The 288,358-nt window shown below is 43.8% G+C and overlaps 5 protein-coding genes and 1 long non-coding RNA gene across 16 annotated transcripts in view; 4 read left to right on the top strand and 2 right to left on the bottom strand.

Moving 5' to 3' along the window:
- The window catches only part of ddx39b (DEAD (Asp-Glu-Ala-Asp) box polypeptide 39B), a 35,674-nt gene extending 28,804 nt beyond the window's left edge, over positions 1–6,870 (bottom strand). The window contains exons 1-2 of one of the 2 annotated variants that reach the window (XM_043678157.2): positions 6,579–6,870; positions 1,950–2,189 (exon numbers count right to left, since the gene is read on the bottom strand). In XM_043678157.2, coding sequence (XP_043534092.1) covers positions 1,950–2,160 — 211 coding nt within the window. In that variant the 5' untranslated portion in view covers positions 2,161–2,189; positions 6,579–6,870. Of the gene's footprint in view, positions 1–1,949; positions 2,190–5,618; positions 5,941–6,578 lie in introns of those variants that run through there. The other variant, XM_043678159.2, reaches the window with a different exon arrangement.
- An 8,546-nt stretch (positions 6,871–15,416) lies between these two features.
- LOC122541174 (polypeptide N-acetylgalactosaminyltransferase 3-like) lies at positions 15,417–40,757 on the top strand. Its single transcript, XM_043677794.2, has 10 exons — positions 15,417–15,838; positions 18,046–18,218; positions 20,783–20,932; positions 23,651–23,885; positions 25,059–25,176; positions 29,957–30,157; positions 32,089–32,220; positions 34,363–34,455; positions 36,002–36,154; positions 40,411–40,757. Exons 1-10 carry the CDS (start codon positions 15,417–15,419, stop codon positions 40,537–40,539), a joined length of 1,806 nt encoding a protein of 601 aa, XP_043533729.2. The 3' UTR covers positions 40,540–40,757.
- Positions 40,758–45,349: 4,592 nt separating this feature from the next.
- Positions 45,350–56,923, top strand: LOC122541408 (uncharacterized). Of its 2 annotated transcripts, XR_006309593.2 has the most exons (11): positions 45,350–45,410; positions 46,189–46,284; positions 48,295–48,341; positions 48,539–48,586; positions 49,627–49,729; positions 49,927–49,968; positions 51,515–51,629; positions 51,825–51,864; positions 52,882–52,998; positions 53,192–53,227; positions 55,403–56,923. It is a non-coding gene; the product is annotated as an uncharacterized LOC122541408 (long non-coding RNA). The 2 variants fall into 2 exon arrangements; XR_015753049.1 differs by lacking the exon at positions 53,192–53,227.
- Positions 56,924–77,760: 20,837 nt separating this feature from the next.
- On the top strand, positions 77,761–79,136 carry cunh6orf47 (chromosome unknown C6orf47 homolog). The gene has a single exon (XM_087979329.1). The coding sequence runs from the start codon at positions 77,905–77,907 to the stop codon at positions 78,991–78,993; it is 1,089 nt and encodes a 362-aa protein (XP_087835455.1). The 5' UTR covers positions 77,761–77,904; the 3' UTR covers positions 78,994–79,136.
- A 16,125-nt stretch (positions 79,137–95,261) lies between these two features.
- On the bottom strand, positions 95,262–234,959 carry LOC122541410 (protein PRRC2A-like). Of its 8 annotated transcripts, none has more exons than XM_087979327.1 (35): positions 234,807–234,948; positions 210,444–210,563; positions 178,953–179,128; positions 177,053–177,230; positions 168,290–168,410; positions 166,309–166,381; positions 161,929–162,072; positions 158,289–158,527; positions 156,977–157,062; positions 153,446–153,585; positions 151,528–151,618; positions 150,748–150,943; positions 146,532–146,627; positions 145,097–145,454; positions 144,522–144,694; positions 142,062–142,368; positions 139,960–140,146; positions 136,212–138,443; positions 135,453–135,664; positions 134,137–134,285; positions 132,979–133,147; positions 129,891–129,955; positions 127,032–127,268; positions 124,232–124,465; positions 121,359–121,445; positions 112,105–112,206; positions 109,704–109,866; positions 108,258–108,373; positions 107,086–107,222; positions 105,767–106,013; positions 103,174–103,284; positions 102,005–102,184; positions 101,792–101,889; positions 99,903–99,996; positions 95,262–99,128 (listed from the first exon to the last, which is right to left on the bottom strand). In XM_087979327.1, exons 3-35 carry the CDS (start codon positions 179,065–179,067, stop codon positions 98,907–98,909), a joined length of 7,359 nt encoding a protein of 2,452 aa, XP_087835453.1. In that variant the 5' UTR covers positions 179,068–179,128; positions 210,444–210,563; positions 234,807–234,948; the 3' UTR covers positions 95,262–98,906. The 8 variants fall into 8 exon arrangements, with proteins under 8 accessions (XP_087835453.1, XP_043534096.2, XP_043534097.2 ...); XM_043678161.2 differs by lacking the exon at positions 210,444–210,563 and adding an exon at positions 233,796–234,011 and having other exon boundaries at positions 234,807–234,939; XM_043678162.2 differs by lacking the exon at positions 234,807–234,948 and adding an exon at positions 210,980–211,067.
- A 24,655-nt stretch (positions 234,960–259,614) lies between these two features.
- On the top strand, positions 259,615–285,537 carry aif1l (allograft inflammatory factor 1 like). 2 transcript variants are annotated; one of them, XM_043678168.2, is made up of 6 exons: positions 259,615–259,875; positions 268,885–268,946; positions 272,976–273,042; positions 278,035–278,076; positions 280,114–280,276; positions 283,457–285,537. In XM_043678168.2, exons 1-6 carry the CDS (start codon positions 259,863–259,865, stop codon positions 283,539–283,541), a joined length of 432 nt encoding a protein of 143 aa, XP_043534103.1. In that variant the 5' UTR covers positions 259,615–259,862; the 3' UTR covers positions 283,542–285,537. The 2 variants fall into 2 exon arrangements, with proteins under 2 accessions (XP_043534103.1, XP_043534102.1); XM_043678167.2 differs by lacking the exon at positions 259,615–259,875 and adding an exon at positions 259,915–260,196.
- The last annotated feature ends 2,821 nt before the right edge of the window (positions 285,538–288,358 follow it).

Here is a 288,358-nt window from a genome sequence, read left to right as displayed (position 1 = left end):
CACTGGTCTAAAGTTCCCTGGCTTGTCCTTACCACCCCTCTTAAACAGTGGCACCACATTAGTCTTCCGGCACCTCACCTGTGACTATCGATGATACAAATATCTCAGCAAGAGGCCCAGCAATCACTTCTCTAGTGTCCCACAGAGGTCTAGGGTACACCTGATCAGGTCCTGGGGATTTATCCACCTTTACCCATTTCAAGATATCCAGCACTTCCTCCTCTGTAATATGGACATTTTGCAAGATGTCACCATCTAATTCCCTATAGTCTATATCTTCCATGTCCTTTTCCACAGTAAGTTCTGATGCAAAATACTCATTTAGTACCTCCTCCGTTTTCTGCGGCTCCATACAAAGGCCGCCTTGCTGACCTTAACTACTTGACCTCTGTCTCATTACATTAAGGGACCAGTGGAAATGCTCACAAAGATGAAGATTTTTGTTTGGTCTTTTACTTAAAACAAAAGAGTACAGATTGTCTTCCTCAGAAGGTAGTGGAGGCTGATCCTTTAAATTTTATCAATGCTCAATTAAAGAGATTTTTGATAGTCAAGGGAGTGAAGTCTTTTGGAGGTGGGAAAGTAGAATTGAGACTACAAGCAGACCCAGTCACTGTCTTCCTGACTAGTGGATCAGATTCACAGGCAGAAACTGACTGAAGCGGGTTCGATATGGCAGTGATGGTCCATTAACCAGTTGGGTTACAGATTTCAAATAATCACAAAAGAACAGGGTTGGGCGGGGTGGGGTTTGCCCGGTTGCGAGCAGAAAATTCTTCAGCATTCCTCGGGAATATATCACCTGAAAAAGGTGGCGAAACCAGGTTGTATCATCATTTTTAAAAAGCATCTGCCCTTGCACTTGAATTTGAAGAGTTTGAGGGAAAAGGATTGCAGTGTGGGGCTGGTTTGGACAACTGTTTCAAAGAAGCAGCACAAAACGGTGCATGGCATCCTCCTGTACTGAAAGATTCTATGATTTTAATGCCCCAAGAGAGGGAGGAGAAACACTAGGTAGCAGTAATGCTGTTACAGAGTAGGGTGAAGTTAGCTTTTGTTGCCTTTCTTGATGTCAATCTGCAAGATAAATGGACTGGATCGAAGAGGCAAGAACCTAATCAGGGTCAACTGTCACCTTCATAGTTTCTCCTCACCCACAAAATATCCCTCCAACATGGAATGCTCTCAGATCATAATGCCTGATGAATTACCTCCAGTCCAAGAGACCAAACTAGCAGCATAGTGGGTAGCGTGGCTCACATCAGAGCCACTCCAGGAGTAATAGAGTCATAGAGATGTACAGCATGGAAACAGACCCTTCGGTCCAGCTTGACCATGCCTACCAGATATCCCAACCCAATCTAGTCCCACCTGCCAGCACCCAGCCCATATCCCTCCAAACTTTTGCTATTCATATACCCATCCAGATGCCTTTTAAATGCTGCAGTTGATGAGCTGCCAGAGGAAGTGGTGGAGACCGGTACATTTAAAAGACATCTGGATGGGTACATGAAATGGAAGGGTTTAAGAGGGATATGAGCCAAGTGCTGGTAAATGGGACTAGATTAGGTTGGATATCTGGTTGGCATGGACAGTTGGACTGAAGGGTCTGTTTCCGTGCTGTACATCTCTATGACTCTACTGAAGGGTTGTCTGCATCATCAGATGCCTGAGCTTGATTTTATGTTTAAACCCAGGGTTGTCATGTTATGTAACCTGAGTGGCTCAGGAGAGAGCAAGAGAGATCAAAGAAAACATTGAATTTTCCTGCACAAGCTACAGGAGTTGAGGGTTCTACAAGAGTGTTGTGTACTTCAGGAATCTGGATGGCGCTGACAGCTAATAGGACTTTGGGTAAGTCACTGTTTTGCTGATCACTGCCTGCTTGGGGGGAGGGGGCTTCATTATAATTCGACAAAATTGAAAAAATAGGCCTTAGAGACTTGTACCTTCAGAGGGGTGCTCAAAACCGCAGTCAACAATGGCACGCAGTAACTCTGGTTTCAGCAGGAAATCCCGGAACCCAGAACTGTGTATGGACACGTACGAGCCCTTCACATCCTTCTTGAGCGGCACCTCTGACGCATCACCCGCTGCCTGGTTCTCGACCTCGTCATCCTCATAGTCCAAAAGCTCATTGTCAACATCGTTTTCCGCCATTCTGTGGTGTTAAATGTAGCTGTCCTTCTCTAAAGCAGGGGGAAGGAGGAGAAAGGAAGGACATGAGAGTCTTAACTTGGAAATTAGACAATCTGGACACGCTGGTCAGACCCTGCTCTGGGGATGCAGGAGTGCCAAGATCTCTTAAAACTCCTAAGCACTAGCCCTGTACTACCTTAGTCAAAGACACGCGAACCTTATCCGCAACCGTACCCGCTTCTTCCCAACCGAGTTTATGCTTGCGGTGATTAGGTCAACGTAAATAAATACAATATCACTCAGGTGGCACATCAGGAGGCAGAGGAACAGAGCAACTTCCCATATATAGGGAGGATTTAATAAAGAAAAAAACAACCAGAAACAATATAATCCACTGACAGCGTGGCTTTCCTTCAGGTGCTCTGGTTTCCTCCCCTCAATCCAAAGACATACAAGTTAGGTGGATTGGCCATGCAAAAATGGGCTCAAGTGTCCAGAGATGTGTAGGTTAGGTGGATTAGCCATGGGAAACATTGGGTTACAGGGATAGGGTGGATCTGGTGGGATGGTCTTTGGATGGGCCGAATAACCTGCTTACACACTGCAGGGATTCTGTGATTCTATAATGACATCAGAGCTACGTGGAAAATATGGTGTTGTAATGCAAGTTTAAACTATCCATTTATCTCATTTTGTGTAGAATCTGTACACAAAGAGTTAAGTAGCTTTCTGCTGTGAACAGGGATGCTTTGCCAAGGTGAGGTTGAAAGAATAGAATCATCGCTCATCATTTCTTAACACTCTGGGGCACACTGCTTGCTCACTGCATAGTAATAAAGAGATTGATTGGAGGGCTTCAATGGGTCATGCAACCATAGTAACAAAATTGCTGTCAGAGATTGACATTAACGTAAATATACCTTCTTGACTTCATATTATCTAAAAGTCTATACTATGATACTGACTGCATTGTAGTTTAGTGCTAGCATGCAGAGAATGAAGCGATCAAAAGGTAGAACTGAGTAAGACACCATTTGTTGCAATCAGGAATTTGTACCAAATCCTGAATGTAATAAGAAAAAACAAAATCACATTATAAATCTAATTCTGTAGTAATTACAAGCAATGGCATTGTTTAAAATCACAAAACAGAAAAAATAAAGTGGACACAAAGTGGAGGCGATGGAATTAACTTAACATCACTTTCAAAGATCCAGCATCAGCACTACAGATCTGTGTGGTTCTATAATCAAGTGTGTTGCTGGGAAAGCACAGGAAGTCAGGCAGCATCGCAGGAGAATTGATGTTTTGGGCATAAACCCTTCATCAGGAACGAGGCTTGTGGGCTGGGGCTGAAAGATAAATAGTGCGGGAGACGGGGGGGGGGTGTTGGTGGATGATTGATGAAGGAAAAGGAGATAGGTCAGAGGTGGGAATGATGGACAGATACGCAGGGCAGTGCCAAGTTGGAGGCTTGGGACTGGGATAATGTGGGTGGAGGGGAAATGAGGAAGTAGTTGAAATCCGCCTTTATCCTGTGTGGTTGCAGGGTTTCGAGGAGGAATAGGAGGCGTTTAGATTAGATTACATTAGATTAGATTACATTACAGTGTGGAAACAGGCCCTTCGGTCCAACAAGTCCACACCGACCCACCGAAGCGCAACCCACCCATACCCCTACATTTACCCCTTACCTAACACTACAGGCAATTTAGCATGACCAATTCACCTGACCTGCACATCTTTGGACTGTGGGAGGAAACCGGAGCACCCGGAGGAAACCCATGCAGACACGGGGAGAACGTGCAAACTCCACACAGTCAGTCGCCTGAGGCGGGAATTGAACCCGGGTCTCTGGCGCTGTGAGGCAGCAATGCTAACAACTGTGCCACCGTGCTGCGTTCTTCCTCCAGGCGTTGGGTCGTAATGGGTTGGTGGTGGAGGTTGGCATGTCCTTGACGGAGTGGGAGGGGGATTTGAAGTGTTCAGGCATGGGGCAGTGCGGGTGTCCCAGAGATGTTCTGTCTCTCCGATGTAAGGGAGACCACATTGTGATCTACTGCATCTGTTGCACCCGGTCTGGTCTCCTCTACATTGGGGAGACAGGACACCTTCTTACGGACCATTTCAGAGAACATCTCTGAGCCTCCACCACCGCCAAACGGTTGCCACCTGGAGGAAGAACACCTCATATTCTGCCTTGGGACTTTGCAACCACACAGACTAAATGTGGATTTCAACAGCTTCTCCACTTCCCCTCCTCCCATATTATCCCAGTCCCAAGCCTCCAACATGGCACCACCCTCCGGACCTATCACCCTCATCTACCAATTGCTTTCTCAGCTATCTTCCTCCCAACCTTACCCCCTCCCAATTGTCTCTCAGCCTCAGCCCAGAAGCCTCATTCCTGATGAAGGGCTTATGCCCGAAACATCGATTCTCTTGCTCCTCAGCTTTCCCAGCAACACACTCTCAATTCTGATCTCCAACATCTGCAGTCCTCACTTTCTCCTGAGTTGTTCTATATCCTGACATTCTGCCCGTTTCTTTGTCAAATTCTCTCTCTCTTCAAAGACATTGTATCTGACTGGGATAACGATCTATCACTATCAACATGGGTGGGCCTGATGTAGAAGCTTCACCCTCACATCATTAGCCACTAATACTATTTTCCCAGCTTTCGGGGGGGCAACGAGAGGAGAGGAAATAAGATGCACTGACAGGTCACAGGAAACAGACCCTTTGGTGTAACTCCGTCTTGACGACTAGATAGCCTAAAATAATAGCGTCCTATTTGCCAGCATTTGGCCAATATCCCTCATGGAATGAGTTGCCAGCGGAAGTGGTCGAGGCTGGTACAATTACAACAGGTTCCTTTTAAACCTTTCCCCTCTCACCTTAAACCTATGCCTTGTACTTTGGACTCCCTATGCTGGGGAAAAGTCCTTGACTATTCACCCTATCCATGCCCCTCGTGATTTTATAAACTCCTAATGTCACCCCACAGCCTCTGATGCTCAAGGAAAATGGCCCCAGCCTATTCAACCTCTCTCTATAGCTCCAACCCTCCAATCCTGTAAACTTCCTTGTAACAGTCTTGTATTAGGGGAGATAGTGAGGACTGCAGATGCTGGAGATCAGAGCTGAAAATGTGTTGCTGGAAAAGCGCATGCCTGAAGAAGGGCTCATGCCCGAAACGTCGATTCTCCTGCTCCTTGGATGCTGTCTGACCTGTTGCGCTTTTCCAGCAACACATTTTCAGTACAGGCTTGTGTTACACTGGTTCAGAGATGAAGGGGTCGTTTGTGGCAACCTTTCTACTCCTATATGTTAAGAAACTATATATAAAGTGTTCGATGGGATAGATACAGAGAAGCAAATTCCCACAGTGGATGAATTAACAAAAAGAATGGGGAAGTTATATGCTATGTGTAAAATTCTGACATTTGGCAACGAAAGCAGCATTTCCACTCCTGCACCTTATATGAAAGGAAGGGTAGTGAAAAATCAGCCCTTAACATCTTCCAAAATACTTCAATCGAAATCTCCCAGGTTTCTGAATGACACACTTTCATCAGGTCAAGCACTTAACGTAAGAAATCAAGAGCTGTCTTTCACCAACGCCGGCGCGATGGGCTGATGGGGCCTTTTTCTTGCACTGTAGACCTCCCCCTCCATGCGATCGGCGCAACAGGCCACAACATATTGAACCTTGTCTTTCGCAACACCATCTCAGCCCCCTCACCACAAAACGAGCAGTACCGAACAGTGGGAGATAATGTTGGACCAAGGAGCCGAGGCTAATATTGCAAAATTGGAAAACAAAAAGTTATGCAAAAAAAAATGGGAAGGGGGTGGGGAGAAAAACCGAGGGAGGCTGCGGGATAGAAAGATGAAGCGAGTGCAAAAACAAAAAAAAAGAGCAAACGCTCGATAAAATAGACCAGTTGGTTTTGCAGGAGATGGAGATCGACGAGGAGGAAGGGGATTCACCCCCCCCCCCTCCCCTCCCCCCGGCAGCGGCAGGGCGCGAGATCCCGGGCAACGTTCCATTCACCCCCCTCCCCTCCCCCCACACACGGAGTGGGAGCGGTTGGGGTTCCATTCCATCCGGGCGGGGAGGGCTGTACCATCCCCTCTCCTCAGGGGGAGCGCGGAGGTGAGAGTGTGTGGGGGGGGGGGGGGGGGGGGAGGGAAAGAGAGGAGAGAGAATTCCATTCCCCGGGGATTCTGGGGGGTTGGTGAGGGGAAATAAAGTGTCGCTCCTCAGCCCTGGTTGTACGCCACCCTCTTCCATTCAAAGCCGCTGCGGGGAGGGAAAGGGACGAATACCCCCCACCCTCACCCCCACCCTCACCCTCACCCCGCCGCGTTTCCGACCCATCGCGCGGAGAACTTTTTAAACCGGTCATATCCCTCCCGCCGTCTCCTCAACCTACCTCCGCGGAACCTACACCTGGCGTGTGTATATATATATATATATATTCGATTGGATAACGGGGCACAAATCGCCGATCCCTTGTCTCTCCCCGTCTGTCTTCACTCGGGTTTCACCGACTCCATTCAACCCCCTCCGCTCGTCCTCCTCAAGACCCTGAGAGTCGAGGCTGCCTCCCCAGCGCCGGTTTTCTCATCTCGGTGGAAACTCCTTCCCCTGCGTTCCTCTGGGCTTTACAGGCGGAGGATTCCTCCCAGTGAGGACTAGTATTCAAACGGTCTTTTCGGGTCGGAAGGAGGTTAATTCCCATCCACCCAACCCAATCCTTCCTTCAACCCCGCTGAACACTCGTTGCCTTGGTGACTGAAGGCATCTGAGCGGACAGCCCTTATCGGGGATTCGCCGCCCGCGTTTCCAGCGGCGGGAGACGTCAAAAGGCCCACCACTGCACATGCGCCATGCCGGGAGCTGAGCTGAGCTGACCCGCCCCCCCCCCCGTGATGCGCAGGCGCAATCGGGACGGGCGGCCGCTCGTTCCAACGCATCTGCATTGGTGACACACTGGCGCCACCCCCGCAAACGCCCGCCCACTTTCCGGAGAGGAGGTCCTTTGGTGCGCACGTGTAGTCAGGAGCTGGTGGACCGAGCCGCCGGGGATGCGCATGCGTACCGATACCCACCTGCCTCTCCCGTGGCTGCGCATGCGCCTAGAGGCTTTAGAGGATAGGGAGGGGTTGAGACAGTGCCTTTTTTTTCCCCCCTTTCTCAAGACGTGTTAGCTCCCCTCAGCATTAATACATCTTTGATCACTGTGAGATTATTTGAAAGAAGGTGTTTCACTTTCTTAATGCAAACAGAAAAAAAAGTAGTAAGGGAAGGACGTTGTTCTGTACACCAAGAATAATAAGCCAAGGGTTCCTGAAATCAATGCAAGGTAAACTCAGAAACACAAAATGCTGGAAATACTCAGCAGCTAGGTTATTGTAGAGAGAGAGAAAGCAGGCTTAGTGTTTCAGGTTTGTGTCCTTTCGTTAGGACAGGGGAAAGTAACAGAGATGTGATGGTTCTTCTGTCATTAATTCATGGGATGTGGGTGTTGAAGGCTTTCCTCGAATTTATTGCCCAAAGTTAATTGCCCAGAGGGCAGTTAAGTGTCAGCCACAGTGCTGTGGGTCTGGAATCACATTAGGCCAGAACTGATGAGATTTCCTTGCCAAAAATGCCATGAGTGAACCAGATGGGTTTTCACAACAGTAGATGCTAGTTATGTAGTCACCCTCAGGCTAGATTTCGGTTTGGGAGTTTGTGAAATTAAAATTTCACGATCTACCATGAAGTGCTCTCCAGAATGTCAGAATTGTTAGTCCTCCAGGCTGGAATAATGGAATGATGCTAAGACAAGAAAAGAAAGAAATATCTGTTGAGAGCTGGAAGCCAAAAATAAGGAAATAATCCAAAATATGCAAAGAAAGGGAAACATTCAGGGTAGAGACTATGGTCTCAAATTGTTGAAGTCTGGACTGAGTGCAGAATAGCACTTCAGCCTTCAATTAGATATTTTGAAGTCTTCTAGACTCAACATTGATTGTACATACACAACAACAGCATACATACATTGATGTAGTGCCTTTAACATTGAAAAAAATCCATACTGCTGGAAAGTGAGCCAAGGAGGGTGGCAAAAACTTAGTTAAGGGGATTGGTTTCAAGGAAGGTTAGCCAGGAGGGGCTTGCAGGGATTAAGAGAGAAAAGTCTACATTGAGTTTGGGCTGTTGAAGGTACAACACTAATATGACATTACTTGGGGCTAATGAGGTTGTGTCAAAGAAACAGAATGGTTGGAGTTGTTTTACGGGCAGAGGAGGTTACAGTGACGGAAATAGATGAATTTAAACAGAAATTGCTGGGAAAACTTAACAAGGTTTGTAAGCATCTGTGGAGAGAAAGCAGAGTTACTGTTTCAGGTCCAGTGACCCTTTTCAGAACTGATTCTAGCTCAGAAAAGGTTGGTATATTTGTTGAAGATGAGGTGGGGAGATGGGAAGGAGTAAATGGGAGGTGGAGATAGAGTCCAAAGAGAGAGAGAAAAAAACAGTTGGACAAACAAAGGAATGGGTAAAGGTCAGCCTGAGGGCATCAAGAGCTGCTAATTGTGACTTTAAACACAGTTTAGAGGTAGCAGAGTACAGATTAATAGTTGGTTAACTGTTTGATGATGAGTATAGTTTGGTATTCTCCAGGTATTGGTAGACTAGGAGGGGAGCCATTTTAAAGCTTTGGGGGAAGGGGCAGCAAAATTGGGCAGATTGAATAAACATTTTAAAGATCTATTTTGCAACATTTCAATATCCCAAAATGCTTTACAGACAATGGAGTGCATTTAAAATGTTCTCACTGCTGTAATGTACAAAGAACAACATCCAATTTGCACATAAATGTCTCACAAACGACAATGTGACAATGACCAGATTACTCATCTCTCAGGAATGTTGATTAGAGCTAAATGTTAACTGAGGCATCAAAGTGTTGTCACGGACCTGTTTTCCATCCATCAGAGAGGGCAGAAGCAGCAGTTTAACATCCCCTCTGAAGTCAGCAGCATTGATGGTGCAGCACTGGGAGTTTCAGCCTGGCTATTGTGCTGAAATCGCTGCGTTGGGTTGTCTTGATCCCCACGACCATCTGACTCGGAGGTGAACATGCTGCTAATGTGAGCCATGGCTGACACAGGCTGATTCTTAGCGAAGTACCCCACTCCCACATCAACGTGAGAGGTTTTTCAAACTTGTGCGCAGAAACGGAGCACTTGTTTTTCTATTAATCCGTGGCACGAGGGCATTGCTGGTTAAATCCATCCCTAATTGCCCAGAGGGGAGTTAAGAGTCAACAATATCACTGATAGTCTGGAGTCATACGTAGGCCAGACAAGGGCATTAGTGAACCAGATAGGTTTTTGCTGACAATCAGCAATGGCTTTTGCTGACAATCAGCAATGGTTTAATTGTCATCTTAAGATCCTTAATTCCACTGTCTGCCCTGGCGGGATTTGAACCCGGGTCCCCAGAACGATAACACCACTAGGCTGTCACCTCCCCGAACATAAGTCTACATGTGGGAGTGAGCACTGAAACTGATCTCAAAGAGAACATCTTGTGTTAAAACATGACCTTTCAAAACAATCTTCTTTCAAATGAAAATGTTGTCACCTTTTGTTGAACACGGAAATTCATGTGGAGGTTTTCTCCTGACATTCTCCCCAGTTATTTTCAGTGTAGTTGAGATAGTGGTCAGTGAGCCCATATTTTATTGCTATGTTTACGGATCAATTTGCAAACCTGAAAATTGTGGCATTCAAAATTTACCAAAAAAACCCCTCCGAATTGCTTGTTTCTTGACTTGTTCTAAGTCCAGTTTACCACTCAGTAATTGCACTTGCTGAACCACACCGTCTCACACTTTGGTAACGCCCCTGTTTTAAAATTCTCATCGTTGGGTTAAAATCGCTCTGTGGACCTCTAACATTTAACAATTCTTTATGATCTCTGTGCGACTCCAATTCGGACTCTTCGGGCTTCCACCATTTCTGTCACCCCATGCTTTGGTAGAGAGTCATGCAGCATGGAAACACACCCTTCTGTTCAACCAGTCCATATCAATCATAATCCCAAACTAAACTAGTCCATAATCCTCCAAATCTTTTCTATTCGTGACATTTATGCCTTCTGGGTCCTGAGCTCTGCAATTCCTTCCCTCATCCCCTCCCCTCTCCAACTCTCTTCCTTTTAGATATCCTTAAGATCTACCTCTGATAAAATGTTTAGTCACCTGTCCTGAAATATCCTTTGTTATAAGTCTCAATTCATCACTAAAATTACAGCACCGTCTAGCTAGAGGTTGTCATTGATGTCAAATGATTTGTTTGCCCTGCAAAGACCATTCAGTGTTGGTACGATTTTAAGAGTATACCTTTTTCACAATTTTGCATCCTTTCACGTGTGCTTTGGCACGTGATTTGTATAATTCTGAATGTCGGATGGAATCTTGTACCTATGAAGAAAGCTTAAAATTAATCTGCAGGCCTTCAAGCTTGTTCTGCCATTCAGTTAAATCCGCGCTGATCTGAAACACTACCTCTTTTATTCATCTGAGCTCCCTCAAAGCAATGAAGGAGCGATAAAGGAAGATCAGACGCTTGGTAAAATTGTACCAGTCAAGAGTGTGTTACTGAAAAAACACAGCAGGTCAGGCAGCATCCGAGGAGCAGGGGAATCAACATTTTGGACATAAGCCTTCATCAGCATTAGTGCAGGAGAGAGAGAGAGAAAGGAACTGACACAGCAGTGAACCTGCACAGTTGCTGCCTTTGCTGTTTGAATTCATGTATCACTGGACATCAGAGTGTGTCTGGGATAATTAACAAACAGTGAAATTCCTTGGAGGAACCTGTTCGGGAGAGGTCACAGCACAGAAACAGAAGTGAATATTTAAGCGTGGCCTTACAGTAAGTCTGCAGTAGTGAGTAGAGGGAGGTCTTTCTAGATTATATGTTTTATTGAGATATGTCTCTTGATTAAACTTAAAATATAAGCCATAACTATTAAATTTAACTGGAGCAGTGTTTTGTAGAAGAATAAGACGGTGCTATTTTCTGGGTCTGCAGTTTGTGGAGAAGCAAAAATGGCCTTTATTACAGTGATATGCTGTTCTTGTTGGATGTGGAAGTTTAGGGAGAGTTTACGGATTACTGAGGATTACATCTGCAATAAATGCTGTTGGTTGCAAATCCTATCAGATTGAATGGATTGGTTGGGGAGACAATTCGAGGCAATGAGGAATTTAAAAGAGCAAGGGGATGTGATTGATGGCAGTTATAGGAATGGGGGACAATTCGCAGATACAGTCACAGAGAGGGATTAACTCCAGGAAAGGTAAGAGAGGTAGGTAGTTAGTGCAGGAGTCTTCTGTGGCTATCCACATTTCAAACAGGAATGCTGTTTTGGAAAATGGAGGGGTGATGAATTCTCAGGGGAATGTAGCACGAACAGCCAAGTTTCTGGTATTGAGACTGGCTCTAATGCAATAAGGGGTACATCGGGTTCCAAGAGATCAATTGTGTTAGGGGACTTTCTAGTCTGAGGTACAAACAGATGTTTCTGTGGCCAGCAGCGAAAAATCAGAATGGTGTGTTGCTTGATCAAGGATATCTCAGAGAGGGTGCAGAATGTTCTCAAGGGGGAGAGGGGCCAGCTGGACGTCATTGTACACATTGGAACCAATGACATAGGAAGGGAAAAGGTTGAGATTCTGAAGGGAAATTACAGAGAGTTAGGCAGTACTTTAAAAAGGAGGTCCTCGAAAGTTGTAATATCTGGATTACACCCGGAGCGATGAGCTAGTGAGGGTAGGAATAGGAGGATAGAGCAGATGAATGCGTGTCGAGGAGCTGGTGTATGGGAGAAGGATTCACATTTTTGGATCATTGGAATCTCTTTTGAGGTAGAAGTGATATGTACAAGAAGATTTGCTAGAACTGCTAGGGAGGATTTAAACTAGTAAACTGGAGGGATGGGACCCAGGGACATAGTGTGGAAAGAGATCAATCTGAGACTGGTACAGTTGAGAACAGAAGTGAGTCAAACAGTCAGGGAAAGCAGGGACAAGGTAGGACAAATAAATTAAACTGCATTTATTTCAATGCAAGGTGTCTAACAGGGAAGGTAGATGAACTCAGGGTGTGGTTAGAAGCATGGGACTGGGATATCATAGCAATTACAGAAACATGGCTCAGGGATGGACAGGACTGGCAGCTTAATGGTCCAGGATACAAACGCTACAGGAAGGATAGAAAGGGACGCAAGAGAGGAGGGGGAGTGGCGTTTTTGATAAGGGATAGAATGACCGCTGTACTGAGGGAGGAGATATTCCCGGAAATACATCCAGGGAAGTTACTTGGGTGGAACTGAAATAAGAAAGGGATGATCACCTCATTGCGATTGTATTGTTGAGCTCCTAATAGACAGCGGAAAATTGAGAAACAAATTTGTAAAGAGATCTCCGTTATCTGTAGGAATAATAGGGTGGTTATGTTAGGGGATTTTAACTTTCCAAACATAGACTGGGATTGCTGTTATGTTAAGGGTTTAGATGGAGAGGAATTTCTTAAGTGTGTACAAGAAAATTTTCTTATTCAGGATGTGGATGTACCTGTTAGAGAAGGTGCAAAACTTAACCTCTTGGGAAATAAGCCAGGGCAGATGACTGAGGTGTTAGTGGGGGAGCACTTTGGGGCCAGCGACCATAATTCTATTAGATTTTAAATAGTGATGGAAAAGGATAGACCAGATCTAAAAGTTGAAGTTCTAAATTGGAGAAAGGCCAATTTTGACGGTATTAGGCAAGAACTTTCAAAAGCTGTTTGGGGGCAGATGTTCGCAGGTAAAGGGACGGCTGGAAAATGGGAAGCCTTCAGAAATGAGATAACGAGAATCCAGAGAAAGTGTATTCCTGTTCGGATGAAAGGAAAGCCTGGCAGGTATAGAGAATGGTGGATGGCTAAAGAAATTGAGGGTTTGGTTAATAAAAAGAAGGAAGCATATGTCAAATTTAGACAGGATAGATCGAGTGAATCCTTAGAAGAGTATTCTTAAGAGGGAAATCAGGAGGGCAAAAAGGGGACCCGAGATAGCTTTGGCAAATAGAATTAAGGAGAATCCAAAGGGTTTCTACAAATACATTGAAGGCAAAAGGCTAACTGGGGAGGGAATAGGGCCCCCCAAAGATCTGCAAGCTGGTCTTTGAGGTGCAGGAGATGCGGGAGATACTAATCGAGTCTTTTGCATCAGTGTTTACTGTGAAGAAGGACATGGAGGATATTGAATTTCGGGAAATAGATGGTGACATTTTGAAGAATGTCCATGTTACAGAGGAGGAAGTGCTGGATGTCTTGAAACGCATAAAAGTGGGTAAATCCCTGGGACCTGATCACGTGTACCCTAGAACTCTGTGGGAAGCTAGATAAGTGATTGCTGGACCTTTGCTGAGATATTTCTAGCATCGATATTCACACTGGAGGTTGGCTAACGTGGTGCCACTTTTTAAGAAAGGTGATAAGGACAAGCCAGGGAACTATAGACCAGTGAGCCTGACGTCAGTGGTGGGTAAGTTGTTGGAGGGAATCCTGAGGGACCAGATGTACATGTATTTGAATGCAAAGTACTGATTAGGAATAGTCAACATGGCTTTGTGCGTGGGAAATGATGTCTCACAAACTTGATTGAGTTTTTGAAGAAGTATCAAAGAGGATTGATGAGAGCAGAGCAATAGATGTAATCTATTTGGACTTCAGTAAGGTGTTCGATAAGGTTTCCCATGGGAGACTGATTAGCAAGGTTAGATCTTACGGAATACAGGGAGAACTAGCCACGGATACAGAACTGGCTCGAAGGTAGAAGACAGAGGGTGATGGTGGAGGGTTGTTTTTCAGACTGGAAACCTGTGACCATTGGAGTGCCTCAAGGATTGGTGCTGGGTCCACTGCTTTTCCTCATTTATATAAATGATTTGGATTTGAGCATAAGACGTATAGTTAGTAAGTTTGTAGATGACACCAAAATTGGAGGTGTAGTGGATAGTAAAGAAGGTTAACTCAGATTACAACAGGATCTTGACCAGATGGGCCAATGGGCTGAGAAGTGGCAGATGGAGTTTAATTCAGATAAATGCGAGGTGCTGCATTTTTGGAAAGCAAATATTTGCAGGACTTATACACTTAATGGTAAGATCCTAGGGAGTGTTGCTGATCAAAGTGCAGGTTCATAGCTCCTTGAAAGTGGAGTCGCAGGTAGATAGGAGAGTGAAGAAGGCATTTGGTATGCTTTCCTTTATTGGTCAGAGTGTTGAGTGCAGATTTTGGGAGGTCATGTTGCGGCTGGTTAGGCACTGTTGGAATATTGCGTGCAATTCTGGTCTCCTTTCTATGAAAAGATGTTGTGAAAGTTGAAAGGGTTCAGAAAAGATTACAAGGATGTTGCCAGGGTTGGAGGATTTGAGCTATAGGGAGAGGCTGAATAGGGTGGGGCTGTTTTCCCTGGACCATCGGAGGCTGAGGGATGACCTTATAGAGGGATACAAAATCATGAGGAGCATGGACTGGATAAGTAGACAAAGTCTTTTATGTGGGGTGGGGGAGTCCAGAGCTAGAGGGCATAGGTTTAGGGTGAGAGGGGAAAGATATGAAAGAGACCTTTGGGGCAACGCTTTCACGCAGAGGGTGGTACATGTATGAAATGAGTTGGCAGAGGAAGTGGTGGAGGCTGGTACAATTGCAACATTTAAAAAGCATTTGGATGGGCATCTGAATAGGAAGGGTTTGGAGGGATATGGGCCAGGTGCTGGCAGGTGGGACTGGATTGGGTTGGGATATCTGGTCGGCATGGACGGGTTGGACCGAAGGGTCTGTTTCCATGCTGTACTTCTGTATGACTCTGGGACTCCTGATGGAGGGCTTATGCCTGAAACGTTGATTCTCCCGCTCCTTGGATGCTGTGCTTTTCCAGCAGCACACTCTCGACTTGGATCTCCAGCATCTGCAATCCTCACTGTCCCTTAAAATTATAACTGGTACCTCCATGACAACAGTGAGGACTTTTTGAAATGCGTTGACTCTGTTTAAGCTTTATGAGAGGTCCTGCTGCACAACAGTAATAATTACGTAATATTTATACATGCAAATTCAATGGCTCCCTCAGATTGGGCCAGGAAATTTCTTTCTTGAAAAGCAAAATGCACCAAGTGGTTAATTCTGACACTGGTTTGTTTTTTTATGTCACTCAGGAAGGAATGGCTTGGCGAGTGAAAGTAGTTTCACTTCAGAAGTTCGCGGTGGTTCTGACCACCTGTACCCTCGTCTTGTTTCTGGCGTACTGTCTATCCAAAATGGCTGTGACAGAGTGGTCAAAGGAAGAGTCACAGGTGGGCGCTACCTTCATCCTTCCCAAAGCCCCCAGCAGAAGACCAGCCAGCGTCGACCGGCGCTGCCCACCCGGGTACTACTCCAAGGTGGAGCTAGGGCCTGTTGCGGGGCGGCGCCTTGAGGACCTGGGCACGCCAGGTGCCCAGGGAGGTGGTCTGGTGCTGGACGGCCTCAGCTTCAAGGAGGCGACCGAACGGTCCATTGGATTCCAGAAGCACGGCTTCAACGTCTTTGTCAGCGACAGGATCTCGATACACCGTGGACTGGGACCTGACCCCAGACCTCCAGAGTAAGGACCTGCGTTGGCATTGGGCGGTGGGTGGGTGGGAATGTCCCTGTGCCTGGGCAGTTGCCAGCCAAAGTTGGAATGAGGTGATGGGTAGCTCAGCAATGTCAATATTGCTAGGGTCTCAATTGAATGAGCAGTTAATGCCCGCCACCCACTTCCAGTTAAATATTTATGAATTTTGCTGCCTGTCAGGCTTATATAACCTCCCCCTTCTACAGACGGAGAATCCATATCCAAGATATAATCCTTTTCCGATGCAAAACCACTCCCAGATGCTGACATTCATTGTATTGTGTTATTTTTGCTCACTTTTCACCCCATTCTGTGAGTCATGGCCCTTACTCAGAATCATAGAGTCACACAGCATGAAAACAGACTCTTTGGTCCAACTCGTCCATGCCAACCATAATCCCAAACCTAAAAAACAGGTTGTTCTGCTACAATGTGACACCTGTGTTCCCCTGCGACCTCGTGCTACAGAAAATCACACTCTGGAAAACCGCTACAGAAAATCACGCTCTAGTAGATCACAAATAGAAAATTGCTATGCCCGTTCAGTATTCGCATTATCCAAACAATGTCCACAATTCGTCAATCGTGTTGTAGCCAGTTCACGCTGATGAAACATGCATTATAGCAGAACGACCTGTCATCCCACCTGCTTGCACTTGGCCCATATCCTCAGCAAAGATTTTTTATTCATGTACTTATCCAAATGTCATTAAACATTGCAACTGTACTGTCCTCTGGAAGTTCATTCCACACACGAACTGCTGTCTGTGTAAAGAAGTTGCCTCTCTCATGTCTGTTTAAAATTTTTCTCATGGAATCACAGAGATGTGCAGCATGAAACAGACCCTTCGGTCCAACTCGTCCATGCTGACCCAGATGTCCTAAATTAATCTAGTCCCATTTGCCAGCACTTGGCCCATATCCCTCTAAACCCTTCCTATTCATATATCTATCCTGATGCCTTTTAAATGTTGTATTTGTACCAACCTCCACTACTTCCTCTGACAGCTCATTCCATACCTGCACCACCCACTGTGTGAAAAAAGTTGCTCCTTATGTTCCTTTTAAATCTTTCCCGTCTCACCCTAAACCTGGTCTTTCTAGTTCTGGACTCACCCATCCCAGAGAAAAGACCTTGTCTATTTACCCTGTCAATGCTCCTCATGATTTTATAAACCTCTCTAAGGTTGCACCCCAGCCTCCAACACTCCAGGGAAAACAGCCCCTGCCTATTCAGCCTTTCATTATAGCTTAAACCTTCCAACCCTGGCAACATCCCTGTAAATCTTCTTTGAACTCTTTCAGATTTCACAACATCCTATAGGAGGGAGACCAGAATTGCACACAGTATTCCAACAGTGGCCTAACCAATGTCCTTCTTTGCTGTCCACTACACTTCCAATTTTGGTGTCATCCGCAAACTTTCTCCTCTCACCTTAAAAATGTTCCGTAGTCTTGAAATCCCCCAACCGAGGGAAAAGACATCTGGAATTCACCCTATCTATGCCTCTCATGATTTTATAAATCTTAGTCACGTCACCCCTCAACCTCCTAAGCTTCAGTGAAAAAAGTCCCACCCTAAACAGCCTCTGCTTATAACTCAAACCCTCCAGTCCTGCTGGGTAAATCTTTTCTGAAACCTCTCCAGCTTAATAGTATCCTTCATATCGAACTTGTATTCTAACCTGTTTCATGTTTAACATGACCCTTTGAAATATGAATTCCTTCTTCTAAATGTCAGAGAATCTTGCAGACAGCTCTCTGAATCAATCTTGCGAACCTTAGCAATATACTCTTTGAAGTAAGGACAGTCGGGAGGCTTATGATTGCACATTGTACTCCAGCGTGGTCTCACCAAAGCCCTATGCAATTGTAGCTAAAGATCCTTGCTGTTGAATTCTCTTACAATGTGGGCCAATGTGTCATTTGGCAAATTACCTTCCCAATTATTTGCTGTACTCGATACACATGAGAACTCCCAGATCCTCTAATCACAAGTCTATTGGGGAAATCTGAATGGAGACCTGAAGCTCGAGGGATAATTACATGATGTTCTGCTGCTTGGAAAATAATTTAAATTTACCAGGGCGTTGGTAGGTTTGAGGAAATCTAGTTAACTGATAGTGAGAGGGAGAAGTGAGAGACTCTCTCTCTGATTTCTTGACCAAGTTCTGTTTCTTTACCACCCGCCTCAGGTGTATCAGTCAAAGGTTCAAGCGTTGCCCTCCCCTGCCGCCCACTAGTGTCATCATTGCCTTCCACAATGAGGCCTGGACTACATTGCTGCGGACTGTGCACAGCGTTCTCTACACAGTCCCCGCCCTGGTTCTGAGGGAAGTGATTCTTGTGGATGACGCCAGCACTGAAGGTCAGAATTCAATGGATTTTTAGTATCGCTTTGAGATCAAACCCATCCCTCAGAAACGTGTGCATTACTGTAGCGCCTCTGAACCTGTGGAAACATCCCGCGGCCCATTCACAGAAGGAACACCAGGCGGTTTTTGATGCAGAGTCGTACATGAGGGAGATTCTGGGACAGGTGACCAAGGGTTCAATCAGGGTTTTACAAAGGAGAGAGAGAGGTAGAGATGTTTAGGGAGGGAATTTCAGACCTTATTCCCAGGCATGGCTTCCAGGTGGAACAATTAAAGTCATGGATGCTGGAGCAGTCAGAATTGAAGGATACCTCAGACAGTTGCAGGCTGAGTGGAGATTAAAGTGAGAGAGAAACGGCTAAGGTCTTGGAGGGATTTCTGTGAAAGCATGAGAATGGTATTTTTAAGGCATTGCTAAAAATCACACAACACCAGGTGAGAGTCCAACAGGTTTAATTGGAAGCGCTAGTTTTCGGAGCGCTACTCCTTCATTAGGTGGGCTTGGATCGGCGCAACATCGAGGGCCAAAGGGCCTATACTGCGCTGTATTTTTCTATGTATTTTTCTATTCTATGAGCAGCGCTTTGAAAGCTAGTGCTTCCAATTAAACCTGTTGGACTATAACCTGGTGTTGTGTGATTTTTAACTTTGTACATACCAGTCCAACACCAGCATCTCCAAATCATAAGTCATTGTTGTAATGGTAGCCAACAAAGGTTGGGGTAACAGAAGGAAACTGGACCTGGTGTGAGTTGGAATCCGGGCAGCAGAGTTTTAGTTGAGATGGGGTTCATGGTAACTGTGAGGTTGTTAGGAGAACACTGGGATAGTTGAGACTGGAAGTCACAGAGGCACAGATTTCTCAACTGGTTAAATACACCACCAGATTTAATAACAAGAGGAGCAGATCAGAAAGATATAACAGGTATCGCAGTTTGAAGATGGGCCACATCCTGATTCCAGGTTCGTGTTTCAAGATGTTTCCTTTCCTGGAAAAGGATGCCGCTGCAGAACAGCCTGCCATCTTCTCTGATCCCTTTTATTCACTTGTGGGGAGTGGGTGTCACTGGCCGGGACAGTCTTCCTTATTGTATTTGAGAAGGTGATGGGGATTCTACAATACGGTTAGGGAGGGAATTCCAGGAGTTTGATCCAGCAACAATAAAGAAACAGATACATCTTCAAGTCAGGATGGTGAGTGGCTTGGAGGGGAACTTGCATGTGGGGTGGTGTTCCCTTGTATCTACTGCCCTTGTCCATCTAGATGGAAGTGGTTGTGGAATTGGAAAATGCTGTCTGAGGGTCTTCTGTAGTGTAACTTGGAGATAGTACTCCTGAGCATCGGTGGTGGAGGGAGTGGATGTTTGTGGAGGTAGTGCTAATCAAGGGGGTTGCTTTGTCATGGATGGTGCTAAGTTTCTTGAGTGTTGTTGGAGCTGCACCCAACCCATGGGAGTATTCCAGCACATTCCTGACTTGTGCCATGACAGGCTTTGGGGAGTACGAGGTGAGTTACTTGCTCCGTATTCCTCACCTCTGACTGGCTCTTGCCGCCTGAATTTCTGCTGAATATATGCTGAATTTCTGCTGATTCGTTGAATCCTTTCAGCTGGGTGTTGCACCAGATTCTGACCCAGGGCGTTGACTGCAAGTTAGTACATAACATCATCTAAAAGGCAGCTGGATGGGTATATGAATAGGAAGGGCTTAGAGGGGTATGGGCCAAGTGCTGGCAAATGGGACTAGATTAGATTAGGATATCTGGTCGGCATGGACAGGTTGGACGGAAGGGTCTGTTTCTGTTTAGTTTAGAGGGATGATGAAAAAACCACCCAAGGACCCCAGACTCTAAAAGCTAACCCTGATTTTTGCTGGAAAAGGATGTGGTGGCTGAGTGGGTGCACTCTGATTCAGAAGCTCTTGAGTTCAATGACTTGAGTGGAACAAAGCAAATTCTGTGCTCAGTGCAGGCCTGAGGGTGTGCTGCCTCATCAGAGGAGCCATCTTTCCGATGATATGTTATCCCAAGGCCGTGTCTGCCATCTCACGGTGGGTGTCAGAGATTCCACGGCCACTGTCGTGTGCTGAAGGTTTCTCTGCGGTGTTCTGTCCAACCATTATCCTTCTGTAAAATGGAGGATCTGGTCACATATCCTATTGCTGTTCACGCTGTGTGAATTGGCTGCAGTCTTACTTAGCCTGCAACAGTGACTCCAGTTCAAAAGCTATTCATTGTCTGTGTGAATTGCTTCGGGATGTACTGACGTAATGAAAAGCGCGACACAAATGCGGATTCTTTGTCTGTATCGCTCACCAACCGAGAGGGGGCAAAATGGCTGTTCAGTTGAATGTCTCCCGGTTGGTTAACAAACCGTGCAGCCATTTTCGGGTTGGTGTGGGAGTGTTGGTTCAGTGGGGAGGATGGGCAACCCAAGGTGACCAACAGCCAAAGTGTGTCTGGGTTTGGGGAGACGGTATGTTGGGGTTGGGCACAAATCCCCAGGGGTGTGTTTAGTCAGAGTTATCAAGTATATTGGCACCACGTTCTTGCTTGCAGTCTACCTGAAGGAACAGCTAGACAGTTACGTCAAGGATCTCCCGAGGGTTAAGGTGGTCAGACAGCCGAAGAGAAAAGGATTAGTATCTGCCAGGTTGCTGGGGAGCTCCATAGCAACAGGAGAGGTCCTGGCCTTCCTCGACTCGCACTGTAAGTACGAACGCTTGTGCTTTCCTTTTCTGTTCACCTGACACCCCTGTAACCTTATCCACGGTTTTTGGCCTTTTCCCTGATCCCTCACCCTCTCAGAGAGTCATAGAGTTGCACAGCACAGAAACATACCCTTCGGTCCAACCCGTCCATGCTGATCAGATATCCTAAATTATTCTAGCCCCATTTGCTAGCACCTGACCTATATCCCTTTAAACCCTTCCTATTCATATATCCATCCAGATACCTTTTCAATGTTGTAATTGTACTAGTCTGCATCACTTCCTCTGGCAGCTCATCCCATACACATGCCATCCTCTGCGTGAAAAAGTTGCATCTTAGGTCTCTTTTATATCTTTCCCCTCTCACCCTAAACCTATGCCCTCTAGTTCTGGACTCCTGCACCCCAGGGAAAAGACCTTGTCTATTTATCCTATCCATGTCCCTCCTGATTTTATAAACCTCTATAAGGTCCCGACTAATTTTTCCAGCTGCCGAGATCTGTGCTTTAGCAACAGCTTCCAGAAAAGGAAGTCAATGTATTCACGTGCCGAGTGGCATTCACAGACTGTCCCAGCGGCTGTGTGGCCATGAAGCTTAAAAGGAATATTGGCCATTATTGCAATGGCCAGCTATGAGTCACTGTTTAACTGTTGCCCTGTCAATCACCAGCCCGACAAGCCTCTTCCTATTGGATTTGGTCACATGGGTGAACAAAAAATGTGCTAAATGCCCACCCATTATTCGTTCTCGACTCATTTTATATGTTAGAGGATTTTACCTCAATGGGGGAGTATGCCCCTTCCCTAGGTGCATTTTCTATGTAATTAATTTATGATTTTCTCCCCCCTGTTGTTGGATTAACGATTGTCATTGAAGCACACAGAGGCTGGGAAGTGTTAAAGTTACAATTGGGCAGCACAGTGGTTAGCACTGCTGCCTCACACCTCCAGGGACCCCGGTTTTATTCCACCCTTGGGCCACTGTCTGCGTGGCTTTTCTCCGGGTGCACCGGCATCCTCCCACTGTCCATAGATACGCAGGATTGACTGTGGGAGATTGGCCATGGTGTCCGAAGATGTGCAGGCTAGCTCTGTTACCCATCGGAAATGCAAGGTTACAGGGATGGGTAGGTCTGGGTGGGTAAGCCTGGCTCTTTGGTGGGTCAGTTTGGACTCGATGGACCGAATGGCCTGCCTCCACACTATAGAGATTCCATGATTCACAGGCCATTTCTCAGTTGAATGCACTGGACTGCTGTTTTGTTATTTAGAATCAAACAGCTTACTGCAGGCAGCATTCCCAATTATGGAACGCTGTAAAAGAGAGGCCGTTTTTCAACCAATCTTGAAATTAAACAAACTCGCCGGGCTCTCTGGTTACTATCTCATAGAATCACAGAGATGTACAGCATGGAAACAGACCCTTCGGTCCTGTAGAAAAGGCACGTTGCCAGTATCTTAGGGTTGTCTTCATTGATGGCTGATGCTCACTGAGAGTGGGACAAACAAATTGTTGCAAATTCCGTTCAAAATTTATCGAACCCACGCACAGTCTGCACGTTTGATTCTTGCTGGTGTACAGGAGGCTTGTTGCATCTCTCGTTTAATCGATCCACAAAACCCAACATCATGTATGGGTAGACTCGTGCAAGCAAGCACACAGCAAATATCTCACGAGACTGGTGCTCAATGGAGTGAAGAGAAAGTAAACTCATTAATTGGTCTGCACATTGTCTGTTTTTGACTGATAGCAAGATGCTAATTTTTCAGAAAGCTGCCCCGTGCCTGGAAGTGCCTGAGGTATAGGAATGAAATGTGGCCCCTCCTGTGAAAATGTTAAATGCCCCTGCACTAGAAAATGGAAGGGGAAGGGGTGTAATATGAACAGGGTGTACTGTAGACATACTAGAAGGGTGAGGTATTGGGAGATTGAGGAATCATGGGAGAGGTGCTCAGAGGGCAAGATGTCAGGAAGTCAATGAAATGTGGGTAAGGAATCGGGGACAGGCCATGGTACTATGAGGGTATGGAGTTATGGCTAAGGTATTGTGGGAGGGTGAGGAATCAAGGCGAGGTACCAGGATACAATGGGGTAAATCAAAGAGTCACCACAATATGGAAACAGACCATTTGGCTCCGTCGAGTGCACATTGACCCTCTGAAGAGCATCCCACCCAGACCCACCCTTCTACCCTATCGCTGTAACTCTGCACTTCCCATGGTTAATCCACCCAGCCTGCATGCTCTGGGCAACTTAGCATAGGCAATCCACCTAATCTGCACATCTCTGGACCGTGGGAGGAAACCCAAGTAGACACGGGGAGAACGTGCAGAGACACTGACAGTCGCCTGAGGGCAGAATTGAACCTCGGTCCCTGGCGATGCGAGGCAGCAGTGCTAACCACTGAGCCACTGTGTCACCCAAATCGGGATTCAGTAAACATTTCCAGTGGTCTGAGGTCCCCTTCAGTACTGGGCAGGGGACATCACACTTCAGTCGGGGGCTTGGGCAAGGAGCTACACAGGGCCTCGAGATTTGTGTCCCCAACATGTCGAGATGGTGAGTGTTTCAGGTTTGGGGGCAGTGTGAGGTACCAGGATGGTATGGTACTGGGAGGGGGAACTTCTTCCACCCCCCCCCCCCCCCCCCCCCCCCCACCGTCCCTTGTTGCCCCGTGTTAGAACCGCTGAGTGTGCCTTTCCCTCCTCCCCGTAGGCGAATGTTTCGACGGCTGGCTGGAGCCCTTGCTGGCCCGAATTGTGAAGCTGGAGCAGGTGGTGGTCAGCCCACAGATCACTTCCATCAACCTGCACACGTTTGAGGTGGAGAAACCGTCTCCGGACGAGCGCAACCACTCCCGTGGCACCTTCGACTGGTCACTGTCCTTCAACTGGGAGGAGCTGCCTGAGTACGAGAACGATGCCAGGAAGGATGAGAGCTTCCCTTTCAGGTCAGCGGCGACCGGCATGGGGGGAGCGGGGGGTCCCAACCCTCTCTCCTCTTTCACCCCTAGTCCGGTTTATTTATTTTTTTCATTCATTCGCAGACAGAGGTCCCGGCCTCGAGCCCATACCCTCGGCCGATGCGTCAGAGCAACTCCACGGGAGCTTCTCTGTCTGTGGCATGCTGCGGCTTTGGAATCAGAACGTTCTAGCTCCCACCTCAGGCATTCAACCCCGTAATTTGAGCTGACCCCTTTATTACGTGACAGAGGGAGTGCTGCACAGTCAGGGGTGCCCCTTTCCCATTGTGCTCATAAAAGAAAATTGCTGTTTCGAAGAAGAGTCAGGAGAGTTCTCCCTGATGTCCAGGATTTGTTCTTCATCCAGCATGGTCTCCCTCCTCTCGTCAGGATGCTGTGGAACCTGAAAGGGTTCAGAAAAGATTGACAAGGATGTTGCCAGGGTTGAAGGGTTTGAGCTGCAGGGGGAGACTGAATAGGCTTGGGGCCATTTCCCTGGAACGTCAGAGGCTGAGGGGTGACCTTACAGAGGTTTACAAACTGACGAGGGTTATGGATAGGGTAAATAGACAAGATCTTTTCCCCGGTTTGTGGGAATCCAGAATTAGAGGGCATAGGTTTAGGATGAGAGGGAAAAGATATAAAAGAGACCTAAGGGGCAATGTTTTCACGCATAGGGTGGTGTGTGTGTGGGATGAGCTGCCAGAGGAAGTGGTGGAAGCTGGTACAATTGCAGCATTTAAAAGGCCTCTGGGTGGGTATATGAATAGAAAGGGTTGAGACGGATATGGGCCAAGTACTGGCAGGTGGGACTAGATTAATTTAGGATATATGTTGGGCATGGAAGAGTTGGACCTAAGGGTCTGTTTCTGTGCTGTACATCTCTATGACTCTGAATAGAAACAAAATCAGAAATTGCTGGAGAAGCACAGCAGGCCTGGCAGCATCTGTGGAGAGAAAGCAGAATTAATGTTTCGGGTCCAGTGGCCCATTTTCAGAACCCTCTTTTATTTCTGATTTCCAGCATGTGCAGTTCTTTGGTTTTTTTTGTTGGTTTTGAATGGCTTCGTTAAACTGATTGCCTTTTAGAACCAAATAGTTTGACACAAATTGAGGTTCATCAATCAGGTGCGCAAACTTTTATTGCTTTTTATTTTGCAGGACACCAGTAATCTCTGGCGGACTTTTTGCTGTTTCTAAAGCCTACTTTGAACACATTGGGACCTATGATCCCCAATTGGAGATATGGGGTGGAGAAAACTTGGAGCTGTCTTTCCGGGTAACGTAAGCCTCTGTGAATAAGACAAAATTAACAACACTGTATCATCTCACAACATTGCTCAAACATGTGGAAAGTGAACATGGTGGAATCTCATGACGCTGATTAGCATTAGATACTTAAAGTGACCTTGTATTTGCTGACGTATATTGGTGCCTGGTCCCAAACCTTTAAAAATTACTGTCTTGTTTTCAAATCCTTCCATGCCCTCACCTTCCCTATCTCTGTAACCTTCTCCAGAGCTACACTTCTTCCAACTCTGGTCTCTTGTGCATCCCTCAATTCCTTCACCCTCACCATTGACTGCCTGTGAGCTATGCAATGATGTCTCTAAATATTTCTGGCTCTCTCCTCTCCTCTTCTCTTCTCTTCCTGTTATATTATTATAATAAGCAAAGTCTTGGGTGTACAGACACATTCTCAAAATTTGCAGATGGCTCAAAGCTTCAAAATATTGAGAACTGAGAGGAAGATATTCATCAGACTTCAAGATTTTTGGTACAACAACAGGGCAGGATTTATATAATAAATAGTCAGGGCTTGGATAGTGTTGTAGAACAGAGGGACCTGGACATTCAAGTACATGATTCTTTGAAGTTTGCGTCACATATAGACAAGGTGGCTCAAAAGGTATTTAGCACGTTTGCCTTCATTTCTCTGTCCTTTGAGTATGGGAATTGGAAAGTCGTGTTGAAGTTATACAGGACATTGGTGAGGCATCTTCTGGAATACTGTGTCCAGTTCTGGTTGCCATGTTATAGAAAGGATATTGTTAAGCTGGAAAGGGTTCTGAAGAGATTTATCAGGATGTTGCCAGGTATGGAAGGTTTGAGTTAGAGATAAAGGCCAGGACTTTTTCACTGGAGTGCAGCAGGTGCTGCAAGTGTAGGATTTCAAGACAACGGGTCACATTTTTAAGGTGAAAAGAGAGAGATTTAAAAAAAGACATGAGGGGTAAATCTTTTACACAGAGGGTGGTTCACCTGTGGAACGAACTTCCTGGAGAAGTGGTGGATGCGGGCACTGTTACAATGTTTAAAAGTCCCTGAGATAAATATATGAATAGGAAAGGTTTGGAGGGATATGGGCCAGGAGCAGGCAGTTTAGGCTAGTTTAGTTTGGAATTATGTTTGGCACGGACTGGTTGGATCAGTATGACTATGACGCTAAGATAAAGGCAGGCGGGTGGAACTGGCGAACATGTGACAGATTAAGTTTATGTAGTAAAGTGTGAAGTGATTCCTTTTGAAAGGATGATCAGGACAAGCAATACAGAATACAGGGTGTGATTCTAAATGGAGCAAGGGAGTTGACAGCATTATGTGCGTAGATCATTGGAAGTGGCAGGGCAGGTTGAGAAAGCAGTTGGAAAGGCAAACAGGATCCTGGGCAGCACAGAAACAGAGACAGCACAGCTCCTGGGCAGCTTTGTACTTGTTACCAGTCTCTGGGTACAGTTGTTGTCTTTGGGTGCAAAGACAGGAGGCAAGTGATTTGGATATGATGATGTGTTGTTGGAAAGGTGACAGTTGCTCCTGTTTGTACAGACGTGCTGTAATCCTTTCTAATAAAGGATTAGGCTGCTACAGAATATGGATCTGGACAGCCATCTAATGGGATAATAAAGCAAAATCTGGCTTGTTTGAAAAGTTGTAATACTTGAGTTAAGAAGCAACCAGAATATCAGACCTTGTGCACCAGGTCATCTGTTGGAGTTGATGAAATTGTAACTCATATGGAACCATGTTGATGACATATCACAGCCCAGTGTCTCTAGCCTGTAATTGCTATTGATTTTTTTCCCCATATTTTGATGCCATCAGGATGGAGTGCATGGAACAGACCTCAGTAGTTGATGGTACGTGATGAGGCAGAATTCAAGGTGAAGACATTGAGACCAGTTTGTCATATAGTCATAATCAATCTTTTTAAAATGTTTGAACTATAGGGAGAGGTTGAATAGGCTGGGGCTGTTTTCCCTGGAGCATCGGAGGCTGAGGGGTGACCTTATAGAGGTTTATAAAATCATGAGGGGCATGGATAGGATAAATAGACAAGGTCTCTTCCCTGCGATGGGGGAGTCCAGAATTAGAGTGCATAGGTTTAGGGTGAGAGGGGAAAGATATAAAAGAGACCTAAGGGGCAACTTTTTCACTCAGAGATGGTACATGTATGGAATGAACTGCCAGAGGAAGTGGTGGAGGCTAGTACAATTGCAACATTTAAAAGGGATCTGGATGGGTGGATGAATAGGAAGGGTTTGGAGAGATATGGGCCAGGTGCCTGGCAGGTGGAACTAGATTAGTTTGGGATATGTGGTCGGCATGGATGAGTTGGACCGAAGGGTCTGTTTCCGTGCTGTACATCTCTATGACTCTATAACCTTTCAACACCCCTGTTGCTTATCGAGAACCTGTCTACCTTTATTAAAAATGCTGAAAGATGCTGCTTCCATTGCCTTTTGATGAGGAGGTCCACAGGGAACAAAAGAAATGTCCTCATCCCCGTCTTAAATGGGCGCCTCTTATTTTGAGATGATGTTTCAAAGCGCCTAGTTCTAGGTACCCCCACATGAGGGAACATCATCTCCATGTCCACCAGTCTTACTCTCTTAAACTACAGCGGATGAGTCTAGCGTTTCCAACCTTTCCTCACGAGACAACCATAACTGCTCCCAATGCATTTGCATCCTCCCACACCTTAATTGAGAAGAACGATACTGTGCACAGTATTCCAGATGTGGTCTCACCAGTGCCTTGTGTAACTTCTTTTCAAATTCACTCCATTGCTAATACTGAGGTCTTATAGCGAAGGAGCATCCAAAGTAATATTCCATGTTTTTGACCCAGTGACACTGAAGGAATGGTATTGCACTCCCAAGTCAGGATGGTGTGCGGTTGGAATGAAACTTGGATGGTGTTCCCATGCCTCTGTCCTTCTAGATGGTAGAGGCTGTGGGTTTGAAAGGTGCAGTCAGAGGAAATCAGTACCGAAGCATACTTCTGAATATTCCCTACGTCTGAATTCAACACCCTAAACAATAAATGATAATATTCTATTTGCTTCCCTCATTACCTGCAGTACTTACATACTCAACATTTGTGATTCACACATCAGGACACTCAGACACCTCACTACCTCAATACTCTGCAATCCCTCACCATTTAAATGATATAACTCTTTTTGCCAAAATGAACAATTTCACATTTTCTTACATTATGCTTAACTTTTCAGGTCTTTGCCCACTCACTCACTTCATCAATCTATATCTCTTTTTAGCCACCTTATGTCCTCTATCTGATATTGGCAAAATAAAAACCATAACTTCGATCTCTTTGTTCAAGTTATTTATATAATTCTTAAAGTGTTGAAGCCCCATTAGTGATCTCTGTGGCACATCATTTATTTCATCTTGCTGACAGAAAATTATCCACTTTCTGTTTCCTGTCCGTCAGTCAATCTTCTGTCATGCGAATATATTATCCCTGAGACGATGAGTCTTCATTTTCAACAATAACCTTTAATGTGACACCACGTTAAACGTTTTTTTTGAAATCTTAAGTACAATCTAACCACCGATTCCCCTTTATCCATGTTACATGTTATTTCCTTAACAAAACTCCATTCTTTTTCACAAAACCATGATGACTCTGCCAGATTACATTGAACATTGTAATGACATGGCTAAACCCTCCTGCTTAATTTACACCAGCAATACAGAAAAGATTTATCCTGTGCAATAATCTGAAAATTTGAGAGGCCAAGAACTATTTAAAGTAAAAATTAACAACTTTATTTCTTAAAGCATAACGGAGAATAACTAATTAACAACAATTTACAACTCCTTCCTCTAACCTATCTTTTACCTTCTTTTCTACAGTACTCATCCAATAAAACCCCCGATTAAAATTTACCAAAAATTCAAGTTTTCAAAACCAGCCAGCTGTCGAATCTTCTACTTAGATCTTCCTGTGTCGTCTTTTCTTCTTAGGGAAGATGTTTCACAGGTCACGCATCAATAAAGGAACCTTTATGAGAACTATTCTCTGGGCAGTCTGCAGATGTCATTGGTTTGGCAGTTCTCTTCCCAACTGTTCAATTTTCCACAGTCCGAGACCTCCAAAGCATTGGCTTTTAAGATTGCCAATATACTAAAGTCAAACGTGATTGAAATTTGGTATTTTTGGGGGTATAATTTAAATTCATTGGCCCAATTCAAATCTGTTTTGTCGTTTCCATGCATTCCAGCTAATCTAGCTTTCGACCAAGTGTTACATTGTTACCTTATTCAGAACACTTGATACTGCCACGTAGTTCTGCTACCTCTCTTCATAATAATGTTTTAATGTACACCCACATCTTCATAATAATGTTTTAAGTGCCCTGTTTTAACATCTTTAACAATGGCTTCCAATATCTTCTATATGATAGGGGTTAAGCTAAGTCGCCTATCGTTTTCCACATTCTGTCTCCATCCTTTTCTTTTGAGTAAAAGGGTTGCATTCGCTATTTCTAGCAAATCAACCCTTCCCTGAATCTAGTAAGTTTTGCAAAATTAAAAGCAGTGCGTCAAATGCTTCACTAGCCACTGGTATTTGTGCATTCTTGCATCGTGTATCCTTGTATTGTGTATCCTTTATCTCCCTGTCCGAAAGCTGAAAAGACCTAACACCCAAAGATCATTTCGAAAACGGACCCAAATATGCTGATGGCCACTTTCACCAAATACCCTCCCACCTCCTTTCACCTTGACCATGACTAAATGTCTGCTCACTCACAGGTCTGGCAGTGTGGTGGGAAACTTGAGATTGTACCCTGCTCTGTCGTGGGGCACGTGTTTCGCAGCGACACTCCGTACACCTTCCCAGATGGAGTGCAGGTCGTATATCGCAACCTGGTGCGAGTGGCTGAGGTATGGATGGATGAGTACAAGAACATCTTTTATCATCAGATCCAGGAAGCAGCAGACATTGCGCAGAAGGTGACTTTCACTGAAGAAGTCAGGATCACATGGGGAACTGTGGCGTGGCTGGGGGAAAACGTAAAGAGAGGACTCAGGGTCATCTTTAGAGGAATTTTGAGAGCAGTTAATAATGGATGGGGAGGAAAAGAATACCTTTACTCGGGGTGGCACAGTGGCTAGCACTGTTTTCTAACAGTGCCAGGGACCCAGGTTCGATCCCAGCCTTGGGCGATTGTCTGTGTGGAGTTTGCACATTCTCCCCGTGTCTGTGCAGATTTTCTCCGGGTGCTGTGCTCCCCCCCCCCACCCCTGCACAGTACAAAGATGTGCAGGTTAGGGTGGATTGGCTATGTTATGTTGTCCACAGTGTTAGGTGCATTAGGCAGACAGAAATGGGTCTGGGTGGGTTACTCTTTGGTGGGTCAGTGTGGACTTGTTGGGCTGAAGGGCCTGTTTCCACACTGTAGGGAATCTAATCTTAAGATTGAGTAATGGGGATGAACTGATTCCTTAGCCTACCCCACTCCCCCAATGGTCGCAACAAAGTTTGAATTTAAAAGGAAGGTGATATTGCCAGTTGTGTTTTACCCTGTATAGAGCTCAGCATCAGATACAAATCAGCTGGGTGCCTTTACTAACAAGTAAAGGACTAGTTTATTGCAAACAAGATTTATTCAAACAAAGATGTGAGGATTATCAATAAAAGGTACAAACTGTGCAAATATAAACAGCAAATAAACACACACACACACACAAACTATCATGTCTGCAAAATCTAAACATAGACTACTGAGCATTAACTTAAAAAGTACCTTGGCCAAGTAAAGTTCAATTCCAAATAGAGAATTATTCACAGATTGTCCAAATGTCTGTAGCCAACGTCATTTTGCTCAATACCTGTCTGGAGACAGTGGTGCAGAATTTGAATAACCTTTTTTAGGAATCTTCTACGTGTGGCGATGAGCTCTTCCAGTCGGCTATCATCTCGCAGACTTTGGTGAGAATGGTTTCATAGCAGAGGAGAAAGCAAAACTTCCCAAAGCTCCTGAGGCAAAATGTGTTTGATTATCTGTGTTCAAATCCAATAGCTTTTTTCACCCACAAAATTCTGCAGAGTTGGTTTCTCCATCCAGCTGCTTGTGTTCTTTACAAATACATTATTTCTGTGGTATCTTTGCTTTTGGAAGTTGTTAATTTTAAAGAGTCCTGGATATAACACCTTCCAAAGCCAAAGGTTTTCAATCAGTGATATTCTAAGTTAGTCTTTCCATTGACGCATCTTCACAACACCTGAAAGTAGGGCTACCATAGGGAGTAGCTGAAGCAAGTAATATTGATGAATTCCTGGGGAATCTTGATAGGTATATAAAGGCAAAGGAACAGTGTGATATATAGACAGGGTGAAGATCACTGGGGAGAAAATGTGGGAAGCAGATGGGCTGAACAGGACAGAGTTGGGATCAGCCAAGGTTAGGGCAAGGATGGAACTCAGGCAAGTTAACATACAGTTCCAGTGAATAGTACAGAAAAGGGCTGAATGGCCTCCTTCCTACGGGCTGCAGCCAAGCTATCTTGTATGTTGAACGTGCAGGACATTGCAGTGGCGATTCCAGGAGAAACAAGAGGTCATTAATAAAACAGTTGCGTTTCTTTGTTTATGAATACTTTTGGTTAAACCATTGCAAATTACAGTAAACCGGGCTTGACTGACAGTTAAGACTTGGGCTTGTTCTCCATTGGGTGAAGCTCGAGGATGGACAACCAGCAGCAGAGAGCCAAGGAACCGAAGGTGAAGACTTAGTGGGACCAAGTACGGTCTCCTGTGGAGATCACGGAATGCCATTTCGGGAAGGATATCCACACCTTGGGCATGAGGGAGGAGTCGCTGAAGGTAACAGTGGAGTAAAGGACAGTAATCTGTGATCTCTCTCTCTCTCTCTCTCTCTCAGGGTTTGTTTGGTGACATATCTGAGAGGAAACGGATCAGAGAGAGGCTGCGTTGCAAGGATTTCACTTGGTACCTCAACAACATCTACCCTGAGCTATTCATACCAGCCATCTACAAGACAACGAACCTATTAGTGAGTTGACTGTCACAGGATCGTTAACTCCTGAATGTTGGAAACCCCTGCAGCATGGTTTGTGGAAGCTCACTGTGTCAGTTCAAAACAACAACTTGCATTCATGTTGCCCCTTTAATGTCGCAAAATGTCCCAACAGCATAAGAAGTGACACTGAGCCACAAAGGTGGATATTCAAACGGGTGACCCCAATACCATGTCAAAACTACAGGCTTCGTAAAACCAGAACTAGTAGGAGCAGAAGTCAGCATTCAGCCCATCAGTCCTGCTTCACCATTCAGAGAGATTTCAGGGAACGACAGGAAGGTGACAAAGTTTAGAGTTCAAGTTTCAGAGTCTCGGTCTCAGGCAGCTGTAGAGATGCCCGGGAATAGTGGAGCAACCGTAATCAGGGTCAGAGAGGGGGCCAGACTTAGGACACCACGGGAATTTCGGAGGGGATTTGCGACCGGAGGAATTTACAGAATCATGGAGGGGGCTGAGGTCTCAGAGGGAATTGAAAACAAGGGTAGGAAATTCAGAGTTGTCTGAACAGAAGCCTGGGTAGGACCAGTGGGCGCAGTGGTTGAGGGAGGAGCATGGATCTTGGTGAGTTGGGATACAGGGGGCAGCAGAATTTGAGAGGAGTTAAGTGTCTCTAGAAGGGACGGAACGTGGTTGGCCGTGAGGGAATGCTTTGGAGTATTCAAGTCTCGGAGGCAACAGAGAAGGCTGTAGTGACAGGTTTGTATTGAAAGCAGACAGGAATGTGTTGTACAAGGTAATGATTCCTGACTTGTCCTACCTGCCTATCTTCTTTTCCACCTATCCACTTCACTCTCCCCCCCCCCCCCCCCCCCCAATTCCCTCTGAGACCTCAGCCCCCTCCATGATTCTGTAAATTCCTCCGGTCGCAAATCCCTCCGAAATTCCCGTGGTGTCCTAAGTCTGGCCCCCTCTCTGACCCTGATTATGGTTGTTCCACTATTCCTGGGCATCTCTACAGCTGCCTGAGACCGAGACTCTGAAACTTGAACTCTAAACTTTGTCACCTTCCTGTCCCCTCCCCCACTCGATGCTACTTTCTCCCCACCCCCACCCTCCTCTCACTTATCTCTCCACACTCCAGGCTCGCTGCCTTTATTCCTGATGAAGGGCTTTTGCCCAAAATGTTGATTTTACTGCTCCTCGGATGCTGCCTGAACTGCTATGCTCTTCCAGCACCACTAATCCAGAATCCAATGATTCTGAAAGGGTCAGTGTTAAAATGGCATTAGCTCCACCCAATCTGGTGATGTAGCAAACACACAATCTTTGGGTAAAGACAGGAATTCTACCTGAGTACCTTAGGGAACAAACGTACTCCCTACAACTCCTGAGAGTCCTTAGTAATTAAGCCCGACTAGCAATGCAAGTTGCACTCATTGTATTTTGTGACATCTTGTTAGCAAAGATGAGCGCCCCTTCTGTTTAGGTTCATCAAGGATCTGTCCTGTATCACTGATAATTAGTCAGGCCCTAGGCATAGAATAGACAAAGGAATAGACAAGAAACTATCTCAAACAGCTCCTTACTGTGTGCCACATATGGGCAGAGCAGGCAGAACATGAGTTCCAGCAGAGGCAAATACCACAGGACGACCAGAATTAGGATTCAAAATGGAGACCTTACAAAAGGTTGAATTGTTTTTGGCGGAGACCACTGCATGCATCCCTACTCGAGAAGGTGGACAGAGCCCAGGGGTTGTTCCCAGGCTGATTTTCTGCCCTCTTGAGTGTCAAGCATGGCCCTCTGAGTAACCCTCTTGGTCAGGTATTTGTACAAGTCCCACTCCAGAGACACAAACACAAACTTGCTGTTGTACAAAGTGTGGCACATTCTTTCTTGTGAACAATAAAGGGAATGAAAGGATAAGTTTCATACCTTGAGGAAAATAATATGCTGTGCTAAGTGTCTGGGAGTCTTGCAAGGGCTTCGAGATTCAGACCCTGGGTAGTTTGAGATTAACTGCATGTTAGTTTGAGCATGTTAAGTCTGGAGCTTATAGGAGTAGTGCAATATTTCAGCATAAGGACAAGTCAACTGTAAGTCTGCAGTGTGATTTCATACCAGGACCTCTTTCCTGCAGATATCTGTAACACTGTCATGTGTATTCTTTTGCAGCTGATGAACCGAGGGAACCAACTCTGCTTGACCATTGGACCAGCGAGAAGATCCGTATTCATGAATCCCTGCTACAGCCTCCAAGAGCATCAGGTAAACAAAGCTAGTGGGAGGCTCCCAGCAGGGGAAGTCTGGACACTTGCCCAGTTACACTCTGGCCACCATCAGCACTCCCCAACCATCCCTTCCTCGGATCCGGCCGGACTGGGAGGTTCTTGATGTAGTCTATAGTGACCAATCACCAAATGCTGCTGAGTGGCCAACACGTCCCACTTGCCTGTAGTGACCAATCATCAGAGTGGCTGTGTGGTCAACACTTCCCACTTGTCTGTAGTGACCAATCACCAGACGGTGCTGAGAGGCCAACACTGCCCATTTGTTTATAGTGACCAATAACCAGCAGTTGCTCAGCTCTTGAATCAGAAGGCTGCGTCTGGTGGCGTGGATGAGCGGTCTGTGTTGCTGGATTAAGGTTCCAGTCTCTAAGGAGGTGTGGATTTGAGTTCCACCGTTGCCATTCATGCCTGTTATACTGCAGCGCGTTAAAGTTCAACATTAAACGCTGTTGTGTTCCAGTTCAAAACTGAATCTGGGGGTGTGAGGGCCCCTTCTGAGAAGCTCAAGCACACAATCAAGGTTGACTTTATTGAGGGAGTAATGATTTGGAGGTGTCCGTGTTGGACTGGGGTGGACAAAGTTAAAAATCACACACCACCAGATTATAGTCCAGCAGGTTTATTTGGAAGCACTAGCTTTCAAAGCGCTGATCCTTCATCAGGTGGTTGTGGAGCTGGACCATAAGAGACAGAAATTATAGCAAAAGATTACAACGATACATTGAACAAACCTAGATTTGTTAAGTCTTTCATCTTTTTTTTTAGATTAGATTACTTACAGTGTGGAAACAGGCCCTTCGGCCCAACAAGTCCACACCCACCCGCCGAAGCGCAACCCACCCAGACCCATTCCCCTACATTTATTCCTTCACCTAACACTAGCACTGTGGGAGGAAACCTACGCAGACACGGGGAGAATGTGCAAACTCCACACAGTCAGCTGCCTGAGCTGGGAATTGAACCCGGGTCTCTGGCACTGTGAGGCAGCAGTGCTAACCACTATGCCACCGTGCTGCCCACTATCTTTTAGAATGGTTTTGCTGGTTTCGGTTCTTTAATATATAAATCCCAGAACTTCTTTTAAGTCGCATTCTCAAGATAATTAAAGATTTTATAACAAGCGGTGACACCTCAGCTCAGACAATGCTTGCAAGGTGTGAGTCTGACTTTACTGAGGGAGGACTGTCAGAAATCCCCGTATGGACAGGACATGCAGCAAAGCTCCATCCACTCCCATGTAAAAGCGGGAAGGACCGAGACTGCTCCCAAGGCTTTGGACAATGCTTATCCCTTAATCAGATAGTTAAAGAACAAATAGGTTATCTGCTGATTGCTGTCTGTGGGAGCTTCCTGTGTGCAAATTGGCTGCCGTGTTCCTTAATTTACAACAGCAAACTCTCTTCAAACGGGGCTCACCCTGGCTGTAAAGGTTTTGTACTCTCTCAGGAAAACACAACAATGGTATCGCAAAGTGGTTCTCACCCTGCTCACCTCCTCTCTCTGGTCTCTGACTGCCCCCACAGTATTTTGAGTACACATTCCGCGGTGAGATCCTCGCTGACTCTGCTCGCCCCCTGTGCCTGCATGCTGGGATTACCATGGTGCTGCTGGTCAAGTGTGCTGCCGACCGACGGGTCAGCCATGTACCGTTGGCCCAGAAGTTCCAAATCAAACCGGTGAGTGTGAACTGTCCGGCAAGTGGGAAACAGCCGGCAGAGATAACACAGGACATCCGTGACAGTTTGGGTGGTCTTTCGATCCGCAAACAGATTCCAGAAACCCACTCCTTGATCAAACACAGTATTAAAGCTTTTACCCTCATCCCACCATCCCAAGGTGAGGGGCTGGGGAGTGTAGAGCATTAGGGACATTTGCACTGGGCCATCGTGTGGTCAGACACTGTCCTTTTGTGTTCCAGGGACTGGAGGTTGGGGATTTCTCAGGGCAGTGGGTCCGAAACTGTCCGTCTCTGGGGACTGGGGGTATAGGTCTTGGCTGGTCTGCTTGTAACCTCTAATCCACATTCCCACCTATCCCTGATAACCTTTCACCCCCCTCACTTACCAAGAAGCTATCCACCACTGTCTTAAAAATATTCAAAGTCTTTGCTTCCACTGCCTTTTTCAGGATGAGACTAATGGCTTTCTGTGAGAAATTGTTTGGCTTCATCTCTGTTTTGAATGGGTGACCACATTTTAAACAGTGACCCTTGTCTTTGATTCTCCTGCAAGAGGAATCATCCTCTCCACATCTTCACTGTCAAGACTCATTAGGATATTATATGTTTCGATCAAGTCATAGATTTGTGCAGCACATAAGCAGACCCTTCAGTCCAACTCATCCATGCCAACCAGACATCCTAAGCTTAGCTAGTCCCATTTGCCAGTATTTGGCCCACATCCCTTTCAACCCTTCCTATTAATACATCCTTTTAAATGTGTAATTGTCTCCCTCTTATTTTTCTGATATAAGCACAGCCTCTCCAACTTTTCCTCATAAGATAATCTACCAATTCCAGTTATTAGTCTGATAAACCTTCTTGGAACTGCTTTCCTTATGAGTTGACCAATACTGTGAACTGTATTGCAGATGCATTTTTACAAGTGCCCTGCGTAACTGAAGGATAACATTCCTAGTTTTGTATACTCAAGCCTGCTCACAAATAATGATAGCATTCTACTAGCTTTACTAATTACTTGCTGGACCTGTGTACTAACTATTTGCAATTCATGCAGTAGGACACCCAGATCTCTCTGCATCTCAGAGCACTGGACTATCTTTCCATTGAGATAATATGCTTCCTTTCATTTCTCTTGCCAAAATGGATAATTTTATCTACATTATGCTCCTTTTGCCAGCTCACTTAACCTTTCAAACTTTTTGTAGCCTCCTCCTGTCTTCACTACGTAACAGAGAATGAACACGGGGTGGCACGGTGGCTCAGTGGTTAGCACTGCTGCCTCACAGTGCCAGGGTCCCAGGTTCAATTCCAGCCTTGGCCAACTGTCTGTGTGGAGTTTGCACATTCTCCACGTGTCCGCGTGGGTTTCCTCCGGGTGCTCCGGTTTCCTCCCACAGTTGAAAATGTGTTGCTGGAAAAGTGCAGCAGGTCAGGCAGCATCCAAGGAGCAGGAGAATTGACGTTTCGGGCATGAGCCCTTCTTCAGGAATGAGGAGAGTGTGCCAAGCAGGCTAAGATAAAAGGTAGGAAGCAGGGACTTGGGGGAAGGGCGTTGGAAATGCGATAGGGGGAAGGAGGTTAAGTTGAGGGTGATAGGCCGGAGTGGGGAGTGGGGGGGGTGGGGGGGCGGCGGAGAAGTCAGGAAGAAGATTGCACGTTAGGAAGGTTGTGCTGAGTTTGAGGGTTGGGACTGAGTCAAGGCGGGTGGAGGGGAAATGAGGAAACTGGTGAAATCTGAGTTCATCCCTTGTGATTGGAGGGTTCCTAGGCGGAAGATGAGGCGCTCTTCCTCCAGCCGTCGTGTTGCTATGGTCTGGCGATGGAGGAGTCCAAGGACCTGCATGTCCTTGGTGGAGTGGGAGGGGGAGTTAAAGTGTTGAGCCACGTGGTGGTTGGGTTGGTTGGTCCGCGTGTCCCAGAGGTGTTCTCTGAAACATTCCGCAAGTAGGCGGCCTGTCTCCCCAATATAGAGGAGGCCACATCGGGTGCAGCGGATGCAGTAAATGATGTGTGTGGAGGTGCAGGTGAATTTGTGTCGGATATGGAAGGATCCCTTGGGGCCTTGGAGGGAAGTAAGGGGGGAGATGTGGGCGCAAGTTTTGCATTTCTTGCAGTTGCAGGGGAAGGTGCCGGGAGTGGAGGTTGGGTTGGTGGGGGGTGTGGACCTGACGAGGGAGTCACGGAGGGAGTGGTCTTTTCGGAACGCTGATAGGGGAGGGGGGGGAAATATATTCCTGGTGGTCGGGTCCGTTTGGAGGTGGCGGAAATGACGACGGATGATACAGTGTATATAGTGGTTGGTGGGGTGGTAGGTGAGGACTAGTGGGGTTCTGTCCTGGTGGCGATTGGAGGGGCGGGGCTCAAGGGTGGAGGAGCGGGAAGTGGAGGAGATGCGGTGGAGAGCATCGTCGATCACGTCTGGGGGGAAATTGCGGTCTTTAAACAACCATCTGGGTTGTTCGGTATTGGAACTGGTCCTCCTGGGAGCAGACCAACCAACCCAACCACCACGTGGCTCAACACTTCAACTCCCCCTCCCACTCCACCAAGGACATGCAGGTCCTTGGACTCCTCCATCGCCAGACCATAGCAACACGACAGCTAGAGGAAGAGCGCCTCATCTTCCGCCTAGGAACCCTCCAACCACAAGGGATGAACTCAGATTTCTCCAGTTTCCTCATTTCCCCTCCCCCCACCTTGTCTCAGTCCCAACCCTCGAACTCAGCACCACCTTCCTAACCTGCAATCTTCTTCCTGACCTCTCCACCCCTACCCCCACTCCGGCCTATCACCCTCACCTTAACCTCCTTCCACTTATTGCATTTCCAATGCCCCTCCCCCAAGTCCCTCCTCCCTACCTTTTATCTTAGCCTGCTTGGCACACTTTCCTCATTCCTGAAGAAGAGCTCATGCCCGAAACGTCGATTCCCCTGCTCCTTGGATGCTGCCTGACCTGCTGCGCTTTTCCAGCAACACATTTTCAGCTCTGATCTCCAGCATCTGCAGTCCTCACTTTCTCCTAGAAGATTTCCTCCCACAGTCCAAAGATGTGCAGGATGGTGAATTAGCCATCCTAAATTGCCCATAGTGTTAGGTGCATTAGTCAGAGGGAAAATGGGTCTGGGTGGGTTACTCTTCAGAGGGTCGGTGTGGGCTTGCTGGGCCAAAGGGCCTGTTTCCACACTGGAGGGAATCTAATCTAATCTAATCTTGGACTCTGCCCCTCAAAATGTTGGGTATGGGAGTTATTTGACATTTTCAAAATGGAAGCAGATATAATTTTGTCAGGTAAGCCTATTAAAGGATTGTTGAATTAAGGCAGGTAATGGAGTTAAGACACAGATCAGCCAAGATGTGACTGAGTGGTGCCAGAGCTGTTTGGAGAGAACAGAATTCCTTTTTCCTCCTTACCAGTAAGTTTCATTCAGGGCAGAAAGAGTGGTGACAGAACATGACACTACACTTTAGGAAGGATGTGAAGGCATTACATACTTTAGGATGGATGCTGAGCAGATTAGCCCAAATCGTTGCAGGGATGGGAGATTTTAGCTTAGGGTTGGGCTGGAGCTTTTCTGCTCAGAGAGTGAGGGGAGAACTGACAAAGGTGGACAAGATGATGACACATTGGATATGGTAAGCAGGAAAGATAGTTCTTATTAACTGATGGTCGAATGACTTATGAGACAGGGATTTAAGCTATTCGGCATGGAATATAAGGTCTCTGTATTAAAATGCAATGAATGATAATGGCCTGGAGCTCATGTCCCAAGATTTAGATTTAGACTTCAGTTTCATTGTCTCATGTACTCAACTACAGAGTGCAAGAATACAGTGAAATGTGTACAGTGTTGCTACACATGGTGTACTTGTAGGTCCAAAATACCTAGGTACAAAATCTTAGTTACATAAGTAGAAAAATAAAGAAATAACTTTGGAAGTTCAGCACTGCAGTCTTCTTCGTATAAAAGTTGAAAACTAAAGAAATAAAGTTTAAAAAGTCAGTGGGGTGGGAGCAGGGATGATCAACGATTTCCAAATTGGATGTGCATTGAAAGGAAAGCGCCAATGAGAACTGAACGGGAGGATATTTGAATTGACTCAGAGAGAGCAAGCATAGACTCAGTAGGCCAAATGTCTTCCTTCTGTGCTGTAAATGACTCCTCATTCCCTTCACAGAGGGTGCAGAGATGATATGCAGGAATGGACCCTGAAATCCAACTGACTGAGAGCTCTTGTTTGTTCCCAACCCAGGGTGGAATGATCCTGAGTCCTGCGGTGGGCCTGTGCCTGTCTGTGAAGGGCAACTTTGTGAAGATGGTGTTGTGTGACCCTGTGGACAGGCGACAGCACTGGACTTTCATCAGGGAAACATCTGACTGAAACCTGCCAGCAACCTGTGGCAACATGTGGTGTTTCGGTTCTGGTGGAGCTTGGTGCTGCCAACTCCACTGTGGGAGATTACAACACTGCAGCTTCTGATTGCCCGACCGCTGTTGCTCGCCTCTTCCCAACATATCAGCCAACATCTCATTGCCTGCTTTCACATGGCCAATCGGAAGGCAAACAGGTTCTGACTCAACCGATTCTTGACTGTGAGACTTTCCCCAGTCCAACACATTCAAAATTTAATTTAAAACACATCGATTTGGAAACAGTAAAGGAAACAAAACTATTTTAAAACCTCTCCCGTTTTTCTTATGGAATTTGCCTTCTGGAGGTTCGCCTTTAATTCCTGCTGATTCCCAGGTCAGTTTTGCAGGGTGTGTGTCACCCCTACGTGGCTTTCGAGTTTTGGTCAACTGAGCTAAACCAGGTGCATACTGTCAGTCAGGCAGCAATTCTCCACGATGCACTGATCACTGATATCTTTCTCAAAAATGTTGTTGCTTTATGGGACTGGAGGAATAAAATGTACCAGCCAGACAAACGTTATATTTTAAGAAGGACTAAGCCGTGGTTTGCTGAATTTTTCACCACTTGTATGTGGGATTGTTTACAAGAAATGTTCACGTGTGCTTTAGTTGTTCATTGTCAATGATTAAACCGACTGTTTTAGCCCATTTGCCACAATGTTGTTTTATGCACAGGATGATGGGGGAGGTGGCATTCAGATCCTCAAGTCCACTCTACCACTCCATTGGATGTTGCCTGATCCTGTTTTAACATTCTACATCTATATCCTCCTTGGTTTAGCCTTGGCTAGTGCAGCGATTGGAACCAGGTGGATCATATTGACTATGGGATGCTTGGTTGGGTTTCTTAACCTGAATCAATCAGAGACCCTAGGCTGACCAACATAAACAGGGAATTTAAAAAATATATAACCAAAAAAAGGAAGAAAAAATAAAGTGCATTTGGAATTTCCTCAAAAAAATATATAAACAGGGAACTCAGAGAGTCTCCTGACTTCAGGGACTGACTTCGAGCTGGTTGGCCTCAGCCAGTGTACTGTGCACAAGGAAATAAACGGTGACTTGGTGATGGGATACTGGCCTCTGCCAGCAAAGAAAAAATTGATTGATCTCAATTTATGAATGCTTGCATTCTCCAAGAGGTCCTGATTTGCACACCCCCTCTGAGTGGGGTATTTCACCGCTGAAAATGATCTGGCTCATGGTTTAAGTATACGGCCGTTTGGTTCTGGACTCTCCCCATCAGCAGAAACTAGTTTCTAACGTCTTGGCATTCGCAACCTTCAATTCACACCATCCCTCATGTGAGCAAACTGTAGGTAACGAGGGTGAGTACACCAAGACCCAGTAACATTGGCCTGCGGCTTATTGGGTTCAGGTTGGGAGGAGGTACCTCTTCTGGGACTGTGGGCTGAGGGGTTCTGGGCCAGAGGTATCCCAGAGTCCTGAGCTACAGTTCATTGAGAATTAACTGGAGATTTCTAAATTGGAGAAAGGCCAATTTTGACGGTATTAGGCAAAAACCTTCGAAAGCTGATTGGAGGCAGATGTTCACAGGTATAGGGACGGCTGGAAAATGGGAAGCCTTCAGAAATGAGATAACAAGAATCCAGAGAAAGTATATTCCTGTCAGGGTGAAAGGAAAGGCTGGTAGATATAGGGAATACTGGATGACTAAAGAAATTGAGGGTTTGTTTAAGAAAAAGAAGGAAGCATATGTCAGGTATAGACAGGATAGATCGAGTGAATCCTTAGAAGAGTATAAAGAAAGTAGGAGTACACTTAAGAGGGAAATCAGGAGGGCAAAAAGGGGACCCGAGATAGCTTTGGCAAATAGAATTAAGGAGAATCCAAAGGGTTTTTACAAATATATTAAGGACAAAGGGGTAACTAGGGAGAGAATAGGGCCCCTGCTGAAAATGTGTTGCTGGAAAAACACAGCAGGTCAGGCAGCATCCAAGGAGCAGGAGAATCGACGGGCATGAGCATGAGCCCTTCTTCAGGAATGAGGAAAGTGTGCCAAGCAGGCTAAGATAAAAGGTTGGGAGGAGGGACTTGGGGGAGGGGCGTTGGAAATGCCATAGGTGGAAGGAGGTTAAGGTGAGGGTGATAGGCTGGAGTGGGGGTGGGGGCGGAGAGGTCAGGAAGAAGATTGCAGGTTAGGAAGGTGGTGCTGAGTTCGAGGGTTGGGACTGAGACAAGGTGGGGGAAATGAGGAAACTGGAGAAATCGGAGTTCATCCCTTGTGGTTGGAGGGTTCCTAGGCGGAAGATGAGGCGCTCTTCCTTCAGCCGTCGTGTTGCTATGGTCTGGCGATGGAGGAATCCAAGGACCTGCATGTCCTTTTTCATACAGAGGGTAGTACGTATATGGAATGAGCTGCCAGAGGATGTGGTGGAGGCTGGTACAATTGCAACATTCAAGAGGCATTTGGATGGATATATGAATAGGAAGCGTTTGGAGGGATATGGGCTGGGTGCTGGCAGGTGGGACTAGATTGGGTTGGGATATCTGGTCAGCATGGACAGGTTGGACCAAAGTTGGACTCTATTTATTCATTGCCAGATGGCTATTGCCTCAGGGCGTGGTTAGGTTCTGATTTTCAGTGGGATCCTGCAGGACTTGTTATGTATGACTAATGTCAGTACTGATTTAGATTTAGATGTTCGAGGGGATGAACTGCATAATAGTTTAACTTTTATGCAAGGTTTCATTGACTACTAACAGACTACAAATGTTGAGAATAAGGGAAATTGGCAAAGTAGAAGAACTCAAGCAGGTAGGTGCTGTTGGGATTAGGAAGGAAACCAAGAGGTTAAAAAAAGATACCTTAGCATCAGCATCCTTCAAAAGCAGCTAGCCACTCGGTTGTCAAACTACTACAGAATCTAAAAGGAAATAAACTGGATGGGCCACCCAGCATTTGCCTCAACACTGAAATGACAATATCACCTCCTTATTGTTGATCTTGCAAAGTCTAAATATGCAACTACTTTGGCTACATTAGAAGGTCAGATTGAGACTGAGATTTCTGCAGCAGTAACTTGCCTCCTGACTTCTCAAAACCCGTCCGTGACTCATTGTGGGAGTGATGGAAAACAGTCTACTTGTTCTGCAGCTGTAACGACAGTCAAGAAGCTGAACACAATCCATCACAAAACAGCCTGCTTGATTGGTACCTCATCCAGCACATTCCTGATGAAGGTGTTTATGTCTGAAACATCGACTCTCCTGCTCCTCGGCTGCTGCCTGACCTGCTGTGCTTTTCCAGTGCCACACTTTTCGACCTCATCCAGTATCTTAAACATTCAAACCTGAACTAAAAAAATGGCAGCACTGCATCTACAAAATGCACTGACCAAAGGTCCTTCAATAGTGGTTCAACCCACAACCACTACCACACTTAGAAGGTGCAGACAAACAGCACTGATAGCAAGATCCCCCTGCAAACCACACCCCATCCCAACTTGAAACTATATTGCCATTCTTTCACTTGCTGGGTCAAAATCCTGGAACTCCCTCTCTAACAGCACTGTTGGGTATACCTCAAGGATCACGGTGGTTGTGGAAGGCAGTTTCCTACCTTTCCGAGGGCAATTAGGGATGGGCAACAAGATAGTAACTCACCTCCTGACTCCCTAAGCCTGTCCACCATCTACAAGTGAGAAGTGTGATGGAATACATGCCACTGTTTGGATGAATATAACTCCAACAACACTCAAGAAGCTTGACACAATCCAGGGCAAAGCAGCCAGCTTGATTGTCACCATATCCACAAATATTCACCACCAGCACACCATAACAGCAGTGTGAATCATCCACAAGATGCACTGCAAAAATTAGTCATGACTCATCAGACAGTACCTGCCAAACCCATAACCACTTTCACCTGGAAAGACAAAGGCAGCAGATGCATGCGAACCCCACCACCTGCAGGTTCCCCTTCCAACCCCTCGCCATCTTGACTTGGAAATACACCGCCATTCCTTCAGTGTGGTCATGTCAAATCCTTCTTGGGCAATCAGGGATGGCCAATAACTGCTGGCCCAAACAACGATGCCCACGAGTGAACTTTAAAAAAGCAGACAGTAGGCCCTCATTCCCATGAACGTACATATATTTTAGAAAAGCTCCCAACCCAGGAAATCATGTGCATCTTCCCTTATATACCCATTATAATTTTAAAAGTTAGGTCACCCCACATAAGTCTTTCCCTTTCTTTCCTCCCTTCATTGTATGGTTCAGTTCTTTATTAGTTACACAAGCCGTCCAATAAATATGGAGGGGCATTAGTTTAATTTTTGATGAGACGTAACAGAAAGTTAACTCAGTATCTCTAAATTGCCCATAGTGTTAGGTACATTAGTCAGAGGGAAGTGGGCCTGGGTGGGTTACTGTTCGGAGGGTCGGTGTGGACTTGTTGGGCTGAAGGGCCTGTTTCCACACTGTAGGGAATCTAATATAAAAAATAATAATAATCTCCTTTATTGGGTCTGACTGAAGATTCATTCATTCATTCAGAGAACAATTAAGGCCCAACCCAACCGCTCGTCTTCAACTATGCCTGCTGGGGGGGGGGAAAGAAAAAAATCCAAATGAAACGAAACCAACCGAAGGAGTGAGCAATTTATAAATGATTTGGGGGAAAAAAAAAACAAAAGGTGGCACGGAACTGATTTATTTTCCAAAAAAAAAACCGGTTGGGAGGGGAGGCGACCGCAGCGGGCGACTGCTTCCTTGGCCGGGGTCCTTCAGCCCAGTGGGCGCCACGTGGTGTGGTGACCTTGGAGGTGCGCACCCCGAAAGGAAGTGTCCAGTTGCTGCTTGGCAGAGGGAGAGGTAGGTGCTCGCAGAGGGTGCGTGGTTGGGGGTTGGGGATTGGGGAATGCAAAACTAATTTAAAAGCAATGAGATGGGCTGGGGAGAAAAAAAAAGAGATTTCACGAATGAAATCCTTTGTAAAATTGTTTTAATGCATTTATAGGAGTTTTACCCCCCCGCCTCCCCTTCCCCAGTATGTTCAGTTTTGCAGATTTGTTGCCTCAAGCACCTTGCAGCTTCACAGACTTCAGGTGCCGCGTGTATTTTTCAGTATTTTTAAAAAAAATAATGGCAGCTATTAAATTTTATGGCTCATTTTGACGCTCGTTTCAGTGCGTCTTGAAGATGTGGACATCTGCAAATTAGTTTGGAGGACGGTGATATTGGGAAGGACGTTTCACCAATTCAGGGATTAATAATATTTTAAAAGGCTTTTTTTTTGTCTGTAAGGAATGCTTTTTTGGAGCGTTGGGTTTTGCAGTTAAGCTTGTGGAAAGAGCATTCGTAATTAAGAGCATTCGTTATTTTAATTTTCAAAAACATGAAAAACTTAGTTTAATTGCCCTGAAATTTAAACAAAATATATATAAAACGTTTTCTCTAGGTTATAAAGGGTGTTTTTTTTTAAAATAAAAGTGTGAACGGTCTCGAGTGTCCACGTGGAGTCGAGACTTTTGTGCCAGTTCCTGGGCCCACGTTTTTGATTTTGTTTTCATTTTCAAAAAGCATCAGTTAGGGCTTGTGAAGGTTGTCTCTGATGGTTGAATTTTACTCTTTATTTTCTTGTTTGATGCAGAGTTGCTGGTTACAGATGTGGTGGATTGTTTCAGAATATGGGGGTGATAGGCCACAGGCCAGATCCTGTATGTTGCCCAGGTTCCAGCCTCCTAAGGTCAGTCGAAATATTCTTAAGAGAAAGCTATTTTCCTTCATTTTGTTCAAAAACCATGTTAACAACCATCAGACTAGGATTTTCCAGCCCCTCGGATGCTGCCTGACCTGCAGTGCTTTTCCAGCACACTCTAATCTAGACTGTGATCTCCAGCATCTGTATTCCTCACTTTTGCCTTTCTGTATTCAGATCTTGTCCTAAACTTTATAAGTGAGGTCACTTGCGAATTGGCAAATATTGTTGCAAGTCCTACTCTGAATCATTCAGACTTTTTTTTAGGCCTGATCAGGTCTGCACTTCTGTTGCGGTGATCATTTTGCAGTCAGTGTTTCAGAATTATTTTCTTTACAGATGAGTGTGTGGGGGAGAGAACCATCGAGAATGCAGGGAGAAAAGTATAGTAGAGTCACATGTATTAGGGACATTTAAGTGACTTGGATAGGCACAATGAAGTTAGTACAATGAAGGGTATGTAAGTTAGTCAGATGTTAGAGTAGGATCGAAACCAGCGCAACATAGAGGGCTGAAGGCCCTGTACTGTTCTATGTTCTAAAACCACTGTTTCCCGCCCTGGCTTTTTTTTTGAGTTAAAATTGTAGCTGATGTTTGGAGGGAGGGTGCTCGTGGTTGCCCTCCAGTGGAGGGAGGGTGAATGTGTATGAATGACCTCTTGAGGCAAGAGGCATGGGCCTTGTTTTCTGATCCTCTCCTAACCTGACTCATGTTAGACTGAGCTTTGTTTTGAAAGCTCATCGTGTGGTATATAGCCTCAGCTTTGGTGCCTGGTCTTAGCAAATGTTTGTTTGGCAGGTGGGTCGTTATATATTTTCTCCTTGCACGCAGACCCACACAGATGTATGCTCTTCCAGGAAGGACTAAATGTTAACTCTTGCTTCTCTCTCCACTGGCCTGCTGGGTTTCTCCAGCATTCTGTATGTTCCTCCTTGAGGTCTCTTGATCCGACTTTGTGCTGGTTAGAGGCGAAGCGGTGTCCCCAAACCCAGCAACCCTGTTCCTTTCTGGTGAGGACGGCCAATTCCTGACTGGTAGTGCAGGGTCTATGGAGACGAGGTGCTGGACTCATCCACTTGCGACTGGAATAGCAAATTTTATTTTAAAGCACTCTTTTTGGATGTTCCACAGTTCCTTGCAGCTCATTGAAGTTTGGCCACTCATTTATAATGTGCTTGAGTTGGCTGCTACATTGGCTACCCAAAGGGGAGATGGTGACTCACGCATTTAGGTCCAAACCATCCTTGTTCTTTCCAAGCTGGACGTCAGCCTCTCCACCAGCAAAAGCACCATTATATTCCCTCCTGGAAAGTGAACAATGGAGAAGGCAGTGGTCATGATTAGCGTGGTGCTGGAAAAGCAGAGCAGGTCAGACAGCATCCGAGGAGCAGGAAAACTGACCTTTCGGGCAAAAGCCCTTCATCAGGAATGAGGCAGGGAGCCTCTGGGGTGGAGGCAGGAGTGCAGCAGGTTGATGGAGGTGGGGGTGAAGGTGATAGGTCGGCGAGGAGGGTGGAGCGGATGGGTTGGCAGGTAGGACAGGTCATGAGATGGTGCTGAGGTGGAAGGTTGGAACTGGGTTAATGTGGGGGGGGGGGAAATGAGGAAACTGGTGAAGTCCACATTGATGCCCTGGGGTTGAAGTGTTTCGAGGCAGAAGATGAGGCATTCTTCCTCCAGGCGTTGGTGATGGGGAGGCCCAGGACCTGCGTGTCCTTGGCAGAGTAGGTGGAGGAGTTGACATGTTCCTCCACGGGGCGGTGGGGTTGATTGGAGGTGCAGGACATGGGTGAGATGCATTGGAGGGCATCGTCAACCAAGTGGGAAGGGAAATTTAAATGGCTGAGTGAGGTACTACTTTTGAAGGGCAGGAATAGGGGGGATTAACAAATGCTGACTTTGCAAGCAACATCCACACCTCACGAAACAACAATGGAGGGGGAGTGGGGCAGAGAAGAGTAAAGACAGAATTTTGTTTAACGTTATTTTCTTTTACAGATTGATGACTGGGACATCTCGGGATCCTGACTTTGCATTGTGACCAGGTACAGACATTCATTCACAATGAATTGACTCTCAGGTTAAATATTTCAGTAATAATGATGACTCTTTACAGACTAGAGTTACAGATTTAAATCTGACGACACTTTCACAGTGCTCTGAATACTTGTCAATACTTGGCCGTTGTCCAATGTATGTCTTAAGGGCATCATTCAATTGTCCTCCTTTTTCTGTTTTATAGGTTTGGAGAGGTGACCTAGGACTCGAAGCGTTGCTGAGTGGCTCTGAGGTGAGTTGCTCTCTCTAACTTAGTGGGATATGGTGTCCTTGTGGTAGTGTCAGTGGATGAGTAATTCTAATGCTCTGGAAGTACGGGTTCAAATCTCGCAGCAACTGATAGTCTTAAATTTCAAGTCTGGAATTGAAAGCAATAATTGTTATTTAAAACTCACTGAATTTGTGGGAGTCCTTCAAGGGAGGATGTCTGCAGTTCTCACCCGGTCTGGCTTAACCTGGGTCTCCAGATACACAGCGACATGGTCGATTCTTAACTGGTCATTGCATTGGCCCAGAGAGCCGCTGAGTTCAAGGGCAGTTAGGGATGGGCAACAAATGGTGACTGACCCAGAATCGTTCCTAGGGAAGATTAAATTTGTTGGGTGAAGGGACAGCGGTGTGGTCAGCTGGACTGGCGAAGAATTGTTGTTTTTTTGTTTTACATAGTATCTCAGAACTTACCATGTATTCTCTCTTCTCCTCTTTCCCCCCCACCCCCCCACTATACCTGGCAACTATGGACAGAAGTGGTGAGTTTGTAGCTCCCCGTACAGTGTGGAAGGAGTCCATTCAGCACATAGAGTCCACACTCTCCCTCCTGAAGACTATCCTCCCAGAGTACAATTTCCCCCTGTCCGCCCCCAAAATGATCCCTGCAACTGTGGATTTCCCATGCCCTATCCACTCATTCTCTGATCCACACCACTGGACACTATGGATGGTTTAGCATGGCCGATCCACCTAAACTGCACATCTTTGGACTTTGGGAGGAAACCCACGCAGATGGGGGAAACATGCAAACTGCACACAGTCGCGTGTGGGTGGAATCGAACCCAGATGCCCAGTGCTGTGAGGCAGCAGTGCTAACCACTGAACCTCAGTGCAGCCCCTTATGTCCAAGGCATTCACGGTAACAGTTTACAGATTCTAAAGTCAAACTTGACAAACAGGCATGTTACTCTGAACACTTTCCCACAAACGTTGCTGCGTACCTGGTCTCTGTGGTTTTTGGGTTCTGGTTGCACTGTATTTAACAATATTCCTCTCTTGCAGGTTCGCTGGCTGGGGTGGAAGGCTGTGGACAGGCAGCATTCACGCTATGGAAACAAGCCCCTCACCCTGACTGGGTTGTGTCAGCTCCACGCAATCTGATTGGGTATGTGATAGTTTTTTTATTACAACCTGCGATTCAGGGGCTACAAGAGTATTAATGATGACTCTTCACAGACTAGAGTTACAGATTTAAACCTGACGACACATTCACAGTGCTCTGAATACTCGTCAGTACTTGGCCGTTGTCCGATGTATGTCTGGAGAGCATTATTCAATTGTCCTCCTGTTTCTGTTTTACAGATTCTAAGAGGTGACGTAGGACTCTAATTGTGTGGCTCTGAGGTGAGTTGCTCTTTTTGTGTCAATTTGTGGTCTAGTGGTGGTGTCAATGGACTAGTAATCCTAATGTCACCATACTAGGTACATCATCAGTGAGCATCTGGATGAAGGTATGGCCTGATTTCTGTTGTGTTTATAACTCAGGAAACCATCGGACAGACAGTCACACCAACAGGAAAACAATACGTACTGACCAAATACTGAACTACAAGCAAAACTAATGTCATTTACAAAATACCTTGCAAGAACTGCAACAAACTCTACATTGGACAATAAGCAGAAAATTAGTGACCAGGATACATGAACATCAACTAGCCACAAAAGACATGACCCACTCTCACTAATGTCTTTACATACAGATAAGGAAGGACACCATTTCGACTGGGACAGCACAGCTCTCTGAGGAGAAGCCAAACAGGCACGCAAAAGAATCCCTGGAAGCATGGCATTCCAACCGGAACTCTATCAACAAACACATCGAGTTAGCCCCCATTTACTACCCCGAAGAAAAAACAGGAAATGACACCCCCCCCCCCCCACTTTCTATTTAAGTGTTTAGGTTTCCTTGGGTTGGTAATGTCATTCCCTGGGGGGGGGGGGGGGTGTCATTTCCTGTTTTTTCTTCGGGGTAGTAAATGGGGGCTAACTCGATGTGTTTGTTGATAGAGTTCCGGTTGGAATGCCATGCTTCCAGGGATTCTTTTGCGTGCCTGTTTGGCTTCTCCTCGGAGGGCTGTGCTGTCCCAGTCGAAATGGTGTCCTTCCTTATCTGTATGTAAAGACACTAGTGAGAGTGGGTCATGTCTTTTGTGGCTAGTTGATGTTCATGTATCCTGGTCACTAATTTTCTGCTTATTGTCCAATGTAGTGTTTGTTGCAGTTCTTGCAAGGTATTTTGTAAATGACATTAGTTTTGCTTGTAGTTCAGTATTTGGTCAGTACGTATTGTTTTCCTGTTGGCCATGCCTCCATTGCTTCAGCCGGAGGTTCACTGATCTTACCTAGTATGGTGACGAAACGTCTGAAAGCGAACCTTGTAGCTCAGCAAGCAAACCTACCTCCAGTTTTGGGGGGAGCTGGACTGGCAAAGAATGGCTGGTTTATGTTTTAGAGTGAGGACTGAGCACCTCGGAACTGACCACTCATCTCCCCACACCCCCAGATTATACCTGGCAGTTAGGAACAGAAGTGGCGTGTTCGTAGTTCCCATTCCAGTGTGGAAGGAGGTCATTTGGCGCATCAAGTCCACACTAACTCTCCCAAAGACCATGTCACCCCTGCCAACCCCCACCCCACCTCAAATCCCTGCAACCAACCCAATCTTGACATCCCAAGGTGTAGAATTTAGCATTGCTGATGCACCTAAACTGCACATCTTTGTACTTTGGGAGGAAACCCACGCAGATGGGGCAAATGCACAAACTCCACACAGATAGTCACGTGAGGGTGGAATGAAACCCCCCCCCCCCCCCCCTCCCCCAAATGTTGCTGCGTACCTCTGGTTTCAGGTACTGGGTGCACTGTATTTAACAACATTCCCCTCTTGCAGGTTCATTGGCTGGGATGGAAGGCTGGTGTTACACAGCTGTGGACAGGCAACATTCACGCTATGGAAACAGGCTCCTCACCCTGACTGGGTTGTCAGCTCCACACAATCTGACTGGGTATGTGATAGTTCTTATTACAACCTGCGATTGAGGGGCTACAAGAGTATTAATGATGACTCTTCACAGACTAGAGTTACAGATTTAAACCTGACGACACATTCACAGTGCTCTGAATACTTGGCGGTGCTTGGCCGTTGTCCGACGTATGTCTGGAGAGCATTATTCAGTTGTCCTCCCGTTTCTGTTTTACAGGTTCCAAGAGGTGACCTAGGACTCATTGTGTGGCTCTGAGGTGAGTCGCTCTCCTTTTGTCTATTTGTGGGATATGGTGGCCTCGGAAGCGCCAATGGATGAGTAATCCTAATACCCTAGAAGCATCGGTTCAAATCTCGGAGCAGCTGATAAATTTTTAAATTTAAAGTCTAGAATTGAAAGCAACAATTGTTTAAAACTCTCCTATTTTGTGAGAGTCCTTCAGGGAAGAAAGTCGGCAGTTCTCACCCGGTCTGGCTTAACCTGGGGACTCTGGACCCACAGTGACATGGCAGATTGTTAACTGGTCCTTTAAATTGGCCCCGCGAGCCACTTAGTTCGAGAGCAGTTAGGGATGGGCAACCAATGCTCACCTACCCAGGAATGTACACAGTCCCCAGCAAGAAGAAAGTAGGTGTGTCGGCTGGACTGGCAAAGAATGGCTCTGTCTCGTTTTAGGAAGCGAGGGCTGAGCATCTTGGAACTAACCCTTCGTGGTCCCACCCCACCCCTCCACAAAAAGCCTGATTTTCTAGCCACTATGTGCAAAAATGGTGAGTTCGGAGACCACCCTGACAGTGTTGCAGCAGGCCATTCAGTCCATCAAAATCCATGCTAACCCTCCTGAAGACTATCCACATAGAATTCCCCCTATTCCTGTAACCCTACGTTCCCCATGGCCAACCTACCCGTCCCTGGACCCTACTGGCAATTTAGCACAGCTAGACTACCTAACCTGCATGTCCTTGGTCTGGGAGGAAACTGGGTCACCTGAAGGAAACCCAAACAGAATGTGCAAACTCCACACACACACACACACACACACACACACACAGTCGCCCGAGGGTGGAATCTAACCCGGGTTCCTGGTGCTTTGAGGCAGCAGCACTAACCACTGAGCTACCCCTTGTGTCCAAGGCATTCAGTGACAGTTTACAGATCAAAAGTCAAACGTAACAATAAGAGTGTTACTCTGAACACTTTCCCCAAACCTTGCTGCATAACTATGGTTTTTGGGTGCTGGGTGAGCTGTATGTAACTATGTTCTCCCATGCAGGTTCACTGGCTGGGATGGAAGGCTGGTGTTATACATTTGTGGACAGGCAGCATTGACAGCACGGAAACAGGCCCCTCACCCTGACTAGGTTGTGTTGGCTCCACGCAATCTGATTGGGTATGTGATAATTTTATTACAACTGTATTGGGGGGCTACAAGAGTATTAATGATGACTCTTTACAGACTAGAGTTACAGATTTAAACCTGACGACACATTCACAGTGCTCTGAATACTCGCCACTGCTTGGCTGTTGTTGTCCATTGTACATCTGGAGGGCAGTGTTAGTTATCTTCCTGTTTTTGATTACAGATTCAGAGACATGACTGAAATGAGGTATCTGTTGAGGTGAGTTGTATTTGTTCAATAAACTTGCAGGGAGAGGTGATAGATTGGTGCTGATATTGCGGGGTCTGTCACCTCAGTTGGCTGGTTTGTGATGCACAGCAATCAGTGAGAGTTCAATTCCTGCACTGTCTGAGGTTACCATGAAGGACTTAAAAATGTGTTGCTGGAAAAGCGCAGCAGGTCAGGCAGCGTCAAAGGAGAATCGACGATTCGGGCATAAGCCCTTCTTCAGGGCTTTTCCAGCAACACATTTTTTAGCTCTGATCCCCAGCATCTGCAGTCCTCACTTTCTCCTACCATGAAGGACTGTCCTTCTCAATTGCACCACTGGCTAAGATATTATGACCCTCTGGTTAAACCCCACTATCACTTGCGTCTCTTTTGCTCTTATTCTTTCTGTAATGAGAAAGCTGCCTTATGGTCTGAGAAGATCATAGCAAATGGACCTCAGGATTATCAGTCCAGGGTGACCAGTTTATATTCTATTAATGAAATAATTAATTTAAGGGGATGGGGAAAAGCGTGGTGTAGAATGCTGGTCTCTGGTAAGGTGGTCATCGCTGTTGTAAAAAACAGATCTGGCTCACTGATGCCCTCTAGTGAAAGATATCTGCCATCCTTATCTGGTCTGGACCACATGCCTTCAGTGAGGGTAAGTGTTGGCCTAGTGGTATTGACGCACGACTGTTAAATCCGGAAACCCAGGAAATGTTCTGGGGAGCCTCGAGTTCGAATCGTGCCTTGGCAAATGGTGGAGTTTAAATTCAGTAGATATCAGGAGTCTTATATTGATGACCATTCCTGACTGACAAGAAAAAATGTTCTTCAGGGAAGGAAATTAAGTCTTAGAATTGGTCCTAGGGTATTTCTTATCTGATCCATTCTATAGATGGTGACCTATTGGTAATGTCAGTAGACTAGTGACAGAATTCCTGTAAGGGTGGGTTGCCAATGTGTGACTTTGGGGAGGGGGTGGGTGGGAATTTGCTCAGCATGACCAAATTCCAGAAAATTGCTGTTTGTTGGAAGCACAAGCATTAAAATCTGCAAAAAAAAAACTTTCCAACGCAAAAGATCAGCTATTTAAGTTAATAGAACTTTATTGTTGTCCTGATTTTTTTTTCAAGAAATCAAGCTGGAGAGGCAGGCCTCTCTCTCTTTTTTGCACACTCCTTTTCAAGGCAATTGGAGATGATGGGCATTTAGTGAGTTTTTCTTTGTTAAAAGCCTGCTTGCATTCTTTCTCTTTTTCAGATTTATACAGTGAAGGATGAAAGTTTTTTTAAAGTAATGAGGAGTGTAAATAATTCATCATTATAAACGGTCGTGACACGGGGTATACTCTCCGCTTAAATTAAAACTAGCAACACAGAAAAGATTTATCATATGCAGTAATCTGTAAAACTTCGAGGCCAAGAACTATTTAAAGTAAAATTTAATAACTTTAAATAAAGTACAATAGGATAATTAGCAACTATTTACAATTCCTTCCTCTAACCTATCTTTTACCTTCCCTTCTATAATACTAATCTGATAAAACTCCCAATTAAAATTTACAAAACAACACTTATCTCAAAAACAGGCAGCTTTAGTTGCTCCTCTGTATTTCGGTTGTGTTTTCTCCTTGGGGGATACTGCGTCACAGCTTACTGATCGATAAAGGTACTTTTAAGAGAGCTATTACTTATAAGAAAGCTATTCTGGACAGTGTTCAATGTTGTTGGCTTGGCAGTTCTCCTCCCGACTGTTCAATTTTCCCCAGTCTTAGACCCCAAAGCATTGGATTGTGTCTTTTGGCTTTTAAGATTGTCAATGTACTCAATTCAAACTTTATTGGAATTTGGTATTTTTCGGGATATAATTTAAACTGGCCTAATTCAAATATGTTTCCAGGCAACAAGCTACCCCAGTAGTTGGTGCACATGTTACATTGTGTCTTACTGAGAACACTTGGTGCTGTCATTGCTAGCTTTTACTCCCTTAAAGGTACAGTACACCCACGTCTTCATAACAATATTAAGGTCCTTGTTGGAGTGCTTAATGATGACACTATACAGACTAGAGTTACTGAATTACTACCTTTGTTGATCTCAGTGCTTTGAACATGCAGATCATCTGATGTGTGCATTTTGCAGCTAATATTGAGCCATTCTGAGTCTCTGTGTTCCTTCATAGGTTGCAGGGAACCTGGGCAGGGATGCTATCTTCCTGTGACTACAGCACAAGTGGGAGAAAATGTGGATAATTTTCTTTTGTGAAGCTTTCATCGCCTGCATCTGACCAGTCAGCTTGTGCAGTCCTGCTACTTGGTTGATTTTTTTTTTTACTTGAAGGGTTAAGCTGTATTTGGGTTGAGTGCTGCAAAGTTTTCTTTATCTGTGGGGGAACTGTACTGGTAATAAAGTAAGCCTGATGGTGCTGTTATTGTTATTCAAAGTTGCATGCTTTCTTTTACCCAATGTGGTTAGTGTCAGCACATTTTGGAATCATAGAATCCCTGTAGTGTGAAAGCAAGCCATCTGTCCCATTGAGTCTACGCTGATCATCTAAACAGCACCCAGACCCACACCTATCCCTGTAACCATACGTTTCCCATGTCCAACCCACCCTAGCCTGCACATCTCTCGACAGATGGAGAAATATCTTAAAAGAAAACACTGCTAACTTGCCAAGTTTTGCGAGCTGAGGGGATATTTAAAGGTTATAGATGGGGTTAAAGTGCTTCCTTCTTTTCTTCCATCATTCTTTCCTTCCTTACTTCCATCCTTCCTGCATTCAATCCTTCCATTCTTCCTTCCTTCCCTCTTGTTCATCCCCAGGGAGCAAAGTGTGGTCTAGGGATATGTTGTGAAATTAGTAATCCAGCCTAATGCTGTTGAGCACATTTTGTTCATTTCTTGGGATGTTGGTGTTGCCAAGTGGGCCAAATGGTCTTTTGCTGTGCGGAATCAAAATAAGCAACCAGTATTTCCATGTTTCCAATTCACCCTGCTTCCCCTCCCTCTTTTCCCCCCCCCAAAAAAAAAATCATTCCTGTGCTGTCACTTTCAGCTCAATATCATTTTGCTTTGTAATTACTTACATTTTAACTCAACATTGTAAATAAAACCCTTGATGGACACTGGCAGCCAACACACCCAGTGTCTACTTGAAGGAATGAATCTGAGATGAGTATGACAATTTCTTCCACCATCTGATTTATGAAATTCTGTTGAATTCTTCAAATTTTTCACTCTAATTTCCTCCAGTATCTGAAAGTGTTCCAATATTTTATTTTAATTGAGTGGACCATACACCCAGCTTCAATTTGAATACATTTGAAGTACTGATTGCTTCTGCCAAACCTCTGACCTTTGTAAGAAATTTGAGTAACCACACCTCTTCTGATGTTTCGCTGCGCATTTCCTTCCTTGATTTAAGAAACGTGGTCATCTCAGCACAAAAATATTTGCAGGACCCACCCTTGACTTAATGCATCATTTGGGTAATACAAGTTTGTCAAGTAGACAATTTTAAACAATCAGTGCTGAAGAGCTCTGGCTCAAATTGTGTTTTAAGTCTTAACAAAAATGCAAAGGTCATAGCTTTACTTAATTCCTGCTGGTGTATTATATAGTGATAAATGCCAAAAGAGTGAAAATTAGGTCAATAAAGTTTGCATTGGCGAGCAGCATGGTGCACCACCAATTGTGATACAAAGCAGTTTTTTTTTATTGCAATGTTATTTCTCAAGCAAGCTGAATAGTCTATATTTCTAATGTGAGTTGCCATAGTCTTACGAGGCCATTCATCAGAGAGAGAGAACCTGACGGCCACCATAGCTCAGGCAAAGGAAGATGTTGAGAAGGAGAATTCTTGATCGTAACCACAGTGGTGATGGGAGTTGAGCCCACACAGTTGGCGTTACACTGCACAAGAAGTCATGGTGCAGAATGTAGGTAGTGTGATCAAATGTGAGACACATGATTGAGTGCTGGTATCGACTGTGAGACACATGGGTGGCTATTGGGATCAGGTGTAAGATTAATGCAATCAACCATTTGATCACGATCAACATGTTGGACATCAGGGAGATACAATCTCAACGCACAGTCCCAAATAAGTCATACAAGATAAGACACAGTCCTGGGTGAGTCTCTCAGGTTAAAATACAGTTGTGTGAATTAAGTCACAGGATAAAGAGTGTCACTCAGATTGAGGCACAGTCCTAAGTGAGTCACAAGAAAAAAGGTGTCATCACCACAGCCATTTTCTTCAAATTTGGTACATTTTCACTTAAATCCCAAGGAATACTGAAAGGATCACTGGGCAACTGGTTTAACCACTCACTGTACCACTTCAAATACTATTAGGTCCTGCTCTTGTCTGCCTACTGTGCCAGGATCATCTGAACACGCAAGAATAATCCGTAATTTTCTGAAACTCCTCCACCTTCACCTCTAATAAGTGTGTGAAGCTCATAGATTCTCTGTTATTAAGAGTTGGTCACCTCTACCACATCCCCCCCTTCGCCAGTTCACCTGATCAAACCTCCTTTAGCGCTTCTCCTGGTATTTGTGTCTTCTCGTTTCCCTCTGGTCTCCCCTCTTGGCTTCCCTGAGCTTTTCTTGCCAATGCTCCCTTTATCCTGTTCCCAGTAATTTGATGATCACCCAACATGCCATCGCGAACGTACTCATAAGCTGACATTGTAAAGATTCACTCTCTTCAAGTGATATTCCTCCATTAAACCTGTTGCCATGATCTTTCTTAAAAAAAAACCCTTAAACCATTCTGTCCTTGTAAAATACTGTCCCATCTCCAAATGTCTCTGCCCCACCAAAGCCCTTGGGCATGTTGACACCTTCAAAATCCCTGCCTAGATGCTTCCAAAATGTAATTCCCATGGTTGAATCACTCCACCCTTTGCATGGTGCTGAAACAGATCAAATCAAAGTCACTAATCATAAGCTATAGGAGCAGAATTAGCCTATTTGGCCCATCAAGTATGCTCCACCCTTTATCATGGCTGATACGTTTCTCAACCCCATTCACCTGTAACCCTTGATCTTCATATCAATCAAGAACCTATCGATCTCTGAAGAACTTACTCCTCATCTCAGTTCAAAAGAGTCTCATTCCTTCTCCCTGAGAATGTGCCCTCAGGTCCAATCTCAGCTATCTGTAAGAATAATAGGGGATTTTAACCTTCCAAATGTAGACTGGGACTGCCATAGTGTTAAGGGTTTAGATGGAGAGGAATTTGTTAAGTGTGTACAAGAACATTTTCTGATTCAGTATATGGATGTACTGACTATAGAAGGTGCAAAACTTGACCTACTCTTGGGAAGTAAGGCAGGGCAGATGACTGAGGTGTCAGTGGGGGAGCACTTTGGGGCCAGTGACTATAATTCTATTAGATTTAAAATAGTGATGGAAAAGGATAGACCAGATCTAAAAAGTTGAAGTTCTAAATTGGAGAAAGACCAATTTTGACAGTATTAGGCAAGATTTTTCAAAAGTTGATTGGGGGTAGATGTTCACAGGTAAAGGGATGGCTGAAAAATGGGAAGCCTTCAGAAATGAAATAACGAGAATCCAGACAAAGTATATTCCTGTTAAGGTGAAAGGAAAGGCTGGAATAGGGAATGCTAGATAACTAAAGAAATTGAGGGTTTGGTTAAGAAAAAGAAGGAAGCATATGTCAGGTATAGACAGGATAGATCGAGTGAATCCTTAGAAGACTATGAAGGCAGTAGGAGTATACTTAAGAGGGAAATCAGGAGGGCAAAAAGGGGACATCAGATAGCTTTGGCAAATAGAACTAAGGAGAATCCAAAAGGTTTTTTATTAAGGACAAATCTGGGGACAGAATGGGCCCCTAAAAGATCAGCAAGGCAGCCATTGTGTGGAACCACAGAAAATGGGGCAGTATTTTGCATCAGCATTTACTGTGGAGAAGGACATGGAAGATGTAGAATGTAAGGAAATAGATGGTGACATCTTGAAAAATGTCCAGATTACAGAGCAGGAAGTGCTGGATGTCTTGAAACGCATAAAGGTGGATAAATCTCCAAGACTTGGATCAGGTGTACCCGAGAAATCTGTGGGAAGCTAGGGAAGTGATTGCTGGGCCTCTTGCTTTGATAGTCACAGGTGAGGTGCTGGAAGACTGGAGGTTGGCTAATGCGGTGCCACAGTTTAAGAAGGGTGGTAAGGACAAGCAGGGGACTATAGACCTGCGAGTCTGATGTCGGTGGTGGCCAAGTTGTTGGAGGGAATCCTGAGGGACAGGATGTACATGTATTTGGAAAGGCAAGGACTGATTTGGGGTAGTCAACATGGCTTTGTGCATGGGAAATCATGTCTCACAAACTTGATTGAATTTTTTGATGAAGTAACAAAGAGGATTAATGAGGACAGAGTGGTAGATATGATCTATATGGACTTCAGTAAGGTGTTCAACAAGGTTCCCCAAGGTTTGATCTCACGGAATACAGGGAGAACTAGCCATTTCGATACAGAACTGGCTCAAAGGTAGAAGACGGTGTGGTGGTGGTGGAGGGTTGTTTTTGAGACTGGAGGCCTTTGACCAAAATGATTTGGATGTGAGCATAAGAGGTATAGTTAGTAAGTTTGCAGATTACACCAAAATTGGAGGTGTAGTGGACGGCGAAGAAGGTTACCTCAGATTACAACAGGATCTTGATCAGGTGGGCCAATGGGCAGAGAAGTGGCAGATGGAGTTTAATTCAGATAAATGCGAGGTGCTGCATTTTGGGAAAGAAAATCTTAGCAGCACTTATAGACTTAATGGCAAGGTCCTAGGGAGTGTTGCTGAACAAAGAGACCTTGGAGTGCAGGTTCATAGCTCTTTGAAAGTGGATAGGATAGTGAAGAAGGCGTTTTGTATGCTTTCCTTTATTAGTCAGAGTATTGAGTACAGAAGTTGGGAGGTCATGTTGCAGCTGTGCAGGATACTGGTTAGACCACTGTTGGAATATTGTGTGCAATTCTGGTCTTCCTATCGGAAAGATGTTGTGAAACTTGAAAGGCTTCAGAAAAGATTTACAAGGATGTTGCCAGGGTTGGAGGATTTGAACTATAGGGAGAGGCTGAACAGGCTGGGGCTGTTTTCCCCGGAGCGTCGGAGGCTGAGGAGTGACCTTATAGAGGTTTACAAAATTGTGAGGGGCATGGATAGGATAAATAGACAAAGTGTTTTCCCTGGGGTGGGGGAGTCCAGAACTAAAGGGTTTAGGGTGAGAGGGGAACAATATAAAAGAGACCTAAGGGGCAACGTTTTCACACAGAGGGTGGTACATGTATGGAATGAGTTGCCAGAGGAAGTGGTGAAGGCTGGTACAATTGCAACATTTAAGAGGCATTTGGATGGGTTTATGAATAGGAAGGGTTTGGAGGGATATGGGCTGGGTGCTGGCAGGTGGGACTAGATTGGGTTGGGATATCTGGTCGGCATGGACGGGTTGGACTGAAGGGTCTGTTTCCATGCTGTACATCTCTATGACTCTCGTGGAATCACCTTTCCATGCCCGCTCTATCCAGGTCTCCGTATTCTGTAAGGTTCAATCGGTGTCCCCCTCATTCTCCTGAACTCCATCAACCCAGAGTCCTCAACTGCTCCTCATATGACAAGCCCTTCATCCCTCCTCTGCATCCACTTTAATGTCAGTACATCCTTCGATACAGGGCGCAAAACTGCTCACAATATTCCAAATACAGTCTGACCAGAGCTGTAGACAGCCTCAGCAGTACATCTCTGCTCTTGTATTCTAGACCTTTTGAGATAGACAACAATATTGCTTTTGCTTTGCTATCTGCCAACTGAACCTGCATGTAAGTGAGGAGAATCCTGAACTTGGACTCCTAAGTTCCTTTTGTGCTTCAGATTTCAGAAGCCTATCCCCATTTAGAAAATAGTTTACACTTCTTCTTACCAAAGTACATAATGTATTCCATCTGTTATTTTGTTGCCAACTCTCCCAGATTGTCCAAGTCATTATGCAGCCTCCCCACCACAATACTGTCCCTCCACCTAGGTTTATGTCATCTGCAAACTTAGCAACAATGCACTTAGTTCCTTCATCTAGAGTGTTAATGTGTCATATGGTATAGGTTGTGGTCCAACACTGACCCCTATGGAACTCCACGAGAAACCGATTGCCATCCGAAAAAAAATCCTTTTATCTGCACTCTCTGCCTTCTGTCACTCCTTTAGCCATGCTGGTACCTTGCCCCAAATACCATGGTCTTTTTCCACCGCCAAACCACAACAACGCGACGGTCGGAGGAGGAGCGTCTTATCTTCCGACTGGGAACCCTCCAACCACAGGGGATGAACTTGGACTTCACCAGTTTCTTCATCCCCCCTCCCCCCACCTTGTCTCAGCCGAATCCCTCCAGCCCGGCACCGCCTTCCTGACCTGCAGTCTTCTTCTTGACCTCTCCGCCTCCATCCTACTCCGACCTATCACCCTCACCTTGACCTCTTTCCACCTATCACATTTCCAACGCCCCTCCTCCAAGTCCCTCCTCCCTACCTTTTATCTTCTCCTGCTGAACACTCTCTGCTCATTCCTGAAGAAGGGCCTGTGCCCGAAACGTCGAATCTCCTGTTCCCTGGATGCTGCCTGACCTGCTGTGCTGTTCCAGCAATAAAGTTTCAACTTTGATCTCCAGCATCTGCAGACCTCACTTTCTCCTCTTATTAAGTAGCATCCTGTGTAGCAACTTGACAAAGACCTCCTGCAACTCTTAAGATATAATGTTTACTGGCTTTCTCTGATCTAACCTTCTCAAATACTTTAAACAGATTTGTCAGGCATAACCCCTTGATGAAGCCATGTTGACTCAGCCCTATTTCACCATGTGCTTCCAAGTAATCTGCAATCTTGTCCTCAATAATAGACTTTAAAATCTTACCAGTGGCCAAGTTCAGCATAACTGACCCCTAATTCCCTGACTTCTGCTTCCCTCTCTTCGAAAACATTAGTCCTTTTCCAGTCCTCTGGGACCATCCCTGACTGCAGTGATTCCTGAAAGATCACCACCAATACTTTTTCAATCTCCTCAGCTACCTCCTTCAGACTCTGGGGTTTTGTCCATGTGACTTATCCACCTACAAAGCTTACATCTACTCCAGCATCTTCTCCTTAGTGATGGCCATTACATTCTCTTCTCGCCCCAACTTTCTTGAAGTTCTGGTGTACTGCTGGGTTCAGGTGAGTTCTCCCTCTCTGTCAAGTGTTGAAGATACCTTAGAATCTGAGATGGACATGTCGGATGTCACTGCCTCAATGCCTTTGCTGCCTTCAGAGACGGTTTGGGTGCAAGAGGTGAGCTACTGTGGTCTCACACACCACCCATATCAGAGGCAGAGTAGGAGATACCTGACCTGGTGTTAAAATGCCCCAGGAGGATCTACGAAAAACAAGACTTGGAGGAGCTGGTCTTGGACTGGGGTGGACAAAGTTAAAAATCACACAACACCAGGTTCTAGTCCAACAGATTTATTTGGAAACACTAGCTTTCAAAGCGCTGCTTCATCAGGTAGTTGTGAAGCAGGATCGGAAGACAGAATTTATAGCAAAAGATTACAGTGATACAAATATCCATTGATCTCTGATCTCTCTCTCCTGCACGTGCACACACATATAAGTTTATGGGATGAATTTGTATTTGCAGAAATGCAGAACCTGCACTTTTTATAATATTTTGTAAATTCCACTTTGGAAATAGAACCAGTCTGACTCAAAATTGGGATACAGACAGACTCTAACCTCACATCTTTAAGGCAGTGTCTGAGCTGAGATGTCACCTTTTGTTATAAAACCTTGTTATCTTGAGAATGTGATTTTAAAGAAGTTCTGGTATTTACATGTTAAAGAACCAAAACCAGCAAACTCATTCTAAAAGATGAATTCTTAACTATCTAGGTTTGTTCAATGTATTGTTGTATCACTGCAGTCTTTTGCTTTAAATTCTGTGTCTTATGGTCCTGCTTCACGACCACATGATGGAGAAGCACGCTTTGAAAGCTAGTGCTTCCAAATAAACCTGTCACTGTGTGGTTTTTACCTACAAAAAAAAAATAACTGGCCTAAGTCCTCAAACTCAGAGGGGGAGGGATATAGCGACTGTACCGAGGTCAGCCCAGTAGACCTCATTAAATATGATTTTCCTAATTAGTGATGTTAATCTGGTCCAATCAGGGAACCCTAGCTGACAGGGATAAACAGGAGTGATCCAGTCCTCAGTAGTATAGTGGTTAGTATCCCTGCCCATCACACGGGAGACCGAGGTTCAATTCCACACCGGGGAGTCTGTGGTATTCCCCAGGGAACCTGTGCCGCCTCCGGAATTTTAATTTTGTCCCTTTTAAGGACGTAAAAAGGCGGGCCCTGTATCGACTGCTAATGCACACCGTCCACCTCTTCTCCCTCATCCACCGTCCGGACACGCCTTGGCGTGCCCATTTGCCACCGGGCGGTGGGGATCCCCAATGGAGGGCTCTCTATGCGGGAGTCCTCCCCCTTTCTCTCGGGGATCTGGGGTGGAGGGTGTTGCACGCAGCAGTCCCCTGCAACCGCAGATTGCGGTGGTTCACGGACTCCCAGCCCAACTGCTTGTTCTGTGGTGCTGTGGAGTCCGTGGACCATGTGTATATTGGGTGTGGGCGTTTGCACTCCCTTTTTGATTTCCTTAAAAACCTTCTCCTCTGTTTTTGGCTGCACTTCAGTCCCACGCTCCTGATCTTTGGGCACCCGGTACGGAGGAAGGAGGGCAAGTCTGAAGACCTCCTCGTGGGTCTGCTCCTGGGCCTGGCCAAACTGGCCATCAACAGGTCCAGGCAGCGGGCCATGGAGGGGGTCGTTAAGGCCGACTGCCTGCCCCTCTTCCGCGGTTACGTTAGGGCCCGGGTGTCCTTGGAGGAGGAGCACGCGGTGTCGACCAACACCCTGGAGTTGTTCAGGGAGAGGTGGGCGCCGCAGGGAGTGGAGTGCATGATTTCTCCCTCCAATTCTATTTTGATTTAGTCCCTACCCTCCCCTTCACTGTTTTGATCACACAGCACTGTCCCTTGATGTGAAGGGCAGTGTTTGTCACTGGCCACCCGGGTGTTTTCCTATCTTCCTGGTGGTGGAATTTGAATAAAGATTGGTGCACTTTGTGTCTTTCACTGTGTCTCACACCTGCGCACACACACACCATGGAAAAAGAAAAAAAAAACAGGAGTGTTATAGGTGCTGAGGAAAAAAAAGATAAACAGGAGTGATCCAGTCCTCAGTAGTATAGTGGTTAGTATCCCTGCCCATCACACGGGAGACCGAGGTTCAAATCCACACCGGGGAGCCTGTGGTATTCCCCTGGGAACCTGTGCCGCGTCCGGAATTTTAATTTTGTCCCTTTTAAGTACGTAAAAAGGCGGGCCCTGTATCGACTGCTAATGCACACCGTCCACCTCTTCTCCCTCATCCACCGTCCGGACACGCCTTGGCGTGCCCATTTGCCACCGGGCGGTGGGGATCCCCAGTGGAAGGCTCTCTATGCGGGAGGAGAAAGTGAGGTCTGCAGATGCTGGAGATCAAAGTTGAAACTTTATTGCTGGAACAGCACAGCAGGTCAGGCAGCATCCAGGGAACAGGAGATTCGACGTTTCGGGCACAGGCCCTTCTTCAGGAATCTCTATGCGGGAGTCCTTCCCCTTTCTCTCGGGGATCTGAAGTGGAGGGTGCTGCATGCAGGAGTCCCCTGCAACCGCAGATTAGGGTGGTCCACGGACCCCCAGCCCAACTGCTTGTTCTGTGGCGCTGTGGAGTCCGTGGACCACGTGTATATTGGGTGTGGGCGTTTGCACTCCCTTTTTGATTTTCTTAAAAACCTCCTCCTCTGCTTTTGATTGCACTTCAGTCCCACGCTCCTGATCGTCGGGCACCAAGTATGGAGGAGGGAGGGCGGTCTGAAGACCTTCGCATGGGTCTGCTCCTGGGCCTGGCCATAAACAGGTCCAGGCAGCGGGCCGTGGAGGGGGTTGTTAGGGCTGACTGCCTGCCCCTCTTCCGCGGTTACGTTAGAGCCCCGGTGTCCTTGGAAAAGGAGCACGCGGTGTCCACCAACACCCTGGAGCTGTTCAGGGAGAGGTGGGCGCTGCAGGGAGTGGAGTGCATTATTTTCCCCTCCAACTCTATTTTGATTTAGTCCCTGCCCCCCCTTCACTGTTTGATCACACAGCACTGCCCTTTGATGTGAAGGGCAGTGTTTGTCACTGGCCACTCGGGTGTTTCCTTTCTTCCTGGTGGTGGAAATTTGAATAAAGATTCATGCACCTTGTGTCTCACACCTGCACACACACACAACATGATTGTGGAGTAATAAATAAGCATTACTGTAGTTAGGCGGTAGTGTCGGGGTAACAAAAAAAAGAGTGAAAATAAACAGGAGTGTCATGGGTTCTGTTCACTCTGAGAGCTGACTCTGAGGGAACTGCATCAGTGTCAAGGACTCTCAACATATAAATAAAGGGTGACTTGGTGTTTTAATACTGGCCTCTGTAAAGTTATTTCAGGATCCACCTGCTCACATATTACAACACATTCACCTGGTCTGTCATCTCTAACCTTTATTACTTAATTCTTCGATTTTTAAAATTTCAAACTGGTCTTTTTGTTTTTAGCCTGTCAAATTTTCCCTATTTTGAACACAGAACAATACAGCACAGAACAGGCCCTTCGGCCCTTGATGTTGCGCCAACCTGTGAACTAATCTAAGCTCACCCCCCCCCCCCCCCCCCCCCCCCCGACATTATCCTATCATCGTCCATGTGCTTATCCAAGGATTGTTTAAATCTAATGTGGCTCAGTTAACTACATTGTCAGACGGGACATTCCACCCCTCACCACTCTCTGAGTAAAGAGCCTGCCTCTGGCATCTGTCTTAAATCTATCGCCCTCAATTTGTAGTTATGCCCCCTCATACGAGCTAACGTTATCATCCTAGGAAAAAGACTTTCACTGTCTACCCTATCTAATCCTCTGATCATCTTGCAGTCTCTAACCAATCCCCTCTTAGCTTTCTTTTTAATGAGATCAGAGCCAGGTCTCTCAGCCTTTTCCCATAAGACCTGCCCTCCCTCTGAAAGTAACCCATGATAGTCAAATTAGTAGCTATCACTAACCAATACATTTATGATATGCCTGTGATGTCACTCTTTTGTGCTGAGCCCCTGATTCAGGGCTTCAACTTATCGTGTTTAAAAAAAAAACTTTACAAACTATGAGCCAAAAAAGCAAGCTAAAAGCAACTTTTCCCTCTGCACCAAATTCCCTTGATGCCTCCAAATCCCTGAACTCTCCTCTCACTCGGGCTGTGATCTCTGCTTCCTAATCATGCGAAGCTTGCTAATGACATCCTGTGTGTCTGTGACAAAGATAAAATTTCCCCTCATTCTTCTCAACCTGTTTGGTGCCTTACCCATGAAGGCCACACCATCTTTCCACAAACCTTTCCCACGTTGTCCAGCGGTGTTGCTGGAATATGGGGAAGGGCTGCTCACTTCTGTTGGTATGTAACACATCTTAGTGAGCAGTTTACTTGCAGTGGCTGCTTTTCTTCGTCATGGTTGTTTCCAGCACATTTGGCCCATCATGCCCGCCCTGGTCAACAAAGGTCTGACTACACTAATCTGATTTTCCAGCTTTTGACCCATTGGTCTTGAGGCCATGGCAATGCAAGTGAGTACCTAGATACTACTGCAATATGACAAGAGTTTCTGACTCAACCACCCTTCCAGCAATGTTCCTGCACTGTTATCTCTGGAACCCCCCCAAAGATTTATACTTGGCCCATTCCTGAACTACATCGACACGTTGCCTCGCGCCCCCATTTATGTGAAAGCACAGGATCAGTTTTAACACCCGGCTCGGCCTCACTGCCACTGCCCTCTTGACTCCTCCACTGATGGCAATTTATCAGACTGCTTCTCTAACATCCAATACTGGATGAACAGAAATTTCTTCCAAGAAAATATTGGGAAATCTTTACATACAGATGAGGAAAGATACCACATTGACTGGGACAACGCATCCGTCCTAGGACAGGCCAAATAGAGACATGCATGAGAATTCCTAGAAGAATGGCATTCCAATTGGAACTCTATCAACAAACACATTGACTTGGACCCCATTTACCACCGCTTGAGAAAAAGAACATGATATGACATCACTAACCCAAGGAAACCTAAACACATAAATGAAAAATGGGCCATACCACCAGTGCTTAACTGGAGGCTCACTGATGATGTCACCTAGTATGGTGACAAAACATCTGAAAACAAACCTTCCAGCTCAGCGAACAAACCTACATCCAGAACCCCAACCTGAGCTACAAATCTTCCCAAAACTTGCTAACTGAAGCCAATGTTTTCAGTGTTCAGTCCAAAACAAGTTGTTTGCAAGCTTGGTGTCACATTTGACGCAGATCACATACTTGTGCCATAACTAAAACCTCCACTTCCATAATGTTACCCAATTCCACCCCAAACTCAGTTGATCGGCTGTTGAACCCCTCATTCATTCCTTTGTCTCCTAAAGACTCGAATATTTCATTGCATTCCCGGATGATCGCCAATGTTCCATCCTCTGTAAATGCAAGATCATTCAAATGTCTGCTGCTTGTCTTAGCTTGTACCCAAGTCTTCATCCCTTTCTAACATTCTGCTCGTTGGCCTGTAGTATCATCCATTAAATTTACATCTTGACTTTAAAATTCTTATTCTTGATTTCAAATCTCTCTACAGCCTTACCCATTCCTATTTATAGAATCCCTACCATGTGGAAGCAGGTCATTTGGCACAGCGAGTCCACACTGACCCTCTGAACAGCATCCCAACCAGACCCACCTCCCCTACTCCAACCCTGTTACCCTGCATTTCCTACATAGATTAACTGAACCTGCACATCTTTGGATTGTGGGAGGAAACCAGAGCACCCGGAGGAAACTCATGCAGACACAGGGAGAATATGGAAACTCCACACAGACAGTCATCCAAGTCTGGAATCAAACTTGGGTCCCTGGTACTATGAGGCAGCAGAGCTTACCACTGAGCCACTCCCGTAATTCTTGTCTCTTAAGCATCCCTCTTTTTAGTAGTATCCATCCAGTGTGGAAACAGACCATACGGCTCAACAACTCCACATTGACTCACCAAACGGCATCCCACCGACCTACTCCCCCTATTCTATCCATGTAACCCTACATTTCCCATGGCTAACCTGCCTAACTTACACATCCCTGGACACTATGGGCAATTTAGTATGGTCAATCTACCTAACCTGCACATCTTTGGGCTGAGAGAGGAAAATAGAGCACCAAGGAATCCCGGTCAGAAACGGGGAGAATGTGTAAACTCCACACACATAGTCACCCGATGCTGGAATTAAACCTGGATACCTGGCACCATGCAGCAGCAGTGCTAACCACGGAGCCGTGTAATATTAGTGATGGCTAAAGCTCTGGAATTCCCTCCCTACACCTTTTGACCTTGTTTTCTTACTTTAAACCTCCCTCTTTGACAAAGCCTTTGATTATTGGACCTAATATTTACTTATGTGGATACACCCCTTGTGCACACATCCCACAGCTCCTACATATCACACAAACTTAAACTTGAATATAGTGTATTTAGTGTTTCCACATCCTAACTTGTGTATATGCTATATATCCCATGATGTGCAAGTGGTCAATATCTAAAAGGTTAATTAAAGCAAGGAAATGATGATGAACCTTTACAAAATAACTGGTTCTTCTTCAACTGGAGCATTGCTTCCAGTCTTGGGCATCATACTTTAGGAAGGATGTGAACGTCTCAGAGACCGTGCAGAAAAGATTCACAAAAATGCTTGCAGTGATGAAGAATTTCAGTTCTGTATAGACACAGACTTTGGAATCATTCTCCTGTGAGAAGGGAAGATTGAGATGAAGAGGAATATGGGTAGAGGCGTTCAAGATTGCAAGGAATGTGGACAGAGTAGATTGGAATAAACAACTGTCCCCAGTGCTGGAAAGAGCTATGCACCAGAGAACACAGATTTAAGGTTATTCACAAAGACATGAACAGGAACTGGGTTTTTTAAACATTATGAGTGCTTAGGATTTGAAATGCACTGACAGTGTGACTATCAAGAAGAAATTGGATTAGAACCAGAAGCAAAAATATTTGCAAGGTTAAGGGGAAAGGACCGAGGAGAGTAAAGTAATTGGCTAAATTTGCACAGAGGGGGTACTAGCTCAAAGGGCCAAATGGCCTCCTTCAATTCAGTAACTGCCCTACTCTATGATTTCATCAGTGTGCTATAAGATTGCGAACATTATAAATGTGTAATGTATTGATGAAAAGAGAGACAAGTTTCTAAAACTTCCTTTTGTGCTCATTAGGACAAATGCAAAATGTTCAAATTTCAATGATCCCACAATTTATACCGTATGAGAAAAACATTGCAGCCTGATTGGCAGCTTGACTCTGTAATTTCATATGTATTAGACAACACTACATTTGACAGGCATGACTTTAAGTTCACGGTTGCACTATCTTTGCTCTGACCATCTGTATTGCCTAAGGAGTCAGATGCTTGTTATTCAGTCTGCATCAGCAAGTCAGCTGTATTTGCGCATCACTACAGTAACCGGAGCTCAATAAGCAACAGGTTCAGACCCATCAGTTATTTGCAAAGGTGAGGTGCGGTTTTGCACTGATGAGATTAATCCTCTAAACCGTACTAGTGAACCACAATTGAGGGATAATGGCATTGAGGCACAAATCAAACATGACCTAATTGAATGGGCATGCTCAAAGGACTGAACGAGCTTCTGTTGTTCCAATGTCTACATGTTCTCGGTCCCTTAGAGTGCCAAAGTCAGCAATACCAGCTCTCAATCCTTCCTCATCCCAAGATGCAAAATCATTCCTCATGAATTCAGTCCCAAAATATTCTTCAATTTTCTGGCTGCTCTTTTCTGTGTCTATGCAATTGTTCAATATCCATTATGTACTGTGCTGAACAGAACTGTACAAAACATTTCAAGTGATGTTGCATCAATGACTTTTTTTTTTAAGTACATCACTGTTAATGTTCACTCTTTCAATATGTCCAAGTTTCTGATTTTCTGTTTTGACAAGGTTCACCGAACTGAGTTTAGTCTGTATTTCTCTTCTACTGACATTGTTCAATATATCATCTGGTATTTTCTGTTTTTATGTCTGATATGCTTTACTCTATGAAGAACTGAACTCGAAATATAAACTCCACTTTCTCTTCACAGCTGCTGCCAGACCTGCTGACTTTCTCCAGCAATATCCATTTCAGTTTGTTAATGTTTTACTCATTGCTACTGTGCCACGCCTCCAATTAATTAGTGAGTACCCGCCCCTCCCCGCAAGCATTATTTTCTACTTCAGTAATCGTTTTGTTCTGGATTTTGCTTTAGTCAAAGACATTGAGCTTTACTTGCCCGATTTCACTGCCTGATTTCCCCGCATACTATACTGGGCGGGGGGGGGGGGAAGCTGTAAGCTGTATAGCCAAATCCTGCTGGAGCTTCACCTCTTCGCCACTGAAAATGAGTGTAAACTGGTTATATATTGCTGAATTAAACTAAACCAGAGGCCTAGGCTCAGAAAGCTTTGGTACAAATCCCAAACAAAGCAGCTAATTAATTATAAACAAACAGAAAAGCCTGGAGAAACTCAGATTTGTGGAGAGAGCAACAGAGTTAACATTTTGAGTTCCAATATGATTTCTTCAGAGCCAATAGTTTTATTAATGGTGAACTAGCTCACTGTTATAAAACATCTATCAGGTTCACTGATGTCCTGTAGGGAAGGGAATAACCATTGTTACCCTATCTGGTCTATACATTTGACTGCAGACCCACTCTTCACAACCCTCTGAAATAGCATCTCAAGCTACAAGTTGTATCAAAATGTCTCAGGACGCAGTGGATGTAACCACCCAACACAGACTGCACTGGTTCCATAAGGCAGCTCACTATAATTTTCACAAGTGCAATTAAAAACTGGAAATGAATACTGGGCTTGATGTGGGAACTAAATGCAATATTTCCAGTTTGTATATGACACAATACTGGGTAGGAGGCTGAACTGTGAAAAGGATGCAGAGATATTTCATTATAATTTGGACAAGTTGAGTGAGTAGGTGAATGCAAGGCAGATAAAAACATAACATGTACAAATGTGAGGTTATCCACTTTGGTTGCAGAACAGGAAGGCAGGTTATTATCTGAATAGTGATGGACCTGGGTGTTTTGCTGTGCACCAGTCACTGAAAGTAAGTTTTGTGGTGTGGCAGTCAGTAAACCTTCATAGCAAGAGGATTTGCATAAAGGAGCAGGGATGTTTTGCTGCAATCGTATAGAGCCTTGGTGAGACCACACCTGGAGTACTTTGTGCAGTTTTGGTCTCCTGATCTGAGGCAGCATGTTGTGGCTATGGAATGCAACAAAGATTTACCAAACGTGACTCCTGGGATGGCAGGATTGACGTATGAAGAGAGCCTGGCTCCGTTAGGATGATATCTGCTGGAGTTTAGAAGAATGAGGGGGTATTTGTTAGAAATCTATAAAGTTCTGACAGGACTAGCTGTAGACCAAAGGGTCTGGGGAGAAATCAAGCATAGGGTACTTAGTTGGATGATCAGCCATGATCATATTAATAGTGGAGGAGTCTTAAAGGGTCAAGTGGTCTTCTCCTGCTCCTATTTTCTATGTTTCTAAGTTTGCCAGTGCTGTCAACATTCCAATGATAAAATTAAAGAACTGTTGAGTATTCTGTTGTTTTTATTTAACTCCAGTTCATTTCTGAAGATATTAAACAAAAGTGATCTTAAAACTGACCCTGTGTGATTCTACTGACGACATTCAGGCAGACTGTTGACTATTACCGTTTAGGTTCTAACCATCAACTAACTGGTATCCATTGTAAAATATCCCCACCTTCCTTATTACACCAAATCAAAGGCCTTGCTTGGAGTACATCACGTCCATTGTCTTATTGCTATGAAACTCTTCTATGATAAACTCAAAGACAACAGTATGTTACATTGACAAGACTTGCTCTTCATGAAATCACACTGAGTAGCCTCATAGAATCAATGAATTGTTACAACACAGGAAGCCATTCAGCTCATTGTGTTCTTTGAAAGAGCTATCCAGTTGGATACATTTCTCAAGCTCTCTACCCACAGGCTAGTTGCCCCTCCCCACCCTTTTCAAGTATTTATCTAGTTTGCTTTTGAAAGTGATTATTCAAACTTCTTGCTCCATCTTGCCAGGCAGCACTTTCCAGATCACAAGAACTTTCTGCACAGCACTCACCTCCTCATGGAGAAAGTGAGGACCGCAGATGCTGGATGCTTATCTCTTTGTGCTGTTTCTAGTTCTTTCACCAGTTGTCTAGGTTCTGAGAGATCTGGTTACTGACCCTATGGCACAAGAATTTCTCCTTATGTAAAAGAATCAAAACTCTTCATGATTACAAACTCCTCTATTAAATACTCCTTTGCTCTATGGACAACAACCCCCAACCTCTCCAAATAATGGCAGAACCTCTTCCTAGGTCCCATTTTAGTAAAATCTTCTTTGCACACTCTGCTAGGCTTTGAAATCCTCCCTAACTCAGGGTTCCCAGAATTGTGCACCAACTGAGGCCCAAACTGGTTTGACAATTATTTCCCTACTTTATGCCTCTATTAGAAAAAAAGCTAAAGATCTCATCTGCTACTTTTCAAACAAAAACTACTCATCCTGTCACCTTTAACTTATGCATGTGACCCCCACGCCCAGATGCTCCGTGATCTTATCATCATTAAGGACTTGAGTAGCAGCTGGGGCTAGCTGTTACATGCTGCTATTATCCTCCGTTAACAGGATGCTGTCAACAAGTCAGAACTGGGTTCTGTCTACATGTGAGTAATGCAGTGTGTGAATTTCAATGTTGGTGTGATATCCGGTATGACCCAATTACTGCAGGATCATACACAAAAAAATCCCTCTCAGCTGTTTGAACTAGTCAATACTTACAAAAGGCAACTTTGTGTCTAATGTTAATTTTGTGACGAGACAGCACTTGCTGAACAATCCAAGTGTGCTAAGAATTACACTGACGATCAATTTAAGATTCCAAATGTGTGTTCCCAATGCAGGTGTGAGAACATAGAACATTACAGTGCAGTACAGGCCCTTCGGCCCTCGATGTTGTGCTGACCTATAATACCTATCTGAAGCCCATCTAACCTACACTATGCCTAGAGATGTCTGCCTTCAGGCAGTTTGATGTACATGTGCAAATAACTTAGACTCACAGAGAGAGGTACAGCATGGAAATGGACCATTTGGTTCAACTCATCCATGCCAACCAGATTACCTAAATAAATCTAGTCCCATTTACCAGCATTTGGCCCATATCCCTCTGAACCCTTCCTAATTATATACCCATCCAGAAGCTTTTTAAGTGCAATTGTACCAGCCTCCACCAGTTCATTTAACAGCTCAGTCCATACACACACACCCTCTGAATGAAAATGTTGCCCCTTAGGTCCCTTTTAAATCTTTCCCCTCTCACCTTAAATCTGTGCCCTTTAATGTTGGACTCCTCCACCGGGGGAAAAGACATTGTCTATTTACCCTATCCATGCCCCTCATGATTTCTGTGACATTAACTGAATATTGATTGTTTTGGAATTGAACTTTCCAGGCAACAGATTTTCATGAATACTCATGTGTCTCATTTCACTGGCTGGCAGTTCACATATTTACAAGGCTTGCAATATCTGGCTGTCCCCTTAGCCTAAAACAGAAAACTGATCAAAGTTACTTACTACTTTGTCCATTGCTACATGGGTGCGGACAATCTCTTTGATTATGATTGGATGTAACAATCAGACATTGATAATTTAACATCAAAGCAGCTATTTAAACTTGTTTAATAATAACACTGAATACTACCTTTCATAAACTGAAAGTACTGTGATGTGATGTTGCAAATACTTTTGCTCTAACCATGGTTGGCTTTGGCCACAAACTCAGTATGTGTGAATTGTCAGTTAAGCTTGTGATATGGCTCACTAATATTTACTAAATGCCACGTGTACTGTATTCGGAAGTAGGTTCTCTGCAGGAAAATGGACCAAATCCAGGCTTTGCGCCCTAATAAATGGGGGGGGGGGGGGGGGGGGGGGGGGGGGGCAATGAGTAGGCAATGTCTCACCAATCAGAACCCTATTCTAATAGACGCAAGTTGTTGCTCTCTTTGAAATTGACATTCATGCATCTATCATGAGTTGTGGTGAAACGGTTAAAAATTATGTCCCAATACATGTGTGAATCTAACCGGAATGGAGGTGTTGCTTAGTCCCGTGTGAATCTTATTACACACCTCCCCGTGTGAATCTTCTTATCTGTATGTAACCAGAATGGAATGTGTTTTTTAGCCTTGCTCTGCTGTTCACATGAATGTTTATATCTGGAAAAGAGTATATCAGCTGGAAAAGTCTCCAGTTCGGTGAGTCTGCTCCGGGGTTACGTTTAACCGCCGAGCGTGGGTTGTTGGCAACCGCTCTACGAGAACTGACGGCTCCCAGTTCCGGTAACATGTAGAGTGAGTATAAGCCAGACCCGTTGTAAGTATGAGACCTGGTTGTGGCGACGCTGCGGGGAATAAAATGCTCATATTCTAGCAGACTCGCCTCTTGGTCGTTTGTTCTGTGTCAGACTACTCTCCTACGAACCTGACCTTGAGAATTTTTTAAAACATTTGGCGCAGCGAGCAGGGTCAATCGCAATTGAGGAGAGATTTTGATACAGAACAATGTTTTGGAAAAAGACTAAGAAACCAGAAGAACAAACTGTGGAGGTCCCGACCGTCCCGGGATGGCATGGACCGTGGCATGACGTGGCAGTTTGTTTGAGAAATGGTGGGGGGCGACCGGAGGAACCCCAGGGTCGCTGCTGTCCACCCTTGAGAGGATCCCAGTCCTGCCGAAGAACCCCTTGCCTGGGGTACAGCGGAGGATGTGGGCATGTCCAAAAAGCTGAAGCGGAGTTAACAGAATTGAATGGGATTGAACTGAACTGAACTGAGTGGAACTGAAGTGAATCAAATTGAACGGAACAAAATGGAACTGAGCTAAATTGAATTGAAATGGACGGAACTGAATTGAACTACACTGAATTGACTGAACTGAAATTAACTGAAACGAATTGAACTGAATTAAGCATAATGTAACACATGTATTGGGCCAAGCAGTGGAATGTGGTGTAAAATTATGTCCCAATACATGTGTGAATCATAATGTAACACATGTATTGGGCCAAGCAGTGGAATGTGGTGAAACGGTTAAAAATTATGTCCCAATACATGTGTGAATCTAACCGGAATGGAGGTGTTGCTTAGTCCCGTGTGAATCTTATTACACACCTCCCCGTGTGAATCTTCTTATCTGTATGTAACCAGAATGGAATGTGTTTTTTAGCCTTGCTCTGCTGTTCACATGAATGTTTATATCTGGAAAAGAGTATATCAGCTGGAAAAGTCTCCAGTTCGGTGAGTCTGCTCCGGGGTTACGTTTAACCGCCGAGCGTGGGTTGTTGGCAACCGCTCTACGAGAACTGACGGCTCCCAGTTCCGGTAACATGTAGAGTGAGTATAAGCCAGACCCGTTGTAAGTATGAGACCTGGTTGTGGCGACGCTGCGGGGAATAAAATGCTCATATTCTAGCAGACTCGCCTCTTGGTCGTTTGTTCTGTGTCAGACTACTCTCCTACGAACCTGACCTTGAGAATTTTTTAAAACATGAGTGTAATACCAGAAGAATGAATATCATGTGTCCCTTTTCCCAGCAATACTAAAGATTTCTTGACTTCACTCTCACTAGTCTGCGGTTTCCTGTGTTAATTTTGTTTTTTTTATGTGAGAAGGAACAGTCAGCCCTTCCGTTTCCCAGGTTGTTCTCCGGTGCTCAGTCAACTGCTGGAGCGGTTATGCACGCTGTTTCCTCCCTTGTTCCCTCGGATTCTCGGATGTGGCTGATTTACTGACCGCATGAATGTACGACCTTTCAACGTCCATGCAGATTTGTAAGCATCACCGTAAGCTCTGCAAAACCCTCTTTCCCGGATCAGAGTAATTTTGTCCTCACTTGGAAGAAAATCTTACTCAGCATTTTGCAGTAAGTTGCTTCAGGAAGCTGATGTCAACAAGATGAATTGCCTCTCTCAGCTAGCAAGGCTGCTTCAAACTCCCCTGCTAACCACCCACACTATCCTGTATCGTCAAGTTCCTTCACCGTCACTAGGTCACGACCCTGGAATTCATTTCCTCGCACCATTGCGTCTCTACCTACAACACATGGTCTGCAATCGATAGCTTAGCACTACCACTTCTCAAAAGCAGAGAGCAGTCATTAAGTGCTGGCTTCGACAACAACACATCACATGGATTTTTGTTTAAAAATGTTGCCTTGCGAGAGGAAGTTGCTATTGGGCAGCCACTGGATTTTGGAGGATTTTCCAATTCACACAGAAGGGCGGGAGCGCTGAGACCCAGAAAACCAAGTCTCGGTCTTGAGATCGTCACCCTGGAATACTGCATTTTTTAGTCTCCAGTATCTACTGACTCACTGCAGTGTCACAGGGGATTTCCGCAGGGAAGAGGATAATGGAACTCAAAAACAAATTGAAGGATATATTGAATTTGTGGTTCAGTGGGTTGCACTTTCACCCCAGTGGTCAAAAGTTCGTGGGTTCAAGTCTGTCCTACTCCAACACTTTTGAGGCATGTCAGCCGGATTGAGGGACAACAGCGTTTCTCCGAAGTTCTATTTATTCAATGAACGTGCTTAAACAGGGCGTTTTCTCCACTCAGGCGCTATTTAGAAGCAGGAGAGTGGAATCCTCCCCGCAGTTAACCCTCAACCACAGCTCCTCTGCCGTTTGGTTTGTGGGGTCACGCTGTGCGCGAAATAACAGCCGCGTTGTCCCATAGTAAACATTACGGATGATAGATGAAGGCGGTGGGAGTGAGTGCTTCCTTTGGCTGTGAAGCCCAGGTGCTATAGAAATGCAACTTAGGGGCGGGAGGGCACGAGAAATGGGGCAACCGGGGAAGGGAGCTGGCGATTGGGCGACAGGTTGCGTGCTGCGCTGCAAAAGTTTCCCTCGAGTTTGCAAAGGTTTTCGGAGTTTGGGAATAAGGAGGGTTTTGGAGCGGTTGCCGAACAGGCCGTGCGTTTATTTCTGTCTTTGAGCTTCTGACAATGTGCGATCTTTTGAATGTGAGAGTGAGAGAGACAGGAACAGACAGACAGATAGATAGTGTATGTGTAACATGAGCTTATTACGTTTCTACAAAGTCCCTCCCTGCCAGAACGTCAGGAAGAATTTCCCGAAGAGAGAGAAAAAGAGAGAAGGGAAAGAAAAGAGCGAAAGATCCCAAATTCCCAGCTGTCGTCTCCACCTCCTTCCCTCCCTCTCACTTACTTTGCTGGGGAGTTGGCAGAGTTTGTAATTCTTTGCTGCAGTTTGGCCCAAGTTGTTGCAGGGATTGCCCTAGTCCCTTCCCTTCCCTCCCCTCTCCCTCTGTCTCCCTGTGTGTGTATATGCTGCTCGAATGGGGACCAGAGCGGAGCAGAGCGGCAGCCAGGAGCCGGCCAGAGGGACTCCGAGCCCGGTCACGACCAAGAGAGGCCGCCTGGGCTGGCGGCTGCTGCTGCTGCTGCTGGGGCTGCCGCCTCGACTGGCCGCGCTGCTGCTCGGCTGCGTGAGGCGCCTGGGGAGCTGGCGGCTGCCGCCTCCCTGGCCCTGGAGGAGGAGGAGGAAGGAGAGGGAGAGGAGAGTGGAGCCCGAGGAGGAGGAGGAGGAGGGGGTGGTGGTGCTGAAGAAGACGGGCCGAGAGCCCCCCCGGGGGCAGCAGGAAGGAGGAGGGGGGAGAGGAGCGCAGGTGGTGAACCCGGCCGCGACCCCCGAACCCGAGCCCCTGGAGATCGGCTTCAACCTGGTGCGGCACCTCTTCGACGCGGCGGTGGTCTCGCTGCTGCTGGTGGCCTCTCCGCTGGCGCGGGCCGCGCTCGACGCCCTCGGCCTCCGCGGCCTGCTGCGCCTCTGGCTCCACGGCCTGGCGCTCTTCCTGGCCGCCTCGTGCGGCCTGGCGCTGGCCGCCTGGCTGCTGCGGGCCTACCTGGCGCAGCTGTGCCTGCTCTTCGGCGCCGTGCAGCTGCTGGTGCTCGGCGTGAGCCTGCGGCAGCACCGCGACCGCGACCCCGGCCCGCGGGACGGCGGGCTGGAGGGCCGCCCCTGGGAGGACCACCGTCCGCGGGACGGCGGGCTGGAGGAGGGCCATCTTGCGGGGCTCCACTCCTTGGCGAGCGGGATAAGCTGGGAGCGGGACAATGGGCTGGAGGACCGCCGCTGGGAGCGGGACAATGGGCTGGAGGACCGCCGCTGGGAGGAGGACAATGGGCTGGAGGACCGCCGCTGGGAGCGGGACAATGGGCTGGAGGACCGCCGCTGGGAGCGGGACAATGGGCTGGAGGACCGCCGCTGGGAGCGGGACAATGGGCTGGAGGACCGCCGCTGGGAGCGGGACAATGGGCTGGAGGACCGCCGCCTCGAGCGCCGACCGTTGGAGGACCGCGGCCTCGAGGACCGCCTCGTGCAGTATGTCGAGGTGGTTGGGACGACGACGACAAGAGGGCCCTGATGGTCGACCTTATCCTTCCCTCACATTCAAAACCAAGAAGGTCGGAGCCTCGCCACCACCACTTTGTCCGTGAGCACCAAGGAATCGTCATCAACATTATTATTATTATCGTTGACTTTAAAAGACGAGGTGACTCCCTTTCCAGAGGCTACTGACCGTGTGCTCATTTTTCGTTGCACCAAACCACCCGCCATTCCAACGAGAAATGGCTTCACAAACTGAAATGTTGATGCCATCCAACTTTTTTTGTATTTTATATTTCACCCTTCAGCCTCTGCAAGGGTTGGTCTCCTTCCTGGCACCGTTTTCCATGAAGACTGGGTGTTTTTTTTCTTTTTGGTTCTCTCTCTCTCTCTCCCTCTCATTCCACCCTTCCCATTTTTTTCCATTCCCAAGCAACTGATGTATTGGGGTAAAGCGGGGGGAGGAGGAGGGAGAAAAAGGGGATATTAATGGGCAACTTTTCCAACCCCCACTCCCAAATGATGGACTCTGATGGGAAGGTGGGGGTGAGTTTTTGAAGGAGGAGGTGGTGGTGAGGGTCCTGGACCAGTGTTATGCCAGTATTAGGGTGCAGAAGGAGGCTGTCTGGGATTCTCCCCGCTCCCCAGCCGGTCATCCTCTGCACCAGTTCTTCCCAAGAAATGTCGTGGTTCAGTGCCCATTCCCTTGTCCTTTATTGCCCCCCAAACCTCCCATAACCGCTGCAACTGGCGTCTTGAAGAAATATCGTCCAAAACACTTTTGAAAGCCTCTGTTATCCTGCCATTCTGTGCGAGGGGTGCGTTGGAGTTTGGGAGGGATAGGCAATGGAGAGGGTGCTGAAGTTAGGATCAGACTTAGTGCTGAGGAAGTATGTGGGAGGGGGTGTGGGTTTTAAAAAAAATTTACTTGGGATCTCTCAATCAATGGTTTGAGAACGTCTGGATTTTGGAAGAGGGTAGTGACTCCGTGATGCTTGTGCCACATTCAAAAGCTGGCCGCCTGAATGGCTATCAAAGATATCAGTAGCCCTCCTAGCCCCACGCTGTCCTGACTTGAAACGTTGTTTCCAGGGCAAAACCCCTGGAATTCCCTGTGCAATAACTCTGTGGGTGTCCTTCCAGAGCAATAAATGATGGCGGAGCCAGTGGCACCTACATCCCATGAACAAATATGTAAAAAGTTTCAAGGGATATGGGGGATATTGTGGGAAAGTGGCATTGAAATTGAAATCAGCCATAAACTAGTTGAATGGCAGAGCAGGTTTGAGTGGCCAAATGCCCTATGCAAAATGTGCCAACTGCACTAAGTGTAGCCACAACACATCTTTTGTGTTTCCCCCAATTACCTTTAAAACCTGCAAATGAATTCACGGTTTAATTCCAGGGGGCACCTTTCTATGGTTGTCAGTGGTGTTTGTTTGGCTGAATGTTTTGCTGCACTGAATATAACCGTCAAGGTTCACTTGGGTCGGTTGGGGGGGGGGCGGAATCTTTTAGACAGGTTTCTCTGTTATTTCTGTGCACTGTTTTTAAACACTTGATTTTGGGAAGTCCACCACAGTCTGCATTTGCAATGCAATTCTGGGACAATAAATGAAAGGTCTCCCCAGCTGGGTGTCAAGGAGAGGCAAATTCAGGAACTCCACAGCAGGGGCTTGGCTGAAAGGAGGGTAGGGGAGGATGTTCCCTCAGACCTGACCTGAGCCTCCCCATTAAACCTCTGTGCACCTTCTTCACAGAACTCTTGCTAATGCTCCTGCAGTGTGTTTCCAGAATCTCTTTTGTTTCTTCAGGCTGGGGATGCAGTGGATCACCAGACTCATAATCCGATAGGCCCAGACGGATGCTCCATTGAGTTCAAATCCCACTGTGGGCAGCTGCTGGAATTATAATGCAATTAATAAAATCGAAATAAAAAACGAAAGCCTCACTGCTTGTGACCGTGAAATTATCGTCAATTGTTGTAAAAACCCATCTGAATAAGTAATGTCTTTTTGGGAAGGAAATCTGCCATCCTTACCTGATCTGGCTAAATGAAACTCCTGACCCACAACTTGCCTCACAAACAGCACAGCAAACCACCCAGTCAAAAGGCAGCTCGGGATGGGCAATAAGTAATAGACTTGCCAGCAATACTCACATCCTGTTAACGAATAAACATTTATTTCCAATTTACAGTACTTGAAGGGTGTTTTTAACAAAAATCAAATCTCACAAATGTTCTAATTTTTCTCAAGGGTTCTGCTAAATAGATTGCATGTTTGTTCTGTAATCCCTCTCAGCTGACCCTGACAGACATGCTGGCTTCTAAGAGATTAATGTTGTCACTCCTTCTCCTGATTTTTACGTGGCAGCTTTTCCTGTTTCTTGTAGGGAACGGGGTCAGTAACAGTGAGATTGCTTTGGATGCACAGGTTCAGAAATGTCACCATGTTGTGGAGTAATACTCCCATTTCTTGCTGTCTGTCTCCTGTGGTTTCCAGACATTATAAAATTTACTACATTTAAAATCATTCGGAACAAACACAGAGAATGCTGGAGAAATTGAGCAGGTCTAGCAGCATCTGCTTCTGCAGCATTCTGTATTTTTGATTCAGATTTACAGCATCTGCGGTATTTTGCTTTTAAATGAATTGGAAGGTCTTAATGAAGGAGAATGTTACAATTGGGAAAGTACCAGAAGGGGAGCGTTACTTATGGGGGAGCTCCACATGGTGAAAGTTTACATAGGTGAGAGCTCTGGGCAGGAGAGATACTTATAGGGACCCCCATGTTGGAGAGTGTTATGAATGGGATAGCTTTGTGTGGAAGAGCGCTATGTATGGTCATAGAGCTGTCCAGCACGGAAACAGCCCCTTCGATCCAACTTGATAATGAGGACCAGATATCCTAACCTAATCTATTCTGATTATCAAGCACTTGGCCCATGTCCCACTAAACCCTTCCTATTCAGATACACATCCACATGCCTTTTAAATGTTGCAATTGTACCAGCCTCCACCATTTCATTTGGCAGCTATTTCAATACACACACCACCCTCTGTGTGAAAATGTTGCCCCTTACGTATCTTTTATATGGTGTAGCTCTGTGTGAAGGAGTGTTATGTGTACGGTAGCTCCGCTTGGGGGTGGGGACGGTTGTTATGTGTGGGGTAGCTCCGATTGGGGGTGGGGATGTGTTATGTGTGGGGTAGCTCCGATTGGGGGTGGGGATGTGTTATGTGTGGGGTAACACCATGTGGCGGGGGAGGAGCTGTGTGTTGTGTACGGGCTAACTCCGTGTGACTGAGTGTGTGTTTTATGTACGGAGTAATTCCATGTGGGAGGGGTGCGTGTGTTGTGTATGGGCTAACTCCGTGTATGTGTGTGTGTGTGTGGTGGGGGGGTTGCTCCGTGTGGGATGTGTGTGTTATGTACGGGGTAGCTCCGTATTAGGGGTGTGTGTGTGTTCTGTATGGAGTAACTCCGTTTGGGGGTGGGGGTGTGTGTGTTATGTACGGGGTAGCTCCCATGTGAGGGTGTGTGTGTGTGTTATGTATGGGGTAGCTCCGTGTGAGGGTGTGTGTGTGTTATGTACGTGGTAGCTCCGTGTGAGGGTGTGTGTGTTATGTATGGGGTAGCTCCAGGTGAGGAGGGGTGTGTTATGTATGGAGTAACTCCATGTGAAGGAATGTGTGTGTTATGTGCGGGTTGGCTCCATGTGAGGGGCGTGTGTGTCATGTATGGGGTAGCTCCGTGTGAGGAGGTGTGTGTCATGTATGGGGTAGCTCCGTGTGAGAAGGGGTGTGTGTGTCATGTATGGGGTAGCTTCATGTGAGAAGGGGTATGTGTGTCATGTATGTGGTAGCTCCGTGTAGAAGGGGTGTGTGTGTCACGTATGGGGTAGCTCCGTATGAAGAGGTGTGTGTGTTATGTACGGAGTAACTCCATGTGAGGGGGGAATCTGTGATATGTACGGGGTAGCTCCGTGTGAGGGGGAGGTGTGTGTGTAATGAACCGGATAGCTCCGTGTGAAGGGGTATGCATGTTCTGTATGGAGTAACTCCATATGAGGGGGGGTGTGTGTGTTATGTACGGGGTAGTTCCGTGTGAGGAGGTGTGTGTTATTTATGGAGTAACTTCGTGTGAGGGGGGTGTGTGTGTTCTGTATGGAGTAACTCCGTGTGAGGTGTGTGTGTGTTATGTACGGGGTAGCTCCGTGTGAGGAGATGTGTGTTATGTATGGAGTAACTCCGTGTGAGGGGATGTGTGTGTTATGTATGGGGTAGCTCCGCGTGAGGGGGGGATGGGATGGGGACGGGTGTGTTATGTATGGGGTAACTCCGCATGGGGTGGGGTGGGGACGGGTGTGTTATGTATGGGTAACTCCGTGTGGGGGGGGGGGAATGGGGACAGGTGTGTTATGTATGGGGTAGCACCGCGTGAGGGGTGTGTGTGTGTGTTATGTATGGGGTAGCACCGTGAGTGGGGGGGAGGCGGGTGTGTTATGTATGGGGTAACTCCGCATGGGGGTGGGGTGGGGACGGGTGTGTTATGTATGGGTAACTCCGTGTGGGGGGGGGGGAATGGGGACAGGTGTGTTATGTATGGGGTAGCACCGCGTGAGGGGTGTGTGTGTGTGTTATGTATGGGGTAGCACCGTGAGTGGGGGGGAGGCGGGTGTGTTATGTACAGGGTAGTTCCTTTGGGCGGGGTGGGGGGGGGAAATGTGTTATGTACGTGGTAGCTCCACGTGAGGCTGTGTGTGTTATGTATGGGGTAGCTCCGCGTGAGGGGTGTATGTGTGTGTGTGTGTGTTATGTATGGGGTAGCTCCGCGTGAGGGGTGCGTATATGTTATGTATGGGGTAGCTCCGCTTGAGGGGTGTGTGTATGTTATGTGCGGGGTAGCTCCGCGTGAGGGGTGTGTGTGTGTGTGTGTTATGTACGGGTTTGCTCCGCATGAGGGGTGTGTTTGTGTGCGAGTGTTATGTACGGGGTAGCTCCGCGTAAGGGGTGTGTGTATGTTATGTGCGGGGTAGCTCCGCGTGAGGGGTGTGTATGTTATGTATGGGGTAACTCCGCGTGAGGGGTGTGTATGTTATGTATGGGGTAACTCCACGTGAGGGGTGTGTATGTTATGTATGGGGTAACTCCACGTGAGGGGTGTGTATGTTATGTATGGGGTAGCTCCGCGTGAGGGGTGTGTGTATTATGTATGGGGTAGCTCCGCGTGAGGGGTGTGTGTATATGTTGTGTATGGGGTAGCTCCGCGTGAGGGGTGCGTATATGTTATAGAACATAGAAGAATACAGTACAGGCCCTTCGGCCCTCGATGTTGCGCCGATCCAAGCCCACCTAACCTACACTAGCCCACTATCCTCCATATGCCTATCCAATGCCCGCTTAAATGCCCATAATGAGGGAGAGTCCACCACTGCTACCAGCAGGGCATTCCATGAACTCACGACTCACTGAGTAAAGAACCTACCCCTAACATCTGTCCTATTTCTACCCTCCCTTAATTTAAAGCTATGCCCCCTTGTAATAGCTGACTCCATACGTGGAAAAAGATTCTCACTGTCAACCCTATCTAAACTCCTAATCATCTTTTACACCTCTATCAAGTCACCCCTAAACCTTCTTTTCTCCAATGAAAACAACCCCAAGTGCCTCAGCCTTTCCTCATACGATCTTCCTACCATACCAGGCAACATCCTGGTAAACCTCCTCTGCACCCGTTCCAGTGCCTCCACATCCTTCCTATAGTATGGCGACCAAAACTGCACACAATACTCCAGATGTGGCCGCACTAGAGTCTTATACAACTGCAACATGACCTCTGGACTCCGGAACTCAATTCCTCTACCAATAAAAGCCAGTACACCATATGCCTTCTTCACCGCACTATTTACCTGGGTGGCAACTTTCAAAGATCTGTGTACATGGACACCAAGATCCCTTTGCTCATCCACACTACCAAGTATTCGACCATTAGCCCAGTACCCCATCTTTTTGTTACTCTTACCAAAGTGAGTCACCTCACACTTAGCTACATTGAACTCCATTTGCCACCTTTCTGCCCAGCTCTGCAGCTTATGTATGGGGTAGCTCCAAGTGAGGGGTGTATGTGTGTGTGTGTTATGTATGGGGTAGCTCAGCGTGAGGGGTGCGTATATGTTATGTATGGGATAGCTCCGCGTGAGGGGTGTATGTGTGTGTGTATGTTATGTACGGGTTTGCTCCGCATGAGGGGTGTGTGTGCGGATATGTTATGTATGGGGTAGCTCCGCGTGAGGGGTGTGTGTATGTTATGTGCGGGGTAGCTCCGTGCGTGAGGGGTGTGTGTGTGTGTGTGTGTTATGTGCGGGGTAGCTACGTGTGAGGGGTGTGTGTGATTGTTTTATGTACAGAGTAGCTCCGCATGAGGGGTGTGTGTGTTATGTACGGGATAGCTTCGCGTGAGGGGTGTGTGTGGTTATGTACGGGGTAGCTCCGTGTGTGGATGTTACGTATGAGGTAACTGTGTCTGTGGAAGTGTGACATTGGGTGTTAGGAGTTGGAACCTTGTGTGGGAGATTGTTGTGTATGGCGAGTCTTTGTGTGGGTGAGTGTTACATATGAAGGTGTGTGGGAAAGTGTTACATGAGTTTGCTACATGCTGGGGAATGTTATGTTTCGGTGGGCTTTATGTGAGTGTTATATAGAGTTGGTGAGTAATTGGGGGTGGGGGTTGCTCTACCTGGTAGAATGTTGCACATGGGGAGCTCTCTATGGGAATGTTATAGATGGAGGAGTCATGTGGTGGAATCTTGCTTGTGAGAGTGATGTGCATTGACAGTTCCATTTGGTGAAGCACCTTTGTATGGGAGAGCTCCCTGTAAGGAGCCTCTTCCTTAGTAAGCTCTCTGGATCTGTGAGCAACTTGTTAATGAATTCCAAGCCTATAGAGAAGTTATGAAATTGGGCACTTGTACCTTTCTAGATAATTGTTCTATTCATTTATTATTGTTATCATTTATTCATGGATCAATAATCATAAATAAATGTATCGTTAAACCAGTGTACCCTGTAGATGTGCTCATGCACTGTCACACAGCAGCCCCACACATACTCCATCATCCTCCAACCAGAATTCTGTTCTAGTTTAAATGTACCCAGTGGATTACTCAGAGGTTTGTGCAGGAACAACAAAGTTCCCTCCTCAGGTGACTGACTGTGTGGAGTTTGCACATTCTCTCCGTGTCTGCGTGGGTTTCCTCCGGGTGCTCCAGTTTCCTCCCACAGTCCAAAAATGTGCAGGTCAGGTAAATTGGCCACGCTAAATTGCCCGTAGTGTTAGGTAAGGGGTAAATGCAGGGGTGGGTTGTGCTTCGGCGGGGCGGTGTGGACTTGTTGGGTCGAAGGGCCTGTTTCCACACTGTAAGTAATCTATCCATAACTAACATATTGTTATCAAGCTGTCTTGGATTGCGCACACGTAACCTTGTGTGCTGTGGAGCTGACACATATGAAGTTTGAGAGTTGATCTGTGGTCTTTGTTTTGTTTGTTCCTGGCTTTGGTGCTGGTTGGGACCTTCTGAAATCTAGCCAGAAAAATCTTCTTTCTGTGCTATACTTTTCCTGAGAGTGTTTGTTGGAAACAGTGCAGAGGAAGCTTCACTCTGCATCTAACCCTGTGCTGGGAGTGTTTGATAAAGGTCAGGCCTTTATGGTGGCATCAGCTAGGAATTGAACCAGTGCTGTTGGTAAACCACACATTCAACCAATTGAGCTAACTCACTGGGCGGCAATACCAAAGGTTTGCACTCGCCTCCCAGATTACTTACAGTGTGGAAACAGGTGCACACCGACCCGCTGAAGTGCAACCCACCCAGACCCATTCCCCTACATTTACCCCTTCACCTAACACTAGGTGAATTGACTATGCTAAATTACACATAACCAGCACATTTTTGGACTGTGGGAGGAAACCCACGCAGACACGGGGAGAATGTGCAAACTCCACACAGTCAGTTGCCTGAGGTGGGAATTGAACCAGGTCTCTGGTGCTGTGAGGCAGCAGTGCTAACTGTGCCACCGTGCTGCCCATTTAAAGTACAAGGTTGCCATGGAGAATATTGTTTGGTGGTTTTCCATCTCTTGTGACAGGGTTTGTGCTGTGCCTTGTGTTTGCAGTGTTTAATATGCTCACTTGCCTTTTCCTGATTGACTATGGGATCCTGAGGGTTTAATGATCAAACTCCTCCAGGTATGTAGCTAATTTGGGCTGCCTCTTCTAGCCTGCTGAAAGGGAGTTAAGACCTCTCAGAATGTAGACATACGGGAAGAGCAAGCTCCCTTTCTATATCTCACCCTATCTATCTTTCCCTATCTCTCTCATACTCCCCCTCTTTCCCTATCCCTCTCCTATTTGTCTCTGCTTACCTCTCCCCAACACGGTCTTCTCTCTCCTCCTCTGATACCCTCTCCTTATCTCCCTCTCTCTTTTTTCCCTATATCCTTTTTATTTCTCTCTCATACACATACTTTTCCTATCATTCTATCCCTTTCTTCTCTCTCTCTCACACACCCTTCTCTTTCTGCCTGTCAATCTTCCACCCCATCTCCACCCTCATCACTCTATCTCTCAGCACTACGACTATATAGAGTTTGCACATTCTCTCTCTCCATATCTATGTCAGTTTCCTCTGCTCATTTCCTCCTGGAGTCCAAAGATGTGCAGGTTAGCTAGATTGGCTATGCTAAATTGGCCGTAGTGTTAGGATGTGTAGGCTGCATGGGAGATGCATGGTTACAGGGATAGGTTAGTGGGGTGGGTCTAGGTGGGATGCTCTTCAGAGGGTCATTGTGGACTTGATAGGCTGAAGGGCCTGCTTCCACACAAGGGATTCTATTCTCTTTACTAGTGTTGTGTCAGTGATGCCACGTGCAGTTTATTCCCTTCAAACTTTCCAGCTAAGGGACCAAGTCCTCATTGCTCTCAAAGCCATCGCCAGCTGAGAAACAAGAAAAGCAGCCTTCTGAGAGAGATTCCTTTAAACAGCATTGGGATGCTGTGAAAGAATTTTACAGCTTCCACTCCTGTGGTTCAGAGATATGACAATAATATATTTGTTCGAGCGTTTCAGACCAGGGCAGAGCACACTATTTATTTTTTATAAGACGACCTGCATGCCTGACAGAATTCTTATGTGTTTCACTTATGGGCTGCAGCTCTCAGTCGATCCATTCCTACAGACATGATCACTTAGTCCTGGGTGAGACAGTTGATCATCACTTTTACTTCTCTAATCTTCAGAATTTCTATAACTAATACATGAAAGTACTGAAAACAAATTGCATTTTTAAAAATGTTCCTGTGATTGTGATCTCTCATACTGGGCCCCAAGATATGGATAGCATGTAGCTCAGTGGTTAACACTCCTGCCCCATAGCAACAAGAGACCTAGGTTCGATCCCAGCACTGGGTGACTATGTGTGTGGAGTTAGCATGTTCTTCTAGGGTTTGGATGGTGCAGATTGACTGAACGCTCTCTTTCTGCACTGTAGGGATTCTACAACTCTAAGTGCAGTGAAGGTTCACCAAATTAATTTAGAAGAATGAGAGCTGATCTCACTGAAGTATATAAAATGCCTTTCACGGTTGACAGTATTTTTGGGAATGGTTTCCCCTAAGTCAGGATTTAAAGATGAGGAAATATAGTATTAAAATAAGGAGTAGATCATTTAAGACAGATGAAGAATTTCTTCTCAAAGTGGAGGGTGATTCTGTGATATTCTCTACCACACAGTACCATTGGAAGCTCAATTGTTAAGTTTAAGACTGAAATTAATGGACTTCTACATAGTTAAAAACATCAAGGGTTATGTGGATGGGCCAGAAAATGGAGTTGATATAAAAGATCAGTTATGATTTCATTGAGTGCTTGTAAGGCTGAATGGCTTCTTTCTCCTGTTTCCTATGATTCCTGGACAGCTGTATTACAACTGTACAGTGTGTTGCTGAGTCTGCACCAGGAATAGTGTGTCTAGTTTTGGTCCTTGAATGCAAAGATAAAAATAGAGATATAGGCATCAAGTCATAGTCCTTGAAAGTGGAGTCACAGATAGACGGGAGTGAAGGTGTTTGTGATGCTTGCCATTATTGGTCAGTGCACTGAGCACCAGACTTGTGAGGTCATGTTGCGCTGTACAGGACATTGGTTAGGCCACTTTTGGAATACCATGTTCAATTCTGGTCTCCCTGCTATAGGAAAGATGTTGTGAAACTTGGACAGGTTCAGAAAAGATTTACAGGGATGTTGCAAAGGTTGGAGGGTTTGAGCTATAAGAGACTGAATAGGCTGGGACTATTTTCACGAGGGTATCGGAGGCTGAAGGGTGACCTTTATAGAGGTTTATAAAATAATGAGGGGCATGGATAGGGTGAATAGTCAAGGTCTTTTCCCCAGGGTAGGGGAGTCCAAAACTAGAGGGCATAGGTTTAAGGCGAGAGGGGAAAAGATTTTAAAAAGGACCTAAAGAGCAGTGTTTTCACACAGAGGGTGGTACGTGTATGGAATGAATGGCCAGAGGAAATAGTGGAGATTGGCACAATTACAACATTTAAAAGGCATCTGGATGAGTATATGAATCATGGGATATGGGCCAAATGCTGGTAAATGGGACTAGCTATATCTAGGATATCTGGTTGGCATGAAGGAGATGGATTGAAGGGTCTATTTCCGTGTACATCTCTATGACTGTCAGTTCAAAAGAGATTCAGGAAGCTGATTCTTGAATGGATGAATTAGCTTTATTATCACATCTACTCAAATTAGTACAGTGAAGAGTTTTATGTCACCACTTGATTCTTGGGATGAAGGAGTTGACTTCCTAAGAATGCCTAAACATGTTAGGCCTTTATTCATTAGTGTTTAGAAGAATGAGGGATGATCTTATGTTCAAATGATAGAGGTGGTGGAATCTTGAAATATGGGGTGTTGTTACAGAATAAGGGAACACACTCATTTAAAACTGAAATGTAAAGGAATTTCTTCTCCCAGAGGGTAGTGAATATCTGGAATTCTCTACTAATAGCTGGGGAGGCAATGCTACTGCAAACATTGAAAAAGGAGGTAAATTGATATTCCAAAGATCTGAGTGGAGGTAATCCATTTAAGATTTACCTCCCAGAGCTTAATTGTATATATCATACACAGTGAGATGAGGGGGCCTAGAAAGCTGTTTGATGGAGTTCAATGTAGCTAAGTGTGAGGTGATTCACTTTGGTAAGAGTAACAAAAAGATGGGGTACTGGGCTAATGGTCGGATACTTGGTAGTGTGGATGAGCAGAGGGATCGTGGTGTCCATGTACACAGATCTTTGAAAGTTGCCACCCAGGTAAATAGTGCGGTGAAGAAGGCATGTGGCGTACTGGCTTTTATTGGTAGAGGAATTGAGTTCCGGAGTCCAGAGGTCATGTTGCAGTTGTATAAGACTCTGGTGCGGCCACATCTGGAGTATTGTGTGCAGTTTTGGTCACCATACTATAGGAAGGATGTGGAGGCACTGGAACGGTTGCAGAGGAGGTTTACCAGGATGTTGCCTGGTATGGTAGGAAGATCGTATGAGGAAAGGCTGGGGCACTTGGGGTTGTTTTCATTGGAGAAAAGAAGGTTTAGGGGTGACTTGATAGAGGTGTAAAAGATGATTAGGGGTTTAGATAGGGTCGACAGTGAGAATCTCTTTCCACGTATGGAGTCAGCTATTACAAGGGGGCATAGCTTTAAATTAAGGGAGGGTAGGTATAGGACAGATGTTCGGGGTAGGTTCTTTACTCAGTGAGTCGTGAGTTCATGGAATGCCCTGCCGGTAGCAGTGGTGGACTCTCCCTCATTATGGGCATTTAAGCAGGCATTGGATAGGCATATGCAGGATAGTGGGCTAGTGTAGGTTAGGTGGGCTTGGATCGGCGCAACATCGAGGGCCGAAGGGCCTGTACTGTATTCTTCTATGTTCAATCGATGTTCGAAGGGCTGTATTCTTCTGTGTTCAATCTTCCTTAAGGTGGTGGTGGTAAGCTGCCTTGAACCGTTGCAGTCCATATGCTGTAGGTAGACCCACAACACTGTCAGGAAGGGAATTCCACTGTGCCAGTGAAGGAGTAGTACTATCGTGACTTGGAAATATAGTAAGTGGCTTGGAAGGGAACTTGCAAGGTGATCTAATGTAGCTGCTGCCCTTGATTTTTTAAGATGGTAGTAAACATGGGTATCAAAGGAATTGTCCAAGGAACTTTGGTGAATTTCTGTTGTGCACCTTTTATATGGTATACATACTGCTAATTCACATTGATGGTGGAGGGAACATGTGGTTCATTATCCTATCTACCTGCAGAGATTTAGGGTGAGAGGGGAAAGATATAAAAGAGACCTAAGGGAGCAACTTTTTCATGCAGAGGGTGGTGCACATATGGAATGAGTTGCCAGAGGAAGTGTGAAGGCAAGTACAATTGCAACATTTAAAAGGCAGCTGGGGTGGATATATGAATAGGAAGGGTTTGGAGGGATATGGGCCAGGTGCTGGCAGGTGGGACTAGATTGGGTTGGGATATCTGAGCTGTGTGGGCGAGTTAGACCAAAGGGTCTGTGTCCATGCTGTACATCTCTACCACTATGATATAATATCCATGAAGCTCCAGTATTTGAATTCAAAAGTGTGCTTATTTTGAAGTTCTGGAACCTAAATACAGAACAAAACTCATTTCTCCCCCCCACCCCCAGATAATTTTCCAGTTATTTCAATTCTGATGACTCACTGACTTTCAGATTTCACTTTATTTTAAACTTTTTTGATAGATGTCCTTGTTCTACTCAGGCGTGAATAAGCTAATCTGTTTCTATGATTCTCTCCACAGTGACTAAAAACGTCAGATAACTTGCAAAAATGCAGGTAATTAGAGAGCTTTGTGAATCTGTAAAAGGGATATACTTTGCACATACAAGTGAGACATCAAAGCAGAGAAGGAAATATGTTCCACCTATCACTCCACTTAGCAGCCATTTCTTCATGGGTCTTGGCCACAAGCTCCAGCATTCTGTCTCTTCACACCCTTTATGACTGTCCCAAAAAGACTGTACTAATCTCTTTTTACATGGTTTGATGTCAGACTTGTCTTAAGGCTGGTGTTTTACAATATTTTACTTCATTGAAGGCACCACATTAATGCACACAGTCACTCTTATAACAGTGGTCAAGTAATAATTGCAGTCAACCTCATCAGTCGACTGAGAAGGTGCTTTCAAATCACTATCACTATTCTCCTTTTTGAGTTAAAAATCACAACACAAGGTTATAGTCCAACAGGTTTAATTGGAAGCAGCAGCTGCTTTCGGAGCGAATTAAACCTATTGGACTATAACCTTTAATTCGCTACAAAAGCTACTGCTTCCAATTAAACCAGTTGGACTATAACCTGGTGTTGTGTGATTTTTAACTTTGTACACCCCAGTCCAACACCAGCATCTCCAAATCATGACTCCTTTTTGAGGGCTGGCTTTCTAATTGATAAACTGTATATGCTAGGCATAATCATTTTCCTGGTTTTAGCCTTAATCTCACAGCTGAGCTGTACATCTACATCCTCAGCTGCAGGGGCAGCAGTTCCTTGTTGGTCAGTTGTGCCTCAGGCATTTGATGGAATATTCTACACCTTTTCTGAATGGGTACAGCCCAAACAAAACTAAAAGGAGTTCAGTGGCATCCATGGAACTATAGAACTATGATTGGCATTCCCTCCACCACCACCACCACAATGTGTACCACCACAAGATGCATTGCAACATACCAAGGTTCCTCCAATAATACCTACCAAACCCACCAGAAGCATAGAAACACTACCACATGCAAGTTTCCCTTCAAGCTACATATCTTGACTTGGAACCATTTTCACCATTCCTTCTTGATCACAATCAAAATCACTGAGTGTACCTGCAACAGCCAGACTACAGTGGGTCAAGGAGGCGGCTCACTATCACCTTGTCAAGGGCAAATGGGGACAAGTGACAAGTGCTGACCCAGCCAGTGAAAGCCACATTTGGTTTATGAATAAAAGTAACCAAATTGCACATTCTATTTGATTGGTTAGTTGCTGGGACAAAGAGCCTACATATCTGGCATTGCATCAACAAAAATTCATACACAACATTGCTCAAGTGTGTGGTAATGCATAACCACTTTTTGGACTGTGAATCAAGTTCACAGTCTTGGTGTTATGAAGCTGCAGCCACATATACTTGAAGTACTTTAGTTAAATACTGAAGACTTGGTTTCTTAAAAAAAACAATTCTAATATTGATACATGTCAGATCAATTATGGGAATGCCATAAAGAAAACAGGACCACCAATCCATTGTGTTCTTTATCATGGATGTAATGGGGCTGAACGATCACCTTCCTTTTAATTAAATTATCTCCAATATTCAGTCTTTTGTGGGAGCAGGAGTTTGAGATTCTATGACCTTAGCTGAAAAAGTTCTTCCTGCCCTCACTTCAGAATTACCTATAGAACCATAGAAATGATATAGGACAGAAGGGGGGCATCTTTTCTGTGCCAGCCAAAGACACCCAGATCCCTTCTAGTCCCATCTTCCTGCATGTGCCATAACCCTGCACAGCACTCCATTTAAGGTGCGGATCCAGTTACAGTACTTGAGTTTAGGATATCCACCAACGCAGACAGCCACTTCTAGACACCAACAAACCTCAAAAAAAATTCTTCCTCATATCCCTCGCATCCTTCTGCCACTTAGCTTGATTTTACAATCCCTGGTTTTTGAACTCTACGCAGCTGTTAAATTTAATGACCTTTCTTCTGAATTCCCTCGAGTGGTATATTTGGGTCTAGAATGATTGGAAAACATTAATATTTACTTGAGTGCAATAAGCGCACACGCAAACACACACAAATTTAACCAGGTGGTCTTGGCATTTTAAGTCAAATCTTGAGAACGATCCAAGTCTACATTCTCCCAACCATATTTGACGTAACAAAGACCCTTTTTTAAAAATAAACTAGAAATAGTTGAAGTTAAAAATCACACAACACCAGATAATAGTCCAACAGGTTTAATTGGAAACACTAGCTCTCGGAGCGACACTCCTTCATCTTCGCTCCGAAAGCTAGTGTGTTTCCAATTAAACTTGTTGTGTGATTTTTTAACTTTGTACACCCCAGTCCAACACCGGCATCTCCAAATCAGCAATAAACTACATCTTGTTTACAAGACTCTTTGGACCAGACACACACTATCCAGCCTTAAAAGAACCCACAAACTTAGAAGGTATAAAGACAGAACAGAGTTTCCCTATATTGCCTTTATTCCTTTGTAGTCATTTGATGGATTTATTACAAAAAAAAATTCACCCTTGAGAATGGTGGGGTTGGTCTGCATTTGTTACCCCTTCCTAATCAACCCTTTAGGTGGTGGTGTTGAGTTGCCTTCTGGGACTGGTGCAATCCATATGCTTTAGATAAACCCACAATGCTCTAAGGGAAGGAATTCCAAGATTTTGACCTGGTTACCATGAAGGAATGGCAAAATACTTCCAAGTCAGGATGGTGAGTAGCTTGGAGGAAAACCTGCAGGTGGTGCTGTTCCCAAGTCTGTGCAACTCTTGTCCTTCTAAATGGGAGTTGTTGTGAGCTTGAAACATGCTAAGGATCTTTTGTGAATTTCTGCAGTGCATCTCGCAGATGGTACACACTGCTGATACTGAGCATCAGTGGTGAATTCTAGTGCATGTGAGGCCAATCAAACGTGTTCATATTCTCAGCTTATCTGCTGCCCCTTTGACCAAGATGTCACATGGTTATGTCAAGAATCACTCCTACTGAGTAGGATGGCATAATTTGCATCTTCAAAAAGGTGCTACTCAAATGGCAGTTTCTGATGGTCAGCAGTTACTGCCTGAGAGCTGTCAGGGTAGTCTGAGGTCTTTCTGCTTCTTCCTCCAGATAGGAGGAGGTTTGACCATTCCCCATCAACCATGCTCCTCAAGATGGCTGAACTTACTTTCATGAAACACCACCTCCTTTAGAATCACTCTTCTCCAGTAAAATGGCTGTATTTCAATGCATTGTGGATAGATCCTTGTTTCAACCCTATTTATCCAGATCTCTCAAGCCTTGTGAAAAATTGAGACTTGATGGCAAACCAAAAGAGGCAGTCTTGCATGTTATGTGCATTGCTGTTTGAAAGTCACATTTTCTCCCCTTACACAGTTTCAGTTTAGAAAGAAAGTAGCAATTTAAAAATATAGTGAGGAGCAAGTTTGCTGCAGCCCTAGGAACAGCCAGTTTTTATTAGGATTATAAATTACACTGTGTGACAGTACATGAAACTGGAGCCAGGTAAACGATGCAGCAGATAGAACTTTTCAACTCGTGACATTTCACACAACAATTCCAGCCCATCACAAATTAGGTCACACACAATCACCAAAGGATTTGGTTTCCTCCCACTCCCCCCACCCTACCCACCCCTCCCCTACCCAGTTTTCTCTCCCCCCCCACTTTGTTTGCATTTCCTCCTTCCCCTTCTTTTGAACATCAGAAGTTTACAAATAGCGATAGAATGGTACAAAAGTAGGTGGGAGCCTTTTGTATCCTTTGCAATTCACACTGTGAAGCTGTTGGTCGACTACTGTTTTAAATTAGAGTTGACTACGACTTGTGGAAAACTGGTCATCCATATATGCTGCCCCCAGTGTGCACTGTACACTCTTCCCTTGTACTAACTTGGTTAATAAATGGAAAATGATGCAATTCGAATCAGTAACTTCTGGATGAGCAGCACACATTTGAATACTTTAGGAGACTAATAGCCCAAACGGAGTGCACACCCCAGAGTTTCTCACTCACATCTCATTAAAATTGGTCATTGACTGCTATTTCTGTCTTGGACTGTGTCACAGCAAATCTGTCACAAGTCAAGTTGCCTGAAACAGCCTCACTACTTGCAATCTTAGTAGCATCTTAACTCTGACAAACATCTGATATACATAATGAGCACTGTTATTCACTCAATAGCTTAACAGTATCATTCTGCAAGGAGGACTGCAATAATGTTTTATTTACATTAAAAAAATGTATTTTGCAAGCAACACATGCAGTTTTTGTAACGCATGAATTCTGTGCTCTTAACTTGGAAGACCAAACTGAAAGTGTCAGATATTGGTTTGCTGTTGTACAAGATATACGTAATGATGACCAAGAAGGAAACAATTAACTCCTCTGTAATTTGAAGTAGCACTGAGGATATCTTGGCATTTAATGTCTATCTCTAGCCCCTAGTAAGAACAGGCAATGGGCTGCTTGGGAGTGAATATTTGATGTGCTGGTTTTGCCACTGGCCTCAAAATAGTTTTTCAGCGTGGGAACAGCAGACAAAGAAACATGCTATTGATAAGGAGGCTCATCTAAAATTCCTTTCACCAGCAGTCCTCTGTATCTGGTTTGCCACTGGTTGAAATATTGGGAAGTGAAAAATTCTCCAGGCCTCCCGAGTACTGGCCGATTCAGGCAGTGATCTAAAAATAACTTAAGAATTCCTCCACAATAGCACAAGAATTTAAAAGCTTACACTGAATGTTCACTCTCTATTCCTAAAGAAATAGCAAGTCACCCTCTTGTTTCTGTCGGAATATTGTTCAGTGGGGGATCTGTAAATGTGGGGGAGGGGGACGACGACTGTGCACTCAGGGCACAAAACAAGCAATATTGCACAGCAACATAGTATGCAGTTTGAGTGTCAGATAAAATCCTGCCTATTTATTTTGAAATGTTAAACAACTGTGTCACAGTTTGAAACTGCATCCTTAAAGCAGATCTGAAGATTAATGACTTACTCCTACTTTTCGGATTACTAGTTTCCTTGGTTTTTATTACGGCAGATCATTTACTTACCAGACATTCCTCTTCCCACCCTAGCCTCCAGAGTTGCCATTATACTGAATTGAGAACTTACAAGGGCACAAGTTACTGCTGAAGAATAGAAAGTTTCCATCCACTTTTCCATATCATTTCTAACCAATTCACATTCATCTACCCAGTTGTCCCCTCCGATAGTAAGATGCAATTTGAATCCAAGCACTGGATATAAAAGAATGTTTTGGCAGAATATATCAGCTATTCCTCATTAAGTCAAAACTGCTATAGATTTTCTCAATTAACTCGGCTAACTTGATAAAGTTCTTTTTGATAAGAAACCTGTGACACTTGGAGGGTTGAATTTTCAAGACAAAGTGTTACTTTTACTTGCAGTGGTCACTGGGTCAGGCAAGGGCTCTCTACAGCAGCATATTTTCTCCTGAGGATTTTGTTCTGCACAAATGCTCTTGGTCTTCCCTCTAATTATTCCAAAGGAAAAAGGTTTCACCCAGAATCTCTTTCACATGTCAGAAGACTCTACCCTTCTTTCCTTGCCCTCACAAAGTAGCAAGGAAAACTATAGGCAGAAATTAACAGATTGTCGAGACGTTGTCAGATTCTGGTTGGGACTTGGACGTCTTTCACACAGTCAGCTGGATGGAATGATTTATTAAATTCCCCTCTCACCAAATCTAGACACCCATGGTATTGCAGGTCAGTATAACTGCCTGCAGTAGCTTCCAATGCTGATTTGAGCATTGATGTTCCACAGATAAAGATTCCGAATGGGGCCACATTCACCAAGAGGATGCTCCTCAGCATTGACAGGAGAGCAGAAATTGCTGTCACTCACTCTCAGGTCACAGAACCTGCAACTAATTCACATTCTCCTGGTAGTTATGCACCAGAAAGTGGGGGTGGGGGTGGTTGAATTCTAGTCCCACCATACTCAGCTGCAAAACTAGCACCACAGCCTACAAGGAGGGATATCTTAACAGCATACGATATTATTGGGGAACAAATGTGTTTATTAGTTTTTCCTCAGCTTGCCTTATTATTAATCTAAACTTGCTTCATTCCATTGCAGCAATAATCACTAATTTAAACAAAACAGCATCACAATTTCACCTCACTGCCTGTCCATCCACATTACTGCAGCACTTCAAGAGCAGCTCTGTGTACAGGGGAAAAACTATAACTAGTTAATATTCAACTATGTGACAACATCTGTGTTTGGCAATACTGTCCACGTACAGCAACCAAGAGGGGAAGGGAATGCTCAACAAACTCATTTAAAAAGCCACTTTCAGGGCTTTGTAAAATTGGCATCTGGGCATGTGGGTGGAAGGGCAGCATAGATAGGGAAAGAAAAAAAAAATTTTTTAGAACATTTTGTTGATCTGGAGTGTCTTATGTTGCTCAGCACCACCAAACTTGTGTCTTAACAGCCACAGGGTAAAAACAGTAACGGACATTGTCATTTGTACCCATCTACCACTATTTAAAAACATTCATAACTGTTCTTTTTGTAACATCAACAAGACAGAAGCCCAATCAGATCTGTCTGTAGTCATTTTGAAATGTTTGACTTATCACATGGCCCTTTTACTCTAAACACCTTGTGTTCAAACCAATTCTAGTCAGTATATGCTCTGTCCCTCAACAAAGAAAGCAGCTGCCTTATAAGGGATTGGCATTTATTAAGTGGATCTACAAGGACTTACTAGTTACCAATAAGATGAATGCTTCATTATGGTAGAGAAATCTAGACTTCTCTTTTCTTAAAAAAAAAGGACTTATTAGCCTCTTCCTTCCCCAATTCCTTCCTGCCAGTTCAGCTTCACACTCAATCCAGTTATTGCTGCTGGAGTTGGCTCTCTTACGTTTTTGCAAAACAACTCGTGTAGTCCACTGAAATCAGTAATGTTTTGTCTTTAAGAAAAAAAAAGCCATTTTCCTTTTGAGACAGACAAATTAAGCCCCTTAAGAGATGTAGATTTCTTCAGTTTAGAGAGGCTGCAGTCTCTGGCCACTGGTTACAGTTTCTCCTCCTGTGGCTTAATGCTCTGGGGTTTGATGGGCCCTGTTCGCACTGGCTTGGGCTTGCTCGAGGATTTCTCATCCTTGCGTGGCATGGTGATCTCTTCTTCCTGGTGCTCCTCAGCAGGAAGCGAGCCAACATCACTATTGTTGCTGCAGGGGGTCACTCGCTCAAAGAACCTCTGTGTACTTTGCAGCACCTCTGCTCGCTGCTTTGCCTAGCAAGAGATTACAAACCAAGAGCACAATTTATTATGCGGGCACTCAGTCATGTATGCAGCTTCCCGATATTTGCCTGAAAATAGTTCATCTCTGAGCAATTGGAGTAATTTTGCACAATTTTAAAAAAAAAGAGAGGAGACATGAAGCAATTGAGGAGAATGTTATGTTGTCTCTCACTGGTGCACAGAGGAAGCGGGATGGGGAGGGCAAGGCAAGGGACAACCTAACTTAAATGATGAGCCATTAAAGTGCAGGATTTTAAACTGTTAACGGTGGCATAGCTAAGCACCACACTTTCACTCAAAACTTACATACAGTTGCTTTGCAGGTAGAATCACACTCTGTTGGAATTAGAGGCATCACTAGCAGATAATGCATTCAGATAAGATTCCAGGGAATTGAGCCAGCACTTTTGTGAAAACAGCTCACATTAAAAATGTCTCAGGTTCACAAAAGCTACCAATGAAATCCAAAAAGGAAGGATACTGAAATTATCCACACTACTTTCAAATTTTATTGTTATATTAAAGTTTGATGTGCAATGATGGTAGCTTGCATTATGCTATCTTCATGTAGTAAGATAGCAGAGAATAAAACAGACATTTATCAAGCTTTGTTCTGAATTTATTCTGGACAGCAACTTTAGAAAACATTAAAGAAAAATCTCTCCAGTTCTGTGTCATCAAAAATAACCTTGATTCAAGTATATGCAAATGCTCAAGGTGCATATTGTATCTTAGATGGGAAGATGTACAAAAGAAGATACTTACCTGCTGTGACACATTCCCTCTGTAACACGGTAAGGAATTGACTCCACACTGGGCTGGTCCAGGAGATTTTCCCCTTGGACTTGTTGATCCAGTCCTAGAACAATACATGAGTTTTCAGCCTCCACATACGAACACGGCAACTCTAATTTCCAGTACTATTATTATACTCCATCGATCTAACAGCCCATAAGCACAATAAAGGAAAAAATCCTCCCCAGAGAGTTCAGTTTTGATATCAGGAAGCACCAAGGAATATTAATTTTTTGAATTGTTTGTCTGGTGGGATGATACCAGGAAACCCTAGATGTCAAAAGGACATAAAGGATGATTAAGACAAAAAAAAAGCTAATGGCAGATACCAAGGGTTTAATGACAGTTTTATTTTTAATACTCTTCCAGAGACTAAGAAGGAAATGTAAAAAGGAAACAATGAAAGCAAAGAAAGTACTTAGCCAATTAAAACAAAAGTCCTTTTCAAAAACATTTGAAGAGCAAGAGAATAATTACAGAAAGAGTATGGTATATTAGGGACTGAAGAGATAATTATTGACCGATTGGTCTTGGGTATAGTCATTAATGAACACTTTGTATCACCTTTAGAATAGATAGGACAATTCGCTATAGTATAAGAGAGCAGGGTGATTATGCTAGAACTATATAAAGTGTTGCTTAGACCACAACTGGAGTAATGTGCGCAGTTTTGGTCACTGCATTATGGGAAGGATATGGGTGAATTCTAGAGGATACTGCCTGGGCTGGAGCATCTTGAGCTATATCAGGAAAGATTAGATAGGGTGGGGTTGTTTCTCTTGGAACAGCAGCAGCTTGAAGGGGGGACCCAAAAACAAAAAAAAAAAGGATATGTAGGTAGGATAGAAAAATGCCTTCCTATTAGTAGAAGGGTCATAGGTTTGAACTAAGAGGTAGAAGGGCAAGTGCAGAGTTGACAAAAATGTTTTTTCTCAGACAGGAGGAGGAATCTGGAATTCACTATCTGAAAGGTTGCCTGGATCAGAAACACTCAACACTGAGCTGGAAGGTTCGTTTTCAGCTCAGTGAGTAAACCTACATCCAGAACCTCAACCTGAGCTACAAATCTTCTCAAAAATCACTAACTCGCATAACATTTAAGCAGTATTAAATATTCTCTTGCAATGCCATATCCTCCAGGGCTATAGGTAAAAGCTGGAAAACCAGAATCTTTGTTGACTAGTATGGGCAGGATGGCCTCTTTTTGTGCAGTAAAGATCATTCTGGAATGAGAACAATTTTCTACAGAAGCCATACTTTGTGCTAAAATTACGCAGGCAGTACCAGGAAATGGACAGGGAAAGTCTGAAAAGAGCTTCTCAATATCTTTTAAAAAAAACCCCAAAAATTAAAACCTCCTGACTTTTCTACGAACAACACTTCCTCCAGGAGATAGTCCTGTTTGAAAGGTAACTTTTCTGTCCCTTGTGCCAACCACTGATCCCTGCAAGAGCCTCAACGTGTGCATCTACTCAGTACTAGATTGCATGGTTTCACTGAAGAGACAGATCTTATCTGCACCAAATGCTTTTGAATGAGAATACAACTGCCCATGAAGAGAGAAATGCTGAGCAGCAGGCCGAAAAGCCATGCCCTCTACTTTCCTAACAGAGGTCACTTGATGTTGATCAAGTTTAAACATATCTCAACTGGTGATCCTCCTCTAGCAAACCACATCCTCAAAAACTGGAAGCTTCTGCTTGTATAATGTAGCACTGATGTAATTATCACAAACTGGACCAAGTACTAGCTCTTCTGCAATTTGTTCAGCAACTTTGCGAAAAATAATTAGATTCAAATGAGAACTATTGAAAGTCCTAGATGAACAAAGCCTAACTGAGGTCACTCCAAGCTCTCACCTGAACATTGCAGGTGACGGGACAGAATAGCCAAGTGCTTCTGGAGATGGATTCATTTTCCTATCCAAGTGAAATGTCTTAGGATCCATGGGGTTAACCTGTATTAAAAAAGGAGCACTTTGGTGAATATATTTTTGTATCTATAAAGCAGGACCAACACACAACTTAATTTTAAGTGCATAAAATTTTAAGTTAAAATGCTTTTTTTTTTACCTCCCTTCCAAGAGTGGGTGCAGCAGTGTGAAAACCCGAATGAATGACTCTTCGGGGGGGCCCTGGAGGGACGGTTTGTGCCTGCGAATGATGCAGAGACTGCGGAAGTTGGACTAGAGGCTGCTGCACAGACCCAAAGCCAGGAACAGATAACTGGGAGCCCAACATTGGAACCAACATCTGTCAAGAAACATATTCCAAAAAAATTAAGGACTGTGTCAAGATATCAGCTCCTGCTCGAAGACCTTGAAAGCTTTGGTTAGGCGGTCAGACTCAGCACTGCCTGACTTATTATCTTTTTTTCAAATTTTTAAATAGTAAAACTGAGCATAATCACCATGAAGTAGGTCACATTTACACAAATCCACTCTAAAGATCTTAAACCCATAATCTAGACTGTGCTGTAGTCAAAAGGAGGATTGCTGCATATTGTTGTGATGACAGACCTCCGGAAAAGGAATTTTAAACCAAATCCCACACTTGTCTTTCAGGCAGTCAAATCTGCAACACGGTTCAAAAGATGGAGGATAAAGTGTTGTCTGACTGTCCTGGCCAATTCTTATTGTGGCTTATTCACAGTAATTTTGTCTCCAAGCCAGAAGGTTCTGAGTTTGGGGCCAACTCCAGACTTGAGCATAATAAATCAAGGCCAGCATACTGATACAGTACAAAAAAAAGTGTATGCTTTGCTGGAGGTTCTGTCTTTCTGATAGGATGTCAAACTCAGGCTCTTACCTGGGTTGAAAAAGGCAATGTAGTACTTCTTTAGAAAACAGTTGTGCTGTTCCTTGTGTCCTAATCAATACATACCTATCGCTCGTCATATAAAACAGGTTCTCTGATTATGATCATATTGCTAATGCAAATATTTGTTAGTTTTGCACAAATTGCCTGCCCATTCTAACAAATGGAATGATTACAAAAGCATTTGGGGTGCCCTGCAGTTGCAAAAGATGCTATATGAGTGCAAGTCATGTGCTTTAAAATGGGGACACAGTAACCATGTTAGTTCTCACATTTACTTAGTTTAGATCTCAAAATCATTTTGAACTGCAATCACTGAGGAATTAAAAATTTTGCAAGTTTAATATTTTGATTTTGCAAATAATCTTACCAAGCCATTCCCCCACCCAAATTATTAACAGCAATAAAACTCACTAGAAGATTACCTGGTGGAGGGGGCCACTGGATATTGGGGTGGCAGCAAAGTAGTTGCTCTGATTGGGCTGCTGCAGTGGAGAAGAATAGAAATCCGATGGCTGGGCCATGCTTTGTCTCATCTGTCCAAAAGGTCAGGCACATTAGCATTTAAATTATTTGGGTACATCATAGCAATTCCTACTACACAAGTGTGTACAGTCAGACACATGCTTCTAACTGCCCTTTCTAGGTGCGCATGCTTCAGCAAAGGCTGAGCTGTCAGTGTTTGGGGTTCGACAGGTAGGGAGGGAGGAAAACTGAGATTGCACTGACAATTCTTTTTACATTGGTGGAACTCAAGCTTCCCACCAGCTTACTGGGGAAATACATATCGTGACATAACATTAAGGGAAGGTTCAGCTCCTCCTGCCCCACCGCTGAATCAAAAGACAATAGTAAAAGTCCCAGTTTAGATTTTATCAATGGGCTCAGTGCCTCAAGCGGGACACAGGACAGGGACTGAATGATTCTGTTCATTATCCAGAGTGCTCTGCTTTAAACTACTCACCCATCTTAGCATTGCACACATCAAAAAGACAGTGAACAGTCAGGATTTAATTGCAGGGAGTAATTTAAAATTAATTCACCAGGCAGGAAATCTACAGGATTAGATTGTATGCTGGTTTTACATTCTGCACAATACTAAAACCTGCTGACTATAATTCTGCTCATGTAAATAGGGGTAGCAACATTGTAAAAGGTGTTGGTTGGGGAGAGAGAGTGGGAGAGCCGGTTGTGTGGTATGGAGGAAGTGGTCCTGAATCGAGTTTTACTGAACTATTCACATTAGCGTGCTTCCACTTCTGAGGAAGGAGGTATTCCTGGATCTGGGAAATCGGATGGGTCAAGTGAATTAGCTGTCAGTAGAGAAACACTTGGGACAGTGGTCACAGTACCAGAAGGCTCAGGTTGGCTGTGGAAAGAGGACAGGGAGCTAGATACAATAGCCAGACTGAGATTGGCCCTTCTCCAGTAAAGAAAGATGAGAATGGATGTGGTCCAGGTGGACTGGACTCAAAAGGTCAGCAGGCAAAGCTATAGCAGAATAACGGGCCAATATATTTAAAAGGTACTTTCCTCACAAGAAGGAAAGGTAATATCAGCAAAGCCAAAGCATCCTGGATGACAAAACAGAAAGTGATAAAGAGCAAGATCAGGTCTACGACAGTCACAGGATGATACCATTGAGACTGATTTAAATATACAGGGTGCAAGAGGGTACCAAAATGAACACAAGGACTTTTGGAATATGTCAGCAGTACAGCTTTTAGATACCTCCCTATAAACAGGGATCAGTGTTGCCACAAAAATAATTTTGCTTAGGAGCTTGTTCCCTCTCCTCTCCAAGTGGTTACCAACTGCAAATTTAGAGGATGCTCAACCATCTTCCAATTATACTTGACACCATATGAAATTGAAACAGGATTTGCCATTTCGTATGAACACCATGGATTCGGAGTTTCAACTCCACCATCCTGCCTTCTCCCTAATCCCTAGTTTCCTGATGCACTGAAAGCAGTTCTAAACCAGCCTTGCAATATATTGAATAATGGAGCATCCAAAAATCTTTGGAGGAAGAGAATTCCACAGTCCTTTGAGTCAAACAATTTCTCATCAGTCCTAAATGATCAGCCCTTAATCCCAAGCCTGTGCTCCTGCATTTTAAAATTTTTCAACCCCATCAAGCCTCTTTAGAATCTTGTATAATCTTAAATCACATTTTCACCCCTTACAACTGCAAAGCTGCTCACTGTCCCGCTTGAGATCACTTTTCTCAACACAAGCTGGGATGAAACCTAGAATACTCTGATCTTCTCAGCTATCAGACCATGTGGCTAATTTACAATTAAGTAAATTAAAAGAAAAACTTTGGATTTAAAGATATGTTGTTTGTTTAGAGGAAATGCTCATGGTTAATGACAGGGATGGGAGCTGATTACCTGAATTCCCTTCCCCATCCCCTGCTAGGTCAATGGCTCAAGGTTGGCTGCAGGACCACCCATTATTGACAGAGTCTGGGGTTGATGGAAAGCAGCAGTCATCTTTGAGGAAATCTACCCCCTACTGTTTTGTTGCATCTTTAGCAACAACCAAGTGCAAATTCATCAGAACCAACCCCGCTACCCCCACCACCCCAAAAAAACTTAGCATCTCTTATCTATTCTCACTCCAATGAATAGATGGACATCATTCCTTTCAGATGTAGAACAGTGGTCAGGTTGCTCGAGGTGCAGGAGGAACTGGACTAAGTTAATCTAGGCAAAGAGTTTTACTGTTACGATATCAGGAAATAGTACTCAAATTAGAGTTTGGTGTGGGGGGGGGGGGGGGGGGGGGGGGTGGAGAAAAGAGAAAAGTAGGTAGGGAATTCTGTGCAATTAATCCAGTTAGACCGAGAGAGAGGAAAATTATCCAAAGAACGCATTGGACATAGTTTGGAAGCAAGAAAGAACTAAGAAGTGAGGTTGGATTTTGGAGAGGAGGACTTGTTTGGTCTAATTCCTCACTTTTTAAGCACTTCAAAATACTCTGAGAACCATACAGATATTACAAGCCACTTACCTGTATTATCTGAGAGTCAATGAGCTGCGAGTTGCCCAACTGAGTGTTGTAGATTACTGACATTGGAGGAGTACAAGCAGCGTGCTGGTAGGGCAATCCTTGCTGAGCCTTGGCCACCTCTGCAGCCTGCACTGCTGAAAAACCAACATACTGGCCTTTTACTGGGCCCCCAGATATCAGTGTTGAACCTTGCACCATGGCTGCAGAGGGAGGAGAGAGTCCAGGCTGGAGATACAACTGTTGGGACCTGTCAAATGGAACAATCGTTCACTGACATATTAAATGCAAATTGTGGAAATGAAGATTATACACCAAACACACCAATTGGCTTTTAAAAACACTAAAATAATAAGAAACTGGCTATTTGGCTCTAGGACTAGCCATGTTGCCAGTCCAGCTGATCCAGTCTAGCTCTAATACTAGTATTCATTTGACAAGGTGGAAAATTACCCAAGCATGCCCTGTCTAACATAAAATGGGATAAATCCAATCTGGTTAAGTACCAGCCTAACATCCTCCTCTTAATCAGTGAAGTGTTGGAAAATAGCAGCATTCACACAGTAATAATCTGTTCACTGATGCTCAGCTTGGGTTCCACCAGGATCACACAGGCTCCTGATTTCAATACAGCCTTGCTCAATGTCAAGGAGAAAGCTCTTCACTGGCTCAAGTTACAAGTAACTCACAAAAGGTGGTGGGGCTGTGGTCGACCTCCATCTCAGCTCCAGGGTATCAATACAGCAGTTCCAAATAGTGGCAGCCTTGGCTCAACCATCACATTACCGTCTCCACATCATGAGATCAGAACCTCTCATATCCCAAGAATGCATAAAAAAAAGACACTTCAAATGAGCCTTCTTCATTGCACTCTTGTAACATATCCTTTTACTCCTTTATCCCTTGTATTTTTATCCAAGTCCTCCACAAACATATCGTTGAAATACTTCCCGCTAAGCTGTGTGCCTGCTCACAATGAGAAAACTGGACTTCTCAATTTCAGTTTTTTAAATTCTATCCCATGCCACCACCAATATTTCAGAATCAGAAATGAAGCAATCCTTAAACTGAATGACTTTATACTGGATGCAAAGAAACAGCTCTAAAAAGATATGAACAACTGAATTCCAGATAAAATTAAAAATTGGGGATTTACAACACAGATTGCAATGAGCTCTGCTGAATATTTACAACCAACTATTCATTGCATGTATTAAAGTCAGCCACAAATTGAAATGGCAACTTTACAAGAAGACCCATTGTCCTTAGTGGTTTGCTTTCTTATTCAAAGCCACACGTGACAATAGCTGAGAAAGACTTACCTGAAAGACTGGAGGGAACTGAACATATCTTGTGTTTGGGAGACTGGCGTCCCTTGCCGGATACTAAGAGTAGAAACCTGGGCTTGGCCCTGAAGAGGAGTGTGAAGGGGAAGTGTTATCTGTTGGGTTGGCATTGCCTGCAAAATAGAACAGTTTATAACAGTTCAGCTGCTTGAAAGGGATTTTTTTTAAAAATGAAAACAATAGAAGAGGAGGAAATAATTTCTGACAAACTCTTCACAAGTTATTTTAAGAAGCTGGGGGAGCAATTCCTGACAGGTGTATACCGATTATTATCATTTGTTAAATCCAATGTGATGCTAAGCTAGATCTTGGAAATTTCTAGACGAATCAGTGATCTGTACAGAATTAGCAGATCTCAGGTGGAGAAAGAGTGCAGCTATGACAATTGACCTTGGAAGTCCTGGTGCTTGAGAAACAAATCAATGGAGATGCCTACTCCACTCACCATCCAGTCCTCCTCTGCTGGCAAATGCAGATGTTAACATATGCTGTAATCAACTTTAGTCACATTGCCATTCACATTGAAATTCATTAGATCCATTAACAGTGATGCTTGGGCAGACCCAGATTAAAAAGGACATTCACAGATTCCTCAGTCTCAACAATTCTGGCAAGCTCATCCTTTTTTGTACAAACAGCTGCATTCTGGGAGCCAATGGCTGTGTACCAAGCAAAGACTCAGTTGTTAGCAATTTATCTAAATGAGAAGGTTGTGGGTTCACATCGTATCAACACTGCACCAGAGCTCCCCTGTTTTGAAGATGAGCTTAGAAGTTCTCCCAGGTGCCTAGACTAATATTTATAACTTAAAAAGCATAACAAAAACACAGATCATCACTACAATTATCACACCGCTGCTTTGGCACGTTAAAACCTGGAAACTAGCTGCCATAGTTCCTGCCTTAGCCTGGTTCAGTACTTCCATATACTTCAATTATGCTTTGGGGCATAGTGAGGTTGTGGAAGACACTGGAATTTGAAGTGTTTTATTTAATTCCAGAACTATGTTGATCCATCTCAAAAAGAGAATCCTGCTCCAAAATAGCAAGACTCCACACATATGACAGGCTCCCAGCAGCAGTAGGACCACACAAGTTGACTGTTCATGCCAAATTCTGCAAAATTGTAAGGGATTGTGAAGACCTTACCCGTGAAAGTCCAGACTGGAATGCCTGATGCTGGGAGATAGAGGGAGGCATCCCACGAGGTTGGCTACCGTAGAAATGGCTTTCCATGTAGCAAGGTGGAATCTGACCACTTGGTGCTGTGGTGGAGGAAAACAGTTAAACGGTTCACTTCAGTGCATTCAATTATTCTGTAAATTACATTCATCACATTTTGTAGGGAGATGTGAAGATAGATATGAAAATCCAAATGCATTAATCACCATCTCAAGAAATCATCAGGACCAAATCAATCACACAAAGCCTTTGTCAGTTGTAATTATTTCTTGTTTGGGCAATGAAATTCAGATGATTTTTGTAGCAGAATGCTCCACAATCAACTCAACGATGGGGACCTAACAATATCATTTCTATCTCTATTCCAGAGATCTTTTAGAAAAGCAAGCTGTTTCTTTTGGATTGTTTTGTACCAGTAGATGGTGCTGCCACACAGTGCATTCAAATGATATAATCATTACGAGGGTGTGTAGCAGCAATTTGGTCCTGGATTGGTTGTTTCTCGACATTAGGCTCTTGCCTAATGAACAGCTGGGTCCTTCAGACTAGGGAACCACACTGCATTCCTGGTGCCAACTAGCAGGATGGGGGTGGCTACCAATTTAATGCAGGTTAGGAATGTGGAAAAATGCTGTCAAGTGTGGACAGCAGGCAGGACAAGTTCAGGCAGAACTCACTGTGACTGAAAATCTTGCTTGCTATCTGCAATTCCCTTGCCTCTTGATCAACATGCCAATCGCTACCTTTTAGGGACACTTTCACTATCTGAGGTGCCGACTTACACAAAAGGACATGAAACCAGTTCACCCGCCCATGTGAAAATAAATATGGCTCCAAATTGATGAAAAGCAGGGGAGTCTCCCCAGTTTCCTGTCCATAATTAATAAAATGGGATTGTACCATGATATTGCATTGCTGGTTGCTGTAGGACCTGGTTGCTGTGTTTCCAAACCCAATGACAACAACTGCACTACAACCAAGTATTTTAGAAAAGAGGCTTGGACATCCTTGAGTTGTCCAAGGGGCTACACAAATGCAAATACTTTACATAGGTTCACACATGAGGAATGGGCACACCTGACAAAAAACAAAATAAAGCAGTTAATAAAAGAACAGAGAAAGTAGGAAGTGAGGGAACAAGGAAGTTTTTTTTTTACAAAAAGGAACAAAAACAGCAACATGTATAATGTGGACAGCTGTAGACAATTACATGGTTAGAGTGATAAGTAGTTGAGTTGAATAATTAGAATTAGAATTAAAAAATATTGAGTTTTCTTCAGCTGTCCATAGATGATGAGAAGTCCAAAAGGAACACAGATCCGGAGCAAACAGTACGTACACAAGTGAGAGTACGTACACCAAGTGATGTACAGAAATGACAGGTGTTATATCAAAGTACTGAAGATACTGGACCTGACAGTGGGGCAGATGGTGCCACAGAGGCCACAGGTATTGAGTTAACAAAGGAATGGTAGTTGCCAGCCATCTCAGGCACATCTGCATTAGTCACACTTGCAGCAACATCTTTTTCTGTAACACCTGGAGATTTTTCCCATGCTTTTCGAGCAGACTCCATCTGAGGAAGAAGGATAAAGATAGATTTAACAATGTTAAAATGATAATGTAAATGCCTTCTATGGCAAGCCATTCAGTTCTAAATTTCAGACACGGTGGCTACACCTGCACTGATGGAGTATAGTGGTTAAAAGGCAGTGGTTCATTACAAATTTCTCACTGACATCTAGGGATTGTTAACAGTCAGAGTAAATCTTTAAAAATTAAAAAAAAAAGTTCAAAATATCCAGATGAACTGTGAAGAGGTGGTGGTGGTGGTGGCGGCGGCCTAGTGGTATCATTGCTGGACTGTCAATCCAAAGACCTCGGTAACGTTCTTGGGATCCTGGTTCGAACCATGCCACGGTAGATGGTAGAATTTGAATTCAGAAAAAAAAAAATCTGGAATTAAGAGCATAGTGATGACCACAAATCCATTGCCAATGGTCAGAAAACCCTCCCACCTCACTAATGTCCTTTCGGGAAGAAACTGCCATCCTTACCTGGTCTGGTCTACATATGACTCCAGATCCACAGAAAGGGTGCTGATGCATAACTGCCCTCTGGGTAATTAGGGATAGCCAATAAATGCTACCTAGTTGGCAAGGCCCTCAGCCTGAATGAAGTTTTAAAAAAAGTTTATGGCACAACAGCAGATTTTATTATCCAAACTTAGGTTTGTGCTTGGAGACACTCATCTGAACAGAGACTAATTGTTGCTGGCAGGGGTGGTTTGAGATGAGGAATTAGCAGCATCCCAAATGAGACCTTTTCCTTCACTGTCAGTAGCTGGTCATAAAATGCTTTTTAGCAACATCACACTTAACCATTAGCAAGTAGCGTATCTTTTCTTTTAAGGTGCAGGAGCAACTTTGAGATAAAAACAAGACTCAAATACAAATTGTTCAACACAAGACAATATAAGTAATCTAATCTAATATAGTCAAAACGGTCAAGCATAATCATTGCCACATGTGAAAGCGGCACAAGCAAGGCAGATGGCCTCAAACCAGCAGTGAAGTCAAAGTTAAACGAAAGATTAGAGGAAGGGGACCTGTCTAAGGCTAATCATGCTATCAAACAACAAGTGTACAGTAAACAAGATGGAACAAAAGGCTTAGATGGGGACCAAGATAGACTTGCAAGTAGCATCCTTCCATCATCATAACGGCACTACCGATGACTGAGCCAACTGGAAAACATGGGACAACAGTAGCTCAAAGTACTTTACCTGAGGCAAAAAATAAGAATGCGTAACTCCTACTACGTGTTGGTTCCAGAGTTGTCAACCAAATACGGAAAATAGTTTTAAGTGGTGTGAAGTCCATCGTGGAGTGAGGATGCCATTAACATACTCCAATTCTGAAAATGGAATACGCTACCTGTGCTAGGTCACTTCAACTCCTAGCAACAGCTGGCAATTCAGCAAGGTTCAAACTTGTGCTAATTGTCTATCAACAATCAGCACTCTCAGGAAGAATCTTAGTATCAAGACAACTCTAAAAATGGGGAGAAAGTGAGGACTGGAGATCAGAGCTGAACAATGTGTTGCTGGAAAAGCGCAGCAGGTCAGGCAGTATCAAAGGAGCAGGAAAATCGACTGAGGAAGGGCTTATGCCCGAAACGTCAATTCTCCTGCTCCTTTGAAGCTGCCTGGCCTGCTGCGCTTTTCCAGCAACACATTGTTCAACTCTAAAAATTGGATTAGAAGTAAGAGCTAAGAACCAATCCACCCATTCATGCGTAGATCTAGAAACAGTGAATAGCTGAGAGATAGATTCACCACGTTCCTCAGCAATTTTGTTCAGACTCAAAATGATGGAATTTGTCATTTGGGGACTGGAGTTGTACTAACTCTGCCTTTTGGAAGAGTTTCAAAACTCTAAAAATAATGGGTCTGGAGAAACTGAAACACACTGGTCAGTGATCTGTTCTGTCAAGTCACTTGGACAGATTTAACTCAAACCCTACCACTGGGGGCAAGAGGGTGAGGGAATGTTACCTTGCACATTGCTGTCTGAAGAAAACATCGACAGAGCCAGAGCCAGTCGAGGCGGGCGGGGGAAATGTGTTCTGAAGGGCAAAAGCATCCGCACACCATGCAAATGGCACAAAAGGAGACCGAAGTTTCACTAAGTTCTTTAAGGTAAGTTCAGAGGTACTGATCAGAATCCTCCTTTAATGACAGAGTTGCTGACCAGTGACTTAGCCAAGTAGAACTGATTGTCCTTTCTTGCCAAGAGTGAATGAGAAATCCTACCTTAAGAGTCAACTCATTGCTGGGGAGAGATACAGGAGACATCTCATTGTCCTGTGGTGGGGTCTCAATGGTGGGGACTGGCACTGGGGCAGCTAAAGGCACCTGGGAAGGACAACACAAGAAACATCAATGCCCCATTTCTGATAAAAATATTGAGCTGGCTGAAAGGCCATGCAGTCAAACAGCCTAGCTATACTGACCAACCATCTGGACTGATGCATGAAGAATGGCTACTTAGTTTGATGTCATAGAGCGGCTTTTTTGTAAGGTTTGTAGCTAAGGTTGAGATTTAGGGTATAGGTTTGCTCGCTGAACTGTAGGTTTGATATCCAGACATTTCATTACCTGGCTAGGTATCATCATCAGTGGCGACCTCCAAGTGACATCAGCACAAACCCCTAGAACCCCATCCAGGACAAACATATAAATAGAAAGCAGGAGACAACAGCTTTGCTTCACTTGGAGGTCGCCACTGATGTTACCAAGCCAGGCAATGAAATGTCTGGATATCAAACCTACAGCTCAGTGAGCAAACCTGCACCCTAAGTCAGAGCGGATTTGCAGGCCAGGAGTAAATATTCTAAGCAGGGAAATAGATTTTGGTTGCGGTGATGTGAGGGGAGTGAAGAATTGGGAAAAATGACTAGAAAGCAGTGTTGATGAAATGGGAAGCAGACCTTCAAAGAAAGCAGGTAAGGAGGTTATACTTACATCACTATGAAATATGATGTACACAGGTTTATGCAACGGAATTCTGAATCCAGATTAAAACTACAACTGTTGAGTTTCTTTTAAAAAGCAGCTGCAGTTTTCAAGGATCATGTTTTAAATATCTCTGGAATCATGATGTTTAGGACGGATTTAAAATTGTGCAATGTATCCTTAATTTGGAGCTTGTGACACAGCCACTCCAGTAAAATTAACATAAAATCAGTTTCATTGTGGACAAGAATACATTGGACAGTTTAGTCCATTGTACCCCATGCTGTCTAAAAATGGTACTTTTGGGGGAGGGGAAGAGGAGGAGGTGCAGTGTGGAGGAAGAAAGAGGAGAGCACGAGGCTGCATTGTGCACACACAACACTGCCAATTACATTTACTCCAGGCACTACAATTAACAGGGAAGCATGTCTGTCTGGACCCCTGCAGACCAAGCATTTACATCAGAAAAGGTTATACATTGCAAGCATTTAACTTGGCAGGAAATCTGTCAGTTTGACATCTGGAAAGACACACTGTGCTCATTCAATGATGCCATATCAATTTGCTGGCAGCTGGAAAGCAAGATTCCAAAAGGACAAAATAGCATAAGGGGGAAGCCATAAACTCATGAGGAGGTTACCCTGCTCTGCTGCAGAGATTATAGTTGTTTTTACAACAGCTTGTTTTGCTGGATTCTAGATCAGCAAATCACATGGCAACTTCCAATTAATATTAAATCCATTTCAGTTATTGGCAGCGTAATTGGAACCTCTGCTTTTATTGGTCAATTTATCTGCCACTCAGGGCAAAAAAAAAAAAGAGCTAGATTCAGGGTAACTGGTTTATTATTGTTAATGCCTCTGATTTTTAATTAACCCTCTGCCAAACTGTGGAGCAACCACCTCTTATGTTGCTTTTTGTCCATACATCCTGGGCCTGAAGAGGGTCTCAATTTGGTTCTACTTATTGTACAAACCTCCTTCACGAATGCAAACTGCACCTGTTCCTGTGAACAGATACTATTCAGCTTCACTTTTGAGCTTTCCTTACTTACTTCACAGACTAAGAGAAATCGGAGCTGAAGTGGGCCATTTGATATTTTGAGCTTGCTCCAACATTCAGCAGAATCAGGATTAACCTTCTTCAATGCCAAACCTACCACCATATACCAATATCTTGCACTACCCTTACTATCCAAAAGTCTATTGCCCTGTCTTGAACGTATTTAACAAATGAACATCTCCAATTCTCTACAGGCACAGAATTTCAAATATCCACAAATGTAAGTAAAGAAATTTCTGTTCAGTCCTAAAAGCTTAGTCACCGATTTGAAAATTCTGTGCCAATTGTTCAAGGTACCCACGGCAGGAAAACAAATGCAGCATCTGCCCCATAAAATCCTGTATTTCATATTTTAATTGGATCATCTTTTATTCTTTTAAACTTCAGAGAGAATAGACAACCTATTCGATCTTGCCTCATCCCACCACACAGCAGGTACAACAAAGCTTTGCTTTCTCTAGGGCAAGAGAAAGCAAAGGTCCAAAGCTCCATACAATTGTGCTGGCATGGCCTCAAAGGCCTGGACATCTTTACTTTAATTCCTTTGTACGCCCTGAAGGTGCGTACTTATTTTCAATTTGGTGCAATGATACTCAGGTCCCTCCAAATGTAAACATTTCAGAAAGATTTAAAAAGGGACCAGAGGGGCAACTTTTTCCCCACACAGAGGGTGGCTCATATGTGGAATGAACTGCCAGAGGAAGTGTTATATGCAGGTAAAGTTACAATATTGAGAAGGCATTTGGATGAGCACACGAATAGGAAAAAAGTTTAGAAGGATAGGGGCCAAATGCAGGCAAATGGGACTAGCTTAGTTTGGGAAACTTGGTCAGCACGAATGAGTTGAACTGAAGGGTTTGTTTCTGTGCTGCATGATCGTGCTTCTTTTTAAAATTCTTTCTACCAAAACAAAAAAAAAACTTCACACTTTATCGCATCTATGTAATATGCAGGCCAAAGGCCTAAGCTTAGCAACCAAAGTACCACCATTTCTTCAGTCCCGCTCATTTCAATCTCTCAGTGCTGCTACACAGCACAATGAGTGTCCACTCTGTACCTGTGCTCATGTAAAAAGATATCACCATCCACTCGGCCCAAAATATATAAAAACAAAATCACAAGTGTAAACAAGTGCCTAAAAATGTGAAATTTCAGTTAGTCAGACAGCATATATATGTTCAAGGATGTCCAGAGTTCTTGATGAGCAATGGCTGCCATGATAGAGTTACTGCAATTGGCTACAGGTGGTCTCAAGATGGTGATGCAACGGCAAAAGTGCAAGGCTCCTATTGCCAAATATATGGATATGGATGGCAAATCAGAATAGGATGTGCATACAAAACTAAGGGGCATTGGCCAAGTAGATAACGAGAAACTGCTCCTCTCAGTAGAGTGGTCAATAGCCAGGCGGAGTTGAAGGGTAAGGAGTAAGAGGTTTAGAAGGGATTTGAAGAAAAGGTTTTTCACTCAGAAGTTTGTGGGTATCTGGAACCTACTGCCTAAATTAGGTGATGGCGGGGAGAGCCTTCAAACATTTAAGAACTATTTAGGTTAGCAGTTGAAACACCAAAACATACAAAACAACAGGCCAATTTGTAGAAAATGAGATGAGAACAGATGGGATACTTATGACCAACCAGTCAAGATAGGTCAAAAGGGCCTCCCTCCATGATGTAAAAATTCTATGACTATGTCAGAGTTCTGATCTCCACAAAAAACATGCCATGAAGAGACAGCCTTGAAGAACAGGGTTTTAACACTAAAATAATGCAATTGAAGCCATGTAAACATATTCCTCAAAAGACATATTTAAATTTTCAATGATTGTCTAAACCTAGCTGATTTAATTATTTATTTCTTACAAACTCCTGGATGTTAATAAAAGCTTTAAATCAGTTCAATGTTCCCTCCAATGCTCTCAATTAATGTGCAGAATAATTTTTTTTCTGTGCAAAGTAACCAGTACTTTGTACTGTACACCAGTTAAAAGAAAACAGCACAGCATAGGAACAATTAAATACTTTACCAGCCAGGGGAAACGGGGTTAGCATGGATGGCTATTTTGGTCGGCATTGAAATGTTTGGGCCAAAGGGCCTGTTTCCATGCTGTTGGATTTTAATGACTCTAACCATGTACAGTTTTGGTATCCTGACTGAAGGAAGGATGCATGTTGGTTAGAAGCAGCTGGAGAAGGTTCACTCATCTAATAACTGGGATGGAGGTTACTCCTGTGGGCAAAAGATTATTGGACAGGTTGGCCCTATTTCACTATTAAAAGAAAGGAGGCCTGTGATCAGAAGTGTGCCACAGTCCACCCACTGCTTTTCACCATTTACATAAATGATTTGGAGATGAACACAGGAGGTATGGTTAGTAAGTTTTCAGATGACACCAGAATTGGAGGTGTAGTGGACAGTGAAGATTATCTCCGATTACAACAGGATCTTGATCAGATCGTGCAATGGACCAAGGTGTGGCAGATGGAGTTTAATTTAAATGAGAGGTTTTGCACCTGGGAGAGGAAAATCATGGCAGGACTTGTACACTTAATGATAAGGTCCTGGGGAATGTTGCTGAACAAAGAGAGCTTGGAGTGCAGGTTCATAGTTCCTTGAAAGTGGAGTCACAGGTCAATGGGACAGTGAAGGCAGCATTTGGTACGCTTGTCTTCATTGGTCAGTACATAGAGTATAGGAGTTGGGAGGTCATGTTGCGGCTGTACAGGACATTGGTTAGGCCACTGTTGGAATACTGTGTGCAATTCTGCTCTCCCTGCTACAGGATGGATGTTGTGAAACTTGAAAAGGCTCAGAGAATATTTAAAGACATTACCGGGGTGGAGGCTTTGAGCTATAGGGAGAGGGGCTGAATAGGCTCAAGCTTTTTACCCCTGGAATATTGGAGGCTGAGGGGTGTCCTTATAGAAGCTTATAAAATCATGAGACATGGATAGGGTAAACAGTCAAGGTATTTTTTCCAGGGAGGATGGGTCCAAACCTAGAGAGGGGGGGCAAGATTTCGTGCAGAGGGTAGTGCGTGTATGGAATGAGCTGCCAGAGGAAGTAGTGGAGGCTGGTTCAATTACAGCATTTAAAAGGCACCTGGCTGAGTACATGAATAGAGGGATATGGTCTAGTCCCAAATGCTGGCAAATGGGGCGAGATTAGGTTAGGATATCAGGGCTCCATCTGCCATGACCAGGGCCTCCAAGCCCTCAGTTTTTCCCTCTCCCGATTTCCCCAACAGTACCCTTCCACCGACACGCTCATTCGTTTGGCCGAACTGGTCCTCACCCTTAATTTCTCCTTCAAATCCTCCCACTTCCTCCAGACCAAAGGGGTAGCCATGGGCACACGTATGGGCCCCAGCTATGCCTGTCTCTTTGTTGGCTACGTAGAGCAGTCAATCTTCCATAATTACACGGGCCCCACTCCCCACCTCTTCCTCCGCTACATTGATGACTGCATTGGCGCCACCTCGTGCTCCCGCGAGGAGGTTGAGCAATTCATCAACTTCACCAACACATTCCACCCTGACCTTAAATTTACCTGGAGAAAGTGAGGTCTGCAGATGCTGGAGATCAAAGTTGAAACTTTATTGCTGGAACAGCACAGCAGGTCAGGCAGCATCCAGGGAACAGGAGATTCGACGTTTCGGGCACAGGCCCTTCTTCAGGAACCTGAAGAAGGGCCTGTGCCCGAAACGTCGAATCTCCTGTTCCCTGGATGCTGCCTGACCTGCTGTGCTGTTCCAGCAATAAAGTTTCAACTTAAATTTACCTGGACCATCTGACATCTCCCTCCCCTTCCTGGACCTCTCCATCTCCATTAATGATGACCGACTTGATACTGACATTTTTTACAAACCCACCGACTCCCACAGCTACTCTTCCCACCCTACCTCTTGCAAAAATGCCATCCTGTATTCCCAATTCCTCCGCCTCTGCCGTATCTGCTCTAGGAGGACCAGTTCCACCAGAGAACACACCAGATGGCCTCCTTCTTTAGGGACTGCAATTTTCCTTCCCACGTGGTTAAAGATTCCCTCCAACGCAGCTCGTCCACAACCCGCTTCTCCACCCTCAGACCCCACTTCTCCAACCGTAACAAGGACAGAACGCCCCTGGTGCTCACCTTCCTCCCTACCAACCTTCGCATAAACCAAATCATCCGCCGACATTTCCACCACCTCCAAAAAGACCCCACCACCAGGGATATATTTCCCTCCCCACCCCTTTCCGCCTTCCGCAAAGACCGTTCCCTCCGTGACTACCTGGTCAAGTCCACGCCCCCTACAACCCACCCTCCCACCTTCCCCTGCCACCGCAGGAATTGTAAAACCTGCGCCCACACCTCCTCCCTCACCTTCATCCAAGGCCCTAAAGGAGCCTTCCACATCCAAAGTTTTACCTGCACATCCACTAATATCATTTATTGTATCCGTTGCTCCCGATGCGGTCTTCTCTATATTGGGGAGACTGGACACCTCCTAGCAGAGCGCTTTAGGGAACATCTCCGGGACACCCGCACCAACCAACCACACCGCCCTGTGACCCAACATTTTAACTCCCCCTCCCACTCTTCCAAGGACATGGAGGTCCTGGGCCTCCTTCACCGCCGCTCCCTCACCACCAGACGCCTGGAGGAAGAACGTCTCATCTTCCGCCTCAGAACACTTCAACCCCAGGGCATCAATGTGGACTTCAACAGTTTCCTCATTTCCCCTTTCCCCACCTCACCCTAGTTCCAAACTTCCAGCTCAGCACTGTCCCCATGACTTGTCCTACCTGCCTATCTTCTTTTCCACCTATCCACTCCACCCTCCTCCCTGACCTATCACCCTCATCCCCTTCCCCACTCACCTATTGTAGGCTACTTTCTCCCCACCCCCACCCTCCTCTAGCTCATCTTTCCATGCTTCAGGCTCTCTGCCTTTATTCCTGAAGGGCTTTTGCCCGAAACGTCGATTTTACTGCCCCTTGGATGCTGCCTGAATACCTGCTGTGCTCTTCCAGCACCACTAATCCAGAATCTGGTTTCCAGCATCTGCAGTCATTGTTTTTAACCGAGGATATCAGGGCAGCATGAATGAGTTGGACCCAACATCTGTTTCCACACTGTACATCTCTAGGACTCTAATGGAACGTGACCGTACTGAAACACACAAGACCCTGAGGGGACTCATTACCTTGCAGGGAAAACTACAACTAAGGGATTCCATCCACAAAAAAAACCCCTCACTTTCCACTGAAATCTCAAATTGTGTTTTTTTAGGGTCTGGAGGTTTGGAATTTTCTTCTCCAGAGTGGCAGAGACAGGGTCATTGAATGTACTCGAGGCCTATAGTTAGATAGATTTCTATCAACAATAGAGTCAAGTATTATGAGTTGAAGCTACAGAAGGTCAGCCAACTCACAGATTGGTACAGAATGCTTGAGGGGGTCTACTCCTGCTCTCCTGTACATCCGTGCCTGCGCAGGTAGTTTTAGGTTAAGTAGTGTCATTTATTCCACCTATACACATTCTTCATTTTTTAAGATGATACACTGAATTGTGAAGTATTGATAAAAAGTGGCATGCTATCAAAATATTTAAACTTTTAACTCATCAATACAAACGCAGGAGTGGACAAATTTCAAACGATCACAACAATTTATACTGCGAAAAGCCCAGTGTTGATTGTTGGCATGTCAAGTTCGACAGGTCAAGGAGTTGCCATGGAGAAAGCAACTGGGAACCAGTTCATTTTTAAAGCAAACTGTCTCTCACAAACAAATACAAAAAAACTGATTTGGGGAGAGGAAGTATGCACAATTCAAAATGCCCTATGTAACTTTAAAAACTTTTGCTTCACTGGTTGTAAATCTACATTAGGCATCAAAAGGTTTTCACAAACTCTCAAGATGGCCTCATGGTTTTAATACAGCCAAGTCTTTGGGATCAATCTTAACTCGACAAACAGGTTGCAGCAGAATGACTAAATGAATGGTATTCATCAGCCCAAAAGATTCTCTTACTAACTTCTTGCTCACAGCCTCAGCTTTCTTGCTGCACCCCTCCCCTTCCCAAACTCCCCTTTTTGGCATCTCTCTTCAATCTTTCCACACACCACCTCTCTCTTGCTTCCCTCCTACACAACATACATAGGAACAGAAATTAGGTCATTCAGCCCATAGAGTCTGCTCTGCCATTCAATTATGACTGATAAGCTTCTCATCACCATCCTCCTGCTCTCTCCCTGTAATCCCTGACAATCAAGAACTTATCTATCTCAGTCTTAAACATACTCAATGACCTGGCCTCCACAGTCTTCTGTGGCAATGAATTCTATAGATTCACCACTCTCTGGCTGAAGAGGTTTCTCATCTCCATTCAAAAAGGTCTTCCCTTTACTCGAAGGCTGTGCCCTTGTCTCTCCTACCAATGGAAACATGTACTCTGTCCAGGCCATTCTGTACCTTTCAATTAGATTTCCCCCACCTCACCCTTCTAAACTCCAAACAAGTGTAACCGTTCTCAAACATGTTAAGGTTTTCATTCCTGGGACCATCCTCGTGAACCTGCTCCAGGGCCAGTACATCCTTCCTGAGATACGGGGCCCAAAACACTTGCTTGCAATCCTCCTGCTCATGACTAACCTCTCAGTGTCGTGTGCCACCCCTCCCTCCTGCTCATTGCTTTCTTCTCCTGAGCCACACAGACCCATGAGGGAGGAAGCAAGATCGAGAAAAATGTGCAAGAGGAAAGAAAAGAAATAAAAAGTGCTCTCACTGAAACTTAAAAAGGATTCTGAAGGGGCTTGACAGGCTCTTTTCCCTCCTGGAGATCTAGAATACAGGAGCAGAATCCCAGGCTAGGGGCCAGACATTTTGGACAGATAAATTTTTGCACTTAAAACACTTGGAATGTTTTGCCCAGAGGACTGTAGGTACTCCATCATTAGCAGCATTTAATGCGGAGAAGAGGAAATTTGGGATTTGGGGAGATCAGCTGAATCTTATTCAATGGCAGGAAAACGGAGGATGCCATAAAGTCATCATCTGTTCCTATTTCACATGCTACTTCAGATTATAAAAGGCCTAAAATCCAGGGTGAACTTCTGGGGTCATATAGCACACTTCGACAAAAGGTAGTATCTCTCAGCAGTCACACAATCACAGAATTAAGTCTGAACCATTGAAAAATTCCAGGTTGAAATCTTAGGCATTTTAAAAAGCTAGGCCCTTTGCCAGTGCACCTCACTAGTGCATTTCCTCACTTGCACTACTAAAATTGCCTCTCACCTGGATGAAAAACATGCAATTTCACCAAATAGTGGAGTGCTCTCAGACGATACAAGTAGCATGCGAGTGCCCTTGCACGCATTTGAATTTATATATGCAAGTTGTCCTGAAACTGGCTTACAGGAGAAGAATTGTTTCCTAAAACACAGCAGCAGCAAGGAAATGTAAACCATGCATAAATGAAGTTACAGATCAGGCAGTACGTACATCATTGCTGGCAGCATTCTGCAGTTTGTTGGGTGGTGAACTTGCAGACCTTTGAATCGTAGGCACAGCTAGACTGAAGTCAGAATCCTAAAGGAAGCAAAATGAATAGTCTAATGCTTATGAACTGACATTTAAATATAATGAGTGTCTCCCCATTAGAATATCTTGGAGAAAGTTAGCATCTTGCCCAAGCTGCACAAAGAGATACAATATTAGGAACAGTTTTTGCAGACAGAAAGTATGTACTCAAATGGAGCTCCACTGCTCTTGAATTGGGAGACCTCAGCATTCCAGTCTGCAGAATTTGTACATATGGATTAGGTCTGCCTGCTCAAACACATTACTCCAATCAAACCCCCTCATTTAAATCCATCAGATTTCCTAGTCATAAGCCCAGAAATTTCCTGGTAACTGACAATATGCCAATAACATTACTAATTCCTCCACCACCCACTGTAAATCAGTCTCATCCTTTGTGAGACGACATTGATTCACACATTACTATCCTACAAAATGAACTTATTGTTTAATAAAATGAATGTTACGCAAGCTTCAAGAGATCCCCAATTCAGGGACAGTGCCGTTAGATGCAGTGGTCATTACGCAGTCGATTCTACATCAAAAATAATCTTATGTTTTTGGTGTGGCTGATGGTAGAATAGTGGGGAGAGTTAACAGGATTCTTGCTCTTTTGATCTGGCCATGGGATCTTCAAAATCTGCTCAACCAGGTGGATGGCATATCTGACAAAACAGCGGTCAACTCCGTGCAGTCACCTCAAAATTTACATGCTTCAACCTTCGTGCTGGACCACGACTTGTGATAAGGAGACATTTCTTCACCCAGATTGTGGGGAGCCTGTGGAATTCTTTGCCCCTGAAAACAGTTAAGGCTTTTAAACTGAACATTAAGGGGTTAAAGACAGATGGAAGAAGAAATCCAGGGAATTACAGACCAGTTAGCCTAACATCTCTAATGGGGTCTATAATTAATAACGGAGTAACTGAATGATTTGAAAATGTTCAGTTAATCAGGTGAGTCAGATCAGTCAAGCCTCATTGAAATTTTTTGAAGAGGTGACTAAGATAGCAGGAAGAGAATATCTATGGCTTTTGTTTATATGGACTTCCAAAAGGCATTTGATAAAATTTCACATAAGACTGTTAAGCTAAGACAGAAGCCCATGGAAGTTTGGGAGAATTATGACACGGCTGGGAAATTGGTTGAGTGGCAGGTGACAGAAAGTAGGGATAAAGGGTAGGTTCTCTGATTGGTAGGATGTCACCATATAGGTTCTGTTGGCGTTTCAATCAATCATTCACACTATTTACTGACAACTTGGATAATGGCATAGAAAGTCGTATATCCAAATGTGCCGATGACAAAAAGTGAGGCAGCATTGTAGACAACGTAGATAACAGCATAAAATTACAAAAGGGATATTGATAAACTAATAGGCAAAACTGCGACAGATAGAGTTCGATGTAAGCAAGTGTGAGGTTATTCTTTTGGTCCAAATAGGATAAGTCATGGTATGAAGGTAAGTACAGTCAAGGTTCAAAAAGACTTGGGGGTTCAGGTGCACGGATCTTAATGTCACAAACAGGTGCAGGAAGATAATAAAAAAAAACTCAATGAAATGCAGGCTTTTATATCAAGAGGGCTGAAGTACAAGGATACGGAATGATTTGGAGATGCCGGTGTTAGACTGGGGTGTACAAAGTTAAAAGTCACAACACCAGGTTATAGTCCAACAGGTTTAATTGAAAGCACATTAGCTTTTGGAGTGCTGCACCTTCATCAGGTGGTTGTGACAGGTGTTGTGTGAAGGATACAGAAGTTACACTGCAGTTCAACCCCAATTAGACCTCACCTGGAGCCGAAAGTGTGGTGCTGAATAAGCACAGCAGCTCATACAGCATCTAAGGAGCAGGAGAATCAACGTTTTGGTCATATGCCAGAAACATCAATTCTCCTGCTCCTTGGATGTTGCCTACCTTACATGCTTTTCCAGCAGCACACACACTCAACTCCAGCATCAGCAGTCCTCACTTTCTACTAGACCTCTCCTGGAGCATTGAGCGCGGATTTAAGTACCACACCTTTGGAAGGGTACAGTGGCCTTGGAGGGAATATGATGTAGTTTGACAAGAATGATGTCTGGACTTCAGGGGTTAAGTTATGAGGAGAGATTACACAAATTAGGTCAGTTTTCTCTGGAATTCAGGTAGTTAAGGGGCGATCTGACCAAAACCTTCAAGATAAATTGGGGAACAGGCTCACGGGGTTGAATGGCCTAGCCCGGTTTCTGTGCTGTAAGCAGAAAGCTGAAACAATGCTGCGTAGATGAGTAACCATGATCGTATTGAATGGCAAAGCAGACTCTAAAGGGCATATTCCTGGCCTACGTTTTATGCTTCCATGATTAAGAGGCAAGAATGTTAATAAAGCCAACAACACATGTTAATACAGCTAACCGAAAAGGAGGGCAACCTCTCAGCATTCACCCAATGGGCCAGACATTGTACCTAGTCTTTCAGAAAGTTAACCAACACAAATGCAGTTCGGCTGTAGCTGATTTGTTACTTAACTGAACAGGCTTGAAGATCATTTCTATATTTGAAATGAGTATACAAACAGAGGACCCATTAAAATTATTTTCACTTTTATTTGTCTCACTTATCGATAAAATTCCACTATTATAACTTCCCCACTCAGTTCTTCCCTTCTGCTTTGATTTCTTCTTTACTTTCAACCCTCAAGTACTCTGGGGGAACACAATACTAGATAAGGTTGCTGAACTGGTTACTGAGTTGAACCAGAATCCAAAGTCTAAATTTGAGCATTAAAACAAAAATAATCAATTGACTCACCTTTGCACTCACTCCAAACTGGATAGGTGGTACAGTGACTTCAGTCTCCAGTAACAAGTCAGGATCTGGTTTGGATTTTGGTCTGCTGTTTATTGAAAAGCCAACAGCCTTTGCAGCAGTCTCAGGACTCTCTTTCTGCTGTCCTTCTCTTGCCTTTTTATTTTTTAGTGAACGTTCATTTCCTATTGGTCCAGGTTTATGCTCTTTACTCAGTTCGCTGGCAGACTCCTGAAACTTCATGAAATCAAAGACTTTTAATGTATACATTGTCTTCTTTAAAAACAAAGAATCAACCTAGCACTGTAACATTAATAAGTAAAACCTCATGCAAAGAGGTTATTTAATCCTCTTGCGTCTAGTTTAAGTGACTCATTAGAATTGCCATACCAGTCTTCAGCATTACCATGGACGTCATAAACATTTCTCTCAATTAACTAAGCCAAGATTTAATAGACTAAGGCATGTACAAAGACAATAGCAGAAGTTTGCACTTTGGCATGGACAATATATATTGAACCAGTGTACATCAATGCATGACAATTGGAGCAGTGACACCTGGGTTGGCTTGGAAGAGCAAGACAAGACACCCTTCCACTGTGAAGTGAGCCCTACTACGAACAAAGAGCGGTACATGCATTAAAAGCAGAAGAGGCAAGGATCAGGTTTTTTTTTCTCTGTAATCATCTACATGAAATAATCCCACATTCACTCAGACCAAGAACGGTCATTGTGCAAAAGCTTCAGTGGCTGTTGTAGAAGAGGGGAACATGCAAACTTAATCACAGCATGCATCAGATGGCTTAATCTCTTTCCACGCACCATCTCAAGACCCTGCTAAAAAAAGAGCATGTATTACCAAGTTTTGAGAAGATTTGTAGCTCAGGTTGAGGTTCTGGATGGAGGTTTGCTCGCTGAGCTGGAAGGTTCATTTTCAGACGTTCCGTCACCATACTAGGTAACATCCTCAGTGAGCCTCAGGCGAAGCACAGCAGAAATCATCAGCATGTTACCTAGTATGGTGACGAAACGTCTGAAAATGAACCTTCCAGCTAGGCTAGCAAACCTACATCCAGAAGAACATGCATTTCCCCCTAATTCTGGAATTGCAGGACCATACGCTGCCATTCAACACTAGCTCCTAGTCTGGTCATATGATTGTTTGGCAAAGTACACACAGTCAGGTGTATTTTAATTTCAGCTCCTGGCATCTAGCCAACTGTGCGAAATATGAAATGCACCAATACACAGGTGAACTTCAGCAGCAGGGTTTAATACAACAGCAAAGCAGTACCACCAACATCCACCTCTAAGCTATAAAAAGTTGCATGTGAAATCTATTTGTCATAAGCAATTAGGAGGAAGATGCTCAAGGCTATTTAGGGGTTGGCTTAAAATTGTTCTATTTGTCACAGATTTGAAACAATGTTTTTCTTGTCAAGAGGAGGGATTGAAGTCAGAATGGTGCTAAATTCATCTCCCTCTTCCACTCTTGCTACCAACTAGACCCACACCACACCCAAAAGCACAATTTTCTTCTGTATAAATCTCATAATGGAGCATAATGCAGATTTATAACTGAAGTAGATTCAGAATGAGAAGACTGAAAGACCCATAATCTAGAGAGTAAAAATTTGGAACCAATATTATTCGGTTCATTTTTAGGAGCATGATCTGCAATACAATGGTCATCCCCCTTAATGTGTAGCTCTCCTTCCAATTATGAAGAAAATATATCCTACTGCTGAGCTGCATACATTCTAAGCACATGCTGCATCATCATCACACATTAAAAAAATCCTTGCTTCTACTGGCTGATCTACTATTCAAGGAAAGGAGGACATGCATTTCCAATACCATTTGGATTGTCTTTGAGGAAAATGAAGCAAACTGATTTAGTGACATCTAAATTAGTTACAGGGAGGTGGATGGAGCACAAACTTAGCCAATAAGGAGAGGGTTTTAAGGGGGGGGGGGGGAGAAAGGGAAGAGAGGGAAGTTTTTTTTAAATAAAAAAAAAAGAGAACTCCAGCAGACAGAGCCAAAGCAGCTACAAGCTGAGCCATTTGAAGGAGATGTGCAAATGAGGCAGAAAATGGAGGAAACTGGAAATCAAACATACCGAGCATTGTGGTCAAAAAAAGGGATTTAGACTTAGACAAGAAAATGCTAAAGGAGAAGCTACCCTTCTATACAAAGATATCTTTTTTGATGATGGCATGACCAGCATAGGATTTAAAAGCTTTTCTCTAACTTATGTATACTAATAGTCCAAGCTCTTACACGCCATTAACTCTATAGTTTTTTCCATGCTGTATAAATCTAAGGTGCCAACAACAGGGTTGAAAAGATTTTTAACAATAAAATAACTTCTGACACAATGGAACTTTTATTTTTAAACATTGAACTGCCTTAAAGTGCAAGGCAATATAGTGATGGTGAGTGGGAAAGAAGCAAGTGGGAAAGGCAGAGAGCTGTGCCTTAGGAATAAATAAAATCAGAACTCTCACTCAGAACTGCTTTTCACAAGAACCTAACTGGAGAGTGTGTGGCTCTGAAAGAACACACACACACACACAAATAGATGCAATTACCTCCGTGAAGCATTTCGCCTGCTGAAGCTCGCTGTTAACAGTCACAAAAGAATGGGTATTATGGATAGGGATTGAAGGTCAGGTTGGGGAGGAGGAGGAGAAGAACACTACCAGAGGTGACTGGTATTCAGAATAAATGCATTCAGAACAAATGCTGTACAGCAAGCAAGGTGATTATAGAGGCCATGTCATCACAGTAAGTGCGATACCTTATTTTCTTTCAGTGCTCCTGTCCTAGCAGGTCTCTGTCTCTGCTCTTTGGGTTCTAGGAGCTGGTTTTCTGCTGATCGAATCTCAACCACCTTTGTGCTGATCCGGTTAATAAGACCAACACGCTCCCCAGTGTCAGTTTTCAGGCTGCTGGCTGGAGAACTACGCTGCGAGGAACTGGTCGATGAGACCTGACAGTCGCTGCTCAAATCCACCCCACTGTCAGTCTGGCTGGCCTTGAAACAAAAGGGCAGAGACATACACGCTGCAGTTTAATCAAAATACATGAACTACATTGTTGCTTTTTTTCCCAAAAATGCAAGCCGCCAACTCTTCTTCCTTGGCAACTGTCCGTCACGGCCAGTACATTCACACCTGCTTACAAAGCTAATTAACCTTTCAAAGACTGAAGTATCATTTCCAAAAGCAAATTCCTCTCCTGCATGTATGTTAGGTCCTTGTGGGACCATCACCCCATGGAAGCTAATTGCACTCCAATACCCTTGTTCAAGGTGACTATTCTGTGTGGACTTACACAGCGAGTATCAGCAGGCGATTCAACCTTTGGGATTTCAACAAACTGGGGAACAAAGTTAGAACTTAAGAGGTTTTAAATAAGTGGCAGGTGCACTGTGAAAGAATGGGAGGCAGGATAAGTTAAATCAAACAAAAGTGTAATGAGATAGAAACAAAAAAAAGTGCGCCTGGAGATGGTGCAAATTGCCAAACCTTGAACAGCTGAATCTTGAATCGCTGTCACCTAAAGCAAAGAGTGAAATGAGAGAGTGAAAGCAAAACTAGCACAGAAGAAAACAACAACACAGGGTAGAGGTTGTGAACTGAAATTGATTACAACTTCCCAGATTCAGTTGGGCATTTTAACTCAATGCTCTAAGTTGAACTGCTGTTCCTCAAGTTTTGCAGGAGGCAAGAGGACAGGGTCATCAACCTGGGAGCATGGAGAAGATTTAAATTGACCCCAAGGTCGGGGTCATGCTTGCAGGCTAAATTGAGGTATTCTACCAGCCAAATCACCCAGTCTGCACCTCATTTAATATATTGAGAATGCTGTATTTTATATTTAAAAAACAAGTAAAGCATTATTTACTTGGAGAAAGTGCTTGGGACCTAGAATTGAGAGAATCTCAGAGTTGGTAATGGCGTAGATGGTTTTTCAGTTCAACACTATGCAGTAGCTTTCTGAATGGCACCAAGTCATGTTCATTGCATCTCTATGCATTATTTTCTTTAAGTAACCATCTAATACCTCCTTGAACATCAACTGAAACTGCTTCCACCATCCTTCCAGGCCTGAAAGCAAGTGATGAAACTTGTCTCACTGTACATATTTTTTGTACAATCACTTTAAATCTGCACTCCCTCATTTTTAATCCTGTTAGGAGCTGGAACAGTTTCTCCCCATCAACTGTTCAGACTTTGGATTTTGAAAACTTCAATCAAATCTCCTCTTTGTCGTTTTCAAGGAAAACTGCCCAAACCTAACCAATCTTCATGACAGTTTTCATCCTTGGAACCACATGCAATCTATTCACCACTGACACCAATGTGTGGCATCTAGAACATCCCAGCAGAAGGCTGGCTAATGTTTCACGACGATTCAGCGTAACCTCCTTACTGTTGTACTCTATGCCCCCCCCCTCAAAATTAGGATCCTAATGCTTTATTAACTGTGCTCTCCATCTGTTCTGCCACCTTTAATGACTTATGCACATAAAAATCAAGGCCCCTCTCCATCAGAGTAGCCTAACATATTTTATTTTAAAAATGGAAAGAGGGAGGAGGTAAATAGAAGGTGTTTGTTACATCTCCCATTCATGCATGGGAAGGTGCTGCACAAAAGAAAGGACTCTGGAGTGATTGTGGAGTGGTTTGATGTATTGCAGGTTTAATTCTGATCTGGTCATTAAACCTGACATAGTTAGGCTGTTGTCTGGAAAGGTCACCAATTTCAGATCAAAACCTCAATCCTTAGTTTGGAATCATTTTTTCTTTTGTTTCAGTTTATATTTCCTGCTTCTCTTTGGTTTTCCGGAGTTTAGAGTGATTCGGCCATTCAGGTCTCCTCCAGACATTTCTTTTTGTTCGTCCATGACCAGTCCCTTTTATTATTTAATCTCTACTGTTCACCTCCCCATTACAGACTTACTACTTTGCCCTCTTCTCTCCCCTTACAAAACAAATTTCACCTAACTTCCTCAGCTCTCTAAAATATCACCTTTCGCACTTGCCCGACCTGCTGAGTATTTCCAACATATTCTGGTTTTATTCCAAAAAATACAACATTAACTTTGGGAAATGGAGATACAAGATGATGAAAACCAGGCAATGGCGTAGAAACAAATGTGGTCCCTTCTATTTGTATGAAAGTTACCTGCTTTGCGTTATTGAGTGAAGTTGCAAAATGGTGTTGTGCACTGGCTTTGTATACCTGGAGAAGCTCAGCATTGGGATAGAGGCTACAGAACTTTTGAGGGCCTGGGGTTCTAAAACAGTACAGGAAGAGTATAAAGATCATAGGGACTACCTGAATAAAAGGGATGGGAAAATCAGCCTTTAGGCTGAAAAACATTGTTGTGCCATCATGCTTACTTCTGGTCACTTGGTCAGTAGAACTTGAACCACCCACAAAGCAAATGCCAACAAGTTCCACAGATACAATCTGAAAGGGATGTTCATTACCAATGTTTCACTCTCTAACCTTGGCCCATGACACATTCAGGTCGCAGAATTATCAGCTACATGCTTGCATATTCAGGCTGTTCAAGAAATAAATGCTTTCAATCAGAATAAGGCAACTCGCATATGTTGACTAGTAGAGTCCAGGAAATATTGCTTACCTCAGCACTAGCTGCCTCGGCAAAGACATTCAGAGGTTTGATCCAAGTATCCAGACCGGAGGCTGCTGGAGGAGTAAGGGAGCAAACTGTAAGATTATGGGAGGGGGGGGAATGCTTTAAAGTTTTGTTACGCAAAAAAAAAGTTAAAAGCACGAAGACTCAGTACAAAAGAGCAAAATCATGCACACCAATCAGGACTTGTCTTTTCAATTGCTGAATTAAACCTGTGCACCTTGAAAGAACCTCTGCATGCAACAGACTTGATCATCACATTGGAAGGAATTGGCTATCATTGAAGCTTCTAGATGGATCAATCTTTTTCTTTTGGCACCGAATGGAATTTTGGTTAGAGTGTAATCTGCAGTGTCTCTTGCCAAAAATCCAGGGTCACAAAAGGGATATCAGGAACATTGGAACAGAAGTAGACTATTCAGCCTCTTGAACTTGCTGTTAGTCATTCAGTTTAATCGTGGCTGATTACATACCTAAATAGGACTTTCCTGCACCCCTTTCCACATGCCTTGGTAGAATTCAACCCCAGCAATCAATATTTGTCTGCAACTTGCCCAATGACTGAGTTTCAGCAGTCCCCTGGGGTAGAGAATTCCACAGATACAATCATAGGTTTTTATGGCTTGGCCTTTATTCCAAGGCTGTGTTCCAAGACTTGTGACTCACCAGCCAGGAGAAACAGCTTATCCACAACCAAATAATCACAACGTAAAATTTTTTACAAGTTTCAAACAACGTTACCTCACATTGTTTAAAACACTAGAGAATACAGGCACAGTTTCCTCAGTATCTCTTCCTAAGACCGTTCTGCTCTCCCAGGAATTAGTCTGGTGAACCTCTGTTGCACTCCCTCTATAGCATGAATATCCTCCCTTGGATAAGACTTTACCTGGCGTTTTGTGTACACTTTTTAAAGTCTTATCAAGGCCAACTACACCATCTTTACTTCTCTACCCCTTGTGATGGCAGCCAACATACCACTCGCCTTCCTCATCGATTGTTGCACCTGCATGTTAGCTTTCTGTGTATTGGGAACAGGTTCCTCAGGCACCAAATGTCCCAATCTCTCACCAGCGAAGAAATTTAAAACAAAAAAAAATATCACACATTATATTCCATCAGCCATGTTCTAGTCCATTCACTTTAGTCTGCCCAAGTCTTCTTGAAGTTTCCTTGCACATTTCCCAAACTTGTTTTCCCACCTAGTTTTGTGTAATAGCAAAACTAAAAATATTAAAATGGGTTCCATTATTTAATTAATTTATAGTCACCGAACAGCTGCAGCCATTGCACAGCCTACAATGAGAATGACCCATTCATTCTTACTCCGCTTTATGCTATCCTCTATGGATTGCAAATTGGTTTTTCTGAATTGCATGCTCTAATTTTGATTACTAATCTTCTATATAGCACTTTTTCAAAAGTCTCCTGAAAATACAGTAAAACACCCATTGATTCTATTTGATCTATACTGCAAATAACATCTTCCAAACAGATCAAGCATGATTTCCCTTTAATAAATTCATGCCAACTCAACTGCACCACTATTTTCTACTGACAAAGTAGCAGGTCTGTGGTTCTCCATTGTCCCTCTCTCCTTAATAGTGGTGTTATCTTTGTTATTTTCCATCTGTAGAATCCTCTCCAGAATCTTCAGAATTTTAAAAGCATCTGCTACCTTTATAGCCACCGCCTTCAACAAGACTTATCATGAAAGGTCTGTCATTTCTACTGCACCGCACATGACCCCAAGCTTTACAGTCAATGAAGTTACTGTAACAGTACAGTCACTGTTGCAATGTGTAATCATTAATTTTTGAAACAGCAAGTTCCCGAAAACAAAATGTGATGATAACTAAATAATCCGATTGAGGTTCAGTGATAAACATTGGTCAAGAGACTATGGAGAAGTCGTCAGCTCATCTTTAAAAAGTATGTTGTTGTGATCTGTCACAATCACCCAGGACTGCAGTAAAGGACCTTGGCTCAACATCTCATCCAAAAGCCAAGACTTCTCAAATTTCTGCATCAGGACTAGAGCCCACAACTTTCTGAATTCAGAGGTTCCCCACTGTCAGAACCAGCAACTCTATTTTCTCTGCAAAATTAAACTCACAACAACATCCAAATCTATCATGTTCTGGATTGCAAAAACCTCACACATGAGCAACAGCCAAATAGCTTCTACCTAAACTGTAAGCCTCTCCTGGACCCAGAGAGCTAACTGAGAACATAAGGAAAGATTAAAAATCCAAATTACATTTGTTCTTGCCAAATGCTGCAAGTATTTCTTTTCAAAAATATTATTACACTCACTTGAACATGATACATGCTGCGGCTGTCAATCTATCAGGGAAAACAGCTCCTAGCAATTTTATTCAAGTATAAATAGAAGCAACAAACGTTGATCGTTATTGGACAAGGGCCATCATGATCAAACCCAGTTTATCCTCATCTCACATTCATATATCCACTGCCAACAGGATTAATTCAATTATTAAGAGGAGCTGAAACCCTGGCTCACATTTCCTGACCTAGCTGCAAGGCAGGTACCTGGAAATGTTCTACAGCTATTTTAAGCTAGATTAGTATTAATTATTTTGTGTCACAGAAGACAAAGCAATCATTAGTGTGCTCAAGACAGTTTAAATGAAAAAGCCAAAAATAGAAATTGCTGGAAAAGCTCAGGTGGTCTGGCAGCAGAGTTCCAGGGAAGGGTCACTCCACCAAAACATTAACATTAATTTCTCGCTACAGATGCTGCCAAACCTGCTGTGTTTTTCCAGCAATTTCTGTTTTTATCTCTGAATTACAGCATCCATAGTTCTGAGTTTCATGAAAAGTTGCAGCTGAAGTTCAAGCCTCACTAGGCTAGCAAATATATTTTTTGGAACATGCCATTCAGGTGCTGTGCACAAATAAATATATATTGCCTAAGATCGGTGGTAATTTCTTCAAAGTTTCAATTACTTACAGGTTTGTACCAAAAGGTAGATACTTTGTTTACAAGAATACATTAAAACTTCTCATCCATGCCCACACTTCACGTTTCTATTCATATGTGAGAATGACATACCGGAATGCGTGGTATTCCAAATCTGGGTTCCCAGATCAGCTGTGTTAGTCTGACCCTTGCAGCTCTCTTCAGACTCTAAGTTTGAAAGAGTCACCTTCTTAGACTGCTTTTTGGGGAAGCCAGATAATGAGGGATGCAGAGAATCCATTGTGCAGATTTTGACAGCCTTCTGGTGAAGAAAGATAACATTAAAACTGTTAGGGAGAATCAGGTACCACAAGGTAACCAGAACACATCATTCCAAATACAACGTCTTACTGCCAAACCACTTCCTATCCACCCCTCAAACTCAGCTGGTAGTTACAGGCCTTGCACATGTGGCAGAGGGCAAAAATCAGCAAATGGTCTCAGTCAACAAATCTTCCAGTTTGATCAGCACCATTTCTTACTTCTTTTGCCATGTTATTTCAACACAGCCTGAGGATCCAAGCAGACCAATGGGATTTCTTTTGTTTTTTTCTTAAAATCGGGGGATGGCGAGGGCAAGAAATAAAGAAAAGGATGAAAAAGGGTAATGGGCATTTGTGTTCATTTAATTAATTTCAAAAGCATTTCAACAAAGGGCATCATTACCTCTGCATGGACACAGTACAGTGAAGTAGCATCAAGATTTGATGAGTTTGCAAATTTGCTACCTTTCTGAAACAGTTCAATTGTATGTACGATCACTGGGCTGCAGATCCAAGAGTAACAATGCTCCAAGTAGCAAAGTCATCAACCAGAAATGACTTTCATCAACTGCCCCACAATTGGAAGACAATGTCTACTCAGCATTGCAGGTTTCTGCTGCAAGTCTCAACATGAATGAAGTCAACTTGAAAATTCTAAAAATTTCTTTAAAAACTCTACATAAAGTCATCCTGCTTCCATCAAATTTTCTGGCTTCACTTTTAGAACTGTTGGTCTGTACAAGATATGAATTTTAACACTGGCAGCCCATGGAGAAATCCACACACAGTCAAACACACTGTCGTCCTCAGTTAACTTTAGCATATGCCACCTTAGTTTTCAGCACAGACTCAAATGAAGCAAGTCACATAGCCAATACATGACTAATCTATGCTTTTACTATCTTTACCTCCCGAAGGCTTACCAGTTATTTAGATTGATATCTAAACACAGGTAGAACCCCCGACAAGAGCTTGCCTCTGAGTTTACCTGCAGCAGATGCTCTTCCTTTTTGCGGCGCTCATCGTCCAGGATCCTCTTCTGACGTTTTGAAAGGACGCGGGTGAAGCCGTCATTTAAGGGAGATATGGACTCATCATCTGCAGAAACTGCTGGGTGATCATCAATAATCACAACACCTAAAAAAGATTCATCCGAAATCAAACAAAGTCAACAGGTCAAATGCCGTCCGAACTGTTCTATGGTACAGAAAGCCACATCGTGAAGGCAAACAGGTAACCAAGCTACATGTAAAACTGTTAACTCACTCAGAAGATTAGTATTTCCAGACTTGAACATAATGCACAGAACACTTCACCACATCAGTGAGGAAAAGCCACACTGTCAAGTCCCACAAAAAGAGGCTCTACAGAGAGAGCAGGGAAGCTACCTTAAGATGTCTCTTAACCCACAGTATTAAACAGAGACTGTCAAGTCATTTGCCTCATGGCTGTTTGTGGAGATTCCCTGAAAAAGTCAATTGCTACTTTCCATTTATTTTTTTCCACATGTGGATGTCTCTGGCTTGGTCAGCTTTTGTGGCTCACTCTGCAACTACTCCCCAACTGGTGGTCTCAGCCAGCTTCATGACCGGTTATAGTTGGTGTGGGTGCCAGTACAGCAATAATGTGGTTGGATATGGAGCTCCAGGACTTAAACCCTGTGACAGTGAAGGAACAGCGATACAGTTACAAGTCAGGATGGTCTGTGGTTTGGAGGGAAACTTCAGGTGGTGACAATCTCATGGATCTACTGTGGCAGAGGTCACAGGTTAGGAATGTGCAATCAAAGGAGCGTTGGTGGGTTGCTGTACATAGTCGTCACTTCTGCCACTGTTAGTGTACAACAATGAAAGAGGCTATGAAATAATTACACTTTCCAGACTGCACTTTAGGAAGTTAAACAGACTCATCAGCATGACAACACTCAGACCCACTGCCACATGCATCCCATCATGAATGACGACAACATTAGGAGGAAAGTATTGAGGAATGCCAGAAACTGGTTTCACGGGGCAAGTAGCAAGGTGAGTCAGCACAAGAGCCAGAACAGAATTTGAACTGTATATCCTCTCTGTAGGTGGGTTAATATGCTGGAATACCTCTCCCAAAGAATTTTGGGGTCTTAGAATCATACAGAACAGAAACAGACTCGAGTCCAACAGTTCACGCCAAACATATCTTATGGAATGGAATGGCTCAGCATTACCGTAGGGACAATTGGGGCGGGCAGTATGTTCACAATAAACTCAACCACAACACACCACCTTAACACACGCAGTTACAGCACATTTTTCCTGGACTTACTTGCATAATTGTTCAGATCAAATTGTGTCAGCATATCATTCTTCTCCTTTATTTTGCCAGGCGCCAGTTTGCAATCCTTGTGCCAGTTGTTTACTTCTGCAATGGCTTTCTGGATGGCAGCAGAGTCGCTGGGAATGATCCTGTCTACTCTGAATACTGCACTCGCGTTCTGAGGAAGAGCTGCAGCGAGTGTTGTCCGATCTTCCACTGGCCTGCCAAGATTACATTTCAAACTCTTTACTGTCAAATTCTTCAAACCTGCTTCCTTTATGGCACAGGCTCACTTGAAAGCCAAACAGCTCTCCCCTATAGACATGGTCAGGTTAAGTCTTGTACAGATACTTTAATCTCTTACCCTTCCCCTACTCCTGAAGTTGTCCATTCATGCAGAGATATGACTCCACTGGCAACCAGTGGAACACTTAAGAAAGCTTTCTTCATTAGAAAAACCTAGACACCAGGAAATCAGCCATCTTAAAGCACTCAAAAGTCAGCAACATTCCTGTGGGTGCATTGTGGGGACATCAGGAGTAATGTGATTTTGGTTTTGTCTAAATTTTCTACAGGGGTCACTAAACAGACATTAGTAGTAACTTTGCCGATTCCAATTACTCTCAGGCAACCAAAACTAAATACAGCAACAATTTCTTCTCTTCAAAGTGCACAATCTGTTACAAAAAGTGCAAATTTGGAGCGGAATCGTTTATCTCAACTTCCACCACGACCTTACCCCTGGATTACCCACTCCTGCTCACTCACCTCCTATTCTTTGGGGAAGGCCAGTTGCGCTTCTCATTCCTGACAGAACCAGCACTATTCCGGTTGCCTTTGCCACTTGAATCTCCTGGGTTCGAGCGCCGATTCTGTCGGTCCATCCCAGGTCTCTGGCTGGAGAAGCTGCGCTTGGACGATTCCTTCTTCTGGGCAGCATTGGGGTCGACTGACTTGATGCCTCCAGGGGCATTTTTCACAAACATGCCATCCTTGTCCCTCCTCTCAGTGAAGTCGCTGCTTTCAGACGCCGTCTCCCATTCCTCATTGGCCTGGTCAGAGTTCTGGTTGGACAAGTCTGGGGACTTGGTGCCGGCAGCGTTGCGCACTACCTCCTTGATCTCCTCAGTTTGTGGGTTGGGAGGTGGATTTGGCGGCAAGGATTCAGGGAAGAGGTTTCTTTCGCCGTTCATTCGGGCAGCCACCTCCCGCTCCTGCTTCAGGCGGCGGAACCGCGGAGGCTTATCCTGCTGCTGAGAACGCCCATGACGCCGCCGCCTCGGTGGTTTATCCGGGGGCCTCTCTGACCGGTGAGGCTGGCCCTCAGGTGCCGCTGACTCACCGACCTGCGGCGGCTTCTCAGAGGGGTTTTTCTCAGACTCTTTACCTGGGGGCATATCAAGAGGCCTGATTTCTGGTGTTTTGACCTGCTCCTTCGAGGGCTGCTTCTTGGGGGGTGGTACCTTTGAAGAAGGTCCCCAGCCCCCTTGCTGAGGGCGGCCACCACCGCCGCCACCCCCGCGAGGCATACCTCCCCGACCTCTCCGAGATGGCACACCACGTGGAGTGAAGACCCTGCCACGTGAAGAATCACTCAGCCGTGGAGGCATCTTGTCGGCAAGCTTCGGTGGCTCTGCTCTGTTCTTCTTGTCTGCACGGCCTTGATCGGAGTTTCGGAACTCCTTGGCGGGCTCTTTGGAGCTGGTGGAGACTTCCTTGTCGGAGTGAGCCACATCGCTGGCACTCTCATGAGTCTCACTACCGGTCTCTGAGCCCCTCTGACGGCGGCGCTTGGGAATCTCCTCATACTCCGAGCCTTCGCTGCGTGTCTCACTTGGGTTCCGCGGCCTGAACGAGCTCTTGGAGCCACTCTCCTCTGTTCGGTACATGGGCTCCCTATAGCCTCTGAACTCCCTGCTGCGGCCTCTGCCTCCTCTTCCTCGGCCACCATAGGCTCCTCGATAACCCCTTCCCCGCGAGAAGAATTCGCCGCGTCCTCTGCCTCGGCCTCGCCCCGAATAACTACGGTCAAACGAATGATCCCGATCTCTATTCCGCCGAGGTGGTGGAGGGCCATTGTTAAAGTCCTTCTGAGGTGGTTTGGACGTTTTTGCTTTCTCAGGCCTCTGATCCTTCCCAGAAGGCTTTGCTTTCCCTCGGTCATCCTGCACGTTTGAAAGAGGAGGGCCTTGTGAAGGCTTATTGGAGACAGACACAGAAGGGACAGGCTGGCTCGCTTTCAAACTTGCAGAAGAGTCCTGTTTTGAACAATCAGCCTCAAGCTTGAATTCCTGCGACTTGTCCTTCCCCTTAACAACAGTCTTCTCTCCTGACGTAGGCTTGCCCTTCTCCACCTCCTGCTCACTGTCTTCACGCTTCATGTCCTTCAGTACTGGTTTTTTGATGGGTCCAGCTCTCCGAGCAGGTTTATCACTTGGCTCATCACGGTTTTTACTGCCGGGCCGTGGTCCCCATCTGGTTTCTGTCTTAGATTCCTTCCTCTGAGGTCGGTGCATATCCTGACGGTTGGGTTTGTCACCTTTTTTGTTCTCTTCTTGCTTGTTCTCTTTGACTGAGTGGTCTTCCTTGTGCTGCAGAACTTCTGCAGCCTGAATGTGGGGTGCTGCCTTCTTTACAACATTGGAAAGTTGGCTAGATTCCCGAGGCACGTGCATCATGAGCGGCTCCATCTTTTTGTCTTCATGTTGTAGTTGTGTGGTTTCCCTGCGGATGGGCATAGACTCCTGCTCTGCCTTGCGCTGCGGATGTGAATGCTGAAGTTGTGAAGACATCTCCACCCGCCTATCCCGTTCCAGCTCCATCTGAACACTGGGCAGGGAATTCTGCCAGGGGGTCTGTCTCTGTTCATCCAGGCGGTCCATCAGCGTATACCGCTGCATCTGGGGAACATGTCGAGGTCCACTGTCCGAAACCTGAAGACTACTCACAAAGGACTGAGGTGGTCCGGTGTCTCGGTGTCGGACTGGTGGGGTTTCACTTCTGTGTGTAAAAGAAAGTCAATGAGGAACAGATATTGATGCAAAACGTGACAATACAAAAATGTTGAATAGCCCATTAACATCTTATAAACACTTTTTTTATAAACAGCTAAAATATCACTATTTGTACTGTACTCAAACTTGCCTACATCCCCATTCTTGCCCCTCCCTTCAGCACTGACTCTTCCCAAATGACCTCTCAAAAGCTGCTGACAACTCTGCCCTTTCAACTTAAGGATTTTCATGGGAGCTTAAATAGGATGTGCTGATAATCTGCTTGCAACTTAAAAGGGGAAACTTCGATACTCACTGGATATCGAAGCAACGCCCAGACATATTTTCTCTGAAAGAAAAGGTGCTCCATTTCCAAAGGCAAGTTAGCCTATCAGATCAGTGGCTCACCTCATTACCACACTCCCAATACTGGGACCTGCTAACTTGGAACAAATTTGGTCTTAAATAATTCAGTTACCAAGCTGTATTTAACCACCAGGCCCTGACTAGGTGTGTCAGCTACAGATGCATTCAGATTGACCTGGCATGTATCAACTGGAGATTCATTTGGGCTCATACTTAGATATGAAGGCACACATCTATAATGCACATTACTTCTATTCGCATTTATTTACAGCAAAGAATAGACGCTAGTTCTATTCCTCACTACTGGGCTATCTGAATTAAAATAATTGAATACAGAAGATGTCTATTAAAACTGCCTAAGCTGAAATTTATAAATGCGCTATTCACTATCAGCATTTGAATCTACAGAACCAAAATGTCTAGGTTAGGGCTCTTTCATCTGTTTCTCCACACAGATACAGTTCATTTGAAGTACAGAAAGTACTGTGATAGTTTTCACTAGAGTAGAGAAAAGAAGAAAATACCTAATCAAAGTTATCAAATGAGGAAGGATTTTGATAAGTAGACAAAGACTCTTCCCTCAGATGAAAAGAGAGCAGTTTTAAAATAACAGTAAACATCTTCACTTGAGCTTTGCTAAAACAAAGTTATTGGGAGCAGGTGGAGGATGGACTGTGCCACTTTTTGGAAATCAAACGTGAAATGAATATCTGAAGCAGAGACATCACAACTTCTTGCTGTGGTACATTCCTTGGTTCAAATGGAGAAAGGTCTTGCCTGAAATGCCTAAATCACTTGCCAACTGTGAGCACAATTTCTTGATTAAGGCATTGTGATTAGGGGGTTCCAAACAACTTTTGGCCAAGATGTATTGTATAGCTCTAAAATTAGCTTGCTATGTTCAGTAGCAAACCAAGCTACCTGCAACCAACAAAGGTGGCAAATAAATGCATTTGGCTCTCTGAAGCAGAGATTTCTCTTTCATTGAAGGGAGGCAAAATGAACCAGGTGTAACACTGACAATGTAGGAGTGTGGACAGCTTTTTACAAAACAAATCATTTATGAAGATGCATCATCCTCCAACACGCTCATGTTACAATGCCCCCTCAGGGATCAATAGCCCCCAACCCATGTCTTGAGGCAAATCTGAACAGACCTCAAACTTTTGTCATCTTCATCATGTGGTCGTATTGGCGAAGCCAAAGGCCGTATCTCTGCTGGTGGGAACACATCACCAGCCCAGGCCAACTTGGGGTCAATAGGTGGCGTACCCCTTGTAGGGTGTCGGTCAAAGGGTTCAGATCCAGAACCACCGCTGTCTGAACGCTCACGTGCCATTAAACCTAAAGCAAAATGAGAAATCAATCAAGACATTTTTCACCTCACTCTTGCACTGTGGCTGTTCCAATGCAATACAATTTAGATGAGGAAATTCTAAAAAAGTGGACTATATGGATTCAAATATTAAACCGACAATGTCAAATGATGCAGTTTTCAGTACTACAGGGACAGATAACAGAGACAGAGACAGAATTCAATCCCAATCTCCATTTTCTGTTTTTCTCTCTCCCGATACTACCAACTCTAACAACTGCACATAATATAATTGCTAACCTTCCTCTCTACTCAGTGAGACAGAATTCGAAGCAGACTATGGTACATCCCACCTGGCATAGTCAGTTGTTTAGCATATCCTTTTCACCCACTCTAGTTTTGTGGAGGGAATTTCAAACTTGTCAGATGAATAGTTGCAGTCCAGTAAACTGCACACAGGACACAGATTCTTTTGAAATCAGGAGACCAAAAGATGATTTAATGGAGGTGTAAATATGATGGCAAGGTAGCTTTAATAAAAAAAATTGCTTCACATGCTGCAGTTTCGAATGCATTACTGCCAAACGGGTTATTTGCAAGAAAGATCAACTCCAATAGGAAAGGCAGCTTTTACTTCTGAAAGTAAAACATTATTCCCAACCAATGCAGCAACTAGTGGGGTCACAATCTATGGATTCTGTCACCTACCTCTTCCCAAGGACTTCTAGAAACAAACTTCTAGGACGGCACGGTGACACAGTGGTTAGCACTGCTGCCTCACAGCGCAGGAGACCTGGGTTCAATTCCCGCCTCAGGCAACTGACTGTGTGGAGTTTGCACGTTCTCCCAGTGTCTGCGTGGGTTTCCTCCGGGTGCTCCGGTTTCCTCCCACAGTCCAAAGATGTGCAGGTCAGGTGAATTGCCCATGCTAAATTGCCCGTAGTGTTAGGTAAGGGGTAAATGTAGGGGTATGGGTGGGTTGCGCTTCGGCGGGACGGTGTGGACTTGTTGGGCCGAAGGGCCTGTTTCCACGCTGTAATGTAATTTAATCTAATCTAAAATCCACATTTGAGTCTTTTAGAAAATACCAGCAGCACGGTAGCTTAGTGGTTAGCAATGCTGACTCACAGCAACAGGTTCAATTGTAGCCTCAGGCAACTGTCAGCCTGGAGTTTGCACATTCTGTGTCTGCGTGGGTTTTCCCTGGATGCTTGTCCAAAGATGTGCAGATTAGGCGGATTAGGTAAAAACAATGACTTGCAGATGCTGGAAACCAGATTCTGGATTAGTGGTGCTGGAAGAGCACAGCAGTTCAGGCAGCATCCGAGGAGATTAGGCGGATTGGCCAGTGGAAGTATAAGTTTACAGGGATAAAGTGAGGGCTGCAGATGATGGAGATCAGAGCTGAAAATGTGTTGCTGGAAAAGCACAGCAGGTCCAGCAGCATCCAAGGAACAGGAGAATCGACGTTTCGGGTATAAGCCTGAAGAAGCCTTTCCTGAAGAAGGGCTTATGCCCGAAACGTCGATTCTCCTGTGCCTTGGATGCTGCCTGACCTGCTGCGCTTTTCCAGCTATAAGTTTACAGGGACAGGGTAGGGGGGCAGGTCTCGGTGAGATGCTTTTCGGAGGGTTCTCGTGGATTCAACGGGCTGCTTCCACACCGTAGGGATTCTGTGAAACTGCACACTAGTTGAATTTGGAATAACCATCAGCTGTCGCCATATGGCAGGATAACTTGCATATACAAGCTGTCTCACAACCAAGATGGCAGCAAAGGGAGGAAATGTTGTGCCTCAATCCACCATTCAAAAGGTAAACAAACTCTGCAAGTTGTCCACTTCAGGATTCAACCTTCTGACTTCATCATTTGAAAGAAAAAAATCCCCACAAACGTCAGGGCAGCGTTGGACAATGTTATCCACCCCAGAGGTTGCCCACTCACCTGAAGGATGAACACCAGCTGGGAAGTAGTCGATAGGGGGCCTGCCTTGTAGCATACGAGGATCCATGTAAGGAGGCATCATCATCCAACGTGGGTCATAACCCATAGGGGGCATAGGTGGTGGTGGGCGGCCGATGGAACCTGGGTACATGGGCTTCTGCTGCTGCGGGTGCATGGGTGCTGACGGGGCCATAGCAAGTGGCTGCGGCTGTGGTGGTTGCTGGGGAGGGACCTGCTGGGAAGACTGGTGCTGTTGCTGATGTTGTTGCTGCTGCTGCCACTGCTGCTGCTGTTTAAGAAGCTGCTCCTGAATTTTGAAGACAAAACATACCACAAACATCATCAGGTACCACAGCACCACAGTTCATGCGCAAGAGTCTTGAAAACTGTACAATAATTTTCCTGACTTTTGGTTTTGACAAAAGAGACTAAAGGCCTATGGACCTATGGCCTATGGACCTGCAGACTACTCTCGTCTTAAAAATGTGTTGCTGGAAAAGCGCAGGAGGTCAGGCAGCATCAAAAGAACAGGAGAGTCAACGTTTCGGGTGTAAGCCCTTCTTCAGGAATGCCCGAAACGTCTATTCTTCTGTTCCTTTGATGCTGCCTGACCTGCTGCGCTTTTCCAGCAACACATTAAGCTCTAATCTCCAGCATCTGCAGTCCTCACTTTCTCCTTCAGACTACTCTCGTCCACCACTTTGCGGTGGGGGTTGGTAGGTTGTAATGTAAGAAGATTAAATTGGACTCTCTCTCTGGACATTAGTGTAATATTAAAGGGTTAAACCACTGACTGAACATTCTGGAAGTGAGTGGGGATGACATTCAGGCCAGAATGCGGACGACTCCCACTCCATTTAGATGGTCATTTGCTACTACTCCTCCACTATTATCAAATTAAACGATCATTCAACCCCTTCCATTCAGAAATGCTTTCAGTCATACCCCAAAGCTAAATACGTCACACCTGCATTGTCTTGGGGAGTCACTGAGTCAGGAAATTGTTTGCATAACAATTCCCCAGGATTAGGTCATTTACATTTACATTATCTCAGAGGATGACCTCATCCTACCATTGTACCAGAGGTAACATGTGACTGTGAGGGAGTGGCCAGAGCATCCGAGAGCATGACTAACTGACCTGCTCAAGGGGATTTATTTCCTTTGTTCAGGACCTCTTTGACTTGACTTCACATGCCTGCGAAGAGGGTCAAAGGGGGTCACCTAGCTTGTACAGGCCTTAATAAACTGTTTGCAGAAGTTGGTGTGCAAATTGCATCTTGTGTATGAAGCCGCAGGAAAAGAACTTAACAGGTCAATTGACTACAGGTTGGTCAAGCCTCATACTATTCTTACTTGAAATTCTTAACTTTAGTATCTGGATTAGCAAATTGGTTTTCAAATGGAGGCCTCTTAACTTTGCACAGCATGATGCCAGACATGACTTGCTGATCATGTTTTTATTTTAACCAGACCTTGCATTGTCTAATCTCCCTGTAGTCCCCCCAATTCAGCTAACAGACAGCTTCATAAGTATTCAAACTCTTTCTCCCTCCCCACCCCGTCACCACTTAGTGTAAATAGAAATCCAGATTGTCTGCTAACACCATAGGTGTCAAAGTTGGAGGTAAGACAAGCCACACAACCCTCAGCATTCTTTCACAGCACAAACTGTGCTGTATAACTATGACTCTATAAGTCACAAACTATTACAAGATCTCTTTGATAGAGAGCAAACAGGACAAATGGTAACCACAACTGCAAAAAAAGTGCCTCTGAATCAATTATGATGTAATTACCTTAGCCAAACATGGTGTCAGGAACATAGTATTCCTAAGCCTGTTGGTTCATTCAATCGATTCATGACTGACCCACGATCCAAAGCCATTCAGCTACTTCTGTCCATCAACTCCTAACTTTTTGCTTACAAAAATTCTTCAATTCCAGATTCAAATTAGCTGACGCAACCACAACTGCATGTAGAATTGCAAACTTTTACCATGTGTGTAAAAGCATTTCCTAATTTTACTCCAGAAAGATCACCAATTCTAGATGCTGCCTTGATCTAATGCCGGGCATCATTAGTTTCTTTAGCCTAACCTATTAGCTCCCTTTACCTATCACTTGCTCCATTAAAAAAAAATTAGTGAGCATAAGACCAGTATCACATGGATTGGCTAATTTGTGCTTTCAGTTGAAACTTTATTGCTGGAACAGCACAGCAGGTCAGGCAGCATCCAGGGAACAGGAGATTCGACGTTTCGGGCACAGGCCCTTCTTCAGGAATTTGTGCTTTCACTCTATCAGGTTGTTCATTAATTTATATTCAAAATTAACAAACACGTTTATTTAGCTTTCTATGCAAACTGCATTAGTGCAGAAATCCACAGTGCTCATGCAAATCAATACACTGCTTTAATTTCAAAATAGCTCACTTGCCATCACTAGATCATAGTTTACCTGCTGCTGTCTTTGAAACCTGGGCGGCAATGACTTCTGGTACTTGGAATAGCCTTGGGAGGGTTGAGGTTGTCTTCCTGGTACCACTGTTTCTACCTTGGACTCAACCCTCACCACCCCTGCCTCCTCTTTCACTTCAACCGTTTCCTTTTCAGGGGGAGGTGGGGGTTCAGCTGGAAATGAAAAGATCAAAATAAAAATAAATCAGTGTTACAATAGACTTGCTCCATTCTACAGCCTCTAAGGGAATCCTGAACTTAAAGCTCGCAGCTATTGTTTGGACTCCTTTGACACAGCAAACTCAATCTTGGCAAAACTGGCAAACATGCACTGGTCTTCATCCCTTCATGGAATACATTCCCCATTCTAGCCAGCTTGTCAAGTGGAGGCATTGCAGACCTCCCTTGTAGGGTGGGAAGGACCAAACTTCTTAAAAACAAAAAGCCATTAGCAACTTTCACCCATCAAAATAAGTCAGGGAACAGAGTCACTTGCATGATCACATTGCAGAGCTGAACACAAAAGCAGGAAAACAACAAGCAAAGTGCTAGTATTCTTTAAATGATAATAAGTACCTTGTGGCATTTCGAAGCTGCCACTGCTGGCTGTTCGCTGCCGCTTATTGGACGCCACAGGCTCTTCATTCTCTTTTTCCTCTGACGCCTCTTCTTTCTCCTGCTCGGACTTCTGACGTTTCTCAGAGGCACCAAACTTCTCATCAAGCCGCTTCAGCTTCTCTGCGCAGGCAGCTCGACGCTCCTCCTGCATGCGGCGCTCCTCTTCCTCACGCCGTTTCCGTGCCCGCTCCACAGCGGCAGAGATCTCGGTTGATGACTGCTTGCGCCGCTGACGCCAGGCCTCATCTTCGTCTTCGCCCACGGGAGTCTTTTGATTTGCTAGGGAAGGATTAGCTTTTTCCTGGGGAACTGTAGTCTGCCAGTGGGAAAGAAATAGATCGCTCATCAGATTCGCCACAAGCTCCGGACAGCTGCCTTGTACAGCAAGACTACAGTCAGAGGACACCGTACTCCTGCACAGACGCTGCATGTTGAAACATCAGACTTAACATAGATGGATTCAAGCAGTCTTGATAGTAAAATTGAGCATTAACTTTATTGCTAAACCTTTAGCTGGAAGGCTTCAGAGGACAGAGACAGCAAAACTATACAGGAACACTAGAAAAACAGTTGCCAGCAGAGAACAAAATGGAATAAAGCTCCTGGTGAGAGGTTGATGTCAAAACAAAAGCAACTGCAACAGACCACTTCTACCAGTGAAGATACACACAATCTCAGACTCTGGAATAACACTAGGATACACTGCAGAGTGTAATTCACAGCAGTACCCGTAAAGTTACACCGGCCCAGGCCACTCTGAAATCTTTGTACGGTGTGTGATTAAAACATGGAAAAAACATTAAAAAGGAAAAGTGAAGGACTGCATGAACACAAGAGGAAGAAAATGGAATTGCGGGTGGGGGGGGGGAAATACGAGGAGAGAAGAGGAAATAGATGACAAGTTAAAATGCAGTACATGTTTAATCAATTGATAATTCAAAGATTATCCAGTCAGTGATAACCAATATGGCAGTGTAAGATAATCAAAAATTTCAACCTGTGCTGCATTCAAAAAGAAGTCTCTCCAAAAGCATGGCTAATATTGTGCAAAGCTGCCTCACAGTAAAGGGGCAAATCCCTTTCAAGAGGTTATAGTCTCAACAAAATATATACCCAACCAAATTGGCAGTGTGCGCGCTTTAGGATTTGAGTCAGAAAACCTGTAACAGTCTCTTATCAGCAAAACCCATGCCCTGTCAGATTCTCCAAGTACTTCACATGGCTTATTGCACGTCTTCTCTGAAATCATAGTATGCTTTACTACCCGCACACCCTTCAGAATCTCAAATCTGAAGATGACATAGTTAAGCTAGTTTTTATGCAAAACCAAGAAACTTCTTTTTGTAACTTCAAAATAATCAATCTGCCATAACCTACTGCTAACCCTACAAACCTGGTGCATGCTGGGGGAAGCGGCCTGCCTGTAGATGCTGTACGAACCTGGAGCAATCTGATGCTCGTGAGGTGAGCACATGCCTGTCCTTCGACCCTAAAACGACATAGTTACTGAGTTTAAACTATTAGGATTTTTACCCCAGTGATAAGTGTAAGGTGGAGAGGGAGGTTGGTAGGTTGGGGAGGGATAAGAGAAGTGGAAAATGATGCAAAATTAAAAAAGCAGACTTACATATCCAAAATCTTTTATGATCAGAAGAAATGATTATCCCAAAATCAAATAACAGTGTCAGGTTAAACCTTCAGCAGTATAATTTTACTTGGATTTCTGCACCCAAAAAGGTTAGTGCTGAGGAAACACTTTGCATTTCAGATCCATAGTGTGACAGAATCAAATACTTGTAGATCATGCACTATAATGGTCCTCTACATTTTCCATCCAGAGCTCCTGACTAAGTTTAGATATGGAGAAAAGCTCCATTTACCACATTCACTCCAGGTATAAGAATAAGGAAAAGATGCTACACTGAGAATTACTTGAAAAGAACACTGTAACCCACAGTGTTTGATGCTGCTGTCAGATAGACAAGGGCCTTTACCAACATTTTCCTTTAAAATAAATACAGCTGCAATTCGAAGTATTTTTTGATACTCATTTGTAAGCCTGGATAGCAACAATTGTCAAATTGTCTGTGGGGAACAACTCAGTCACACATTGTGCCTTTAAATGTGTTTTCCTAGTTTTAATCACCAGAGAGCAACCAAATGAGTCCTTCTGGAGGTCAACTGCAGCACATGTACTACTGCCTGGTTTTGCCTCAGCGCAAGCTGATAAATCAATCCTAAACACTTTCCTGTCTACACCCAGATTAACACTGCACACGAAGGCATTAGCGTGAATGATCACATTTTAGCAATTAGCTCAAAGTATTGGCATGTGGAAGGTACTTAACATAGAACAAGAACAGATCCTTGCGCCCATCCACTTGCCATTCTAAACTGATCCCATCTGCTTTGACATTGTTTACTCACGTGTCTGTCTAAACTTCTCAAATTGTTTGCTACCATACCTGCTTCTACCACCTCCCCTGGCAGTACATTCTAGGCAAATACCACTCTCTGCATATAAAACCTGCCTCACACATCTCCTTTAAACATTCCCCTTCTCACCTTAAAATCGATACCCGCTAGTATTTGACATTTGCACGAGAGGAAAGAGACTTTTATTCTATTCTATCCCATGCCTCTCAATATTACATACTTCGATCATAAGACCATAAGACATAGGAGCGGAAGTAAGGCCAATCATGCCATCTGCTCAGTCTCTGACATTAGCAAAAACAATCCAAGTTTGCCAAACCTGTGTTGACACACTCCAAGCTGAAAATGTGTTGCTGGAAAAGCACAGCAGATCAGGCAGCATCCAAGGAGCAGGAGAATCGACGTTTCGGGCATGAGCCCTTCTTCAGGAATGTAGAGGGAGGAAGAGAGCTTCTTCAAGGAAGGCACCCTTGCAAGAGGATTCGCAGTAGGTTAAAATCTTCGAGGAGAAAGTGAGGACTGCAGATGCTGGAGATCAGAGCTGAAAAATGTGTTGCTGGAAAAGCACAGCAGGTCAAGCAGCATCCAAGGAGGAGAATCGACGTTTCGGGCATGAACCCTTCCTGAAGAAGGGCTCATGCCCGAAACATCGATTCTCCTGCTCCTTGGATGCTGCCTGACCTGCTGTGCTTTTCCAGCAACACATTTTCAGCTCTAATCTCCAGCATCTGCAGTCGTCAATTTCTCCTTGACATACTCCAATCCAGACAACATCCTTGTAAACTTCTTTAGCACACACTCCAAAGCCTGCACATCCTTCCTATAGTGCAGCAAACTTTCCAACTGATCCGGATTCAGTTGTATCCAATGATAACTTTCCTCATTATCCCACAACCCTAATAATTTGCCTCACTGATTAGACCACCTACATTGTATAAGTGATTTGGATGAAAAACAGAGGTTCCAGTACTGATCCTTGCTGAACATCTCTGGTCACAGACCTCCAGTCAAAAAACTCTTCACAAGTACCTCTATATTCTATGACCAAGCCAATTTTGTATTGAACTAACTCCGTGAGCCCCATGCAATTTTATGTTCTGGACCAGCTGACCACGAGGAACTTTGTCAACTAGTTCAGTAAAGCCCATGTAGATAATACCCACTGAAGTACCAATAGTCATTTTTGTTCCTTCAAACAAAAAAGGGAATGAAGCTTGAGAGACAAGACCTTTCCTGCAAAAAGCCATGTTGGGAGGTCATGTTGCGGCTGTACAGGACATTGGTTAGGCCACTGTTGGAATATTGTACGCAATTCTGGTCTCCTTCCTATCGGCAAGATGTGGTGAAACTTGAAAGGGTTCAGAAAAGATTTGCAAGTATGTTGCCAGGGTTGGGGGAATTTGAGCAAGAGGGAGAGGCTGAATAGGCTGGGGCTGTTTTCCCTGGAGAGTCGGAGGCTGAGGGGTGACCTTAGAGGTTTACAAAATTTTGAGGGGCATGAATAGGATAAATAGGCATAGTCTTTTCCCTGGGGTTGGGGAGTCCAGAACTAGAGGGCATAGACTTAGGGTGAGAGGGGAAAGATATAAAAGAAACCCAAGGGGCAACTTTTTCACACAGAGTGGTATGGGTATGGAATGAGCTGTCAGAGGAAGTGGTGGAGGCTGGTACAATTGCAACATTTAAGAGGCATCTGGATGGGTATATGAATAAGAAGGGTTTGGAGGGATATGAGCCAGGTGCTGGCTGGTGGGACTAGATTGGGTTGGGATATCTGGTCGGCATGGATGGATTGGACCGAAGGATTTGTTTCCATGCTGTACATCTCTATGACTCTGACTATAAGTCCATTATTTTCCAAATGAGAGTACATCCTATCCCTTAGGATCTTCTCCAATAATCTACTTACCAGCAATGCAAGGCCCACCAGCCTAGAATGCCCTGAATTATCCTTCCTGCCCTTCTTAAAAAGGGAACAATACTGACTACTCTCCAGTTTTCTGGAACTTTGTGGCTGAGAAGGTAATAAAGTTCCTTGTCAAGGTCCAGCAACCTCCTCCCTTGCCTCCCTCAGTATCCTGCCATCAGGTCCTACCACAATGTTTTGAGACACTCAAGGGCCACTCCTCCTTAATATCCTCATACCCTAGAATATCAACAAACTGCTCCCTGTTCTTCTCATTGATGAGCACTGATGCAAAATACGCATTAAAAGGACCTTATCCATTTCCTCTGGTTCCATGCAAAATATCTTTGTCCTTGAATGGATCCACCTTTTCACCAGTTACCCTCTTGCTCTGAATGTGCATTTTTATACAGCTATTGGAATTTTCCTTATCCTACTCAGCAAGGATATTTCATGGCCCCTTTTAGCCATCCTAATTCATTGTTTAAATGCTTTTTGGTTTCCTTTCAATTCCTCAAGGAATTTCAGATTCCTAAACATTACTTTTTTTTCTCAACTAATGAATTAGCCAACCTAAGTAATGTTAGCAGTAATCTTGAAACCGTAACCTGTGCTTATTTCATAATACACCTCTTACCTAGCAATCCCAGTTCCCTCCAGCTCGCCAGAGCCACACCTGCTCAGCTGTCAAATCTCACCTGGAAAACTGACAATGAAACTCAAGACTACAAAGCTACTTGTAACATGATTCCCTGAGGTGAAAACAGATTTCGTGTCAATCTGGTTTTTACAACCAAATTTGGTTCAGAAATAAAAGTTTTCACGGAAAGATTTTCATGTCCTTCAGCAGCAATCACACCAGCCCAAATGCATTCCCACTACTGTAACTATTCCAACACCTGCGGTTTAATTGGATGCCAAATAGTGTTAACCAGTAGCAGCTTCCCCTTGGAATTTGCAACCTCTTGGAAATTGATCGGCTGACTCAATCTCACTTTGTAGATGAGCCTTTCAGTTTGGTAGTATCTAGTGGCAGAATTCCAAACCCAACATGTTTTCAAAATAAAAAAAAAGGTGCTCCGAAATGAATTGGGAAATCTAAAGTGTCTTCCAAAAAGGGCTTCAACTGTACTTCAAGTTAGTTTGGAAGTAAAAATCCATAGACTATATTAAACCTTTCAACCTTATTTACAGAGATCACGCATCTAGAGAAAACCCACACAGATGAACAAAGTGGTGCATTATATTGATCGTCTTGGTTATGTACCTGGTGATCCACAGCAGGACCCCAGCTTGCAGAAACTCTGGGCGGTTGGGACCCAGGCGGCCCCAGTTCAGTCTGGGCAGAGGTCAGACCTTCACCCCGACCTGCTTTGACAGACAAGTGCTCCTCTGAGGGGGGCTCTTTTTTGTTCTCAGAGGTGCGCAACTCTTGCCGGTCTGGTCGACTTGTCTGCCCATCCCTGCACAGAAGAATAAGATTGTTACTTTCATCTATGCACACAGCAACTTTCTCCACTCTTTGATCAAGGCAACAATAACATCACAAAGAATCATATCAGATGACCACGATACTGGAATGATCATCTCTGACTCAGGAGTCAAACATCAAAATAAAAAAGAACTGCAGTCACTTGGAATGTAATTAGCCATAAAACACATCTAAATGCAAAGGCTCGAGTGTAGAAAAACAGACAATGGAATCACCGATCGTACAAAGTTGTGCTTGAAGAATCAACAAGTGCACCCAAACCAAGAAACGAGTAAATGAAGGTAAGTTGTGTTTGAGAAAATATGACTAATTCAAGTTGTTGGCATGAATTCTCCTCTTTTACTACAATACACTACAATGTACCCGGTCCTCTTTAAAGGATTTCTCCTATCAGATTTTTAATGTGGCTAAACCCTATTAAATCACAAGAACACAACTTCAACACAAGACCTCAAAAAACAATAAATGGAAATTAACAATAAAAAAAAATTACAAATCTACAAATGCATGCTCTTTTGCAATTCCTAGAATTAACAAAATGATTTTCACACTGACCAGTTTTCAGATTTCCCCTTTTCGGGATCATCGTCATCTTCATCGTCACTGAATTTTAGTTTTTCAGTGTAGTCTATTTCCTCATGTGCTCCTGTAGAAGTAAAGATGCAAAAAGTGGAACAAGCAAAATGGCGAATGCTAGTCTGAATTTCCACTTTCATAATGACGTGTCCCTGGCCCAGATCAAAGAATTTAAAAGGTACAGTCACACATTAGCCACCTACAGTCTAAATAACCTCTACACCCACCTACCCCCCACTCACCACTCTTGGAGGCACACTTGTTCCAATCATTATGATGCATTAACAGTGCAACCACAAGATAAAAGGTTCTCTCTAATTTTCAGATTTGCAATTACTACAAGTATCATTGCTTCCCCATCCCAGAGTCAGATTGCAACTGTCAGTGACTCAGTAGATCCCAGCGACAATGAAATGAATGAAACACAGCTATCAAAGCAAAGCAATCAGCCACATTGTGGAACCGAACAGTTATCTCAGCAAATTCACAGGTAAGTCTATTTGGTGGCATAGTCCATTTAATATTGCCAGTTTGCTCACCGAGCTGGCAGGCTTTTCAGACGTTTCGTCACCATGCTAGGTATCATAATCAGTGAGCCTCCGGTGAAGCATGGTCTCATGTCTCACTCGCTGCTTATGGGTCTTGGTTTGTTGTGGTGAGTGATATCCTTGTTGGTTCTGTTTGAGAGGTTAGTAAATGGGGTCCAAATTGATGTGTTTGTTAATTGAGTTCTGGTTTCAATGCCAGGCCTCTAGGAATTCCCATGCGTGTCTTTGTTTAGCCTATCCCAGGATGGATATATTGTCCCAGTTGAATTGGCGCCCCTTTTTGTCTGCGTGTATGGATACCATTGACTGATATCGTATCTTTTGGTAACTAGTTGGTGCTCATGTATTCTGGTGGCTAGTTTCCTGCCAGTTTGACCAATGTAATGTTTAATGCAGTCCTGACAGAATATTTTGAATATCACATTAGTTTGTGAATTTAAAAGGAATCCATACCCACAACCAGCAGAACAAGTGAGATACACAAAATACCTTGCAAGAACTGCACCAAGCATTACATTGGACAAACTGAGACGAAGAGGGATATCAGGTCGACTGGGACAATACATCAATCTTGGGGCAGGCCAAACAGACACACTCGGGAATTCCTAGAGACCTGGCATTCAAACTGGAAATCCATTAAACAGATTTGGATCCCATTTACCAACCTCTGAAACAAACCAAAAATGATATCACCCACAACAACAAACCAAGACCCATAAACAGTAAGTAGGAAATGACACCGTGCTTCACCGGAGGCTCATTGATGATGTTATCTAGCATGACGACGAAACGTCTGAGAACAAACAGATCAGCAAGCAAACCAAAAACTTGAACTACACAATCTTCTCCAAAATCTCAAACAGTCCATTTGAAATTTGTTGCATGTCAGCAAGTGAGCCACGCATCCAGTCTCTAACATCAAGAGAAATTTGCTACTTCACTTCTGGACCAATAAAAGATGCAAGCCCAAACTCTAAAACAGTAGGCAGAAGGAAGAGGGGTAAAGAAAGGTTACTTGAGATTGGAAAAAGTACATAAAAATAGGACAATTTGGGAGTTGGGGGACAAGGAGGGCAAAGACACCAAGATCAGAGACACAACACAATGACTGGTAAAATGACAAGTAATTTTTGGTTGGCACTGTAATAAAGATTTTTCCAGCACTCTACAATAATAAAGTTATGCCGCTACCTCAGTGGCATGGCCCAAGTGTGTATAAGTTTAAAAATATTGAGCACACAATTTTAAAACACTGCTTGCTTGAAACAAATTTCCATGGACTCTACAGCTGAAGAATTAAATTTTTTTTTTTAAAAAAAGGGATTTTCTTCCAGCCCTTTGAGATTTACCAGCCCATCCATCATCAGTCTCATTTTCAAGCTCATCAAACTCTTTCAAGTCGTCCTGTTTGAGGATGGAGGGTCTTTTCACTGCTTCGGGCATCCGTGTTGGATGCGGAGGAAGTCGAGGCCCTGGTACACGAGGAAATCTAAGAAGAGATGTACACAAGATACTGGTATTTTATACATAGTAAAGACAAAGTGAAATAAACAATTATGAATTTAGTTCAAATCACAACAGCTATATTCATTATCTTCCGCAAGAAAAGGCTGGCTTCCAGTTCTCTTCCTTCATTTCAATTGGTGCCTGATGCCAGAATATAGTGCCCAAGTACCACAGTCTATTACATTTCCAGTAACTTACTGTAATGATGGTTCCCCAATTTTAACTGTCCCATCATTTGAAAGTTATGCATTCAGAGATATACAGCACGGAAACAGACCCTTCCGTCCAACTCGCCCATGCTGACTCGGTATCCTAAATTAATCTTGCCTCATTTGCCAGCACTTGGCCCATATTCCTCTAAACCATTCCTTGGCATGTACCCATCCAGATACTGTTTAAATGCAGAAATTGTAGCAGCCTCCACCACTTCCTCTGGCAGCTCATTCTGTACACATACACCACCCTCTGTGTGAAAAAGTTGTCCCTTAGGTCCCTGTTAAAATCTTTCACCTTTCACCCCTCTAGTCCTGGACTGCCCCATCTCCGGGAAAAGACATTGGCTATTTACCCCATCCATGCCCCTCGTGATTTTATAAACCTCTATAAAAGCTCCAACGGTCCAAGGGAAACAGTCCCAGCCTGTTCAGCCTCACCCTGTAACACAAACCTTCCAACTCTGGCAATACTCTTGAAAAGAATTCAGAAAAGATTTACAAGTTTCACAACATCTGGGAGACCAGAATCGCACACAGTATTCCAAAAGGTGGCCTAACTAATGTCTTGCACAGCCACAACATGACCTCTCAAAAAACTATTTTATAGTTATCTTGTACTTAAAATTTCAGAGTTTCAAATTCTCATTCTTTGTACTGAAGTTCCTGCCTCATATGAGACAGCACTCTTTTCAAGTTATTCACCTGGGATTTTGATGTTTTGGACCCTTAACTGCTTAGATCCCAAAATCTGGAATTCCATTTACACCTACACCTACCTTGAACATCTACTTCAAATTGTTCTTTATGTCATACATCAAAGATTTTGTTCACTGCCCCAATCCCTCATGTACGTGGGTGCCAAACTTGGCATTGATACTGCCGAGAATATTTTCCTTTGTTGAAAGCACTAAGCTTTCTATTCATATGCTTATTTAGTTCCCCTTTGAAAGCCTCTACGAATTCGCTCTGACCACACGTCTGGAGAAAGATACACTCTTACTGCTGTTGTTCTTTAGCTAATCACTACAAATTGGTGGCCCCAACTCTTGGCTCTTCTGCCAGTGGAACACTATCATCTTATACTTTATCTAGACAAGTCATAAGTTTTAACACATACATTCAATTTTCTCTTAACCTTCTCTGCAACAAGCACAACAGGCTCAGCTTCTCCAATCTAACCATGTTACTTAAGCACATCATCCTAAGTACCACTCTTAAATCCACTTTAAAGTCACACTCTTTCTGAAGAGTAGTGCCCAACATTAGACAGTACTCTAGGTCAAACCACAGTATTATAAAAAGGCTAATCCTTACATTTTTTTGCAGGATCTCTGTGGCTAATAGCAAACTTTATCCCCAACTGGCAGAACGCCCAAACCTGCACTACCTCAGGTCCAAACACAACTGTACAAAAAGCAAAGGGTTTCTGACAAATCTCCTCTGGGCTCAGGCAGGTCCCGTCATCCAAATCCCCATCCACCTGACTCAGCCTCTTGACCACCAACCCCCAAGAGAACAGATTTCTGGTGCCTTGGGAAAGCCATCTTTAGCAGTCCCAGAAGACTGGAGAATAGCCAATGCTATTCTTTTAAGAAAGGTAAAATGGATAATCCAGGAAATTTTGAATAGTGAACCTTAAACAGAAATTACTGGGAGAACATTAAGGACAACATTTAATCATCTTTGGAAAAGAATGGACTCATTAGGGACAGTCAGCATGGCTTTGTGCACAGGAAGTGTTGTCTCAAATTTGTTTGAATTTTTTTTGAGGAAATGCTCAAGATGATTGAAGGTAGGATAGTAGATGTTATTTACATAGATTTGAAAGATCCCTTATGGTAGGCGTGTCCAGATTAAGTCACATGGGATACACTGGGCATTGGTAAGCTGGATACAAAATTGGTTTGGTTGTAGAAGAGTCAAAAGTTGTGCAGAGGTGTTTTTCTGACTGGTTGTCTGTGACCAGAGGTGTGCCTGTGGGAGCTCTGTTTTTTTGTAATTATTTGGATGAAAATATAAAAGTGTTTGACTAGTAAGCTCACAGGCAGCACAAAAATTGGCAGATTTGTGAATAGTGAGGAAGGTTATCAAAGGATATAGCAGAATATAGATCAATTGGAAAGTTGGGCAGAGAAATGGCAGATGGAGGTTATTCTGCAAGAGTGTGAGATAATGCGTTTTGGGGAGGTCAAATTTAAGTATACAGTAAAATGAAAAGGCCCCAAGCAGCATTGATACACAAGAACTCAAACATTAACTCCCATTTCTCTCCACAGATGCTGCCAAAAAGCAATACTTGTTTTTCTTTAAGATCTGCAGTTTTTTCTAGAAAAACAATTTTTGTTGTAAACTCTATGGTCAAATAAAACAAAATCACTTCGATTTTTCATTTGTTGGAGAGAAGCAGGGGCACAAAGGACAGAAAAACAAAAAGGATGTTTCAACTCGGGCCACTGGATTTATACTATGTCTGAACGCCACTGACTTTAAAGAGAGGAGAAAAATTAACTTCCAGCTTTGCATCCAAACCCATACATTTCCCAACAGGCAAACTCGAGCCACTATATATCCCACACTTTCAAAGAACCCTCAAATTTGTTTTGTTTTGCCTTTTCATTCCCATACACTTGCCCCAATGACTGGCATCTCTTCCACTGTTCTTAACAATAAAGTGATGGTTAAACTAAAAATGAAATACTATTCTTCATGAAAATGCTACAAGCTCAATGTTATAACAATTTGGATTATAAAATCAATGTCGTAATAAGAAGCTGCCAAAACAAGTCATTGGAGAACAAACTTGAAGGCACCTTTCAAGATATCACAAGGGACCAAATGAAGCACTTTTGAAATGCACATGCTCACTACTGTATTGAGAAGCACCCAGAGAAATGAGAAAAATCTAATGACTAATGTTCCATGGTGTTTGAGGGAAATGCCTTGAAGCACTTCACAACATCAAACTATATTTATGCGAGGCATTCAAGTCTCTAGACTGGGATCTGAAAGCAGTAACCTGGTGTCTCAAACACAGGAGTGCTCCTATCAAAGCAAGTCTAATACCAGCATCGAAAAGCATTGAAATTGCAAAGCTTCAATTTTAAGTGCTGACTTTACTTTGCAACTACAAATGAGTAATTTCAGGATAGACTAACTTACTTGCTGGCATCGGGTGGTGGGTATCTGTATGGTCCCTGTGGCCCGTAAGGTGTAGGAAACGGTAAACCACAATATGGGGAATACATCTGAAATTAACAAAATGACAGGGATCAAGAGAAATAGATTAAACACCTATTTGATTTTCAAGCCAATCAGGCTAGATAAAAGACAACTGTTTTTTTTAAAAGCAGTTCAAAGAAAAATATGATGCGTGTGGATAGTCTTTGTTACAGCTCTCAGACATGTCAGAATTCTATAGTCGCATTAAAACTGAAATAGTTGGAGCAACTCCAGCCATTTTTGATTAACAGTGTATAGATTAATTTGTTTGAGCTTTGAAGCATCAATATGATCGAGATGTCAGAACTTTCTGCTCTCCTTTAAACCAGCGCCAGAATATTTAAACCATTCACCTGAAACAACAAAGCATTGCACTTTTCACGAAGCAGCATTCCCTCAATCTCATGCTGATGCATCAGTGTTCAATTTGCAGAGTGAGATTTGAATTCACAACTTTCTAACCTACTGTGAACTGAATCAAGCCAACACACATGGTGATTCAAAACTGCAAGGACTGGCGCTGAAACACAGCACCTAGCCTCACGCCAGCATGCTTAAAATTTTGTTCAGGTACAGACAAACAAAATGTTCACAACCAGCCAAACTGTTCCTTTGTGTGTGGAGCAATGAGAACTGATCACCAGCTCCTCTGACATCTTCCATGGTCCAGTCATAAAATGAAATAATTACAGTCAATATACAACATATGTACACACATCTGGATAAATTCAACCAGTCTCATTGCTGAGATGTTTTTCACTGGCTGAAACAGTGCACGATGGTAACTCAACTCCTTCAATCCTTCTTTCCAGCAAGGTACAAGCTCAAGTTCAAGTCTAGCATCAAACTTCAACTTCTCCATTTACCCAATGCTTTCCAAGCTTCTTGTTGTCTTTACCTTTATCTCAATGTTTCAATTATACATGATAATGTTTTAGCAATAAGCTCAAGAGCAATAAGGCAACATTATAACTTAAGCTACTAGAATTTAAATTGCGAACTGCCAGCTGCCTCAAGGGTGTCCCTCGTGGTTTACTTATGGCAAAGAGTATAGTTATACCAAATGGTGTTCCTTTTAAACCATCACTTCATCACTTAACTCCACCCCCCCTCCTTTCACTACTGCACAACTGATATGACTGTACTGGGGCGATACCATATTAGTTTTCAAACAGAATATCATTTTATGTGAACTATGTCAACTGCAAGTTTTCCTATACCCCCCCTCGTCCTCCAATTCTCAATTACTTACGAAAGCTGGCATCATCCCCCTATATGGTGGAGGGTATGGTTGGGGAACTGCCTGCTGTGGTACACCGACCCCTGGTCTAGGTGGTTGTTCGGCCATCCTTACAGTCACCTTCTGGTCGGCTGAGGATGCTATAGAGCTTGCTGCTTCTTCTGGGCTTAGCTCTTTGGTTTCCCCCTCGATCAAAGAGCCACCTGGAGCACCCAAGTTCCGCCCACCACCCTCCCTCCAGCTGGTCACATCTGTGGGTGAAAGCAAAGCAAACAAATGTCATCAAACAGTGCATCTTACTGAATTTTTAGGAAAGACAACATAGTGAGCGCATGATTCAAAAACAAACAGATCCAACTGTCCGGGTGCTCCAAAACACACAAATTTGAAAAGAGTAGGTGGTCACCTGGCCCAAAATGCTACTCTGCCATTAGATAAAAATAAAAGTAATCTGACATGGCCTCAACTCCACTTTCTTGTTGAACCACTAAGCCCTCTGAATTGCTCTTCAATTGGAGCAACTCAGTCTTAAAAAAAATTTCAAAGGCACTGCCTTCTCTGCTCGACAAAGGAAAATACCTCAAGGACCAATAACCTTCAAAAAAAAAAACAAGAAAGAAAACCCCTTTTCATTTTCATTTTAAATGAGAGTCTCCCCCAAGGGCAACTTCCTTTTAGCATCACTTTAAGTCCATTTGTGATTGTGTTTTAATAAGATCATCTTTCATCCTCTTCAACTCCAATGGATACAAATCGACCTTTTCAATGTACCTTGATATCAGGTAGCCCTCAGTAGCAGAGGTTCTGCAATTTTTTTAAATTTTTTTTTTTTTTTAGGTAATACGCTGCTTCATTATTTTTCTGCAAAATGGACAAATTCATGTTATCCCACATCCTACTCTACCTGCCAATCTTTCACCCATTCAGAATGATCTTAAATTCCTTTTCTATGCTTTATGCCCTTCTTCCAATTCACTTTTTAAAACAAAATCTATTCACGGGTCATCAGCAAAATTAGCAACCATAGTTTGGTCTCTTCATATTATTGGTATTGACCATAAACAATTAAGGCCCAAACATTTAACCTATTTATACTCAATCCATTTCCTGATAGTTATCAAATTCGCTATCTGTGACAATGTAGGAACAGAGGACTTAAGACAAGTAGGAGATTATTCAGCACTTTAAACTCACTTTGCATTTAATAGAACAATGGGTGATCTGATCATGCTCTCAACTACCCTGGACCTCCCTGTCTAACAACAGCTGAACTTAGCCTTATGAAAAATTCAATGACAGTCTCCACGGTTTTCTGGACAAAAAGGAATTCTGCAGAACAAACAATCGCCAAAAAAATTCCAACTGCCATTTTAATTTTAAGACCTCTTACTCTTAAACAGACTTCTTTAGTTCTAGTCTCTTACAAGGGGAAATAAGTCCTCAAAATCTAGCCTGTCAAGTCTCCTCCATCTACATCATAAGTTCTTACTTTGTGTAAATTGAATCTCAATTTTCTTTCTGGAAATGGTCAGTCTGCAATCCCCTAAATTGAACCAATTGTCATTGAATCCTGATCTTAAGGCCATTATCAGTTTTTCAGTACCTCAAAGTTACCATTCTACACGCAGCCCATTACCGAATCAGCAAGTGACTGTTGAGACTATCACAGCTAAGTCCTACAGGGTCAGGAGCGGTAATCTTGGCCAACCCCAGAAGTAACTGAACCATGACCTTTGGTAAGTTTGCTGATCTTTAATCATGTTCTAGGCACCCAGAGAATGCTGATGCTTCCTATTTATCTCTGGCTTGCCACATGAAGCACTCTTTAATAACAGTATCTTTCTTAGTTGCTTAGCTGAACCAGGCAAATGGAGCAACAGAAAGCTTAAAAGCCCTTGTTATCTTTTAGCTTTAGAAGTTGTATCAACAATGTAGCTATATCAATATCTTTTTATTAAGACATAAAGGAAGCCAACAATGGAGAGTGAATGAAATTTGACCTTTTTTAGTATGATTTTCTCTCTCCACTACCCCTATATGACAACAATTTATACACCACATCTGTTATTCAGCTTGACAAACTGTAATTTCAGGTTCTCTAACAATGTCCTTCTCTAAAGATCACAGACCTTGCTTTCAAAGCAGTCATGATTCACTTCTTAAAAAGAGATTCATGTTTAACAAACATCCCTTGAAGCAAAGGCAACCTGACCAGTTTTTCAGAAGTACAAGCCAAACGTGACAGCCTTGGTGTGGTCAAATGCAAATAGAGTTCAAAGTCAAAATGATGTCTGAAATAAACAGGACTATCAAAAGCTGCAAAGCAGAAAAATATATTAATAATGCTTTAGTGAAGCTCAGAGCTATGTTCGGATGAAGTGTCTACTCCAAACCTTAAGTTACTCTCACTTGTCAATTTGATTATACTGTGTATTATCAGTTTCCTTCAGAATTCTGGTCTGCAAGGTCTTTTAAAAGTGAAAAAAAATCTATGATGATATGAGTCCTGAAGGGAGGTTACACCCGAAATATCAACTTCTCCACCTCCTCCTGCCTGGCTTGCTGCATTCTTCCAGCCTCATGCATGTTTACTTTGGATTCCAACATCTGCAGTTTTCTTTCTCTCTATTATATGAAGATGGCCAGTTCAGACTGCAGACTATTACAACGTATTATTACCATAAGTATTAAAAAGGTACAGGGTGAAAACATTTAAATAATAACAACCCTCTTAGGTAGATACCCTACTCCTACTTTCCAATGCCAATGAAGGACAGACAATAACAGCCTCACCAGTATCACCCCTATTTCTAAAGATTCCTTCTAAGTAACTCAAGGGTGTCGCAAAATACTGCATTTCTTTTTACAGCCAGATGCTCCAGGAAAATTAACAGAGGAGATGCTAGACTTTTATAATAAAAGCTTCTTTCATTGAATTTTACAGTACAGGAGATGGCCATTCAGTCCACTGCATCTGTATCAGCTCCCAGCTGGTCACTTTCTCTAGCACCATCTGTCTCACACTGTCGGATCAGCCCCAGTCTGTGTATAATTGGATGCCCATATAGAAACAATTGTTTGCACATCTCTGATGCAACACAGTTTAGGAGACTGGTGTTAAAAACAAACCCAACCAGTATTGATCACAAATAAAACCAAAGTAGGCAGACCATTCAGCTCCCTAACGTTTTCCACCACTCGATTATCTGCATCTTTGTTTTATTCACTCACCTTGCGTCCTACAAATCACTGTACCCTTGACTAAAGAACCAGCTCAGTTCTGAAGCTTTAATTGATCCATGAGTCTCAACCACATGGAGGGAGAAAGTCCTAGATTTCAGTTTCCTTCAAAAGGGTTTCGTCCAGGAAAAACAAAAGTGACCCTTTCTGTAATTGCAAGTCTGCCTGAATTGTATATGAAGAAAACGCTGAATTTCATTGTGAGAACACAATTTTTTCTTTTGGTTTCCCAAAACTACCGCACTCATATCATAAAGCAAAGAAACAAAAGACTGATCCTCGGAGAAAGCTCCACTTTGATTCCATGTGATCAACTAGTTTCTTGAAAAAAGATGACAGCTTTAATACAGCCATACTTCAAATTTAGAAAATCCAAAAGCAAAGACATGTGCAATGGAGAAGAAATGCTTACTTTGAGGGCGGAGGCTTGGTCCTGGCCCATACGACTGATCTGCAATGTCCCTTTCTCTGCCAACTTTGTCCTGATCTCCAGCCGCTTGCAGGGTTGGAAATTCCTCGCGAGAGAATGGCGACTGTTGGTTTGATCCCTTTCCACCTGAATGCAAGAGGCGCACATTTTAATAAAATCTATCCAACTGCACATGTGCTTTCCACTTAGACAACTATTAAATGTACCCTTTCAAAGCTTTCCATATAATGATTTCCTTCAAAAGAATCACAATGCTGCTGCACAGGAGGCAACCATTTGGCCCATTACAACATATTTCTTTACTACAGATATCCTAATACTTTCACTTCACTGCTCCTTGCTCCAAGTGTTTGGGAAATTCCTCTCCAACTATTTATCCAATTGAGTTTTGAAAAAGTTTGAATATGCTTTCACCACTCTTTCAGGCATGACCAATAAATATCCATATATCATGCTACATTAGTAATTTTCCATAAACGGCAATGAGACAAGCAATTAATCCACTTCTCACTTTACACTTGCAAGGGGAAGAAATATTGCCCACGATACGGGAAAAGCTCTTTGTCCATGGAACAGTGTCAGGGAATCTTTCACACACCCAAAAATAGCAAGGTCATACCTTGTCTTTCGGAAAATCTGCAAGCAAAGACAACCAAACAGTGCAAGAGTCATGCAAACACAGCGTACATCAGCCAAATTGCGCTGCAAGTCTCAATCTTGCACTTCAATGAAGCCAAAGGAGAACAAGCTAAGTAGTCATGTCACAAGCATAAATCACATAGGTCTCAAAAAAAAACACAAGTACCAGTTTTAAGTCTCAAATAACACTGTTAAACATTTGCTTTCTATGTTATCTTTAGTAGTATTAGAAGTTGGAGGCTTCAACCCTGCATTTGATACTTTGAAGTGAACTGGAGCTGGGCAACTTCATATTATTTTGAATACACAGTACCAATGTTGGGGTCAGATCTTAATGTTAGATGGGCTAACAACTTATTTGGAAGCACAAAGCAGGAGCAGCTTTAGGCCATTCAGCCCTGCTCCACCTTTCATTATGATCATTGCTGATCATCCAACACTAATAGCATATTCCTGCTTTTCCATTAAATCCTTTGATCTTAGTCCCAAATGCTATATCCAACTCTTCCTTGAAATCAAATGTTTTCACCTTGACAGTTTTCTACGGTAGCAAATTCCACAGACTCACCACTCCCTGGGAAAGGGTTTGCAAACCATCTCAGTCCTGAACAGTACAGCTCTATCCTTAGACTGACTGTATTTTTCTGGACTGGTGTAGGAGGACTCGCAGAACTCACTGCACGTTCCCGTCTCAAATCTATAGCCAGATAATAATCTGCCTTCTTATTTTCACTAAAGTGGATAACCTCATATATATCTCCATGATGCTGCACCTACCATGCATTCACTCATTTACAAATCACAACGCAATATCTCCGCACTTTCGTCACCCTATCACCCAGCTGTTTCCCCTGCAAACTTGGAGGAGCTATTACATTGAGTTCCCCCAATCATTAATATATATTGTGAATAGCTGGAGGTCCAGCACTGATCCTTGCCATACCCCATTAGTAACTGCCTTCCATTTGGAAAATGACCAGTTTATTCCTACCCTTTGCTTGTCTGCCTACCAGTTCTCTACCCCTCTCAAACCACTAGACCCATAGTTCTACATACCCATTTTTCTTTGGAAGACTTTGTCAAAAGACTCATGAAAGTCTAAATAAACCATATCCACTGGCTTCCTGAATCAATTCAACTAGTTACATCCTCAGAATTCCACAAGATTTGCCAAGTGTGATTTCGCTTTGGTAAACCCATGATGACTTCTTGATCCTATGATTATTTTCCAAAAGCTCAGCTTCCTAATTCTTTTATAAATAGACAAAACATCAGATTCCACTACCGATGTCAGGTTGTCTATAATTCCCAGTTTGATCTCTCTCTCCCTTCTTAAACGGAGTACTGAAACCTGGAAAATGACCAATGTATTTTTAAGGGGCACTTCAAGTACTCTGGAATGTAGATCACCAAGGCCTGGGGATTGATCAGCCTTGAATCCTATCAATTTCACCAAACCCCTTCCCTACTAATACTCATATCTCCCTCTCCCTAAACCCTGTGCTTCCCAATATTTCTGGTAGGTTATTTGTGCCCTCCTTTAATGAGCGCAGGACCAAAAATATGTACTTAGTTGCCAGCCATTCCTTTGTTCGCCCATACAAGTTCACTTCTGTCTGACTGTAACGACATTTGTCTTCAATCCCTCTCTCCACATACCGAAAGAAACTTTTACTCTCAATTTTTACATTCACCGCAAGCTAACTTTCCCCCTAATTTTTCCTTTAAAGTACATTGCCCTTAATAGCCGAATTCTGAACTGCTCCAATCTGTTGTTTTTCTTCTGACCAATTGTACGCATATTCCTGGGATTGAATATTTCCTCTAATTTCCTTCGTTAGCCATGCTTGGCTACCTTTCCGGTTTTATTTTTGCTCTACGTAGTAATGAGCAATTGTTGTAGCTCACCAACATGCTCTTAGATCTTGTCACAGAAACTAATTTCCTCCACCTTGATGGGGAATTCTATATTACAGTTGTCCAATCCTAAAAGGGCCTCAGCAAGATTGCCAATTCTTCCTTTTCCATGACAATTTCCAGTCTAGGATGGGTGTTCTCTAGTTAGCTCCTTAGCATATTTGTCCAGGAATTCCTCTTCTGCTGTATAATTACGAATTTGATTTGGCCAATCTCTATACAGATAAAAGTCACTCAATTACAGATGTGTCTACTGCATGCATCTCTACCTACCTGCTTAACATAGTTTGAGGTGCACATACAACCCCCCCCACTAATAGTTTTTGCCTTTTTTGTTTCTCAAACATAAAAATGCATAAAAATGTGAGGTCACACTTTCCTAATAGATATACTTTCTGAACAAGCCCATGGAACTACATTTATTTTAATGCATAAATAGTTATTAAAGAAACACTCACCTTAACACCAAGTAACATAGCCACTATAATAAAACCAGCCAATCAGGTCACAACACTGACATCACAATAGTATCTCTCATCAGATTATTTCAGGGTTATTATTTCTAGCTTAAAAGAAACATTAAGATGAACAAACTGCATTAAACACTTTCAGTTCTCGAATTGAGCAATACAGTGGCGAAAGACTTCTAGGGCCAAAGTTCACAGCCACCTAACAAACTCTGTACTAGCCTTCTATCTTACTCAAACATAGCCAAGGGTAGTGGAAAAGTAGTACAATTGAAGACAGACAAGTTTGGGAAGAAAACAAGAGAACTTCTACGTATTTCACTATCCAAGTGACAAACTAGCAAGAATTCTACTACCAGCCTGTTACTTCAGGATTCTACACAAATGTCTTTTCATCCATCAATAGTGCCTGGTTTAAATTCAAATCCCAATGAAACTACAAGTCCTTCATGAATCTCTCAGTCAATTAGACTGGTTCAAGTACAAATCCTAACCTATTTGCAAATGGACAAAGGCCTGCCACACAACCTGCCGATAGAACAAGGTAACGGGGGGGAGAATGGAGGGAGAATGGAAGAAATTGTCAAAAATTTGGAATATTGCGTAAAATTCTGGTCACCCTGCTCTGGAAGAATATTACTAAACTGGAAAGAGCGAAAAAACATTTACTAGGATATTACTAAGACTGAAAAGGTTTAAATCGATAAGGAGAGGCTGAATAGACTGGGGCTATTTTCCCTGGAGCAGGCTGAGGGGTGACCTTATAGATATTCATAAAAAGATATTTTTTCCACTGGGTAGGAGTGTCAAAAACTAAAGGACATGGATTTAAGGGGAGACAGATTTTAAAAAGGGATTGTAGGAGTAACTTTTTCACACAAAGGATGATGCGTAGATGAAATGAATTGCCATAGGAAGTGGTAGTGTCAAGTACAATTACAGCATTTAAGAGACATTTGGACAGGTACATAGAAAGGTTTTAGAGGGATATGGGCCAAGCACAGGCAAATGGGACAAGTTCAGTTTCGGAAATCTCGTCAGCATGGACAAGTTGGGCTGAAGGACCTGTTTCTGTATACCTCTATGACACTGGGAGGGATTCACAGAAAAAAAAATCACATAGACAGAGTTCAACAATGCTAGACAGTGCTGTTGCACAGAAACCAGACACTACCGAATTCAAATGAATTAATAAAGTGAGATATTCAATTCTCAAATTACAAGCACCATCATTTGGAACATTTAGCACACTGCAACAGATGTAATGCAGGCTATGATCACAGCTGAAATGAATTGCTCAGTTTGCAAGCAGCATTTTGACAGGTTGATTTCAACTCACCATCTCCTTGTGCACCATGTGTAACACTCGCCTGTGCCCAGGATTTTGTTCCGCTTTGTGCTGAAGGGGTGGCCTGTAATTAACAGAAATAAATTGGTTGCCAGTTTATTTGATCACCAGAATTTTATTTGGTCAGCAAGTGCTTTTAAGGCACCCTGGAATGGACAAGCTCATTTGCTCACTGACTCTTGGGATAGTTCAGCAGACAGCCAGAGAGTGCAGTTACAAATGTTGTATTGAGACTGAGGCTGGGGAAGAAGCACTTGGGAATTTTACAGCATAGGGAGAACCCTTTAAGTCCATCCTATCTGTACTAGCTCTTTATTCAATTTGTCCAATCCATCAGTTCCCTGTTCAGAAACAAAGTGAAAGCAGCATTAAGCTGTATCTTTTGAAACAGGACAGAAACTCAAGAGAATAATTCCAGCACAGGTGGTCCTTTGGCTTTCAAAACACTTCCACTTGGTGGCACTTCTAGCTCTACCTTTTCCTTTGGTCGGGGTGGGGGGGGGGGGGGTGGGGGGGTTTGAAGGAGATACAATTTCTGCATCAATCTATTTCCTTTTGAAAGCCTCAAGTGGCCCTGCATCCACCACACTAAGGCAGTGAACGCAGATCTTAAGCGCTTGCTACTTATGATTGTGTCGTTGCCCTGCCCATTTATTTTCAACCCCATTTTAGTAAAGAGGTGGAGGAGCCGGTGTTGGATTGGAGTGGACAAAAGTTAAAAACAAAATCACAACACTTAGTTTATTTGGAAGCACCAGCTTTCGTAGCACTGCTCCTTTATCAGGTAGTGTCTTATGGCCCTACTCCACAGCTATCCAATGAAGGAGCAGCACTCAAAACTAGTAGCTAGTGCTTCCAAATAAACCTGTTGAACTATGCAACTGGTGCGGTGCGATTTTTAACCTCCTTTTAGTAATAAATAGACTCAACTTTTTAAATTTAGCTTCATATCTGAAACTCCTCATCCTTGCAATTAATCTCATGGATCTTTTTCTGCTCCCACAGCATCCCTCAAAGTGCAACATCCAGAAACAGACAGTATTCAACATCCATTCCAAAGGTAGGTTTTACTGGGCCCAAAATGTTAACTCTGCTTTCTCTACACAGATGCTGTCAGACCTCCTGTTTTTGTTTGTGTTTTGGATTTCCAGCATTTGCAGTTCTTTGGATTTTTTGGGCAACATACTCTAGCTGTGACTGTAAAAAAAAAAGTTTAATACATGCTTAACTTCATTACTCACATACTCTGTGCCTTCAATGATAACACCCAAGATGTTCTATGCTTTGTTAACCAATTCTTTAAATCATTCTTGTCACCTTCAAATGATTTTATATGTACACCCAGGTCCCCATGCTCCTGAAGCTCCTTGCGAACATGTTATACTGTCTCACCCGGTCACTTCTCTCTTCCATTCATCTGCCACTTGCCTCCTCATTGATCAACCCATGTGGTCATAAGTTTCTACACCTTTTCGTGAACAAGGGTGTACATTTGTGAATTCTGTACTTCTCTGGCACTCAGCCGGAGTTTCAGGAAGACTGATTAAAATTATGATTCGCGCCTCCACAATTGAGACACAGATTCCTCAGTCAAACTTGTCTGCATCTGGTCTTGTGCCAAATATTGACCAGCAAAGCAGAGCTACAATTCTTTGAGTCATCCAAACCATTTCAAAGTGGAGGAAAAAAAAATTTCAATTCAACACTTCATCCAAAGGACGCTAGCCCCTCCTCAATGATAGAAGGCATTCCTGTACTTCAGTGCGTCAGTCGAGGCTGGGCTTGAATCAGTAATCACCCAATCCACAAACCAACCTCAATTATTTTGGGGTTAGAGGGAGGAAGAAAGGAAGAATGAGAAGAGCGGGGGAAGGGGAGCATCACTGACGTATTGCAAAGTAAAAATATGAAGATATGCTACCAACAGTCTCAACAACAACCACAAACTAACAAAATCACAAGCACTGCCCACCTCCTGTGGAGTTGCTACCACTGCTGTTGCTGCTGCTGGACGTTTCGGCTGACTGGAGCCAGACGTCTGTGAAGCCGGCGGCAGCTGCGATTCCGGCTGCTGAGCTGTCGATGCATCGGTACTGAAATTAACGAAGGACAATGTTGAAATGCTGAATACAGGTTTGCACCCACCACAAACTTTATCACTCAAAATCATACAAGAAGGAGAAAAAGAAAATATACCTGTTAAAAAGGGAGAACAGTCAAATGTCTAAATTATGGATTACTAAAGATCGAATACAAACTCAAACATGTACTTAACACTAAGAATGCAGTCCCGACCACTACATGAATGAGCAATGAAAAAAATGAGTCAGGAGCAGATATGCAGTCAGAGGAGATGTGTTAGTTAGGAGGACAGACTGTAAGCTATTTCTAAAACCCTTGCTGAGAGCAGCATTGACCTAATCAGTGTCAAGGATGGTGATGAACCAGTAGACCAGGTTCAGACAGATGATTCCACATAATTGATGAATGTCTGGACACAGGGCAAGGGTCTCTTAAGCAGTCAAGTATACTAAATGTCTGAAAGAGACGGACTCACCCTCACTGCAGTTGTGGCCAGCTTTTGCTGTATACAATGACACTGAGGAAGAGTCATTCATGTCCCTTTGTTTGAGCAGAAACATCAAAGCTTCTGGCTCTTTATACCTTCGGAGTGGCAGCAGCAACAGCAACACCCCAAGGGACATACCTTGATGTTTAGTTTTGAAATGATAAGGTTTCATGGAATGCACATAGTGCTCACCCCATTGCCTGGAGAAAAACGTTGACACTGACTTGGAAAGCAAATCTGCAAAGAAAAGATTTGACAGCTGGCTGGTTTTGAAATTTGAATCTTTCGGTAAATCTTAATCAGGACTTTTATTGGACTAGTATTATAGGAGGGAAAGTAAAAGTTAGGTTAGAGCAAGGACTTTTTATAAATAGTTGTTAATTGTTCTCTGTTATACTTTAAGAAATAAAGCTGTTAATTTTTACTTTAAATAGTTCTTTAAAGTAAAGAATGGATGTCAATGTATAAAACTGGGGAGCACGAAGTAGGATGGGTACAATTTGGGCTGCAAAGTTGACATTATGAAGTTGGAAATAGGCAGTCTTAAGGATGGCTGGAAGGAGGAGAGGACAAAAGCTCATCTGAGGATCAAATGCGCCACCCAGGTTTCAAACGATTGGCAATGTTGCCAGAGAGACTGATAAGAGTTGATAGTTGGCAAAAAAAAACCACAGGACAGGTTCACATATTGGGAAGATGCAGATGATATTGTCCTGCCAACAAGTGAAGACTGTTGCAACACGGGTAAACACTCCTGCTCAATTTAAACACAATACAAGATTTATCTCGTGCAGTAATCTCTGAAAATCCAAGAGGCCAAGAACTATTTAAAGTAAAAATTAACAGCTTTATTTCTTAAAGTATAACAGAGAACAATTAACAACTATTTATAAAAAGTCCTTGCTCTAACCTAACTTTTACTTTCCCTCCTATAATACTAGTCCAATAAAAGTCCTGATTAAGATTTACCGAAAGATTCAAATTTCAAAACCAGCCAGCTGTCAAATCTTTTCTTTGCAGATTTGCTTTCCAAGTCAGTGTCAACGTTTTTCTGTGAAAACTCCTTCTCGAAACAGGTACCTGTCAATTTGACCAGCAGTCTACATGTGTTGGTCTTTTGGCAGTTCTCTCCCAACTGTTTCATTTTTTCCAGTCTTATACCCCCCACAGCATCAGATTGTCTCATTGACTTGTAATATTGTCAATATGCTAAATTCAAACTAGATTGGAATTGTTTTTTTTGGGCAGAATTTAAACAGATTGGCCCAATGCAAATTGGTTTTTGTTCTCTCCAGGCAACCAGCTACTGGACCAAAAAGGTTACATGATAACTTTGCACTGTCAGGTAGTTCTGCTAGCTTTTAACTTTCTAAGAAGGTACAGTACACCCACATCTTCATAACAAGATTTTGAAAAAGGAGGAGTTTTTCAACCCCCACTCCCCCCAAAAAGATAAATTTATTGGCAATTGAACTGCTTCACAAAGACCTGGCATGAACACTGTGCTTGGATCGTCTTCTTCGATATTCACATGACGATCAGACTAGCCCATTAGTTGTAGGTCAAACTTGGAGCTCAAGAGTACTGCTGTGGGAAAGGACGATTCAGGCTCAGTAAGAGAAGGGTGTTTGCAAAGAATCAATTCAGTTTGAAGAGATTTAATTTTAAAGAGCAAATCAAAGAGCACATATTACGGTTTTAAAAAGAACACTGATCATGCAGGCAGAGTTGATGGTGACAGTTTCAAATTTAAGACAAAACATTTTATATAATTTTCCTTCTTAAATTTTTGTGATCATGCCCTTTTCACTTCAATCCCAACAAAATAACCAAGTTCAGCCACGTCACTGCGCTGAAAATATTAATTTTTAAATATTCTGGATTTTAAACTGGTGATACATAGATGGTGGTTTATAACTTTTAAATCCCTTCACAAAAATAGCTCAGTCATAGTACCACAGGGAATAGAACCATAAAGTGGAGCAGGTGGCTGCAAGGACAGTAACATGTTAAACGGAAAAGTTCTTGTACGAGAAGAGAGACTATTAGCTGAAAATCGAGGATGAACTAGTTTTAAAAAAAAGTTCAAACACTTATGCTGGGATCAGATTGTCCAGTAGCAATATCAGCTGGGATCATAGTTGAAACTTTATTGCTGGAACAGCACAGCAGGTCAGGCAGCATCCAGGGAACAGGAGATTCGACGTTTCGGGCACAGGCCCTTCTTCAGGAATGAGCAGAGAGTGTTCAGCAGGAGAAGATAAAAGGTAGGGAGGAGGGACTTGGAGGAGGGGCGTTGGAAATGTGATAGGTGGAAAGAGGTCAGGTGAGGGTGATAGGTCGGAGTAGGATGGAGGCGGAGAGGTCAAGAAGACGACTGCAGGTCAGGAAGGCGGTGCTGGGCTGGAGGGATTCGGCTGAGACAAGGTGGGGGGAGGGGTATGCCGAGATGAGTTCGGTTGGGCAGGAGCAGGCTGAGACGATGGGTCGTCCGGGGCAGTCAGGTTTGTGGATTTTGGGCAGGAGGTAGAAACGGGCGGTGCGGGGTTGTGGGACTATGAGGTTGGAGGCGGTGGATGGGAGGTCCCCTGAGGTGATGAGGTTATGGATGGTCTGGGAGATGATGGTTTGGTGGTGGGGGGTGGGGTCATGGTCAAGGGGACGGTAGGAGGAGGTATCTGCGAGCTGGCGTTTGGCCTCAGCGGTGTAAAGGTCAGTGCGCCAAACTACTACTGCGCCTCCTTTGTCAGCTGGTTTGACACAGATACGTACAACACAGATGGCCTCCTTCTTCAAGGACCGCAATTTCCCCCTCGACGTGGTCGACGGTGCCCTCCACCGCATCTCCTCCACTTCCCGCTCCTCCGCCCTTGAGCCCCGCCCCTCCAACCGCCACCAGGACAGAACCCCACTAGTCCTCACCTACCACCCCACCAATCTCCATGTACAGCGCATCATCCGCCGTCACTTCCGCCACCTCCAAACAGACCCCAGCACCAAGGATATATTTCCCTCCCCTCCCCTATCAGCTTTCCGTAGAGACCACTCCCTCCGTGACTCCCTTGTCAGATCCACACCCCCCACCGACCCAACCTCCACTCCCGGCACCTTCCCTTGCAACCGCAGGAGGTGCAACACTTGCACCCACACCTCCCCCCTCACTTCTCTCCAAGGCCCCAAAGGAAACTTCCATATCCGCCACAGATTCACCTGCACCTCCACCCACATCATCTACTGCATCCGCTGCAGCCGGTGTGGCCTCCTCTATATTGGGGAGACAGGCCGCCTACTTGCGGAGCGATTCAGAGAGCACCTCTGGGCCACCCGGACGAACCAACCCAAACACCCTGTAGCACAGCATTTCAACTCCCCCTCCCACTCCACCGAGGATATGCAGGTCATTGGACTCATCCACCGCCAAACCACAACAACGCGACGGTCGGAGGAGGAGCGTCTTATCTTCCGACTGGGAACCCTCCAACCACAGGGGATGAACTTGGACTTCACCAGTTTCTTCATCCCCCCTCCCCCCACCTTGTCTCAGCCGAATCCCTCCAGCCCGGCACCGCCTTCCTGACCTGCAGTCTTCTTCTTGACCTCTCCGCCTCCATCCTACTCCGACCTATCACCCTCACCTTGACCTCTTTCCACCTATCACATTTCCAACGCCCCTCCTCCAAGTCCCTCCTCCCTACCTTTTATCTTCTCCTGCTGAACACTCTCTGCTCATTCCTGAAGAAGGGCCTGTGCCCGAAACGTCGAATCTCCTGTTCCCTGGATGCTGCCTGACCTGCTGTGCTGTTCCAGCAATAAAGTTTCAACTTTGATCTCCAGCATCTGCAGACCTCACTTTCTCCTCAGCTGGGATCATAACAAACACCACTATGGCAAATCTTGATTAAACTAAGAAACAACCAAAAGATTCAAATTATACCAGAGTGGCTTGGGAAGATGATTAAACTAATGCAGACAAAACTGCAGCTGTGCATGCATCTGCTCATGCCAACACTAGCTTACTTCATCAAACAAAGACAATGCTCCAGGTTTAGCAGTCCAAGTAAATTGAACTGTACAAATCAACCACAAACTATGAATAATAGGGCATAAAAGGCCAAAGAGAAATCTAACAAATACTGGCATCATTTTTCACCTTTTCTCCCTGTTACCAAACAGAACACTAAGAATTGCACTATAAACTTCAGGCCACTTAGCTCAATTGGAATTATGCACAATGGAAGAAAAACACGATAACAGAACTTTGAATCTTAATCATTTTGCTCAGGTCTAGGTTAAGAACAAATACATACAAATTCCACCAAATCTTCTGTAAATCTTTCCCTAACTGAAAGCATCATAAAGCCTCAATTCTCTTCTTCATATACTCGCTCAATTGTTCCTTAAAATGCATCTATACTATTTGCTACTGGTTGCTGTGGCAACCAGTTTGACAATTTTAACATCAATGAGTATTGAACATTCTTCTACATTCCCTACTGGAATTCTGTGACTCTCTTGTATTGATGTTCTCTAGTGATGCTGTGTCCCACAAGATAAAATATTTACTAAGCATCCACTTTGTCAAAACTTTTCATAAATTTTACAAATCCTGTCTTCGAAGCCCTCTTTTGAAGTGCAGTTCAATTGTTTATTTCCTGACACCTTACACCCAAGTAATTCTGACACATTCTTGTGAATCATCGCTGCACCATCTCCAAAGTACACCTTAATAATAGTGAGCAAGACTGCACAGTGTGATCTACCCAACATTTGATACAGGTTTTAGTTTTCCTACCTTTCAAGCTTATCCCTGGAGGAAAGAAGTCTGGTGCCTTATTTGCTTTTGTGTTATGCCCTTGCTAACCTGCAGTGCAATACTGCAATAAGCAGCTTTGTATTCTTGAATCCCTTTATTCCTTTAACCTACCCTGACTTGCACCTCCCAAGTAATAAGTGACATACATACTCTTCCTACCATAATGCAAGACCTCATTTATCAGTTTAAATTTTATTTGCTGATTTATAAACTTGAAGAATGTAGAAATAGTAATAATTAGAAATTGTACATTTGATCAATCCTTTGGGGAGGCAATCCTAGTTAGATTGCTAATCCAGAGACCAAGTAAATGTTTGGGGACCCTTGTTCAGATGGCAGAATTTGAATTTAACAAAACTCTGGAATTAAGAGTCGAATAATGACCATGAATCCACTGTTGATTTTGGGAAAAACTCATCTGGTTCACTGATTCACACTTCTAGGGAGGTAAATGCTACCCTTACCCAACCTGGTCTACATTTGACTCCAGACCCGCACAAATGTGGTTGTCTTAAATGCCCAGAAGGAAGGAAGTTAGGAATAGGCATTAAATGCTAGCCTAGCCAGCAATGCCCTCATCCCACAAACAAACAAGAAAACAATCAACAGGTACGGGGTCGACACTGATCCCTGTTGAAAGGGATGTGCCACCCGTCATTCTAACTACCTTCTACTCCTACATTTGGATCGGTCTTGAAACCAATCTATTCAACATCTGGTTCTTGGATCCACATTTACTAATCACATTAATTAGTCCATTATGGATATCTCACTAAAGACCTTGTGAAAATCTTTGATAATAATATGCTTTAAGATGCATATTTTATCCATTTTTTTGGAGGGGTTTTAAGACAGAGGTGTTGAGCTGTCTATTTGAATCCAATTGAATCCAAAGTTGAAACAATAGAAGCAACCCAAATGGGCGGGGTCTGGCTCCTCCAAAGCTAGGACTTTTGGTTTTAGTTTTTCAGTAGCACCTCTCCTTGCAGCTACACACTCTCGTTCTCTATTTTCTCTTGATGTTTCTTTTCCTCCTGGACTGGAGAACTGCATGAGAGACAATCTATTTTACTGAATTTGCCTTGGATGAGATGCTATATTTTGGAACAGTAACTGTTTAGTAGCTAAATAATCTAATATTGTTAAGTTTTCCAAAAGAGTTAAGATACTGTAATTTCTTCTCTTCAGTATTTTAACTATAGCATATAAATAAAAAGTGTGCTTTGCTGCAAGACCGGTACATTTAACCAATCAATTTGTATCCAGAATACAACAGCTGGCACTTGCCTTTAAAATAAGAACATGTTGTTTGGACCTAGGATATCTTTTTAATATATTTTGGTCTTGTCCATTACAAACAAAAAAATTTTAATCACTTTATTAAGACAGCTTATGATACATCTCTTGGAAAGATGGCAGTTCAACCCTCAAATCTACAATTAGGCCCAGCTACAAACACACTGACTGCATTTTAAAGAGGGCCCCAAAGTTGCTTTTGATCTTTATTAAAGTTACCTTCCATTGTTCGATTTGCTAGTGTGGCAGTCCAAAGCGGACAGAAAGAACAATGGTGTAAAAGATAGAAGCCTATGCTGTTTCTCTTTCAAAAAAAAAATCACAGATACAGAGTGGATTGGGCAGTCCCACAGGCAATAAAACCTCAGGCAATGCTAACCACTTGCCCCATTTCTGCACTGCTGTTAACAAGTTGTGTCTGTAAATGCATTTTCCTAAAACAGCAACAAAACTTGTGATCTCCAGTTTACTTGGTGACAACTTAGCATGGCTCAAATACAACTTTAAAAGATTGAGAAGGAGCTAGTGGCTATTTCACCTGCAACACTACTTCATCCTAAAATCACAAATCAAATTCTGATCAAAAAGGATCAGAACAAACACTTGCTATTCCCTGATGCAAAAAAGCTTGCACCAATAGAATGTCAGAAGCTGTCCACATGGATTTCTAGCACATTCTCTCTATTCGAGCATTACTTGTCCAGCCTCCTAAATTTATTACTCATGTTTTAAGTACAGACAGATTCCTAGTTCAATATTTTTTTTAAAAAAAAAGAGGAAAACAGACACTTAAATTAACAGTACTGCTATTCTTGCACAACATTCCAAGTTTGGTTTAAGGTCACATGATCAACAGAATACAAGATACAAGACTCCGTATTTCTTGCTTTATATTGTTTAAGTAGTTGGCATCAGGAGCATGCATGATGCCAATGTAAAACTACAAAGATGTTTAAAAATCTAACAGGAGGAGAATTAAATCCATGTGACTAGAAATATAGGGGGCTATTAAGGTCAGTAATTTCTCAGTATTAACAGTCTACAAATGCATCACAAAGGAATGTTTTGCAATTTCATTTAATCTTCAGTGTAGGTAGCTTACCAATTGCTCACTTAGTCGAGGGGGAAATCATTACAGAAACATTTAAAAAGTAATTACAACAATGCAGAAGAATGTCCAAGCACAAGCGAATTATTATTTGAAAGATAATTACAGGTGAGGGAAGACTATGCATCTCAGCTGAGATCATCTGTCAAGAATGATGCAAATGCTTCCCACGGCAACATTGCTTTAAAAAAAAAAAATTCCAGGGCTTTTCCACTTCCGTTGTTTTCTGCAGAAGCCCACAGAACATGTCAATTGATGCTTAAGAAACAGCATTTCCTGATGCACGACCCAATTTGTCATTTGCAAGTTTTAACTCTTAGTATTGACACTTGCTTATTTGGAAAGAAAATAAGACTAACCAGAAACATTCGCAGAAACAGACAAGAGAAGACGACTCATTAAAACGTAAAGATAGAACAGGTAAAAGTGGGAAGTTTCTTGACTTGAAGCAGATAAGCAACTGAAGCTTTCAAGATTATAAAGAGAATTAATGCAAGCTAATTATTCTCTATAATCAAAAGGAGTCATTTATCAAGAAGTGGAAATGAAAAATTCAAAGGTTGGAAACAAATGTATTCCACAAAATTATTGCTGTGATGAAAATGTAGACAGGCCATTGAAGCAAGACAGTACATTAAAGGCAATTAGATAGAAGGAAAATGAGAGATATGCCAATAAGATTGAAAATAGGACTGATCAAATACAGATGGCTTCAATGGGGCTTATTGTTCTATTCGTATTCCAACACACAGACTCCCATCCTTGGTCATTCTGCAAAAGGACGATAAGCTGAAGATTCCAATGGAATTTGAAGGCTTAAAATAAAAGTACTGAAAACTGTGGTTACAGAAATGTCAACCATTATGCATTAACACCATGCAAAAGAAAAAACTTGGCACAGCTACAAGCCATAACACTGACAAGCACTGCATGACATCAAAACACTTACCTCTTTTGGTCTTGTGATTCTTGCTTGCTTGCCCATCCTGTTCCGTCTTTTGGTACTAAAGAAATATTGGGGTCATTGCCTTTATTTTCCGCTTTTAAACTTGGTAGGTTTGCAGGGGGTGGCATGCGCCGTGCTGCGGCAACTTTACCGAGACTCTGCAATCCATGACGTGCGGTGACTGGCAAAAAAAAAGGAGAAAAACAATAACATTTAACCAAAAACTCATAACAGCTGCCTCGCAAGGAAACGTTATGGCAGAAAGCCTGCAAAGACAGAAGAGAATTTCAAAACTGATATTCTATACAGAAAGCTAATCAATAGCATCAGGTTCCAGTTGCAACTTTTACTCAAATATAGTTTAAATGTAAAGAAAGTCCAAAAACATCAGTCTAATCAATAAATGTTTCTTTTAAAAACTTCATGTTTTTAAAATATCCCCAATCCCTTTGTTTTGAAAAATCTGTTGACTTCAAACAGTGTTTTCCCCTGAAGTCTCAGCAGCATCTGTAATGCCTGGTGTACTGCAGAGGCACAGATATTAGGAATGACTCAGCCTTAATCTGGTTTCCGTCAAATTAGCTAATCTCTGGAGTTTAAAAGATAGGTAGTTTGCTTAAAACAAAACTCATCTAGGATTTCCACTATGGATCCAAATCCAATGGTTCCAATACAGACCCACAAGAATGGAAAACGGCAGGAAGCAGAAATTTACCTTATGCACAATTGAGTGAAGTAATAGGATACACAAATCTCCAGCACTGGGATGTACGTGACATCTCACTATGACTGGCAGATCTTCTCAAACATTTCCTGTTGATCACTCAAAGCTGGCACATGTAGTTCATGCTCAATCAGCCAATGCCTACAAACCTCAATAGTATATCGACCTTTACATGCGATTCTGCTGTTGAAACTCACTTAATAAATGAATCGGATCTGGGTTTAGAGTTGTACAGGAAACCAAATTTAATATCAGCTGGGCTGGCATTGCAATGATTTGTACATGCTAAAAGTATTGCACCCTTTTCCCAAAGGATAGATGACACAGGGAATCTGCTACACTCCAATGGCAGTGCCCTGATCAGTCAGAACCTACTTGCCTTGTTTGAGGACCAAGATTAGATAGATTAGATTAGATAAGATTAGATTAGATTCCCTACAGTGTGGAAACAGGCCCTTTGGCCCAACCAGTCCACACCGACCCTCCGAAGAGTAACCCACCCAGACCAATTTCCCTCTGACTAATGCACCTAACACCATGGGCAATTTACCATGGCCAATTCACCTGACCTGCACATCTTTGGACTGTGGGAGGAAACTGGAGCACCTGGAGGAAATCCATGCAGACACGGGGAGAATGTGCAAACTCCACACAGGCAGTCACCCGAAGATGTAATCGAACCTGTGACCCTGGTGCTGTGATGCAGCAGTGCTAACCACTGAGCCACTGTGCCACCCATAAACTTTGATAGATAGTTAACTGTTCTTGCTACATCTTGCCAATTACGGCCCATCCAATCAACACCTTCTTCTCATTCTCCACAAAGCGGGGTCTCTTTTCAGAGTTTGCTCCTTGCATTTTAGTTCTGATGAGTGCAAGACAAAAACCTTCCAAATTCTATTCTCCTTCAAGAATTATTTTATTAAAAAGAAAACTTTGTATGGCATCAGGATTTGGTTCTGCTGCAACATACATCAGCAGAAGCACAGAATCTTCAGAAAGTGTAGTAGTTTAAAGATTTATTTTTCAAAGACAATAATATATTCACATCTGAAATGAATGTAATGACAACACTAATAACCAGTTCGACAATTTGATCTGTGTGCCAAAAAGTAAACATGAATGGAAAGAACAAGTTCTTACATGGTTCATTAAGAATCTATTAAATCAGTGGTTTACCTGTGGGTTTCTGGGTTTCTAAGGACTTTCCTTTATAAGTATCAAACAAGTTGAGTGATGAGTACTTGGTTTTTCCATCCTTTCCCTTTGCAGTTTGCCCCAAACGATCTGACATCTCGCTGGAAGGTCATTGAGTACGGTGGTTCCTTTAGGCACCCCTTGAAATGTGCCTCCTTCTAAAGGGAAAGAAAGGTTCATAGCTAGTCTCTCAGCAGCAGATCTGAATATGAACGGTCTTTGTCAACTTATTTCAACAAAACATAGCAACATGCTTAATGCAAGCATGATTTTGGTATTGGTCAAACTCAAACGTAGTGTTTTTCCAATGGAAGGCAAGAAGGACAATGTCAGGCAATTTCACAGAAGCATTAAATTTGGCTTCTAACAAGAGGTGATCAGCAATTCCTAGGCACAAGATACCTGCAAGGACTTAGATGGATTAAATTGGTATCTGCCAGTAGCCTAGTAATCCCCAAGACCTTAGCCAGGGATTTGGATGGGTGCAAGAATGCCAGACAAATGGCTTAAACTTGAATGGAGTAAAGATCAATAATAAAAATCAAGCCTGATGATGACCATGTAACCATCAACTATCATTAAAAAAATGCATCTGGTTCATTAATGTCCTTTAGGGAAGAAAACCAACCATCCTGACTTGATTTGGCCAACTCTTCACAACTTTCTGATCAATTATGGATAGGCAAATGCTGACAGCCAATGACTCGCATACAAACTAAAACTTTAAACACAAACAGATGAAAATAAGAAAAAGACAACAATCGTGCTTGTAGTTTACAGAATTTTAAATATATCAATTTCTAATAAATCAAACAAAAATGACAGTAAATAAAAAAAATTGATCTTCTCTCCCAAAAGTAGCTTTGGCTACTTTCTGCTTCCCCTATGAAAAAGGGAGAAGCCAGCATCATTCATTCACTGCTAGACACCGTAAACAATTTGTAGAGTCAAATAGCCTCTGCATCCTTTATTATGCACGCAGAGTATAAGAGAATTTCCAATTACTGTATTGTATGTCCCAGACAAGCAAGAGAGAGAAGAAAAACCACGCAATTTGTTCATCCTTACACCTTTCAGTATAAAGGAGAATCCTAAGAGCTCATTCTTCTGAACAGCCATGTTGAAATCTTTGCCTATGAATGCCTTCATGCTGGACTCAAGGAGCCATAGTTGCTGAAATCATCTCCCATGCCTTGCCACTATTTCAGCAGGTCAGACGGATAGTCCAAGCTGCTCAGCTAATTCCTTCTGCATCAGTCTCAGGGTACAGCAAATGGTCCTCTTTACGGATTCAACATGACAATCTTCTGATCTTCCGGTTCATTTATGGGGTCATCCTCTTTATTGTTCAAATCCTCTGCTGGTTGTGTTGCGGCAACAATCGGAGGTTCCATTTCCTTGTAATTTTTTTCTAGCTACTGTTTTTGATCTTTTCCTTGTTTCAATTCTGAATGTGCAGATAACCTTCAAGTTCTTTGCCTAGGATGCTACACTAAATTATGCAGCTCAATGGTGGGATAAAGAGATAAAGCTGGAGTTGCCTGCATGCATGTGAAAGCTGAACTCAGACTGAACAACAGGGCCAATGCTTACACCAGGAAAAGTGAAGTGGAGTGAAGCCTCTGTGACAGGAGAAATAACGACGAGCTGAGGAATAAAGTACCATTAATTCTCAACATAGAACAAGCTAAAACAATGCCACAAAAGCTAACCAAAAAACAGAAAAGAAATGGTGGATAATGTGATCAGTAATGTCATATGCTCTCGGTAATATTGTACGCAAATAATGGAGTCCATTGCTAAGGCACGAGACAGTCACATGACAGATTAACATATCACTGCCATGTACTGCTGGTCGTATCTTTTGGATGGCAAATTATGATGGGCAAAACATTGCAAATATACATAATGGCTGAAGTAAACTGGAGAGACTTCAAAAAAATAGAGCCAGCACGCACATGTCAAATTGAATGCTTACTTTTGTACTTTACTTTAAAGATTCAATGTTCCTCATACGGATTTAATAGACCACTGCACTATATCAAAAGAGCAGGGACCTCTCCTAAGGCCCTGGTGATCTATCCCTCAACCATCATACTTCTTGACAATTTAAATGGATCTTATCTATGCAACTTGCATGTAGGTTTGCAAAAGTGGTTAATTTGGTGCAAATCATTTTGGATCCTTCAGAAGGATATTGTACCAGAACCGGAGATCGGTGTCTAAGAATACACTGAAGGCTATTTAGGACAGAGATGGAGAAAATTCACTCAGTGGTGAGCCTGTGGAATTCTGTGCCACAGAAAGTGTTTGCAACCAAAACTTGAACAGTTTCAAGAAAGAGTTGGATATAGTTAATAGGACTAGAGGGATTAAAGGACATGAGGGATCAAAGAAAATGGGAACAGGATACCAGGTTGGATGATCACCTATCATATTAAAAAAAAGGTTGAAATGCTTACCCTGCTCCTATTTTCTATTTGTACCCCATATTTTAGAGGAAATAAACTATGATTTACAAAGTTAATATCTTTTTCTCCAAGGATGCAGGTTCTTGCTTTAAAGGGGTTCAAATGTTCCTGAAGCCTTCTGCCACAAAAGATTACTTTTCAATCAAATGACTATATGGGGTGGCATGGTGGCTCAGTAGTTAGTACTGCTGCCTCACAGTACCAGGGTCCCAGGTTCAATTCCAGCCTCGGGCAACTGTGCGAGTTTGCACACCCTTCCCAAGTCTGCGTGGTTTTCCGGAGTGCGCTCCGGTTTCCTCCCACAGTCCAAAGATGTGCATATCAGGTGAATTGGCCATGCTAAATTGCCCATAATGTTGGGTGCAGAAGGAATGAGTCTGGTTGGGTTACTCTTCAGAGGCTCGGTGTGGACTAGTTGGGCCGAAGGGCCAGTTTCCACACTGTAGGGAATTTAATCTACACCTAAAATTAGTGCAGTATTTGTGCACTATTAAATGATCTCCGACTGCAAATTATAGCATTACAGCACGATGGCAGTCAACTGAACCATGCCCCGACTGGCTCTTAGAAGGAGGAATTCACAAGTCCTTCTGCCCAGATCCCAACACATAGTTCAGCATTTTCTAAAAGGGAAACAATTAACAGCATAGTTAAAAAAGCCAATCTGCCCATTATTTCTGCATCCTGAAAAAAAAGTATATACACACATTCAGGGAATGCCATTTTTCAAGCACAGAGCTCAAATACGATGGGCGACAAGAATTCAGATGTCTATCTAAACATCTTTTAAACGTATTTTGTTTTTCTGCCTCTACGAATCTTTCAAACGAAGAGTTCCAGACCTTTATCTCTCCCTTATTCCTTTGAAAGGATTTTAAATCTATGTCACCCTTATTTCGAAAGGGATTCAGATCCTTTCCATTCACTCCTTCTCAACCAGGCAAGCCTTAAACCAAATCTCCACTCGGCATCCTCAATGCAAGTAAAACGACAAATGCTACAGTAATTTCAGTCTTGCAACATAATATCACATGACTGACTTTACTTTTAGTTTGAAGGAGTGAAGAGTGGGTTCAGGTAGTACTTTAAACTTAGAGGGAAATTACAATTATGAATGAAAAAAACAGCTAGCTAATACAAACAGGCTAATTAGGGAAAGGAATAGATCAATAGGAGGTGCAACAGTATACATTCCCAGGATATTTTAAAGAATACACAGAAGAGATACATCCCAGCAAGAAAAAATAATCTGTGATTACCTAAATCACAGAACGACATAATCCCACAGTGCAGAGATACACCATTTAGCCCATCAGGTTTGCACTGACCTTCCAAGCAGAATCCTACCCTGCCACCCTATCCCCATCACCCCTCATTTCCAATGACCAACTCATCTAGCTTGCACATCCCCGGACACTATGGGAAATTCAGCATGGCTAATCCACCTAACCTGCACATCTTTGGACTGTGGGAGGAAATCTGAGCGCCCAGCAGAAACCCACGCAGACAATGCGACAATGCCCAAACTCCACACAGACAGTTACCCAAGGCTGGAGTTACCCAACCCTAAAATTTGGCACTGCAGCGTAGCAGTGTTAACCGCTGAGCCACTATACTGCCCCTGTAGTACCCTTACTTAAAAAAGATAGGATCTAATTTCAATGAAAAAACATTTTGCAAAGATGGGTCACAGGTTGGACAGAACATTATTATTTTAGCCATTTTTATTGAAGAATTAAGCTGTTTTAATAGGTCTTATTAAGGATGGAAAAAGTAGAGATTTTTAAAAATTCAGTCATGGGAATGAGGGGGTTTCTGGCTAGGCCAACATTTAATGCCCACCCCTAATCACCCATAGGGCACCCACATTGCTATTTAGAGTCACATTAGGCCAGACTAGGTAAGGGTAGGTGATTCCTTCCCTAAAGTACCTGCTGAACCAGATGGATTTTGCCTAACAATCGATTTGTAGTTATCATTATGGGCATCAATCCCAGGTTATTTTATTGGATTCAAATTTCACCATTTGCTATGGCAGGATTCAAACCCCAGTGCCAGAACACTATCTGGGTCGCAGAATCAAAAGCTCAATGAAAATACCACTAGACCATCACCATCCCTGTAAAAGCATGAGACAATGAAATCTGTTTCCGCAGTTTGTTATCCACAGTTTACTGCAGCCTGAAAATATTACATGGAAGGTTGCAAATCCAGGGAGCTACTGGGGAGGTAAAAATTCCCATTATGATAGGGTTCACAACTATCTGCAGTTTTGGGCATCCGCAGTAGGTGTTGGAATGTATCACCTGTCGATGGTGGTGGTGGTGGTGGTGGGGGGGAACGGAGAAGAGGGGAAGAGAACTTTATATAATATAAAAAGGTCAATTAACCTAAGTATTGCTTCTATAGAAGCAAGTCTGGGGAATTAATGTTGGAAAATAAAAATAGAGACAGATGAAGCAAGCAGCTATTTTTAAATTGTCTTCAAAAGAAAGTGGGGCAACATGGTGGCTCAGTGGTTAGCATTGGTGCCTCACAATGTCAGGGACCAGAATTTGATTCCATCCTTAGGCAACTGTTTGCAGGGAGTTTGCCTATTCTCTGCCTGCTTGAGGGGTTTTCTCTGGGTGCTCCGGTTTCTTCCCACAGTGCAAAGATATATAATCTAGATAGATTGGCCATGCCAAATTGCCCCAGGGATGTGCAGGCTAAGTGGATTAGCCACGGGACTGTGTGGAGTTTGCACATTCTCCCAGTGTCTGCGTGGGTTTCCTCCGGGTGCTCCGGTTTCTTCCCACTGTCCAAAAATGTGCAGGTTAGGTGAATTGGCCATGCTAAATTGCCCGTAGTGTTAGGTGGAGGGGTAAAAGTAAGGGAATGGGTCTGGGTGGGTTGTGCTTCGGCAGGTCGGTGAGGACTTGTTGGGCCGAAGGGCCTGTTTCCACACTAAATAATCTAATCTAAAATGCAGGGTTATAGGGATAGGGTATCAAGGTGGTCTTGATGGATGCTCTTCAGAGGGTTGTTGTCGATTCAGTTGGCAGAATGGCCTATTTCCACTGTAGGGATTCTATGATAGTATAAAAGCAAACAGCCATAAGTTACAAAGTGGATGGGAGGGAGGACCTCAACAGAATTAGAAATTCAGAGAAGTGATACCGAGGATGTAAGAGAGTGTTGGAAGCACTTTAGAAGATTAATACCTGGAATTGGCAGGTTGCCTTATGGGGACAAATAAGATGGGCTAGGCTTGATCCACTAGAGTTTATTAGAATAGGTGGTGGCTTTGTTGAACTTAATAATAGGATCCTGAAGGGGCATGACAGTACCCATGCAGAGTGGAAGCTTTCTTGTAGGAGAATCCAGAACTAGGGACTACCTTAAAAATGAGGTCATCTACTTTTGACACTGGGTCAGAGATTGATTTTCTTTTCCCTGCATAACAGGGTTAAACAACTTTGGTGTACTCTTCCTCAAAAAAAAAGTAGCAGAACAGAGTTGACTATTTTTAAAAGGCTAATGGTAGATTTTGGACGTTTCAGTCAGTTTAGCGAAGTGTAAGCTGTGTACAGTCAGGGCCATTGACTTTCAAATAAAATAAAATAAAATATTTAGCTAAAGCTGAGGTACAATGGTACTAATTTAATAAACATTGAGGGGGTCAATTTTCTCATTCCAACATTTATTACATTGGATTGTATCATCACAGTTGCATACCAAACCATGCATTTCCAAAGCAGTACCACACAAATATTTGAGAGAAATAATATAATGAATATAAGTCTTCACCTGTAGTGTGAATAACTGTGGTGAAAAATCTAAATGTTTGCAATAAGCCCTCTTCAATACATGCAAAGCAGCAGCTGCAACTTCTAAAAATTCTGAAATGTTCAGTCAAATTCCACTGCCACAAAAAAATTATATATCCAGTCAAACAATTTTCTTTCATTTATGGATAGACTCTCAATACAGTGATGGAGGAAGTCCCATGATTTTAACACAGAACACTGAAGGAATGGCGATGTGTTTCCAAAGCAGGATCGCGTGTGTCTCAAAAAGAGAGTTACTCAGGTGGCGCTCCCACACACTTGCTGCCCTTGTCCCTCTCGATTTTAATAATTGTGGATTTGGAACGTGCTGTCAAGCAGCCTTATAAATTTCTTTTGCATCTTGCATATGGCATGCAATGCTGCGACTGAGCATTGATGGTAGAGATAATGTTTTGTCTGTTGATAGCGACAAATCAAGCAGACTGGACAAATCAAACAACTGAAATGTTGTTGGAGCTGCACTTACCAAGGAAAATGGATAGCATATCCCATCACACTTGACTTGCAACTTTCAGATGATAGATAGGCTTTGGGGATTGAGGAAACGGTCATTGCCTGGACCTTCTGTGATACTGTCCAAATTTGCTGCACTTGGACCGCAACTGTACCTGAAGTCCTGAATGAGGAACATTATGCAAGAAGAAAATTCCCACATTTCATTTTATTGAAAAGATGAAGATAACTGGATCAGGACCCTGCAGAAGTAATTACTTTCGTGGTGTCCTGTAGCTGGGATGATCGGTCACCAACATCACTTCTTTCTTCGTGCTACACATGTCTCCAACCAGAGACATTTGTCAGTTCCTCACAAATTTCCACTGATTCTGGTTTTGCGAAGGTTCCTTGATGCCAATTTCAGTTAAGATTAGATTAGATTACATTACATTACAGTGTGGAAACAGGCCCTTCGGCCCAACAAGTCCACACCGACCCGCCGAAGCGCAACCCACCCATGCCCCTACATTTACCCCTTACCTAACTCTACGGGCAATTTAGCATGGCTAATTCACCTGACCTGCACACCTTTGGACTGTGGGAGGAAACCGGAGCCCGGAGGAAACCCACGCAGACACAGGGAGAACATGCAAACTCCACACAGTCAGTCGCCTGAGGTGGGAATTGAACCCAGGTCTCTGGCGCTGTGAGGCAGCAGTGCTAACCACTGTGCCACCATGCCGCCCAAGTGCAACCTTGATGCCAAGGACAATCACTCCCACCACATTTCTGGAGTTTAGCTCTTTTGTCCATGTTTGAACTAAGACTAATGTGATCAAAGTCAAGACATTTGCAGAATACAAACTGAGGAGGAGTGAGCTGGTTATTTCAAAGTAAGTGTGCTTGATTATATAATGATTTTTCCCATCACTATTCATGACCAATAAAAGGGTGGTAATTGGCCTGATTTGATTTGTCTTGCTTGGTCAGAGTACAAGACATAACCAGGCAATTTTCTATTTTGCTGCCAATTAGGTAACTGTACTGGAACAGCTTGGCTAGGAGTGCAACAAGGTCTGGCACTGAAGTCTTCAATACCATTGCTGAAATACTTTCAGCACCAAGGGTAGCATCCAATGCCCTCAACCATTTCTTGATGTCAAGGGATGAATTGCATTTGCTGAGGAATAGCACCTGTGAAACAGGTTGGATCACTCACTTGGCATTTTTGGCTGAATACTATTGCAAATGCTTCTGGCTGAAGGTACAATCCATCTTGACTTCCGCTCACCATCTGGGCCAGAGCTACCCAGCAACACTAAATCTTCAGCCAATTCAACTCACCCTATGTGACATCAAGAAAAGGCTGAAGGCACTGGATATTACAAGAGAGTTTTAATTATGAAGAGAGATTAGGCAGATTGGGACAGATTTTCTAAGAGCAGAGATGACCACTGGATATTGATCATGGGAAGAGGAGACAGGACATTGAGAAAAATGACATTAAAAACTGGATGTGGGAAAGAACCTTTTTCTTGGCAGAAGGATCAATGACTAGAGGGAGTAGGTTTAAGGTAAAAGGCAGGAGGTTTAGTGGGTAGGTGAGGTGGTTTTTCCACCCAGATGACAACAGGAATTTGAAACTCACTGCCTAGAAAAAAGTGGTACGGACAGAAACCCTCATAACGTTTTAGTAGCATTTCAGGTGTATACTTGCAATGCCAAGACACATGGGTCAAGTGCTGGAAAGTGGGACGATTAAGTATTTAGGTGGTAGTTTTTGACCAGCACAGACTTGGTGGACCTGGAGAGGTCTACAGCACAGTGAAAAAGATTGTGTGACTAGATAAAAGGCTACGGGCTATGACAACGTTACAGCAACAGTACTGAAGACTCATGCTGCAGAATTCATTGCACCCCTAGCCAAACTGTTCTAGGGGAGCCACACTATTGTTATTCGACATGTGGTGTATTGTCCAGCCACATCCTGTGTACAAAAAGCAGGACAAATCCAAAACTTATCAATTACAATTTTTGATCAGTAAAAAGATGGAATGCATAATCAACCATGCTATCAAGTAGTAGCTGGTCAGTTGACACTCACTGTCTAGAGAGTCACTCATCTTGATATAAAGGCCATATTTGACAAAGTGGGACATCAGGGAGCCCTAGCAAAACAGCAATCAGAGGAGAACCACCTATACAATGTATTCAAGAAGAACGGATACTCAAATAATACAGTCCACAGATTCCTCAAGAACAAACCACGACAAGCAGACCAAACACAGCATGAAACCCTAACCACCTTACCATACAAAGAAGTTTCAGAAATGACAGCCAGACTAAGACCCCTCAGAATCCTAGTAGCACACAAACCCACCAACACTCAAACAAAAACTAAAATTTAAAAGACCCAGTACAATCCATGGATAAAACCAACATCATCTACAAAATTCCATGCAAGGACTGCCTCAAACACTACGTAGGGCAAACAGGAAGAAAGTTAGCCACCAGGATACACGAACACCAGCTAGCCACAAAAAGACATGACCTTCTCTCCCTCGTAGCCCTACACACACAGGAAAAAAAACACCATTTCGACTGGGACAGCACATCTATCCTGGGACAGGCTAAGCAAAGACATGCCAGAGAATTCCTAGAGGCCTGGCACTCCAACCTTCTTCATTCCTGAAGAAGGGCTTATGCCTGAAACGTCGATTCTCCTGTTCCTTGGATGCTGCCTGACCTGCTGCGCTTTTCCAGCAACACATTTTCAACTCTGATCTCCAGCATCTGCAGCCCTCACTTTCTACTCCAACCACAATGCCATAAACAAACGCATAGATTTAGATGCCATTTATCAACCCTTCAGAAAATGAACAGGAAATGACATCACCACAAACCCAGGAACCCCATCCAGGAGAAAGATATAAATAGAAAGCAGGAGACAACAGCTTCGCTTCACTTGGAGGTCGCCACTGATGTTACCTAGCCAGGCAATGAAACGTCTGGATATCAAACCTACACCCTAAGCAATCAATGAGGAATTGCTCCTCTAGTTGGAGTCATCATAACGGATACATAGAAAGATGTTGGTGGTTGTTAGACATCAGCCACCTCAACTCCAGGACATCTCTGCAAGAGTTTCTCAGAGTGGTGCCTGAGGCCCAGGATCTTCAGCTGCTTCAAATGACCCATCAAAAAAAAAAGGTCAGAAGTGGGAACATTCACCAATGACTGTGCAATATTCCACAAATACCCAAATACAGAAACAGTCCACATTCAAATACAGCAAGACTTGAATAGCAGCCATTTTTGGGCTGACAAGCAGTAAGAATGATTCACACCACATAAATGCTAGCCAATGACAGTTTCCAAGAAGAGAAAACTTATCCACCTTGACATTCAACAGCGTTACCATAGAGTCCTCCACCAACATCATCCTGGGGTTTATCATTGACCAAGAACTCAATTGGACTTATAATTAGGACAAGGGCAGTTCAGAGGCTAAGAATCCTGCAGTTTATCACTCTCCACCTAACACCTCAAACACCATCCACCATCTATAAAATACAAGCCAAGCAAGCGATGGAATATTCCCAGCTTGCTTGGATAAATGCAGCTTCATCAACATCATCCAGATGAAAAGGTTGATTGGCGCCGCATGCATAAACATCCATTCTCTCCACAAATGCACACTGCAGCTGAGTGTTGGTTATCGACAAAATGCAATGCAGAAAATTTAAAGATCCTTAAACAGCACCTTACAATTCCATGATCACTTTCACAGAGACAGAATCAGATATATGACATCATCAACTGCATACTCCCCTCCATGTCACTCACCATCCTGACTTGCTAATTGATGTTCTTTCAGTTTCATTATGCCAAAACCCTGCAAGTTCCTCCCTAACACAACTATGGGTCAACCTATACCACATGAACTGCAGCATTTTATGATGACAGCTTACCACTTTCTCAAGGACAAGTAAAAACAAGCAACAAATGCCGAGCCAGCCAATTCCCACATTCCACAAATGAATGTTAGAAATTCAAAACTAGGAAAAATTCAAAGTCAAAATTCAACAAAAAATTCCTATGTTGTGCTGCACTCCCCTCAACATGGAGAATGGTGATATCTATGAAGTCGCCTCCTCCTCCAGTGACTTGAAAAGACCAAGCTCATACTCCTTGTTGCTGCACATTTACCATTAAGTTTACATGCATTTATTAAGACTCCGCTCTAAGAGGGATCCCTTTACCAAAAAACCTTGGGACTAACTGTTTTCAGGATAACGAGATCCCCCTGTTTTAGGATACACTTATACCAGTCAGGAGTGTGTCCACTTTCAAACCTGTCTGTGCCTACAGTTAGAGTGGTTTCAACCGCCAGTCACAGCCTAGTTTAATTTGCCATCAGTCCGTGTTGAGTCAACAGAACATCATTTTGCCAAGATTTATTAGGCTTTTGGTCTATTTTGAACAAGCACTTCGGTTACTTGCAAAATCAGAAGTGCTAATCTGAATGGGTAAACAACACATTCTCTCTTAACTGCTGGGTCAGACTGGTACACTGTGCACCAACTTTTTCCCCAATCAGCAGAACGTGCACTGGAGGCATAAAATATTTTTTTTAAATAGTGAAAACATTGTAATACACAACGCAGTGAAATCTGACTGATGAAAGCGTGAAGTTCACTCACATCCTTTGTAAAAACTGACTTTTAGACACTTAGTTGTTCCTCCCCAAAAGGCCCCAACTCAACACATCCAGAGATCTGTTCAGGTCTGCTTTCGAAAAGACCTTCAACGTTTAGGATGTGACAGTGTGGTGGCTCAGTGTTTAGCAGATGTCTCAGTTTCAGGCACCCAAGTTTGATTCCAACCTCTGCCAAATACCTGTGTAGAGCTTGCCCATTGGACTGTGGGAGGAAGCCAGAGAGTCTGATGTGCAGCTCTCCTTGCGTAGTTACAAAAAAACTTGTCACATTTATGGTTAAGTCCTCAGTTCAGGCAGCAGTGTAGAACTCCTCAGAACCAGTCACAATGAATTTAATTATTTTTTTTTTTAAAAGCACGGAGGGTGTGCGACACTTCACAATTGCATGTGCTCAGTGATTTGTGCCAGCTTTAATGGCCACATTGGCACCTGTATCTCAGTAAAAGCTACAAAATAAGAAAATCCTTGAGACAGCTGACCAGAGTGTGAACATTTACAAACACCCAACTTAATTCAGACGGTCTGCGACAATCAGTTAATCTAGCCTCGGAGATGACAGTTGGTTCTATATTCTCATTTTTGATCCCAGTGTTGGCCATCAAATGAATAGCATTAAACAAAATTTAAGCACTTTAATGGTTAGATGGGCATCATGTTAACTAGATTGATTAGGGATAGGAAATTACCTTCCATCAAGAACACTGGTGAGCCAGTTAGGTTTTAAAGTGAAATTTCCTATGTGTTTGTGTCCAAATTCATAATTCACCATTACTTTTGGGATTGAATCCAATCACTGGTAAAGTCAATTTAGTCTTTGATTTCAGAGTAAAGTCAATTCAAAACATTAACTATTTTTCATTTCATAGATGCTGCCAGAGTTGGAGGTTTTTTCCAGAACTTTTTTTAGGATACTGCAACGCTGCTGGTTTTAAACATTTAAATCTCCATCCACTACATCCCAGCCAGAAGAGAAATCAGCCTCCTGTCTCCAACCTCAGGCAAAATCTATTTAAGATCCCAAATGTGATGCGAAGTAACTTTCCTAAAGGATGTCACAGAAATTAAAAATAGATAATCAGCAGCCACACAGGATACTTAGACCTCATGCCAGCCTGTGGCTGATCAGCTGCATAGCTTTGACAAACAGTTCTTTCTTCAACCACTGATGCATGACTGTTAAATTCAACAGTCCAGCAAATTTTCAATATCAGCTCCTGTATGAAGGTGCCAAGCTGAAACACTCCTACTTTCCCAATGGAACAGCCATTTTGGGATAATTATTCACTTAAGCAAACCATGCCCTATTATTGAGTGAATCACCACAGGAAACCAATTCTTGGTTACTTCTGATGAGGGTAACAACATTTCAAAAATAACATGCATTATTACAGTGAATGTGAATGGCAACTTCCATTATAAAATGTCAATTTTCAAGATAAGAATAATGGATAAGGCCATTGCCTGTTTTTAGCACACCACATGATTTATTGTTAACAGCTTTCTTACTGTGCAAGTTAAGAACGGACAAAAGCCATTTATCGATGATGTAATTCAGTAAGATGGAGGAGCAGCCACCAACATGACAAACAGACATTTGAAATTTCTATCTGTTTCTATTTGACAATTCCTGGAACAACGGGACTACCTTATGCTGAAAGACTGGAGCGACTGGGCTTGTATACCCTTGAGTTTAGAACACAGAGGGGATTGGATTGAGACATAAGATTTTTAAAGGATTGGACACACTGGAGGCAGGAAACATGTTTCCGCTGATGGGTGAGTGCCGAACCAGAGGACACAGCTTAAAAATACGGGGTAGACCATTTAGGACAGAGATGAGGAGAAACTTCTTCACCCAGAGAGTGGTGGCTGTGTGGAATGCTCTGCCCCAGAGGGCAGTGGAGGCCCAGTCTCTGGATTCATTTAAGAAAGAGTTGGATAGAGCTCTCAAGGATAGTGGAATCAAGGGTTATGGAGATAAGGCAGGAACAGGATACTGATTAAGGATGATCAGCCATGATCATATTGAATGGTGGCGCAGGCTCGAAGGGCAGAATGGCCTACTCCTGCACCTATTGTCTAATTCCTTTAAACAGAGTGCGTAACTAGTAGATGGTTAACAACTGATTTTCCTGGTTGAAGACTTTAATGAGAGGTCAGAGACTTAGAATAAGAGGTTAGGTATTTGGGACTGAGAAAAAGAAACACTTTCTTCCTACGTAAGATTGTAAATCTTTGGAATGCTCTCCTCGGTGAACATACTCAGACTCGAGACTGAAATCAATATACTTTTGAAACAGGATCAAGGGACTTGTTGACAAAGTGGATACAGGTTCAATGCTCTGCCATCTTATGAATGCTGTCACAGGGATTGGGGGGGTTATGCTCCCTCGTTCTGATGCTCTTAATCTAGTTACATTTAAATTAGTCCCACTGAGATCAAGCAAACAAAATTCTGCCCTGGGGGGGGGGGGGGGGGAATCCATCAAGGTGCATTAGGGATCTCTTCATCCACCAGAGTTATGGCTTTGTTCACCACTTCAATCAAGTGGCCACTTTTCTCTCTCAAACTAGTTTGTCAAGGTGCGAATACAACAACTGAGGAACACACGTGACCTTTAGTACTGTGTGTCAATTGTAGACAGACAATCAGGATTGGCTCAATTATGAGACCAATAGCTGATACAAGGGAGGTTAACATCAAAACTAGTTCTTCAAGTGTAACATTGGTGTAACCAGTTGGAGTAGGATTCCTTTCTATGCTAGATTTTGCCAGTGATCCCAAGTGCTAGTGCCAAGCAATTTAAGGGATATACTGAGTGGAGAAAGATCGTAGGTTGTAACTGGAGAGCTCAGCATCAGCCGTTTTTTTCTTGGTGCCAAGTGTTTACAAAAGAAGAAAGGCGGAAAGTTAAAAAGCACTGTCGATACCAATAAAATATGGAGGTTGTGGACAGAAACTATTTACTGCACTGAACAGTTGAACTTCACTGCATTAGCAGGACAGAACAAAGGAATCACTAAAACTAAAAGGCTCCCATACAGTAGTCTCCTGAATGGTGAAGGGACTTTTTTTTGGAATGTCTTATTGGGTCAATATAGAATTAAGCCGTAAACTGCAGGTGATGAGTTTGTGTGTATTTCAGTCTAGTACAGCATACATAGTGAAGTGCCATTTTTCAAATAATCCACTTCAGCAAATTCTGGTAAGCTTCCAATGATTACATTAAATATTTAGTTCCCAAAACATATACTAAATAGAGCACTCATGTCAGTGAAATACAGTTCCCTGACAACAGTGTTTTCAATTATCAACAATGTGGTGGGTATATTTTTGGCTCTCTCACTAATTCTCTAAGAGCATAGATGGAGGCAGATCTTTGGGGACAAAGCAAATCAAAAGGAGGGAAAGATTAGGACAAAAAGAGAATTCAGACAGACGATCAGAACAAATCTTCTTGAACAGCCTTTAGAGACTGCTCCTATTGCTGACTAGGACTCAGTACCAAAATTGCATCCTCCTTAAATCAAAGCCATCAGGTGTACTAAAGAAATGTAAAAGTGCCAATATGAACACTTTAATATATTAGTGAGATCACTATCTTTTTAAAAAAAAAAGCAAACTTAGTGTGGCTTTAGTCTCCTAAATCATTTTCACCTTGAACATAAAGAGATTTACTAGACTGATAACTCGAATGAATGGGTTGTCTTATGAGCAAAGACAGGACAAGCTGGGCTTGTTTCCACTGGGGCAAGCTTCATACAATCAGGAAGAAGTGATCATATCCACAGCAAAATATAGCTTGAGTAAGTACATAATGTGGGGAACTTGGAGGCAATGTGTACATTCGGTGTGGTGGGGCAGGGTGTGGTGGTGTTTGTTTTTTGGGATCAGAGTTTGCAACATTTTTTTTTAATTTAAAAAAAATAGGATAAATTGAAGTCCAGGATCAATACCCAGGACAAAGGAGTAACATCACAGATTAAGTGGGTCAGTGGTTGATAGTCACTTTTAGATTGAAGCTAAATAGGAGAAATATTTACAGTCTGCAAACTAAAAGACCAGTACAAAAAACAATATTTTTTTTAAAAAATCAAGTAATTAAGAGAGATTTCAGTTCAGGCAAGGGTATTGTAACTGCATGATGTGGGGAGCTGGTGGATCCCATTGTGGTTCACATCGACCGTGTCTGTAGCGCGTGCTGGTTCTTTGAGGAACTCCAGCTCAGAGTTGATGAGTTGTAGTTTGAACTTCAAACACTGCAACACATCAGGGAGGGGCCAGTTACCTGTGTTCAGGGGCAGTCAAAGGACGGTGTGACTACAAGCAAGGCAAGTGGAAGGGTCCAGGAAGGACTGCTGAAGGAGCCTCAGTCCTTGAGCTTTTATACCAGGTTTGATATTCTTGCTGTGGGGTTGAGTGAGGGCTCCCAGGAGGATAAGCAAACTGACCACACTACGGTACAGAGAGCCATTCCAGAGGGAAAAGGAGGGAAAAAAAAAGAGAAAATGTAGCTGTAATCAGAGACAGTATAGTCAGGGGAATAGACATTTGACTCAGTGGCCAAGATCATGAGTGCCAAAGGCTGTGCTCCCTACCTGGTACCCAGGTTCAGGATCTCATCTGGGTTGAAGAACTGGGAGCGGGAGCAGAAAAATCCAATCATCATGGTCAAGGCAGGTACCAACAATATACAGATAAAGATATAGGGAGTACAAGCAACTTGGGGCCAAATTAAAAAGCAGAACAAAAAACTGGTGCTAATCTAGAGATCATTACCTGAGCAAATTGGCACAGGTACAAGATTAAAGACGAAAATGCACAGCTCAAAAGCTTGGTGTGGGGAAAGCTCATTCATGGGACATTGGCACAAGTACCAGGGAAGGAGGGAGTGGTTCCAATGGGACAACAGTTGAGTGAATTTTATAACTCCAGTCGTAGATATGGCTTTAAATTAAATATGTGGGAGAAAGTCGCAGAAGTTAAACTTTTCAGAGCAAGCAATACAACAGACAGTATGGAAAGGGTCAGGAATCTAGTTTCAGACACAGCAGGTAACGGGACAAGAATGGGAAGTTTGGAAGGGAAGTGCAAAATCAATGAATGCAGGACTGAAGGAGGGTCATTTGACCAAAAATGTTCATTTTGCTTCGGCTCCACAGATGCTGCCAAGACCTGCAGAGTTTTTCCAGCAATTTGTTTTTGTTTCTGTTTTTTGAGTTTTTATGCAGGACAGGAGGGTGTTGGACTTAAAACTGGCACAGAATACAAAACAAGGTAAAATGAACTTCTAGCACAAATTGAAATTGGCAGCAACAAATGTTGTGGGTATTACAGAGAAATGGCTGCAAGGATATCAAGGCTCAGAACTAAATATCCAAGGACACATCCTATTGAAAAGGCAGACAGGCAAATCAGTTGGATAGAGGTGGCAGGTTACCTTTCAGAAAGGAAAGGAATTAAAATCAATAGCAAGTGATATGGGTTGGAAGGCATAGAATCTGTGAGGGTAGAGTTGAAGAACTACAAAGGAGAAAAGACACTGATGGGAATGGTATACAGGCCTCCAAGCAGTGGTCACGATGTGGGGATGAAAATAAACCTGGAGATATAATAGTGCCTTTCTTTCATGCCTTTTCTAATAATCATGGAGGATTTAGTTGGCAGATGGACTGAATCTTAAGAACAGGAATTTGTGGAGTACCTAGTTGTTTTTACTTTGGAGCAGCTTGTGGTAGAGCCGAAAAGGAACAGGTTATTCTAGTCTTGTGTAGTGAGGAGACTTGATTAGATAAAACCTCACCCAGGAGTTTGACAGGGAGAAGATGGAATTAGATATAACAGTATTACAATTATGGTAACTACAAAGACATGAGTGACGAGCTAGTCGGAGTTGACTGGAAGGGCAGACGCTGGAGAATAATGGCAGAAATTTCGGGGGGTAATTTGGGGGACACATCAGGAATCAACCCCAAGATACAAGCATGGTAAGGGGAGGATGAGGCAACAATGACTGACACAACTGAAGTCAAAGAAACGTGGTGAAAGTTAGTTGTAAGCCAGAGGATGGGGAAGCCTTTAAAAGCCAGCAGAGGATGAGAAAAAAAAAGTGGCGGGGGGGGGGGGGGGGGAAAAGAGGAAGAACTGGGCAGATGATCAAAAAAAAAAAGGAGATTAAACAAGAAAATTACAAGAGGTTTTCTAGGTACATGAAAAAGGAAACGAGGTAAGCGTGGACATTGGACCTCTGCAAAATGAGGCTAGAGTGGTAGTAATGGGGAATAAATATTGTAGATAAACAGAATACGTACTTGGCATCAGTTATCAGTAGTAGACACCAACAGGGTAACAGAAGTTCAAGAGAGTCAGGGGGCAGGGGAGTGCACAGTGGCCATCACTAAGATGACGTCTTTGGGGGATGCAGAAAAGGTCAGAAGATGGATAGATCACAGTCAGTGTTCTGAAGGACATAGCTGGGGAAACTGTAGAGGCATTAGTGGCGATCTTCCAGAAATCACTGGAGTCAGTGAGGGTGCCAGATGACTGAGAAAAGATAATGTAACACACCTGTCTAAAGGAGGAGGGTAGCGGTAGTCAGGAAACTGTGGGCTGGTTAGCCTAACTTCAGTCGTCGGTGAGACTTTAAGAATGTTATTAAAAAAGGATGAGATTGCAGAGTTCTTGGAAATGCATGGTAAAAGGGCTGAGTCAGCATGGCTTCAAAGGGAAGTCATGTCTGACAAATCTGTTAAACATTCTTTGAAAATGTAATGAACATGTTAAACAAGGAGAACCAGCAGACTGGATTTATTTGGATTTCCAGAAAGGCTTTTGACAAGGCACCACACAGAAGGCTAAATAAGAGCCCATGGTGTTAAGGGCAAATGGACTGGCATGGATAGCAGATTGGCAGAAAGCAGGGAGTAGGGATAAAAGGGGTCTTCTCCAGGATGGCAGCCAGTCACTAGTAGACCTAGATTAAGTAACAAAGGACATTGCTGCTAGGTTTGCAGATGGCAAATATAGGTGGAGGGATAGGTAGTGTAGAGTAGAGGTAGCAGAGAGTCTGCACAAGGACTTGGATAACCTAGGAGAGTGGGCAAAGAAGCGACAGACTGAATACAATGTGGGAAAGTGAGAGGTTATGCACTTTCGTAGGACAAATGGAGACCTTGGAAATGTGAAGTGGAAAGGCACTTGGGAGTCCTAGTTTAGGGTTCTCTTCAAGTTAGCATGCAGGTTCAGTTGGCAGTTACGAAGACAAATGCAACCTTAGCCTTCATTTCAAGAGGGCTAGAATACAAAAGCAGTGATGTAGTACTGAGACCGACTAAGGCTTGGATAATGCGGTTAAGAAACACAAAAGACCAGGAACGAATGGCAGAGTAGAATCAATGGGCTGAATGGTCTCTTTCTACTCCTCTATCTTATGGAGTTCAGTAAAGTGAAGAGTACAAGATCCTAACTGGTCTTGACAAGTGGAAAGGATATTTCCTTTTGTGGACAAGTCCAGAAATAGTCAATCATTTTAAAAATTATAGGTCATGCTCTTCATACTAAAGATGAGAAATGCTTTCCTTCAGAGGCTTGTGAGACTTTGAAACTCAAGTGACCCCTAACACACTGGTAATGTTCTCCTATCAGGCAGATGCTTGAACACATGCAACAGCAGGCTCAGGGACAGCTTATTTCTGGCATTATTAGACTAATGAATGAATTCAAATAACGCTGATCTTGCTATATTGATCTTGCAGAGTCCAAGCCCTGCATGCTGTTGAGAATATGTATAGGGTATAAGCAGGCAGGGAAAGCGTTAAGTTCTGAGTTTGGTGAAAGAGGTTCAGCTGAGCAAGACTCAGATCAGATAAGAACTTAGTTAACAATGGTGATGCAAGCAAACATAATTTATTACATAGAGCCATTTAACAAGATATGATAGCATTCGGTTTGTGATGTCAGTTAACAAGTTAAAAGTATTCATTATGTGGCAGATGGCATAATCTTTATTAACGACACTCGCTGATTGTAACAGTTAATCAATATGTATGTCACCTTACACGGATGCTCCTCCCTGTAAAGTAAACGTTACACGTCATTGAGAAACTGCTGTACCAGAGAGAATCGTGAACCCATGTCTCTGTACACATGGGTGTTCTCTCTCTCTCTCGCTCTCTTTCTCGCCCAGAATAACGATGGGGATAACACTATACCAATGTCTAAGCGTTTTGCTTCCACTGAGCAGGAAACAAAATGGGATAACAAAACAGGACAACATAATAACCAGCTTGCCAAAGTTTGTTTTTATTTCACTCTATGATCGGCCTGCACAGCTCATAAATAAAGCTTTACACTCTACCTAGGTACACATTACAATAAATAAAATCAAAAATCATTGAAAATTTTAAAAGCCAGGGTGGCTAAATTCTGCACAGACCAAAGCAGCAAGGGTTACTCAGGAGATAAATGGTGAAGTTGAATTTGAAACAGACCGACCTCAAAATTATTTTAAAAAGGTAGAGCACGAGAGGGGTCAGCTGGTCTGCCCATGCTCCTATGTATCATGTTCATAATGGAAATTAAACATTTGGGCTATGATGAATAACTCCAGCAAGTGACATTCCTCACTTCTATTATGTTTGGGCATGAATAAAATTGCAATGCCTATAGAGGAAATTTTTGCTGCACACATTTCCTAGTCAATGAGTTGCGAGAATTAGCAGTCTCAGGAATTGAATTAGTTCATAAAATACACAGTAAGGTAATCATTTCTATTTAACTAAAAGGATGAATGTGCAATTGTATGTGCAGAGTCATGGTAATTATGTTGTACAAACTTACCAAAGAGACACAAAAATCTTCCAAGCTGCTTAGGAAGATCCCAATACAAATCATATCATATCTGATCAGTCCTAAGAATAACACAGTCAGGAGTTCTGGATGTAGGTTTGCTCGCTGAGCTGGAAGGTTTGTTTTCAGATGTTTAGTCGCCATACTAAACATCAGCAAGTCTTTGGATGAAGCACTGGTGGCATGGCCTGCTTTCTATTTGTGTTTAGGTTTCCTTGGGTTGATGTCATTTCCTGTGGCGACATGACAACCTGTTTTTTTTTCTCTCAGAGGGTGGTAAATGGGGTCCAAGTCAAGGTATGGCTTGATAGAGTTCCAACTGGAATGCCAGGCTTCTGGGAATTCTCACACGCACCTGTTTGGCTTGTCCTATGATGGATGCGTTGTCCCAGTCAAAGTGGTGTCCTTCCTCATCTGTATGTAAGGATACTGGTGAGAGTGAGTCATGTCTTTTTGTGTTCATACATCCTCGTGGCTAGTTTTCTGCTTGTATGTCCAATGTAGTGTTTGTTACAGTTCTTGTAAATGACATTCGGCTTTGACAAAATTACATCGACAGGAAAACACGTACTGACCAAATACTGAACTACAGAAGCAATCATCCCAACACCCACAAACAAAGCTACAACAGAACACTATTTAAATGAGCCACCACACACTGCAGCACAGAGGGACTACACAGAGCAGAGGAAAACCACCTATATAGCGTATTCAAAAATAAACACAATCCACCGATTTCTCAGCGACAAAGGACGGATACCACTTTGACGAGGACAACACACCCATCCTTGGATAAGCCAAAAGAAAGCGACGCATGAGAATTCCTAGAAGTGTGGCATTCCAACCAGAACTCTAGCAACAAACACAGACCTGGACCCCATTTACCACCGCCTGGAGAAAAAGCACAGGGAACTATGTTACGACAGGAAATGACATCACCAACCCAAGGAAACCTAAAAACAGTAAATAGAAGTGGGCCATGCCACCAGTGCTTCATCTGGAGGCTCACTGATGTTACCTAGTATGGTGACAAAACTTCTGAAAACGAACCTTACAGCTCCGCGAGCAAACCTACATCCAGAACCTCAACCTGAGCTGCAAATCTTCTCAGGAGCTTTTGAACTCCATGATTGGTGTAAATACGGAGTCATTTTTCAGGGAACACCTGGTTAGTTCAGGAAATGTACAGGTGCTGCAAACATGAATTTAAAATGCATTATTGGCAGTTTTATTAAAAAATGGAAATGGGCAAGGTCACCAATGATGCACAATCAAAAAGCTCAGCAAGATCATCCAACTTAAGTTACTGGAAACTTCTCAATGCTCAAAATAAGCTGCAATTTGGGGAGAACGTGATCAAATTCTGTATGTCTGTATCCATTTAGGTAATTATATGAGACTGCACATGCCTCAGTGTAGCTATCATTGCTCATAACCTGGATGGAAAATCTCAACAAGCCATCTGCCAGAGTATTCACTGCCAATAGCAGAATAAAAGCGGTTACCACAAATCAAACCCTCCAAGGTGGTAAAAATAAATCTCATACACAGGCTTTCTAAAAACTGAGTGATTTTTCTCAGTTCTGTTAAGTGGCAACATCTGGGTGACTGAAACTTGTGAAAGTGAAAGTGGATAGTGTAAACAGAGATTGGTCTGCTTCAAATTCAGGTTAAGCCTAGTGAAACTGCGGCAAAGGCAGAATGGTTATAGTGCTTGCTGATTACATGTAGTGGGAATAATTTAAAGGTGATGACACACAAACAGTACTGATATTCAGTGCATCTCCCAAAAAAAAACTGGATTGATGCTTGCAGTATTGAAAACACTGATTTTGACCATGCTTTTATCTTGTACTCAATATATGACTTGCAAGAATAAACTTTTTTAAAAACTGATCAAACCGACATTAGATGCAATCCTGCAACTGGCTAATTCAGCATGTGGATGCACTTAGAAAGGTCAGCTGGGCGTGCATGCGCACCAAGACCTACATTTATTCATACACAGGGTCCTGTCCTTTGCTGACAAAAAAAATGCGCAGGCACTGTGACAATTGCAATTCAACACAATAGGTGGCAGCCACTCCGAGCAATCTAGTAATTTTCAATCTAAACAAAACTTGGCTGTTTGTTAACTGTCAGTATTAATAAATTAAAAATCACAACACCAGGTTATAGTCCAACAGGTTTAATTGGAAGCACACTAGCTTTCGGAGCGACGCTCCTTCATCAGGCGTCACTCCGAAAGCTAGTGTGCTTCCAATTAAACCTGTTGGACTATAACCTGGTGTTGTGTGATTTTTAACTTTGTACACCCCAGTCCAACACCAGCATTCTCCAAATCATGAGTATAAATAAGTACACTCTCCATGACCACTTCTGTACCAAACATTACATCCTTCTCAGTAGGAATGTTGTTCCTTCTCTTCATTGACATTTGTGAACCGTCCTGACAAATACAAGCTAAAAGTCTTTGGACAATTTTTTTTTCAGCAATGCCGAGGTTTGTGCTGCTGTTAAATTGGGTTAGAAACATCATAACCTCAGATACCAATTCTATATTCATCAGCTTAATCAAATCCTATTCAGCATCTCACGTCACAGCAGACAAAAAAAAGTTACAAAATACTCTAGCCATACACACAGCAGCTATAGACTGAATGCAAAAATAACCAAATTAAAAATCTCAGACACAAAAAAGCAACATGAGATTGGACAAGGTGCTAAAAACACCTGTGTTTTAAGTATTACACAAGTAATTCAAGCTTAGCTCCAGTCGTTAGAGACTATCAAAACCTTGGAGATGATCCAAGCCATCATTAACACTCCACTTATGGAATCTTGCAACAACCTCTGTATCTAGCAGAAACAGGTCACATGTTAAATGCTTGAACATATGTATTTAAATCACACCAGGTAAAGACAAATCCATTCTCTTTGAAAGGAACTGCAACTAAGCAACAGCAAGAATAATATTAAATAGCAATATATAGAATCTCGCAGCATGTCATTCGGGCATGAACTGCATGCTTGCTAAATATATAATTCAAATCATGGTAGCACTTCAGGGCCAAGATGAAACCAAAGTTAAACAAAACAAAAAAAAAAAGCAGGAAACGGTGGAAATACTCACAGGTCAGGATACAGTGGAAAGAGGAAGAAACAATTAAACACTAAGTATGCAACTCTTCAGCTTTGAGCAAGGGGTGGGACAAGGACAGAAGGAAAAAAAGAAATTCTGCAACAGGACGAAAGACTGAAGAGACTGAGTGGCAGAAGAGTCCTCCAGGGCTAAATGAGAATGGCAAAGCATCAAGACAAACAGAAGATGGGCCTACGATATCATCAGCTACATTTGTGCACAAAAGCAAAAAAAAGAGATGAACCAAAATATGTAAAACAGAAAGAAACAAAATGGGGCAACAGTTAAACGGTCTACAATCGAATACAATTGTTGAGTCCAGCGGCCTCCAAGTGTCTAGTGCAAAAATCCTAAGTTTGTGGAATCCAATTTCTAATGGAACTGGAACACTGCAGCAGGTTAAGAATGCAAATACCAGTATTATAAGGTGAAAAATTAAAATTACAAATTCCAGAAGCCCATGGTCATACCTGCAAACTAAATGATGTTCTGCAAAGCTAAAGCCAACATCTTGCTTTAACATTTTAAAAGGAGACAACATTGAGAGCATGAATACAGTACACTGCTTAGAGAATAAACTGGTGTTATTCAACATTTCATGCTAAGTTACCAACAGAGTTATAGAACAGACAGATGTGTTAAGAAGTCTGAGCATCCCTTAAAAACAGGGATGCTCAGGCAAACCAGGCAACCAACCTGGATTCTATCAGGGACCTCAGTCTCAAACAGCAAGGACTGAAATTTGGCACAAATGTAACCCCCAGCTGCAGGCCATAGATAATTTCTTAAGGAGTGTTTATGCAGTTTATCACTCTGAAGAGCCATTATATGCATGTAACCATAACAGCCAAAATGCCTTGAGGGGCAGGGAGGGAAGTGAAAACTTTCAGGGGACTAATTACATCTATGGATATGGAGATGGTAAAGGAAAACAACACGGAGGTAGATGATCAACCATAATCTAACGGTGTGGTAAAGCAGACTCAACAGGACGAATGACCTACTCGTGTTCCAAATCTTCTCATCTATGACACTATAATCTTTTGTATGATAACCTAGTGGAATAAAGTTGTGGGCCTTACACTGGATTAAGTAGGGAACAGATAACAAAAAGGAGAAAGCTTGTGGGAAGTACAAGTACAGCATGGGATGGAAAATATCAAGCAAAAATAAAAAGGAGAGCAACAGAGCAAAACCAACAAAAAGCACAAAAAAAAAGATCCACTTGGTGGGAGCAGAGGTTGATAGAGAACAGAAGGAAACAAATGACAGTGCTGTTACACTGAACTACTGAAAGTCTTTGTGGGAGGGCATTAGGTCAAGTATGAACTGCTCAAATTTAGTCGTAACATTAAAACATGAAAGAGAAGCTGATCAGGCTAACCACAGTCATAGTTAAAAATAGAGCCAGTGTTGATGGTTCTGCTTCTATCCAAATAACAATTACAAGATTAAATGTTTTCTAAATACAAAAAGGACTAAAAAAAGGTACCACTAAGTCTGAATAAAGACGGTTATATCCAGTCTGCCACATTAACTGAATTCTAAAGTATTTGCAGGTTTGAACAAAAACAGATTAGATACTGAATCCAAGGGAGCTTTGGAAAAATGGCATCAGACCATGTTAAGAGGGCATTGTCAGGATTACCCGAACGATGAGGATAAAGATACCCCATTCATATTGTTTACCGTTAGAGATGCCCCAAATGAATCTACTCAGTTCACTCCCTTTGAGTTGAAGTGAATGAAAAGGCCTTAATTTCAAAAAGAAATTGCCAAGACCGAAATTGGAGACCTCATGCTTAGATAAGGTACCTGAGGAGGAGGGATTAAAATTGGGTAGGTGAGTTAGTTAAACAGCACCTGAAGAGGGTACAGCATAGAACAAAGCAGAATTCGGGTGTTTTCCTGTGGGGATGATGCATTAGCATTGTGGTAGGAGATCCCTTCAAAGCCAGGTTCAGTGGTCCCTATCAAAGTTGAGAAAAAGTTCAGTCAGGTAAACTATCTGGTAAAGATGCCAGATTGGGGGGAAAAACAACTGTATTGGGTAGGTCATGTGTATACGTTGAAACATTAGAGACCAGGAACTGGAGAAACAGATGTTAATTATTGGCCCACAGAGTGAGGAATCAAATCCAGATGTCATGAAGTTTGATGTGCCTCAAAATATATTAAACAATGGGGAAGTACTTGGAGTGGGATAGGTTAATGAACTGTCTCAGGAGCAAAGAACGCAGTAGAAAAGATGCAGGAATAATACTATCATGCATAAGGTGGAAATAGGGAATGCTATTCTGATAAAGTCTGTTTGAAGAGGGGGAAAAAAAAAGGGGTTTCATCATTTCAAAGCCACACACTCTCTCCAAGGCACAGTACACTCCTTCAACTTCATAACAACTGCCCCCCCCCTTAAGTGAACCACTGTAACGAAGAGATGGCTTCATTTTTTTCTTCTAATTCTTAATCCCATTACTAATTCCACATTCAATTCAGTGATTGGAGGGGGCTGGGGACGAAGAGGACCCACGCGATGTTGAAATCACCTTGCAGCCAAGATGAAAAGTGGACACTTGGTACCGCAGAACAGCTGTTGGCTTTCACTCTTTCAGCTGTTATAGGGACCCAGATCTCTCTCTCATTACTTCCTCTGGTCAACTACACACCTTTTGAAGGTTAGGAAAAGACTTGGACATTGTAGAGGCAGATGAACTCCTTTCACTGCCTTGGAGCCGGAAAACAAAAAAAAGAGAAAACACCAGCTAAGAGTCACACTAAATCCTGCTGGGATCAGAGTCAACCTGAATGCTTGTGTGAGACCAGCTGATGAGAACAAAGCTACAGACACAACAGTGTTGTACAAGGTAGAGTTGCTGCTATGTCTAGTTTGGATGGGTTTTAGGGCTAATTTGTTATAGCCAACAGACACTGCCTCAGGCAGAAAGGCTTTCAAGTTTAAAAAAGCTTGTACAATGAAAAGGAGAGTGGCCAGTTCTCCCAGCTGCGCTTTTCTTTGCTTTGGTTTTAGCAGTCTGGCTGTTCACAGCAAGAGTCTAGATTAGAAATGGTGCTGGAAAAGCACAGCAGTTCAGGCAGCATCCGAGGAGCAGTAAAAGCGACATTTCAGGCAAAAGCCCTTTATCAGGTCACAGCAAGCAGAGTCTGCTGGTCAAAGAAACCATAGAAGGGTATTCCCTGCTGAATCTCTGCCATCTCGCTCTCTCTATCCTGTAAGACCATGTGTTTGATTTTTTTTTCCCCCCCAGGAGATTTATGGAGATTGCTGCAGAAATTTGGAACAGCATCATTAAGTTGGGATAATTTGTTGGGTTTTCAGATAGGTTAAGTTATTTGGTATTTTGTTCTGTGTGTTTCATTCTGTAATCTTGCAAACAAAATTCTGGATTGTTTAAAAAGCAGCAGTTGGGCCAGCTGTATCACTCCTGGAATATCTACTTACACCTGCTTACAACAACTAGCAAAGTTAGGGTCTGGGCTATTTTAAAATGTTGAGGGTGTGTGGTCTGGTCCATAACACAAAAAAGGTTTTCCCCCTTCTGATCTTCAACACCACAACCCTCAAAAGAAATCCATTAATTGTTTTTTATGCTTCCGTAATTATATTTAGTCATGTAGATTAGTCTTTTATCTCATTATATAGTGCTCTTTGAGGTACCTTAGGTCTTTTTAATTAAAGAAAAGGTGCCAGTTAAGAGCATTAACAGCATGATATTTAAGTTCCCCCACTACCCAGCCCTAAATTTTCATTTTCCCATGTGCTTTACTCAGCTCCTTTCCCTTTCAAAGTTCACCCTGTCCACAAGATCCAAGCCCTACTTTCTGCACTATTTTCACTAAACTCGTGAATAAACTTCTGGTCTCCATATTAGCCAATATCATTAATGGTTTTCCTCCAAGTGGTCCTCCCACTATTCAAAAAAAAACAACCCATGATTCCGCTGACATTATAAACAGGTTGTTCATCCATCCTCTATCTCAAGGTCGGCCCATTATGAACCATCTTTTCTGCATTGCTCTCACTGTCTGCCCTATGGAAAAGCCAGCCTTTTTTAAAATACTGCCCATATATTCTGGAGTTTCATTTTTTTCCAAATACTGCCTCAACGCATTCACATCACATGCTCAAACATGAGCTTCCTCAAGCAAATTCCTCATAACACTAACTTTCTTGAGAACCCATTCATTTTGTATTGACCACACATATCTAGTAAATGCTTCATGTAAGACCCTTCCTGATGGTCTGGCTTTCTTGCTAAACATTGTCACTAGCCATACAAGGACTCGAAAACAAATCTTTGTTGCAACAGAGAAGCTGTGGCTATGGAGTTCAGAAGCCAAGACTCTTGTTACATCTAACATGAATTTCTTTGGTTGACTGCATCATGCAAGTGATCTACCATAAAATGGGATATCAACCTGAACTTGAAAAGGCTAGTCTACAATGACCACCTTGATTATCTCGCAAACTGGCTTTCTCCCCCAGAAATGGATATTTGAACATTCCAATCATGCGTTCGCCATACATTCAAAGAAAAACCCAAAATCACAAATGCTAGCTGGTGAGACATTGTCCTTCTCAACTTGTCTACAGCTTTGGATACAATCATTTACCCCTGCACGATACACCTAAAATAAACTCCTAGCTGGCTTCCTGTCTTCTAGACTCCACAAACATGAAGTCACTCAATATGTTGTTGCCCATGCCTTTATTAACACCAGGTCCCATATGCCTATCATCCTCACATATAGACGTACACTAGCTACTAATTAAACACTTCAGTCTGAAAATCCTAATCCTAGTCTACAGATCAAACATCTGAAAATGAATCTTCCAGTTGAGCGAGAAAACATACATCCAAAATCCATAGTCTTTCCTCCTCGTCTCCCTGCACCTATCTCAAATCACGTTCAGACTTACACCGCTCTTTGGCTGCAAATTTCTCCTGTGAAAATGTATTAAAGGTAGAAAAGAGTTACGTTTTGTGTTGCGTGACAAAGGCTCAGCTAGCAGGACTTCAACCAGATAAGAACTTACAGTAAACAACGAGGTGGAGGGAAGGGTAGTGGGTTAACAAGGTAAAAAGCATACATTATGTAATGTCAGTCCACAAGTTAAAAGCATCTGTTATATAATGCCAGATGATTTGGCTGCCGCTCCCTGTAAACAACTAAACAACGCCTTAAGAACCTGCTGTACTAGAGAAGACAGAACTCATGTCGCTGTGCACATGGGCAATCGCTGTCTCTCTCCAGGGCCCAGAGCAAAGATGAAGGTGGTTAAGCCATACTGTTTGTTTCCACTGATAAGGGAATAGGAAAACGGGACAATACTCCAGCCTGACAACCTAAGTTTTTGTTGTCCTCCAATTCATGTCTGAGCATCTTTCATAACCATTCCACCATTGACAGCTATGCCTTCAGCCATGAGCCCCAACCTCTGGAATTCTTTGTCCAAAACCACTTCACCTCTTTCTTCTTTAAGAGAGCCTCTGAAAGACCGTCACCTCTACGCATCTCACGTAGCTTGTACTTTGGTTTGCTTCAGTGAATTGCCTTGGAACATTTTACCACTTTGGAAGGTGCTGTAGAAATATGACTACAGTACAGTTAGAACATTTAAAACATTTGGACAGGTACATTCATAGGAAAGGTTGAGGGGGATATGGGCTAAATGCAGGCAAGTAGGACTTAGTTTAGTTCAGGAATCTTGTTCAGCATGGACGGGTTGGACTGAAGGGTCTGTTTCCATACTGTATGACCATGACTCTATAAATACTATTACTGAAAGCCTTTAACCAATTCCAAAGCTAACCTTAAGACCAACTAAGTGACAGATACTTCATATATGAAGCATTTAACTAGTTCATCATGCCGAAACTCACATGAATGCTTCACAGGCTTTTCTGACACAATAGATCGTTGAAGCAGATTTAAAGGGAGTTCTATAGCATGGGAAGATTGTAAACTAACAAGAATACAAATTGACATTAATATACTGTTCTCTCAAACTGGCACTCCAAACAAACTAATCAAGACTCCACGCTAAAATTTGGTATAGATAGAGTCATAGAGCTGTACAGCATAGAAAGGCTTTTAGGCTATCTGGTCAGCACAAACAAGTCCAACTTACCAGCATTTGGCTCACATCTCTCTAAACCCTTTAACATTTGAAAGTCATCTGTATAGCTATCAGTCTCCACCACTCCTTCTGGTGACTTGTTCCATGCACACACCACTCCATGAAAAATTTGCCTTTTTGTATCATTCCCTCACCTTAAATCTATGCCCTCTAGTTCTTGACACCCCACCCCGGGAAAAAAAACCTTAGCTATTCATTCACCCTATCCAGGCCCTTCACCAGAGCCTCCAACACTCCAGGGAAAGTAGCCAAATCCCTGGCAACTTCCCTGCAAATCTTTTCTGAATCCTTTCAAGTTTCACAACATCCTTCTTATATCAAGGAGGCCAAACTGAACGCAGAGTTTCAAAAGGTGACCCAACCAATCTCTTGTTACATGTCCTCCTAACTACTATAATCAATGCACCATAAAAGGCAAGCATACCAAATGCCTTTTTCAATGTCCTATCTACTTGGGACTCCCATTTTCAACCTGCACTCCAAGGTCTCATCCAGCAACACTTCCATTAGCAACCTTAGCATTAAAGCACAGAAGTATAAATCTCAGCATTCCAAAAGGATACAGGTCATTCACTCATCTACTTACTCATTCCCAAAAATAAAAGTGATTCGGACCATATATATTGGAGTACCTTGCTTGTAATATGACAAAGGAGTGCAGAAGCGGGGTCACAGTTTGAAAATGCAGGAAAGGCCATTTAGGACTGAGATAAAGAGATATTTCATCATCCAAAGTGACAAGCCTGTGGAATTCTGTCACAGAAAGCAGTAAACAAAAAAAAACTGAATATCTTCAAAAGGAGTTGAAAATAGTTCTTAAGGAAAACGAGATAGGAGGATATGGGGAGAAGGTAGAGAACAGGGCACTGAGTTAGATAAGAAACTAATGAATGGCAGGGCGGGCTCTTATTTCCTATGTTTAAGTGACAGCATCTTAAAAAGATTGCAACATATGCTGAACAAATTTCTCTATAGTGAAGGTTTTATTTGATTGAAAGACCAAATATTATGGATTCTTATGGCAGTGGTAGCATTCCTGCCTCCAAGCCTGAAGTCCTAGGTTCAATGGACAGTACAGGAGGGCATGCCAAGAGCAGCACCTGGTATGCCCAAAAATTAAAGTTTCAATCTAATGACATGATCAAGCTAGTGTGTGAAACTTAAGAACCAAGTGATAAAGTCTGATCTATTGAGCTCAGCTCTAAGTTCTTGTGAATGGGGAGGACCAGTAATAACTCATTAGAAGCAGCGGCTCCACAAATATCTCAATGCTCAAATGAAAGACGACCTCAACTCATCAGGCCAACACATTACTCAGCTGCAAGTACCAACCACCTCCAGTGGTCCCCAGCCTCTCAGATGCTAGTCTTTAACCAATTCAATTCACTCTACATGACATCAAGAAATGATTGGAGGCACTGGATACTGCAAAGCCAGGCCCTGACAACTTTCTTGTAGTAGTAAAGACTTGTGCTCCAGAACCTCATATTCCCCTAGCCAAGCTGTTCCAATACAGTTAGAATGTGGAAAATTGCTCAAGTATATACTGCACACAAAAAGCAGTTCAAATCCAAACTGGCCAATTACCGCCCAAGTCTACGCTTGATCATCAGTAAAGTGATTAAAAGGTGTTATCCATTGTGCCACCAACACCTGATCAGTGATGCCCAGTTTTGGTTCTGCCAGGGCCACCCAACTCCTGTCTTAATTGCAGTCTTGGTACAAACATGAACATTAGTATTGAATTCCACAGGTCGGGAGAGGTTAAATTAAAGCTGCATTTGACCAAGTGTGGCGTCAAGGAGCCCTAGCACAACTGGAATCAATGGGAATCAGGAGGCAAACTTTCTGCTGGTTGGAGTCATACCTGTCACATGAGATGGTTGCGGTTGTTGGAGGTCACTCATCTCAGCTCTGGGACATCTCTGCAGGAATTTCAGGGTGGTGTCCTAGACCCAACCATCTTGAGCTCATCACCAGTGACCACCTGTGCATCAATAAGTTTAGAGGTATGGATGTTCAACAATAATTGCACAGTAGTCAGCACCATTCACAACTCCTCAGACACTGAAGCAGTCCATATTTACATACAAGATCTGGACAACATGCAGGCTTGGGATGACAAATGGCAATGAATATTCATACCAGGTAATGACCATCTTAAAAAAAAAATCACTGCTCTTGATATTTAGTGTCATTACCAACACTGAATCCCCCACTACCAAAATCCTGAGGGTTATCATTCGGCAGAAACACAATTGGACTCACCACACAAATACTGCAGCTATAAACAGCAGGTCAGAAACTAGGAATACGGAGGCAAGAAAACTTGCTTTTTGACTACTGTTCATCAACTACAAAAAAAAGGTACAAATTAGGAGAGAGACAGTACTCCTCACTTGCCTTAACCAGCGCAGCTCTAACAAACTCTTCAGCATTCAGGACAAAACAGTCCATTTGTTTCAGCACCAGATCCACAAACACACAGGGTCTTTAATAAAATCAAAAAGGAAGTAGGTTTTACAAAAGTATACAAAAGCTAGCATGCTCATTTCAACTGTAATTATTCACATCTTTGTTCAGCAATGCAATATTAGTTTTCAGTAAGAATGAGACAAAGGAAACAAATCCTTGATTTTGCCTATCAGAATAGCCAGAAAGTGGAACAGGATAAAATTGAGGGAAGACTTAAATAGCAACGAGAATTTTCAAATACACAAAAAATAGTTAATGGTAAACAAATCATACAGTAAAGTCAAACTTCTGTTTGTACAATACCTTACAGATTAATAACACATCAAGATACATCACAGCCTTTGAATTATTTGTAGAATGGTCACTGTTGCAGGCAAGTAGTCAATTCATACACAGTCAATAGACAATAGGTGCAGGAGTAGGCCATTCTGCCCTTCGAGCCAGCACCACCATTCATGATGATCATGGCTGATCATCCTCAATCAGTATCCTGTTCCTGCCTTATCCCCATAACCCTTGATTCCACTATCCTCAAGAGCTCTATCCAATGAAATAAGTGATTAATCTCTTTTTAGATGTCAGTTTGATGGATAGAGACAAACACGAGAAAATGTTAAGGAAATTGTTCTTTGCAAAACATTGCAAGTAGTTTAATATGGCCTGAGAATTTTCAATATCAACTTTTTATTTAAAATGGAAGATGAAGCTTCTTTTAAATGGAAATGTGTCAGGCATAGCTTACAATAGCAAATCTATGGAGTTCAGAGTTCAAGCCAAGGCAGATGTCATTGCAGTTCAGTCAAAAACGTAACGCTGGCTTGGGAAAGTCCTACCAAAAACATCAAAACCTTTTAAAACTAACTGCCTTGTACTGTGGCAGACCATGGGGCTAGAGTACAACATTCTTGCCTCAGTCAGACATTGGATTCCAAATCTAGTTACCTCATTTCGAATATTAGTGTACATTCTAACATATAAAGTCAACTTCATTAACTCTCACGTAGTCAATTTTCTCAATATCTCTCCTGAAGTTCTCAACTTTTGACAGGGTACAGGTGCACAGCTGTGTAGTATCGTGGCTAATTTAACATTCATTATCATTTTCTTTGTGCAAGCTTAAAAGCAACATAACATTATATATAATGATGGGCAATTATGGTCAAGTCCAAATCCAACTTAAGTAGTATTCACGTGGCATACAGATTTATCTTCTTCCTGGGAAGGATGACTTTTCCAGTAAACCACCTTCAACCCACTAAGCCAACAACCACACAGCAGAGATAGGATTGAGGAACCAAAAGGATTCAGAGACAAGAAACAGATACGGAAGGATTGCAAGCAGTAAGTCTAATCCCTGCTCTAAATAGAGAGCAAGCCAATACCTCCAACTGTACTTTTCAAACCACGACAAGCAGCTATGCATGTGCAGGAATACAACTTTGTGAAATGTGTTCTTGGAAACACATGGAAATATTTGAACCAAGTAATTGAACTAGGTGTACTGACCTTTGTTCAGCAATTACTAAGCCAAGTTAACAGGTTGCTTCACTCAGTTAAAACACGCAACTGCACAGTACTAAATGCCACTCTAGGAACCAAAAGGTTTGATTTCAGAAAAAAAAAGGACAACTTTTAACTTCTGATAACACTACCATCTTCTGTGACTGCTCCTTCCACTTTCCCCTTCAAAACCAGCCTACAGTAAACTATTTTCTCAAAGCAGAAATCAATCCAAATGGTATACCAAATAATTTGCGCAGATTTCAAAACCCATCCTCACATTTCACATCCAGATATTACATTCAATTACTAGGTTAAAGGTTTTAACTTCACACCTGCAGCAGTTATTGTGCAAATTTGAATTCTAACAGAAAAACAAAATCCACAATGCAGAGTTTCAGCTGTCTGCACATATGGAAAAGTCATCACTGAAAGTAAGTCAAGATGCACAGCAGTCCATTTTCCCCACTGAGACCAACCAGGAGACAAGAGTATATGTCAGTTGACGCAGCAACTCTGAAGTTTCAACCAGATAAAGCAGGCATCCCAGCTGAACACTGGTTTGCCACATAAGGACAGTTCATAGTTGGGTTAACTGTCCTTTCACTGATTCAAGTTAACATGTTCTAGAGCTAACTTAAATGTTCGTTGTGCTGTCCTTTCACATGAGGATTCTTGCAAAAGCCGTTTACAAAGGCCTTGAGTACACAGCCGAGATGCAAATGCATTTATGTCTCTGATGAAAGTTACCTCACACAGGACATTAGCATATTAGCAACTTTCTCTCCTGAAGTTAACTTTTGACAGGATATAGGTTAGAGCAATGCCAAATGCTGTCCAGTATCTTATCTAATTTAGCATTCATTAGCATTTTCTTTGCACAGGCTTAAAAGCAACAGAACATTTAAACTGATGGGGAATTATGGTGGAGTCCAATTCATCTAATATTCCACACGACAAAACCAGGCACACAGAACAGCTACGAGGAACTACGGTTCTCCAAGGCCCAACTCTCAAGACTGTGTAGGCCCACCTACAGCATTTGCTGTCAAGACTTTTATTTCCCATCCTAATTCCTGAGGGCAGTTACGAATCAATGTCATCGCTGTGGATCTGGAGTTACATGTAAGCTAAACCAGGTAAGAGCGGCAAATTTCTTTTCCTGATGTGTTTTTATGACAAAAATCAGTGATTTTATGGTCACTATTAGACTAATGTTTTCATTCCAGACCCTTCCAAAAATAAATTTTAAATAAATTGCCCTAAAGTGGGATTCAGTTCCTCAGAACATTACCCTGGAGTTTTGATTAGTAGTGCAATGACTTTACCACTACGGCGACACCTCAAGAGTCTTGCTCCCATCCCAGATAGCTAACTGACAGACCAGAAATCAAACAAACAAATTGGATAATCCAGTCTAGCAGCTGCTTTCAAATGAAGTTGGCAAGCAAGTCAGAAGCAGAATTACTTCTAGACTTTGAAAAAAATACTATGGCAAGCTATCAGGAAAGATCACACTTAAAACATAGCCTTCTTTTTAATCTCAAAACTTCAAAAACAAAAAAGGTTGCATTCTGCTGTGCTAGTAATTGATCACATTTCAGAGACAGAAGTAGCAGAACTTTTTGCAAAGCACTTCACATCTGTCAACATTATTCCTGGGCACAAAATCAACATTACTACAAATCAGCTTTGCGGACAGCAACCCACCCACAGTAAACTACAGAGCTCAAAAAAAAATCAGGTGGTATAGGTGTGTACTGTACCTTTAAGAGAAAGGAAGCTGACAAGGACTGAAAGCAGTGTGCACTGAGCAATTGAAAAATATAACTGTGTTGACTGTGTTGCCATGGTACAAAAACAAACACAAAATTGGCCAAATTAAATTATGTCCCAGATACCAAAACCTAACCAAATTTGTTTTATTGTTTGAATGACATTAAACCAATGAAATGATCCAATGTTTCGGGACGTACAACCAGACATTTTGAACAGTTAGGAAGAACAGCAAAGAGCTGCCAAGCACCAACAACTGCTAGCAAAATAGCTCTCTGAAAAAAGGTACCTGCCCATAAGAAAAATTGTGCAGAACACCGAACCCGGCCTAGGGAAACCCAGACAAAAGTTCAACATCCAAAGATGGCAACTGGGTTTGAAAGTGATTTGCCATAAATTTAAGAGGGAATTTAATTGGACCATTATTGTAGAGTGGGAGGAAAAAGATAGCTTTAAAAGGAGTTGTAAGCAGCTGTTTTAATATTCTGTTGGAATTAAAACATAAAAATGGTTAATTTTTTCTTTAAATAATGATTCTTGGGATAGTTCTTTGTCTCTTGAAATTTAACAGATTATAGCATGAGGTGAGCTTCAGCGTGTGTTGTGTTTAAATTAGCAGAGAGGTTTACCCCGTCATAACAGTATCACGATCAAAATCCTTGGACTCCCTCACTACACAACATGAAGGGTCTGCATACAGGAAATGGACCGGAGTGGTTCAAGGCAGCAGCTCGCCAACATCTTCAAGGGCAACTGGGGATGGGGAATAAATGGTCTGCAATGCCCACAACCAATGAATGAAATTTTTAAAAAGCTAGTTCAACCTCAGTCTGTGGAAAGGGAATTTTTAAAGACAGTTCAATACCTGATGTCGCTAAGACATCATCGCTAAGTTTAATCATACTTCGAAATCACAACACCAGATTATAAATGCATTTATCCTAGGATTCTCTGGGAAGCAAGGGAGGAGATTGCAGAGCCATTGGCCTTGATTTTTATGTCCTCGTTGTCTACAGGAGTAGTGCCAGAAGATTGGAGGCTAGCAAATGTGGTTCCCTTGTTCAAGAAGGGGAGTAGGGATAACCCTAGTAACTATAGGCCGGTGAGTCTCACTTCTGTTGTGGGCAAAATCTTAGAAAGAATTGTAAGGGATAGGATTTATGAACATCTGGATAGGAATAATGTGATCAAGGATAGTCAGCATGGTTTTGTGAAGGGCAGGTCGTGCCTCACAAACCTTATTGAATTCTTTGAGAAGGTGACTAAGGAGGTGAACGAGGGGAAAGCGGTAGATGTGGTGTATATGGATTTTAGTAAGGCGTTTGATAAGGTTCCCCATGGTAGATTACTGCAAAAAATACGGAGGTATGGCATTGAGGGTGAGTTGGAGGTTTGGATTAGGAGTTGGCTGGCTGGAAGAAGACAGAGGGTAGTAGTTGATGGCAAAGGTTCATCTTGGAGTGCCGTCACTAGCGGTGTTCCGCAAGGATCTGTTTTGGGACCATTGCTGTTTGTCATTTTTATAAATGACCTGGAGGAGGGGTTAGCAGGTTGGGTGAGCAAGTTTGCGGATGATACGAAAGTCGGAGGAGTTGTAGACAGTGAGGAAGGATGTGGCAGGTTACAGCGGGACATAGATAAGCTGCAGAACTGGGCAGAAAGGTGGCAAATGGAGTTCAATGTAGCTAAGTGTGAGGTGATTCACTTTGGTAAGAGTAACAAGATGATGGGGTACTGGGCTAATGGTCGAATACTTGGTAGTGTAGATGAGCAGAGGGATCTTGGTGTCCATGTACACAGATCTTTGAAAGTTGCCACCCAGGTAAATAGTGCGGTGAAGAAGGCATATGGCGTACTGGCTTTTATTGGTAGAGGAATTGAGTTCCGGAGTACTGAGGTCATGTTGCAGTTGTATAAGACTCTGGTGCGGCCGCATCTGGAGTATTGTGTGCAGTTTTGGTCGCCATACTATAGGAAGGATGTGGAGGCACAGGAACGGGTGCACAGGAGGTTTACCAGGATGTTGCCTGGTATGGTAGGAAGATCGTATGAGGAAAGGCTGAGGCACTTGGGGTTGTTTACATTGGAGAAAAGAAGGTTTAGGGGTGAATTGATAGAGGCGTACAAGATGATTAGGGGTTTAGATAGGGTCGACAGTGAGAATCTTTTTCCACGTATGGAGTCAGCTATTACAAGGGGGCATAGCTTTAAATTAGGGCGGGGGGGGTAGGTATAGGACAGATGTTAGGGGTAGGTTCTTTACTCAGCGAGTCGTGAGTTCATGGAATGCCCTGCCAGTAGCAGTGGTGGACTCTCCCTCATTATGGGCATTTAAGCAGGCATTGGATAGGCATATGGAGGATAGTGGGCTAGTGTAGGTTAGGTGGGCTTGGATCGGCGCAACATCGAAGGGCCTGTACTGTGCTGTATTCTTCTATGTTCTATGATGGAGGAGCAGCGCTCCAAAAGCTAGTGCTTCAAAGTGAACCTGTTGGATTATACACCTGTGATTTTTTTTTCAAAAAAATTGTACACCCCAGTCAATACTGGCATCTCCAAACCATTTAATCATACTGACAACCCCTTCTTACATCAGTCTGTAGAGAATGTGAGGACTGCAGATGCTGGAGATCAGAGTTGAGATTATAGTGCTCGAAAAGCACAGCAGGTCAGACAACATGATGAAGGGCTTATGCCTAAAATGTTGATTCACCTGCTCTTTGGATGCTGCCTGACCTGTTGTGCGCTTTTCCAGCACTACACTTACTACAGTCTGTGCTGAGTTAGCCCATTGCAGCCTGGGATGCACGAACAATGCTGGTTCGCCTCCAGGCAAAGCAAAGCAAAAAGAAAAGCCAGGGCTTGTGCACCTACCCACCACCTTTAGCTCCATGCTTAGTTGCGATGTTCTTCAATAGAGTCTGGCCAACTGACATTGTGAGTGTATTTATGAAGCGTCAGCTGTGACTCCATTGCAGGCACTCTTGCGCTTGAATAACAAGATTCCAGGCTCAGATCTAAGGGCTAGTGCACAAAAATCAAGGCTGACACAAAAATCAGTGCAGTATGAATGAAGGAGGAGTGCTGCACCTGCTCAGATGGGTCCAGCTCCAAAAAGAAAACAAGATATAGAACAGTACAGCAAAAAAACAGGCCCTTCAGCCCACGATGTTGTGCCGACCATTGATCCTCACGTAGGGTAAACCTAATGTACGAACTCTCAAATTTGTGACCAGATGCATGTCCAGCAGTCTCAAATATCCCCAATGACCTCGCTTCCACAACTGCTGTTGGCAACACATTCCATGCTCTCACAACTCTCTGCATAAAGAACCCGCCTCTGACATCCCCTCTATACTTTCTGCCAAACTGCTTAAAACTATGACCCCTCGTGTTAACAATTTCTGCCCTGGGAAAAAGTCTCTGGCTATCAACTCTATCTATGCCTCTCATTATCTTGTACATCTCAATTAGGTTCCCTCTCTTCCTTCTTTTTTCCCCAATGAAAAAAGTCCGAGCTCAGTCAACCTCTCTTCGTAATATAAGCCCTCCATTCCAGGCAGCATCCTGGTAAACCTCCTCTGAACCCTCTCCAAAGCATCCACATCTTTCCTATAATAGGGCGACCAGAACTGGACACAGTATTCCAAGTGCGGTCAAACCAAAGTTTTATAGAGCTGCAACAAGATCTCACGGCTCTTAAACGCAATCCCTCTGTTAATGAAAGCAAAACACCATATGCTTTCTTAACATCTCTGTCCATTTGGGTGGCAATTTTAAGGGATCTATGTATCTGCACACCAAGATCCCACTGTTCCTCCACACCGCCAAGAATCCTGTCTTTAATCCTGTACTCAACTTTCAAGTTCGACCTTCCAAAATGCATCACTTCGCATTTATCCAGGTTGAACTCCAGCTGCCACCTCTCAGCCCATCTCTGCATCCTGTCAATGTCACCTCCAACCTTTGTCTCATCTGCAAACTCGCTAACCCATCCTTCAATCTCCTCATCCAAGTCATTAATAAAAATTACAAAAAAAAAAGAGTAGAGGCCCAAGAACAGAGCCCTGTGGAACACCACTCACCTCCAGACAGAATACCTTTCTTCCACTATCACTTGCTGTCTTCTGTTGACCAGCCAATTCTGTATCCAGACAGTTAGATTTCCCTGCAACCCATTCCTCCTGACCTTCTGAATGAGCCTACCATGGGGAAACTTATCAAATGCCTTGCTGAAATCCATATACACCACATCCACCGCACGACCCTCATCAACTTGTCTAGTAACAGCCTCAAAGAACTCAATAAGATTTGTGAGGCATGACCTGCCTTTCCAGATGGTCATAAATCCTATCCCTCAGAATCCTTTCTAACACCTTGCAGATGACAGATGTGAGACTGGCTGGTCTGTAATTGCCATGGATTTCCCTATTTCCTTTCTTGAAGAGAGGAATTACATTTGCCTCCCTCCAGTCCTCAGGTAGGACTCTTGTGGAGAGCGAGGATGCAAAGATCTTCGCAAGCGGCGAAGCAATCAAATTTCTCGCTTCCCAAAGCAGCCGAGGACAAATCTGGTCTTGCCCTGGTGACTTGTCAATCTTAATGTTTGACAAAATTTTCAGCTTCCAGTATCCGTTCCAGCATGTTTACCTGCTCCTCAATGATTTCATTCACTACAAGGTTCTTTTCTTTAGTAAAGACAGAAGCAAAAAACTCACTTAGGGCTTCCCCTACCTCTTCAGACTCTATACACAAGTTCCCTATGCTATCCCTGATCGGCCCTACTCTTTCTTTGATCATTCTCTTATTCCTCACATATGTGTAAAATGCCTATGGATTCTCCCTAATCCTTCCTGCCAAGCCTTTTTCGTGCCCCTTCCTGGCTCTCCTCACCATTTTTGAAAGCTCCTTCCTCGCCTGCCTGTAATCCTCTAGAGCTGAGCAAGACCCTTGCTTCCTCCACCTTACGTAAGCTGTCTTTCTTTTGACGAGAAGCTGCTCCGCTCAACACTCACCACCGGAATACAGCTCAGGTTCCCACCCCCCCCCCGCCATACTAGTTTAAACCCTCCTGAACCACTCGAGCAAACCTTCCACCCAGGACATTGGTCCCCTTCCAGTTCAGGTGCAATCCATCCTTCATGTACAGGTCCCACCTTCCCCAGAAGGCATCCGAATTATCTATATATCTGGAGCCCTCTCTCCTACACCAGCTGCGCAGCCATGTGTTAAGCTGCACCAGCTCCCTGTTCCTTGCCTCGTTATCTTGTGGCACTGGTAGTAAACCCGAGAACACTACTGTTTGTCCTGCTCTGCAGCTTCCACCCTAACTCCATGAAATCACTTTTTATATCCTCAATGCGTTTCCTGGCTATATCATTGGTGCCAATATGTAACACGATTGCTGGCTGTCCGCCCTCCCCTTTCAGAATCTTATACACCCGATCGGAGACGTCCCGGACCCTGGTACCAGGGGGGCAACATACCTTCCGGGAATCCCGATCCTGACCACAAATTCTCCTATCAATTATCCTAACAGTTGAGTCTCCTACCACTAGCGCTTTTCTATTCTGCCCCCTTCCCTTCTGGGCCAGTGTCAGGCTCAGTGCCAGAAAACTGACCACTATGGCTTCCCTCCGGTAGGTCATTCCCCCCCCCAGCAGTATCCAAAACAATATACTTATTGCGGAGGGGAATGTCCACAGGGGATCTCTGCACTGTCTGTCTGTCCCCTTTCCTCCCCCTGACTGTAACCCATCTATGAGGAGAAAGTGAGGTCTGCAGATGCTGGAGATCAGAGCTGGAAATGTGTTGCTGGAAAAGCGCAGCAGGTCAGGCAGCATCTAGGGAACAGGAGAATCGACGTTTCGGGCATTAGCCCTTCTTCAGGAATGAGGAAAGTTTGTCCAGCAGGCTAAGATAAAAGATAGGGAGGAGGGACTTGGGGGAGGGGCGTCGGAAATGTGATAGGTGGAAAGAGGTCAAGGTGAGGGTGATAGGTCAGACTGGGGTGGGGGCGGAGAGGTCGGGAAGAAGATTGCAGGTTAGGAAGGCGGTGCTGAATTTGATGGATTTGACTGAGACAGGCTGGGGGGAGGGGAAATGAGGAAACTGGTGAAATCCGAGTTCATCCCTTGTGGTTGGAGGGTTCCTAGCCGGAAGATGAGGCATTCTTCCTCCAACCGTCGTTTCGCTGTGGTCTGACGATGGAGGAGTCCAAAGACCTGCATATCCTTGGTGGAGTGGGAGGGGGAATGGAAATGTTGAGCCACAGGGTGGTTGGGTTGGTTGGTCCGGGTGTCCCAGAGGTGTTCTCTGAAACGCTCTGCAAGTAGCCGGCCTGTCTCCCCAATATAGAGGAGGCCACATCGGGTGCAGAGGATGCAATAGATGATATGTGTGGAGGTACAGGTGAATCTGTGGCGGATATGGAAGTTTCCTTTGGGGCCTTGGAGGGAGATGAGGGGGGAGGTGTGGGCGCAAGTCTTGCACCTCCTGCGGTTGCAGGGGAAGGTGCCAGGAGTGGAGGTTGGGTTGGTGGGGGGTGTGGATCTGACGAGGGAGTCACGGAGAGTGGTCTTTACGAAATGCTGATAGGGGAGGGGAGGGAAATATATCCTTGGTGGTGGGGTCCGTTTGGAGGTAGCGGAAATGACGGCGGATGATGCGCTGTACATGGAGATTGGTGGGGTGGTAGGTGAGGACCAGTGGGGTTCTGTCCTGGTGGCGGTTGGAGGGGCGGGGTTCAAGGGCGGAGGATCGGGAAGTGGAAGAGATGCGGTGGAGGGCATCGTCGACCACGTCGGGGGGGGGGGGGGAATTGCGGTCCTTGAAGGAGGCGGCCATCTGGGTTGTGCGTTTTTGGAACTGGTCCTCCTGGGAGCAAATGCGGCGGAGTCGAAGGAATTGGGAGAATGGGATGGCGTTTTTACAGGGGGCAGGATGGGAGGAGGTGTAGTCCAGGTAGCTGTGGGAGTCGGTCGGTTTGTAGTAGATGTCCGTGTTGATTCGGTCGCCTGAGATAGAAATAGAAAGGTCGAGGAAGGGGAGGGAGGAATCTGAGACTGTCCAGGTGAATTTGAGGTCGGGGTGGAAGGTGTTGGTGAAGTGGATGAACTGTTCAACCTCCTCGTGGGAGCACGAGGCGGCGCCGATAGAGTCATCGATGTAGCGGAGGAAAAGGTGGGGGGTGGGGCCAGTGTAGTTGCGGAAGATGGATTGTTCCACATATCCTACGAAGAGGCAGGCATAGCTGGGGCCCATGCGGGTGCCCATGGCTACTCCTTTCGTTTGGAGGAAGTGGGAGGATTGGAAAGAGAAGTTGTTCAGGGTGAGGACCAGTTCAGTCAGTCGAAGGAAGGTGTCAGTGGAAGGGTACTGGTCGGTACGGCGGGAAAGAAAGAAGCGAAGGGCTTTGAGTCCTTCGTGATGGGGGATGGAGGTGTACAGGGACAGGGACAGGGAAAATCATGGAGCGGGTGGAGGGCATGGGTGGTGTCCCGAACGGAGGTGGGGAGTTCTTGGACTGATGGGGGACAGGACAGTGTCAAGGTATGCGGAGATGAGTTCGGTGGGGCAGGAGCAGGCGGAGACAATGGGTCGGCCAGGGCAGTCAGGTTTGTGGATTTTGGGCAGGAGGTAGAAGCGGGAGGTGCGGGGTTGTGGGACTATGAGGTTGGAGGCGGTGGATGGGAGATCCCCCGAGGTGATGAGGAACCCTCCAACCCTCCAGCCACATTTCCGACGCCCCTCCCCCAAGTCCCTCCTCCCTATCTTTTATCTTAGCCTGCTGGACAAACTTTCCTCATTCCTGAAGAAGGGCTAATGCCCGAAATGTCGATTCTCCTGATGCTGCCTGACCTGCTGCGCTTTTCCAGCAACACATTTCCAGCTGTAACCCATCTATCCTTATCCTGAGCCTCAGGAGTGACCAACTGCCGGTTACTCCTCTCAATTACCCCCGAATGATCCGCAGTTCATCCAGCTCCAGCTCCAATTCACGCCTTGCTAATATATACGGTCACTTACTTTCCTTCCCGGCAGCCCCGCTGGTCTGCATCACTTCCGCCACTCCTCCCGCTCCTACTGTGGAGGAAAAACACCGCTGGCCACTACTGGTAAGTAATTTTAAAAATCTCCCTTACCTTAGCTGTAGCCTTCCTGGTTCGCCTTACCTCCGCTGCACTCCCACTCAAAAAGCAGGACAAAGCAGCTTACTTGATTGATACTACATTCACTCACTGCAACACTGATGCTCAAGATGTACTGCAGAAATTCATCAAGGCTCTTTTGACAGCACCTCCAAACTCATAACCACTACAATATAGAGGACAAGGACAGCAGATGCAAGTAGTGCTCCACACAGGTTTGCCTCTAAACCGGTCTTAGAAATTTACACCATAATTTCAGTGTCACTATGTCCTGGAGACACCCTTCCCAACAGCATTGATGATCTATCTTACACCAAATGGAATGCAGAGGTTCAAGAAAGCAGCTCAGCACCACAGTCCCAGGGGCACCAAGGGAAGTTTAATAAATAATGGCCGAGCACCGAGGGATGCCCAAATTCTACCTGTATTTTAAGTCCAATATACCTGCCAGTATAAAACAAAAGATAAAAGAATCTAAACAGCACCATTTTGAAGCACTAGATCATCCCATGTCCTCCCCAGATGTTTTTCCCTCAAATCAAAACAGACTGTCTGATCACAATCACACTGCTATTTGAGTGTTTGTGCATACATTAGCTGCCATGTTTAAATATTACAACAGCAACTACACCTCAAAAAGCACTCTTGAAATGCAAGTCATGATTTAAAAATAATTCAGTACTTTGGTCAAATTGCTTAGTTGCTGGTGCCTGCAAATCCATATTGCAGCTGAGTAAAGCCTTGAGAATCAGAACACAAGACCAGGTCAGTTTTCCCTCGCATTTGGCATACAGCCTTGTGCACTATGGAGTTTCAAGTATTCATCTTGATAGTTCTTATATTTAGGTTCTTTTCCAGGGGTTTCACAAGATGCAATTTGCACATACCATCTTCTGCAAACAGGTAAAGTTTATTAAAGCCTGTACAAGCTTGGTGACCCTTTTGACCCTCTTCGCAGGCATTCGAAGTCAGGTCAAAGAGGCCCTGAACAAAGCAAACACAGATCCCCTTTATAAAGGTCAGTCTGTAATGCTCACAGATACTCTGTCCATGTTCAGTCAGTGCAATTTAACCCTTTTAATATAATAAGTGTCCAGAGGGATATTCCAATTTAAATCTTTTAACATTACATTTAGATATCTTGAAGATTCCTTCCTCTACCAGCCTTTTAACCAAAAAAGTTCTGGATACCCACAATCCTCTGGGTGAGGAATCTTTCCTCAAAATCCCCTCTAAACACTTCTCCCTCTTGGCTCCTTCATTAAAACAAAAAGGGGGAAAAATTACTCATCTATCTTGTCTATGTCCCTCAAACCTTTGTGTATGTTATCCTGAACCTCCAAAAAAAAAGAACACGGTGGTAGTGTTCCTGAGTAAGGAGGCCTGGATTCAAGTCCCACCTGTTCTAGAGATGTCATAACATCTCTGAACTGGTTGATTTAAAGATACTTATCTAGACACTATCTGAATCCACCCCAACCAAATTCAAAACTTCTTGGATCTTTGTTCCTGCTCTAGTAGAAATCACATCCTTTTTATAGCATGGTGACCTAACTCTCTCAAAAGTATTATCTTGCTATTGCATTCAATGTCTTGACTAAAAACTCAAGTATTCTATAGGTCAGCTTAACCACTTTAAAATAAAGTATTTTGCTGCCTTCAAGGATCTATGGACATGCATACCAAGGTGCCTCTGATCAGCTGCACTTCCTATGGTCCAAACATTCAATATGTTGCAGTTGTGGATATGTTTGCAAAGCTAGGAAGTGAGTTTGCAGCTGTTTCATCCCCTTTCTCTGGTGACATCCTCAGTGCTATGGTGCCACACGTGAAGCACTGCTGTCTGTTGGAATTTATTTGGTTTCATTCGCATTGCATTTGGTTGCTGGTTACGTTTGCTCATTGCAGTGGTCGGTATATTGTGTCGAGGTCAGGATTTATTGAAGTCTGTGGGTGAGTGCCATGCTTCTGTAAATTCTCTACGTGCCCTCTGGCTTGTCCTATTATTGTGGTCCCAGTCAAATTTGTGGTCCTTGTTGTTGGCACGTATTGTTACCAGGGATAGCTGTCGTGGCATTTAGTAGCTAGTTGATGTTCATGAATATGGAAGCTAGTTGTGTGCCTATTTGTCCTACATCGGATTTTGTGCAGTCTCTGCATGGACTCTTGTGCAGAACAAACGTGATGTACATGATGGGTATTGGGTCTTTTGTTCTGGTGAGTTGTCTTAGCACCACTCTTGGTTTCGGTGCGGTCATGAATTTGAGTGGCCAATGAAGTCTGGCTGTCAGTTCCAAGACTTATATAAGAGATAGCTTTATATTTAAAAAAGGTAGTAGTTAGTGTTGGGTTGTGACATGTCCACATTACGTTGTCTGTCTGCCAGGCATCTGCAGATAAGTTGCAGGGATATCTGTTTTTAGCAAAGATTTTGTAGAGGTGTTCTTCTCTGCACTGCAGTGTGTTGTAACTTGTTTTAAAAGTGTCCTAATGCAGAATCTCATGAGTGTTTGGGTAGTTGCTGTTACAATTCAGGATCTGGTCGGTGTGTGGCTTTTCTGTACACTTTTGTTGTGCATTCCCTGTTGTGTTCTTTCTACCATCACATCCAGAAATGGGAGCTGGTTGTTCAACTTCCTTCTCTCGTCAATTTGAGGCCTGTGGGCAGTGTTGATAATCCAGTGTGTACTCTCAATCTGTTCTTTTAGTTATTACAGAAGCATTGCCCACATACCTGATCCAAAGTTTGGGTTCGACTTTTGGAAGGGCTGCTTGTTCTAGCCTTTGCATTAGTGCTTCTGCTGAGCCTGGAGATGGGTGAAACCAAAGGTGTCCCATTGATTTGTTCATATATTTGGCTGTTGAATATTAAGTGCGTGACCAGGTACAGTTCCAGTAGTTGGAGTGTGCTGTCCTTGTTGATTGGTTCCCTGTTCAGTTTGTCCAGGAGGTTGGCTATTGTCTCTGTCAATTGGGAGTAAACAGTGCTGTTCCAAAAGTTAGCCATCAAACAGGGTGTTTGGATCTGCTGATTAGATGTTTGAGGTTTTGATGAAGTTCATTATATTCAATATGTACTTGCTCACCTTGTTAATCCTCTCAAAATGCATCATCTCAAATTTTTAGACTGAACAGTGGCAAATTGAATTTAATCTGATCTATGTTGCCATGCATTTTAAGGCTTGCCCCCTATTTACCACACCAGTTTACAAAGTGGAGTCACAGATAAATAGGATAGAGAAGGCAGCGTTTGGTATGCTTTCCTTTATTGGTCAGAGCACTAAGTACAGAGTTTGCTCACTGAACTGAAAGGTTCGCTTTCAGACGTTTCATTGCCATACTAAGTAACATCAGTGAGCCTCCTGTGTGAAGCACTGGTGTTATGTCCCACTATCTATTGCTATGTTTAGGTTTCCTTGGGTTGATGATGTAATTTCCTGTTCTGACGGTGGTAAATGGAGTCCAAGGCAATGTGTTTGTTGATGGTGTTCCAGCTGGAATACCATGCTTCTAGGAATTCTCAAGCATCTCTGTTTGGCTTGTCCGAGGATGGATGTGTTGTCCCAGTCAAAGTGGTGATCCTCCTTATCTGTATGCACGGATACCAGTGATAGTGGATCAGATCTTTTTGTGGCTAGTTTTCTGCCCATTTGTCCAATGTAGTGTTTGTTACAGTTCTTCCAAAGTATTTGTAAGTGACATCTGCATAAGGTCTTTTAAGCCCATTAGCTTCTGCTTTGGTGCATTGGTGGGTTTGTGGGCTACCATGTTGCCAAGAGGTCTGAGTAGTCTGGCACTATCAACAAGCATCGACTTGAACCCCATCTACCACTGAGAAAAAGAACAGGAAATGACAACAACCCAAGGAAACCTAAACACAAATATAAAGCAGGATATAACACCAGCGCTTCACCGGAGGCTCACTGATGACATTACCTAGTATGGTGACAAAATGTCAGCAAGCAAACTTTAAAGCAGGTTTATAAAATCTGGAGGGCATGGATAGGGTAAATAGACATGGTCTTTATACCTGTAGCTGGAAAGTTCAGAACTAGAGGGCAAAAGGTTTAGAATGAGAGGAGAAAGATTTTAAAAAAAGGGACCTAAGGGGCAACTTATCACACAAAAGGTGGTGCATGTGAAAGTGAGCTGCCACAGGAAGTAGCAGAAGTTGGTACAATTACACTATTTAAAAGGCATCTGGAAGGGTACATTAATATAAAGGGTTTAGCAGAATAGAGGCCACATGCTGGCAAATGGGACTAGATTAATTTAGGACATTTGGTTAGCATGGATGAGTTGGACTGAAGGATCTGTTTCCATGCTGTACATCTATGACTATGTCATCGGTGAACTCACAGATGAGAACTCCCACATTCGTGTTTAGATTGTTAGTGTACACAAACCGCAAAGGGCCTAGCGCCAAACCTTTTGGTATGCCACTCAGCACAGGCTTCCAGTCAACCATCACCCTCTGCTTCTTGCCACGAAACCAATTCAGCCAAATTACCCTGCGACCCATGCGTTGAACTTAACCAGTCTCCCATGCAAAACCTTGTCAAAAGTCTTATTAAAATTTCATATAGAACATAGAAGAATACAGCGCAGTACAGGCCCTTTGGCCCTCGATGTTGCGCCGATCCAAGCCCACCTAACCTATACTAACCCACTATCCTCCATATACCTATCCAATGCCCGCTTAAATGCCCATAAAGAGGGAGAGTCCACCACTGCTACTGGCAGGGCATTCCATGAACTTACGACTCGCTGAGTGAAGAACCTACCCCTAACTTCAGTCCTATATCTACCCCCCCTTAATTTAAAGCTATGCCCCCTTGTAATACCCGACTCCATACGCGGGAAAAGGTTCACACTGTCAACCCTATCTAACTCCCTAATCATCTTGTACACCTCAATCAAGTCACCCCTAAACCTTCTTTTCTCTAATGAAAACAGCCCCAAGTGTCTCAGTCTTTCCTCATACGATCTTCAACTAGATATAGACTACATTAACTAACAAATGCAACAAAAGGACAGGCAACAAGTGAATAAAAAAAATTCAAATGTTAGATCAAATTTTGGCATTTGTTAAGCTGGGATTTGAACATTTGTTACCTTGGCATTAACCTATGCCTTTGATCTAAACGTTTAGTGGCATTACCAATATACTATAGCTTCCCCTCAAAACCTACAATTTTCACATAATAAAATAAGATTTCAGCCCCACAAGTGGAAGCACCTAATTTGACTCAAAACAGCTAATATATAAACCCACAGCCTAACTAAACAAACGTAAAAGCAATTCACAAAGAAGTCAGCAAAATACAAAAGAGGTCTGTCATAATTTGGTACATTTCAGTGGGAACAAATTAGTGACCTCAATAAATGAGCAAACATTCTCCAGTTTACAACTTTGATTTAAAAGCAAAATCATAAAAATTAGGACAGAGAATCCAAAAGGTAAGCAGAGAGCACAACCACAGCTAGCTCGAAGATAAAATTTCCTCCATTTTGCTATCATTTTATATACCAGTCTTAAACAAAATGTAGTTTCAAATCTCTGCTCCAATAACCACATGGTAAAATGTATTAACTGTCCTCTAAAGAAAATTTAAAACACCTCTCTAATCTTCCAGTGTGATAATCCAGAACTGTTGTCTGTTGACTAGAAATATTGGCCTTTTCTTAGAATATCTATTGTTAAACAAAAACAACTTCTTACAGTGAAAGAGGTGCAATAAAAGCATGTCAGTTGGTGATCAGACAAATTGCTGGGAAACCGCTTCCTCCGCTCGTTGGCACTACCAAAAAAAAAGTGTACTCCAGCACCCATGCACAGCAGAAAATCATCAGCCTAACCACACAGCAAAAATTATAAACACACAACAGGAAGTACCAGCTGGGCAAACTAGTCCATGGGAACGCTGAACATCTTTATTTAGAACATACTCTCACTCAGTCTACTTCTACAGTTTCATATCACTGCTCACTCTTACCACTGACACCATAAAAATCAGTATGTTTTACTGACTAAAAATTCTCTTAAAATCCAGGGATAATGATCCCAAATTTAATAACACATATACCACTGCAGCAAAAACAGCAGAGACTATACACAGAAACTTGGGAAAGAATTCCCGACTGAAATTCCCATTATTTTAGAATCCTAGGCTTTTTCCCCTTTCACTTGTACGATGGCACGATTTAAAGAGAGAGCAAACTAGCACTCTAAAAGCTACGAGTTGAAGGGCATGTGCCCGAAACATCGATTCTCCTACTCCTTGGATGCTGCCTGACCTGCTGTGCTTTCCCAGCAACACACTCAACTATGCCACTAAAGCACAGGCTTCCAGTCACTAAAACATCCTTGAACTATCATCCTCTGCTTCCTGCCCCTAAGCCACGTACAGAGCAGAGAAAGAAGGCTCCACATTGTAGCAGCACCAGTTAATCACGATTTGCCTCAAACAGCTTCAAAATGTAACAGAATACAGTGAATAGGAACATGCTATTCAGTCACTTATACCTGTTCTGACAATCAAGTATGTCATGGCTGACCTACCTCAACATTTTCATGCACTAGCACATTCATTTATATCTTGAATATCTGGGAGTTTGAGTCTTGAATTTACCCACCAACTGAGTCCTTACAGCCTTCTGGGACACAGAATTGCAAAAGAATTCACCAAGTGAAAAAAAATCCTGCGTGCTAAATAACACCCCTCTTATTCTGACACTCTGTCCTCTAGTTCCAGAGGCACCTTCTTTCTTCCCTCCAATGCTGGAATGTATATATGTGACACGATAAGAGCAATCTTTAAATACTCTTCCTGGTTCAACATGGCAGAATATTTGCCACCATCTTGAATCAACATACACAATGAATGAGAACCTTTTAGATTTTAAAAATTAAGCCTGGGGTGTGGGCAGTGTGGATAAGGTCTTTCATATGCACTAACTGCCCAGCAAGTTGTGGATGGAACATTACTTGCTTTCAGAGGAGAGGAAAGCACACTGGAAACAGAAACACCAAAACAAAGCACTTTTTTAAAAAAATGAACAGAAATAAACATTGCCATCACTAGGGCAATTAGAGAAAGAGACCACCCCTACTGATGGAATTTTGTGAGTAGAGCTAGCAAGTGAAGACTCAAAAAGATCAGATACACACAAAACTGGAGACTTTAAGCACTTATACAATGGCCTAACAAAATCAACAAATAAACCCCACATGATAAAAAGCCCTCAGCAAAAAAAAAAAGCAGCCAGACATTAATTCCAGCCATGCATGCCTTAACTTTTTTCATTTTAATTAAAAAGTTGCCCACAGTCCAACAACAATCACACAATGGCTTTGAAAATAACTGGCGCAAATGCAGGGCAAAAATACCTAAATGCAAGTTTATCTACTTATTTATACAGCATCTTTAACACATCAGTAAGCACCTAAAGATTGAGCAAGCAAACTACAAGTGACCATCTTGACATGCAGTTGGCCATGCTAAATTGCCCATAGTGAGAGATGCATTAGTCAGGGGTAAGTGTAGGGAAATGGGTCTAGGTTGGTCACTGTTCAGAGAGTTAGTGTGGACTTGTTGGGCCGAAGGGCCTGTTTCCACACTGGAGGGAATCTAACCTAAATTAAAGGCCTGTTAAAAAAAAAAATTGGCCAGAGGAATCCCAGTGTTCATTGGCTTACAGAGAGAGTGCAAGAGAGGCCACAGCATTGGAAGAACAGAGTCCCGAAAAGGGTTTAGGATTGTAAATTAAAGATAGGGAGTTGGCATGGAAGGAAGGATCTGGAAGCAAGGCTTAGGATGTGAAATACAACACAACTGGACTGATGGAGGAGCTCACATCAGCTAGTGAGCAGTTATAGTTAGGGGAGAATGGGCTTGGTGCAAGTTAGGATACAGGCAGCCCAGGTTTGAACAAGACCAAGTTGCAGGGAATGGAACCAGGTTGCAGTGATGACAGCACTGGGATGGTCTAGTCATAAACAACAAAAGCTAGAGTTTTCTGCAAAGGGAGAATTGGAGCCAGCTAACACCACAGCTGTGGAAAGGATATGGACAGAAGTCCAACGAACAGACAATAGGATGGCATGGTTACACTGGTCCATCTAGAGACACTGTTTGCTCTTAAGACTTCACCAGGCCTAAGACAAGCACGAAAACAGTCTCTTCACCTCTTCGACAACAACTGAATGACAATTATTCAAGATAAGAAACAAACTAAGAACTTGCAGCTCTTGCATGGTAGCTGTGCCAATCCAATAATTAAAACCAAGCTGGTTCTGCATACAATGGACATTACAGGTATGAAAGAGAATTTTCAGGAAAACTAAGTTTAGCAGAGTTAAAAATTACTTGCATCATGACTGTCTGTTTCCTATATTTAGCCAGTGTGATCAAAAAGTGCATTTCCCTATAGTCGCTACTTTGGCTGAACTTCATGGAAGTTTGAAATTACTGGATAGGAGAACACAGAAAAAGAAAGGCCACAAGCAGAATTAGGATTTGTCCTGAAGCTTACCTAGGTCCAAGTGCTGCATTGGCAGGCCTGCTTCAATCGATCAGAAACGATTAGCGAATTTGCAACTACAATGCAAGAAATCTGTCTTCATAATTTTCTACCTAAAATGGCTCAACAGGTTAGTGAGATCTGGAGAAGCTACTTACTCAGCTGAAGTCAGTGAAACTTTGAGTTCACTTACTTTAGTAAGAAGCAACTTTAGGTGAGGTTTGTATTGAGCCCTAGGTTGCCTGCCTCCAAGCCCATACTACTTATGTAAAGGCTTTAGTGACATCACAATAACAATTGCAGCCCTCCACAGTGAGAGAGATGAGGCAAGTCAACAGGTTGGACTAAAAGCAACACATACCAAGGAAAACAATTGATCCCCTAAAACAAAAAGATAAACACAACAAAATTAAACAAAAGCCAAACATCTTCAAATCTACCTTGCCTATGAAGGCTCTTGCAGACAGCCTAACCAATCTGATTTTACTTAAAGTGTATTCAGTAATACATCTATAAGCAATTAATTGAGAGGGATTTTGCTTGCGAGAGGAAAAGAAAGGAGGCTCCAAAAGAACCTGCAAGCAACTTACAGTTTGATTTCCTCAGTCACTTGATCAAAGATGCAAGTTAGAAGAAGCACTTGATCACTTTCTTACAGGATATCAAGAGGGTAAATGTAAAATCACAACCTCCGATGACACTAATATCCCAAAAGCCAAACTAATAAATAGAAGTCAAGACATAGTACAGTCATTGAAATGTAAAAGCTTCAATATTGTACAGATGAACAACTAGCACACAGAAGAGTCAGCCATTTGGCTCCTCCAGCCACCTTTAAAATTCAGCTAGGTCATAACTAATCTTCCACTTGGAATCAGAGAGATGCACAGCATGGAAGCAGACCCTCCGGTCCAACTTGTCTATCCCAACTGATAGATTTGGTCCATATGCCTCTAATCCGTCCTATTCATTTACTTATCCAGATGCCTTTTAAAATGTTGTAATTGTTCCAGCCTCCAGCACTTCTTCTGGCAGCTCATTCCATACATACACCATCTTCTGCATGAAAATAATTGCCCGATGTCCCCTTTAAATCTTTCCCCTCTCACCTTAAACCTTTGCCCTCTAGTTTTGGGACTACTCCACCCCTAGGAAAATTCTTTGGCTATTTATCCTATCCATGCCCCTCATTATTTCATAAACTTGCATAACATCACCCCTCAGCCTCCAGCGAAAATAGTCCCAGCATATCCAGACTCTCCCTCGAGCTCAAACTCTCCAACCTTGGCAGTATTCTGTAAATCTTCTCTGAAACCTTTCTAATTTCACAATAGCCATTCCTGAAGAAGGGCTTATGCCCGAAACTTCGATTCTCCTTTTCCCTGGATGCTGCCTGACCTGCTGCGCTTTTTCAGCAACACATTTTCAGCAACACTACCCCTGTATCCCTTGCTAAGATTGAGAGATGTTAAAGCTACTGATCTCTGAATATATTCAGTGACTCTAGTCACCCTCTGGGATTAGGAATGCCAAAGATTCACCATTCTGTATGTGAAGCTATTTTTCTTCACAGTCCTTAACAGTCTTAAATTGTGCCCCTGTCAAGCCCTGGCAGCAGATCACTATGTTAATTGACACAAAAGTAGTCAGTCATATAATCCCTCAGTTACATGGCAATGAATAAGAAATACTTTCATGCAGATATCACAGGTGAGGAGGAAAAAGAAAGTATTATTGGGCATGATGTAACATTCTGCCACTATTATTAATCTTTCAAATAAAAGATCAAAATAGCAAGAATTTCACTCCCTTGGTATGATAAATACCCAAGAATTCAAGATACATGACTAGAATATTTGACAAGACTCAGAATTTTGACTTCAGCAGGGCACCTTTTCACTCAGTGCTGGCACTCTTCAAAGAAGAATGTACATGGTTTAAGGTCCAAAAGCCTAAACATAATCTATGCCAGCACTTCAGCATGGCACAGAAGCCCTGGATGCAATCTTTCAGGAGCAATGTGAAAATGGAGTTCTTCTGCACCTGATTGAAGTGCAGAGATCTTTTGCAGGCACAAAAAGCAACTCTGCAGGTAATATTTATTCTGCCACCAACATCACCGTGAAGATTAACTGGTCATTTACCTCAATGCTAGTTGAGCAAACATTTTTGAAAGACTAGATTTTGCATCTGCCTACAGATATAACTGACTACATTTCAAAAGTAATGATAAGGCAGATTCAGACAACTCCAGGACACAAAAAATACAAAAAAAGCATAGTTTACATACAAATCTCTCATATTACCATGACATTCGTTTGCTTTTTTCTATATATAACGTTTGGGCCTATTGTCTCATTGTAGTTGATGAATTTGCATTTCCATTGCTTTCTGTAGAGCATCTGGACAGCAAATATTACTGAAAGATTACTGGTGATAAGGAAAACAGGAGGTGGAAGGATGATTATAGTCATTAAAGGAGATGAAAACCCATTGAACAGGTGCACATGAAGAAAGGGGAATCAATACTGCTGGGAATGCTGTGCAATTGCAATGCAAAATTACAATTTAAAGTTAAAATAAAACAAAATCTTAGAAAGCAGGCCACACAAAAACAGTGATTAAGTATAATGATCAGATTGATTAAAATTTAGGAAAGTGAGGCAAGGGGAGGGGCAACATTTCTAAACCACCCGCATTTCCTTTAGGGAAGGAAACGGAGACTTCGACACCTTGTCTCTTCCACCACCACTCAGCCACCCACCCGGCACCCTTCTCCTCCTCTATTTACAAACCTTATCCAGTGAAATGCAGGCAGTGCGCCCCAGTTGAAGGTTGGATAGTTGGAGGCGGCAGCTTTAGCACGAATTTGCACAGCACCTTCATGAACCACACTCACACCCCTCCCCCCTTCAAAATCCAGTAGGTGTACTGCACTTTTTTTTTACACAATTTCAGCAAAAAATGCCCTTCCAACGGCAACTTCTCTCTCTCTCCCCGAGACGACCATGCTGAAAATAAGAAAAAAAAAGGGTCGGTGCCCAGGTATCTCAGCACACAGCCCCTAACAAATGAAGGGCTACGCTTGCAAGAAAAACACTGGGCAAACGATAACTACCCAGGGGCTCTCTCTGACCCCCCCCCCAACAACCAGCCAAATTCAACACAAGCCAACATAAACGACCGATTCGCTCTTTTTTTAAAAAAAATTCTAGCATTCAGTGCAAGCAACGCGAATGCATAAACGAGACGCTGAAAATAAATAAAAAGGGGACCAACAGCAACAAGGCGAATAAACGTTTGCTAAGTCGGGATGAAATTCGTAACCTCAGCTCAGTCAGAAACCCAAAAAATAATAATAAATATCATGAAAGAAAAACATCCCGGTGTAAAATTCCGAGCCCCTCTGGTCAACATGTTGTGCTTTGGAAATTTGATGTCAGTGAGAGGCACTGACTGTATTTCGCTGGAAGTGGACGGAGGGGGGGGCGGGGAAGTCTCTGCTGCTTCCTTCCCTAAAGGAAACAAGGGGATGGCTTAGAAATGTCTCTCCCCTGACCTCTTCCTCAAAACCCCCGCTTGGGTTGAGCGAGCAGGCCAGAGCCGCCGGCCGGCCGGTCTCTCTCTCTCTCTCTCTCCCCCCTTCCCAACCTCCACCTCCTACTCTCGCTCTCCGCCCGAAACATCCTGAGAACAAAATGGCGCCGGAGCCCTAGGCCGGAATCCTGCCCGGCACCGAGAACACTTCGAACACAAACTCCGCCGATTAACCGCCCAACCGGCGGCCATCGGCCCGCAATACTCACCCGGGCTCCTTCTTCCGGGCCGACGCTGTCCACAGAGCGAGGGGAAAAGACAAATTACGCCACGCCGGGCTCCCGATGGAGACGGATTGCGAATCGCCCCAGACCTACCTACCGCCCACCCGGCCTTCTCTCGCTCGCTCTCTTTTTTTTAATCCCTTCTCGCTATCTCCCATTCGCCCCGCCCCCTTGATATATAATCATTGAAAAAAATACCCGGCTGACTAACGGCTACAGAACGACGACTCTTCAGGCCCGCCTCCTCCACCTTATTGATCATTCATTATTCACGGAGGGTGGGCGGGGAAGCGGCCTCGCTGCCAATCGGCCGCCGCTCGATTAGCATATATTTGACTGTGGTCCGCGCTCACGCACCCCAACCACGCCCACTTGCTCCCCCGATTCATCCCACCGGCGTTGAGGAGGCGGGGTCGCGACACGGCGTCGGAATCTTCTTATCATATATTAGAATATATTTCCGACTGGATGGGCGGGGTGCCGCTGTGGTGGGTGGGCGCAGGCGCACGAAACGCGGATTTCGTCCTCCGAATCGTCGCCATCTAGCGTCGGGAGGATTGAACGACAGGCTTTTTGTTTCTGAACCTCAGGCCATTTATTTATATTTGACTACAAGGTGCACCTTTACGTTTACTGTTGGGGGAGGGACAGCCATCCAAGACTGATGGGCAAACCATCGGTTTGAGTCTTAAACCAGCTGAGGTTACCATGAAGGGTTCTCCTTCTCAACCTCTATCCTTAACCTGAAGATGGTAGCCTTCAGGTTGTGAGAAACAAAACTCACATATTAATAAATTTCAGTCCGAGTCAAATTCTGAAGCAGCGAATTTTATTGATATGTACTTGCAAGAACGGGTGCCTAATGAGTAAGCACCCTGATCTGAGGGTTACATTCTGATTTATGCTGTTCAGCTGCATCTCTCGGTCCACCCTTTTCACCCCATTGGTTACTTTTACTGCAGCGCGTAGCCTATCACAAGCTCGAGCTTCGCTCCACCTTTGTCTAGCTTCTCTCCGCCTCTGTTTACTTCTCCCATTACTCTAAGCCTGTCGCCCCTTACTCTTATTTATCTCATTCCTTATATGTGACTATCCTGACATAGTTTGCTGTCTTCGTGCGATCATCCTGCCAAACTAAATTCCATCTGTTGGCTACATCCCTCCTGCGACTGGCACACTATTCTCCTGTTACTTGTACATCCTGCGACACGGTCGCTCTGCCCTATTAGTCAGAGATAATTCTACCTGTTTTCGCTTCTTCTGTTTTCCTATGCCTGGTACATCCCGCTCCACGATTGCTCTGCCCTATTAGTCATAGATAATTCTATCTGTTTTCGCTTCTCACTGTTTAGTATTTGCATGCACAGCCTAATTTTATAATGTAAGCTTTTGCAGAAGCAACACCTGTTCCCTTATTCTGCACAATTTTAACCCTATACCTTACAATCCCCTCTTTTTCTTCTTGGCTACTAAATGTTGTCTTCTGCATTTGTCTCATATGTTGCCTTCCAGTTTTCTAGCATCATCCCTGAGACTTCATTGTTCAAGAGGTTGAGTCCCTCTGCCTGATTACCTTTTAGAGGCATTTGTTTTGCCAAGGCCATCTCAATTAGCTGCTGGGTCAACCCTCATATGCAAGGTATGATACAACGGCCAATTGCTGTCAGTACCCCTGCTACCACTATCAGGAAGGTGAGGATAGAGACTACCACGCCTTTCCACTTCCCAAACCATGATTCCAGCCATCCTGTGAGTGATGTGTCCACTCCTGAGTTCTCAGCCAATTCTTCCGCCAAGGTGGTCAATCCTCGCAAGGCACGAGAGATTGACCCATCAGGTGCTGTATTATTTGGAATAAAGGTACAACAGCTACCCCCTAACATCACACGTACACCCCCTTTTTCGGCTAGGATCATACCTAGGGCCTGTCTGTTTTCCCATGCCATTCTGCTGGTTGCATCAAGTTGCTCGGAAATACCTTTGACTGCATCTCTAGTGTAATTGATGAATCTTTGCTGGTTGTAAAAAATATAGTTTATCCAGTCCACGTTCTTGTTGACTGTTACCCACCAAAATAGGGCTGATTCAAAAGCTGCTGCTATCTGGTTGCGGGCCTTGAACTGATCGGGGACCCGTCGAAGAACTCCTATTGAGTCGAGATAAATCCTATCATCAAAGGAAGTATCTAATAACGACCTTTTACTCCTCTCATTCTTTGTTACCTTCTCCTTCTCAAATGCCAAGGTGAATGGGATTGCCAATTGCACATAGGTAGGGTAGGTCGCAATATTCTGCCTCCACAGTACCATCAGAAATCCACCCAGGGAACCCTGAGTGCTGAGTAGTTCCCTCCTTTGTCCGTTTCAGTGTCATTCTGAGTTTCTATACATAACCTCAGCTCCCCCAAGTCTCTGGACCGATTTGACCCCATCGGCTTATACACGATGTATAATTCCCAACTGTGGTCAAAAACGGGGGGGGGGGAGCTTTCAAATCTGACTTCTCCAAGGGAGGGAACATTAGAGATAGGGATATACAATTCCTATCATTCCATGCAGTCTTATCCTGATACAGGGCTATCATACATTCCATGCCCTTCCTGTTTCGGTTCCACCCGAGCAGAAAGGGGACTCTGTGGGCAGAGGGTCTACTGGAGGCACATGCATAGCAATTGCTTTTATTCAGAGTTTTAACAGTGTACTTTACCCATTCAACCCAGGCATTTGCGTCCCCGTATCCAGTTTCTATTTCAATGGTCTGCTTCAAGTCCTTCACCTCTATAATTTTTACCACCTTGGGTCATTGGGAGGGGCAAAAAGATGTATCTTATTATCAAGTTGTTTGGCTTGTTTTCTGTTTCCTGCAGCTATTCGGAAACAGCAGCCCGAAAAACACTTCCCAGTGGCAGCCATTACTATCTTTAAATCATTACTAAGGAGTTGAGACCCGTTTTTATGGGGAAAGGAGTCTTCAGAGGAGGAATTTTTAATGGTGAGATATATTGGGTGGCACTTTCTGTCAGGACAGTCGAGGGCTGGGCGAAAGGGGGCTCTATGGATAGTGATGCCAGGTGGCGGTTTTTGCGAACCATACATTGTGTCCTGTAGGGTCTTAAGAAGGATTTCAGAGGAAATATACTCCCTCTGATACTTTACATCTGTGCATTCTACTAGACTGCAAGCATCGACTTCTATTACTTGTGGATATTCAGACTCAGGGACCGTTAATAACAAATATGGAGATGACAGCATTGTTTGACAAAATCCCAATACTAAGAAGGCTAATATGGTAACCCTAAGTGTCCCCAGCATCCTACAATAGTATAATAGTATTGAAGGACCGAGAGATTTAACATGCAATACAATATATAGATATCAAAAAGAAACTATCCCGCGTCCGCATAAAAAATAGTTACTTAAAGTCTTTTGAGTCTGAGTTTCAGTGGTTCTTCCGTCAATTCGGCTGTCCAGACTTCTTTCTTAACTGGGTATTCCACCGGTCCTTTAATCCTGGTTAGTCCAGCCTTTCTCTGCCGTGCGTATCACCATTTCAGTAGTCAAAAGAGCCGGGTACGGTCCCTCCCAGTCCAGTTGCAATTTAGTTTCTGTCCATGACTTAATTAGGACCCAATCTCCCGGCCGGATGGGATGAACGGCGAATTCAAGGGGCGGAGTCTGTGCCAGTAATCCTTGTTTCCTACAAAAAGACAAAGACGAGGCCATACTCAGTATATACCTTTTTAAGAACAGATCTTTAGTCTCCAGGGTTGGCAGTTCCCCTTTCGGTTCCCAGATAGGGCAGGCCAAACAATATGTCATAATGGGACAGCCCCATATCCTTCCTTGGGGCTGTCTGCACTCACAAAAGGGCTATAGGTAAACACTTAGACCAAGGGAGTCTGGTTTCTACTATTAGTTTCGATAACTGCTTCTTGAGTGTCTGGTTCATTCTCTCAACCTTTCCTGATGAAGGTGGGTGCCAAGGGGTGTGGGACTCCCAGGAGATACCTAACCCTTCATTATTCCCTGGAGTACCCTGGAAGTAAAATGAGTTCCCTGATCTGAATCTATACACTCCACTATCCCGTATCTGGGAATTATGTGTTCAAGTATTATCTTGGACACCCCACTTGCGGTGGCAGTGGCTAAAGGCTGCGCCTCCACCCATCCAGATAGATGATCAACCAGCATATACCTCAGTCTTTTTTTAAAAGTTGCATTCTCGGGTTAGCTGTTAACAATGGGTGATAGCTAGACAATATGTTGAAGGTGTTGGCCCCCTGTGTTCTCCATCTATGCCATGATGTTTAGATTGATTCTAACCTAAAATGTGAGATAACGGAGTTTTACATAAATTAATGCAGTTTTTGAGCTCAGAGTTCTACATGAGTGGATGCAGTTTTTGAGCAAAGTACAATGTAACCCTGAAAGTACAAATTCACCCCACAAAATATATGTGTGCAATTTGGTCTTTGTCTGTCTGTGTGTGTGTGTCTGTCTGGGTTGGGGGTTGTGAGTGTGAGAAAGTGTATGTGTGTATGTAGTGAGTGCAGAGTGTCTTAAGTCTGTGAGGGGGTGCATGTGTGAGTGTGGGAGTGTGTGTGTGTCTGTAAGGGTGTGTGTGGGTGTCTGCGTGCGCGTCTGTGTTTGTGTGTGTCCGTGTGTGTGTGTGTGTTTAGATGTGCCTATGTGTGTGTGAGAGTGTGTGTGTGTAGGAGTATCTGTGAGTGTGTGTAGTGCAATGGTGGTTACCTGTAATGTGACATGAACCCAAGGTCCCGGTTGAGGCCCTCCCTATGGGTACCGAACTTGGCTATCAGCCTCTGCTCGGCCACTTTTCTCTGCTGCCTGTCCCGAAGTCCACCTTGGAGGATGGTCACCCAAAGGTCCGAGGCTGAATGTCCTGGACCACTGAAGTGTTCCCCAACTGGGAGGGAACCCTCCTGTCTGTTGATTGTTGTGCGGTGCCCATTCATCCGTTGTCGTAGCCTTTGCTCGGTTTCCCCAATGTACCATGCCTCAGGGCATCCTTGCCTGCAACGTATAAGATAGATAACATTTCATGTTCATTTTCTGAGGGGTTGATAGTTGGTATCTAGATCTATGTGTTTGTTTATGGTTCACCAAGGAGGAAGAAACCGACAACAAACTCGCATTCCTGGATGTCACAGTCGAAAGAACTACGGAGAACTACAAACCTGCGTATACAGAAAACCGACAAACACTGACCAAATACTTAACTACACCAGCAACCACCCCAACACACACAAACGAAGCTGTATCAGAACATTATTCCAACAAGCCATCTCACACTGCAGCACAGACGAACTTCGGAAAACAGAGCAAAACCACCTATACAACGTATTCAAGAAGAACGGATACTCAAAAAATACAGTCCGCAGATTCCTCAAGAACAAACCACGACAAGCAGACCAAACACAGCCAGGAACCCTAACCACCTTACCATACATCAAAGATGTTTCAGAAATGACAGCCAGACTACTAAGACCCCTCAGAATCCTAGTAGCACACAAACCCACCAACACTCTCAAACAAAAACTAACAAATTTAAAAGACCCAGTAACCCATGGATAAAACCAACATCATCTACAAAATTCCATGCAAGGACTGCCACAAACACTACGTAGGACAAACAGGAAGAAAGTTAGCCACCAGGATACACGAACACCAGCTAGCCACAAAAAGACACGACCCTCTCTCCCTCATAGTCCTACACACAGATGAAAAAAAACTACCATTTCGACTGGGACAACACATCTATCCTGGGACATGCTAAGCAAAGACATGCCAGAGAATTCCTAGAGGCCTGGCACTCCAACCACAATTCCATAAATAAACACATAGATCTAGATACCATCTATCAACCCCTCAGAAAACTAACAGGAAATGACATCACCACAAACCCCAGGAACCCCCTCCAGGACAAACATATAAATAGAAAGCAGGAGACAACAGCTTCGCTTCACTTGGAGGTCGCCACTGATGATGTTACCTAGCCAGGTAATGAAATGTCTGGATATCGAACTGACAGCTCAGCGAGCAAATCTACACCCCGCAATTTAACATAGCTAATCTACCTAACCTTCACATCTTTGGATTATGGGAGGAAAGCAGATCTAGGGAGAATATGCAAACTCTGCACAGATAGTTAGCCGAGTATGGAATCGAACCTGGGCCTGAGGAAGGGTCACCGAACCCGAAACGTTAATTCTGATTCACCTTCACAGATGCTGCCAGACTCGCTGAGCTTTTCCGCAATTTCTGTTCTTGTTTCTGATTTACAGCATCCACAGTTCTTTTGCTTTTTACTTAATAAATACCAATGTTTGATTTGATTTATTATTGTCACATGTACTGAGATACAGTATTGTTTGCATGCTAACCAGACACACCATACCTTAGAAAGTACATCAGGGTTATAGAACACAATGCAAAATGTGTGGACAATTGTGTGGAGAAGAATATTGTAGTGGATGATCAGCCATAATTATATTTATTGGAGGAGCAAGAGTGGGCAATCAAGCATGCTCTTATATTCCTATGTTCCCTTACTCCCTCCCCTCTGCATTTTCCCGATAGCCCTGTACATAGAGTCACAGAGATGTACAGCACGGAAACAGATCCTGCAGTCCAACTTGTCCATACCAACCACTAATTAATCTAATCCCATTTGCCAGTGTTTGACTTGCATCCTTCTAAACCCTTCCTATTCATATACCCATCCAGATGCCTTTAAATGTTGTAATTATACCAGCCTCCACCACTTCCTCTGGCAGCTTATTCCATACATTCACAACCTTCTGCATGAAAACATTGCCACTTAGGTCTCTTTTAAATCTTTCCGCTCTCACCCTAAACCTATGCCCTCTAGTTCTGGATTCCCTTACTGTAGGGAAAAGACCTTGTCAGTTTACCCTATCCATGCCCCTCATGATTTTATAAACCTCTATAAGGTCACCTCTCAGCCTCCGATGCTCCAGGGAAAATAGCCCAGCCTATTCATTTTTTTCCCTATAGCTCAAGCCCTCTAACCCTGACAACATCCTTGTAAATCATTCTTCTTCAAATAATTATCTAATTCTCTTTTAAACTCCTGGATTGAATTTGTCTTCACAACACTCTCAGACTGTATATTCCAAATCCTGACCATGCCCGAAGCAAAAATCTGTTTGTGTCACCTCAGCTTCTTTTGCAATGCTTTATAAATGTGTCATCTTGTTCTTGAAGCTTTCAGCAATGGGAACAGTTTCTCTCTACCCACACTCTCCAGACCCCTCATGACACCAAATAAAGGCAGTCCCCAGGTTGCGAATGACATCCATTCAGAAGTTCTCAGGAAATGGAATGCAGCCATTCGTAAGTGCAGGAAATGCTCATATATTGGGTCTTTAGAATTACAATCTTCTATATCTTCCAGGACATTCAACCTCGGACCTTTGGGTGACCATCCTCCAAGGTGGACTTCGGGACAGGCAGCAGCGAAAAGTGGTCGAGCAGAGGCTGATTGCTAAGTTCAGTACCGTAGGGAGGGCCTCAACCGGGACCTTGGGTTCATGTCACATTACAGGTGACCACCACTGCACTACACACACACACACACACACACACACACATATATTTTGTGGGGTGAACTTGTACTTGAGGGTTACATTGTACTTTGCTCAAAAACTGCATGAATTTATGTAAAACTCCGTTATCTCACTTTTTAGATTGGAATCAATCTAAATATTATCGCATAGACAGAGGACACAGGGGGCCAACACCTTCAACATATTGTCTAGCTATCACTCATTGTTAACAGCTAACCCGAGAATGCAACTTTTAAAAAAAGGTTTTGTGATTTACACATGAAAGAAGTGAAACTATCATGGTATTCAAACAGATGAAAGACTTAACAATCAATTTTTCAATGTATAATTTCAGTTACATCACACTGTAAATTTTTGCTATAAATTCTGTGTTAGAATTGAGCCCTCCACTATCACCTGATGAAGGAGCGACGCTCCGAAAGCTAGTGTGCTTCCAATTAAACCTGTTGGACTATAACCTGGTGTTGTGTGATTTTTAACTTTGTATCCCAGTCCAACACCGGCATCTCCAAATCAATCTTCCAGGGGATTGCATTTGTAAGCATAAAAATGTGTAAGTCGGCGTGTTCATAAATCGGGAACCCCCGACCCCATACACCCATTAAATCTCCTCTTAACCTTTGCCGGGTGAACTCCAACTCATCCGTATAACTAAAGTCCCTCATCCCTGGAAATGTATTTTAATTCTTTTCTGCACCCTAATTAAATTCTCTCATGTTTATACAAATGTGTGGTGCCTAGCTTTGAACTCCGGGTTTATCATAATGTCCTTGTTTTGTGTACACACACTGAGAAAGCCCAGGATGTTGTTTTCTTTTATTAGTTACTTCCTCAACCTGTCCTGCCAAATTCAGTGGTTTGTACACATATACCCCCAGGCCCTCTGCTCCTGCATTCCCTTTAAAACAGTGGTTCTTATTTATCTGACCTCTCCTAGTTGTTTCCACGAAGATTAATTGCATCATGCGTCTCTCCATTAAATTTAATTTGCTAGTTTATTGCCCTGTTCCACTGGTCTATTCATAGAGTCATACAGCAGGGTAACAGCTTTTTCCTGATGAAGGGCTTTTGCCTGAAACATTGATTTTCCTGTTCCTTAGATGCGACCTGACCTGCTTGCTTTTCCAGCGCCACACTCTCAACTCTAATCTCCAACATCTGAAGTTCTCACTTTTTCCAAAACAGCCTTGCCAGTCCAACCAGTCCATACCAACCATAATCCCAAACTAAACTATTCCCACCTGCCTGCGCTTGGACCAAATCCCTCCAAACATTCATGTACTTATCTAAATGTCTTTTAAATGTTGTAACTGTAACCACATCCACCACTTCCTCTGGCAGTTCATTTCACACCTGTGTAAAAAATTGCACCTCATGTCTTTTTTAAATCGTTCTCCTCTCACCTTAAAAATATGCTCCCTAATCTTGAAATCATCCAGCCTGGGGAAAAGACACCTGCCATTCACTTCATCTATACCCCTCAAGATTTCATAAAAATCTTTAAGGTTACCTTTCCACCTCCTAAGCTCCAGTGAAAAAAAGTCCCAGCCTATCCAGCCTTCCTTGTAACTTAAACCCTCCATTCCGACAACATTCCAGTAATTCTCTTCTGAACCCTCTACATCTTAATAATATCCATCTTCGAACAGGGTGGCCAGAACTGGACTCAGTACTCTAGATGAGGCCTCACCAATGTCTTGTTGAACATTATCTTGAATATTCTCCTCACAACTGGCCGCTGTGGGCGGCACGGTGGCACAGTGGTTAGCACTGCTGCCTCACAGCGCCTGAGACCCGGGTTCAATTCCCGCCTCAGGCGACTGACTGTGTGGAGTTTGCACGTTCTCCCTGTGTCTGCGTGGGTTTCCTCCGGGTGCTCCGGTTTCCTCCCACAGTCCAAAGATGTGCAGGTCAGGTGAATTGGCCATGCTAAATTGCCCGTAGTGTTAGGTAAGGGGTAAATGTAGGGGTATGGGTGGGTTGCGCTTCGGCGGGTCGGTGTGGACTTGTTGGGCCGAAGGGCCTGTTTCCACACTGTAATGTAATGTAATGTAAAAACTCAAAATGACAATGATCACAAATCCATGCTGAGTAGATTCAAAATGGCTGAGGAGGCTCCTATGTATCTAATTTGCCTACATCTATCCTGTCTGTGAATTGTCACAGCTCACTGAGGGCAAGGTGCTGGAAATCAAGCTCTGCTATTCCTAGAGGCATCGCAAAGGTTAAAGAACTTAATATAAATATACAAAGTTCCCTAATCTACCTGATTGCCACATCCAGGTTTATGGACAAAATGAACCAAGTTTCTGTACTTAAAAGAATTACTGTAATATTTATTACAAGTAATTAAACTTTAGGTAAATAGTTATAAACTATCAGCATATAACGTTACTAATTAAAATTCTAATCCCTTTATAAACTCCCCTGACACAGGCAAACAGACAGAGACAAATAGGTTAAGGACAGAAGAAAACTGGGAGGCAGCTCAGTGGTTCCTAGCTATAGGTTGTTGAAATGATCCTACTGATTATTATACTGATCAGAACACTGGTTTTCAGACACCTTCCCCGGATGCTACCATTTCGTTTGCAAGGGACAGAGTGTGGCTGTTTGCTTATAAAAGGTCTCTGACCTATCAATTAAGAATGATAGTTTAAAACAACTGCACAAGGAGAGACAAGTTGGTTTTCTTCAGGTTTAATGTTGATTTGATTTCAAATTACAGAGAAGGTCAACCCTTCTGAGCTAGTGGAGATCAAACCACTTTTCTCTATATCTTGTTCCCAAGCTGTTCCGCTACCTAAGAACAAATTGCATGGTTATTGGCAAGTAAAAGGTTTCTGTCATTAATAACTGGTCACTAGTCCATAGACCAGTCAACCTCTTGTTGCCACCCAACTGCATCTGTACACGACTGGCTGCAGTTCACCTGTCATCCAAAATTGGATCACTGCTTGTTCAAATTGGACAAATGGCACATGTCCTGAATGTCAGATTTTTTGCTTTTCAAAACATGCAGCAATTGTTTGAAAGATGTTTTTAATTGTTTTAAAGCAATTCTTCCTCACTTAGGCCCACAATTCTCAAAACAAAACACACAAAAATAAGAAGACATGTCTTTACACAATAAAAACAAATGAAAATACAGCAATGCATACATATGAAAAGTGTCTTTGTTTTTCAATTTTATCACACCTTACCTTGTAATGTAAAAGATACTGAAAAATATTAGGTGTTTGCTTTTGAAAAATTCAGTGAGCTGTTCCTGCTTATTGCACTCTCTTGAGACCAATTTGATGTAGACTACCAAATGGGAATGCAACTTTCCATAATAAAAAACAGAAGTTGCTGGAAAAGCTCAGCAAATCTGGCAGCCTCTGTGAAGAGAAATCAGGGTTAACATTTCGGGTCCATTTCTGAATTACATCAGCTGCAGTTCTTTCGGGTTTTCATTTTTGTAAATGTTCCATGTTGTTGATGTTATTGAGCTTCAGTGTGAACTCCTGGAGCATTTGTCTGGCCCTTGTGAAGCCAGTGGTTGAGCAAGCGGACATTCATCAGACACCTCAGGGTCAACAGTTGAAGAAAGTACTGTATCTATCTACGACGGGCAGATCTGCCAGTCCCACCGCGCGAGCAAGTGAAAAGAGCCTTGTCAGCAGATCGGTTTGCCACGTGCTGCTCCTTCTCAATCTCAGATTCTTGCGGGATCATAGCCCATTTGAACCCGGAATGCGTTGGTGCTAGTGGATTCCGTCACTGTCTTCCAGGCCTTTGTTGTCACTGCCCCTTCCCCACTCCCTCCAAACTCCCCATGGCCTCCTGCTTCTTCTCATTGGCCTTGATAAGAAGCTGAGCGATCCACAGCAATTGGCAGTGAGTTTTCAGGTTCCCAATCATCCATGGCCCATGGCCTGGAGCTTGTCCATAGTCTTGGCGCCGGTGAGTGGGGGGAGCAGAAGGGTGCAGTCTGAGAACAGATCAGCTTGATGTTTGAGGACAGTGAAGTTGGGTAGGCAACAATCTTCCTTTTCTTCCCTTGATACATTTTGGCAACTCTCCTGACTCTCTTCTCCAAAAGAGTGCTGAGCATCATCCAGGTGGTCTTGTTCATCTCACACTCATCTACTGTCAGTCTAGTTTAGTTCAATAAGATGGCAATAAGCAGGATAGATAAAGGGGTAGATAAAGGATAAATACATTTGATGAAATCGTGCATATTGGCCTATACAGTTAGGTAAGAATGTATGGTGTTTAAAGTAGTATAGAAACATGGAGAGATGGCAAAGAGTTTTATTAAGGTGGGCATTTTCAATATGACAGCCTGAAACTGTTGATATGCCATAGGAATCAATGATGGGGCCACAATTAGTTTACAATATATATTAGTGACTTGGATGAGGGAAATGAATGTACCATTGCGAAGTTTGTGGATGGCACATAAGTAGATAGGAGAAAGTGAGGACTGCAGATACTGGAGAGTCGGAATCAAAAAGCGTGGAGCTGGAAAAATCACAGCAGGTCAGGCAACATCCGAGAAGCAGGAGAGTCAACATTTCGGGCGTTACCCTTCATCAGGAATGTGGTAGGGTAAGGGGGCTGAGAGATAAATAGGAAAGCCAGTGGTGAGTTTGACACAAAGACTGAATGGGAATAATTTTCCCATGGCAGATAACATGGGAAAATGTGAGCTTATGCAGTTTGGCAGGAAGAATAGAGAGGCTGAATATACTGCAGAAATATGCACCTTGAATACTGGGAACAGTTTTTGGTCAATATTTTGGCCCTTTTTGAAGGAAATATGGGCAAGCATTAAAGGCATTGCAGAGAAGGTTCACTGAGTTGATGCTGGGTATGGAGGGACAGTCTTATGAGGAGAAGTTGTGTCGAGTGAGATTGGGTCTTTTCATCAATTGTATATAAATTAGTATCAGACTTGAGATTCAGAACCAGATACATTCAGATTAAAATTTGAAGTGGATGCAAAGTCACATTTCTGGAGGAAGTCCCAGATAATTTGACCAGGTAAAACAAGAACTGCTGTGCATTTCATAGTGCCTTTCAGGACATCTCAAAGCACTTCACAGCAGACCTTATTTTTTTTTAAGCGTAATTGCTGTCTTAGTAGGAAACACTGCAGACAGACAAAGGCTAGAGTAAAAATATGGAACAATATTTTTAAAAAGGCTGAAAATAACCTTATTATTTGAATGCACACAGCATTTGCAACTAGGGAGATGGCACAAATAGAAGTAAACAGGTATGATCTAGCTGCAAAGATGTGACTGCAATGTGACCAAGTTTGGGAATTAAATGTTCAAGAATATTTGACATTCGTGAAGGACAGACAAAGAGGAAAAGAAGTTAGCATCATGCTGATAATAAGGAATGGGACCAATGCATTAATGAGAGAGGTCCTTAGACTGGAAGAACAAGAGATAGCCTCTGTTTAAATAGAGATAAGAAATAGTATCGGGGAGCAAACATTAGTAGGATTTGTTTATAGGTCACTAAACAGGTAGTGTAGGGCACTGTATGAATCTTATTTAAACTTTTCCCTCTCACCCTAAACCTATGCTCCCTTGTATTTGACATTGCCATCTTAGGAAAGACTCCTAGATTAGAGGTGTATGAACCAAGGGAAAAGCAGCAATGATGCATGGCCTCAATGCCCACACAGTCTGGGCAAATCCAATGAATAACAATGATGAATTCCTGAAACGTGTATTAGATGACTTTCTAGAACAGTACATTGCCGAACCAACTAGGGACCAATTTTCTTTTTAGGTCTAATACGACAGAGCAAATAAATAATTTTGTTTCTAAGAGCCATTAGGGAAGAGTGACCATAATATCTTAGAATTTTTGATTGTGTTTGAAAATTATGTATTTGAACGCAAAATTATTATCTAAAATCTAAACAAGGCAGCTATGAAGGTTAGCTGTGGTAAATTGTGAAAATACGTAAAAGTTATGATGGTCAACAAGCAATGCTTCACATTTAAATATCTAACATATGGCTTATAATAAATTGCTTACAATAAAGGCACAAACACAAAAGGGAAAATGAGTCAATAGTGTTAACAAAGGAAGTCCCAGATTATATGAGATCTAAGGAGTAGGCCTACAAAGTTTCAAATGTATAGTAAACGGTAAGCATCGGGAGTATTCTGGAATTTATCAAAGGTGCATGAAGAACCCAATAAAGCAATTGTGAATAGAACATAAATATAGTCTGTCAAGAAATATAAGAAGACAACTCTGTCTTCATCTGCTGGTATCCTGTATCACTGACTTCAGTAACCCCTCACTTCTCTCTGTGTCTCTATCACCACCGAGTGAGATCCTTGATTTGACGCACTCAGATATATCCTCTCTTTTCCTTGAGTGGGTGAGTTCAAAATTAGAGGTGAAAGATTTAAAAGGGACCTGAGGGACAACATTTTCACACAGAGGGTGGCTCGCATATGGAATGAGGAAGGAGTAGATGCAGGTACAATTACAACACTTAAAAGACATTTGGACAGGTACACAAATGGGAAAGGTTTAGAGAGATATGGGTCAAATGCAGGCAAGTGGATCTAGTTTATTTTGAAAAAACTTAGTCGGCATGGATGAATTGGACCCAAGGGTCAGTTTCCATGCTGTATAAATCTATGATTCTCCTTGAACTTGAATCCCAGTCTCGCTGACCTCAGAAGGGCCTGTGCCCGAAACGTCGAATCTCCTGTTCCCTGGATGCTGCCTGACCTGCTGTGCTGTTCCAGCAATAAAGTTTCAACTTTGATCTCCAGCATCTGCAGACCTCACTTTCTCCTCGACCTCAGTTACCCTTCTCTCTGTCTCCACCCACTGGTGTCCCTTTATCACTACACCTTCTCCCGTCAGTTCACATCGCCTTCTCACTGAACTCTAACCATAAGACCATTAGACACATTAGCAGAAGCATAGTGAGAAAGTGTGTCAAGATTGTCAAGAGTTACAGCAGGTTATTGATCAGTTGGGAAGTTGGAGAGATGTTGCCTGGACAGGAGTGTTTTAGCTCTGAGGTGAAATTGGAGAACGTTAGATTACTTTTGCTATTCCATCAGCAACCCAATGGAAGTATATAAAATTATGAGAGGCATGGATTAGGTGGATAGTTGGAGTCTTTCCTTGGATGGCAATGTCAAATACAAGGGAGCATAGGTTTAAGGTGAGAGGGAAAAGCTTTTTTATGACAGAGGATGGTGGATACTTAGAACAAGCTGCCAAGGGAGGTTGTAGATGCATGTTTAAGAGGCAATAGACAATAGACAATGGACAGTAAGTGCAGAAGTAGGCCATTCGACCATTTGAGCCAGCACAACCAGTCATTATGATATGGCTGATCATTCACAATCAGTATCCTGTTCCTGACTGAACCCTTGATTCCACTATCTTTAAGAGCTCTGTCCATCTCTTTCTTGAAAGTATCCAGAGACTTGGCCTCCACTGCCTTCTGGGGCACAGCATTCCATATATCCACTACTCTCTATGTGAAGAGGTTTCTCCTCAATTCTGTTCTAAATAGCCTACCCCTTATTTTTAAACTGTGTCCTCTGGTTCTGGACTCACCCATCAGCAGAAACATGCTTCCTGCCTACAGAGTGTTCAATCATTTCATAATCTTGTATGTCTCAAGCAGCTCCCCTCTCATCCTTCTAAACTCAAGTGTATACAAGCCCAGTCACTCCAATCTTTCAACATATGATAGTCCCGCCATTCCGGGAATTGACCTCGTGAACCTACGCTGCACTCTCTCAATAACCAGAATGTTCTTCCTCAAATTTGGAGACCAAAACTGCACATAATACTCCAGGTGCGGTCTCACGTGGGCCCTGTACAGCTGCAGAAGGATCTCTTTGCTCCTATACTCAATTCCTCTTGTTATGAAGGCCAACATGTCATTAGCTTTCTTCATTGCCTGCTGTGCCTGCATGCTTGCTTTCATTGACTGATGTACAAGAATACCTAGATTGCGTTGTACTTCCCCTCTACCTAACTTGACTCCATTTAGATAGTAATCTGCCTTCCTATTCTTGCCACCAAAGTGGATAACCACACATTTATCCACATTAAACTGCATCTGCCATGCATCTGTCCACTCACCTAGCCTGTCTAAGTCACTCTGTATGCTCATATTATCCTCCTCACATTTCACCCTGCCACCCAGCTTTGTGTCATCAGCAAATTTAATAATATTACTTCTAATACCTTCACCTATAATGTATATTGTAAACAGCTGCTGTCCCAGCACTAAACCTTGTGGTACCCCACTAGTCACTGCCTGCTATTCTGAAAGGGACATGTTTATCACTACCTCTTTGCTTCCTGTCAGCTAGCCAATTTTCAATGCAAGTTAGTATTTTGCCCCCAATACCATGTACCCTAATTTTGCTCACTAATCTCCTATGTGGGACTTTATCAAAGGCTTTCTGAAAGTCCAGGTACACTACATCCACTGGTTCTCATTGTCCATGTTCAGAATTACATCCTCAAAAAATTCCAGAAGATTAGTGAAGCATGATTTCCCCTTCATAAATTTGGTCAGCTCCTCCCTCATAGCTCCATAGTTCCCTTTGTTCAACTGCAATACTGATATTTCTGATTCACTCTTCTTTCTCTCAGATTGCAGATTAAAACTTATCATATTATGGTCACTACCTCAGAATGGCTCCTTTACTTCGAGGTCCCTGATCAAATCTGGTTCATTGCACAACATCAGATCCAGAATTGCCTTCTCCCTGGTAGGCTCCAGTACAAGCTGTTCTAAGAATCAATCTTGGAGGCACTCCACAAACTCCCTTTCTTGGGGTCCAGTACCAACCTGATTCTCTCAGTCTGCCTTGCATGTTGAAATCCCCCATAAAAACTGTAGTAATACCTTTGCGACAGGCCAATTTCAGCTCCTTATTCAACTTACACCCTACATCCAGACTACTGTTTGGGGGCCTATAGATAACGCCTATTGGGGTCTTTCTACCCTTAGCATTTCTCAGCTCTATCCATACTGACTCTACATCTCCTGATTCTATGTCCCCCTCTCAAGGGACTGAATATCATTCCTCACCAACAGGGCCACCCCACCCCCTCTGTCCATCTGTCCTTACGATAGCACGAGTAGCCTTGAATATTCATTTCCCAGGCCCTGTCCACTTGAAGCCACGTCTCAGTTATCCCCACAACATCGTACATGCCAATTTCCAACTGAGCCTCAAGCTCATCCACCTTATTTCTTATGCTTCGTGCAATGATATATATATTTAATTTGTTAATCCCCTCACCCTTCCTATCAGTCCCTATTTCACTTGACCATTCTGTATGATCCCTTCTTGAGTTTTCTTCTCTGTTGATTCTGTTGTCTTTTTTAACTTCTCTTGTTTTCACTTTCCCTTTATAGAGTCATAGAGATGTATAGCATGGAAACAGACCATTCAGTCCAACCCATCCATGCCGACCAGATATCCCAACCAAATCTAGTCCCACCTGCCAGCACCCGGCCCGTATCCCTCCAAATCCTTCCTATTCATATACCCCTCCAAATGCCTCTAAAGTGTTGCAATTGTACCAGCCTCCACCACTTCCTCTGGCAGCTCATTCCGTATATGTACCACCCTCTGTGTGAAAAAGTTGCCCATAGGTCTCTTTTGTATTTTTCCCCTCTCACCCTAAACCTATGCCCTCTAGTTCTGGACTCCCCAACCCATGCCCGTCATAATTTTGTAAACCTCTATAAGGTCACCCCTTAGCCTCTGACACTCCAGGGAAAACAGCCCCAGCCTGTTTTGCCTCTCCCTATAGTTCAGTCCTCCAACCCTAACAACATCTTTGTAAATCTTTCTGAACCTTTTCAAGTTTCACAACATCTTTCCGATGGGAAGGAGACCAGAATTGCACGCAAAATTCCAACAGTGGCCTAACAAATATCCTGTACAGCTGCAACATGACCTCCCAACTCCTGTACTCAATACTCTGATCAATAAAGGAAAGCACACCAAAAACCTTCTTCACTATCCTATCTGCCTGTGACTCCACTTTCAAGGAGCTATGAACCTGCACTCCAAGGTCTCTTTGTTCAGCAACACTCCCTAGGACCTTACCATTAAGTGTATAATTCCTGCTAAGATTTGCTTTCCCAAAATGCAGCACCTCGTATTTATCTGAATTAAACTCCATCTGCCACTTCTTAGCCCATTGGCTCATCTGGTCAAGATCCTGTTGTAATCTGAGGTAACCCTCTTCGCTGTCCATTGCACCTCCAATTTTGGTGTCATCTGCAAACTTACTAACTGTACCTCTTATGCTCACATCCAAATCATTTATGTAAATGACAAAAAAGTAGAGGACCCAGCACCGATCCTTGTGGTACTCCACTGGTCACAGGCCTCCGGTCTGAAAAGCAACCCTCCACCACCACCCCTGTCTTCTACCTTTGAGCCAGTTCTGTATCCAAATGGCTAGTTCTCCCTGTATTCCGTGAGATCTAACCTTGCTCACCAGTCTCCCATGGGGTACCTTGTCGAACACCTTACTGAAGTCCATATAGATTACATCTACCACTCAGCCCTCATCAATTCTCTTTGTTACTTCCTCAAAAAATTCAATCAAGTTTGAGAGCTTCTTGAATTTCCAGTTTGTCCCCTCCCCTCCATTACTTAGTTTAAACACACCTGTGTTGCAGTGGCAAACCTGCCTGCCAGAATGCTGGTCCCCCACTTATTAAGGTGCAACCCGTCCCTCTTGAATAATTTATCCTTACTGCAAAACATACCCCAGTGATCCAAGAATTTAAATCCTTGCTTCCTGCACCTGTTCCTCAACCACATATTCAAGTCCATTATCTCCCTGTTCCTGCCTTCTCCAGCCTGAGGAACTGGAAGCAAACCGGAGATAACCACCCTGGAAGTCCTGCTTTTCAGCCTTCTTCTGAGTTCTCTGAACTCCCGCTGTAGAATATCCATCCTCTTCTTCCCGAAGTCATTTGTTCCGACATACACCACCACCTCTAGCTCTTCACCTTTGCCCTTGAGGATTCCCTGTACTCTGTTGGTGATGTCCTTGATCCTAGCACCAGGAAGGCAACATATCATCCTCAAATCCCACCTGTTGCTGCAGAAACCCCTTTCAGTTGCTCTCAGAATCCCCTATTACCATGGATCTGCATGATGTCTGATTCCTCGGCTCTGCCTGCACACCAATTTTTGATTGGCAGATCTGTAGACCTCTTGGACTGGCAGTGTCGTCTGTCTCAACAGTTTCCCAAGAGATTCAGCCTGTTCATGAGAGGTACTTTCCCTGGGGTCTCTTGTACTTGAATAATCTCTTCCTTCATCATCGTCATCTTCCTTTTCTCTTCTTGTACGCTCGGTGTAATGACCTCGCTGAAGGTCCTGTCCAGAAAATTCTCGTTCTCTCAGATGAGCCTGAGATCATCTAGTTCTTTCTTCAATGCTGCAACATGCTCCTTCAGAAGCTCAGACCTCACATTTATCTGAATTAAACTCCATCTGCCACTTCCCAGCCCATTGGCCCATCTGGTCAAGATCCTGTTGTAATCTGAGGTAACCCTCTTCGCTGTCCACTGCACCTCCAATTTTGATGTCATCTGCAAACTTACTAACTGTACCTCTTATGCTCACATCCAAATCATTTATGTAAATGACAACAAGTAGAGGACCCAGCACCGATCTTTGTGGCACTCCACTGATCACAGGCCTCCGGTCTGAAAAGCAAACCTCCACCACCACCCTATGTCTTCTACCTTTGAGTCAGTTCTGTATCACTTTCCACAGCTATAGGAGCCTGAGACACCATCAGGCATTTAAACATACACAAGAACAGGCAGAGAATAAAGGGATATGGATTGAATTTATTTGAATTTAGCGTTATTGTCACCCGTACTCAAATGAGTGCAGTGAAGTTTACAAGTCGCCACTTACAGTGCCATTTTAACTGAAAGGGATCTTCCAATCCAGTACTTCCAATCCAGTCCACGCTGTACCTAGCTTCCAGTCCATGCCAGGCCTTGACTCCAGAGAACATTAGGCTTCACTTCAGGGCTCTTGAGGCTGGTAGGCCGCTTTGGAATCACCTCGAGGTTGGAAATCTGCAGTGAGGTCACTCCAGTCCAAAAGCCCGCCATGCCAGGCCACCAAGAGAGACCGCCACGTTGTGCCACCACGGGTCGTGTGCAGGCAGATGAGATCAGTTCTAAGTTACCAATGCAGACATGGTGGGCTGAAGGGCCTGTTCCTGTGCTGTCCTGTCCCATCATTCTAATCTGTTGGGCCAATCAAGTCTGTTGGGCCATTCAATGAGATCATGGACAATCTGACAATCCTCAACTCCACTTTCCTGCCTTATCCCTTACTGATTAAAAATCTGCCTGTTGCAGCCTTGAACATACTTGGGGCAGCACGATGGCTCGCAGCGCCAGGGACCCGGGTTCGATTCCTGCCTCAGGCAACTGTGTGTGTGGAGTTTGCACATTCTCCCCGTGCCTGCGTGGTTTTCCTCCGAGTGCTGCGGTTTCCTCCCACAGTCCAAAGATGTGCAGGTTAGGTAAATTGGCCATGCTAAATTGCCAGTAGTGTTAGGTGCATTAGTCAGGGGTAAATGTATGGGAATGGGTCTGGATGGGTTGCTCTTTGTAGGGTCGGTGTGAACTTGTTTGGCCGAAGAGCCTGTTTCCACACTGTAGGAAATCTAATCTAATTTTAACTCCCCAAACTTGACGGCCTTCTGTGGCAAAGAATGCCGCAGATTCATGACCTACTGAGAGAAAAAGAATCGTCCTCCCCTCTGTCTTAATCGGACGGGATCATTCTGCGGTTATGCCAACTCCCACATGGAGAAACAACTTCTGTGCATCTCTCCTGTCAAGTCGCTAAGAATCTCACATCCTGGATCCATACGGCACAGAAGAGGCCCTTCGGCCCAGCGACTCTGCACCGACAAAAAATACTCTAAACCTACACTTTTTCAACTTTCCAGTTTTTGTCTCATGCTAAGACTTACTTCTGTTTCGTGATTCAAACGAGAATCGCCTCTCCTTTTAAACTCTTCTTGTACCCCAGCAGGAATCAAAAATGCAAATTGTAGGTGCCTTTGACAAATATTGAAATAAATTTGCAATGATGTGATTGTCCGTCTGCCAACGAGAACTAGCTGTCCATGAAGATGATCTTTCCAGCCTCCAGCCTCGGGCGACTGTGTGGACTTTGCACATTCTCCCCGTGTCTGCGTGTGTTTCCTCAGGGCGCTCCGGTTTCCTCCCACAATCCAAAGATGTGCAGGTTAGGTGTGTTGGCCGTGCTAAATTGCCCACTCGAGTTAGTGTTAGGAGGGAAATGATTCTGAGTGGGTTACTCTTCGGAGGGTCGGTGTGGACTGGTTGGGCCGAAGGGCCTGTTTCCACACTGTAAGGAATCTAATCAAATCTAATCTTCATCAAGTGGAAATGTGCGACGCTTTCCGCAGATTAAAAACTCGGAGCAAAACAATAGCTGTTTCGCTAGTTTATCTAACTTCAAGAGGGATTGAAAAATGAAAGACTTCTCTTATTCAGTGCATCAGCTGATGTAACGCTGCTCTCAACCAACCATTTGATTCTGAACGGTACAATCCTTCATTGAACAAGAAACGGCCTGCACTTTGCAACTTCAATATTTCCCATGATTTGGAGATGCCGGTGTTGGACTGGGGTGTACAAAGTTAAAAATCACACAACACCAGCTTCCAACTAAAGCTGTTGGACTATAACCTGGTGTTGTGTGATTTTTAACTCAATATTTCCCAGCCGCTGTGTCTGCTTCAAAGACGGCTGTTGATCGGAAGCAGGATTAAATTTCGTTGGGAAAAAATGCATAAAGAAAGCAATCACTAGGGGAGAGTGAATGGACACGCTTGCCCGTTTGTAAACAAATCCATTGCCAGTGCAAATACAATGATTGGGAAGCTGAGCGTTTAGTCCCTTTCATTTGTAATTCTTTCAACAGCTCCCGCGCAATCAAACGTAAATAGGAGGAAGAGGTGTCAAAGCCTGTGACAGACAGACCAACCGCCCAATTGGAGGCAGCGCCTGCGCCGATGTCCCCGCCCCCTCCCGTGTTGTGGCCAATGATAGCCCCAGCAGGTTTGGTTACGAGAGAATCTGCCACATTTCTGGTCCTGGGTTGGACAGCGAGCCCTTGGTGAGCTGCAAGTGAGTTAAAGAGATGTTCCATACAATCAAAGCTTAGAAGGGGTGGGGTGGAGTAGGTTACAGCACAGAAGGGAGCCTTTCGGCCCATCGCGTCCGTGCCAGCTCTCCAAGTCTTCTCGCGACAGCCTAAATCATTGCGTGTGATACCCTGACTGAACCCCCCCTCCACCATTCCTAACCAATTTTCCCCGCACGTCGCCATTGCTTTTTTTTTTAGCATTCCATCACCTTTTTTATTTCTGATTTCGACCCGTCAACCAATTCCCCTCACGGTTTTGAGCACATCGATTAACTCCTCAACCGTCTCTGAAGAGCCCTAACCCCCAGCCTTCCCAATCGAAACACGCGACTGAAGTCTCTCGCTCCTGAGGTCATTGTTTGGCTTCGCTTCTGAATCAGGGTTGCACTCGAAATGTTGACTTTTCCACCTCCCGAGGCTTCCTGGCTTGCTGCGCTCTTCCTGTTTGTCTCCCGACTGAGTGATGAAGCTGCATTTATCATAAACCTCCGGTCTATGTTTCATTCTCATCTCTCCACCCTTCACCCCCATAGGGAGGTGGTTTCGTTCAAGGGGTTCAATAAAACAAGAAGAGAAATATTAATCCCTTGAACCGCAGGTTTCGACTCCAGGAGTGACTATGCTGATGGGGAGGAAGCTCAGAGTGTAAATGAAATAGAAAACGTCTGCAGAATTACTGGAATTTGCACAGCTTCTGTTATGCCTAACGGAAGCACTGAAAATGCTTCACTTTCTGGGTTTTCCTGAGTCTGTTTTAAAGTTTATGAAGTTGAGGCATGCAGCCCTAACGAGCCCTAACCACTGTTAAAGGGCTGTTGGATACAATTGTAGAGACTTAGAGAATGAACAGGAGACTGGGACCTAGTTCAGACACAATGGGCTGAATCGGCTTCTGAGAGACTGTGTGATTCACAGTTTGTTCTTTTCCCCCACCTAAAAACTTTATCATGCACCTCACTTCTCCTCATTAAACCGCATCTACTCTTTAAAACTGAAAGGAAGTCTGTTCAATCGTAGAATGAATCCCCACAAGTGTGGAAACAGGCCCTTCGGCCCAAGTCCATACCGACACCTGGGTAACACACCCATTCGTCTACATTTGCCCCTGACTGATGCACCTAACCTACACATCCCTAAAGACTATGGGCAATTCGCCTAACCTGGACATCTTTGGACTGTGGGAGGAAACCCCGGGAGAATGGGCAAACTCCCGGGGGAGGTCCCTGGCACTGTGAGGTAGCAGTGCTAACCACTGAGACACCGTGCCGCTCCACAGAAAGGTCACCTTACTCTGAGCACTCAGAACTGAAGATAAAGCTCCCTTTGCACTGTCCCCATCAGATACTCCCAGGGCAAGTACAGCACGGGACGGGGTTAGATGTAGAGCGAAGCTCTTTCTACATTGTCCCCATCAAACACTCCCAGGGCATGTACAGCACAGGGTTAGATATAGGATAAAGCTTTTAAACTGAAAGTAAACTTCCAATCATAGTAACCCCATCAAACACGCTCAGGACAAGACAGCACAGAGTTAGGTTCGGAGTAAAGCTCCCTTTATTCTTTTCAACTGAAAGAATAACTCGTTGGACACAGTCTCCATCAAACACTGGAGCAGCACAGGGTTAGGTACTCTTTTATACTCAAAGTAAAGCTCCTTCTACACTGTTCCCCCATCAAACACTCCCAGGACAGGGACAGCACGGGGTTAGATACAGAGTAAAGCTCCCTCTACACTGTCCCCATCAAACACTCCCAGGACAGGGACAGCACGGGGTTAGATACAGAGTAAAGCTCCCTCTACACTGTCCCCATCAAACACTCCCAGGACAGGGACAGCACGGGGTTAAATACAGAGTAAATCTCTCTCTACACTGTCCCCCATCAAACACTCCCAGGACAGGGACAGCACGGGGTTAGATACAGAGTAAAGCCCCCTCTACACTGTCCCCCATCAAACACTCCCAGGACAGGGACAGCACGGGGTTAGATACAGAGTAAATCTCTCTCTACACTGTCCCCCATCAAACACTCCCAGGACAGGGACACCACGGGGTTAGATACAGAATAAAGCTCTCTCTACACTGTCCCTGTCAAACACTCCCAGGAAAGGGACAGCACAGGGTTAGATACAGAGTAAAGCTCCCTCTACACTGTCCCTGTCAAACACTCCCAGGACAGGGACAGCACAGGGTTAGATACAGAATAAATCTCTCTCTACACTGTCCCTGTCAGACACTCCCAGGGACAGGGACAGCACAGGGTTAGACACAGAATAAAGCTCTCTCTACACTGTCCCCCATCAAACACTCCCAGGACAGGGACAGCACGGGGTTAGATACAGAGTAAAGCTCTCTCTACACTGTCCCCGTCAAACATTCCCAGGACAGGAACCCTCCTGATGAAGGGCTTTTGCCTGAAACGTCGATTTTCCTGCTCCTCGGATGCTGCCTGACCTGCTGTGCTTTTCCAGCGCCACTCTAATCTTGACTTTGATCTCCAGCATCTGCAGCCCTCACTTTCGTCTACAAGAATAGCACAGCCGAGGGTTAGATACAGAATAAAGCGCCTTACTCTTTTTTTAAAAAACCGGGTGTCAAACATAATGAAACAGCCCCTGTTGGAGCACTATATGGAAATAAAACACAAATTAAAAGTTGAATGGAACAGAATAGCCACCGCCAGATGGGGGTGAAGGACATTTACAGGGATGGATCATGATGTAGAGTTGAGAATAAAACATAGACCGAAGTTATAAAGAAACAGGAATTTACGGACTGACAATACATCCCAATTCTAGCCCTGTGTAATCTGCCCACCCCACTCCCCCAACCCGTCACCGACACTCCCCCAAGCTCTTCCCGTTCCCCCTACCTTACCTGCCACCCCCCAACTCCCCTCTAAGCACCATTTCTTCCTTAAAGGAGGCCCTGGGCGCTGGGTCAATGCAGCCTTGTGTTTTTGAAGCAAAGGTCATTGTGGAAATTCAGAGTGAGAGATGTTGCATTTTTAAGGTTGGGGGAGGGGAGGGGAGGCGAAAAGGAAACTAAATTGTCACTGAAAGATGCTTACATCACCAGAGGGGAAGTTAAACTTCTTCTCTGCACTCAATGTTCCCCAGTAGTTTGAGTTAAAAATACACCCCGCAGCCTACTGCCCGACCAGAGCGCCCGGAACGCGAGCCCAGCAATGAACCCTCAAGGTAGGAGCGGAAAAAAAACCCCATGGATCTCGAGATCTGGGGTAGGGTGACCGGACCCGAAACGTTAACTCTGGTTTCTCTCCACAGATGCTTGCCAGACCTGCTGAGCTTTTCCAGCAATTTCTGTTTTTGACAAGGAACTCGATGTTCCCCAGTGTTTCTCCTCTCCCGAGTCTTCGCAACTTTTTGTTTTGCTCTATCTATCGAATTCAACGAGGACCATCCATTGTGTGTGTGTGTGTGCTGCCGATATTCATTCAACAATCCTGATGTTTCCCCCGCCTGCTCTCTGTGAACCGAAATTGCCAGCTTTGACAAACGGTCAGTGAGACTCGAAACGTCAGCTCTTTTCTCTCCTTACAGATGCTGCCAGACCTGCTGAGATTTTCCAGCATTTTTTTTCTTTTGGTTTCAGATTCCAGCATCCGCAGTAATTTGATTTTATTTGAAGGAAACGGCCCTTCGTGCTGCCAATGGCCAAAGGAAAGAGTTTCGTTTGCATAGCGCCTCGCCCGCAGCCAAATGAAAGAGCTTCCACAACATGTGGATGCACACATTTCACCGCTTGCTCACAGCAAGGTTCCAAAGCATGTTTTATTTTCTCCTTCTTGCTTGATTTATGACATTTTTCCCGCAAGTTACTTGTTCAGGGATTTACCTGGAGTAGGTGGGACTTGAACTCAGAGCCGCCTGGTTTAGGGTGCAGGGACTGTGCCCTAACTGCTTCAGAAATTGCTGGAGAACAGTTCAGATGTAGGGTCACTGGACTCGAAAACTCTGCTTTCTCTCCACGGATGCTGCCAGATCTACTGAATTTCTCCAGCAATTTCGGTTCTCATTTGTTATTGTTTCTGATATCCAGCATCCGCAGTTCTTTGCTTTGTTATATTGCCCTGACTTCTTGTTGGGTCGAGGGAGTAGCGCAGGGTGCCATGGATTCACGCTCCCGTTCCTCTCAATCTCTGGTGCTGCCGCAGGTAGGCAATTAGAGACTCTACTCATCTGTGAAAATCGACAGGATTCCTGATGAAGGGCTTTTGCCCGAACCATTGATTTTCCTTGCTCCTCAGATGCTGCCTGGCCTGCTGTGCTTTTCCAGCACCACTCTAATCTTGACTCGAATCTCCAGCATCTGCAGTATCCACTTCTGCTTACCCTATTCATCTGTCACAACTCAAATATTACCTGCAAATAGGGAATAGTTTGGACTGATACTTTGGAGCATTGCTGATGCCTTCAAATGGGAATCTTGAGTATTTCCCTAAAACTAAAATAAAACAACACGTCAACGGATGGGGCAAAAAAAAAGTTTTGAAATGACCATCTTCACTCCCTCAAGAGAGTTTCCGCGCTATTTGCAAGTTTTCTGCCACATTGTGTTCAAGTTTGAAGGACTGTGGGCTTATTGTTGATCCAGAGACAATATGATTGCCAATCCCAGTGAAGCAAATACAGTAAACACTAACTCCAGAGACATTTTATCAGGGAGTTTGGCTGGCCTTGTATCCAATAAGCATGGACCCCTCACTTTCTTTTGTTGTTAAGCTGTCGATTCTTCAGGGGGGGTGAGGGGGGGAGTCAGAATAGATGTCTCCCCTTGTGGGAGAGCATAGGACCAGAAGAAATAACCTCAGAATTACAGGTTTAAAACAGAAGTGAGGATGAATATTTACTTTCAGATTATAGTGAATCTGTGGAATTCTTTACTATAACGGCTGGTCATTCAGGGCTGAGATAGATTTTTAATCAGTAAATGAATCAAGGGTTATGGGGGGAAAAGTCAGGAATATGGAGTTGAATGTTATCACATTCAGTGGCAGAGCAGACTCAATGGGCTGAATGACCGCCCTCTGCCTCTTAGGGTCATTGCCACTCGGGCTCCAAAGCCCCAGAACGCCCGCAGATTAAGGAAACAGCAACGTGAATTTATGTAGCGCCCTGAACCTGGTCAACTGCTCCAAGGAGCTGCATCTGAGCGGTTGCACTCGCTGGGCTCCCATCCGCATTGTCTGAGTTGGTCACAGCTGACCAATATCTTGGTCAAAGCACCGGGGTTTAAGAACCGTCTTAAAGGGCGACACGGCGAGATGGAGAGGCGAGAGAGAAATTTAGAGAGAGAGAGAATTAGCATCTTGGGAACAGAAGGCACAGTTGTAGATGGCAGAACTCTCCCCTCCTCACATTACCCCCCCCACCCCACCTGACAGGAAATCAGAGGCAGCAGGGGTTTATGTGGGGGACTTCCAGCTAAAGTTTGGTGGGGAAACGCAAGGATTGCTTGCAGTGGCCATGTGGGTGCAGCAAGCCCAACCCCACAAAGGAATCTCCAAAAGAAACGAAAGACTTAATTGGCCTTTTCTAACTTGTCTTTTGCCTTTTTTGACAATGTTTTCCAGCAGAAATTGCACTGCAGGGCCAAGGACTGAGGAGGACACCATGTAAAGGAGCTGTGAATTCGGGTTTGTTGGGGGAGGAGGGCAGGGATTGCGTGAGGGGAGACAGCCTGGTAGAATTGATAGTAAACAGCATGTCCACTTTGATGAACAGACTAACCCTCCCTCCCAATCCCTGCTTGGCATTTCTATCACCTGCTTCCATAGGCCAGGTTAAAATGGGGCAGCTCTGTCTTTCATCAGGAATGGGTCAGTACCAGGGCTCTCACCTCCGCTGGTCAGAAGCGGGTTCACTTCCATGGCCTGGAGACTTTAATGCATCTGTGAAACAGCAACAAAAGTGCCACACTGTCCAGGGTGCTGTCTTTCTGTCGAGTCTTTACCTTCCAGCCTCAATAATATAGAGTCATATAGTACGGAAACAGACCCTTCAGTCAAACCGGTCCATATCGAACACAATCCCAAACTAAACTAGTCCTGCCTGCCTGCTCTGGCCCATATTCCTCCAAACCTTTCCTATCCATGTACTTATTCAAATGTATTTTAACTATTGTAATTGTACCCACATCCACCACTTCCTCAGGGATTTCATTCCACATGTGAAAACTTTGTCCCTCATGTCTTTTTAAAAAGCTCTCCCCTTTCACCTTAAAAAGGTATCCCTGGTCTTGAAATCCCCCATCCTAGAGAAAAGACAACAGCCATGAACTCTTTCTATATCCCTTATTATTTTATGCACTTCTATAAGTTGATCTCTCAACCTCCTACACTCCAGTGAAAAAAAATCCCAGCTGATACAACTTTTCTTTATAACTCACACTGTCCACAATTTCAGATCATAGCAACACGTTTTGCTTTACTTGGATGTCAGTTGCTCCTGCCGATTTTGTTTTCCACCTCATTTACTGGTTCCATTGTTGCCACCTTTCCTTTTGCCTTTCACTCTCATCACTTTTGTCACTGAACCACTTTGACCTTCCTGCCTCCCCACCCCATGCACTCAGCTTCCCTTTTGTCCTTTCCTCCCCTTCAACGCTTTGCTTAAAATCTCTTACGCCTCGAAACTCCAGTTCTGACAAGAGGTCATTGACCCGAAGTAACAATCCTCTCCTCAGACCCTGCAAAGTAATTGGATGAGTGCCATGTGAAAAGCTTCAACAAAATGTGTTGATTCTTATTATACTTCTTCAGGGGCGCTGTGTTGCTGGCTGGGTCCACAATCGTTGTTCATCCCTTATTGCCCTTACACAAGTGCGCTGAGCTGCCTTCTTCAACTGCTTCAGTTGCTGGGGTGTGGGGACACCTACAGTGGTGTTAAGAAGGGAATCCAGAGAAAGTGAAGGAACGCCAGTATAACCCTGGATGGTGCAGTGGCTTAGAAAGGATGGTTGGTTGTCCATATGCTTTTGCTGCCCTTGTCCTTCAAAGTGGTGGAAAACATGGGTTTAGAACACGCTGGTGAAGGAGGATTAGTGAGTTCCATAGTCCGTCTTGGAGATGCCATACATTGCTGCTATGTTGCATCAGTGGTGGATGAAGTGAATGTTAAGGTGGTGGATTGGGTACCAAGTAATTGGGTAATGTGGTTCCTATTGTCATCATTTTCCACCCATCAATTTTCATATTCAATGGACCACACTCTCCCATTTCTGACACATTTACGTTGATGCCACCACTAAACCAATCATTGCCTACACTTTCAGGCAATGTAAGTGTTCTGATGAAACGGTTCCCATCTTAACATCCTGATCCACTCTTCAGTCATCCCACAACACTGCTTCCCATACCAGCTCAGGAGACAGGACACCTGCCCTTTCACCACTCCTCTCCTCACTATCCAAGGCCCTGAATAAACATTCCAAGGCAGAACAGTGATTTTTCTTGCACTTCTTTCAATTTGGCATTTTGTATTTCCTGCTGACAATCAGGTATTTTCTGCATCGGGATGACCAAACTTAGATTGATTTGCAGGACCACCTCTGCGCTATCCGCCTCCATGGCTCTCAGTTTGTAGCTGCCAGCTGTTCTAATTCTCCACCTCGCTCCTAATCTGTCCTCTCTATCTTCACTCTGCTGCAATTTTCCAATAGTGCTGAATGTAAACGTAGGGGAACAGTACCTCATCTTCCACTTAGGCACCGAATGGGCCCAACATTGACTTCAGCAGTTTCAGATTTTGATCTTGATGCCTGTTTCTGAAGGCACATATTGTTTGGCGATTCTGCTTTGCCCATTTATACCTTTTTTTCTGGATTCACATTTTATGTTTTTAACTGCATCCATTGACATCCCTTTTTGCTTGCATCATCATACCATTTGTGCCATAATCTCTCCTGCCCGCCCCACTGTCAGTGATGTTCTTACTTGTTTTTTTCCATTCCCTCAGCCTTTTCATCCCTTGTTTGGAAACTGTTACATCTCTCAGCACTCCCTGTTCTGATGAAAGAACATAGGCCTGAAACATTAACTCTGTTTCTCTCTCCACAGAAGTTGCCAGACTTGCTGAGTCTTTCAAATTTTCAGCAGCGGCAGCGTTTTGTTTTTGGTTTGGATGTTTAGACATTGTTTTGTTGGAAATTGAATTTGAAACAGTAGCAGAGAAAGAATGAAGCATTAGCAACAACAAGTTAACAAATTGAATGTGAATTGTCACGTATTCCATTTGAGGCAGAGGGTGACGTTTGCAAGGGCATGTTTGTGTCCAATGCTTAGGCCAAACTTAGGATTTTTAGTTTTGTTGATTTATTGCAAACTATGCAGCATGTGATGAAAGTCCATTCCACCATCAATACTGTCCCAGCATCACTGAAGGAACAATGAATGCAAGGTGTGTGTATTGAAGGAAAATATGTGAGGTGGTGTACTAGAAATAAGTAGGAGTCATTCAGCCTGTCAAGACCCTCAAAATTGGGAGGAAACTCAATGGTAATTTGTGGACGGCATGGTGGCACAGTGGTTAGCACTGCTGCCTCACAGCGCCAGAGACCCGGGTTCAATTCCCGCCAAACGCGACTCTGTGTGGAGTTTGCACATCCTCCCTGTGTCTGCGTGAATTGGCCATGCTAAATTGCCCCTCGTGTTAGGTGAAGGAGTAAATGTAGGGGAATGGGTCTGGGGGGGTTGCGCTTCGGCAGGTCGGTGTGGACCTGTTGGGCTGAAGGGCCTGTTTCCACACTGTAAGTAATCTAATCTTAAAAAAAATAACATGTTGAAGATCAGGTCATTACTGCTGGCATAAATGTGACCCAGTGCCAACTGCTATGGGTTGCTTCATTCCATCGAAGGAGTGGTCGAGAAAGAAATGTTAAATAATGGAAAGGAAAGAATTTAGAGGGCTAGAAGGAAGAAATAGGGGTAACCAGCCATTATGACCACAATAGGCTGAATGCCCTTCTTCTGTTCTGCATCACCAATGAATACTGCAAGAGTGTGATGTGCACTTTGAAACCATTGTCAAACAGCCCTACAATTTGCCTTTGGGTTGAGGGAAGGTAATTGAAAACAACTGCCAAAGTGGCTACACGAAGTTCACTTTACCTATGGGGCTGTTGCTGCGACACCCTGGGAGACATGATGACTCGTGTTTGCTAGCCGCAACCATTTCCCTTTCTCTCAGTGAAACCACTGGAGTGTTCTGACTTCCTTTGACCCTGTGCTTCTTTTTGTGGGGGGGTGAGTATTAAGAGTTCATCAATCTAAGACCATAACCAAGAAATCCAATAGGAAATTCAGAGGAACTGCCTTTGCTGAAGTGTGGTGAGAATGTGGAACTCACTACCACAAAGCGTGGTTGAAATGAATACAAAAGCTTGTGTAGAATAAGGGGAAACTAGGCAGGTATTAGAGGGAGAAGATAATAGATAATTATGAGGGCAAATGTGATTGAGGCAAAATGAGGGGCAGGTGCAGCGCAAGTTAGATACAGCATAAATTTGATTCTATAGTGTCTCCTTTAACCACACCCAGGACAGTGACAGCACGAGGTTAGATAAAGAGAATTGCTTCTTCTATTCTTTAAAACTGAAAAGAAGATCAAAGTAAAGTTCTGTCTACATCAAACGCTTCCAGGAAAGGGGCAGCATGGGTTTAGAGACCTCTACTCTTTTTAATATAGGAAGTCAAAATAATGAAACAGGCCCTGCTGGAAATAACAGAAACTTATTTAACTTCGTTAAAAATCACACAACACCCCAGGTACCACCTGATGAAGGAGATTCGCTCCGAAAGCTAGTGTGCTTCCAATTAAACCTGTTGGACTATAACCTGGTGTTGTGTGATTTTTTAACTTTGTACACCCCAGACCAACACCGGCATCTCCAAATCATTATTTAACTTCAATCACGTTGCTCAGGCTTATGATAGACCTCAGCCCACTAGGCCTTTATTGTGCCGGGGAAGATCACATGCTCCCTCTCCAGGGACACCTGAGCATGGATGTAACCGTGAAAGAGGGGCAGACAATCAGGAATGGCCACAGCCCCCTGCAAAAACCAGAAGCAGACCCACGAGAAGGCACTTCTAACTGGTCTACTCCGCCGGAGGTGCCCATAGATCAGGCAATCCATCCCCATTGTCCCCATCAAATACTCCCTGGGCAGGGCTTGATATAGAGTAAGCTTCCTCTGCACTGTCGCCATCAAACACCCCAGGCCAGGGACAGCACAGAGTAAGATACAGAATAAAACTTTCTCTATATTGTCCCATGAAGCATAAGAACATAAGAACTAGGAGCAGGAGTAAGCAATTCAGCTCCTTAAGCCTACTCTGCCATTCAGTAGGGTCATGGCTGAATCCATCTTGGTCTCAGCTGTCCGCTCTCCATAACCCTTCAATCCATTAATAATCAAAGATTTGTCTATCTCCTCCTTAAATTTACTCCATGATCTGATATCCACTACACTCTAGGGTCGTGAATTCCAGAGGTTCATGACCTTTGAGAAAAGAATTTTCTCCTCAACTCTGTTTTAAATTTGCTGTCCCTTATCCTGAGACTATAACCTTCCATCTAGACTGTCCCACAAGAGGAAACATCCTTTCTGAGTCTACTTTGCCAAACCCCTTTAACATCTTACAGACCTCACTCCCAAGGCATGTACAACAGGGAATTAGATACAGTTAAAAAGTGGTATTGGAACAACTAATGGAACTGAAAGTTGGAACATTCCCTACATCGAATATAGATCCCATTTTATTGGAAAAGAAGGAGAGAGAAAGCAGGAAATGACAGAACTGTTAGCCCAACGCCAATTGTAGTGAAAACGGTAAAATCTATTATAACAGATGTGATTACTGGATACTTAAAAAAAATTATTGTCCAATTGGACAGAGACAACATTGGATTTATGAAGGTGAAATCATATTTTACAAACCTGCTGGAGGTTTTTGAGGATGTTACTTACAGAGTCAATACTGGGGACACAAGTGTATGTTGTACATTTGAATTTTAAGAAGGCTTTCAACGAAGTTGCTAAAAGGCGGTTAAGTGAACAAAATTAATGTGCATAGGGATGGGCATGACATACAAATGACCAGTAACCAATGAGATACTGCAATGTGGATCAGTATTTGTGGTCCAGCTGTGCAGAAATATATATTAATGATTTGAATGTGGGTATCTAATGGCATATTTCTAAGTTTGGAGATGGTACAAAACAATATGAATTGTAAGGAGGATTTAATGAGGCTTAAAGGGGATGTAGAAAGTGAGTGGGCAAGAGCATGGCAGATTGAATAAAATGTGAAGAAGTGTGAGGTTATTCAGTCGGGTGGAGGAAAAGAGGTGCAGAATATTTCTGAAATGTTGAGAAACTGGGTAGTGATGATGTAGAAAGGGACCTGGGTGTCCTTGTTCAGAAGTTACTAAAAACTAGCGTGCACGCGCAGCAAGCCATTTGGAAGGCAAGTGGAATGTTAACATTGTTGCGAGAGGATTTGAGTACAGAAGGAAAGAAGTTCCTTCTCAGTTATATAGAACACTGATTAAAGCACAACTGGAAAACTGTATTCTGTTCTAGTCCCTTTGCCTAAGGAAGGATGTACTCGTGTAACACTCGAGGGAGTGTAACAAAGGTTCACCAGACTGCTTCTGCGAACAATGGGGTTGTCCTATGAGGAGAGATTGAAGAGACCAGGCCTGCAGTTTAGGAAATAAAAATGAGAGACGATCTCAAAGAAACATAATTCTTAAAGGGATAGACAGAGTGGATGTTGAAAGAATGTTTCCTCTTGCTATATAAAATTCAGGGGACACAGTCTCAGAGTAAAAGACCGGCCATTTAGATTTGAGATGAGTAGGGATTTCTCCACTCAGAGGGTGGTAAATCTTTGAAATTCTCTACTCCGAAGGCTTTAGAAACTTTATAGTTCAGTCATTTCAAAGCAGAGAGCAATAATTTTCTAGTTAGTAATTAATTCAAGGGATTTGGGGACAGCCATGGTCTAGAATAGTGGAACAGGCTTGAGGGGCTGAATGGCCTACCCTTGCTCTTATGTTCCTGTGTTTTTATGTTGTCCCATCAAACGCTCCAAGAGCAGGTACAACACAGGTTAAGATGTAGCGTAACGATTCCCTACTGCCTCCTACTTGATTCAGAGCTTTCATTTTTCAATATTTCAGGTGGTAAAGCCTTCGGAATTCTGAAAGCACAACAGGATGACCGTCTGGAATCAATCAATAAGGTACTGAAAAAGGCAAGCAAGGGGAAGGTGCATAAAAAGACAGGGCTAGGATCAGAAAAAATAGATTTCTCTACGTTTGAGTTCCTGGAAGCAACTATTATTAATATTGATTAGTGAAAACACTTCCATACCAGGCACCAATTATTAGCACAAAGCAGCTCCAGCACCTATCCTCAGAAGACATTGATTTAATAAACCTCTTCGAAATAACCTCCGATTCATTTACATCCTTATTTAAGAAACCAAAATTAATACAAGATGTTGTCTCACCAGTATCCTTCAAAGGAGAAATGTAACTTCTTTATGTTACGTTTTACAGTAAGAGGACTTTGGTGTTTCCTTGCAGCTAATCTGTCAAACGTAGATCAGACAGAGTTATACTGTGTTTACACTTTCCTATCAAACGCTCCTAATGTAGGCAAAACATGGGTTAAGATATAGAGTAAAGCTTCCTCTATATTGTCCCCATCAAACACTCCTAGGGCAGGGAAAGCATGAGTTTAGATACAGAGTCAAGCCCCTTCTATACTGTCCCATTTGGTATCAGCTTTTCTAGGTCACTTACAGGATAAACTGGTCCAAGCATGAGTGGGCTCACCCATGGCTTCCCAGTCCTTAGTAGAATTGCAGCAGGGGTGGGTGGACAGTCATTGGAAAGGAGCCTACCCTCAAGACCCCTCTCTCCACCTGCAAGGCTCCCATATGACCTCGGCAGAGGCTGTGAAATCCCTCTGAGCCTTTGCCACATGATCCAGGTCGCCTCCTCCTTTTCATATAAATTAGGAGCAGATACAGACCATTCAGCCCCTCGAGCCTGCTCCGCTACTCAAAAAAAGATCATGGCTGATATGTTTGCAGTTTAAACTTTACATTTCTGTCTGGTCCACACCCTCAGGATAAGCTTCGATTGGCCCTTCTTAACAAGAATGTTATGATGTTTGCCTTTAAAATATTCAATGACACTGCCTCTACTGCCTCTTGAGGCAGAAGGTTTGAAGTCGCACAATTCTCTGAGAGAGAAAAAAAATCTCTTCCTCTTTGTCCCAAATTCTTAACCTGATCAACCTGTTCTGCGATGTTATTACACACCTCCAGAGCAGGTGGGACTTGAACCTGGGGAACAGTGCCCTCTGGTTCTGTACTCTCCCATGTTCACCTTGTCAAGACCATTCAGAATCTTGTACACTCCAATCGGGTCACCCCTCACTCCCCTAAACTCCAGTGGAAATAAACCCAACCTGTCCAATCTATCCTCAGAAGACAACTCACTCATTCAAGATATTGATCTAATAAACCTCTTCCAAACAGCCTCAAATGCATTTACATCCTTATTTAAGAGACTAAAATTGACACATGGTGTTCAACATGTTCTCTCATCAATGAGAGGAGAAACATAACTTCCTTATTTTTACTTTTTACAGTAAGAGGGCTTTGATGTTGCCTTGCAGCTAATCTGTCAAACTGTGTCTGGTCTCTCTGGTGAGATGAAATGCCACACTGCTCTTATTTGAGCAAGGTAGGGGATCTTCCTACGCAATCTGGCCGAAATATAGTTTCCCTGATCCACGTCATTTAAAGGGATAAAAAATGCAGATAGAACTGAGCTAACTTCTCAGTGCTATTTGTGAACTCTTCCTGCACACAAAACAACTGCGTCACATGGCCTACAAAATGGAGCATTGGTTGTGAAGCACTTTGGAAGTTCAGAGGGTGAGAAAGGTTCCGCAACATTTCAGGCATCAGCTGAGCTTGGTTGGCACAGGTGAGGAGTCCAATAGCCAGCATAATGTGTTGCTCCTGCTGTCCAGATTAATTAATACTAGTTATTTGTTTAATCTGAGGAAGCAACACACTGCCTCACTATATCTGCTATTTCCAGCCAACCGAATTCAACCCCAGCTCTTCCTCTTTGCATTGCTTGGTCCAGGGGATTGCGACAGGGCTGGTCTGAAAGGTTTACAAAATTGGCCAAATCAGCCATTACAGTTTGCAGCTCCTGTGCCTGAAATGTTCTAAATCTGGTCCGCTGTGTGGTTTGTTGTCACTACACAATAACTGAGACCAGCCAAGAGATGTATTCCCTGCTGTGCTGTGGAGCAGGGGGCTATGAGTAACATTTCCTGTGCGGTAAATGTGGTGGATCCAACTGTCCCCTTGTGTGTGATGCTTGCTGCTAAATGTGGGAGTGTGTGGCCAGTCAATCTCAGCGAAGAGAGGGGAATTGAAACTTGAAAGCACAGCAGAAAGTAATTGCTTATAGTACAGAAAGAGAGAGAGAGAGAGAGAGAGGGAAATGAATGGTTGTGTTAATGACAAGAGAGGGTAATGGTAGCCCTTTCAGGCAGGAGAAATTTTAAACTCTGAAGTGGGCTATGAAGCAAAACATCAACATGGTTCTACAAAGTACCATAAAAATGTGTCGTCATGTAACGCCCTTGTAATTAAAAATCCCAAAGTACTTCACATGGGCGACTATTGATATGGAGACACAAAAAAAAATTAGGACAGGCAACTCAAACATTTAATCAAAGAAGTAAGATGAACAGAACATCTTAATGGAGGGATGGAGAGGTTTATTGAGGGAATTCTATAGATTAGGGCCCAGGACAGATGAATACTGGAATGAGCTGCCAGGGGAAGTGATGGAGGCTGGTACAATTGCAACATTTAAGAGGCATTTGAATGGGTTTATGAATAGGAAGGGTTTGGAGGGATATGGGCCGGGTACTGGCAGGTGGGACTAGATTAGGTTGGGATATCTGGTTGGCATGGACAGGTTGGACCGAAGAATCTGTTTCCATGCTGTACATCTCTATGACTCTATGACTCTAATACTCTTCTGACAGGCAGTGGAGCAACATGTCGTCATAGAATCCCTACGGTGCAGAAGTGGACCATTCAGCCCATCGAGTCCACACCAACCTTCCAAAGAGCACCCCACCCAGACCTACCCCATCACTGTAACCCTGCATTTACCTTGGCTAACCGAGCCTGTACATCCTCAGATACTGCAGGGCAATCTTAGCATGGCTAATTCACCTAACCTACACATCTTTGGACTGTAGGAAGAAACTGGAGCACCCAAAGGGCATACATGCAGATGCGGGGAGAATGTGCAAACTCCACACAAACAGTTGCCCGAAGGTGGAATTGAACCTGGGTCCCTTTCACTGTGAGGCAGCAGTACTAACCACTGACCCACTGTGCCATCCCAAATGTAAATTGGTAGAGGCCCAGAAGCTTGGAACATGGACATACTGCAGGGTTTTAGGATCCGGATGAGGTTACAGGACGATGGAGAATGGTGCAAAGCTGTGTAGGTGAAACAGGTCAAGAGGTTTGCGATGAGATGGATTTAGGCAGCAGTTTCAAAAACTTGTAGATTGTAGGCAAGAACCAAGGCTGAGGGTAGTGACGAGGTTCGCAGTTTGGAGATGATGGTATAGAATGAGATCAAGAAAGAGTCAGTGCAAGGAGTCAGGTGGGTATGAATTTGACCTAGGTGGTAGTACAAAACAAGCTGTATTTCATCAGTCAACTGCAGGGTGCACTTTTTCAATTGTTCCCTTTTTGACTATCTGAGTCTGGTAACTGATCTGTGTTCAATGTGCTTCATTGCTTGGGTGTTGGCTGGAGCAAAGAGACACTACAGAAGCTGTAAGTCTGTGTATGCAGGCATACTATGGTATATAATGTCAATAATGCGCACCAACCTTAGAAACTGCTATCATTTCAGCACCTTTGATCGAATGTTATGGGATAATCACATCACCAAAGCACCTTGGAACATTTCACTACATGAAAGATGCTACATGAATGCAAATTGAGACATAGTGTCTGAAATGTGATATGCCAGCTCCCACCTCTAATCACCCAAGACATCGCTAATTAGATTGAAGAAGATTAAATGATGGAGCGGGGCACAAAAGCCATGTAATAACTGAAGTAACACTTGTTCAATAATTGTATCTTCTCTCTGCCTCGCCGAACTCTGATTCCAATGATGACTGAGGTCTTTCTCTTTCGTAGGAGTACCTGAATAATCCAAAGTACAACACTGATAAAGACCTGGACGTGAAGCTCACAGCTTTCAAACGTAATTTTTCTGTTCATTGCTGTCGCATTTGCTGCATGTGGATTGTTGATGTGAGGTACTAAACTCAGGGTGGCAGAGAACATTCTATGTTCTAAGAAATAGCTGTCAGTGGTAGAGTGATGAAAGTCAGAGGTAAACACTAGAGGAGTGTACGGAGTTGTGGGACCTCTGAAGATTACTAAGGTAGGAAGTTCAGTCAGGGAGGGGGGGGGATGTTGGTGGTGGTCGGGGTTTAGTGATTTTCTGCCCAGAGAGTTCAGGTGAAGCCTGATGGCCATTTTCACGTCTGCTTGGACTAACCCATCCCATCTCGTATGTAAAGTGACCAAGCAACCTGGCCATGTATTCTCCATAGTTTCAAAGAATGAGAGATGATCTCATTAAAATTACCAGACACTTAACTCACTGACCAATTCTGCCCCACGATTCAACTCCGCCCCCATGACCAACTCCGCCTCCACGACTAACTCCGCCCCCACTCCCAGTTCCAGCCCCACACCAGGTCCTAGCTCCCAGCCCTGCCATATTTTCACCATCCCTCCAGACCTCCCCCTCTCTGAGGATGAACGATCAGTCCTCAGCAGAGGCCTCACCTTCATCCCCCTACGCTCCCGGATCAGTGAGTTCGACACGCAGCGAGACATCGAGCATTTCTTCTGCCACCTTCGTCTCTGCGCCTACTTCTTCAACCAGGATTCTCGCCCACCCTCTGACGACCCCTTCTCCTGCCTCCAACACACCCCATCCACCTGGACACCCCGTGCTGGTCTCTTACCCGCCCTCGATCTCTTCATAGCCAACTGCCGCCGCGACATCGACCGCCTCAACCTGTCCACCCCTCTCACCCACTCCAACCTCTCACTCTCACAACGCGCAGCCCTCCACTCCCTCCACTCCAACCCCAACCTCACCATCAAACCGGCAGACAAGGGAGGCGCAGTGGTAGTTTGGCGCACCAATCTTTACACTGCTGAAGCTAGACGCCAACCCTTGACCATGACCCCACCTCCCACCACCAAACATCATCTCCCAGACCATCCATAACCTCGTCACCTCAGGAGATCTCCCATCCACCGCCTCCAACTTCATAGTCCCACAACCCCGCACCGCCCGTTTCTACCTCCTGCCCAAAATCCACAAACCCAACTGCCCCGGCCGACCCATTGTCTCAGCCTGCTCCTGCCCCACCGAACTCATCTCTGCATACCTCGACACTGTCCTGTCCCCCTTAGTCCAAGAACTCCCCACCTACATTCGGGACACCACCCACGCCCTCCACCTCCTCCATGATTTTCCTTTCCCCGGCCCCCAGTGCCTTATCTTCACGATGGACATCCAGTCCCTATTCACTTCCATCCCGCATCACGAAGGCCTCCAAGCCCTCCGCTTCTTCCTCTCCCGCCAACCCAACCAGTACCCTTCCACTGACACCCTCTTTTGACTGACTGAACTGGTCCTCACTCTTAACAACTTCTCCTTCCAATCCTCCCACTTCCTCCAAACCAAAGGAGTAGATATGCCTGCCTCTTCGTCGGATATGTGGCACAGTCCATCTTCCGCAGCTACACTGGCACCACCCCCACCTTTTCCTCCGCTACATCGATGACTGTATCGGCGCTACCTCGTGCTCCCATGAGGAGGTTGAACAGTTCAACCACTTTACTAACACCTTCCACCCCGACCTCAAATATACCTGGACTGTCTCAGACCCCTCCCTCCTCTTCCTAGACCTCTCCATTTCTATCTCGGGCGACTGACTCAACACAGACATTTACTACAAACCGACCGACTCCCACAGCTACCTAGATTACACCTCCTCCCACACTGCCCCCTGTAAAAGCACCATCCTATATTCCCAATTCCTTTGTCTTTGCCGCATCCGCTCCCAGGAGGACCAATTCCACTACCAAACAACCCAAATGGCCTCCTTCTTCAAAGACCGCAATTTCCCCTCCAACGTGGTCAACGATGTTCTCCACTGCATCTCCTCCACTTCCCGCACCTCCGCCCTTGAACCCCGCCCCTCTAATCGCCACTAGGACAGAACCCCACTGGTCCTCACCTTCCACCCCACCAACCTCTGGATACATCGTATCATCCTCCATCATTTCCGCCACCTCCAAACAGACCCCACCACCAAGGATATATTCCCCTCCCCACCCCTATCAGTGTTCCGGTGAGACCACTCCCTCCCCGACTCCCTCGTCAGATCCACACCCCCCACCAACTCAACCTCCACTCCCGACACCTTCCCCTGCAATCACAAGAAGTGCAAAACTTGCACCCACACCTCCCCCCTCACCTCCCTCCAAGGCCCCAATGGATCCTTCCATATCCATCACAAATTCACCTGTACCTCCACACACATCATTTACTATATCCGTTGCACCTGATGTGGTATCCTCTACATTGGGGAGACAGGCCGCCTACTTGTGGAATGTTTCAGGGAACACCTCCGGGACACCCGCACCAACCAACCCAACCGTCCCATGGCTGAACACTTTAACTCCCCCTCCCACTCCGCCAAGGACATGCAGGTCCTTGGCCTCCTCCATTGCCAGACCCTGACCACACGACGCCTGGAGGAAGAGCGCCTCATCTTCCGCCTAGGAACCCTCCAACCACACGGGATGAGTGTAGATTTCTCCAGCTTCCTCATTTCGCCTCCCCTCATCTTTTCTCAGTCGGCAACCCCCGGATTCAGCACCACCCTCTTGACCTGCAATCTTCTTCCCGACCTCTCCGCCCCCACCCCCTCTCTGGCCTATCTACCTCACCCTCATCTTCTTCCACCTATCGTATTCCCAGCGCCCCTCCCCCAAATCCCCTCCCACCTACCTTTTATCCCAGCCCGCCTGGCACACCAGCCTCATTCCTGAAGAAGGGCTCTTCTCCTGATCCTCGGATGCTGCCTGGCCTGCTGTGCTTTTCCAGCATCACATTTTTCAACTTAAAAGGATGCACAGAATAGGTAAGATGATTATCCTAGAACCGGGAACACAATTAAAAAAATAAAGGGGAACGCCATTTAAATTGGAGAGGTGGAGGATTTTTTTAATTCAGAGGTTGTGAATTCTTTGGAATTCTCTCCCAAAAAAAGGGCCATGGAAACCCAGTCCTTGAGCATGTTTAAGGTAGGGATTGACAGATTTCTGGTTACCATGGACTACAGGGTAATGGGGATGGGGGCGAGTAAAAGGCATTGAAGTGTCTGATGAATTACAATCGCTTTGAAAGGTGGGGCAGGCCTGACAGGCTGAAAGGCCTGCTCCTGCTCCGGGGATCCTATTCGCAACAAGGCCTGAGACAATCATTCAGGCATTTATTGCAGCTGCCCACACCCCTCACCCTGAAGCTCTCAGATCTAATCTGGCCCCCGGTCCAGCCCTGAATTTAAAGTTATCATCCTTGGTTTCAAACCTCTGGGCCTGACACACTCCCTACCTTAGTAACCTTCAGACGTCCCACAACCCCGTACACTCCTCTAGTGTTTGCCTCTGACTTTCATCACTCTACCACTGACAGCTATTTCATAGAACATAGAACGTTACAGCGCAGTAACGATGGCGCTGTAACGTTCTATGTTTGGCCCTCGATGTTGCACAAACCTGTGAAATTAATCTGATGCCCATCTAACCTACCCTGTTCCATTATTATCCATATGTATTTCCAATGCCCATTTAAATGCCCTTAAAGTTGTCAAGTCAACTACTATTGCAGGCAGGCCGTTCCACGCCACTACTACTCTCTGAGTGAAGAAACTACCCCAAATATCTGTCCTAAATCTATCACCCCTCAATTTAAAGCTATGTCCCTTCGTGTTAGCCTTCAGCATCCAAGGAAAAAAAGCTCTCACTGTACACCCTATCTAACCCTCTGATTATCTTCTACATCTTGATTAAGTCACCTCTCAACCTTCTTCTCTCCAATGAAAACAGCCTCAGTTCACTCAGCCTTTCCTTGTAAGACCTTCTTCCCACACCAGGCAACATCCTAGTGAATCTCTTCTGAACCCTTTCCAAGACTTCCACATCTTTCATATAATGCGGTGACCAGAACTGCATGCAATACTCCTGGTGTGGCATTACCAGTGTCTTGTACAGCTGAAGCATGATGTTGTAGCTCTGAAACTCAATCCCCCTACCAATAAACGCCATCACACCATATGCCTTTCCCGCAGCTGCCCAGGTCCCAAGCTCTGGAATTCCTTTATCTAAACTGCTCCACGTTGGTCTGTCTTCCTTTAATAGGCTCCACATCCATCAAGCTTTAAGAGTTTGTTTCAATCAGTAGTTTTGCACCTGCTTTGTATTTGTGCTAAAGTCAGTGGAAAGCAAAGTGGAACTTTGGTTAGTGCATGAGGGAAAAATGGGTAATAGAACGTCCAGGTTTGAGAAGGCTTCCGTTCAGTAGCTGTTGGAGATGCTGGTTTGTGCCATGTTGCCTGTTGTTGTGTCATTTGCGGTTCTGGAGCCCAACTCCTAGCCTGGTGCAGTCTCAGCCACATCTGCTGCAGAGGAAGACAGCACACTCAGAAGATGCAGGCTTTCCTGGCCTCTGTTTCCTCCAGGCCCTGAAATTGGCCATGCTGACCTTTCTGTTGATGCTCATTTCCCATTGCCTCTATGACGGTCAGCTCCCAGAATTCATGGACATCAGCAATTATCTCTGAGCTGTCCACACTGATGTCTGCCATCTTTGTATCTCATTTGTAGATGTCCCTGTGGTGGACACTCAGGAGGTCACAACCCAGTGGCCAGTTTCCTGTTCTAAAGCTTTGTGGGTTTCCTATGAATGTGTGTGTGCCAGTGCACATTGGCAATGGGATGTAAACACCAGCTTAGACCAATAGCCCTTTCCCATGTTTTAAATTTGCTGTGAAATCAGGCAGACTGAAAATCAAGCTTCCAACCTGAGTCTGGGCCGGCTAAATCAGTTTTTTTCATTTCAATTTCAGTAATCCTGAGTAAATGGTCTTTCGTTGCTTTTCAGAGAAATACATGGAGTTTGACCTCAATGACCAGGGAGACATTGGTAAGTCTGACATTTCTCAGTTAACCCTGGAACACAGTGAAAGCATTTTGAACTCATTGCCTGTAGCTGACGTTCTGCTACTCGTCCATATTCCTAGAGAACAAACCTCAAGCTTAGAGAACTTTTCATTTCAGAAAAAAAAAATTCACTTCTCGCTTTTCCCTGAGTCTCTCCAACTCCACTCGCAACCAGCCTGAAAGTTGACTTGGAAAATATTGGGATGTTGCCACTGCCATCTCCCATTCCAAATCTGGACCTTTTCTTTCCAATTTGGAGTCTCCATTTGGCTCATCCTCTACTTTGGGAATGATGGAATGTGACAATACACGAGGTGGCCATTCAGCCCCTCATGTCTGGAAGGACCATTGTGAAAGAGCCACTATCTATTTCCATTCCCTTCACCCTCACTTTCTCTGTCATCCTGCCAATTATTCCTTTTTACCTATTTACCTGATTCCCTTTTGAAAGTTACATTTGGACCTGCTTCCACATCCCCCCATTAAGGCAATGCATTCCAGATTACAACAACCCACAATGTCAGAGCAAAGTTCTCGTCGTTGCCCACCCTGAATTACTGGTTTAATTATCTTGTGTCCGTTGATGTTCTGTCAGTGGAAGGTTTCTTACTTTTCACTCGATCAAAATGCATCTCATCTCCAGTTCCAAAAGAGAAAGAGACCAATTGGCCCATCAAGAACATGCAATCTCAAAGGCCAAGTTGCTTGGTACTCTTCTTACCCTTCTCCCTGTAACCCTGCACATTCTTCCTTCTGGGGTAGTAGTCTGTTTGCATCTCAAAAGCCTCGATGAAAACTTGCTCCGTCGCACTCTCATCGAAGAACCTAAACACGTGCAGCAAGAAAACATTTATCCTCGTCTTGCCATCGCATTTGTTGCCTACAATTTTAAACTTCTGGCCTTTGGTTCTCGATCCCTCCACTAGTGGGAACTAGTTTTCTCCCTGCTGATTCTGTCCACACCCTTCATGATTTATGAATCTCTATTCAATCTCATCTTAAGCAGCTCCTCGGGGACAGGTCTGACCCCCCACCAAGGTTGATTCTGTTTTGTTTCCTGATGAAGCTCTCGAATCTTTCCCTGAAAATTTGGAAGTCTGACACATTTTGCCAGGGCAAGGTCAGATGGGGAAAGGGTAGTTATGGTTCTGTTGCTGAAGGCCAACAGAGAGCTGGGTTTTTTTTGTGGTTGTGGTGGGATGGGTTCCATCGGTCTGGCAGCTTTTATGACCAATGGGTTACCCCGAGGCCAGAGTTTGGTCAAATTCCAAAGTCTTGAGCTTTGTCTCATGTGTCTGGCCTCATGGCTTTGGCCACACTGTGGCAGAGGCTGGCGAGCTTTAGTTATGAAGTGAGATTGGACAGACTGGCATTGTTTTCCTTGGAGCAGAGGAGGCTGAGGGGGATATGGTTGCGATGTATTAAAATTATTAGGGGTATAGATAGGGTAAACCATTAGATATAGGTGAGGGAGTAGGCCATTTGACCCCTGAGCCTGCTCCGCCATTCAATAGGATCACGGCTGATCCGAAAGACAGGGGATAACTTTACCCCCTGATGGAGGGCATAGATCAATGGAAAGGGGCAGGTGGTTTACAGGGGATGTGAGGATCCCAGAGGGTGGTGGGAATCTGGAACTCACTGCCTATAAGGGTAGTAGGGGCAGAAACCCTCATAACATGTAAGAAGTATTTAGATATGCACTTGCGATTTCAAGGCTATGGACCAAATGTTGCAAATTTGGTTATGTGGTTGTTGTTGATGGATCAAAGGGTCTTTTTACATGCTTCACACCTCAATGGTATGATGGTCTAGGTGCCACAGACTGTGGGCAACCTGGCAGCTGAAGCAGAATCCCAATGTCTGGTCCATGTAGGCATCACCGGGAATAGTGACCACATGCAGTGATGAGGGCACTACCGAGGGGTGGCGGATATTGTGGGCAGATGAGAGATAAACTGTGTTGTTTCTACACCAAATCAAATCTTCGCTCTTCCCCCCTACCCACCCTCTTACTCAGATATCATGGGACTGAAGAGAATGCTGGAGAAACTTGGCGCAGCCAAGACCCACCTGGAGCTGAAGAAAATGATCAAAGAGGTGGTGGGAGACATGGGCGAGACCATCTCTTATTCAGCCTTCGTGAAGATGATGCTGGGAAAGCGGTCAGCCATCGCGAAAATGTAAGTCCTCCTTCAGACAGCAAGAGAGAGAGGGAAAAGGGGGAAAGGATGGGGTTTTATTTACATCAGAGCATAGCTCATGGGGGTGCTTGGGAGTGTGTGTGTGTGTTTTGTGTGTGCACATGTTTATGTGTGTGTGTGTGAGAAAGAAAGAGACATGGTGTATGAATATGAAGCTGAGAATGTGTGTCAGTAAAAACTTGTCTTGTGCAGCAAAGGAAGACAAGCAGAATCACATGACTTCCTTTATTACAACAACAATGACAACCCTCATCCATTTTCCAGGGGGAAATGGGGGAGGCGATGGCCTAGTGGTATTATCGCTGGACTGTTGAGCCAGGTCATGTTCTGGGGACCCAGGTCCAAATCCCACCATGGCAGATGGTGAACTTTGAATTCAACAAAAATCTGGAATTAAGAGTTTAACGATGATGAGGAATCCACTGTTGGAAAAACCCATCTGGCTCACAAACGCTATCCTTACCTGTTCTGGTCTACATGTGACTCCAGACCCACAGCAATGTGGCTGACTCTTAACTGCCCTCTGTCTAATTAGGGATGGGCAATAAATGCTGGTCTAGCCAGCGACGCCCTCATCACATGAACGAACAAAGAAAAAAAAGTTCATTGAAAATCTTGGAGGTAGTTTAAATTGAACCTGTCTATTGAGAGTGCAGGTGAAGGAAACTGGGGATAGTGAGCGAATGTCGTTGACAGGATTTTAAGTTTTATTCGTTCAAGACTTGTGAAAGTAGCTGTCAAGACCAGAATTTGTTACCCATGCCTAATTTCCCCGGGGAAGGTGTTTGTTGACCCACCACCTTGAATTCTCACAGTCTTTGGAGTATAGGGGCACCCATAACGCTTTTAGGAAAAGGCTTCCAGGATTTTGACCCAAAGACAGTGAAGCTGCGGTGATATATTTTGAAGCCAGGATGGTGTTTAACTTGGAGGGAAACTTCCGTGTAGTTGGGTTCTCATATATTTGCTGACCTTGTACTTCTAGATGGTCGAGATCACTAGTTTAAGAGGTGCTATGTAAGGAACCATGGTGAGTTACCTCAGTGCATGCTGTAGATGTACACAACCTTGGCCAGTGCACATCGATAGTGAAGGGGAATGAATGTTGAAGGTGGTGGATGAGGTACTGATCTCACTGGGGGCTGATTTATCCTGGATGGTGTCCATCTTCTTGAGTGTTGTTGGAGCTCCACTATCCGAGCATGTGACAAGTGTCCAGCACATTCCTGACATGTGCCTTGTGTCAGTGAACAGAATTCAGGCAGAGAGGAGGTGAGACACTGGCTCCAGAATCCTCAGCCTCTCACCTGTTCCTGGATACACAGTATTTAAATAGCTGGTCAAGTTCAGTTCTTGATCAATGGTAACTTGCTGGATATTGATAGTGGGGAATTCAGCGATGGTAATACCATTGCCGGAGGAATCATCACAGAAGCACTTCACAGGAGGCTCCCAAGCACTAAGGATGTCACCTAGACAGGGGACGAAACATCTGCAACACAAATTCCCAGCTCGGCGAACAGAACCACAACAACGAGCACCCGAGCTACAAATCTTCTCACAAACTTTGAATACCATTGAATGCCAACTTCACCACTCAGTTTACATCTCACCCTGACTATCTGCTAAAGTCAACAAAGAAAGTATAAAATACGTTTTAAATCACAAAGCCAATTTATTGTGCCCGTGACTAATCCAATTTTAAATGACATTTTCAGAAATAGCTTGTGAGCGGACACAGCATATTGCCTGGTGATCTTAAAACTCATTTGAAGATCACTTACATCTGTGTCAGGTGAAACTTCAAGCCTATGGGTCAGCTACTCCAGGGTGCAGGCTATTTTCTCCCTGTGAGGATTTGGGCACCTTGCCAACTGGTGATATAGTTGGAATGTATGAAGGTGGATCCATCATTCATTCAAGGGTGAGGCACGAGTACAGGAAGCTTATAACAACTCTTATCGCAAAGGCTTCATTCTCACTTTCTAGCTTTCAGGTAGCCTTGGAATAAACTCTCAGAGTGCTTTGTTGCTCTCTACAGGACCAAAGTTTGCAAGTCAAATACATTGTATCAAACAGTGCTGTACTTGCCCTGACAGAACAGTGCGGAACAGCTTTACTCTGTATCTAACCCTGTGCTACACATGTCCTGTGTGAGTTTGATGGAGCAGTGCAGAGGGAGTTCTAACACTGTTCTATATCTATCCTGAAGGTATTTGATGAAACAGTGTACAGGAGCTGTACCTGCCCTGACAGAACAGTGCTGAACAGCTTTACTCTATATCCAACACTGTGCTGAACGTGCCCCGTGTGTGTTTGATAGGATAGTGCAAAGTGTGGTTTAATCTATATCTAGCTCTGTGCTATACCTACCTTGTATATGCTTGATTGGGAAGTAAAGAGAGAGCTTTACTTTACATTTAATCTGCAATGCATCTGTCCTGGGAGTGTTTGATGGGGACAGTGTAGAGTGAGCCTTACTGTCTACCTGACTTCTTCTGTACCTGACTTCTTCTCCCCCTCCCACTCCACCAAGGATATGCAGGTCTTTGGACTCCTCCATCGCCAGACCACAACAACATGACGGTTGGAGGAAGAGTGCCTCATCTTCCGCCTAGGAACCCTCCAACCACAAGGGATGAACTCGGATTTCACCAGTTTCCTCATTTCCCCTCCCCCCACTTTGTCTCAGTCAAATCATCGAACTCAGCACCGCCTTCCTAACCTTAAATCTTCTTCCTGACCTCTCCGCCCCCACCCCAGTCTGACCTATCACCCTCACCTTGACCTCTTTCCACCTATCGCATTTCCAACGCCCCTCCCCCAAGTCCCTCCTCCCTACCTTTTATCTTAGCCTGGTGGACACACTTTCCTCATTCCTGAAGAAGGGCTTATGCCCGAAACGTCGATTCTCCTGTTCCCTGGATGCTGCCTGACCTGCTGCGCTGTTCCAGCAACACATTTTCAGTTCTTCTGTACCTGCCCTTGGAGTGTTTAACATAGGGTGTACAGAAGATAAAGTATTTTCTTCATCACCTTTCATGATGTATGGGCAAAGTCAAGGAATGGTGTGTGTTTGTGTGTGTGTGTTTGTGTGTGTGTGTTACCTAAGCCCTAAGCTGAAATGACAACTAGCTCATGCCTTCTCTTTTTGCACAGAATCTTGTTGTATGAAGAGAAAGCAAAAGAACCTGAGAAACCCACTGGACATCCAACAAAGAAAACCTTCAGCGACCTCCCATAATCCTCTTCTTTGCCAATGTTAATGCGAGATGATCATCTGACACCTCCCACCCTATATGCCCTCTATTGTCAAGATTGTTTCATTCCACCTTTGTACCACCAGTGCCCACTTCTGTTCATCTGCTGCTGAAGTCCTCATTCGTGTTTTCTGTACCTACAGGGTTGACTACTCCATGGCCGACGTGCCATAGTCAAAACTCTGTAAGGTCGAACCCATCTAAAACTCTGCTGTACTGTTCCTATCTTGTACAATGTCATGTTCACCCATCACCATACTGTGTTCACTGAGTCCCACTGGCTTTTGGCATGGTAGTGACTGGATTCTTTAGCTTCTCATTCTTGTTTTAAATCCATCTGAGGTTTTGCCTCTGTCTATATCTCTATCATGTGTTCCAGCCATTGAGCCCTGCACCTGGCTAATTCTGACCTCTTGTATACGCCCAATTTTCTGTGCCCAACATTGGTGGCTGTGTCTTCAGCCGCCTGGGCCTTACGCTGTAGATGTACGAAGGAAACTGTCCACCTGAAACAGGTAACAGTGTGTACCCTAGAGCCTCAGCCTAATCAGAGTGCAATCAGCCATTTTGATGACCATGAAACAAAAGTTTCCTGATAATTAACAATGGAGTTGGAACTGAGGTAAGGAAAATGTTTTCACACCATAGTGTTCAAATGTGAGATATACACTCCCAGACAGTGTAGTAGAAACAGAATCGATAGTAATTCTATAAAGGAAATTGGGTAAAGAGCTTGGCAAGGAAAACATTGGCAGCACTATGGGTGAATTACAGTGTAAGTTTTTAAAGGGTCTTTCGATAATTCAGGTCAATTCAATTTGCTTGAGTTCACTTAATTTAAAAATCTAGAGTTAACCTTTTCAAACTGCAGTGCTCAAGTTCAACAGAGATATACCATCAGTAAAGTTTAGGATATTGAGTTAATGCATAATATCAAATTTTATTCAGTAAAATTGAGTAAAAGGTGTGCTCATATAACAACAGAAGATACTTAGGTAATCAGCAAATGACACAAAGTTATATCCATCAGAAATGCAAGATGGAGATCAATACTAGACCCAAATTCCACCTCACAGACAGAAAACCTCTCCCGCCCTTGAGGTAAAATGTCTTCAAGTTGGCAGAAAGTTCCTGATTAACTATTCCCAAAAACTGCCCTCACTTCGGTTGATCCAAATCACAGTCCGAGCCATGAACAATCTAACTGTCCTCAGGTTATACGGAGAGCTCAGAAACAAGGCGCTTGGAATCCTCCTTTTATACATATTTAAGGATTAACCTCCCTTCAATAAAGGAATTGAATTTGTGAATAAAGTGGTGAAGATCCATTTGATTGGATCTTGTCCTCTCAATCATCTTAAACATGAGGAACTTTGATTCGTACGTGTCCCAAAATTCTGATCCCAAGAATCAAAACGTATTAGTATTAAATGGCATGTTGGAAAAAGTCTCTGAAATGTCCAATTAAGGCAACAAAATCTTAAAACTAACATTCTAAACCCTGGTCTGCTTATAGCAGGTTGCAGGGTAACTGGATCTGGCTCATTCAACAAGATGGCATGGACAATGTGGGTCAATTGACTTCCTTCTACACTCTACAGTCTGTCCCTGATTTCCTTGTCATTATTTATCCCTCCATCAACATCAGAAGCAGATGATCTGGTCATTAACTCAGTGCTGCTTGTGAGAGCTTGCTGCGAATGCATTGACTGCATCACAACTGTGACTACACTGGCAAGCTGAATTTCATCGCTGTGAAGGTCTTATGGACATCCTGAGATTGTGACAGGCACCAGAGAAATGCACTTTCTTCCTTTTCGACGAGGGAGCAGAGTTTATATTTGTATGAGAGAGATTTCAGAATGGCAGATTATCACCGAAAGCTTGGGGAATTCTACATTCCAGTGATTTCCTATCTATGAATACCAGTTATTGGAAAAATGAGCATTTCCACAGTAAAAGACTATTGGAAACCTTGCATTTCATTTTGTTGCTGTCCTTGCTTAAACTCCTCCTGGCTCCTCCAAGGGACTAATGTTATTGGATGAAAGCTGATAATCCAGGTTCCCATTGAAAGATTGGAACTGCTCTGTTGATACAGGGTCATTTTAAGAGTTTTGAAGATTAGATTCCCTACAGTATTGAAACAGGTCTTTCGGCCCAACAAGTCCACACCGACCCTCTGAAAAGTAACCCACCCAGTCCCATTCCCCACATTTACCCCGACTAATGCACCCAAAACTATGGGCAATTTAGTATGGCCAATTCACCTGACCTGCACGTCTTTGGATTGTGGGAGGAAACCAGCGTAAACCCACACAGACATGGGGAAAACATGCAAACTCCACACAAACAGTCACTCGATGCTGGAATCGAACCAGGTCCCTGGCACTGTGAGGCAGCAGGGCTAACCACTGAGACACTGTGCCACCCCACATGTGGTTCAAACAACAAATGGTCTGCTAGCCCTGACTACAGCACAGAAAGAAAGAGGTCTTGCTTCAGTTGTATTGAGCATGGGTAAAAGCACAACAGGAGTGTTATATGCAGTTCATAGAATTATACAGTAGAATCGCTATGGTGTGGAAGCGGGTCATTCAGCCCAACCAGTCCACGCTGATTTTCTGAAGAACAGCCCACCCAGATCCATCCCTCTACCCTATCCCTGAAACTTGCATTTCCCATGGCTAATTCACCTAGCCTGCACATGCTTGGACACTATGGGCAATTTAACACAGCCAATCCACCTAAACTGTGCAACTTTGGACTGCCGGAGCACCAGGAGGAAACCCATACAGTTCTGGTCACTTTGGTGAAAGGGGGATGTCTTTGCCATGGAGAGAATGAAGCAGAGATTTATCAGATTGATTCCTGAGATCAGGGGAAATGCCTTATGAGGGAGATTCTCTGGAGTTTAGGAGAATGAGAGGTGACCTGATGGAAATTTGTAAGATTCTTAAAGGGATAAACAGAATAGTTACTGAAAAGCTATTTCTCCTGTCATCTAAAATGAGGGGACACAGTATTGGTGTAGACAAGGAATGAGATGGGGTGGCCCCTCTTCACTGATGAATCTCCACCTGAGTGGAGGTCAGTCATTGAACAGCTTCAAGACGAGAAATGGGTTTCTAATTATTAATCATATCAAGGGATATGAGAGTAGTATGGGATGTCGATGATCAACCACGATCTAGAATGGCAAAACAGGCTTGAGGGGTTCAGTGGCATACTCCTATGAGAGCTCTGATAGTGCAGGGTTGTTTAAGAGCTTGGACATTTCAGGCCCAGTCTGGTCTCCAGATGACTTGTCTTTTATTAAAATGTTGCCTAATGGGTTGAGGATGTACACTTCCAACAAACTTGCAGGTCAATAGCTTTTCAAATGACAGCTGTTGCAAAATTGGAGTTGGCAATGTCCTCTTGATCCCAGGTCTACAGCAGGACAGCAGCCAACCATGGCACAGTGTGCAAGCGAGACTGTGACATAGCCTGTAGGAAATCTATGGATTCTATAATGTATTGGAAACATGCCAGAGAGTGGCAAATATGTCCCTCCAATTCAGGAAAGGATGTTTGAACAAGCCTTCCAACTGCGGGACAGTAAGTATAATATCAGCAGTGGGCAAGATTTCAGAAACAATAATTAGGAAAGTAGATCGAGAGGCATTTGGAGAGGTTAGAGTTTGGGAAGATCCATAAAGTACAGAAGGTCAGAGTGCGCATATCTACAGATCCCTGAGGATAGGCAGGAAGGTTGATTAGATGGCTAGGAAGGCATCTGAGATACTTGCCTGCATTAGCTGAGGCATGAAATACAACAGCAGGGAGATTGTACCGGAAATGTATAAAATGACAGTTAGACAACAACGGGAGTGTGTCAGCATTTATGGGCACCACATTACAGGAAGGATCTGATTGCACGAGAGCAGGTGTAGAGAACAGGTTACCATCTGAGCTGGAGGGTCTGATTCAGGAGGAAAGATTGGGGTTATTTTCCTTTGAGCAGTGCAAGTTGAGAGGAGGCCTGAGAGGAGTTTATGAGAGGCATAGATAGAGTGGAGAACAAGGAACTTGCTCATTTAATAGATGGATCAATAACCAAGGAGATAGATGAAAGAAAGAGATAGGAAGCTAAGAGGAGGGCTGAGGAGAAATCTAGGCGGAAGTGGGTACTGCAGATGCTGGGGATTACAGTCAAGATTAGAGTGGTGCTGGAAAAGCACAGCAGGTCAGGCAGCATCCGAGGAGCAGGAAACATCGATTTTCCTGCTCTTCGGATGCTGCCTGACCTGCTGTGCTTTTCCAGCACCACTCTAATCTTGAGGAGAAGTCTTTTCACCCAGGGTGGTGGGAGTCTAGAACTCACTGCCTGGAAGGGTTGTTGAGTCAGAAGCTCTCATAACCTTCCAGCAGTATTTAGATACTCACTTGTGTTACCATGGCATCCAGAACTATGGACCAAGAACTGTAAAATAGGGTTATTATAGCCAGATCTTTATTGACTAGCATGGACATGATAAGCTTAATGGCCTCAGTCTGAGTTGTATATGGACCTTTGAGGTCTGAGTTAATGAAATGCAGCCAGCATGGATTTCTAAAAGGCAGGTCAAGCTTGATTAGCTGAGTTCTTGATGAACTGCAGCAATGCTGCCTCAAGTTCAATTTGAAAAAAATGAATTGCAGCACAAAAGGTAATAAGCAATCTCTGGCTGACTAAGCCTCAAGAATATATTTTAGTAACACAGTGAGATAAATTGCCATGATAAAGAAAGATGTTAGATGAAGAATGCATAATCTGTGG

This window comes from Chiloscyllium plagiosum, unplaced genomic scaffold, assembly GCF_037043375.1.
Source record: "Chiloscyllium plagiosum isolate Xiang-an unplaced genomic scaffold, Cpla_swu_hap1 HiC_scaffold_35, whole genome shotgun sequence".
NCBI classification, from domain to species: Eukaryota; Metazoa; Chordata; class Chondrichthyes; order Orectolobiformes; family Hemiscylliidae; genus Chiloscyllium; species Chiloscyllium plagiosum.
The sequence above is the reverse complement of the archived record's forward strand: the minus strand, read 5'-3'. Positions and strand labels throughout refer to the sequence as shown.

What these genes read in the sequence shown, in the direction of transcription:
- LOC122541174 (XM_043677794.2), top strand. Translation starts at nt 15,417, where the DNA reads ATGGCTTGGCGAGTGAAAGTAGTTTCACTTCAGAAGTTCGCGGTGGTT. An exon ending in ACTTGGAGCTGTCTTTCCGG is followed by an intron (nt 25,177 to 29,956) that starts GTAACGTAAGCC and finishes GCTCACTCACAG; the next exon opens with GTCTGGCAGTGTGGTGGGAA. An exon ending in CAGCAGACATTGCGCAGAAG is followed by an intron (nt 30,158 to 32,088) that starts GTGACTTTCACT and finishes TCTCTCTCTCAG; the next exon opens with GGTTTGTTTGGTGACATATC.
- cunh6orf47 (XM_087979329.1), top strand. Translation starts at nt 77,905, where the DNA reads ATGGGGACCAGAGCGGAGCAGAGCGGCAGCCAGGAGCCGGCCAGAGGG.
- LOC122541410 (XM_043678160.2), bottom strand. Translation starts at nt 179,067, where the DNA reads ATGTCAGATCGTTTGGGGCAAACTGCAAAGGGAAAGGATGGAAAAACC. An exon ending in GGTTTCAAAGACAGCAGCAG is followed by an intron (nt 142,369 to 144,521) that starts GTAAACTATGAT and finishes TTCAAAATTCAG; the next exon opens with GAGCAGCTTCTTAAACAGCA. An exon ending in TGATCTGAACAATTATGCAA is followed by an intron (nt 134,286 to 135,452) that starts GTAAGTCCAGGA and finishes AATCTTTTTTAG; the next exon opens with GTGTTGTGATTATTGATGAT.
- aif1l (XM_043678167.2), top strand. Translation starts at nt 260,145, where the DNA reads ATGTTTCCCCCGCCTGCTCTCTGTGAACCGAAATTGCCAGCTTTGACA. An exon ending in GTCTGGAATCAATCAATAAG is followed by an intron (nt 268,947 to 272,975) that starts GTACTGAAAAAG and finishes TCTCTTTCGTAG; the next exon opens with GAGTACCTGAATAATCCAAA. An exon ending in CAATGACCAGGGAGACATTG is followed by an intron (nt 278,077 to 280,113) that starts GTAAGTCTGACA and finishes CCTCTTACTCAG; the next exon opens with ATATCATGGGACTGAAGAGA.